At 42.2% G+C, this 277,851-nt stretch overlaps 108 non-coding genes and 7 pseudogenes across 108 annotated transcripts; 51 read left to right on the top strand and 64 right to left on the bottom strand.

Moving 5' to 3' along the window:
- The first annotated feature begins 26,943 nt into the window (after positions 1–26,943).
- On the top strand, positions 26,944–27,107 carry LOC135009293 (U1 spliceosomal RNA). The gene has a single exon (XR_010208851.1). It is a non-coding gene; the product is annotated as a U1 spliceosomal RNA (small nuclear RNA).
- A 152-nt stretch (positions 27,108–27,259) lies between these two features.
- LOC135009175 (U1 spliceosomal RNA) lies at positions 27,260–27,422 on the top strand. Its single transcript, XR_010208757.1, has one exon. It is a non-coding gene; the product is annotated as a U1 spliceosomal RNA (small nuclear RNA).
- Positions 27,423–28,096: 674 nt separating this feature from the next.
- Positions 28,097–28,260, top strand: LOC135009038 (U1 spliceosomal RNA). Its single transcript, XR_010208628.1, has one exon. It is a non-coding gene; the product is annotated as a U1 spliceosomal RNA (small nuclear RNA).
- Positions 28,261–28,410: 150 nt separating this feature from the next.
- LOC135009102 (U1 spliceosomal RNA) lies at positions 28,411–28,574 on the top strand. The gene has a single exon (XR_010208689.1). It is a non-coding gene; the product is annotated as a U1 spliceosomal RNA (small nuclear RNA).
- A 10,994-nt stretch (positions 28,575–39,568) lies between these two features.
- LOC135009313 (U1 spliceosomal RNA) lies at positions 39,569–39,732 on the top strand. Its single transcript, XR_010208870.1, has one exon. It is a non-coding gene; the product is annotated as a U1 spliceosomal RNA (small nuclear RNA).
- A 152-nt stretch (positions 39,733–39,884) lies between these two features.
- LOC135009174 (U1 spliceosomal RNA) lies at positions 39,885–40,047 on the top strand. The gene has a single exon (XR_010208756.1). It is a non-coding gene; the product is annotated as a U1 spliceosomal RNA (small nuclear RNA).
- A 674-nt stretch (positions 40,048–40,721) lies between these two features.
- Positions 40,722–40,885, top strand: LOC135009032 (U1 spliceosomal RNA). Its single transcript, XR_010208622.1, has one exon. It is a non-coding gene; the product is annotated as a U1 spliceosomal RNA (small nuclear RNA).
- Positions 40,886–41,036: 151 nt separating this feature from the next.
- LOC135009101 (U1 spliceosomal RNA) lies at positions 41,037–41,200 on the top strand. The gene has a single exon (XR_010208688.1). It is a non-coding gene; the product is annotated as a U1 spliceosomal RNA (small nuclear RNA).
- Positions 41,201–71,749: 30,549 nt separating this feature from the next.
- LOC135009199 (U1 spliceosomal RNA) lies at positions 71,750–71,912 on the bottom strand. Its single transcript, XR_010208773.1, has one exon. It is a non-coding gene; the product is annotated as a U1 spliceosomal RNA (small nuclear RNA).
- A 152-nt stretch (positions 71,913–72,064) lies between these two features.
- LOC135009081 (U1 spliceosomal RNA) lies at positions 72,065–72,228 on the bottom strand. Its single transcript, XR_010208670.1, has one exon. It is a non-coding gene; the product is annotated as a U1 spliceosomal RNA (small nuclear RNA).
- Positions 72,229–72,902: 674 nt separating this feature from the next.
- Positions 72,903–73,065, bottom strand: LOC135009105 (U1 spliceosomal RNA). The gene has a single exon (XR_010208692.1). It is a non-coding gene; the product is annotated as a U1 spliceosomal RNA (small nuclear RNA).
- Positions 73,066–73,217: 152 nt separating this feature from the next.
- LOC135009053 (U1 spliceosomal RNA) lies at positions 73,218–73,381 on the bottom strand. The gene has a single exon (XR_010208643.1). It is a non-coding gene; the product is annotated as a U1 spliceosomal RNA (small nuclear RNA).
- Positions 73,382–74,055: 674 nt separating this feature from the next.
- On the bottom strand, positions 74,056–74,218 carry LOC135009132 (U1 spliceosomal RNA). Its single transcript, XR_010208718.1, has one exon. It is a non-coding gene; the product is annotated as a U1 spliceosomal RNA (small nuclear RNA).
- Positions 74,219–74,370: 152 nt separating this feature from the next.
- LOC135009052 (U1 spliceosomal RNA) lies at positions 74,371–74,534 on the bottom strand. The gene has a single exon (XR_010208642.1). It is a non-coding gene; the product is annotated as a U1 spliceosomal RNA (small nuclear RNA).
- A 674-nt stretch (positions 74,535–75,208) lies between these two features.
- On the bottom strand, positions 75,209–75,371 carry LOC135009127 (U1 spliceosomal RNA). Its single transcript, XR_010208714.1, has one exon. It is a non-coding gene; the product is annotated as a U1 spliceosomal RNA (small nuclear RNA).
- A 149-nt stretch (positions 75,372–75,520) lies between these two features.
- On the bottom strand, positions 75,521–75,685 carry LOC135009134 (U1 spliceosomal RNA). Its single transcript, XR_010208721.1, has one exon. It is a non-coding gene; the product is annotated as a U1 spliceosomal RNA (small nuclear RNA).
- Positions 75,686–76,355: 670 nt separating this feature from the next.
- Positions 76,356–76,518, bottom strand: LOC135009094 (U1 spliceosomal RNA). The gene has a single exon (XR_010208682.1). It is a non-coding gene; the product is annotated as a U1 spliceosomal RNA (small nuclear RNA).
- Positions 76,519–76,670: 152 nt separating this feature from the next.
- LOC135009049 (U1 spliceosomal RNA) lies at positions 76,671–76,834 on the bottom strand. Its single transcript, XR_010208639.1, has one exon. It is a non-coding gene; the product is annotated as a U1 spliceosomal RNA (small nuclear RNA).
- A 972-nt stretch (positions 76,835–77,806) lies between these two features.
- Positions 77,807–77,969, bottom strand: LOC135009034 (U1 spliceosomal RNA). Its single transcript, XR_010208624.1, has one exon. It is a non-coding gene; the product is annotated as a U1 spliceosomal RNA (small nuclear RNA).
- A 674-nt stretch (positions 77,970–78,643) lies between these two features.
- Positions 78,644–78,806, bottom strand: LOC135009209 (U1 spliceosomal RNA). The gene has a single exon (XR_010208783.1). It is a non-coding gene; the product is annotated as a U1 spliceosomal RNA (small nuclear RNA).
- Positions 78,807–78,958: 152 nt separating this feature from the next.
- Positions 78,959–79,122, bottom strand: LOC135009301 (U1 spliceosomal RNA). Its single transcript, XR_010208859.1, has one exon. It is a non-coding gene; the product is annotated as a U1 spliceosomal RNA (small nuclear RNA).
- A 671-nt stretch (positions 79,123–79,793) lies between these two features.
- LOC135009095 (U1 spliceosomal RNA) lies at positions 79,794–79,956 on the bottom strand. The gene has a single exon (XR_010208683.1). It is a non-coding gene; the product is annotated as a U1 spliceosomal RNA (small nuclear RNA).
- A 152-nt stretch (positions 79,957–80,108) lies between these two features.
- On the bottom strand, positions 80,109–80,272 carry LOC135009150 (U1 spliceosomal RNA). The gene has a single exon (XR_010208733.1). It is a non-coding gene; the product is annotated as a U1 spliceosomal RNA (small nuclear RNA).
- A 674-nt stretch (positions 80,273–80,946) lies between these two features.
- Positions 80,947–81,109, bottom strand: LOC135009203 (U1 spliceosomal RNA). The gene has a single exon (XR_010208777.1). It is a non-coding gene; the product is annotated as a U1 spliceosomal RNA (small nuclear RNA).
- Positions 81,110–81,261: 152 nt separating this feature from the next.
- Positions 81,262–81,425, bottom strand: LOC135009017 (U1 spliceosomal RNA). The gene has a single exon (XR_010208607.1). It is a non-coding gene; the product is annotated as a U1 spliceosomal RNA (small nuclear RNA).
- Positions 81,426–81,569: 144 nt separating this feature from the next.
- Positions 81,570–81,685, top strand: LOC135009260 (U5 spliceosomal RNA). The gene has a single exon (XR_010208819.1). It is a non-coding gene; the product is annotated as a U5 spliceosomal RNA (small nuclear RNA).
- A 270-nt stretch (positions 81,686–81,955) lies between these two features.
- On the top strand, positions 81,956–82,072 carry LOC135009286 (U5 spliceosomal RNA). Its single transcript, XR_010208844.1, has one exon. It is a non-coding gene; the product is annotated as a U5 spliceosomal RNA (small nuclear RNA).
- Positions 82,073–82,358: 286 nt separating this feature from the next.
- Positions 82,359–82,471, top strand: LOC135009283 (U5 spliceosomal RNA). The gene has a single exon (XR_010208841.1). It is a non-coding gene; the product is annotated as a U5 spliceosomal RNA (small nuclear RNA).
- Positions 82,472–87,291: 4,820 nt separating this feature from the next.
- Positions 87,292–87,455, bottom strand: LOC135009138 (U1 spliceosomal RNA). The gene has a single exon (XR_010208724.1). It is a non-coding gene; the product is annotated as a U1 spliceosomal RNA (small nuclear RNA).
- A 144-nt stretch (positions 87,456–87,599) lies between these two features.
- On the top strand, positions 87,600–87,715 carry LOC135009266 (U5 spliceosomal RNA). The gene has a single exon (XR_010208824.1). It is a non-coding gene; the product is annotated as a U5 spliceosomal RNA (small nuclear RNA).
- Positions 87,716–87,985: 270 nt separating this feature from the next.
- Positions 87,986–88,101, top strand: LOC135009268 (U5 spliceosomal RNA). The gene has a single exon (XR_010208826.1). It is a non-coding gene; the product is annotated as a U5 spliceosomal RNA (small nuclear RNA).
- A 286-nt stretch (positions 88,102–88,387) lies between these two features.
- On the top strand, positions 88,388–88,503 carry LOC135009249 (U5 spliceosomal RNA). Its single transcript, XR_010208808.1, has one exon. It is a non-coding gene; the product is annotated as a U5 spliceosomal RNA (small nuclear RNA).
- A 275-nt stretch (positions 88,504–88,778) lies between these two features.
- LOC135009279 (U5 spliceosomal RNA) lies at positions 88,779–88,894 on the top strand. Its single transcript, XR_010208837.1, has one exon. It is a non-coding gene; the product is annotated as a U5 spliceosomal RNA (small nuclear RNA).
- Positions 88,895–95,522: 6,628 nt separating this feature from the next.
- LOC135009238 (U1 spliceosomal RNA) lies at positions 95,523–95,686 on the bottom strand. The gene has a single exon (XR_010208799.1). It is a non-coding gene; the product is annotated as a U1 spliceosomal RNA (small nuclear RNA).
- A 671-nt stretch (positions 95,687–96,357) lies between these two features.
- Positions 96,358–96,520, bottom strand: LOC135009223 (U1 spliceosomal RNA). Its single transcript, XR_010208791.1, has one exon. It is a non-coding gene; the product is annotated as a U1 spliceosomal RNA (small nuclear RNA).
- A 152-nt stretch (positions 96,521–96,672) lies between these two features.
- LOC135009012 (U1 spliceosomal RNA) lies at positions 96,673–96,836 on the bottom strand. Its single transcript, XR_010208602.1, has one exon. It is a non-coding gene; the product is annotated as a U1 spliceosomal RNA (small nuclear RNA).
- A 671-nt stretch (positions 96,837–97,507) lies between these two features.
- LOC135009193 (U1 spliceosomal RNA) lies at positions 97,508–97,670 on the bottom strand. Its single transcript, XR_010208768.1, has one exon. It is a non-coding gene; the product is annotated as a U1 spliceosomal RNA (small nuclear RNA).
- Positions 97,671–97,822: 152 nt separating this feature from the next.
- Positions 97,823–97,986, bottom strand: LOC135009309 (U1 spliceosomal RNA). Its single transcript, XR_010208866.1, has one exon. It is a non-coding gene; the product is annotated as a U1 spliceosomal RNA (small nuclear RNA).
- Positions 97,987–98,660: 674 nt separating this feature from the next.
- LOC135009176 (U1 spliceosomal RNA) lies at positions 98,661–98,823 on the bottom strand. Its single transcript, XR_010208758.1, has one exon. It is a non-coding gene; the product is annotated as a U1 spliceosomal RNA (small nuclear RNA).
- Positions 98,824–98,975: 152 nt separating this feature from the next.
- LOC135009063 (U1 spliceosomal RNA) lies at positions 98,976–99,139 on the bottom strand. The gene has a single exon (XR_010208652.1). It is a non-coding gene; the product is annotated as a U1 spliceosomal RNA (small nuclear RNA).
- A 674-nt stretch (positions 99,140–99,813) lies between these two features.
- Positions 99,814–99,976, bottom strand: LOC135009125 (U1 spliceosomal RNA). The gene has a single exon (XR_010208712.1). It is a non-coding gene; the product is annotated as a U1 spliceosomal RNA (small nuclear RNA).
- A 149-nt stretch (positions 99,977–100,125) lies between these two features.
- On the bottom strand, positions 100,126–100,290 carry LOC135009186 (U1 spliceosomal RNA). Its single transcript, XR_010208762.1, has one exon. It is a non-coding gene; the product is annotated as a U1 spliceosomal RNA (small nuclear RNA).
- Positions 100,291–101,261: 971 nt separating this feature from the next.
- LOC135009126 (U1 spliceosomal RNA) lies at positions 101,262–101,425 on the bottom strand. The gene has a single exon (XR_010208713.1). It is a non-coding gene; the product is annotated as a U1 spliceosomal RNA (small nuclear RNA).
- A 674-nt stretch (positions 101,426–102,099) lies between these two features.
- LOC135009226 (U1 spliceosomal RNA) lies at positions 102,100–102,262 on the bottom strand. Its single transcript, XR_010208792.1, has one exon. It is a non-coding gene; the product is annotated as a U1 spliceosomal RNA (small nuclear RNA).
- A 152-nt stretch (positions 102,263–102,414) lies between these two features.
- LOC135009021 (U1 spliceosomal RNA) lies at positions 102,415–102,578 on the bottom strand. The gene has a single exon (XR_010208611.1). It is a non-coding gene; the product is annotated as a U1 spliceosomal RNA (small nuclear RNA).
- Positions 102,579–103,249: 671 nt separating this feature from the next.
- LOC135009093 (U1 spliceosomal RNA) lies at positions 103,250–103,412 on the bottom strand. Its single transcript, XR_010208681.1, has one exon. It is a non-coding gene; the product is annotated as a U1 spliceosomal RNA (small nuclear RNA).
- A 152-nt stretch (positions 103,413–103,564) lies between these two features.
- LOC135009114 (U1 spliceosomal RNA) lies at positions 103,565–103,728 on the bottom strand. The gene has a single exon (XR_010208701.1). It is a non-coding gene; the product is annotated as a U1 spliceosomal RNA (small nuclear RNA).
- A 674-nt stretch (positions 103,729–104,402) lies between these two features.
- LOC135009202 (U1 spliceosomal RNA) lies at positions 104,403–104,565 on the bottom strand. Its single transcript, XR_010208776.1, has one exon. It is a non-coding gene; the product is annotated as a U1 spliceosomal RNA (small nuclear RNA).
- A 152-nt stretch (positions 104,566–104,717) lies between these two features.
- LOC135009016 (U1 spliceosomal RNA) lies at positions 104,718–104,881 on the bottom strand. The gene has a single exon (XR_010208606.1). It is a non-coding gene; the product is annotated as a U1 spliceosomal RNA (small nuclear RNA).
- A 144-nt stretch (positions 104,882–105,025) lies between these two features.
- Positions 105,026–105,141, top strand: LOC135009259 (U5 spliceosomal RNA). The gene has a single exon (XR_010208818.1). It is a non-coding gene; the product is annotated as a U5 spliceosomal RNA (small nuclear RNA).
- Positions 105,142–105,411: 270 nt separating this feature from the next.
- Positions 105,412–105,528, top strand: LOC135009288 (U5 spliceosomal RNA). The gene has a single exon (XR_010208846.1). It is a non-coding gene; the product is annotated as a U5 spliceosomal RNA (small nuclear RNA).
- A 286-nt stretch (positions 105,529–105,814) lies between these two features.
- LOC135009282 (U5 spliceosomal RNA) lies at positions 105,815–105,927 on the top strand. Its single transcript, XR_010208840.1, has one exon. It is a non-coding gene; the product is annotated as a U5 spliceosomal RNA (small nuclear RNA).
- Positions 105,928–110,740: 4,813 nt separating this feature from the next.
- Positions 110,741–110,903, bottom strand: LOC135009290 (U1 spliceosomal RNA). The gene has a single exon (XR_010208848.1). It is a non-coding gene; the product is annotated as a U1 spliceosomal RNA (small nuclear RNA).
- Positions 110,904–111,047: 144 nt separating this feature from the next.
- On the top strand, positions 111,048–111,163 carry LOC135009256 (U5 spliceosomal RNA). Its single transcript, XR_010208815.1, has one exon. It is a non-coding gene; the product is annotated as a U5 spliceosomal RNA (small nuclear RNA).
- Positions 111,164–111,433: 270 nt separating this feature from the next.
- LOC135009273 (U5 spliceosomal RNA) lies at positions 111,434–111,549 on the top strand. The gene has a single exon (XR_010208831.1). It is a non-coding gene; the product is annotated as a U5 spliceosomal RNA (small nuclear RNA).
- Positions 111,550–111,835: 286 nt separating this feature from the next.
- Positions 111,836–111,951, top strand: LOC135009251 (U5 spliceosomal RNA). The gene has a single exon (XR_010208810.1). It is a non-coding gene; the product is annotated as a U5 spliceosomal RNA (small nuclear RNA).
- A 275-nt stretch (positions 111,952–112,226) lies between these two features.
- LOC135009278 (U5 spliceosomal RNA) lies at positions 112,227–112,342 on the top strand. The gene has a single exon (XR_010208836.1). It is a non-coding gene; the product is annotated as a U5 spliceosomal RNA (small nuclear RNA).
- A 6,626-nt stretch (positions 112,343–118,968) lies between these two features.
- Positions 118,969–119,131, bottom strand: LOC135009280 (U1 spliceosomal RNA). The gene has a single exon (XR_010208838.1). It is a non-coding gene; the product is annotated as a U1 spliceosomal RNA (small nuclear RNA).
- A 144-nt stretch (positions 119,132–119,275) lies between these two features.
- LOC135009255 (U5 spliceosomal RNA) lies at positions 119,276–119,391 on the top strand. The gene has a single exon (XR_010208814.1). It is a non-coding gene; the product is annotated as a U5 spliceosomal RNA (small nuclear RNA).
- Positions 119,392–119,661: 270 nt separating this feature from the next.
- On the top strand, positions 119,662–119,777 carry LOC135009272 (U5 spliceosomal RNA). Its single transcript, XR_010208830.1, has one exon. It is a non-coding gene; the product is annotated as a U5 spliceosomal RNA (small nuclear RNA).
- Positions 119,778–120,063: 286 nt separating this feature from the next.
- On the top strand, positions 120,064–120,179 carry LOC135009250 (U5 spliceosomal RNA). The gene has a single exon (XR_010208809.1). It is a non-coding gene; the product is annotated as a U5 spliceosomal RNA (small nuclear RNA).
- A 275-nt stretch (positions 120,180–120,454) lies between these two features.
- On the top strand, positions 120,455–120,570 carry LOC135009277 (U5 spliceosomal RNA). Its single transcript, XR_010208835.1, has one exon. It is a non-coding gene; the product is annotated as a U5 spliceosomal RNA (small nuclear RNA).
- Positions 120,571–127,195: 6,625 nt separating this feature from the next.
- LOC135009120 (U1 spliceosomal RNA) lies at positions 127,196–127,359 on the bottom strand. The gene has a single exon (XR_010208707.1). It is a non-coding gene; the product is annotated as a U1 spliceosomal RNA (small nuclear RNA).
- A 671-nt stretch (positions 127,360–128,030) lies between these two features.
- LOC135009222 (U1 spliceosomal RNA) lies at positions 128,031–128,193 on the bottom strand. The gene has a single exon (XR_010208790.1). It is a non-coding gene; the product is annotated as a U1 spliceosomal RNA (small nuclear RNA).
- A 152-nt stretch (positions 128,194–128,345) lies between these two features.
- Positions 128,346–128,509, bottom strand: LOC135009059 (U1 spliceosomal RNA). Its single transcript, XR_010208648.1, has one exon. It is a non-coding gene; the product is annotated as a U1 spliceosomal RNA (small nuclear RNA).
- Positions 128,510–129,177: 668 nt separating this feature from the next.
- LOC135009189 (U1 spliceosomal RNA) lies at positions 129,178–129,341 on the bottom strand. Its single transcript, XR_010208765.1, has one exon. It is a non-coding gene; the product is annotated as a U1 spliceosomal RNA (small nuclear RNA).
- Positions 129,342–129,493: 152 nt separating this feature from the next.
- On the bottom strand, positions 129,494–129,657 carry LOC135009024 (U1 spliceosomal RNA). The gene has a single exon (XR_010208614.1). It is a non-coding gene; the product is annotated as a U1 spliceosomal RNA (small nuclear RNA).
- Positions 129,658–130,327: 670 nt separating this feature from the next.
- Positions 130,328–130,490, bottom strand: LOC135009200 (U1 spliceosomal RNA). The gene has a single exon (XR_010208774.1). It is a non-coding gene; the product is annotated as a U1 spliceosomal RNA (small nuclear RNA).
- Positions 130,491–130,642: 152 nt separating this feature from the next.
- LOC135009306 (U1 spliceosomal RNA) lies at positions 130,643–130,806 on the bottom strand. The gene has a single exon (XR_010208864.1). It is a non-coding gene; the product is annotated as a U1 spliceosomal RNA (small nuclear RNA).
- A 702-nt stretch (positions 130,807–131,508) lies between these two features.
- LOC135009211 (U1 spliceosomal RNA) lies at positions 131,509–131,643 on the bottom strand (annotated as a pseudogene).
- Positions 131,644–131,795: 152 nt separating this feature from the next.
- LOC135009040 (U1 spliceosomal RNA) lies at positions 131,796–131,959 on the bottom strand. Its single transcript, XR_010208630.1, has one exon. It is a non-coding gene; the product is annotated as a U1 spliceosomal RNA (small nuclear RNA).
- Positions 131,960–134,320: 2,361 nt separating this feature from the next.
- On the top strand, positions 134,321–134,476 carry LOC135009237 (U1 spliceosomal RNA). The gene has a single exon (XR_010208798.1). It is a non-coding gene; the product is annotated as a U1 spliceosomal RNA (small nuclear RNA).
- A 674-nt stretch (positions 134,477–135,150) lies between these two features.
- Positions 135,151–135,314, top strand: LOC135009089 (U1 spliceosomal RNA). The gene has a single exon (XR_010208678.1). It is a non-coding gene; the product is annotated as a U1 spliceosomal RNA (small nuclear RNA).
- Positions 135,315–135,466: 152 nt separating this feature from the next.
- LOC135009205 (U1 spliceosomal RNA) lies at positions 135,467–135,629 on the top strand. The gene has a single exon (XR_010208779.1). It is a non-coding gene; the product is annotated as a U1 spliceosomal RNA (small nuclear RNA).
- A 2,817-nt stretch (positions 135,630–138,446) lies between these two features.
- On the bottom strand, positions 138,447–138,610 carry LOC135009011 (U1 spliceosomal RNA). Its single transcript, XR_010208601.1, has one exon. It is a non-coding gene; the product is annotated as a U1 spliceosomal RNA (small nuclear RNA).
- A 692-nt stretch (positions 138,611–139,302) lies between these two features.
- LOC135009135 (U1 spliceosomal RNA) lies at positions 139,303–139,444 on the bottom strand (annotated as a pseudogene).
- Positions 139,445–139,596: 152 nt separating this feature from the next.
- Positions 139,597–139,760, bottom strand: LOC135009196 (U1 spliceosomal RNA). The gene has a single exon (XR_010208771.1). It is a non-coding gene; the product is annotated as a U1 spliceosomal RNA (small nuclear RNA).
- Positions 139,761–140,452: 692 nt separating this feature from the next.
- On the bottom strand, positions 140,453–140,594 carry LOC135009144 (U1 spliceosomal RNA; annotated as a pseudogene).
- Positions 140,595–140,746: 152 nt separating this feature from the next.
- Positions 140,747–140,910, bottom strand: LOC135009245 (U1 spliceosomal RNA). Its single transcript, XR_010208805.1, has one exon. It is a non-coding gene; the product is annotated as a U1 spliceosomal RNA (small nuclear RNA).
- Positions 140,911–147,653: 6,743 nt separating this feature from the next.
- On the bottom strand, positions 147,654–147,769 carry LOC135009276 (U5 spliceosomal RNA). The gene has a single exon (XR_010208834.1). It is a non-coding gene; the product is annotated as a U5 spliceosomal RNA (small nuclear RNA).
- A 275-nt stretch (positions 147,770–148,044) lies between these two features.
- Positions 148,045–148,160, bottom strand: LOC135009248 (U5 spliceosomal RNA). Its single transcript, XR_010208807.1, has one exon. It is a non-coding gene; the product is annotated as a U5 spliceosomal RNA (small nuclear RNA).
- Positions 148,161–148,434: 274 nt separating this feature from the next.
- LOC135009264 (U5 spliceosomal RNA) lies at positions 148,435–148,550 on the bottom strand. The gene has a single exon (XR_010208822.1). It is a non-coding gene; the product is annotated as a U5 spliceosomal RNA (small nuclear RNA).
- Positions 148,551–148,825: 275 nt separating this feature from the next.
- On the bottom strand, positions 148,826–148,941 carry LOC135009254 (U5 spliceosomal RNA). The gene has a single exon (XR_010208813.1). It is a non-coding gene; the product is annotated as a U5 spliceosomal RNA (small nuclear RNA).
- Positions 148,942–149,215: 274 nt separating this feature from the next.
- LOC135009253 (U5 spliceosomal RNA) lies at positions 149,216–149,331 on the bottom strand. Its single transcript, XR_010208812.1, has one exon. It is a non-coding gene; the product is annotated as a U5 spliceosomal RNA (small nuclear RNA).
- Positions 149,332–149,595: 264 nt separating this feature from the next.
- LOC135009271 (U5 spliceosomal RNA) lies at positions 149,596–149,711 on the bottom strand. Its single transcript, XR_010208829.1, has one exon. It is a non-coding gene; the product is annotated as a U5 spliceosomal RNA (small nuclear RNA).
- Positions 149,712–149,981: 270 nt separating this feature from the next.
- On the bottom strand, positions 149,982–150,097 carry LOC135009263 (U5 spliceosomal RNA). Its single transcript, XR_010208821.1, has one exon. It is a non-coding gene; the product is annotated as a U5 spliceosomal RNA (small nuclear RNA).
- A 144-nt stretch (positions 150,098–150,241) lies between these two features.
- Positions 150,242–150,369, top strand: LOC135009234 (U1 spliceosomal RNA; annotated as a pseudogene).
- A 593-nt stretch (positions 150,370–150,962) lies between these two features.
- Positions 150,963–151,126, top strand: LOC135009046 (U1 spliceosomal RNA). The gene has a single exon (XR_010208636.1). It is a non-coding gene; the product is annotated as a U1 spliceosomal RNA (small nuclear RNA).
- Positions 151,127–151,278: 152 nt separating this feature from the next.
- LOC135009137 (U1 spliceosomal RNA) lies at positions 151,279–151,441 on the top strand. The gene has a single exon (XR_010208723.1). It is a non-coding gene; the product is annotated as a U1 spliceosomal RNA (small nuclear RNA).
- A 675-nt stretch (positions 151,442–152,116) lies between these two features.
- On the top strand, positions 152,117–152,280 carry LOC135009074 (U1 spliceosomal RNA). Its single transcript, XR_010208663.1, has one exon. It is a non-coding gene; the product is annotated as a U1 spliceosomal RNA (small nuclear RNA).
- A 152-nt stretch (positions 152,281–152,432) lies between these two features.
- On the top strand, positions 152,433–152,595 carry LOC135009190 (U1 spliceosomal RNA). Its single transcript, XR_010208766.1, has one exon. It is a non-coding gene; the product is annotated as a U1 spliceosomal RNA (small nuclear RNA).
- Positions 152,596–162,927: 10,332 nt separating this feature from the next.
- LOC135009136 (U1 spliceosomal RNA) lies at positions 162,928–163,090 on the bottom strand. The gene has a single exon (XR_010208722.1). It is a non-coding gene; the product is annotated as a U1 spliceosomal RNA (small nuclear RNA).
- A 152-nt stretch (positions 163,091–163,242) lies between these two features.
- LOC135009035 (U1 spliceosomal RNA) lies at positions 163,243–163,406 on the bottom strand. The gene has a single exon (XR_010208625.1). It is a non-coding gene; the product is annotated as a U1 spliceosomal RNA (small nuclear RNA).
- Positions 163,407–163,999: 593 nt separating this feature from the next.
- LOC135009235 (U1 spliceosomal RNA) lies at positions 164,000–164,127 on the bottom strand (annotated as a pseudogene).
- Positions 164,128–164,271: 144 nt separating this feature from the next.
- LOC135009261 (U5 spliceosomal RNA) lies at positions 164,272–164,387 on the top strand. Its single transcript, XR_010208820.1, has one exon. It is a non-coding gene; the product is annotated as a U5 spliceosomal RNA (small nuclear RNA).
- Positions 164,388–164,657: 270 nt separating this feature from the next.
- On the top strand, positions 164,658–164,773 carry LOC135009270 (U5 spliceosomal RNA). The gene has a single exon (XR_010208828.1). It is a non-coding gene; the product is annotated as a U5 spliceosomal RNA (small nuclear RNA).
- A 264-nt stretch (positions 164,774–165,037) lies between these two features.
- On the top strand, positions 165,038–165,153 carry LOC135009252 (U5 spliceosomal RNA). The gene has a single exon (XR_010208811.1). It is a non-coding gene; the product is annotated as a U5 spliceosomal RNA (small nuclear RNA).
- A 274-nt stretch (positions 165,154–165,427) lies between these two features.
- On the top strand, positions 165,428–165,543 carry LOC135009247 (U5 spliceosomal RNA). Its single transcript, XR_010208806.1, has one exon. It is a non-coding gene; the product is annotated as a U5 spliceosomal RNA (small nuclear RNA).
- Positions 165,544–165,818: 275 nt separating this feature from the next.
- On the top strand, positions 165,819–165,934 carry LOC135009275 (U5 spliceosomal RNA). The gene has a single exon (XR_010208833.1). It is a non-coding gene; the product is annotated as a U5 spliceosomal RNA (small nuclear RNA).
- A 5,369-nt stretch (positions 165,935–171,303) lies between these two features.
- On the bottom strand, positions 171,304–171,377 carry TRNAN-AUU (transfer RNA asparagine (anticodon AUU)). Its single transcript has one exon. It is a non-coding gene; the product is annotated as a tRNA-Asn (tRNA).
- Positions 171,378–172,681: 1,304 nt separating this feature from the next.
- Positions 172,682–172,845, top strand: LOC135009232 (U1 spliceosomal RNA). Its single transcript, XR_010208795.1, has one exon. It is a non-coding gene; the product is annotated as a U1 spliceosomal RNA (small nuclear RNA).
- A 152-nt stretch (positions 172,846–172,997) lies between these two features.
- LOC135009143 (U1 spliceosomal RNA) lies at positions 172,998–173,139 on the top strand (annotated as a pseudogene).
- Positions 173,140–173,831: 692 nt separating this feature from the next.
- On the top strand, positions 173,832–173,995 carry LOC135009007 (U1 spliceosomal RNA). Its single transcript, XR_010208597.1, has one exon. It is a non-coding gene; the product is annotated as a U1 spliceosomal RNA (small nuclear RNA).
- A 152-nt stretch (positions 173,996–174,147) lies between these two features.
- Positions 174,148–174,289, top strand: LOC135009192 (U1 spliceosomal RNA; annotated as a pseudogene).
- A 692-nt stretch (positions 174,290–174,981) lies between these two features.
- Positions 174,982–175,145, top strand: LOC135009010 (U1 spliceosomal RNA). The gene has a single exon (XR_010208600.1). It is a non-coding gene; the product is annotated as a U1 spliceosomal RNA (small nuclear RNA).
- Positions 175,146–178,448: 3,303 nt separating this feature from the next.
- Positions 178,449–178,611, bottom strand: LOC135009204 (U1 spliceosomal RNA). The gene has a single exon (XR_010208778.1). It is a non-coding gene; the product is annotated as a U1 spliceosomal RNA (small nuclear RNA).
- A 152-nt stretch (positions 178,612–178,763) lies between these two features.
- LOC135009088 (U1 spliceosomal RNA) lies at positions 178,764–178,927 on the bottom strand. The gene has a single exon (XR_010208677.1). It is a non-coding gene; the product is annotated as a U1 spliceosomal RNA (small nuclear RNA).
- A 674-nt stretch (positions 178,928–179,601) lies between these two features.
- Positions 179,602–179,757, bottom strand: LOC135009236 (U1 spliceosomal RNA). Its single transcript, XR_010208797.1, has one exon. It is a non-coding gene; the product is annotated as a U1 spliceosomal RNA (small nuclear RNA).
- A 2,361-nt stretch (positions 179,758–182,118) lies between these two features.
- On the top strand, positions 182,119–182,282 carry LOC135009014 (U1 spliceosomal RNA). Its single transcript, XR_010208604.1, has one exon. It is a non-coding gene; the product is annotated as a U1 spliceosomal RNA (small nuclear RNA).
- A 152-nt stretch (positions 182,283–182,434) lies between these two features.
- LOC135009215 (U1 spliceosomal RNA) lies at positions 182,435–182,597 on the top strand. Its single transcript, XR_010208786.1, has one exon. It is a non-coding gene; the product is annotated as a U1 spliceosomal RNA (small nuclear RNA).
- Positions 182,598–183,267: 670 nt separating this feature from the next.
- Positions 183,268–183,431, top strand: LOC135009310 (U1 spliceosomal RNA). The gene has a single exon (XR_010208867.1). It is a non-coding gene; the product is annotated as a U1 spliceosomal RNA (small nuclear RNA).
- Positions 183,432–183,583: 152 nt separating this feature from the next.
- LOC135009188 (U1 spliceosomal RNA) lies at positions 183,584–183,747 on the top strand. Its single transcript, XR_010208764.1, has one exon. It is a non-coding gene; the product is annotated as a U1 spliceosomal RNA (small nuclear RNA).
- A 668-nt stretch (positions 183,748–184,415) lies between these two features.
- On the top strand, positions 184,416–184,579 carry LOC135009070 (U1 spliceosomal RNA). Its single transcript, XR_010208659.1, has one exon. It is a non-coding gene; the product is annotated as a U1 spliceosomal RNA (small nuclear RNA).
- A 152-nt stretch (positions 184,580–184,731) lies between these two features.
- On the top strand, positions 184,732–184,894 carry LOC135009221 (U1 spliceosomal RNA). The gene has a single exon (XR_010208789.1). It is a non-coding gene; the product is annotated as a U1 spliceosomal RNA (small nuclear RNA).
- Positions 184,895–185,565: 671 nt separating this feature from the next.
- Positions 185,566–185,729, top strand: LOC135009006 (U1 spliceosomal RNA). Its single transcript, XR_010208596.1, has one exon. It is a non-coding gene; the product is annotated as a U1 spliceosomal RNA (small nuclear RNA).
- Positions 185,730–277,851: the final 92,122 nt, after the last annotated feature.

Genomic DNA, 277,851 nt, shown 5'->3' with positions numbered 1-277,851 from the left:
TCTTGCTGCCTTTCCAATGAAGCAAGTTTAATTTAGTAATAGGTGAAAAACCATCCCTACAAAGATGTTAATCAGATACTTGGCTTTGTGGACACTTTTCAGAGAACAAATTTGTTATCATAAAAATAAAGCCAGAAAATGAAGAGCTGTTTAATCACTCAATTGGATTTTTCTGCCAGCATTTTTCTTTTTCTCTGCAACCCACTGCTAAATTGTGCTTCCTAGCTGATTTTTTATAAAATCACTTAATCAAATCTAACTCTGATTACATCAGAGAAGGCCAGGTACCCTACACCATAAGAGGGGGTTTGCAATTTTGACTTGTCTACTTAAATATCACCAAAATCTGATCACAAGGTCAATTACGTCCCTGGGTGGGATTGAACCACCAACCTTTTGACTAATAGCTGAACACACTAACCGATTGCGCCACAGAGACACTTTGCAAAAAGTCCATACTGACAAAGACTAATAAGCATTCATCTAGAACGTTTCCTAGAAAAACTTTAAAAAGTCATTAATCTGGAGAGTTTTTGTAAGATGTTTCTTCCAGCAACCAATGAAGAAACACATTGGTACTTTCCCATGATGAGTGAGTGCTTCAGGATCTCTTGCACTTACATGTGCAGCAGAGTACTGTAATGGAAGCATGCTGGGTCCATAACCCAGAGGTAGGCAGATTGAAACTATCCTCTGCTATATGCATTTTTTTTTTGTTAATTAAAGTAATCCAAAACTGGGATTGATATTTTTGCTCTTTTATTTTTACTTAAAGTACAATAACTTTTACCATTTTAATTTGTTTTAATAGTATATTGACAGTATTGTTTTCTTTCAAAAATCCAATTAATTTTCTTTACCCGATTATTAAAATGGTAATTGACAAAAGCAAACTACATTGTCACCAGAAGAGCAATACAAAATGTACAAGTGATATATTAAAATCATCTTTCCAGCTTGAATTTCAATGATGCATTGGGGCAACGATTTTGTGAGAAACATCTTCACCCTTAAATAAAGATTTTCTTAATTCCTTACCTGTGTGCTAATTAGATATCACCTTGTTTTCACATTAAACAGACTTCCACATGAGAAAGCAGCAAGGATGCAGTGGCGTTAATGTTTCCTGGTGTCAACCTGTATTATTTCAGTAGATATTGAAATGAGGATGCATCTTGCTGCCTTTCCAATGAAGCAAGTTTAATTTAGTAATAGGTGAAAAACCATCCCTTCAAAGATGTTAATCAGATACTTGGCTTTGTGGACACTTTTCAGAGAACAAATTTGTTAGCATAAAAATAAAGCCAGAAAATGAAGAGCTGTTTAATCAGTCAATTGGATTTTTTTGCCAGCATATTTCTTTTTCTCTGCAACCCACTGCTAAATTGTGCTTCCTAGCTGTTTTTATAAAATCACTGAATCAAATCTAACTCTGATTACATCAGAGAAGGCCAGGTACCCTACACCATAACAGGGGTTTTCGAAATTTTGACTTGTCTACTTAAATATCACCAAAATCTGATCACAAGGTCAATTACGTCCCTGGGTGGGATTGAACCACCAACCTTTTGATTAATAGCTGAACACACTAACCGATTGCGCCACAGAGACACTTTGCAAAAAGTACATACTGACAAAGACTAATAAGCATTCATCTAGAACGTTTCCTAGAAAAACTTTAAAAAGTCAATAATCTGGAGAGTTTTTGTAAGATGTTTCTTCCAGCAACCAATGAAGAAACACATTGGTACTTTCGCATGATGAGTGAGTGCTTCAGGATCTCTTGCACTTACATGTGCAGCAGAGTACTGCACTGGAAGCATGCTGGGCCCATAACCCAGAGGTAGGCAGATTGAAACTATCCTTTGCTATATGCATTTTTTTTTGTTCATTAAAGTAATCCAAAACTGGGATTGATATTTTAGCTTTTATTTTTACTTAAAGTACAATAACTTTTACCATTTTAATTTTTTTTAATAGTATATTGACAGTATTGTTTTCTTTCAAAAATCCAATTAATTTTCTTTACCCGATTATTAAAATGGTAATTGACAAAAACAAACTACATTGTCACCAGAAGAGCAATACAAAATGTACAAGTGATATATTAAAATCATCTTTCCAGCTTGAATTTCAATGATGCATTGGGGCAACGATTTTGTGAGAAACATCTTCACCCTTAAATAAAGATTTTCTTAATTCCTTACCTGTGTGCTAATTAGATATCACCTTGTTTTCACATTAAACAGACTTCCACATGAGAAAGCAGCAAGGATGCAGTGGCGTTAATGTTTCCTGGTGTCAACCTGTATTATTTCAGTAGATATTGAAATGAGGATGCATCTTGCTGCCTTTCCAATGAAGCAAGTTTAATTTAGTAATAGGTGAAAAACCATCACTACAAATATGTTAATCAGATACTTGGCTTTGTGGACACTTTTCAGAGAACAAATTAGTTAGCATAAAAATAAAGCCAGAAAATGAAGAGCTGTTTAATCACTCAATTGGATTTTTCTGCCAGCATATTTCTTTTTCTCTGCAACCCACTGCTAAATTGTGCTTCCTAGCTGTTTTTATAAAATCACTGAATCAAATCTAACTCTGATTACATCAGAGAAGGCCAGGTACCCTACACCATAAGAGGGGGTTTGCAATTTTGACTTGTCTACTTAAATATCACCAAAATCTGATCACAAGGTCAATTACGTCCCTGGGTGGGATTGAACCACCAACCTTTTGATTAATAGCTGAACACACTAACCGATTGCGCCACAGAGACACTTTGCAAAAAGTATATACTGACAAAGACTAATAAGCATTCATCTAGAACGTTTCCTAGAAAAACTTTAAAAAGTCAATAATCTGGAGAGTGTTTGTAAGATGTTTCTTCCAGCAACCAATGAAGAAACACATTGGTACTTTCGCATGATGAGTGAGTGCTTCAGGATCTCTTGCACTTACATGTGCAGCAGAGTACTGCAATGGAAGCATGCTGGGTCCATAACCCAGAGGTAGGCAGATTGAAACTATCCTTTGCTATATGCATTTTTTTTTGTTCATTAAAGTAATCCAAAACTGGGATTGATATTTTAGCTTTTATTTTTACTTAAAGTACAATAACTTTTACCATTTTAATTTGTTTTAATAGTATATTGACAGTATTGTTTTCTTTCAAAAATCCAATTAATTTTCTTTACCCGATTATTAAAATGGTAATTGACAAAAACAAACTACATTGTCACCAGAAGAGCAATACAAAATGTACAAGTGATATATTAAAATCATCTTTCCAGCTTGAATTTCAATGATGCATTGGGGCAACGATTTTGTGAGAAACATCTTCACCCTTAAATAAAGATTTTCTTAATTCCTTACCTGTGTGCTAATTAGATATCACCTTGTTTTCACATTAAACAGACTTCCACATGAGAAAGCAGCAAGGATGCAGTGGCGTTAATGTTTCCTGGTGTCAACCTGTATTATTTCCGTAGATATTGAAATGAGGATGCATCTTGCTGCCTTTCCAATGAAGCAAGTTTAATTTAGTAATAGGTGAAAAACCATCACTACAAATATGTTAATCAGATACTTGGCTTTGTGGACACTTTTCAGAGAACAAATTAGTTAGCATAAAAATAAAGCCAGAAAATGAAGAGCTGTTTAATCACTCAATTGGATTTTTCTGCCAGCATATTTCTTTTTCTCTGCAACCCACTGCTAAATTGTGCTTCCTAGCTGTTTTTATAAAATCACTGAATCAAATCTAACTCTGATTACATCAGAGAAGGCCAGGTACCCTACACCATAACAGGGGGTTTGAAATTTTGACTTGTCTACTTAAAGATCACCAAAATCTGATAACAAGGTCAATTAAGTCCCTGGGTGGGATTGAACCACCAACCTTTTGGTTAATAGCCTTACACACTAACTGATTGCGCCACAGCGACACTTTGCAAAACTATATACTGACAAAGGCTAATAAGCATTCATCTAGAACGATTCCTAGAAACATTTTAAAAAGTCAATAATGTGGAGAGTTTTTGTAAGATGTTTCTTCCATCAACCAATGAAGAAACACATTGGTACTTTCCCATGATGAGTGAGTGCTTCAGGATCTCTTGCACTTACATGTGCAGCAGAGTACTGTAATGGAAGCATGCTGGGTCCATAACCCAGAGGTAGGCAGATTGAAACTATCCTCTGCTATATGCATTTTTTTTGTTAATTAAAGTAATCCAAAACTGGGATTGATATTTTTGCTCTTTTATTTTTACTTAAAGTACAATAACTTTTACCATTTTAATTTGTTTTAATAGTATATTGACAGTATTGTTTTCTTTCAAAAATCCAATTAATTTTCTTTACCCGATTATTAAAATGGTAATTGACAAAAACAAACTACATTGTCACCAGAAGAGCAATACAAAATGTACAAGTGATATATTAAAATCATCTTTCCAGCTTGAATTTCAATGATGCATTGGGGCAACGATTTTGTGAGAAACATCTTCACCCTTAAATAAAGATTTTCTTAATTCCTTACCTGTGTGCTAATTAGATATCACCTTGTTTTCACATTAAACAGACTTCCACATGAGAAAACAGCAAAGATGCAGTGGCGTTAATGTTTCCTGGTGTCAACCTGTATTATTTCCGTAGATATTGAAATGAGGATGCATCTTGCTGCCTTTCCAATGAAGCAAGTTTAATTTAGTAATAGGTGAAAAACCATCCCTACAAAGATGTTAATCAGATACTTGGCTTTGTGGACACTTTTCAGAGAACAAATTTGTTATCATAAAAATAAAGCCAGAAAATGAAGAGCTGTTTAATCACTCAATTGGATTTTTCTGCCAGCATTTTTCTTTTTCTCTGCAACCCACTGCTAAATTGTGCTTCCTAGCTGATTTTTTATAAAATCACTTAATCAAATCTAACTCTGATTACATCAGAGAAGGCCAGGTACCCTACACCATAAGAGGGGGTTTGCAATTTTGACTTGTCTACTTAAATATCACCAAAATCTGATCACAAGGTCAATTACATCCCTGGGTGGGATTGAACCACCAACCTTTTGACTAATAGCTGAACACACTAACCGATTGCGCCACAGAGACACTTTGCAAAAAGTCCATACTGACAAAGACTAATAAGCATTCATCTAGAACGTTTCCTAGAAAAACTTTAAAAAGTCATTAATCTGGAGAGTTTTTGTAAGATGTTTCTTCCAGCAACCAATGAAGAAACACATTGGTACTTTCCCATGATGAGTGAGTGCTTCAGGATCTCTTGCACTTACATGTGCAGCAGAGTACTGTAATGGAAGCATGCTGGGTCCATAACCCAGAGGTAGGCAGATTGAAACTATCCTCTGCTATATGCATTTTTTTTTTGTTAATTAAAGTAATCCAAAACTGGGATTGATATTTTTGCTCTTTTATTTTTACTTAAAGTACAATAACTTTTACCATTTTAATTTGTTTTAATAGTATATTGACAGTATTGTTTTCTTTCAAAAATCCAATTAATTTTCTTTACCCGATTATTAAAATGGTAATTGACAAAAGCAAACTACATTGTCACCAGAAGAGCAATACAAAATGTACAAGTGATATATTAAAATCATCTTTCCAGCTTGAATTTCAATGATGCATTGGGGCAACGATTTTGTGAGAAACATCTTCACCCTTAAATAAAGATTTTCTTAATTCCTTACCTGTGTGCTAATTAGATATCACCTTGTTTTCACATTAAACAGACTTCCACATGAGAAAGCAGCAAGGATGCAGTGGCGTTAATGTTTCCTGGTGTCAACCTGTATTATTTCAGTAGATATTGAAATGAGGATGCATCTTGCTGCCTTTCCAATGAAGCAAGTTTAATTTAGTAATAGGTGAAAAACCATCCCTTCAAAGATGTTAATCAGATACTTGGCTTTGTGGACACTTTTCAGAGAACAAATTTGTTAGCATAAAAATAAAGCCAGAAAATGAAGAGCTGTTTAATCAGTCAATTGGATTTTTTTGCCAGCATATTTCTTTTTCTCTGCAACCCACTGCTAAATTGTGCTTCCTAGCTGTTTTTATAAAATCACTGAATCAAATCTAACTCTGATTACATCAGAGAAGGCCAGGTACCCTACACCATAACAGGGGTTTTCGAAATTTTGACTTGTCTACTTAAATATCACCAAAATCTGATCACAAGGTCAATTACGTCCCTGGGTGGGATTGAACCACCAACCTTTTGATTAATAGCTGAACACACTAACCGATTGCGCCACAGAGACACTTTGCAAAAAGTACATACTGACAAAGACTAATAAGCATTCATCTAGAACGTTTCCTAGAAAAACTTTAAAAAGTCAATAATCTGGAGAGTTTTTGTAAGATGTTTCTTCCAGCAACCAATGAAGAAACACATTGGTACTTTCGCATGATGAGTGAGTGCTTCAGGATCTCTTGCACTTACATGTGCAGCAGAGTACTGCACTGGAAGCATGCTGGGCCCATAACCCAGAGGTAGGCAGATTGAAACTATCCTTTGCTATATGCATTTTTTTTTGTTCATTAAAGTAATCCAAAACTGGGATTGATATTTTAGCTTTTATTTTTACTTAAAGTACAATAACTTTTACCATTTTAATTTTTTTTAATAGTATATTGACAGTATTGTTTTCTTTCAAAAATCCAATTAATTTTCTTTACCCGATTATTAAAATGGTAATTGACAAAAACAAACTACATTGTCACCAGAAGAGCAATACAAAATGTACAAGTGATATATTAAAATCATCTTTCCAGCTTGAATTTCAATGATGCATTGGGGCAACGATTTTGTGAGAAACATCTTCACCCTTAAATAAAGATTTTCTTAATTCCTTACCTGTGTGCTAATTAGATATCACCTTGTTTTCACATTAAACAGACTTCCACATGAGAAAGCAGCAAGGATGCAGTGGCGTTAATGTTTCCTGGTGTCAACCTGTATTATTTCAGTAGATATTGAAATGAGGATGCATCTTGCTGCCTTTCCAATGAAGCAAGTTTAATTTAGTAATAGGTGAAAAACCATCACTACAAATATGTTAATCAGATACTTGGCTTTGTGGACACTTTTCAGAGAACAAATTAGTTAGCATAAAAATAAAGCCAGAAAATGAAGAGCTGTTTAATCACTCAATTGGATTTTTCTGCCAGCATATTTCTTTTTCTCTGCAACCCACTGCTAAATTGTGCTTCCTAGCTGTTTTTATAAAATCACTGAATCAAATCTAACTCTGATTACATCAGAGAAGGCCAGGTACCCTACACCATAAGAGGGGGTTTGCAATTTTGACTTGTCTACTTAAATATCACCAAAATCTGATCACAAGGTCAATTACGTCCCTGGGTGGGATTGAACCACCAACCTTTTGATTAATAGCTGAACACACTAACCGATTGCGCCACAGAGACACTTTGCAAAAAGTATATACTGACAAAGACTAATAAGCATTCATCTAGAACGTTTCCTAGAAAAACTTTAAAAAGTCAATAATCTGGAGAGTGTTTGTAAGATGTTTCTTCCAGCAACCAATGAAGAAACACATTGGTACTTTCGCATGATGAGTGAGTGCTTCAGGATCTCTTGCACTTACATGTGCAGCAGAGTACTGCAATGGAAGCATGCTGGGTCCATAACCCAGAGGTAGGCAGATTGAAACTATCCTTTGCTATATGCATTTTTTTTTGTTCATTAAAGTAATCCAAAACTGGGATTGATATTTTAGCTTTTATTTTTACTTAAAGTACAATAACTTTTACCATTTTAATTTGTTTTAATAGTATATTGACAGTATTGTTTTCTTTCAAAAATCCACTTAATTTTCTTTACCCTATTATTAAAATGGTAATTGACAAAAACAAACTACATTGTCACCAGAAGAGCAATACAAAATGTACAAGTGATATATTAAAATCATCTTTCCAGCTTGAATTTCAATGATGCATTGGGGCAACGATTTTGTGAGAAACATCTTCACCCTTAAATAAAGATTTTCTTAATTCCTTACCTGTGTGCTAATTAGATATCACCTTGTTTTCACATTAAACAGACTTCCACATGAGAAAGCAGCAAGGATGCAGTGGCGTTAATGTTTCCTGGTGTCAACCTGTATTATTTCAGTAGATATTGAAATGAGGATGCATCTTGCTGCCTTTCCAATGAAGCAAGTTTAATTTAGTAATAGGTGAAAAACCATCCCTACAAATATGTTAATCAGATACTTGGCTTTGTGGACACTTTTCAGAGAACAAATTAGTTAGCATAAAAATAAAGCCAGAAAATGAAGAGCTGTTTAATCACTCAATTGGATTTTTCTGCCAGCATTTTTCTTTTTCTCTGCAACCCACTGCTAAATTGTGCTTCCTAGCTGTTTTTATAAAATCACTGAATCAAATCTAACTCTGATTACATCAGAGAAGGCCAGGTACCCTACACCATAACAGGGGGTTTGAAATTTTGACTTGTCTACTTAAAGATCACCAAAATCTGATAACAAGGTCAATTAAGTCCCTGGGTGGGATTGAACCACCAACCTTTTGGTTAATAGCCTTACACACTAACTGATTGCGCCACCGCGACACTTTGCAAAAGTACATACTGACAAAGGCTAATAAGCATTCATCTAGAACGATTCCTAGAAACATTTTAAAAAGTCAATAATGTGGAGAGTTTTTGTATGATGTTTCTTCCATCAACCAATGAAGAAACACATTGGTACTTTCCCACGATGAGTGAGTGCTTCAGGATCTCTTGCACTTACATGTGCAGCAGAGTACTGTAATGGAAGCATGCTGGGTCCATAACCCAGAGGTAGGCAGATTGAAACTATCCTCTGCTATATGCATTTTTTTTTTGTTAATTAAAGTAATCCAAAACTGGGATTGATATTTTTGCTCTTTTATTTTTACTTAAAGTACAATAACTTTTACCATTTTAATTTGTTTTAATAGTATATTGACAGTATTGTTTTCTTTCAAAAATCCAATTAATTTTCTTTACCCGATTATTAAAATGGTAATTGACAAAAACAAACTACATTGTCACCAGAAGAGCAATACAAAATGTACAAGTGATATATTAAAATCATCTTTCCAGCTTGAATTTCAATGATGCATTGGGGCAACGATTTTGTGAGAAACATCTTCACCCTTAAATAAAGATTTTCTTAATTCCTTACCTGTGTGCTAATTAGATATCACCTTGTTTTCACATTAAACAGACTTCCACATGAGAAAGCAGCAAGGATGCAGTGGCGTTAATGTTTCCTGGTGTCAACCTGTATTATTTCAGTAGATATTGAAATGAGGATGCATCTTGCTGCCTTTCCAATGAAGCAAGTTTAATTTAGTAATAGGTGAAAAACCATCCCTACAAAGATGTTAATCAGATACTTGGCTTTGTGGACACTTTTCAGAGAACAAATTTGTTAGCATAAAAATAAAGCCAGAAAATGAAGAGCTGTTTAATCAGTCAATTGGATTTTTTTGCCAGCATATTTCTTTTTCTCTGCAACCCACTGCTAAATTGTGCTTCCTAGCTGTTTTTATAAAATCACTGAATCAAATCTAACTCTGATTACATCAGAGAAGGCCAGGTACCCTACACCATAACAGGGGTTTTCGAAATTTTGACTTGTCTACTTAAATATCACCAAAATCTGATCACAAGGTCAATTACGTCCCTGGGTGGGATTGAACCACCAACCTTTTGATTAATAGCTGAACACACTAACCGATTGCGCCACAGAGACACTTTGCAAAAAGTACATACTGACAAAGACTAATAAGCATTCATCTAGAACGTTTCCTAGAAAAACTTTAAAAAGTCAATAATCTGGAGAGTTTTTGTAAGATGTTTCTTCCAGCAACCAATGAAGAAACACATTGGTACTTTCGCATGATGAGTGAGTGCTTCAGGATCTCTTGCACTTACATGTGCAGCAGAGTACTGCACTGGAAGCATGCTGGGCCCATAACCCAGAGGTAGGCAGATTGAAACTATCCTTTGCTATATGCATTTTTTTTTTGTTCATTAAAGTAATCCAAAACTGGGATTGATATTTTAGCTTTTATTTTTACTTAAAGTACAATAACTTTTACCATTTTAATTTGTTTTAATAGTATATTGACAGTATTGTTTTCTTTCAAAAATCCAATTAATTTTCTTTACCCGATTATTAAAATGGTAATTGACAAAAACAAACTACATTGTCACCAGAAGAGCAATACAAAATGTACAAGTGATATATTAAAATCATCTTTCCAGCTTGAATTTCAATGATGCATTGGGGCAACGATTTTGTGAGAAACATCTTCACCCTTAAATAAAGATTTTCTTAATTCCTTACCTGTGTGCTAATTAGATATCACCTTGTTTTCACATTAAACAGACTTCCACATGAGAAAACAGCAAAGATGCAGTGGCGTTAATGTTTCCTGGTGTCAACCTGTATTATTTCCGTAGATATTGAAATGAGGATGCATCTTGCTGCCTTTCCAATGAAGCAAGTTTAATTTAGTAATAGGTGAAAAACCATCCCTACAAAGATGTTAATCAGATACTTGGCTTTGTGGACACTTTTCAGAGAACAAATTTGTTATCATAAAAATAAAGCCAGAAAATGAAGAGCTGTTTAATCACTCAATTGGATTTTTCTGCCAGCATTTTTCTTTTTCTCTGCAACCCACTGCTAAATTGTGCTTCCTAGCTGATTTTTTATAAAATCACTTAAACAAATCTAACTCTGATTACATCAGAGAAGGCCAGGTACCCTACACCATAAGAGGGGGTTTGCAATTTTGACTTGTCTACTTAAATATCACCAAAATCTGATCACAAGGTCAATTACGTCCCTGGGTGGGATTGAACCACCAACCTTTTGACTAATAGCTGAACACACTAACCGATTGCGCCACAGAGACACTTTGCAAAAAGTCCATACTGACAAAGACTAATAAGCATTCATCTAGAACGTTTCCTAGAAAAACTTTAAAAAGTCAATAATCTGGAGAGTTTTTGTAAGATGTTTCTTCCAGCAACCAATGAAGAAACACATTGGTACTTTCCCATGATGAGTGAGTGCTTCAGGATCTCTTGCACTTACATGTGCAGCAGAGTACTGTAATGGAAGCATGCTGGGTCCATAACCCAGAGGTAGGCAGATTGAAACTATCCTCTGCTATATGCATTTTTTTTTTGTTAATTAAAGTAATCCAAAACTGGGATTGATATTTTTGCTCTTTTATTTTTACTTAAAGTACAATAACTTTTACCATTTTAATTTGTTTTAATAGTATATTGACAGTATTGTTTTCTTTCAAAAATCCAATTAATTTTCTTTACCCGATTATTAAAATGGTAATTGACAAAAGCAAACTACATTGTCACCAGAAGAGCAATACAAAATGTACAAGTGATATATTAAAATCATCTTTCCAGCTTGAATTTCAATGATGCATTGGGGCAACGATTTTGTGAGAAACATCTTCACCCTTAAATAAAGATTTTCTTAATTCCTTACCTGTGTGCTAATTAGATATCACCTTGTTTTCACATTAAACAGACTTCCACATGAGAAAGCAGCAAGGATGCAGTGGCGTTAATGTTTCCTGGTGTCAACCTGTATTATTTCAGTAGATATTGAAATGAGGATGCATCTTGCTGCCTTTCCAATGAAGCAAGTTTAATTTAGTAATAGGTGAAAAACCATCCCTACAAAGATGTTAATCAGATACTTGGCTTTGTGGACACTTTTCAGAGAACAAATTTGTTAGCATAAAAATAAAGCCAGAAAATGAAGAGCTGTTTAATCAGTCAATTGGATTTTTTTGCCAGCATATTTCTTTTTCTCTGCAACCCACTGCTAAATTGTGCTTCCTAGCTGTTTTTATAAAATCACTGAATCAAATCTAACTCTGATTACATCAGAGAAGGCCAGGTACCCTACACCATAACAGGGGTTTTCGAAATTTTGACTTGTCTACTTAAATATCACCAAAATCTGATCACAAGGTCAATTACGTCCCTGGGTGGGATTGAACCACCAACCTTTTGATTAATAGCTGAACACACTAACCGATTGCGCCACAGAGACACTTTGCAAAAAGTCCATACTGACAAAGACTAATAAGCATTCATCTAGAACGTTTCCTAGAAAAACTTTAAAAAGTCATTAATCTGGAGAGTTTTTGTAAGATGTTTCTTCCAGCAACCAATGAAGAAACACATTGGTACTTTCGCATGATGAGTGAGTGCTTCAGGATCTCTTGCACTTACATGTGCAGCAGAGTACTGCAATGGAAGCATGCTGGGTCCATAACCCAGAGGTAGGCAGATTGAAACTATCCTTTGCTATATGCATTTTTTTTTGTTCATTAAAGTAATCCAAAACTGGGATTGATATTTTAGCTTTTATTTTTACTTAAAGTACAATAACTTTTACCATTTTAATTTGTTTTAATAGTATATTGACAGTATTGTTTTCTTTCAAAAATCCACTTAATTTTCTTTACCCTATTATTAAAATGGTAATTGACAAAAACAAACTACATTGTCACCAGAAGAGCAATACAAAATGTACAAGTGATATTTTAAAATCATCTTTCCAGCTTGAATTTCAATGATGCATTGGGGCAACGATTTTGTGAGAAACATCTTCACCCTTAAATAAAGATTTTCTTAATTCCTTACCTGTGTGCTAATTAGATATCACCTTGTTTTCACATTAAACAGACTTCCACATGAGAAAGCAGCAAGGATGCAGTGGCGTTAATGTTTCCTGGTGTCAACCTGTATTATTTCAGTAGATATTGAAATGAGGATGCATCTTGCTGCCTTTCCAATGAAGCAAGTTTAATTTAGTAATAGGTGAAAAACCATCCCTACAAATATGTTAATCAGATACTTGGCTTTGTGGACACTTTTCAGAGAACAAATTAGTTAGCATAAAAATAAAGCCAGAAAATGAAGAGCTGTTTAATCACTCAATTGGATTTTTCTGCCAGCATTTTTCTTTTTCTCTGCAACCCACTGCTAAATTGTGCTTCCTAGCTGTTTTTATAAAATCACTGAATCAAATCTAACTCTGATTACATCAGAGAAGGCCAGGTACCCTACACCATAACAGGGGGTTTGAAATTTTGACTTGTCTACTTAAAGATCACCAAAATCTGATAACAAGGTCAATTAAGTCCCTGGGTGGGATTGAACCACCAACCTTTTGGTTAATAGCCTTACACACTAACTGATTGCGCCACCGCGACACTTTGCAAAAGTACATACTGACAAAGGCTAATAAGCATTCATCTAGAACGATTCCTAGAAACATTTTAAAAAGTCAATAATGTGGAGAGTTTTTGTATGATGTTTCTTCCATCAACCAATGAAGAAACACATTGGTACTTTCCCATGATGAGTGAGTGCTTCAGGATCTCTTGCACTTACATGTGCAGCAGAGTACTGTAATGGAAGCATGCTGGGTCCATAACCCAGAGGTAGGCAGATTGAAACTATCCTCTGCTATATGCATTTTTTTTTTGTTAATTAAAGTAATCCAAAACTGGGATTGATATTTTTGCTCTTTTATTTTTGCTTAAAGTACAATAACTTTTACCATTTTAATTTGTTTTAATAGTATATTGACAGTATTGTTTTCTTTCAAAAATCCAATTAATTTTCTTTACCCGATTATTAAAATGGTAATTGACAAAAGCAAACTACATTGTCACCAGAAGAGCAATACAAAATGTACAAGTGATATATTAAAATCATCTTTCCAGCTTGAATTTCAATGATGCATTGGGGCAACGATTTTGTGAGAAACATCTTCACCCTTAAATAAAGATTTTCTTAATTCCTTACCTGTGTGCTAATTAGATATCACCTTGTTTTCACATTAAACAGACTTCCACATGAGAAAGCAGCAAGGATGCAGTGGCGTTAATGTTTCCTGGTGTCAACCTGTATTATTTCAGTAGATATTGAAATGAGGATGCATCTTGCTGCCTTTCCAATGAAGCAAGTTTAATTTAGTAATAGGTGAAAAACCATCCCTACAAAGATGTTAATCAGATACTTGGCTTTGTGGACACTTTTCAGAGAACAAATTTGTTAGCATAAAAATAAAGCCAGAAAATGAAGAGCTGTTTAATCAGTCAATTGGATTTTTTTGCCAGCATATTTCTTTTTCTCTGCAACCCACTGCTAAATTGTGCTTCCTAGCTGTTTTTATAAAATCACTGAATCAAATCTAACTCTGATTACATCAGAGAAGGCCAGGTACCCTACACCATAACAGGGGGTTTGAAATTTTGACTTGTCTACTTAAAGATCACCAAAATCTGATCACAAGGTCAATTAAGTCCCTGGGTGGGATTGAACCACCAACCTTTTGGTTAATAGCCTTACACACTAACTGATTGCGCCACCGCGACACTTTGCAAAAGTACATACTGACAAAGGCTAATAAGCATTCATCTAGAACGATTCCTAGAAACATTTTAAAAAGTCAATAATGTGGAGAGTTTTTGTATGATGTTTCTTCCATCAACCAATGAAGAAACACATTGGTACTTTCCCATGATGAGTGAGTGCTTCAGGATCTCTTGCACTTACATGTGCAGCAGAGTACTGTAATGGAAGCATGCTGGGTCCATAACCCAGAGGTAGGCAGATTGAAACTATCCTCTGCTATATGCATTTTTTTTTTGTTAATTAAAGTAATCCAAAACTGGGATTGATATTTTTGCTCTTTTATTTTTACTTAAAGTACAATAACTTTTACCATTTTAATTTGTTTTAATAGTATATTGACAGTATTGTTTTCTTTCAAAAATCCAATTAATTTTCTTTACCCGATTATTAAAATGGTAATTGACAAAAGCAAACTACATTGTCACCAGAAGAGCAATACAAAATGTACAAGTGATATATTAAAATCATCTTTCCAGCTTGAATTTCAATGATGCATTGGGGCAACGATTTTGTGAGAAACATCTTCACCCTTAAATAAAGATTTTCTTAATTCCTTACCTGTGTGCTAATTAGATATCACCTTGTTTTCACATTAAACAGACTTCCACATGAGAAAGCAGCAAGGATGCAGTGGCGTTAATGTTTCCTGGTGTCAACCTGTATTATTTCAGTAGATATTGAAATGAGGATGCATCTTGCTGCCTTTCCAATGAAGCAAGTTTAATTTAGTAATAGGTGAAAAACCATCCCTACAAAGATGTTAATCAGATACTTGGCTTTGTGGACACTTTTCAGAGAACAAATTTGTTAGCATAAAAATAAAGCCAGAAAATGAAGAGCTGTTTAATCAGTCAATTGGATTTTTTTGCCAGCATATTTCTTTTTCTCTGCAACCCACTGCTAAATTGTGCTTCCTAGCTGTTTTTATAAAATCACTGAATCAAATCTAACTCTGATTACATCAGAGAAGGCCAGGTACCCTACACCATAACAGGGGGTTTGAAATTTTGACTTGTCTACTTAAAGATCACCAAAATCTGATCACAAGGTCAATTAAGTCCCTGGGTGGGATTGAACCACCAACCTTTCGGTTAATAGCCTTACACACTAACTGATTGCGCCACAGCGACACTTTGCAAAACTATATACTGACAAAGGCTAATAAGCATTCATCTAGAACGATTCCTAGAAACATTTTAAAAAGTCAATAATGTGGAGAGTTTTTGTAAGATGTTTCTTCCATCAACCAATGAAGAAACACATTGGTACTTTCCCATGATGAGTGAGTGCTTCAGGATCTCTTGCACTTACATGTGCAGCAGAGTACTGTAATGGAAGCATGCTGGGTCCATAACCCAGAGGTAGGCAGATTGAAACTATCCTCTGCTATATGCATTTTTTTTGTTAATTAAAGTAATCCAAAACTGGGATTGATATTTTTGCTCTTTTATTTTTACTTAAAGTACAATAACTTTTACCATTTTAATTTGTTTTAATAGTATATTGACAGTATTGTTTTCTTTCAAAAATCCAATTAATTTTCTTTACCCGATTATTAAAATGGTAATTGACAAAAACAAACTACATTGTCACCAGAAGAGCAATACAAAATGTACAAGTGATATATTAAAATCATCTTTCCAGCTTGAATTTCAATGATGCATTGGGGCAACGATTTTGTGAGAAACATCTTCACCCTTAAATAAAGATTTTCTTAATTCCTTACCTGTGTGCTAATTAGATATCACCTTGTTTTCACATTAAACAGACTTCCACATGAGAAAACAGCAAGGATGCAGTGGCGTTAATGTTTCCTGGTGTCAACCTGTATTATTTACGTAGATATTGAAATGAGGATGCATCTTGCTGCCTTTCCAATGAAGCAAGTTTAATTTAGTAATAGGTGAAAAACCATCCCTACAAAGATGTTAATCAGATACTTGGCTTTGTGGACACTTTTCAGAGAACAAATTTGTTATCATAAAAATAAAGCCAGAAAATGAAGAGCTGTTTAATCACTCAATTGGATTTTTCTGCCAGCATTTTTCTTTTTCTCTGCAACCCACTGCTAAATTGTGCTTCCTAGCTGATTTTTTATAAAATCACTTAATCAAATCTAACTCTGATTACATCAGAGAAGGCCAGGTACCCTACACCATAAGAGGGGGTTTGCAATTTTGACTTGTCTACTTAAATATCACCAAAATCTGATCACAAGGTCAATTACGTCCCTGGGTGGGATTGAACCACCAACCTTTTGACTAATAGCTGAACACACTAACCGATTGCGCCACAGAGACACTTTGCAAAAAGTCCATACTGACAAAGACTAATAAGCATTCATCTAGAACGTTTCCTAGAAAAACTTTAAAAAGTCAATAATCTGGAGAGTTTTTGTAAGATGTTTCTTCCAGCAACCAATGAAGAAACACATTGGTACTTTCGCATGATGAGTGAGTGCTTCAGGATCTCTTGCACTTACATGTGCAGCAGAGTACTGCAATGGAAGCATGCTGGGCCCATAACCCAGAGGTAGGCAGATTGAAACTATCCTTTGCTATATGCATTTTTTTTTTGTTCATTAAAGTAATCCAAAACTGGGATTGATATTTTAGCTTTTATTTTTACTTAAAGTACAATAACTTTTACCATTTTAATTTGTTTTAATAGTATATTGACAGTATTGTTTTCTTTCAAAAATCCACTTAATTTTCTTTACACTATTATTAAAATGGTAATTGACAAAAACAAACTACATTGTCACCAGAAGAGCAATACAAAATGTACAAGTGATATATTAAAATCATCTTTCCAGCTTGAATTTCAATGATGCATTGGGGCAACGATTTTGTGAGAAACATCTTCACCCTTAAATAAAGATTTTCTTAATTCCTTACCTGTGTGCTAATTAGATATCACCTTGTTTTCACATTAAACAGACTTCCACATGAGAAAGCAGCAAGGATGCAGTGGCGTTAATGTTTCCTGGTGTCAACCTGTATTATTTCAGTAGATATTGAAATGAGGATGCATCTTGCTGCCTTTCCAATGAAGCAAGTTTAATTTAGTAATAGGTGAAAAACCATCCCTACAAATATGTTAATCAGATACTTGGCTTTGTGGACACTTTTCAGAGAACAAATTAGTTAGCATAAAAATAAAGCCAGAAAATGAAGAGCTGTTTAATCACTCAATTGGATTTTTCTGCCAGCATATTTCTTTTTCTCTGCAACCCACTGCTAAATTGTGCTTCCTAGCTGTTTTTATAAAATCACTGAATCAAATCTAACTCTGATTACATCAGAGAAGGCCAGGTACCCTACACCATAACAGGGGGTTTGAAATTTTGACTTGTCTACTTAAAGATCACCAAAATCTGATAACAAGGTCAATTAAGTCCCTGGGTGGGATTGAACCACCAACCTTTTGGTTAATAGCCTTACACACTAACTGATTGCGCCACAGCGACACTTTGCAAAAGTACATACTGACAAAGGCTAATTAGCATTCATCTAGAACGATTCCTAGAAACATTTTAAAAAGTCAATAATGTGGAGAGTTTTTGTAAGATGTTTCTTCCATCAACCAATGAAGAAACACATTGGTACTTTCCCATGACGAGTGAGTGCTTCAGGATCTCTTGCACTTACATGTGCAGCAGAGTACTGTAATGGAAGCATGCTGGGTCCATAACCCAGAGGTAGGCAGATTGAAACTATCCTCTGCTATATGCATTTTGTTTTGTTAATTAAATTAATCCAAAACTGGGATTGATATTTTTGCTCTTTTATTTTTACTTAAAGTACAATAACTTTTACCATTTTAATTTGTTTTAATAGTATATTGACAGTATTGTTTTCTTTCAAAAATCCAATTAATTTTCTTTACCCGATTATTAAAATGGTAATTGACAAAAACAAACTACATTGTCACCAGAAGAGCAATACAAAATGTACAAGTGATATATTAAAATCATCTTTCCAGCTTGAATTTCAATGATGCATTGGGGCAACGATTTTGTGAGAAACATCTTCACCCTTAAATAAAGATTTTCTTAATTCCTTACCTGTGTGCTAATTAGATATCACCTTGTTTTCACATTAAACAGACTTCCACATGAGAAAACAGCAAAGATGCAGTGGCGTTAATGTTTCCTGGTGTCAACCTGTATTATTTCCGTAGATATTGAAATGAGGATGCATCTTGCTGCCTTTCCAATGAAGCAAGTTTAATTTAGTAATAGGTGAAAAAACATCCCTACAAAGATGTTAATCAGATACTTGGCTTTGTGGACACTTTTCAGAGAACAAATTTGTTATCATAAAAATAAACCCAGAAAATGAAGAGCTGTTTAATCACTCAATTGGATTTTTCTGCCAGCATTTTTCTTTTTCTCTGCAACCCACTGCTAAATTGTGCTTCCTAGCTGTTTTTTTTATAAAATCACTAAATCAAATTTAACTCTGATTACATCAGAGAAGGCCAGGTACCCTACACCATAAGAGGGGGTTTGCAATTTTGACTTGTCTACTTAAATATCACCAAAATCTGATTACAAGGTCAATTACGTCCCTGGGTGGGATTGAACCACCAACCTTTTGATTAATAGCTGAACACACTAACCGATTGCGCCACAGAGACACTTTGCAAAAAGTACATACTGACAAAGATTAATAAGCATTCATCTAGAACGTTTCCTAGAAAAACTTTAAAAAGTCAATAATCTGGAGAGTTTTTGTAAGATGTTTCTTCCAGCAACCAATGAAGAAACACATTGGTACTTTCGCATGATGAGTGAGTGCTTCAGGATCTCTTGCACTTACATGTGCAGCAGAGTACTGCAATGGAAGCATGCTGGGCCCATAACCCAGAGGTAGGCAGATTGAAACTATCCTTTGCTATATGCATTTTTTTTTGTTCATTAAAGTAATCCAAAACTGGGATTGATATTTTAGCTTTTATTTTTACTTAAAGTACAATAACTTTTACCATTTTAATTTGTTTTAGTGCAAAAGGCATATCAGCAGTCAGCACTAACTGGTGACATGCCATTTGTACAAGTAAGCCATGTGTGACTAATATATAAACATACTTTATTAAATAACACCTCAAACTATCATACCCTGGATTCAAACCTATAACCTGTTGAATTCTAATCAAACACCCTACCCATGGAGCTACTTGATCCTGCATCTTTTCTAACCTCCAAAAACAGATTCAGTTGCATTTTCCAGCGTGTTTTGTTTGCGCCTTTGCAAATGTCTTACATCGACAAACTTATTTAGTACTATTTTGCAAATAGGGTTACATTGTCGCAACATTGTGTTCCCTAATTGCTTGATTTTTTAAATGCAACAATTGATAAAGACACCTGATAATTGCTCTGTGGAGTCTTATTTTGTGTTTTGTGTTTAGTCTTTAGATCTGAATTTGAATGTACTTGTGAACTAACTTAATTTCCTACTTCTAAATTCATTCCTAAATTCACTACTTACATGAATCCTGTAGTTGGGCATTTTGGGACTTCGATTGTGGGCATTGTTTTGTGTCCAGACCAGCAGCAGGTGGTGTGCATTTGCTGGAAAGGCATCGAAGACCTCCGATATGCTGCATCTCCTGATGTGTGTCTCCCTCAAGTGGCTGTCAGCAAATGCCTGCTAGACACCCCATTCCAAGCTGATTGAGACATCATGGAACATGCATCATAGAACAGGCATGCTAAAACATGGGTCTTCAACCTGCGACCCTCCAGCTGCTGTGGAACTACACATCCCAGCATGCCCTGCCTCAGTTTTAGCATACCTTAATAGCAAAACTGTGGCAGGGCATGCTGGGATGTGTAGTTTCACAGCAGCTGGAGGGCCACAGGATGAAGACCCATGTGCTAGAGCCAAGCCGCAGGTACATTGAATGCTAGCAAGCTGAATATTTAAATCCTTTTTGTTCCGCAGCATTCCAATGCGGAAGATTCCATGGAACCAGAGATCCTTCCATTGAGAAGGACATGCTGCCTGGATGACTACACTGTGCAAATTAAATCACGGAGCCAGTTGGCTTGTGGGTGGCTCTGGTGACTGGGTGGTTGGGTGGGTGGTGTGTCGGAAGTGGAGCGCATGCAAATGATTGTGTATCATCCAGCTAGTGAGAGAGAAAACTCATGCAGGAGTGTGCCTGCTTGTCAGTGGGTTATGCACCTTGCCAGACGTTAAATCTACATAGAGCAGCTGGAGGGGACAAGAGCAGGTTTGCAAAATATAGATAGAAGAGCATATATGCTGGCGCATTCTCCATGATTGTGTCAGCTTATGTTTTGGTGCACTGCACTTTCCTCCACTAAGTTTTAGCCATTTTTGTTAAGCTCAAGTGTAGTTGCTTCTCGGCCTTTTGGCTGTGATCTTGTATCGTGGTTGAAGGGTCTGCTGGAGGGAGGGATTGTTTTCTTCATTGGCGAAAGACCAAAGATATTCCAGGATGGAAGGCTTGGGAACACTATCTGTTTTTCAGTTGTGGAAGAGCACAGAGGTCGGATTGGACTACATTCTATAGTAAAGGATATCTTTCTATTTATTGACCCTCCCCTTATATGTGTCTGTGTTACAATAAAGCTTCGGTTTTGTGAATCCCTCACCCTCTTACACTCCACACCCATAGCCTTATTAACTGTTGTATTATTGTATAGTTTAAATGTATAGTGCAGTTCATGATTTATAGTGTAGGCTGGCCTGTGCTGTAGTTCTGGAACTGTACTATACCGTCAGCATTTGTATTGTGTTTTGGCTGTGCTGCAACACTGTACTTATGTGTGTAATGTTTATGTATGTTTTTTTAATGTCAATAAAAACTGCTTTTTCAAGCCAATATCTGAAAACAATCAATGTTTATCTTTGATGGCAATAAAAGTGGTATGATATTTGATGCTTTTGAAAGGCAATATCTGATATGTCCCCTATCTGGGAACCATATATTAAATGGCTTTTCAGAAAAGGGAGATGGGAGAAGAGCTTTCAGTACTTGTAGGACCGATGCACATAAAGAAGCAAAAAAACATACATAAACATTACACACATAAGTACCGCGTTGCGGCAATGCCAAAACACAATAGAAATGCTGACGGTATAGTACAGTTCAAGAACTACAGCACAGGCCAGCCTACACTATAAATCATGAACTGCACTATACATTTAAACTGTACAATAATACAACAGTTAATAAGGCTATGGGTGTGGAGTGTAAGAGGGTGAGGGAATCACAAGCCCGAAGCTTTATTGAAAGACTGACACATATAAGGGGAGGATTAATAAATAGAAAGACATCCTTTACTATAGAATGTAGTCCAATCCGGTCTTTCAACTCTTCCACAATTGAAAAACGGATAGTGTTCCCAAGCCTTCCATCCTGGAATATCTTTGGTCTTTCGCCAATGAAGAAAGCAATCCCTCCCTCCAGCAGACCCTTCAACCACAATACAAGATCACAGCCAAAAGGCCGAGAAGCAACTACACTTGAGCTTAACAAAAATGGCTAAAACTTAGTGGAGGAAAGTGCAGTGCACCAAAACATAAGCTGACACAATCATGGAGAATGCGCCAGCATATATGCTCTTCTATCTATATTTTGCAAACCTGCTCTTGTCCCCTCCAGCTGCTCTATGTAGATTTAACGTCTGGCAAGGTGCATAACCCACTGACAAGCAGGCACACTCCTGCATGAGTTTTCACTCTCACTAGCTGGATGATACACAATCATTTGCATGTGCTCCACCTCCGACACACCACCCACCCAACCACCCAGTCACCAGAGCCACCCACAAACCAACTGGCTCCGTGATTTAATTTGCACAGTGTAGTCATCCAGGCAGCATGTCCTTCTCAATGGAAGGATCTCTGGTTCCATGGAATCTTCCGCATTGGAATGCTGCGGAACAAAAAGGATTTAAATATTCAGCTTGCTAGCATTCAATGTACCTGCGGCTTGGCTCTAGCACATGGGTCTTCATCCTGTGGCCCTCCAGCTGCTGTGAAACTACACATCCCAGCATGCCCTGCCACAGTTTTGCTATAAGGTATGCTAAAACTGAGGCAGGGCATGCTGGGATGTGTAGTTCCACAGCAGCTGGAGGGTCGCAGGTTGAAGACCCATGTTTTAGCATGCCTGTTCTATGATGCATGTTCCGTGATGTCACAATCAGCTTGGAATGGGGTGTCTAGCAGGCATTTGCTGACAGCCACTTGAGGGAGACACACATCAGGAGATGCAGCATATCGGAGGTCTTCGATGCCTTTCCAGCAAATGCACACCACCTGCTGCTGGTCTGGACACAAAACAATGCCCACAATCGAAGTCCCAAAATGCCCAACTACAGGATTCATGTAAGTAGTGAATTTAGGAATGAATTTAGAAGTAGGAAATTAAGTTAGTTCACAAGTACATTCAAATTCAGATCTAAAGTCTAGGTAGGCCTCACGTCCTGGCAGCCGCCAGCATTTAAAAATGCCTTGATTAGAGGTACGGAATTAAATGTAGATAAGAAGTAGACACAAAATAAGACTCCGCAGAGCAGTTATCAGGTGTTTTTATCAATTGTTGCATTTAAAAAATCAAGCAATTAGGGAACACAATGTTGCAACAATGTAACCCTATTTGCAAAATAGTACTAAATAAGTTTGTCGATGTAAGACATTTGCAAAGGCGCATCCAAAACACGCTGGAAAATGCAACTGAATCTGTTTTTGGAGGCTAGAATAGGAAATGTGCATCGGTCCTACAAGTACTGAAAGCTCTTCTCCCATCTCCCTTTTCTGAAAAGCCATTTAATATATGGTTACCAGATAGGGGACATATCAGATATTGCCTTTCAAAAGCAGCAAATATCATACCACTTCTATTGCCATCAAAGATAAACATTGATTGTTTTCAGATATTGGATTGAAAAAGCAGTCTTTATTGACATAAAGAAGCAAAAAAACATACATAAACATTACACACATAAGTACTGTGTTGCAGCACAGCCAAAACACAATACAAATGCTGTCGGTATAGTACAGTTCAAGAACTACAGCACAGGTCAGCCTACACTATAAATCATGAACTGCACTATACATTTAAACAATACAATAGTTAATAAGGCTATGGGTGTGGAGTGTAAGAGGGTGACGGAATCACAAGCCCAAAGCTTTATTGAAAGACAGACACATATAAAGGGAGGATTAATAAATACAAAGATACCCTTTACTATAGAATGTAGTCCAATCCGGTCTTTCAACTCTTCCACAACTGAAAAACGGATAGTGTTCCCAAGCCTTCCATCCTGGAATATCTTCAGTCTCTCGCCAATGAAGAAAACAATCCCTCCAGCAGACTCTTCAACCACAATACAATATCACAGCCAAAAGAGCGAGAAGCAACTACACTTGCGTTTAAACAAAATGGCTAAAACTTAGTGGAGGAAAGTGCAGTGCACCAAAACATAAGCTGACACAATCATGGAGAATGCGCCAGCATATATGCTCTTCTGTCTATATTTTCCAAACCTGCTCTTGTCCCCTCCAGTTGCTCCATGTAGATTTGACGTCTGGCAAGGTGCATAACTCACTGACAAGCAGGCACACTCCTACATGAGTTTTCTCTCTCACTAGCTGGATGATACACATTCATTTGCATGTGCTCCACCTCCGACACACCGCCCACCCAACCACCCAGTCACCAGAGCCACCCACAAGCCAACTGGCTCCGTGATTTAATTTGCACAGTGCAGTCATCCAGGCAGCATGTCCTTCTCAATGGAATAATCTCTGGTTCCATGGAATCTTCCGCATTGGAATGCTGCGGAACAAAAAGGATTTAAACATTCAGCTTGCTAGCATTCAATGTACCTGCGGTTTGGTTCTAGCACATGGGTCTTCATCCTGTGGCCCTCCAGCTGCTGTGAAACTACACATCCCAGCATGCCCTTTCACAGTTTTGCTTTTAAGGTATGCTAAAACTGAGGCAGGGCATGCTGGGATATGTAGTTCCACAGCAGCTGGAGGGTCGCAGGTTGAAGACCCATGTTCTAGCATGCCTGTTCTATGATGCATGTTCCGTGATGTCACAATCAGCTTGGAATGGGGTGTCTAGCATGCATTTGCTGACAGCCACTTGAGGCAGACACACATCAGGAGATGCAGCATATCGGAGGTCTTCGATGCCTTTCCAGCAAATGCACACCACCAGCTGCTGGTCTGGACACAAAACAATGCCCACAATTGAAGGCTCAAAATGCCCAACTACAGGATTAATGTAAGTAGTGAATTTAGGAATGAATTTAGAAGTAGGAAATTAAGTTAGTTCACAAGTACATTCAAATTCAGATCTAAAGACTAGGTAGGCCTCACGTCCTGGCAGCACCCAGCATTTAAAAATGCCTTGATTATAGGTAGGGAATTAAATGTAGATAAGAAGTAGACACAAAAGAAGACTCCACAGAGCAATTATCAGGTGTCTTTATCAATTTTTGCATTTAAAAAATCAAGCAATTAGGGAACACAATGTTGCGACAATGTAACCCTATTTGCAAAATAGTACTAAATAAGTTTGTCGATGTAAGACATTTGCAAAGGCGCAAACAAAACACGCTGGAAAATGCAACTGAATCTGTTTTTGGAGGTTAGAATAGATGCAGGATCAAGTAGCTCAATGGGTAGGGTGTTTGATTAGAATTTAACAGGTTTTAGGTTTGAATCCTGGGTATGATAGTTTGAGGTGTTATTTAATAAAGTATGTTTATATATTAGTCACACATGGCTTACTTGTACAAATGGCATGTCACCAGTTAGTGCTGACTGCTGATATGCCATTTACACAAACATGCCATGTGTGACTGTATATGCATTTAAGGAGGGCACCCCTGCAATACCACAAACCATTGAGTGTCAAGTATACTAGATATATCTTCATATCTCATGTGCTTTCTCTGAGACCAATCTTGTTATGCCCCTTCCCCACAAGGCATGCGCCTTTTGTCCATATTGCAAAAATGGGGGGGAGGGCATATAATTCTCTGTCACAGGGCACCAAAAAGTCTAGTTATGGCTCTGGTATGCATTATGTAATCTGGCAGACCATCTCTCCAACACTGGCTGGTTGGAATAGAAATCCGGTTATCTATGTGAGCAAATGACCATCAACGATTTACTCTCAAACACTAAAAAATGGACAAAAATGGTCCCCTAAACAAATTGGTTAAATTTTGGGTTTAACCAATTTGTGTAATGACCATTTTTGACCACTTTTCTAGTGTTTGGGAGCAAATGGTTAATTGACATTTGCTCCTATACATTACCAGATTTTCATTCCAACCATCCAGACTGGATAGATAGCCTGACAGATAATTGTGTAGTGTACGCCCAGGATAACTGTTAGTCATGCTTTATTTTATGGCGGCACATAAATGGGTGGACAGATCCAGGGCAAGCACTGCCCACTCATGCATAGTTGTCAACTGATGTGAAGTTCCAGGGGGCAATCTCAGTTATAAAGGGAAGTATCTGGAAATTGTCCCTAGTTAAAAAAAAAAAAAAAATTTGATCAACTCCATTTATTTAGTATGATATCCCAGGTGATAGGATGCCGGCAGTCAGAACAACATACTTTATTAAATAACACATCTCAAACTACCATACCCAGGATTCAAACCTATAACCTGTTGAATTCTAATCAAACACCCTACCTATTGAGCTATTTGATCCTGCATAAAAATTGTGAACATTATATGAAGCTATTGGTACTTTGCAAAAAAAAAGAATCAGCATTACAACGCAGCAGATCCATGCAGTTTGCAGCCACACACTACATGTATCTGCTCAGCCACAATGCTGATTATTTCTTCACAAAGTACAAGGTGAGCTCCAAACAGAATTCTCTAGCTTAGAATTATACCTTTCTTTGCCAAACCTAGAAGTCGGGCCCCCCACCCTGGGATCCCCCAGAGGGAGGCCTGCACCGTCATGCGGCAGGCTTGTCCGTTTTGGAAGCAGGCTGATGGGCAGCCCAGGATTGCTTCAGTCTGGGCTTGGCAGGTCTGGAAACATGAGCTTGCTTTGGGTATGCCTGACCTTGGGTACGCTTTACCTGGAGGATGAAAGGGCCAAGAAAAGTACTTTTAGCCTTCTGCGTGGTAGGAGTCATACTAGGTAGGCAAGCTGTTTTAGCAGTAGCCAGATCAGCTACAATCTTATTGAGGTCTTCTCCAAAAGGAGATTCAACTGAGGCAGCACAAGGGAACTCTCATCTGGGGACAACAACTGCAGGGAGAACACATATTTTCAGATGAACATGGTAGGGCAGAAGGCTGCCTAATACTGAAGCACCCCCAAACAACAAATCAAATGCAACTTACTTGACAGAGATGTGCCTGAGCAACGGCCCTCCCCAGCCCTATCCCAAATCATACTTATTTTGCATAGGAGATACCATGGTCATGAAGATTGTTCTCCCAGGGTTAGGTTCATTCATTGCATTCTGGGTATGCTGACCCCTGTGATTTCCCCAAATGTGGGAAACTCGACTGCATTATTTGTGGTAGTGGGGGACTGTATTTGTGCTTTCCTCTGGTCAGCTCTGGTAAAATTCAGATTTCTTTGTCTCAGATCTTCCTCTAGCCTTGTTCTTCTTTCGAGAGTTCCCTTGTGCTGCCTCAGTTGGATCTCCTTCACTTGACAGGGGGGTGCCCGAGCAGCGACCCTCCCCAGCTCTAGCCCAACTCCTACTTACCTGCCAGGTGAGATACTATGATCATGAAGTTGCTTCTCCCAGGGCAAGGCTCACCCATTGCACTCTGGGTGTGCTGCCCCTGCGATTTCCCCAAATGTGGGAAACTTGACTGCATAATTTGAGTTTTCCCTGGTCGGCTCTCATGTAATTCAGATCTCTTTGTCTCAGGTCTCTCTCCAGCCTAGTTTGCTGTCTGGTTCCACTTCTTTTTTCTTGAGCCCCTCCCTTCTATACCCTTGTGCACTATCCTGACTTCTCCTCCCGTCTGCTTACTTTGTGCCTCCCAATGCACAATGCAAACTACGGGTAGTGCTGCAGGGCCCACACCCTTTTACTTGCTTTACAGAGCAGCTCTGGAGCTGTTACAGTGCCCAGCTGCTGCAAGAAATCAGCTTGAATGCTTCAGGGGCTGGGGAATGGCCAACATGAGCCCCACACCGAAGGAGGGTGGGGGTGCTTAATGCGAACTAGGGGTCATCCAAGCACCACAAAAGGCCTCCATGCCCTGCACGCTCCTTTTCTCTTTTCATATGCAGACAAGGGTTGAAGCCAACTTTGACCCACTGCTTGGATGACATCACCATATTCAAATCCATCTGCTGCAGGCCATCCCCCAGGAATGCTTGCACTAGTTGTTGCATTTGGTTTGTTGTTTGGGGGTGCTTCAGTATTAGGCAGCCTTCTGCCACCCCATGTTCATCTGAAAATATGTGTTCTCCCTGCAGTTGTTGTCCCCAGATGAGAGTTCCCTTGTGCTGCCTCAGTTGAATCTCCTTTACTTGACAGAGATGTGCCTCAGCAGCGGCCCTCCCCAGCCCTATCCCAAATCATACTTATTTTGCATAGGAGATACTATTGTCATGAAGATTGTTTTCCCAGGGTGAGGTTCATTCATTGCATTCTGGGTATGCTGACCCCTGTGATTTCCCCAAATGTGGGAAACTCGACTGCATTATTTGTGGTAGTGGTGGACTGTGTTTGTGCTTTCCTCTGGTCAGCTCTGGTAAAGTCAGATTTCTTTGTCTCAGATCTTCCTCTAGCCTTGTTCTTCTTTTGAGAGTTCCCTTGTGCTGCCTCAGTTGGATCTCCTTCACTTGAAAGGTAGTGCCCGAGCAGCGACCCTCCCCAGCTCTAGCCCAACTCCTACTAACCTGCCAGGTGAGATACTATGATCATGAAGGTGCTTCTCCCAGGGCAAGGCTCACCCATTGCACTCTGGGTGTGCTGCCCCTTGCGATTTCCCCAAATGTGGGAAACTTGACTGCATAATTTGTGTTTCCCCTGGACGGCTCTCGTATAATTCAGATCTCTTTGTCTCAGGTCTCTCTCCAGCCTAGTATGCTGTCTGTTTCCACTTCTCTTTTCTTGAGCCCCTCCCTTCTATAACCTTGTGCACTATCCTGACTTCTCCTCCCGTCTGCTTACTTTGTGCCTTCCAATGCACAATGCAAACTACAGGTAGTGCTGCAGGGCCCACACCCTTTTACTTGCCTTACAGAGCAGCTCTGGAGCTGTTACAGTACCCAGCTGCTGCAAGAAATCAGCTTGAATGCTTCAGGGGCTGGGGCATGGCCAACATGAGCCCCACACCGAAGGAGGGTGGGGGTGTTTAATGCGAACTAGGGGTCATCCAAGCGTCGCAAAAGGCCGCCATGCCCTGCATATCCCTTTTCTCTTTTCATAAGCAGACGAGGGTTGAAGCCAACTTTGACCCACTGCTTGGATGACATCACTTGCTGCCTTTCCAATGAAGCAAGTTTAATTTAGTAATAGGTGAAAAACCATCCCTACAAAGGTGTTAATCAGATACTTGGCTTTGTGGACACTTTTCAGAGAACAAATTAGTTAGCATAAAAATAAAGCCAGAAAATGAAGAGCTGTTTAATCACTCAATTGGATTTTTCTGCAAGCGTATTTCTTTTTCTCTGCAACCCACTGCTAAGTTGTGCTTCCTAGCTGTTCTTTTATAAAATCACTTAATCAAATCTAACTCTGATTACATCAGAGAAGGCCAGGTACCCTACACCATAAGAGGGGGTTTGAAATTTTAACTTGTCTACTTAAAGATCACCAAAATCTGATGACAAGGTCAATAACATCCCTGGGTGGGATTGAACCACCAACCCTTTGGTTAATAACCAAACACACTAACCGATTGCACCACCGAGACACTTTGCAAAAGTACATACTGACAAAGGTTAATAAGCATTCATCTAGAACGTTTCCTAGAAAACTTTAAAAAGTCAATAATCTGGAGAGTTTTTGTAAGATGTTTCTTCCATCAACCAATGAAGAAACGCATTGGTACTTTCCCATGATGAGTGAGTGCTTCAGGATCTCTTGCACTTACATGTGCAGCAGAGTACTGCAATGGAAGCATGCTGGGCCCCTTAACCCAGAGGTAGGCAGATTGAAACTATCCTCTGCTATATGCATTTTTTTTTTTGTTAATTAAAGTAATCCAAAACTGGGATTGATATTTTTGCTCTTTTATTTTTACTTAAAGTACAATAACTTTTACCATTTTAATTTGTTTTAATAGTATATTGACAGTATTGTTTTCTTTCAAAAATCCACTTAATTTTCTTTACCCTATTATTAAAATGGTAATTGACAAAAACAAACTACATTGTCACCAGAAGAGCAATACAAAATGTACAAGTGATATATTAAAATCATCTTTCCAGCTTGAATTTCAATGATGCATTGGGGCAACGATTTTGTGAGAAACATCTTCACCCTTAAATAAAGATTTTCTTAATTCCTTACCTGTGTGCTAATTAGATATCACCTTGTTTTCACATTAAACAGACTTCCACATGAGAAAGCAGCAAGGTTGCAGTGGCGTTAATGTTTCCTGGTGTCAACCTGTATTATTTCAGTAGATATTGAAATGAGGATGCATCTTGCTGCCTTTCCAATGAAGCAAGTTTAATTTAGTAATAGGTGAAAAACCATCCCTACAAAGATGTTAATCAGATACTTGGCTTTGTGGACACTTTTCAGAGAACAAATTTGTTAGCATAAAAATAAAGCCAGAAAATGAAGAGCTGTTTAATCACTCAATTTGATTTTTTTGCCAGCATATTTCTTTTTCTCTGCAAACCACTGCTAAATTGTGCTTCCTAGCTGTTTTTATAAAATCACTGAATCAAATCTAACTCTGATTACATCAGAGAAGGCCAGGTACCCTACACCATAACAGGGGTTTTTGAAATTTTGACTTGTCTACTTAAAGATCACCAAAATCTGATAACAAGGTCAATTACATCCCTGGGTGGGATTGAACCACCAACCTTTTGGTTAATAGCTGTACACACTAACTGATTGCGCCACAGCGACACTTTGCAAAAGTACATACTGACAAAGGCTAATAAGCATTCATCTAGAACGTTTCCTAGAAAAACTTTAAATAGTCAATAATCTGGAGAGTTTTTGTAAGATGTTTCTTCCATCAACCAATGAAGAAACACATTGGTACTTTCCCATGATGAGTGAGTGCTTCAGGATCTCTTGCAATTACATGTGCAGCAGAGTACTGTAATGGAAGCATGCTGGGTCCATAGCCCAGAGGTAGGCAGATTGAAACTATCCTCTGCTATATGCGTTTTTTTTTTGTTAATTAAAGTAATCCAAAACTGGGATTGATATTTTTGCTCTTTTATTTTTACTTAAAGTACAATAACTTTTACCATTTTCATTTGTTTTAATAGTATATTGACAGTATTGTTTTCTTTCAAAAATCCACTTAATTTTCTTTACCCGATTATTAAAATGGTAATTGACAAAAACAAACTACATTGTCACCAGAAGAGCAATACAAAATGTACAAGTGATATATTAAAATCATCTTTCCAGCTTGAATTTCAATGATGCATTGGGGCAACGATTTTGTGAGAAACATCTTCACCCTTAAATAAATATTTTCTTAATTCCTTACCTGTGTGCTAATTAGATATCACCTTGTTTTCACATTAAACAGACTTCCACATGAGAAAGCACAAAGGATGCAGTGGCGTTAATGTTTCCTGGTGTCAACCTGTATTATTTCAGTAGATATTGAAATGAGGATGCATCTTGCTGCCTTTCCAATGAAGCAAGTTTAATTTAGTAATAGGTTAAAAACCATCCCTACAAATGTGTTAATCAGAAACTTGGCTTTGTGGACACTTTTCAGAGAACAAATTTGTTAGCATAAAAATAAAGCCAGAAAATGAAAAGCTGTTTAATCACTCAATTGGATTTTTTTGCCAGCATATTTCTTTTTCTCTGCAACCCACTGCTAAATTGTGCTTCCTAGCTGTTTTTATAAAATCACTGAATCAAATCTAACTCTGATTACATCAGAGAAGGCCAGGTACCCTACACCATAAGAGGGGGTTTGAAATTTTCACTTGTCTACATAAAGATCACCAAAATCTGATAACAAGGTCAATTACGTCCCTGGGTGGGATTGAACCACCAACCTTTTGGTTAATAGCCTTACACAGTAACTGATTGCGCCACAGCAACACTTTGTAAAAGTCTATACTGACAAAGGCTAATAAGCATTCATCTAGAACGATTCCTAGAAACATTTTAAAAAGTCAATAATGTGGAGAGTTTTTGTAAGATGTTTCTTCCATCAACCAATGAAGAAACACATTGGTACTTTCCCATGATGAGTGAGTGCTTCAGGATCTCTTGCACTTACATGTGCAGCAGAGTACTGTAATGGAAGCATGCTGGGTCCATAACCCAGAGGTAGGCAGATTGAAACTATCCTTTGCTATATGCATTTTTTTTTTGTTCATTAAAGTAATCCAAAACTGGGATTGATATTTTAGCTTTTATTTTTACTTAAAGTACAATAACTTTTACCATTTTAATTTGTTTTAGTGCAAATGGCATATCAGCAGTCAGCACTAACTGGTGACATGCCATTTGTACAAGTAAGCCATGTGTGACTAATATATAAACATGCTTTATTAAATAACACCTCAAACTATCATACCCAGGATTCAAACCTATAACCTGTTGAATTCTAATCAAACACCCTACCCATGGAGCTACTTGATCCTGCATCTTTTCTAACCTCCAAAAACAGATTCAGTTGCATTTTCCAGCGTGTTTTGTTTGCGCCTTTGCAAATGTCTTACATCGACAAACTTATTTAGTACTATTTTGCAAATAGGGTTACATTGTCGCAACATTGTGCTCCCTAATTGCTTGATTTTTTAAATGCAACAATTGATAAAGACACCTGATAATTGCTCTGTGGAGTCTTATTTTGTGTTTTGTGTTTAGTCTTTAGATCTGAATTTGAATGTACTTGTGAACTAACTTAATTTCCTACTTCTAAATTCATTCCTAAATTCACTACTTACATGAATCCTGTAGTTGGGCATTTTGGGACTTCGATTGTGGGCATTGTTTTGTGTCCAGACCAGCAGCAGGTGGTGTGCATTTGCTGGAAAGGCATCGAAGACCTCCGATATGCTGCATCTCCTGATGTGTGTCTCCCTCAAGTGGCTGTCAGCAAATGCCTGCTAGACACCCCATTCCAAGCTGATTGTGACATCATGGAACATGCATCATAGAACAGGCATGCTAAAACATGGGTCTTCAACCTGCGACCCTCCAGCTGCTGTGGAACTACACATCCCAGCAAGCCCTGCCTCAGTTTTAGCATACCTTAATAGCAAAACTGTGGCAGGGCATGCTGGGATGTGTAGTTTCACAGCAGCTGGAGGGCCACAGGATGAAGACCCATGTGCTAGAGCCAAGCCGCAGGTACATTGAATGCTAGCAAGCTGAATATTTAAATCCTTTTTGTTCCGCAGCATTCCAATGCGGAAGATTCCATGGAACCAGAGATCCTTCCATTGAGAAGGACATGCTGCCTGGATGACTACACTGTGCAAATTAAATCACGGAGCCAGTTGGCTTGTGGGTGGCTCTGGTGACTGGGTGGTTGGGTGGGTGGTGTGTCGGAAGTGGAGCGCATGCAAATGATTGTGTATCATCCAGCTAGTGAGAGAGAAAACTCATGCAGGAGTGTTCCTGCTTGTCAGTGGGTTATGCACCTTGCCAGACGTTAAATCTACATAGAGCAGCTGGAGGGGACAAGAGCAGGTTTGCAAAATATAGATAGAAGAGCATATATGCTGGCGCATTCTCCATGATTGTGTCAGCTTATGTTTTGGTGCACTGCACTTTCCTCCACTAAGTTTTAGCCATTTTTGTTAAGCTCAAGTGTAGTTGCTTCTCGGCCTTTTGGCTGTGATCTTGTATCGTGGTTGAAGGGTCTGCTGGAGGGAGGGATTGTTTTCTTCATTGGCGAAAGACCAAAGATATTCCAGGATGGAAGGCTTGGGAACACTATCTGTTTTTCAGTTGTGGAAGAGCACAGAGGTCGGATTGGACTACATTCTATAGTAAAGGATATCTTTCTATTTATTGACCCTCCCCTTATATGTGTCTGTGTTACAATAAAGCTTCGGTTTTGTGAATCCCTCACCCTCTTACACTCCACACCCATAGCCTTATTAACTGTTGTATTATTGTATACTTTAAATGTATAGTGCAGTTCATGATTTATAGTGTAGACTGGCCTGTGCTGTAGTTCTTGAACTGTACTATACCGTCAGCATTTGTATTGTGTTTTGGCTGTGCTGCAACACTGTATTTATGTGTGCAATGTTTATGTATGTTTTTTTTTTATGTCAATAAAGACTGCTTTTTCAAGCCAATATCTGAAAACAATCAATGTTTATCTTTGATGGCAATAAAAGTGGTATGATATTTGATGCTTTTGAAATCCAATATCTGATATGTCCCCTATCTGGGAACCATATATTAAATGGCTTTTCAGAAAAGGGAGATGGGAGAAGAGCTTTCATTACTTGTAGGACCGATGCACATAAAGAAGCAAAAAAACATACATAAACATTACACACATAAGTACCGCGTTGCGGCACAGCCAAAACACAATAGAAATGCTGATGGTATCGTACAGTTCAAGAACTACAGCACAGGCCAGCCTACACTATAAATCATGAACTGCACTATACATTTAAACTGTACAATAATACAACAGTTAATAAGGCTATGGGTGTGGAGTGTAAGAGGGTGAGGGAATCACAAGCCCGAAGCTTTATTGAAAGACTGACACATATAAGGGGAGGTTTAACAAATAGAAAGACATCCTTTACTATAGAATGTAGTCCAATCCGACCTCTGTGCTCTTCCACAACTGAAAAACAGATAGTGTTCCCAAGCCTTCCATCCTGGAATATCTTTGGTCTTTCGCCAATGAAGAAAGCAATCCCTCCCTCCAGCAGACCCTTCAACCACAATACAAGATCACAGCCAAAAGGCCGAGAAGCAACTACACTTGAGCTTAACAAAAATGGCTAAAACTTAGTGGAGGAAAGTGCAGTGCACCAAAACATAAGCTGACACAATCATGGAGAATGCGCCAGCATATATGCTCTTCTATCTATATTTTGCAAACATGCTCTTGTCCCCTCCAGCTGCTCTATGTAGATTTAACGTCTGGCAAGGTGCATAACCCACTGACAAGCAGGCACACTCCTGCATGAGTTTTCACTCTCACTAGCTGGATGATACACAATCATTTGCATGTGCTCCACCTCCGACACACCACCCACCCAACCACCCAGTCACCAGAGCCACCCACAAACCAACTGGCTCCGTGATTTAATTTGCACAGTGTAGTCATCCAGGCAGCATGTCCTTCTCAATGGAAGGATCTCTGGTTCCATGGAATCTTCCGCATTGGAATGCTGCGGAACAAAAAGGATTTAAATATTCAGCTTGCTAGCATTCAATGTACCTGCGGCTTGGCTCTAGCACATGGGTCTACATCCTGTGGCCCTCCAGCTGCTGTGAAACTACACATCCCAGCACGCCCTGCCACAGTTTTGCTATAAGGTATGCTAAAACTGAGGCAGGGCATGCTGGGATGTGTAGTTCCACAGCAGCTGGAGGGTCGCAGGTTGAAGACCCATGTTTTAGCATGCCTGTTCTATGATGCATGTTCCGTGATGTCACAATCAGCTTGGAATGGGGTGTCTAGCAGGCATTTGCTGACAGCCACTTGAGGGAGACACACATCAGGAGATGCAGCATATCGGAGGTCTTTGATGCCTTTCCAGCAAATGCACACCACCTGCTGCTGGTCTGGACACAAAACAATGCCCACAATCGAAGTCCCAAAATGCCCAACTACAGGATTCATGTAAGTAGTGAATTTAGGAATGAATTTAGAAGTAGGAAATTAAGTTAGTTCACAAGTACATTCAAATTCAGATCTAAAGTCTAGGTAGGCCTCACGTCCTGGCAGCCGCCAGCATTTAAAAATGCCTTGATTAGAGGTACGGAATTAAATGTAGATAAGAAGTAGACACAAAATAAGACTCCGCAGAGCAGTTATCAGGTGTTTTTATCAATTGTTGCATTTAAAAAATCAAGCAATTAGGGAACACAATGTTGCAACAATGTAACCCTATTTGCAAAATAGTACTAAATAAGTTTGTCGATGTAAGACATTTGCAAAGGCGCATCCAAAACACGCTGGAAAATGCAACTGAATCTGTTTTTGGAGGCTAGAATAGGAAATGTGCATCGGTCCTACAAGTACTGAAAGCTCTTCTCCCATCTCCCTTTTCTGAAAAGCCATTTAATATATGGTTCCCAGATAGGGGACATATCAGATATTGCCTTTCAAAAGCAGCAAATATCATACCACTTCTATTGCCATCAAAGATAAACATTGATTGTTTTCAGATATTGGATTGAAAAAGCAGTCTTTATTGACATAAAGAAGCAAAAAAACATACATAAACATTACACACATAAGTACTGTGTTGCAGCACAGCCAAAACACAATACAAATGCTGTCGGTATAGTACAGTTCAAGAACTACAGTACAGGTCAGCCTACACTATAAATCATGAACTGCACTATACATTTAAACAATACAATAGTTAATAAGGCTATGGGTGTGGAGTGTAAGAGGGTGACGGAATCACAAGCCCAAAGCTTTATTGAAAGACAGACACATATAAAGGGAGGATTAATAAATACAAAGATACCCTTTACTATAGAATGTAGTCCAATCCGGTCTTTCAACTCTTCCACAACTGAAAAACGGATAGTGTTCCCAAGCCTTCCATCCTGGAATATCTTCAGTCTCTCGCCAATGAAGAAAACAATCCCTCCAGCAGACTCTTCAACCACAATACAATATCACAGCCAAAAGAGCGAGAAGCAACTACACTTGCGTTTAAACAAAATGGCTAAAACTTAGTGGAGGAAAGTGCAGTGCACCAAAACATAAGCTGACACAATCATGGAGAATGCGCCAGCATATATGCTCTTCTGTGTATATTTTCCAAACCTGCTCTTGTCCCCTCCAGTTGCTCCATGTAGATTTGACGTCTGGCAAGGTGCATAACTCACTGACAAGCAGGCACACTCCTGCATGAGTTTTCTCTCTCACTAGCTGGATGATACACATTCATTTGCATGTGCTCCACCTCCGACACACCGCCCACCCAACCACCCAGTCACCAGAGCCACCCACAAGCCAACTGGCTCCGTGATTTAATTTGCACAGTGCAGTCATCCAGGCAGCATGTCCTTCTCAATGGAATAATCTCTGGTTCCATGGAATCTTCCGCATTGGAATGCTGCGGAACAAAAAGGATTTAAACATTCAGCTTGCTAGCATTCAATGTACCTGCGGTTTGGTTCTAGCACATGGGTCTTCATCCTGTGGCCCTCCAGCTGCTGTGAAACTACACATCCCAGCATGCCCTGCCACAGTTTTGCTATTAAGGTATGCTAAAACTGAGGCAGGGCATGCTGGGATATGTAGTTCCACAGCAGCTGGAGGGTCGCAGGTTGAAGACCCATGTTCTAGCATGCCTGTTCTATGATGCATGTTCCGTGATGTCACAATCAGCTTGGAATGGGGTGTCTAGCATGCATTTGCTGACAGCCACTTGAGGCAGACACACATCAGGAGATGCAGCATATCGGAGGTCTTCGATGCCTTTCCAGCAAATGCACACCACCAGCTGCTGGTCTGGACACAAAACAATGCCCACAATTGAAGGCTCAAAATGCCCAACTACAGGATTAATGTAAGTAGTGAATTTAGGAATGAGTTTAGAAGTAGGAAATTAAGTTAGTTCACAAGTACATTCAAATTCAGATCTAAAGACTAGGTAGGCCTCACGTCCTGGCAGCACCCAGCATTTAAAAATGCCTTGATTATAGGTAGGGAATTAAATGTAGATAAGAAGTAGACACAAAAGAAGACTCCACAGAGCAATTATCAGGTGTCTTTATCAATTTTTGCATTTAAAAAATCAAGCAATTAGGGAACACAATGTTGCGACAATGTAACCCTATTTGCAAAATAGTACTAAATAAGTTTGTCGATGTAAGACATTTGCAAAGGCGCAAACAAAACACGCTGGAAAATGCAACTGAATCTGTTTTTGGAGGTTAGAATAGATGCAGGATCAAGTAGCTCAATGGGTAGGGTGTTTGATTAGAATTTAACAGGTTATAGGTTTGAATCCTGGGTATGATAGTTTGAGGTGTTATTTAATAAAGTATGTTTATATATTAGTCACACATGGCTTACTTGTACAAATGGCATGTCACCAGTTAGTGCTGACTGCTGATATGCCATTTACACAAACATGCCATGTGTGACTGTATATGCATTTAAGGAGGGCACCCCTGCAATACCACAAACCATTGAGTGTCAAGTATACTAGATATATCTTCATATCTCATGTGCTTTCTCTGAGACCAATCTTGTTATGCCCCTTCCCCACAAGGCATGCGCCTTTTGTCCATATTGCAAAAATGGGGGGGAGGGCATATAATTCTCTGTCACAGGGCACCAAAAAGTCTAGTTATGGCTCTGGTATGCATTATGTAATCTGGCAGACCATCTCTCCAACACTGGCTGGTTGGAATAGAAATCCGGTTATCTATGTGAGCAAATGACCATCAACGATTTACTCTCAAACACTAAAAAATGGACAAAAATGGTCCCCTAAACAAATTGGTTAAATTTTGGGTTTAACCAATTTGTGTAATGACCATTTTTGACCACTTTTCTAGTGTTTGGGAGCAAATGGTTAATTGACATTTGCTCCTATACATTACCAGATTTTCATTCCATCCATCCAGACTGGATAGATAGCCTGACAGATAATTGTGTAGTGTACGCCCAGGATAACTGTTAGTCATGCTTTATTTTATGGCGGCACATAAATGGGTGGACAGATCCAGGGCAAGCACTGCCCACTCATGCATAGTTGTCAACTGATGTGAAGTTCCAGGGGGCAATCTCAGTTATAAAGAGAAGTATCTGGAAATTGTCCCTAGTTAAAAAAAAAAAAAAAAAATTTGATCAACTCCATTTATTTAGTATGATATCCCAGGTGATAGGATGCCGGCAGTCAGAACAACATACTTTATTAAATAACACATCTCAAACTACCATACCCAGGATTCAAACCTATAACCTGTTGAATTCTAATCAAACACCCTACCTATTGAGCTATTTGATCCTGCATAAAAATTGTGAACATTATATGAAGCTATTGGTACTTTGCAAAAAAAAAGAATCAGCATTACAACGCAGCAGATCCATGCAGTTTGCAGCCACACACTACATGTATCTGCTCAGCCACAATGCTGATTATTTCTTCACAAAGTACAAGGTGAGCTCCAAACAGAATTCTCTAGCTTAGAATTATACCTTTCTTTGCCAAACCTAGAAGTCGGGCCCCCCACCCTGGGATCCCCCAGAGGGAGGCCTGCACCGTCATGCGGCAGGCTTGTCCGTTTTGGAAGCAGGCTGATGGGCAGCCCAGGATTGCTTCAGTCTGGGCTTGGCAGGTCTGGAAACATGAGCTTGCTTTGGGTATGCCTGACCTTGGGTACGCTTTACCTGGAGGATGAAAGGGCCAAGAAAAGTACTTTTAGCCTTCTGCGTGGTAGGAGTCATACTAGGTAGGCAAGCTGTTTTAGCAGTAGCCAGATCAGCTACAATCTTATTGAGGTCTTCTCCAAAAGGAGATTCAACTGAGGCAGCACAAGGGAACTCTCATCTGGGGACAACAACTGCAGGGAGAACACATATTTTCAGATGAACATGGTAGGGCAGAAGGCTGCCTAATACTGAAGCACCCCCAAACAACAAATCAAATGCAACTTACTTGACAGAGATGTGCCTGAGCAACGGCCCTCCCCAGCCCTATCCCAAATCATACTTATTTTGCATAGGAGATACCATGGTCATGAAGATTGTTCTCCCAGGGTTAGGTTCATTCATTGCATTCTGGGTATGCTGACCCCTGTGATTTCCCCAAATGTGGGAAACTCGACTGCATTATTTGTGGTAGTGGGGGACTGTGTTTGTGCTTTCCTCTGGTCAGCTCTGGTAAAAGTCAGATTTCTTTGTCTCAGATCTTCCTCTAGCCTTTGTCTTCTTTCGAGAGTTCCCTTGTGCTGCCTCAGTTGGATCTCCTTCACTTGACAGGGGGGTGCCCGAGCAGCGACCCTCCCCAGCTCTAGCCCAACTCCTACTTACCTGCCAGGTGAGATACTATGATCATGAAGTTGCTTCTCCCAGGGCAAGGCTCACCCATTGCACTCTGGGTGTGCTGCCCCTGCGATTTCCCCAAATGTGGGAAACTTGACTGCATAATTTGAGTTTTCCCTGGTCGGCTCTCATGTAATTCAGATCTCTTTGTCTCAGGTCTCTCTCCAGCCTAGTTTGCTGTCTGGTTCCACTTCTTTTTTCTTGAGCCCCTCCCTTCTATACCCTTGTGCACTATCCTGACTTCTCCTCCCGTCTGCTTACTTTGTGCCTCCCAATGCACAATGCAAACTACGGGTAGTGCTGCAGGGCCCACACCCTTTTACTTGCTTTACAGAGCAGCTCTGGAGCTGTTACAGTGCCCAGCTGCTGCAAGAAATCAGCTTGAATGCTTCAGGGGCTGGGGAATGGCCAACATGAGCCCCACACCGAAGGAGGGTGGGGGTGCTTAATGCGAACTAGGGGTCATCCAAGCACCACAAAAGGCCTCCATGCCCTGCACGCTCCTTTTCTCTTTTCATATGCAGACGAGGGTTGAAGCCAACTTTGACCCACTGCTTGGATGACATCACCATATTCAAATCCATCTGCTGCAGGCCATCCCCCAGGAATGCTTGCACTAGTTGTTGCATTTGGTTTGTTGTTTGGGGGTGCTTCAGTATTAAGCAGCCTTCTGCCACCCCATGTTCATCTGAAAATATGTGTTCTCCCTGCAGTTGTTGTCCCCAGATGAGAGTTCCCTTGTGCTGCCTCAGTTGAATCTCCTTTACTTGACAGAGATGTGCCTGAGCAACGGCCCTCCCCAGCCCTATCCCAAATCATACTTATTTTGCATAGGAGATACTATTGTCATGAAGATTGTTCTCCCAGGGTGAGGTTCATTCATTGCATTCTGGGTATGCTGACCCCTGTGATTTCCCCAAATGTGGGAAACTCGACTGCATTATTTGTGGTAGTGGTGGACTGTGTTTGTGCTTTCCTCTGGTCAGCTCTGGTAAAAGTCAGATTTCTTTGTCTCAGATCTTCCTCTAGCCTTGTTCTTCTTTTGAGAGTTCCCTTGTGCTGCCTCAGTTGGATCTCCTTCACTTGAAAGGTAGTGCCCGAGCAGCGACCCTCCCCAGCTCTAGCCCAACTCCTACTAACCTGCCAGGTGAGATACTATGATCATGAAGGTGCTTCTCCCAGGGCAAGGCTCACCCATTGCACTCTGGGTGTGCTGCCCCTTGCGATTTCCCCAAATGTGGGAAACTTGACTGCATAATTTGTGTTTCCCCTGGACGGCTCTCGTATAATTCAGATCTCTTTGTCTCAGGTCTCTCTCCAGCCTAGTATGCTGTCTGTTTCCACTTCTCTTTTCTTGAGCCCATCCCTTCTATAACCTTGTGCACTATCCTGACTTCTCCTCCCGTCTGCTTACTTTGTGCCTTCCAATGCACAATGCAAACTACAGGTAGTGCTGCAGGGCCCACACCCTTTTACTTGCCTTACAGAGCAGCTCTGGAGCTGTTACAGTACCCAGCTGCTGCAAGAAATCAGCTTGAATGCTTTAGGGGCTGGGGCATGGCCAACATGAGCCCCACACCGAAGGAGGGTGGGGGTGTTTAATGCGAACTAGGGGTCATCCAAGCGTCGCAAAAGGCCGCCATGCCCTGCATATCCCTTTTCTCTTTTCATAAGCAGACGAGGGATGAAGCCAACTTTGACCCACTGCTTGGATGACATCACTTGCTGCCTTTCCAATGAAGCAAGTTTAATTTAGTAATAGGTGAAAAACCATCCCTACAAAGGTGTTAATCAGATACTTGGCTTTGTGGACACTTTTCAGAGAACAAATTTGTTAGCATAAAAATAAAACCAGAAAATGAAGAGCTGTTTAATCACTCAATTGGATTTTTCTGCAAGCGTATTTCTTTTTCTCTGCAACCCACTGCTAAGTTGTGCTTCCTAGCTGTTCTTTTATAAAATCACTTAATCAAATCTAACTCTGATTACATCAGAGAAGGCCAGGTACCCTACACCATAAGAGGGGGTTTGAAATTTTGACTTGTCTACTTAAAGATCACCAAAATCTGATAACAAGGTAAATTACGTCCCTGGGTAGGATTGAACCACCAACCTTTTGGTTAATAACCGAACACGCTAACTGATTGCGCCACAGAGACACATTGCAAAAGTATATACTGACAAAGGCTAATAAGCATTCATCTAGAACGTTTCCTAGAAAAACTTTAAAAAGTCAATAATCTGGAGAGTTTTTGTAAGATGTTTCTTCCATCAACCAATGAAGAAACACATTGGTACTTTCCCATGATGAGTGAGTGCTTCAGGATCTCTTGCACTTACATGTGCAGCAGAGTACTGCAATGGAAGCATGCTGGGCCCATAACCCAGAGGTAGGCAGATTGAAACTATCCTCTGCTATATGCATTTTTTTTTTGTTAATTAAAGTAATCCAAAACTGGGATTGATATTTTTGCTCTTTTATTTTTACTTAAAGTACAATAACTTTTATTATTTTAATTTGTTTTAATAGTATATTGACAGTATTGTTTTCTTTCAAAAATCCACTTAATTTTCTTTACCCTATTATTCAAATGGTAATTGACAAAAACAAACTACATTGTCACCAGAAGAGCAATACAAAATGTACAAGTGATATATTAAAATCATCTTTCCAGCTTGAATTTCAATGATGCATTGGGGCAACGATTTTGTGAGAAACCTCTTCACCCTTAAATAAAGATTTTCTTAATTCCTTACCTGTGTGCTAATTAGATATCACCTTGTTTTCACATTAAACAGACTTCCACATGAGAAAGCAGCAAGGATGCAGTGGCGTTAATGTTTCCTGGTGTCAACCTGTATTATTTCAGTAGATATTGAAATGAAGATGCATATTGCTGCCTTTCCAATGAAGCATGTTTAATTTAGTAATAGGTGAAAAACCATCCCTACAAAGGTGTTAATCAGATACTTGGCTTTGTGGACTCTTTTCAGAGAACAAATTTGTTAGCATAAAAATAAAGCCAGAAAATGAAGAGCTGTTTAATCACTCAATTGGATTTTTCTGCCAGCATATTTCTTTTTCTCTGCAACCCACTGCTAAATTGTGCTTCCTAGCTGTTTTTTTTCATAAAATCACTTAATCAAATCTAACTGATTACATCAGAGTAGGCCAGGTACCCTACACCATAAGAGAGGGTTTGAAATTTTGACTTGTCTACTTAAATATCACCAAAATCTGATCACAAGGTCAATTACGTCCCTGGGTGGGATTGAACCACCAACTTTTTGGTTAATAGCCGTACACACTAACTGATTGCGCTACAGCGACACTTTGTGAAAGTACATACTGACAAAGGCTAATAAGCATTCATCTAGAACGTTTCCTAGAAAAACTTTAAATAGTCAATAATCTGGAGAGTTTTTGTAAGATGTTTCTTCCATCAACCAATGAAGAAACACATTGGTACTTTCCCATGATGAGTGAGTGCTTCAGGATCTCTTGCACTTACATGTGCAGCAGAGTACTGTAATGGAAGCATGCTGGGTCCATAACCCAGAGGTAGGCAGATTGAAATTATCCTCTGCTATATGCATTTTTTTTTGTTAATTAAAGTAATCCAAAACTGGGATTGATATTTTTGCTCTTTTTATTTTACTTAAAGTACAATAACTTTTACCTTTTTAATTTGTTTTAATAGTATATAGACAGTATTGTTTTCTTTCAAAAATCCACTTAATTTTCTTTACCCGATTATTAAAATGGTAATTGACAAAAACAAACTACATTGTCACCAGAAGAGCAATACAAAATGTACAAGTGATATATTAAAATCATCTTTCCAGCTTGAATTTCAATGATGCATTGGGGCAACGATTTTGTGAGAAACATCTTACCCTTAAATAAAGATTTTCTTAATTCCTTACCTGTGTGCTAATTAGATATCACCTTGTTTTCACATTAAACAGACTTCCACATGAGAAAGCAGCAAGGATGCAGTGGCGTTAATGTTTCCTGGTGTCAACCTGTATTATTTCAGTAGATATTGAAATGAGGATGCATCTTGCTGCCTTTCCAATGAAGCAAGTTTAATTTAGTAATAGGTGAAAAACCATCCCTACAAAGATGTTAATCCGATACTTGGCTTTGTGGACACTTTTCAGAGAACAAATTAGTTAGCATAAAAATAAAGCCAGAAAATGAAGAGCTGTTTAATCACTCAATTGGATTTTTCTGCCAGCATATTTCATTTTCTCTGCAAACCACTGCTAAATTGTGCTTCCTAGCTGTTTTTTGATAAAATCACTTAATCAAATCTAACTCTGATTACATCAGAGTAGGCCAGGTACCCTACACCATAAGAGGGGGTTTGAAATTTTGACTTGTCTACTTAAAGATCACCAAAATCTGATGACAAGGTCAATAACATCCCTGGGTGGGATTGAACCACCAACCCTTTGGTTAATAACCAAACACACTAACCGATTACACCACAGAGACACTTTGCAAAAGTACATACTGACAAAGGCTAATAAGCATTCATCTAGAACGTTTCCTAGAAAACTTTAAAAAGTCAATAATCTGGAGAGTTTTTGTAAGATGTTTCTTCCATCAACCAATGAAGAAACGCATTGGTACTTTCCCATGATGAGTGAGTGCTTCAGGATCTCTTGCACTTACATGTGCAGCAGAGTACTGCAATGGAAGCATGCTGGGCCCCTTAACCCAGAGGTAGGCAGATTGAAACTGTCCTCTGCTATATGCATTTTTTTTTTGTTAATTAAAGTAATCCAAAACTGGGATTGATATTTTTGCTCTTTTATTTTTACTTAAAGTACAATAACTTTTACCATTTTAATTTGTTTTAATAGTATATTGACAGTATTGTTTTCTTTCAAAAATCCACTTAATTTTCTTTACCCTATTATTAAAATGGTAATTGACAAAAACAAACTACATTGTCACCAGAAGAGCAATACAAAATGTACAAGTGATATATTAAAATCATCTTTCCAGCTTGAATTTCAATGATGCATTGGGGCAACGATTTTGTGAGAAACATCTTTACCCTTAAATAAAGATTTTCTTAATTCCTTACCTGTGTGCTAATTAGATATCACCTTGTTTTCACATTAAACAGACTTCCACATGAGAAAGCAGCAAGGATGCAGTGGCGTTAATGTTTCCTGGTGTCAACCTGTATTATTTCAGTAGATATTGAAATGAGGATGCATCTTGCTGCCTTTCCAATGAAGCAAGTTTAATTTAGTAATAGGTGAAAAACCATCCCTACAAAGATGTTAATCAGATACTTGGCTTTGTGGACACTTTTCAGAGAACAAATTTGTTAGCATAAAAATAAAGCCAGAAAATGAAGAGCTGTTTAATCACTCAATTGGATTTTTTTGCCAGCATATTTCTTTTTCTCTGCAAACCACTGCTAAATTGTGCTTCCTAGCTGTTTTTATAAAATCACTGAATCAAATCTAACTCTGATTACATCAGAGAAGGCCAGGTACCCTACACCATAACAGGGGTTTTTGAAATTTTGACTTGTCTACTTAAAGATCACCAAAATCTGATAACAAGGTCAATTACATCCCTGGGTGGGATTGAACCACCAACCTTTTGGTTAATAGCCGTACACACTAACTGATTGCGCCACAGCGACACTTTGCAAAAGTACATACTGACAAAGGCTAATAAGCATTCATCTAGAACGTTTCCTAGAAAAACTTTAAATAGTCAATAATCTGGAGAGTTTTTGTAAGATGTTTCTTCCATCAACCAATGAAGAAACACATTGGTACTTTCCCATGATGAGTGAGTACTTCAGGATCTCTTGCAATTACATGTGCAGCAGAGTACTGTAATGGAAGCATGCTGGGTCCATAGCCCAGAGGTAGGCAGATTGAAACTATCCTCTGCTATATGCGTTTTTTTTTGTTAATTAAAGTAATCCAAAACTGGGATTGATATTTTTGCTCTTTTATTTTTACTTAAAGTACAATAACTTTTACCATTTTCATTTGTTTTAATAGTATATTGACAGTATTGTTTTCTTTCAAAAATCCACTTAATTTTCTTTACCCGATTATTAAAATGGTAATTGACAAAAACAAACTACATTGTCACCAGAAGAGCAATACAAAATGTACAAGTGATATATTAAAATCATCTTTCCAGCTTGAATTTCAATGATGCATTGGGGCAACGATTTTGTGAGAAACATCTTCACCCTTAAATAAAGATTTTCTTAATTCCTTACCTGTGTGCTAATTAGATATCACCTTGTTTTCACATTAAACAGACTTCCACATGAGAAAGCAGCAAGGATGCAGTGGCGTTAATGTTTCCTGGTGTCAACCTGTATTATTTCAGTAGATATTGAAATGAGGATGCATCTTGCTGCCTTTCCAATGAAGCAAGTTTAATTTAGTAATAGGTGAAAAACCATCCCTACAAAGGTGTTAATCAGAAACTTGGCTTTGTGGACACTTTTCAGAGAACAAATTTGTTAGCATAAAAATAAAGCCAGAAAATGAAGAGCTGTTTAATCACTCAATTGGATTTTTTTGCCAGCATATTTCTTTTTCTCTGCAACCCACTGCTAAATTGTGCTTCCTAGCTGTTTTTATAAAATCACTGAATCAAATCTAACTCTGATTACATCAGAGAAGGCCAGGTACCCTACACCATAAGAGGGGGTTTGAAATTTTGACTTGTCTACATAAAGATCACCAAAATCTGATAACAAGGTCAATTACGTCCCTGGGTGGGATTGAACCACCAACCTTTTGGTTAATAGCCTTACACAGTAACTGATTGCGCCACAGCAACACTTTGCAAAAGTCCTTACTGACAAAGGCTAATAAGCATTCATCTAGAACGATTCCTAGAAACATTTTAAAAAGTCAATAATGTGGAGAGATTTTGTAAGATGTTTCTTCCATCAACCAATGAAGAAACACATTGGTACTTTCCCATGATGAGTGAGTGCTTCAGGATCTCTTGCACTTACATGTGCAGCAGAGTACTGTAATGGAAGCATGCTGGGTCCATAACCCAGAGGTAGGCAGATTGAAACTATCCTCTGCTATATGCATTTTTTTTGTTAATTAAAGTAATCCAAAACTGGGATTGATATTTTTGCTCTTTTATTTTTACTTAAAGTACAATAACTTTTACCATTTTAATTTGTTTTAATAGTATATTGACAGTATTGTTTTCTTTCAAAAATCCAATTAATTTTCTTTACCCGATTATTAAAATGGTAATTGACAAAAACAAACTACATTGTCACCAGAAGAGCAATACAAAATGTACAAATGATATATTAAAATCATCTTTCCAGCTTGAATTTCAATGATGCATTGGGGCAACGATTTTGTGAGAAACATCTTCACCCTTAAATAAAGATTTTCTTAATTCCTTACCTGTGTGCTAATTAGATATCACCTTGTTTTCACATTAAACAGACTTCCACATGAGAAAGCAGCAAGGATGCAGTGGCGTTAATGTTTCCTGGTGTCAACCTGTATTATTTCAGTAGATATTGAAATGAGGATGCATCTTGCTGCCTTTCCAATGAAGCAAGTTTAATTTAGTAATAGGTGAAAAACCATCCCTACAAAGATGTTAATCAGATACTTGGCTTTGTGGACACTTTTCAGAGAACAAATTTGTTAGCATAAAAATAAAGCCAGAAAATGAAGAGCTGTTTAATCACTCAATTGGATTTTTTTGCCAGCATATTTCTTTTTCTCTGCAAACCACTGCTAAATTGTGCTTCCTAGCTGTTTTTATAAAATCACTGAATCAAATCTAACTCTGATTACATCAGAGAAGGCCAGGTACCCTACACCATAACAGGGGTTTTTGAAATTTTGACTTGTCTACTTAAAGATCACCAAAATCTGATAACAAGGTCAATTACATCCCTGGGTGGGATTGAACCACCAACCTTTTGGTTAATAGCCGTACACACTAACTGATTGCGCCACAGCGACACTTTGCAAAAGTACATACTGACAAAGGCTAATAAGCATTCATCTAGAACGTTTCCTAGAAAAACTTTAAATAGTCAATAATCTGGAGAGTTTTTGTAAGATGTTTCTTCCATCAACCAATGAAGAAACACATTGGTACTTTCCCATGATGAGTGAGTACTTCAGGATCTCTTGCAATTACATGTGCAGCAGAGTACTGTAATGGAAGCATGCTGGGTCCATAGCCCAGAGGTAGGCAGATTGAAACTATCCTCTGCTATATGCGTTTTTTTTTTGTTAATTAAAGTAATCCAAAACTGGGATTGATATTTTTGCTCTTTTATTTTTACTTAAAGTACAATAACTTTTACCATTTTCATTTGTTTTAATAGTATATTGACAGTATTGTTTTCTTTCAAAAATCCACTTAATTTTCTTTACCCGATTATTAAAATGGTAATTGACAAAAACAAACTACATTGTCACCAGAAGAGCAATACAAAATGTACAAGTGATATATTAAAATCATCTTTCCAGCTTGAATTTCAATGATGCATTGGGGCAACGATTTTGTGAGAAACATCTTCACCCTTAAATAAAGATTTTCTTAATTCCTTACCTGTGTGCTAATTAGATATCACCTTGTTTTCACATTAAACAGACTTCCACATGAGAAAGCAGCAAGGATGCAGTGGCGTTAATGTTTCCTGGTGTCAACCTGTATTATTTCAGTAGATATTGAAATGAGGATGCATCTTGCTGCCTTTCCAATGAAGCAAGTTTAATTTAGTAATAGGTGAAAAACCATCCCTACAAAGGTGTTAATCAGAAACTTGGCTTTGTGGACACTTTTCAGAGAACAAATTTGTTAGCATAAAAATAAAGCCAGAAAATGAAGAGCTGTTTAATCACTCAATTGGATTTTTTTGCCAGCATATTTCTTTTTCTCTGCAACCCACTGCTAAATTGTGCTTCCTAGCTGTTTTTATAAAATCACTGAATCAAATCTAACTCTGATTACATCAGAGAAGGCCAGGTACCCTACACCATAAGAGGGGGTTTGAAATTTTGACTTGTCTACATAAAGATCACCAAAATCTGATAACAAGGTCAATTACGTCCCTGGGTGGGATTGAACCACCAACCTTTTGGTTAATAGCCTTACACAGTAACTGATTGCGCCACAGCAACACTTTGCAAAAGTCCTTACTGACAAAGGCTAATAAGCATTCATCTAGAACGATTCCTAGAAACATTTTAAAAAGTCAATAATGTGGAGAGATTTTGTAAGATGTTTCTTCCATCAACCAATGAAGAAACACATTGGTACTTTCCCATGATGAGTGAGTGCTTCAGGATCTCTTGCACTTACATGTGCAGCAGAGTACTGTAATGGAAGCATGCTGGGTCCATAACCCAGAGGTAGGCAGATTGAAACTATCCTCTGCTATATGCATTTTTTTTTGTTAATTAAAGTAATCCAAAACTGGGATTGATATTTTTGCTCTTTTATTTTTACTTAAAGTACAATAACTTTTACCATTTTAATTTGTTTTAATAGTATATTGACAGTATTGTTTTCTTTCAAAAATCCAATTAATTTTCTTTACCCGATTATTAAAATGGTAATTGACAAAAACAAACTACATTGTCAGCAGAAGAGCAATACAAAATGTACAAATGATATATTAAAATCATCTTTCCAGCTTGAATTTCAATGATGCATTGGGGCAACGATTTTGTGAGAAACATCTTCACCCTTAAATAAAGATTTTCTTAATTCCTTACCTGTGTGCTAATTAGATATCACCTTGTTTTCACATTAAACAGACTTCCACATGAGAAAGCAGCAAGGATGCAGTGGCGTTAATGTTTCCTGGTGTCAACCTGTATTATTTCAGTAGATATTGAAATGAGGATGCATCTTGCTGCCTTTCCAATGAAGCAAGTTTAATTTAGTAATAGGTGAAAAACCATCCCTACAAAGATGTTAATCAGATACTTGGCTTTGTGGACACTTTTCAGAGAACAAATTTGTTAGCATAAAAATAAAGCCAGAAAATGAAGAGCTATTTAATCACTCAATTGGATTTTTTTGCCAGCATATTTCTTTTTCTCTGCAACCCACTGCTAAATTGTGCTTCCTAGCTGTTTTTATAAAATCACTGAATCAAATCTAACTCTGATTACATCAGAGAAGGCCAGGTACCCTACACCATAACAGGGGTTTTCGAAATTTTGACTTGTCTACATAAAGATCACCAAAATCGGATAACAAGGTCAATTACATCCCTGGGTGGGATTGAACCACCAACCTTTTGGTTAATAGCCTTACACAGTAACTGATTGCGCCACAGCAACACTTTGCAAAAGTCCATACTGACAAAGGCTAATAAGCATTCATCTAGAACGATTCCTAGAAACATTTTAAAAAGTCAATAATGTGGAGAGTTTTTGTAAGATGTTTCTTCCATCAACCAATGAAGAAACACATTGGTACTTTCCCATGATGAGTGAGTGCTTCAGGATCTCTTGCACTTACATGTGCAGCAGAGGACTGTAATGGAAGCATGCTGGGTCCATAACCCAGAGGTAGGCAGATTGAAACTATCCTCTGCTATATGCATTTTTTTTTTGTTAATTAAAGTAATCCAAAACTGGTATTGATATTTTTGCTCTTTTATTTTTACTTAAAGTACAATAACTTTTACCATTTTAATTTGTTTTAATAGTATATTGACAGTATTGTTTTCTTTCAAAAATCCACTTAATTTTCTTTACCCGATTATTAAAATGGTAATTGACAAAAACAAACTACATTGTCACCAGAAGAGCAATACAAAATGTACAAGTGATATATTAAAATCATCTTTCCAGCTTGAATTTCAATGATGCATTGGGGCAACGATTTTGTGAGAAACATCTTACCCTTAAATAAAGATTTTCTTAATTCCTTACCTGTGTGCTAATTAGATATCACCTTGTTTTCACATTAAACAGACTTCCACATGAGAAAGCAGCAAGGATGCAGTGGCGTTAATGTTTCCTGGTGTCAACCTGTATTATTTCAGTAGATATTGAAATGAGGATGCATCTTGCTGCCTTTCCAATGAAGCAAGTTTAATTTAGTAATAGGTGAAAAACCATCCCTACAAAGATGTTAATCAGATACTTGGCTTTGTGGACACTTTTCAGAGAACAAATTTGTTAGCATAAAAATAAAGCCAGAAAATGAAGAGCTGTTTTATCACTCAATTGGATTTTTTTGCCAGCATATTTCTTTTTCTCTGCAAACCACTGCTAAATTGTGCTTCCTAGCTGTTTTTATAAAATCACTGAATCAAATCTAACTCTGATTACATCAGAGAAGGCCAGGTACCCTACACCATAACAGGGGTTTTTGAAATTTTGACTTGTCTACTTAAAGATCACCAAAATCTGATAACAAGGTCAATTACATCCCTGGGTGGGATTGAACCACCAACCTTTTGGTTAATAGCCGTACACACTAACTGATTGCGCCACAGCGACACTTTGCAAAAGTACATACTGACAAAGGCTAATAAGCATTCATCTAGAACGTTTCCTAGAAAAACTTTAAATAGTCAATAATCTGGAGAGTTTTTGTAAGATGTTTCTTCCATCAACCAATGAAGAAACACATTGGTACTTTCCCATGATGAGTAAGTACTTCAGGATCTCTTGCAATTACATGTGCAGCAGAGTACTGTAATGGAAGCATGCTGGGTCCATAGCCCAGAGGTAGGCAGATTGAAACTATCCTCTGCTATATGCGTTTTTTTTTGTTAATTAAAGTAATCCAAAACTGGGATTGATATTTTTGCTCTTTTATTTTTACTTAAAGTACAATAACTTTTACCATTTTCATTTGTTTTAATAGTATATTGACAGTATTGTTTTCTTTCAAAAATCCACTTAATTTTCTTTACCCGATTATTAAAATGGTAATTGACAAAAACAAACTACATTGTCACCAGAAGAGCAATACAAAATGTACAAGTGTTATATTAAAATCATCTTTCCAGCTTGAATTTCAATGATGCATTGGGGCAACGATTTTGTGAGAAACATCTTCACCCTTAAATAAAGATTTTCTTAATTCCTTACCTGTGTGCTAATTAGATATCACCTTGTTTTCACATTAAACAGACTTCCACATGAGAAAGCAGCAAGGATGCAGTGGCGTTAATGTTTCCTGGTGTCAACCTGTATTATTTCAGTAGATATTCAAATGAGGATGCATCTTGCTGCCTTTCCAATGAAGCAAGTTTAATTTAGTAATAGGTGAAAAACCATCCCTACAAAGGTGTTAATCAGAAACTTGGCTTTGTGGACACTTTTCAGAGAACAAATTTGTTAGCATAAAAATAAAGCCAGAAAATGAAGAGCTGTTTAATCACTCAATTGGATTTTTTTGCCAGCATATTTCTTTTTCTCTGCAACCCACTGCTAAATTGTGCTTCCTAGCTGTTTTTATAAAATCACTGAATCAAATCTAACTCTGATTACATCAGAGAAGGCCAGGTACCCTACACCATAAGAGGGGGTTTGAAATTTTGACTTGTCTACATAAAGATCACCAAAATCGGATAACAAGGTCAATTACGTCCCTGGGTGGGATTGAACCACCAACCTTTTGGTTAATAGTCTTACACAGTAACTGATTGCGCCACAGCAACACTTTGCGAAAGTCCATACTGACAAAGGCTAATAAGCATTCATCTAGAACGATTCCTAGAAACATTTTAAAAAGTCAATAATGTGGAGAGTTTTTGTAAGATGTTTCTTCCATCAACCAATGAAGAAACACATTGGTACTTTCCCATGATGAGTGAGTGCTTCAGGATCTCTTGCACTTACATGTGCAGCAGAGTACTGTAATGGAAGCATGCTGGGTCCATAACCCAGAGGTAGGCAGATTGAAACTACCCTCTGCTATATGCATTTTTTTTGTTAATTAAAGTAATCCAAAACTGGGATTGATATTTTTGCTCTTTTATTTTTACTTAAAGTACAATAACTTTTACCATTTTAATTTGTTTTAATAGTATATTGACAGTATTGTTTTCTTTCAAAAATCCAATTAATTTTCTTTACCCGATTATTAAAATGGTAATTGACAAAAACAAACTACATTGTCACCAGAAGAGCAATACAAAATGTACAAATGATATATTAAAATCATCTTTCCAGCTTGAATTTCAATGATGCATTGGGGCAACGATTTTGTGAGAAACATCTTCACCCTTAAATAAAGATTTTCTTAATTCCTTACCTGTGTGCTAATTAGATATCACCTTGTTTTCACATTAAACAGACTTCCACATGAGAAAGCAGCAAGGATGCAGTGGCGTTAATGTTTCCTGGTGTCAACCTGTATTATTTCAGTAGATATTGAAATGAGGATGCATCTTGCTGCCTTTCCAATGAAGCAAGTTTAATTTAGTAATAGGTGAAAAACCATCCCTACAAAGATGTTAATCAGATACTTGGCTTTGTGGACACTTTTCAGAGAACAAATTTGTTAGCATAAAAATAAAGCCAGAAAATGAAGAGCTATTTAATCACTCAATTGGATTTTTTTGCCAGCATATTTCTTTTTCTCTGCAACCCACTGCTAAATTGTGCTTCCTAGCTGTTTTTCGATAAAATCACTTAATCAAATCTAACTCTGATTACATCAGAGTAGGCCAGGTACCCTACACCATAAGAGGGGGTTTGAAATTTTGACTTGTCTACTTAAAGATCACCAAAATCTGATGACAAGGTCAATAACATCCCTGGGTGGGATTGAACCACCAACCCTTTGGTTAATAACCAAACACACTAACCGATTGCACCACAGAGACACTTTGCAAAAGTACATACTGACAAAGGCTAATAAGCATTCATCTAGAACGTTTCCTAGAAAACTTTAAAAAGTCAATAATCTGGAGAGTTTTTGTAAGATGTTTCTTCCATCAACCAATGAAGAAACGCATTGGTACTTTCCCATGATGAGTGAGTGCTTCAGGATCTCTTGCACTTACATGTGCAGCAGAGTACTGCAATGGAAGCATGCTGGGCCCCTTAACCCAGAGGTAGGCAGATTGAAACTATCCTCTGCTATATGCATTTTTTTTTGTTAATTAAAGTAATCCAAAACTGGGATTGATATTTTTGCTCTTTTATTTTTACTTAAAGTACAATAACTTTTACCATTTTAATTTGTTTTAATAGTATATTGACAGTATTGTTTTCTTTCAAAAATCCACTTAATTTTCTTTACCCTATTATTAAAATGGTAATTGACAAAAACAAACTACATTGTCACCAGAAGAGCAATACAAAATGTACAAGTGATATATTAAAATCATCTTTCCAGCTTGAATTTCAATGATGCATTGGGGCAACGATTTTGTGAGAAACATCTTCACCCTTAAATAAAGATTTTCTTAATTCCTTACCTGTGTGCTAATTAGATATCACCTTGTTTTCACATTAAACAGACTTCCACATGAGAAAGCAGCAAGGATGCAGTGGCGTTAATGTTTCCTGGTGTCAACCTGTATTATTTCAGTAGATATTGAAATGAGGATGCATCTTGCTGCCTTTCCAATGAAGCAAGTTTAATTTAGTAATAGGTGAAAAACCATCCCTACAAAGATGTTAATCAGATACTTGGCTTTGTGGACACTTTTCAGAGAACAAATTTGTTAGCATAAAAATAAAGCCAGAAAATGAAGAGCTGTTTAATCACTCAATTGGATTTTTTTGCCAGCATATTTCTTTTTCTCTGCAAACCACTGCTAAATTGTGCTTCCTAGCTGTTTTTATAAAATCACTGAATCAAATCTAACTCTGATTACATCAGAGAAGGCCAGGTACCCTACACCATAACAGGGGTTTTTGAAATTTTGACTTGTCTACTTAAAGATCACCAAAATCTGATAACAAGGTCAATTACATCCCTGGGTGGGATTGAACCACCAACCTTTTGGTTAATAGCCGTACACACTAACTGATTGCGCCACAGCGACACTTTGCAAAAGTACATACTGACAAAGGCTAATAAGCATTCATCTAGAACGTTTCCTAGAAAAACTTTAAGTAGTCAATAATCTGGAGAGTTTTTGTAAGATGTTTCTTCCATCAACCAATGAAGAAACACATTGGTACTTTCCCATGATGAGTGAGTACTTCAGGATCTCTTGCAATTACATGTGCAGCAGAGTACTGTAATGGAAGCATGCTGGGTCCATAGCCCAGAGGTAGGCAGATTGAAACTATCCTCTGCTATATGCGTTTTTTTTTGTTAATTAAAGTAATCCAAAACTGGGATTGATATTTTTGCTCTTTTATTTTTACTTAAAGTACAATAACTTTTACCATTTTCATTTGTTTTAATAGTATATTGACAGTATTGTTTTCTTTCAAAAATCCACTTAATTTTCTTTACCCGATTATTAAAATGGTAATTGACAAAAACAAACTACATTGTCACCAGAAGAGCAATACAAAATGTACAAGTGATATATTAAAATCATCTTTCCAGCTTGAATTTCAATGATGCATTGGGGCAACGATTTTGTGAGAAACATCTTCACCCTTAAATAAAGATTTTCTTAATTCCTTACCTGTGTGCTAATTAGATATCACCTTGTTTTCACATTAAACAGACTTCCACATGAGAAAGCAGCAAGGATGCAGTGGCGTTAATGTTTCCTGGTGTCAACCTGTATTATTTCAGTAGATATTCAAATGAGGATGCATCTTGCTGCCTTTCCAATGAAGCAAGTTTAATTTAGTAATAGGTGAAAAACCATCCCTACAAAGGTGTTAATCAGAAACTTGGCTTTGTGGACACTTTTCAGAGAACAAATTTGTTAGCATAAAAATAAAGCCAGAAAATGAAGAGCTGTTTAATCACTCAATTGGATTTTTTTGCCAGCATATTTCTTTTTCTCTGCAACCCACTGCTAAATTGTGCTTCCTAGCTGTTTTTATAAAATCACTGAATCAAATCTAACTCTGATTACATCAGAGAAGGCCAGGTACCATACACCATAAGAGGGGGTTTGAAATTTTGACTTGTCTACATAAAGATCACCAAAATCTGATAACAAGGTCAATTACGTCCCTGGGTGGGATTGAACCACCAACCTTTTGGTTAATAGCCTTACACAGTAACTGATTGCGCCACAGCAACACTTTGCAAAAGTCCATACTGACAAAGGCTAATAAGCATTCATCTAGAACGATTCCTAGAAACATTTTAAAAAGTCAATAATGTGGAGAGTTTTTGTAAGATGTTTCTTCCATCAACCAATGAAGAAACACATTGATACTTTCCCATGATGAGTGAGTGCTTCAGGATCTCTTGCACTTACATGTGCAGCAGAGTACTGTAATGGAAGCATGCTGGGTCCATAACCCAGAGGTAGGCAGATTGAAACTATCCTCTGCTATATGCATTTTTTTTTGTTAATTAAAGTAATCCAAAACTGGGATTGATATTTTTGCTCTTTTATTTTTACTTAAAGTACAATAACTTTTACCATTTTAATTTGTTTTAATAGTATATTGACAGTATTGTTTTCTTTCAAAAATCCAATTAATTTTCTTTACCCGATTATTAAAATGGTAATTGACAAAAACAAACTACATTGTCACCAGAAGAGCAATACAAAATGTACAAATGATATATTAAAATCATCTTTCCAGCTTGAATTTCAATGATGCATTGGGGCAACGATTTTGTGAGAAACATCTTACCCTTAAATAAAGATTTTCTTAATTCCTTACCTGTGTGCTAATTAGATATCACCTTGTTTTCACATTAAACAGACTTCCACATGAGAAAGCAGCAAGGATGCAGTGGCGTTAATGTTTCCTGGTGTCAACCTGTATTATTTCAGTAGATATTGAAATGAGGATGCATCTTGCTGCCTTTCCAATGAAGCAAGTTTAATTTAGTAATAGGTGAAAAACCATCCCTACAAAGATGTTAATCCGATACTTGGCTTTGTGGACACTTTTCAGAGAACAAATTAGTTAGCATAAAAATAAAGCCAGAAAATGAAGAGCTGTTTAATCACTCAATTGGATTTTTCTGCCAGCATATTTCATTTTCTCTGCAAACCACTGCTAAATTGTGCTTCCTAGCTGTTTTTTGATAAAATCACTTAATCAAATCTAACTCTGATTACATCAGAGTAGGCCAGGTACCCTACACCATAAGAGGGGGTTTGAAATTTTGACTTGTCTACTTAAAGATCACCAAAATCTGATGACAAGGTCAATAACATCCCTGGGTGGGATTGAACCACCAACCCTTTGGTTAATAACCAAACACACTAACCGATTGCACCACAGAGACACTTTGCAAAAGTACATACTGACAAAGGCTAATAAGCATTCATCTAGAACGTTTCCTAGAAAACTTTAAAAAGTCAATAATCTGGAGAGTTTTTGTAAGATGTTTCTTCCATCAACCAATGAAGAAACGCATTGGTACTTTCCCATGATGAGTGAGTGCTTCAGGTTCTCTTGCACTTACATGTGCAGCAGAGTACTGCAATGGAAGCATGCTGGGCCCCTTAACCCAGAGGTAGGCAGATTGAAACTATCCTCTGCTATATGCATTTTTTTTTGTTAATTAAAGTAATCCAAAACTGGGATTGATATTTTTGCTCTTTTATTTTTACTTAAAGTACAATAACTTTTACCATTTTAATTTGTTTTAATAGTATATTGACAGTATTGTTTTCTTTCAAAAATCCACTTAATTTTCTTTACCCTATTATTAAAATGGTAATTGACAAAAACAAACTACATTGTCACCAGAAGAGCAATACAAAATGTACAAGTGATATATTAAAATCATCTTTCCAGCTTGAATTTCAATGATGCATTGGGGCAACGATTTTGTGAGAAACATCTTCACCCTTAAATAAAGATTTTCTTAATTCCTTACCTGTGTGCTAATTAGATATCACCTTGTTTTCACATTAAACAGACTTCCACATGAGAAAGCAGCAAGGATGCAGTGGCGTTAATGTTTCCTGGTGTCAACCTGTATTATTTCAGTAGATATTGAAATGAGGATGCATCTTGCTGCCTTTCCAATGAAGCAAGTTTAATTTAGTAATAGGTGAAAAACCATCCCTACAAAGATGTTAATCAGATACTTGGCTTTGTGGACACTTTTCAGAGAACAAATTTGTTAGCATAAAAATAAAGCCAGAAAATGAAGAGCTGTTTAATCACTCAATTGGATTTTTTTGCCAGCATATTTCTTTTTCTCTGCAAACCACTGCTAAATTGTGCTTCCTAGCTGTTTTTATAAAATCACTGAATCAAATCTAACTCTGATTACATCAGAGAAGGCCAGGTACCCTACACCATAACAGGGGTTTTTGAAATTTTGACTTGTCTACTTAAAGATCACCAAAATCTGATAACAAGGTTAATTACATCCCTGGGTGGGATTGAACCACCAACCTTTTGGTTAATAGCCGTACACACTAACTGATTGCGCCACAGCGACACTTTGCAAAAGTACATACTGACAAAGGCTAATAAGCATTCATCTAGAACGTTTCCTAGAAAAACTTTAAGTAGTCAATAATCTGGAGAGTTTTTGTAAGATGTTTCTTCCATCAACCAATGAAGAAACACATTGGTACTTTCCCATGATGAGTGAGTACTTCAGGATCTCTTGCAATTACATGTGCAGCAGAGTACTGTAATGGAAGCATGCTGGGTCCATAGCCCAGAGGTAGGCAGATTGAAACTATCCTCTGCTATATGCGTTTTTTTTTGTTAATTAAAGTAATCCAAAACTGGGATTGATATTTTTGCTCTTTTATTTTTACTTAAAGTACAATAACTTTTACCATTTTCATTTGTTTTAATAGTATATTGACAGTATTGTTTTCTTTCAAAAATCCACTTAATTTTCTTTACCCGATTATTAAAATGGTAATTGACAAAAACAAACTACATTGTCACCAGAAGAGCAATACAAAATGTACAAGTGATATATTAAAATCATCTTTCCAGCTTGAATTTCAATGATGCATTGGGGCAACGATTTTGTGAGAAACATCTTCACCCTTAAATAAAGATTTTCTTAATTACTTACCTGTGTGCTAATTAGATATCACCTTGTTTTCACATTAAACAGACTTCCACATGAGAAAGCAGCAAGGATGCAGTGGCGTTAATGTTTCCTGGTGTCAACCTGTATTATTTCAGTAGATATTCAAATGAGGATGCATCTTGCTGCCTTTCCAATGAAGCAAGTTTAATTTAGTAATAGGTGAAAAACCATCCCTACAAAGGTGTTAATCAGAAACTTGGCTTTGTGGACACTTTTCAGAGAACAAATTTGTTAGCATAAAAATAAAGCCAGAAAATGAAGAGCTGTTTAATCACTCAATTGGATTTTTTTGCCAGCATATTTCTTTTTCTCTGCAACCCACTGCTAAATTGTGCTTCCTAGCTGTTTTTATAAAATCACTGAATCAAATCTAACTCTGATTACATCAGAGAAGGCCAGGTACCCTACACCATAAGAGGGGGTTTGAAATTTTGACTTGTCTACATAAAGATCACCAAAATCTGATAACAAGGTCAATTACGTCCCTGGGTGGGATTGAACCACCAACCTTTTGGTTAATAGCCTTACACAGTAACTGATTGCGCCACAGCAACACTTTGCAAAAGTCCATACTGACAAAGGCTAATAAGCATTCATCTAGAACGATTCCTAGAAACATTTTAAAAAGTCAATAATGTGGAGAGTTTTTGTAAGATGTTTCTTCCATCAACCAATGAAGAAACACATTGGTACTTTCCCATGATGAGTGAGTGCTTCAGGATCTCTTGCACTTACATGTGCAGCAGAGTACTGTAATGGAAGCATGCTGGGTCCATAACCCAGAGGTAGGCAGATTGAAACTATCCTCTGCTATATGCATTTTTTTTTGTTAATTAAAGTAATCCAAAACTGGGATTGATATTTTTGCTCTTTTATTTTTACTTAAAGTACAATAACTTTTACCATTTTAATTTGTTTTAATAGTATATTGACAGTATTGTTTTCTTTCAAAAATCCAATTAATTTTCTTTACCCGATTATTAAAATGGTAATTGACAAAAACAAACTACATTGTCACCAGAAGAGCAATACAAAATGTACAAATGATATATTAAAATCATCTTTCCATCTTGAATTTCAATGATGCATTGGGGCAACGATTTTGTGAGAAACATCTTACCCTTAAATAAAGATTTTCTTAATTCCTTACCTGTGTGCTAATTAGATATCACCTTGTTTTCACATTAAACAGACTTCCACATGAGAAAGCAGCAAGGATGCAGTGGCGTTAATGTTTCCTGGTGTCAACCTGTATTATTTCAGTAGATATTGAAATGAGGATGCATCTTGCTGCCTTTCCAATGAAGCAAGTTTAATTTAGTAATAGGTGAAAAACCATCCCTACAAAGATGTTAATCCGATACTTGGCTTTGTGGACACTTTTCAGAGAACAAATTAGTTAGCATAAAAATAAAGCCAGAAAATGAAGAGCTGTTTAATCACTCAATTGGATTTTTCTGCCAGCATATTTCATTTTCTCTGCAAACCACTGCTAAATTGTGCTTCCTAGCTGTTTTTTGATAAAATCACTTAATCAAATCTAACTCTGATTACATCAGAGTAGGCCAGGTACCCTACACCATAAGAGGGGGTTAGAAATTTTGACTTGTCTACTTAAAGATCACCAAAATCTGATGACAAGGTCAATAACATCCCTGGGTGGGATTGAACCACCAACCCTTTGGTTAATAACCAAACACACTAACCGATTGCACCACAGAGACACTTTGCAAAAGTACATACTGACAAAGGCTAATAAGCATTCATCTAGAACGTTTCCTCGAAAACTTTAAAAAGTCAATAATCTGGAGAGTTTTTGTAAGATGTTTCTTCCATCAACCAATGAAGAAACGCATTGGTACTTTCCCATGATGAGTGAGTGCTTCAGGTTCTCTTGCACTTACATGTGCAGCAGAGTACTGCAATGGAAGCATGCTGGGCCCCTTAACCCAGAGGTAGGCAGATTGAAACTATCCTCTGCTATATGCATTTTTTTTTGTTAATTAAAGTAATCCAAAACTGGGATTGATATTTTTGCTCTTTTATTTTTACTTAAAGTACAATAACTTTTACCATTTTAATTTGTTTTAATAGTATATTGACAGTATTGTTTTCTTTCAAAAATCCACTTAATTTTCTTTACCCTATTATTAAAATGGTAATTGACAAAAACAAACTACATTGTCACCAGAAGAGCAATACAAAATGTACAAGTGATATATTAAAATCATCTTTCCAGCTTGAATTTCAATGATGCATTGGGGCAACGATTTTGTGAGAAACATCTTCACCCTTAAATAAAGATTTTCTTAATTCCTTACCTGTGTGCTAATTAGATATCACCTTGTTTTCACATTAAACAGACTTCCACATGAGAAAGCAGCAAGGATGCAGTGGCGTTAATGTTTCCTGGTGTCAACCTGTATTATTTCAGTAGATATTGAAATGAGGATGCATCTTGCTGCCTTTCCAATGAAGCAAGTTTAATTTAGTAATAGGTGAAAAACCATCCCTACAAAGATGTTAATCAGATACTTGGCTTTGTGGACACTTTTCAGAGAACAAATTTGTTAGCATAAAAATAAAGCCAGAAAATGAAGAGCTGTTTAATCACTCAATTGGATTTTTTTGCCAGCATATTTCTTTTTCTCTGCAAACCACTGCTAAATTGTGCTTCCTAGCTGTTTTTATAAAATCACTGAATCAAATCTAACTCTGATTACATCAGAGAAGGCCAGGTACCCAACACCATAACAGGGGTTTTTGAAATTTTGACTTGTCTACTTAAAGATCACCAAAATCTGATAACAAGGTCAATTACATCCCTGGGTGGGATTGAACCACCAACCTTTTGGTTAATAGCCGTACACACTAACTGATTGCGCCACAGCGACACTTTGCAAAAGTACATACTGACAAAGGCTAATAAGCATTCATCTAGAACGTTTCCTAGAAAAACTTTAAGTAGTCAATAATCTGGAGAGTTTTTGTAAGATGTTTCTTCCATCAACCAATGAAGAAACACATTGGTACTTTCCCATGATGAGTGAGTACTTCAGGATCTCTTGCAATTACATGTGCAGCAGAGTACTGTAATGGAAGCATGCTGGGTCCATAGCCCAGAGGTAGGCAGATTGAAACTATCCTCTGCTATATGCGTTTTTTTTTTGTTAATTAAAGTAATCCAAAACTGGGATTGATATTTTTGCTCTTTTATTTTTACTTAAAGTACAATAACTTTTACCATTTTCATTTGTTTTAATAGTATATTGACAGTATTGTTTTCTTTCAAAAATCCACTTAATTTTCTTTACCCGATTATTAAAATGGTAATTGACAAAAACAAACTACATTGTCACCAGAAGAGCAATACAAAATGTACAAGTGATATATTAAAATAATCTTTCCAGCTTGAATTTCAATGATGCATTGGGGCAACGATTTTGTGAGAAACATCTTACCCTTAAATAAAGATTTTCTTAATTCCTTACCTGTGTGCTAATTAGATATCACCTTGTTTTCACATTAAACAGACTTCCACATGAGAAAGCAGCAAGGATGCAGTGGCGTTAATGTTTCCTGGTGTCAACCTGTATTATTTCAGTAGATATTCAAATGAGGATGCATCTTGCAGCCTTTCCAATGAAGCAAGTTTAATTTAGTAATAGGTGAAAAACCATCCCTGCAAAGGTGTTAATCAGAAACTTGGCTTTGTGGACACTTTTCAGAGAACAAATTTGTTAGCATAAAAATAAAGCCAGAAAATGAAGAGCTGTTTAATCACTCAATTGGATTTTTTTGCCAGCATATTTCTTTTTCTCTGCAACCCACTGCTAAATTGTGCTTCCTAGCTGTTTTTATAAAATCACTGAATCAAATCTAACTCTGATTACATCAGAGAAGGCCAGGTACCCTACACCATAAGAGGGGGTTTGAAATTTTGACTTGTCTACATAAAGATCACCAAAATCTGATAACAAGGTCAATTACGTCCCTGGGTGGGATTGAACCACCAACCTTTTGATTAATAGCTGAACACACTAACCGATTGCGCCACAGAGACACTTTGCAAAAAGTATATACTGACAAAGGCTAATAAGCATTCATCTAGAACGATTCCTAGAAACATTTTAAAAAGTCAATAATGTGGAGAGTTTTTGTAAGATGTTTCTTCCATCAACCAATGAAGAAACACATTGGTACTTTCCCATGATGAGTGAGTGCTTCAGGATCTCTTGCACTTACATGTGCAGCAGAGTACTGTAATGGAAGCATGCTGGGTCCATAACCCAGAGGTAGGCAGATTGAAACTATCCTCTGCTATATGCATTTTTTTTTGTTAATAAAAGTAATCCAAAACTGGGATTGATATTTTTGCTCTTTTATTTTTACTTAAAGTACAATAACTTTTACCATTTTAATTTGTTTTAATAGTATATTGACAGTATTGTTTTCTTTCAAAAATCCAATTAATTTTCTTTACCCGATTATTAAAATGGTAATTGACAAAAACAAACTACATTGTCACCAGAAGAGCAATACAAAATGTACAAATGATATATTAAAATCATCTTTCCAGCTTGAATTTCAATGATGCATTGGGGCAACGATTTTGTGAGAAACATCTTCACCCTTAAATAAAGATTTTCTTAATTCCTTACCTGTGTGCTAATTAGATATCACCTTGTTTTCACATTAAACAGACTTCCACATGAGAAAGCAGCAAGGATGCAGTGGCGTTAATGTTTCCTGGTGTCAACCTGTATTATTTCAGTAGATATTGAAATGAGGATGCACCTTGCTGCCTTTCCAATGAAGCAAGTTTAATTTAGTAATAGGTGAAAAACCATCCCTACAAAGATGTTAATCAGATACTTGGCTTTGTGGACACTTTTCAGAGAACAAATTTGTTAGCATAAAAATAAAGCCAGAAAATGAAGAGCTATTTAATCACTCAATTGGATTTTTTTGCCAGCATATTTCTTTTTCTCTGCAAACCACTGCTAAATTGTGCTTCCTAGCTGTTTTTATAAAATCACTGAATCAAATCTAACTCTGATTACATCAGAGAAGGCCAGGTACCCTACACCATAACAGGGGTTTTCGAAATTTTGACTTGTCTACATAAAGATCACCAAAATCTGATAACAAGGTCAATTACGTCCCTGGGTGGGATTGAACCACCAACCTTTTGGTTAATAGCCTTACGCAGTAACTGATTGCACCACAGCAACACTTTGCAAAAGTCCATACTGACAAAGGCTAATAAGCATTCATCTAGAACGATTCCTAGAAACATTTTAAAAAGTCAATAATGTGGAGAGTTTTTGTAAGATGTTTCTTCCATCAACCAATGAAGAAATACATTGGTACTTTCCCATGATGAGTGAGTGCTTCAGGATCTCTTGCACTTACATGTGCAGCAGAGTACTGTAATGGAAGCATGCTGGGTCCATAACCCAGAGGTAGGCAGATTGAAACTATCCTCTGCTATATGCATTTTTTTTTTGTTAATTAAAGTAATCCAAAACTGGGATTGATATTTTTGCTCTTTTATTTTTACTTAAAGTACAATAACTTTTACCATTTTAATTTGTTTTAATAGTATATTGACAGTATTGTTTTCTTTCAAAAATCCACTTAATTTTCTTTACCCGATTATTAAAATGGTAATTGACAAAAACAAACTACATTATCACCAGAAGAGCAATATAAAATGTTCAAGTAATATATTAAAATCATCTTTCCAGCTTGAATTTCAATGATGCATTGGGGCAACGATTTTGTGAGAAACATCTTCACCCTTAAATAAAGATTTTCTTAATTCCTTACCTGTGTGCTAATTAGAGATCACCTTGTTTTCACATTAAACAGACTTCCACATGAGAAAACAGCAAAGATGCAGTGGCGTTAATGTTTCATGGTGTCAACCTGTATTATTTCCGTAGATATTGAAATGAGGATACATCTTGCTGCCTTTCCAATGAAGCAAGTTTAATTTAGTAATAGGTGAAAAACCATCCCTACAAAGATGTTAATCAGAAACTTGGCTTTGTGGACACTTTTCAGAGAACAAATTTGTTATCATAAAAATAAAGCCAGAAAATGAAGAGCTGTTTAATCACTCAATTGGATTTTTCTGCCAGCATTTTTCTTTTTCTCTGCAACCCACTGCTAAATTGTGCTTCCTAGCTGTTTTTTTTATAAAATCACTTAATTAAATCTAACTCTGATTACATCAGAGAAGGCCAGGTACCCTACACCATAAGAGGGGGTTTGCAATTTTGACTTGTCTACTTAAATATCACCAAAATCTGATCACAAGGTCAATCACGTCCCTGGGTGGGATTGAACCACCAACCTTTTGATTAATAGCTGAACACACTAACCGATTGCGCCACAGAGACACTTTGCAAAAAGTAAATACTGACAAAGACTAATAAGCATTCATCTAGAACGTTTCCTAGAAAAACTTTAAAAAGTCAATAATCTGGAGAGTTTTTGTAAGATGTTTCTTCCAGCAACCAATGAAGAAACACATTGGTACTTTCGCATGATGAGTGAGTGCTTCAGGATCTCTTGCACTTACATGTGCAGCAGAGTACTGTAATGGAAGCATGCTGGGTCCATAACCCAGAGGTAGGCAGATTGAAACTATCCTTTGCTATATGCATTTTTTTTTGTTCATTAAAGTAATCCAAAACTGGGATTGATATTTTAGCTTTTATTTTTACTTAAAGTACAATAACTTTTACCATTTTAATTTGTTTTAATAGTATATTGACAGTATTGTTTTCTTTCAAAAATCCACTTAATTTTCTTTACCCGATTATTAAAATGGTAATTGACAAAAACAAACTACATTGTCACCAGAAGAGCAATACAAAATGTACAAGTGATGTATTAAAATCATCTTTCCAGCTTGAATTTCAATGATGCATTGGGGCAACGATTTTGTGAGAAACATCTTCACCCTTAAATAAAGATTTTCTTAATTCCTTACCTGTGTGCTAATTAGATATCACCTTGTTTTCACATTAAACAGACTTCCACATGAGAAAGCAGCAAGGATGCAGTGGCGTTAATGTTTCCTGGTGTCAACCTGTATTATTTCAGTAGATATTGAAATGAGGATGCATCTTGCTGCCTTTCCAATGAAGCAAGTTTAATTTAGTAATAGGTGAAAAACCATTCCTACAAAGATGTTAATCAGATATTTGGCTTTGTGGACACTTTTCAGAGTACAAATTTGTTAGCATAAAAGTAAAGCCAGAAAATGAAGAGCTGTTTAATCACTCAATTGGATTTTTTTGCCAGCATATTTCTTTTTCTCTGCAAACCACTGCTAAATTGTGCTTCCTAGCTGTTTTTATAAAATCACTGAATCAAATCTAACTCTGATTACATCAGAGAAGGCCAGGTACCCTACACCATAACAGGGGTTTTTGAAATTTTGACTTGTCTACTTAAAGATCACCAAAATCTGATAACAAGGTCAATTATGTCCCTGGGTGGGATTGAACCACCAACCTTTTGGTTAATAGCCGTACACACTAACTGATTGCGCCACAGCGACACTTTGCAAAAGTACATACTGACAAAGGCTGATAAGCATTCATCTAGAACGTTTTCAAGAAAAACTTTAAATAGTCAATAATCTGGAGAGTTTTTGTAAGATGTTTCTTCCATCAACCAATGAAGAAACACATTGGTACTTTCCCATGATGAGTGAGTGCTTCAGGATCTCTTGCAATTACATGTGCAGCAGAGTACTGTAATGGAAGCATGCTGGGTCCATAGCCCAGAGGTAGGCAGATTGAAACTATCCTCTGCTATATGCATTTTTTTTTGTTAATTAAAGTAATCCAAAACTGGGATTGATATTTTTGCTCTTTTATTTTTACTTAAAGTACAATAACTTTTACCATTTTAATTTGTTTTAATAGTATATTGACAGTATTGTTTTCTTTCAAAAATCCACTTAATTTTCTTTACCCGATTATTAAAATGGTAATTGACAAAAATAAACTGATGAGAATAAACTGCAGTCTTTGTTTCGTCTGTACCCGCTGAAAGAGCAGCAAAAGGTGGAGATCTTGATGGGACAGTTGAAAGGGCTTGCACTTAGAGAGGTTACTTCCTGGCCTACTGAAGAGAAGAAGACTGTGGACCAGATCCTCAACAGGCTTGCTACCACATTTGACACAAGGACAGTGTCAGAACTTAAAATGCACTTCTTTGCTCGAAAGCAACAACCAGGAGAGTCACTACGGGGCTATGCCCTCAGCTTGCAGGAAGCACTCAGAGATGTTCAGCAAGCAGACCCTGAGCAAGTGCATGACAAAGAGAAAATGTTATTGGACCAGTTCACTGAAGGTGCAAGGGGCGAATTTGTAAAACTCAGCTGCGACTATTGAGATTGCAGAAGCCTGGAAGCACATTCCTGGATTTTAAAGAGGCTGCGATTAAAGTTCTAGGCTCCAGTCTTACTTCAGGGGCTGTTCCACAAGAGTCTATTCCAGAGATGCCACGGTATCAAGAGAATTCTGATGCCCAGGAGTCAAGTTTTAAAGGAGCTACTTACCCACCTACAGTAAAAGGAGTGACAGTGCCATGTTCAAAGACATGCATATTTGACTCTTCTAGTGAGTTACGAAGTCTGCTGGCTGAACTGACACGTGGTGTGACAGAGATGCGCAGAGACCTGCAGATTCTGAAGAGACAGCAGGCACTGCTCCATGAAGAAATGGAATGGTGCCAGGAGAGGAGACCACTGAACAGTTCCCAATGGGACCTACATAGAAACAGGGAGACACTTTTTTCCAACCACTTTGCCTCCCAAAGGCGACCCATTTTTCAAAGCTGTGAAGGAAGCGGACAAATTAAGAGAGAATTTGAGCAGCCAGATCATTTAAACTCCAAATTCATGTGGTTAACCCGTTATGTTAGCCAAAGCCCGGTGGTTCAAGTTTGCATCAATGGAGTCTCAATGCCCGCTCTCTTAGACACTGGATCACAAGTGACCACAATACAAGCAACACAGTTTGAGCAGCATTGGACTGAGGAACAGATGTTTCCGTCAACTTCCACATTGATAAACCCGATTGCAAGCAATGGGCACTGCATCCCTTGCAAAGGATACTCGGAAGCTGAAATTCAAATCGGACGAACAGTGCTACCACAGCAAGGCTTCATCATCACCACTGCCCAAGATGATGGATTGCCTCCAGTGATAGTGGGCATGAATGTGTTGCGGAACTGCTGTGAGGAGCTCGTAGCAGCACTCCAAGGAGAGTTTCAAACTGACAAGCTCCAGGAGAAACAAGGCCTTCAACCTGGGATAGCCAAACAAAAGGGAAGAATGATAACAGAATTATCTGTAAGAGAGGAACATGAAAAAAATAAGGCTAGCCAAATAATGATAGAAATGCCCATCTCCAGTGTCCAGATTATCCGAAAGAATGCTTCAATGTTAGGCATGAATAATATAGCATCCAGTTCTAGAAACTGTGAGCAACCTATTCAAGGAACCAGTTTTGACCACCTGCAAGATAAAAGTCAGATGATAAGACACCTCAAAGCCTTACTGAAGATTGGGAAATACCTGACCAAGCGACAAAGGCAAGAATCCTCGCCAGAACTCCTGAAGTTGTTGAGACAGCGAGAAAGGCTGTTTGAAGAGAAAGGACAGTTGGTTCGATGTAGTGTGGATCCTAATACTCATTATAGGATCAGTCAACTTGTAATTCCAAGACAAAGTGCTTGTTATGTGCTTGAAGAATATCACGACAAGTCAGGTCACCCTGGGTGCAAAAGGATGGAAACAAGCATCTGGAAAAAGTTCTTTTGGGTTGAAATGAGGGAAGACATCAAGAGATGGTGCCGAAACTGTCCAACCTGTTCTGTAAGAAGAACCTTGCTGCCTCTTTCTCTCCAGAATCCATTGTCCCAAACCAGCTGTGATACTGAATCCCAAGATGGAATGGAAGAGGCTCATAAAATGTATTTACAGCAGACTAAGGTGGTTTGTCACCGACAAGGAGGCAAGAAGACTAGGGCTTGCAAAACAGAAAACCACCATAGTCAGCTGCAGTTTTGTACAGCATGTCCCAAAGACAGTTTAGAAAGAGTTCAATACTCATCCATGGCAGGGGGGTTGAGGTTTCCTAGACAAACTTTTCAAGACCATATACTGTCCAGATTTCAACCGATTGCTCCAGGAGCATGTGTTAATGTACTATAGCACAAAAGGAATTATACCTATCAGATACTGATGTTAAAAATGTTGATAAATGTTAATGTTTCAGACATAATCTGTGTTCACTAATGAATGTGACTGGATATAGTGAGAAGTTTATATAGGGATAAAACCAAAATGCGTGAGGACACGCATGTTTTGGGGGGGGGGCACGTGTGATATCCCATAACAACAAGGACATTTTTGACAACAGTGTAGTTGCCTGTGCCATTTTAAATAAAGTTTATTTAAAAGAAAATTGAACAGCAGTTTGAGAAGTCAGTTGGAGCCATGGTGAGGAAAGAGCTGGCGACGCCATTACGCAGAGATGAGCAGCTGAGAGAGGGGAGACAAATAAGCTGAAAATTGCATGAGAGAGTAAGCAGTAGTGCAAAATACAGCAGTGGAAGTGCAGCAATTAACAAGTAAGAACGCCATGACACTCTCAGCCAAGAGAGTGCACAGCAAGTGTCAGAGACAGGAGAGTATAAAGCCTTTATACCAATGCTGACTGGCCTACATCTGAGGGGAAACTGCCTCAGAAACATCTATTGACTGGGTGAGATAAATCCATATTTATACTGAAACCTACTCCACTGCAAAGGACATTATCCTATATTTACTATACCTATGCAGCGATTTACATGGGAAGCAGCTCCAGTTTGTTTTAAACAATCATCTTTACTACACAGAGCTACAATATTTTGTTCACAGCTAAAGGAGACAATAGCTGCATATAACTATGTAACAACATAACCGGGCCCCAACGTGCACATAGAGACTCCCTGCAGTGACACCAATGTTATCTGGGACTTAAATATTGTCTGCATAAGTTGATTTCTATTACTAAGCAACATAGTATTAATCTCAGATTTAGTTATATTACCATTTGTGTAATGACTTAAAGTGTATATGGTGTCTGTGTTTAAGTTGCTTGAATCAAATCTTTCCCTTCCCTACTGTAATCAGTTCCTTTTCTGAGTTATGTGGTAAACCATTTATTCTTTCATACAAAGCCCTGCCTGCCTTTCTTTGTGTCTGGGGAAACCTTGCCTCTCTGCCAGGAATAGAGAAGAGCTGCTGCTGAAGGAGGAATAGTCCATCAAGGTATCCCTGACCTGTTCCACATAGTTTACACACTTGTTATACCGGGGTGTTACATTGTGTGTGACTGACCTTAGGAAGAAACCGGAGCCTCCGCTGCAGTGACCCAGCAACCAGGGCACGGGAGTATACAGTGCCGCTGGGAGTGATGAAGCTGCAGTAAAGATGTCTATTAGACCTAGCCTGCTGCAGCCCTTGTAGATTCTCGTAAAAAAAGTTCTTCTTTTCTTGTCAAAATTAATAGCTAAGAATAGGCTGCTTGAGGCAGGCCCCTGTTAAGTGGCCTGCTACTGAAGGCAACAACTACAAACTGAGCTCCCTGTTCATGGAAGCGGGGTTATAGAGGAGAATGCGCTGAGCATCTTGGGAACAGTCAAAAGCTTTGAGCCGGTTGGTGCCTCAGATCAAGATCCTACTCTACACCCCAATGTGAATCCTTGTGGAGTCCAGTGTACCCCACAGAAGAAATTAATGTGTCACACCCATTGGCAGCAACCTTAGAATAGCTGCTGACGGGCACAATTGAGAAAGGAAGGGGGGGGGGACATTTGAATCCAGCACATAGATGCAATTCAAATATGTAATTTGAACCTTCCTATTTTAAAATATAATGGATGAACCTCACCCTGTGAGAACAATCTTCATGATATAGAGATCTCATATGCAAAATAAGTATGAGTTGGGATAGGGCTGGGGAGGGTGGCTGCTCGGGCAGCCCCTCCCCCGTCAAGTTAAGGAGATTCAACTGAGGAAGCACAAGGGAACTCTCGTCTGGGGACAACAACTGCAGGGAGACCACATCTTTTCAGATGAACATGGGAGGGCGGAAGGCTGCCTAATACTGAAGCACCATCAAATATCAAACCATATGCAATAACTAGTACAAGCATTCCTGGGGGAAGGTCTGCAGGAGACGAATTTGCATACGGTGATGTCATCCAAGCAGTGGGCCAAAGTTGGCTGGAACCCTCATCTGCATATGAAAAGAGAAAAGGGTTATGCAGGGCATGGCGGCCTTTTGCGGCGCTTGGATGACCCCTAGTTCGCATTAAACACCTCCACCCTCCTTCGGTGTGGGGCTCATGTTGACTATGCCCCAGCCCCTGAAGCATTCAAGCTGATTTCTTGCAGCAGCTGGGCACTGTAACAGCTCCAGAGCTGCTCTGTAAGGCAAATAAAAGGGTGTGGGCCCTGCAGCACTACCTGTAGTTCGCATTGTGCGTTGGAAGGCACAAAGTAATCAGACGGGAGAAGTCAGGATAGTGCGCAAGGGCATAGAAGGGAGCGGCTCAAGAAAAGAGAAGTGGAAACAGACAGCAAACTAGGCTGGAGAGAGACCTGAGACAAAGAGATCTGAATTATACGAGAGCCGACCAGGGGAAACACAAATTATGCAGTCAAGTTTCCCACATTTGGGGAAATCGCAGGGGCAGCACAGCCAGAGTGCAATGGGTGAGCCTTGCCCTGGGAGAAGCACCTTCAAGATCATAGTATCTCACCTGGCAGGTAAGTAGGAGTTGGGCTAGAGCTGGGGAGGGTCGCTGCTCGGGCACCCCCCTGTCAAGTGAAGGAGATCCAACTGAGGCAGCACAATGGAACTCTCGAAAGAAGAACAAGGCTAGAGGAAGATCTGAGACAAAGAAATCTGACTTTTACCAGAGCTGACCAGCGGAAAACACAAACACAGTCCCCCACTACCACAAATAATGCAGGCGAGTTTCCCACATTTGGGGAAATCACAGGGGTCAGCATACCCAGAATGCAATGAATGAACCTCACCCTGGGTGAACAATCTTCATGACCATGGTGTCTCCTATGCAAAATAAGTATGATTTGGGATAGGGCTGGGGAGGGCCGCTGCTCAGGCACATCTCTGTCAAGTAAAGTTAATTCAACTGAGGCAGCACAAGGGAACTCTCATCTGGGGACAACAACTGCAGGGAGAACACATATTTTCAGATGAACATGGGAGGGCAGAAGGCTGCCTAATACTGAAGCACCCCCAAACAACAAACCAAATGCAACAACTAGTGCAAGCATTCCTGGGGGAAGGCCTGCAGCAGATGGATTTGCATATGGTGATGTTATCCAAGCAGTGGGTCAAAGTTGGCTTCAACCCTCATCTGCATATGAAAAGAGAAAAGGGGCGTGCAGGGCATGGCGGCCTTTTGCGCTGCTTGGATGACCCCTAGATCGCATTAAACACCCCCACCCTCCTTTGGTGTGGGGCTCATGTTGGCCATGCCCCATCCCATGAAGCATTCAAGCTGATTTCTTGCAGCAGCTGGGCACTGTAACAGCTCCAGAGCTGCTCTGTAAGGCAAGTAAAAGGGTGTGGGCCCTGCAGCACTACCTGTAGTTTGCATTGTGCATTGGAAGGCACAAAGTAAGCAGACGGGAGGAGAAGTCAGGATAGTGCACAAGGGTATAGAAGGGAGGGGCTCAAGAAAAGAGAAGTGGAAACAGACAGCAAACTAGGCTGGAGAGAGACCTGAGACAAAGAGATCTGAATTATACGAGAGCCGACCAGGGGAAACACAAATTATGCAGTCAAGTTTCCCACATTTGGGGAAATTGCAGGGGCAGCACACCCAGAGTGCAATGGGTGAGCCTTGCCCTGGGAGAAGCACCTTCATGATCATAGTATCTCACCTGGCAGGTAAGTAGGAGTTGGGCTAGAGCTGGGGAGGGTCGCTGCTCGGACACCCCCCTGTCAAGTGAAGGAGATCCAACTGAGGCAGCACAAAGGAACTCTCGAAAGAAGAACAAGGCTAGAGGAAGATCTGAGACAAAGAAATTTGACTTTTACCAGAGCTGACCAGAGGAAAGCACAAACACAGTCCACCACTACCACAAATAATGCAGTCGAGTTTCCCACATTTGGGGAAATCACAGGGGTCAGCATACCCAGAGTGCAATGAATGAACCGCACCCTGGGAGAACAATCTTCATAACAATGGTATCTCCTATGCAAAATAAGTATGATTTGGGATATGGCTGGGGAGGGCCGCTGCTCAGGCACATCTCTGTCAAGTAAAGGAGATTCAACTGAGGCAGCACAAGGGAACTCTCATCTGGGGACAACAACTGCAGGGAGAACACATATTTTCAGATGAACATGGGAGGGCAGAAGGCTGCCTAATACTGAAGCACCCCCAAACAACAAACCAAATGCAACAACTAGTGCAAGCATTCCTGGGGGAAGGCCTGCAGCAGATAGATTTGCATATGGTGATGTCATCCAAGCAGTGGGTCAAAGTTGGCTTCAACCCTCGTCTGCATATGAAAAGAGAAAAGGGGCGTGCAGGGCATGGTGGCCTTTTGCGGCACTTGGCTGACCCCTAGTTTGCATTAAACACCTCCACCCTCCTTCGGTGTGGGGCTCATGTTGGCTATGCCCCAGCCCCTGAAGCATTCAAGCTGATTTCTTGCAGCAGCTGGGCACTGTAACAGCTCCAGAGCTGCTCTGTAAGGCAAGTAAAAGGTTGTGGGCCCTGCAGCACTACCTGTAGTTCGCATTGTGCGTTGGAAGGCACAAAGTAAGCAGAAAGGAGGAGAAGTCAGGATAGTGCGCAAGGGCATAGAAGGGAGCTGCTGAAGAAAAGAGAAGTGGAAACAGACAGCAAACTAGGCTGGAGAGAGACCTGAGACAAAGAGATCTGAATTATACGAGACCTGACCAGGGGAAACACAAATTATGCAGTCAAGTTTCCCACATTTGGGGAAATCGCAGGAGCAGCACACCCAGAGTGCAATGGGTGAGCCTTGCCCTGGGAGAAGCACCTTCATGATCATAGTATCTCACCTGGCAGGTAAGTAGGAGTTGGGCTAGAGCTGGGGAGGGTCGCTGCTCGGGCACCCCCCTGTCAAGTGAAGGAGATCCAACTGAGGCAGCACAAAGGAACTCTCGAAAGAAGAACAAGGCTAGAGGAAGATCTGAGACAAAGAAATCTGACTTTTACCAGAGCTGACCAGAGGAAAGCACAAACACAGTCCACCACTACCACAAATAATGCAGTCGAGTTTCCCACATTTGGGGAAATCACAGGGGTCAGCATACCCAGAGTGCAATGAATGAACCGCACCCTGGGAGAACAATCTTCATAACAATGGTATCTCCTATGCAAAATAAGTATGATTTGGGATATGGCTGGGGAGGGCCGCTGCTCAGGCACATCTCTGTCAAGTAAAGGAGATTCAACTGAGGCAGCACAAGGGAACTCTCATCTGGGGACAACAACTGCAGGGAGAACACATATTTTCAGATGAACATGGGAGGGCAGAAGGCTGCCTAATACTGAAGCACCCCCAAACAACAAACCAAATGCAACAACTAGTGCAAGCATTCCTGGGGGAAGGCCTGCAGCAGATAGATTTGCATATGGTGATGTCATCCAAGCAGTGGGTCAAAGTTGGCTTCAACCCTCGTCTGCATATGAAAAGAGAAAAGGGGCGTGCAGGGCATGGTGGCCTTTTGCGGCACTTGGCTGACCCCTAGTTTGCATTAAACACCTCCACCCTCCTTCGGTGTAGGGCTCATGTTGGCTATGCCCCAGCCCCTGAAGCATTCAAGCTGATTTCTTGCAGCAGCTGGGCACTGTAACAGCTCCAGAGCTGCTCTGTAAGGCAAGTAAAAGGGTGTGGGCCCTGCAGCACTACCTGTAGTTCGCATTGTGCGTTGGAAGGCACAAAGTAAGCAGAAAGGAGGAGAAGTCAGGATAGTGCGCAAGGGCATAGAAGGGAGCGGCTCAAGAAAAGAGAAGTGGAAACAGACAGCAAACTAGGCTGGAGAGAGACCTGAGACAAAGAGATCTGAATTATACGAGACCTGACCAGGGGAAACACAAATTATGCAGTCAAGTTTCCCACATTTGGGGAAATCGCAGGGGCAGCACACCCAGAGTGCAATGGGTGAGCCTTGCCCTGGGAGAAGCACCTTCATGATCATAGTATCTCACCTGGCAGGTAAGTAGGAGTTGGGCTAGAGCTGGGGAGGGTCGCTGCTCGGGCACCCCCCTGTCAAGTGAAGGAGATCCAACTGAGGCAGCACAAGGAAACTCTCGAAAGAAGAACAAGGCTAGAGGAAGATCTGAAACAAAGAAATCTGACTTTTACCAGAGATCAGAGGAAAACACAAACACAGTCCCCCACTACCAACAAATAAAGCAGTCGCGTTTCCCACATTTGGGGAAATCACAGGGGTCAGCATACCCAGAATGCAATGAATGAACCTCACCCTGGGAGAGTAATCTTCATGACCATGGTATCTCCTATGCAAAATAAGTATGATTTGGGATAGGGCTGGGGAGGGCCGCTGCTCATGCACATCTCTGTCAAGTAAAGGAGATTCAACTGAGGCAGCACAAGGGAACTCTCATCTGGGGACAACAACTGCAGGGAGAACACATATTTTCAGATGAACATGGGAGGGCAGAAGGCTGCCTAATACTGAAGCACCCCCAAACAACAAACCAAATGCAACAACTAGTGCAAGCATTCCTGGGGGAAGTTCTGCAGAAGACGGATTTGCATACGGTGATGTCATCCAAGCAGTGGGTCAAAGTTGGCTTCAACCCTCATCTGCATATGAAAAGAGAAAAGGGGCGTGCAGGGCATGGCGGCCTTTTGCGGTGCTTGGATGACCCCTAGTTCGCATTAAACACCCCACCCTCCTTTGGTGTGGGGCTCATGTTGGCCATGCCCCATCCCCTGAAGCATTCAAGCTGATTTATTGCAGCAGCTGGGCACTGTAACAGCTCCAGAGCTGCTCTGAACGGCAAGTAAAAGGGTGTGGGCCCTGCAGCACTACCTGTAGTTTGCATTGTGCATTGGAAGGCACAAAGTAAGCAGACGGGAGAAGTCAGGATAGTGCGCAAGGGCATAGAAGGGAGCGGCTCAAGAAAAGAGAAGTTGAAACAGACAGCAAACTAGGCTGGAGAGAGACCTGAGACAAAGAGATCTGAATTATACGAGAGCCGACCAGGGGAAACACAAATTATGCAGTCAAGTTTCCCACATTTGGGGAAATCGCAGGAGCAGCACACCCAGAGTGCAATGGGTGAGCCTTGCCCTGGGAGAAGCACCTACATGATCATAGTATCTCACCTGCCAGGTAAGTAGAAGTTGGGCTAGAGCTGGGGAGGGTCGCTGCTCGGGTACCCCCCTGTCAAGTGAAGGAGATCCAACTGAGGCAGCACAAGGGAACTCTCGAAAGAAGAACAAGGCTAAAGGAAGATCTGAGACAAAGAAATCTGACTTTTACCAGAGCTGACCAGAGGAAAGCACAAACACAGTCCCCCACTACCACAAATAAAGCAGTCGAGTTTCCCACATTTGGGGAAATCACAGGGGTCAGCATACCCAGAATGCAATGAATGAACCTCACCGTGGGAGAACAATCTTCATGACCATGGTATCTCCTATGCAAAATAAGTATGATTTGGGATAGGGCTGGGGAGGGCCGCTGCTCAGGCACATCTCTGTCAAGTAAAGGAGATTCAACTGAGGCAGCACAAGGGAACTCTCATCTGGGGACAACAACTGCAGGGAGAACACATATTTTCAGATGAACATGGGAGGGCAGAAGGCTGCCTAATACTGAAGCACCCCCAAACAACAAACCAAATGCAACAACTAGTGCAAGCATTCCTGGGGGAAGGCCTGCCGCAGATGGATTTGCATATGGTGATGTCATCCAAGCAGTGGGTCAAAGTTGGCTTCAACCCTCGTCTGCATATGAAAAGAGAAAAGGGGCGTGCAGGGCATGGCGGCCTTTTGCGGCGCTTGGATGACCCCTAGTTCGCATTAAACACCTCCACCCTCCTACGGTGTGGGGCTCATGTTGGCTATGCCCCAGCCCCTGAAGCATTCAAGCTGATTTCTTGCAGCAGCTGGGCACTGTAACAGCTCCAGAGCTGCTCTGTACGGCAAGTAAAAGGGTGTGGGCCCTGCAGCACTACCTGTAGTTTGCATTGTGCATTGGAAGGCACAAAGTAAGCAGACAGGAGGAGAAGTCAGGATAGTGCACAAGGGTATAAAAGGGAGGGGCTCATGAAAAAAGAAGTGGAAACAGACAGCAAACTAGGCTGGAGAGAGACCTGAGACAAAGAGATCTGAATTATACGAGAGCCGACCAGGGGAAACACAAATTATGCAGTCAAGCTTCCCACATTTGGGGAAATCAGAGTGCAATGGGTGAGCCTTGCCCTGGGAGAAGCACCTTCATGATCATAGTATCTCACCTGGCAGGTAAGTAGGAGTTGGGCTAGAGCTGGGGAGGGTCGCTGCTCGGGCACCCCTCTGTCAAGTGAAAGAGATCCAACTGAGGCAGCACAAGGAAACTCTCGAAAGAAGAACAAGGCTAGAGGAAGATCTGAGACAAATAAATCTGACTTTTACCAGAGCTGACCAGAGGAAAGCACAAACACAGTCCCCCACTACCACAAATAATGCAGTCGAGTTTCCCACATTTTGGAAATCACAGGGGTCAGCATACCCAGAATGCAATGAATGAACCTCACCCTGGGAGAACAATCTTCATGACCATGGTATCTCCTATGCAAAATAAGTATGATTTGGGATAGGGCTGGGGAGGGCCGCTGCTCAGGCACATCTCTGTCAAGTAAAGGAGATTCAACTGAGGCAGCACAAGGGAACTCTCTTCTGGGGACAACAACTGCAGGGAGAACACATATTTTCAGATGAACATGGGAGGGCAGAAGGCTGCCTAATACTGAAGCACCCCCAAACAACAAACCAAATGCAACAACTAGTGCAAGCATTCCTGGGGGAAGGCCTGCAGCAGATGGATTTGCATACGGTGATGTCATCCAAGCAGTGGGTCAAAGTTGGCTTCAACCCTCGTCTGCATATGAAAAGAGAAAAGGGGCGTGCAGGGCATGGCGGCCTTTTGCGGCGCTTGGATGACCCCTAGTTCACATTAAACACCTCCACCCTCCTTCGGTGTGGGGCTCATGTTGGCTGTGCCCCAGCCCCTGAAGCATTCAAGCTGATTTCTTGCAGTAGCTGGGCACTGTAACAGCTCCAGAGCTGCTCTGTACGGCAAGTAAAAGGGTGTGGGCCCTACAGCACTACCTGTAGTTTGCATTGTGCATTGGAAGGCACAAAGTAAGCAGACAGGAGGAGAAGTCAGGATAGTGCACAAGGGTATAAAAGGGAGGGGCTCATGAAAAAAGAAGTGGAAACAGACAGCAAACTAGGCTGGAGAGAGACCTGAGACAAAGAGATCTGAATTATACGAGAGCCGACCAGGGGAAACACAAATTATGCAGTCAAGCTTCCCACATTTGGGGAAATCGCAGGGGCACCACACCCAGAGTGCAATGGGTGAGCCTTGCCCTGGGAGAAGCACCTTCATGATCATAGTATCTCACCTGGCAAGTAAGTAGGAGTTGGGCTAGAGCTGGGGAGGGTCGCTGCTCGGGCACCCCCCTGTCAAGTGAAAGAGATCCAACTGAGGCAGCACAAGGGAACTCTCGAAAGAAGAACAAGGCTAGAGGAAGATCTGAGACAAATAAATCTGACTTTTACCAGAGCTGTCCAGAGGAAAGCACAAACACAGTCCCCCACTACCACAAATAATGCAGTTGAGTTTCCCACATTTGGGGAAATCACAGGGGTCAGCATACCCAGAATGCAATGAATGAACCTCACCCTGGGAGAACAATCTTCATGACCATGGTATCGCCTATGCAAAATAAGTATGATTTGGGATAGGGCTGGGGAGGGCCGCTGCTCAGGCACATCTCTGTCAAGTAAAGGAGATTCAACTGAGGCAGCACAAGGGAACTCTCATCTGGGGACAACAACTGCAGGGAGAACACATATTTTCAGATGAACATGGGAGGGCAGAAGGCAGCCTAATACTGAAGCACCCCCAAACAACAAACCAAATGCAACAACTAGTACAAGCATTCCTGGGGGAAGGCCTGCAGCAGATGGATTTGCATATGGTGATGTCATCCAAGCAGTGGGTCAAAGTTGGCTTCAACCCTCGTCTGCATATGAAAAGAGAAAAGGGGCGTGCAGGGCATGGCGGCCTTTTGCGGCGCTTGGATGACCCCTAGTTCGCATTAAACACCTCCACCCTCCTTCGGTGTGGGGCTCATGTTGGCTATGCCCCAGCCCCTGAAGCATTCAAGCTGATTTCTTGCAGCAGCTGGGCACTGTAACAGCTCCAGAGCTGCTCTGAACGGCAAGTAAAAGGGTGTGGGCCCTGCAGCACTACCTGTAGTTTGCATTGTGCATTGGAAGGCACAAAGTAAGCAGACGGGAGAAGTCAGGATAGTGCGCAAGGGCATAGAAGGGAGCGGCTCAAGAAAAGAGAAGTTGAAACAGACAGCAAACTAGGCTGGAGAGAGACCTGAGACAAAGAGATCTGAATTATACGAGAGCCGACCAGGGGAAACACAAATTATGCAGTCAAGTTTCCCACATTTGGGGAAATCGCAGGAGTAGCACACCCAGAGTGCAATGGGTGAGCCTTGCCCTGGGAGAAGCACCTACATGATCATAGTATCTCACCTGCCAGGTAAGTAGAAGTTGGGCTAGAGCTGGGGAGGGTCGCTGCTCGGGTACCCCCCTGTCAAGTGAAGGAGATTCAACTGAGGCAGCACAAGGGAACTCTCGAAAGAAGAACAAGGCTAGAGGAAGATCTGAGACAAATAAATCTGACTTTTACCAGAGCTGACCAGAGGAAAGCACAAACACAGTCCCCCACTACCACAAATAATGCAGTCGAGTTTCCCACATTTGGGGAAATCACAGGGGTCAGCATACCCAGAATGCAATGAATGAACCTCACCCTGGGAGAACAATCTTCATGACCATGGTATCTCCTATGCAAAATAAGTATGATTTGGGATAGGGCTGGGGAGGGCCGCTGCTCAGGCACATCTCTGTCAAGTAAAGGAGATTCAACTGAGGCAGCACAAGGGAACTCTCATCTGGGGACAACAACTGCAGGGAGAACACATATTTTCAGATGAACATGGGAGGGCAGAAGGCTGCCTAATAATGAAGCACCCCCAAACAACAAACCAAATGCAACAACTAGTGCAAGCATTCCTGGGGGAAGGCCTGCAGCAGATGGATTTGCATACGGTGATGTCATCCAAGCAGTGGGTCAAAGTTGGCTTCAACCCTCGTCTGCATATGAAAAGAGAAAAGGGGCGTGCAGGGCATAGCGGCCTTTTGCGGCGCTTGGATGACCCCTAGTTCGCATTAAACACCTCCACCCTCCTTCGGTGTGGGGCTCATGTTGGCTATGCCCCAGCCCCTGAAGCATTCAAGCTGATTTCTTGCAGCAGCTGGGCACTGTAACAGCTCCAGAGCTGCTCTGTACGGCAAGTAAAAGGGTGTGGGCCCTGCAGCACTACCAGTAGTTTGCATTGTGCATTGGAAGGCACAAAGTAAGCAGACAAGAGGAGAAGTCAGGATAGTGCACAAGGGTATAAAAGGGAGGGGCTCATGAAAAAAGAAGTGGAAACAGACAGCAAACTAGGCTGGAGAGAGACCTGAGACAAAGAGATCTGAATTATACGAGAGCCGACCAGGGGAAACACAAATTATGCAGTCAAGCTTCCCACATTTGGGGAAATCGCAGGGGCACCACACCCAGAGTGCAATGGGTGAGCCTTGCCCTGGGAGAAGCACCTTCATGATCATAGTATCTCACCTGGCAGGTAAGTAGGAGTTGGACTAGAGCTGGGGAGGGTCGCTACTCGGGCACCCCCCTGTCAAGTGAAAGAGATCCAACTGAGGCAGCACAAGGGAACTCTCGAAAGAAGAACAAGGCTAGAGGAAGATCTGAGACAAATAAATCTGACTTTTACCAGAGCTGACTAGAGGAAAGCACAAACACAGTCCCCCACTACCACAAATAATGCAGTCGAGTTTCCCACATTTGGGGAAATCACAGGGGTCAGCATACCCAGAATGCAATGAATGAACCTCACCCTGGGAGAACAATCTTCATGACCATGGTATCGCCTATGCAAAATAAGTATGATTTGGGATAGGGCTGGGGAGGGCCGCTGCTCAGGCACATCTCTGTCAAGTAAAGGAGATTCAGCTGAAGCAGCACAAGGGAACTCTCATCTGGGGACAACAACTGCAGGGAGAACACATATTTTCATATAAAAATCTTGGTCATGCTCTGGTTTCTCTTCAGAACGAACAAATCTTTCGCCTCTTACTAAAGATTTCCGTGGAGAGGAGCAAAACCGAGTTTTATCTCAATTTTTGCATGCCCCATCTTTTTGGGGTTTCTTTTACCGGTTTAAAGATAGAATGAGTGTGCTTTAATGTAAGCTCATTTGCATAGAAATGACAGTAAATGTTTATTTATGTTCAAACAGAACTTTCTTGACCATGCTACTTGCTTTAAAGATCTGGGAGCACATGGAATACAGTACAAACCATGCTTATAGCAAGGAGAAGCCAGGTGAGAAATCTGCTTTCTTTCAAATTGGGCACTCACTTTGATCTGAATGAGGACTGCTGGCACAGCACTCAGGCGACAGGTGGAATCTTGGTCATGCTCTGGTTTCTCTTCAGAACGAACAAATCTTTCGCCTTTTATTAAAGATTATCCGTGGAGAGGAGCAAAACTGAATTTTATCTCAATTTTTGCATGCCCCATATTATTGGGGTTTCTTTTATCAGTTTAAAGACAGAACGAGTGTGCTTTCTTGTTAGCTTTAATGTAAGTTTATTTGCATAACAATGACAATAAATGTCTGTTTCTTTTCAAGCAGAACTTTCTTGACCATACTAATTGCTTGAAAGATCTGGGAGCACATGGAAAAGAGTACAAACCATGTTTATAGCAAGGGGAAGCCTGGTGAGAAATCTGCTTTCTTTCTTTCAAATTGGGTGCTCACTTTGAGCTGAATGAGGACTGCTGGCATGGCACTCAGGCGACAGGTGGAATCTTGGTCATGCTCTGGTTTCTCTTCAGAACGAACAAATCTTTCGCCTTTTACTAAAGATTTCCGTGGAGAGGAGCAAAACTGAGTTTTATCTCAATTTTTGCATGCCCCATATCATACCTCCCAACTGTCCCGATTTTCGCAGGACAGTCCCGTTTTTTGGGGACTGTCCCGCTGTCCCACCTGCGGGCCGCAGTGTCCCGCGGTGGGGAGGACAATTGGGAGGCTCTGTCTGTCGCTGCCCTGCTTAGCAGAGCAGCGGTGAATAGACGCTGTGCGCATGCGCACAGCGTCTATTCACTGAAGTCAGAGGGAGAGGTGGCATGCCAGCGGCTCACAGAGCGCTGGGCATGCCCGCTCAGTGCCGAAAACGGGGGCGTGACTCGCGATCGCGGGTCCTCCCGCGAAGCCACGCCCCCTTTTACTTAGGCCACACCCTTTTTGGGAGCGCGCGCGACTTCGCCGCGCGTGTGTCCCTCTTTGCGAGCCGACAAAGTTGGGAGGTATGCCCATATTATTGGGGTTTCTTTTATCAGTTTAAAGACAGAACGAGTTTGCTTTCTTGTTAGCTTTAATGTAAGTTTATTTGCATAACAATGACAGTAAATGTTTGTTTCTTTTCAAACAGAACTTTCTTGACCATGCTACTTGCTTGAAAGATCTGGGAGCACATGGAAAACAGTACAAACCATGCAGTATCACAAGAGCCTTTATTTGATCTTTCATGAAGATAGAGCAGAATTGAGGACACGTCAACAATTTCTGCCGAAGGTGGTTCATCTTTCCACATGGTGCCTTTGGCCACTGACACCTTCGTTGAGTCAAAGTCTCTGGCTGTGGTCAGAACTTTGAAAATTTATGTCACCAGAACGGTTCAGATTAGGAAAACAGAGGCTCTGTTTGTCCTGTATGCTCCCAACAGGATTGGGTGTCCTGCTTCCATGTAGACCATTATGCGCTGGATCTGTGGTAAGATTCAGCATGCTCATTCCATGGCAGGATTGCCGTTACTGAATTAGGTGAAGACCCATTCTACTAGAAAGGTGGGTTCATCCTGGGCAGCTGGTCGGGGAGTCTCGGCATTGCAACTTTGCCGAGCAGCTATTTAGTAAACACTTTTGCTAAGTTTTACAAGTTTGATACCTTGGCCGATGATAACTTCAAGTTGGGTCATTCGGTGCTGCAGAGTCGTACGCACTCTTCCACCCGTTCAAGAGCTTTGGTATAACCCCATGGTTCTTAATGTGACCCCAGCATCCTCTAGGTCGTATGAGAAAATAGGATTTTAATACCTACCGGTAAATCCTTTTCTCTTAGTCTGTAGAGGATGCTGGGCACCCGTCCCAGTCCATACTGTGTCTGCAGTTATTACTTGTGGTTATACACATGTTGTGTTATGGTTCTGGTCAGCTTTTTGCTGCAATTGTTCATGCCGTTGGCTTGTGTTCTGTTGAATGCCACGTTCTGCGGCATGCTTAAGGTGTGAGCTGGTAAGATGCTCACCTTAGTTTAACAATAAATCCTTTCCTCGAAATGTCCGTCTCCATGGGCACAGTTCCTATAACTGGAGTCTGGAGGAGGGGCATAGAGGGAGGAGCCAGTTCACACCCTTTGATAGTCTTAAAGTGCCCATGTCTCTTGCGGATCCCGTCTATACCCCATGGTTCTTAATGTGACCCCAGCATCCTCTACGGACTAAGAGAAAAGGATGCCCTTGCGCACTATCCTGACTTCTCCTCCCGTCTGCTTACTTTGTGCCTTCCAACGCACAATGCAAACTACAGGTGGTGCTGCAGGGCCCACACCCTTTTACTTGCCTTACAGAACAGCTCTGGAGCTGTTACAGTGCCCAGCTGCTGCAAGAAATCAGCTTGAATGCTTCAGGGGATGGGGCATGGCCAACATGAGCCCCACACCAAAGGAGGGTGGGGGTGTTTAATGAGAACTAGGGGTCATCCAAGCACTGCAAAAGGCCGCCATGCCCTGCACGCCCCTTTTCTCTTTTCATATGCAGATGAGGGTTCCAGCCAACTTTGGCCCACTGCTTGAATAACATCACTGTATGCAAATCCGTCTGCTGCAGACCTTCCCCCAGGAAGGCTTGTACTAGATGTTGCATATGGTTTGATATTTGATGGTGCTTCAGTATTAGGCAGCCTTCCGCCCTCCCATGTTCATCTGAAAAGATGTGGTCTCCCTGCAGTTGTTGTCCCCAGACGAGAGTTCCCTTGTGCTTCCTCAGTTGAATCTCCTTAACTTGACGGGGGAGGGGCTGCCCGAGCAGCCACCCTCCCCAGCCCTATCCCAACTCATACTTATTTTGCATATGAGATCTCTTGATCATGAAGATTGTTATCACAGGGTGAGGTTCATCCATTATATTTTAAAATAGGAAGGTACAAATTACATATTTGAATTGCATTTATGTGCTGGATTCAAATGTCCCCCCCCCCCTTCCTTTCTCAATTGTGCCCGTCAGCAGCTATTCTAAGGTTGCTGCCAATGGGTGTGACACATTAATTTCTTCTGTGGGGTACACTGGACTCCACAAGGATTCACATTGGGGTGTAGAGTAGGATCTTGATCTGAGGCACCAACCGGCTCAAAGCTTTTGACTGTTCCCAAGATGCTCAGTGCATTCTCCTCTATAACCCCGCTTCCATGAACAGGGAGCTCAGTTTGTAGTTGGTGCCTTCAGTAGCAGGCCACTTAACAGGGGCCTGCCTCAGGCAGCCTATTCTTAGCTATAAATTTTGACAAGAAAAGAAGAACTTGTTTTATGAGAATCTACAAGGGCTGCAGCAGGCTAGGTCTAATAGACATCTTTACTGCAGCTTCATCACTCCCAGCGGCGCTGTATACTCCCGTGCCCTGGTTGCTGGGTCACTGCAGCGGAGGGTCCGGTTTCATCCTAAGGTCAGTCACACACACACCACCCTTCCGGATCACGAGGCCGCTGATGAAGGGGAGCGTGGCCGTAGGGGGTGGACCGTGTGCGCACTGGCGTGGACACTGATTACTGGGCAGCCGCTCCACTAGCCACCAGGTACAGTTAAGGAGCACAGGTCTGGGGGTTTTTCTCCTATATTAACCCAATTTTGTACTGCCCGCAGCGCATTGTGATAGGTAATAGGGCCTGATTCAGGTTGGATTGCAATCACAATAAGCGATCCAACTGCAAAAATTGCTAAGAGCATACGCATGTGCCTGCATTTTCTGCGGCACCCCGCAGAGAATGCGATCGCCTCTGCCTGTCAATCGGGGCGGGGGGGGGGATAGGTGGGTCAGCAACACTCCATTTCCAAGTCAGGGATGGAGCGGTGCGGGGGCAAGGCTTCAAAATGGGGTCTGCAACGGAGGAGACACAGGGGGCGTGGTCACAGCGGCTGTATGACATCACATTCAGCCGCTGTGATCACAAAAATGGTGGCGGCTTCCTGCGCGCACATACAGTCTGCACCAGCAGGAGGCTACACCATTTTTTATGATCACGCTGAACTGCAGTGCGACTGCAATTACAGCATGGTCAAGAAGGGAGGCGTCATGCTGGGTGGCCATGCCCTTTCACTGTGCAGGAGCCAGCACTGCTCACACACTAGTCCCCGGGTGCAGCCCCCAACCCCCGGGACACCCGGAGCAACAAAATGTAGATTCAGGCCACCAGGCCACGCCCCTACCTATGAAACCATGCCTCCTTTTTACCATTGCGCTGCTTATCTGCGCGCACTGCATTACAATCTCCCTCGCCACCTCTCTGCGTGTCACCAGTGATAGTGACACCTCTGCCATGCTTGTAGCAGCTGGTCCTAAGATCTACGCCTCAAGCCCTGAGTGTTTGCCCTTGTGACTTGTTGATCATCATAGCGAAGCAGATGCTTACAGAAAACTGCAGGGGCTTAGATTGAAAATAAAAAAATTGATGGGTATAAGGTAGAGAGGAGCGGGTTCGGTTCTCCGAGAACCGAATTCCCCACGAACTCCACGTTGTTTACACTGGTCCGAGGCAGGCTCGGTTGTTCCCGCCTGACTCGGAAAACCTGAACAAGGGAAAATGTCATCATCCCGCTGTCGGATTCTCGCGAGATTCGGATTCCATATAAAGAGCTGCTTGTTGCCGCCATTTTTACTCGTGCTTTGAAGAGAGAGCGGAATGGACGTGGCTATGTTCTCTCAGTGGAAATCTCAATATCAGTGCTCAGTATCAGTGGTTACTTATTGCTGCTCAGTAATACTAGTAGTGTGTCTCTCCTGCTCAGTGTCAGTTCTCAGTAGTATCCTCATCAGTGCTCAGTATCACTGCTCATTGTCTTGTGCTGCATTGTGGTGCTCAGCATACTACAGTACATTACTAATAGTCCAGTGCTGCATCTTGCTGCTCAGTGTCAGTTCTAGTATCCTCATCAGTGCTCACTATCACTGTTCATTGCATTTTGGTTTTCTGTATACTACAGTAACATAGTAATATAGTAACATATAGTAACATAGTTTTTGAGGTTGAATAGAGGCAAATTGCCCATCGTGTTCAACCTGTTTTAAGTTGTGATGATTCTACATACTTGCTGAATAATGTTTTATGACTAGTTAGCTACTATAACTCATGTTACCCCCGGATTAACCATGTTGATATTTTAAGTATTATAACCTTAGATAGCTTTTTCATTCAGAAATGTATCCATTCCTTTTTTAAATCCAATTACAGAGTCCGCCATTACCACCTTCCCTGGCAGGGAATTCCACATCCTGATTGCCCTAACAGTGAAGATCATAGTATCTCACCTGGCAGGTAAGTAGGAGTTGGGCTAGAGCTGTGGAGGATTGCTGCTCGGGCACCCCCTGTCAAGTGAAGGAGATCCAACTGAGGCAGCACAAGGGAACTCTCGAAAGAAGAACAAGGCTAGAGGAAGATCTGAGACAAAGAAATCTGACTTTTACCAGAGCTGACCAGAGGAAAGCACAAACACAGTCCCCCACTACCACAAATAATGCAGTCGAGTTTCCCACATTTGGGGAAATCACAGGGGTCAGCATACCCAGAATGCAATGAATGAACCTCACCCTGGGAGAACAATCTTCATGACCATGGTATCTCCTATGCAAAATAAGTATGATTTGGGATAGGGCTGGGGAGGGCCGCTGCTCAGGCACATCTCTGTCAAGTAAAGGAGATTCAACTGAGGCAGCACAAGGGAACTCTCATCTGGGGACAACAACTGCAGGGAGAACACATATTTTCAGATGAAAATCTTGGTCATGCTCTGGTTTCTCTTCAGAACGAACAAATCTTTCGCCTTTTACTAAAGATTTCCGTGGAGAGGAGCAAAACTGAGTTTTACCTCAATTTTTGCATGCCCCATCTTTTTGGATTTTCTTTTATCGGTTTAAAGATAGAATGAGTGTGCTTTAATGAAAGCTCATTTGCATAGAAATTACAGTAAATGTTTGTTTCTTTTCAAACAGAACTTTCTTGACCATGCTACTTGCTTGAAAGATCTGGGAGCACATGGAATACAGTACAAACCATGCTTATAGCAAGGAGAAGCCAGGTGAGAAATCTGCTTTCTTTCAAATTGGGCGCTCACTTTGATCTGAATGAGGACTGCTGGCATGGCACTCAGGCGACAGGTGGAATCTTGGTCATGCTCTGGTTTCTCTTCAGAATGAACAAATCTTTCGCCTTTTATTAAAGATTTCCGTGGAGAGGAGCAAAACTGAGTTTTATCTCAATTTTTGCATGCCCCATATTATTGGGGTTTCTTTTATCAGTTTAAAGACAGAACGAGTGTGCTTTCTTGTTGGCTTTAATGTAAGTTTATTTGTATAACAATGATAGTAAATGTCTGTTTCTTTTCAAACAGAACTTTCTTGACCATGCTACTTGCTTGAAAGATCTGGGAGCACATGGAAAAGAGTACAAACCATGCTTATAGCAAGGGGAAGCCTGGTGAGAAATCTGCTTTCTTTCTTTCAAATTGGGTGCTCACTTTGAGCTGAATGAGGACTGCTGGCATGGCACTCAGGCGACAGGTGGAATCTTGGTCATGCTCTGGTTTCTCTTCAGAACGAACAAATCTTTCGCCTTTTACTAAAGATTTCCGTGGAGAGGAGCAAAACTGAGTTTTATCTCAAATTTTGCATGCCCCATCTTATTGGGGTTTTATTTTATCTGTTTAAAGATAGAACGAGTGTGCTTTAATGTAAGCTCATTTGCATAGAAATGACAGTAAATGTTTGTTTCTTTTCAAACAGAACTTTCTTGACTATACTAATTGCTTGAAAGATCTGGGAACACATGGAAAAGAGTACAAACCATGTTTATAGCTAAGGGAAGCCTGGTGAGAAATCTGCTTTCTTTCTTTCAAATTGGGTGCTCACTTTGAGCTCAATGAGAACTGCTGGCATGGCACTCAGGCGACAGGTGGAATCTTGGTCATGCTCTGGTTTCTCTTCAGAACTAACAAATATTTCGCCTTTTATTAAAGATTTCCGTGGAGAGGAGCAAAACTGAGTTTTATCTCAATTTTTGCATGCCCCATATTATTGGGGTTTCTTTTATCAGTTTAAAGACAGAACGAGTGTGCTTTCTTGTTAGCTTTAATGTAAGTTGCCATAGATGCAGTGAAACACATGTGTAGGGCACGGCGTGTCCGCGTGTATTTGACTCATGTGAAATGTTATAAAACAAAAATATATGATTATGATGTTAGCTGTTAGTCTCCACTAATAGGGAATAGAAGCTGAGCTATAAGAATGGAATACACTAGATATGATGTCACTTAGCAATTACAATGTCTAAAGTGCATACAGATAGCTACTAATAACTCTTGATAAGAAAGTATATCAGTGTGGGTATATTTATATGATGGGATATTGGGACTAGTGAATATATATCACTCCTGCTGTCCAGATTGGCAATAACCAGACAATTATGATAAGAGTAGAGATGTCACATGGGCTGCTATAGATATTAATTTAATGCTGTATGTGTCATTTGTTACAAATGGATACATTTTCTATGAGTCAGCCTAGCAGCTGCATGTTCTAACAGAACACTATCCTCACACAGAATCTGCTAACCTTGAGATAACTAAATGACAGTGTGTAACAGTCTCTTTACTATAAGACTGTTACAAAGTAATATATATATTTGAAGTCAGTCTAGCAGCTGTGTGTTCCAGCAGTTTATAAGACAAAGAAAATCTCCTATTGTGGAATCTAGACACATGGGACTGCTGGCCTGTGTCATACTATTTCTATGTAATACCAGTAACATGTATATAACTGTTACATAATTGTTACAAATGGATAAATCTTTGAGTCAGCCTAGCAGCTGCATGTCCTAACAGTACACCATAAATCCTTTACAGTGTAACAAATTGATTGGTAACACTTAAAGGCTGGAGAGCAGTTATATGCCTTACTAGCATACTCAATATACCACATTATTACACCAGTTACCACGATTATTGACAGCGCATTTGATATATTATATTACCCTCACACTGAGTCTGTTTACCTTTAGATAACTAAGTGACCGAATATGTAACAGTTTCTCTATCATAAGACTGTTACAAAGTGAGATAGATATATTTGGAAGTCAGTCAAACAGCTGTGTGTTTCAGCGGTTTATAAGAAAATTCCTCATTGTGGAATCTGGACCACTAAGGGTTATTATATATATAGCACATGGAATTGCCACATCTCCCTATATGATAATTTCATTACACTGTAACATAATAAGAATTAACTCTTTAACAGTGTAAATAGAGAGTAATGAATCTCTGACACATGGAATATATTATTTCTTAGATGAATTGGATAAACCATTATGACAGACACTTTGCTTCTTAATAAGAATTGAGGTGGCTATACCTCTAAGGAAAGCATTATTGCCTACGCCTAGATCAGATTAAATAAGATCTGGCTGAATATATGAAGGAAGGTTGCTATTTATATGAGAATTGGAATTGCTATATTCCTTAAGGCAACCCCACCGATTGATATATGTTGTCAATTAAGTATATCTGAACGGCTATATCTGGACCAGATTTAATAAGATCTGGCTGATTATATGAAGGAGGGCTGCTATTTATATTGGAATTGCCATATTCCTTAAGGCAACCGCACCTGTTGGTATATCTCGCCAATTAACTATATCTAAACAGCTAAATTAAAGCTATTCATCATTTTTTTAGTTTGGATATTAATAAATATGATCTTTCCATGATCCATAGAGATTTCCCTATCAAGTGATTCCTTATCCGATATAGAAAGCTATCCCCCTGTGGTATTGAATTTAGGAATATAGTCTTAGGGGACACAGAGAAATAAGTGATCCCCATCTACCTAAGCACCCCACAAATTGGAGGTTAGCTTACCGGTTATACTCAATCACCCCCACAAATTCGCCAATGGGGATGGCTTCCCGGGAGGTAACCCCTATTGAGTGAAGGGAGTATATAGGATACGACCCAGTGGTACCTGACGACATAGATACTAACAGCTATTTAATAACATTACGCTAGAAAGTGATTATTAGCAACATATATATCTATATAAACAACCCCGCCAGGGTTGTGCCTTCAAAAATAATCACACACGGACACGCTTTTTAAACCTTTTTTTCACATCTCTTTATTCTTCTTATGCACATGTATGTTAGTTCTGTGATTTTAACATTTATGTTTCACTGCAGTTTGGGATAATAATATTAATATTTATCCAATTTTAATACATACTTAATAAAGGTTATATTTTATGATTCATTCATTCTGTCCAGTGCGTCAACAGTGCAGATTTCTTCTTGTTTTTTCTCCCAAATTCTATAACAATGACAGTAAATGTTGTTTCTTTTCAAACAGAACTTTCTTGACCATGCTACTTGCTTGAAAGATCTGGGAGCACATGGAAAACAGTACAAACCATGCAGTATCACAAGAGCCTTTATTTGATCTTTCATGAAGATAGAGCAGAATTGAGGACACGTCAACAATTTCTGCCGAAGGTGGTTCATCTTTCCACATGGTGCCTTTGGCCACTGACACCTTCGTTGAGTCAAAGTCTCTGGCTGTGGTCAGAACTTTGAAAATTTATGTCACCAGAACGGTTCAGATTAGGAAAACAGAGGCTCTGTTTGTCCTGTATGCTCCCAACAGGATTGGGTGTCCTGCTTCCATGTAGACCATTATGCGCTGGATCTGTGGTAAGATTCAGCATGCTCATTCCATGGCAGGATTGCCATTACTGAATTAGGTGAAGACCCATTCTACTAGAAAGGTGGGTTCATCCTGGGCAGCTGGTCGGGGAGTCTCGGCATTGCAACTTTGCCGAGCAGCTATTTAGTAAACACTTTTGCTAAGTTTTACAAGTTTGATACCTTGGCTGATGATAACCTCAAGTTGGGTCATTCGGTGCTGCAGAGTCGTACGCACTCTCCCACCCGTTCAAGAGCTTTGGTATAACCCCATGGTTCTTAATGTGACCCCAGCATCCTCTAGGTCGTATGAGAAAATAGGATTTTAATACCTACTGGTAAATCCTTTTCTCTTAGTCCGTAGAGGATGCTGGGCACCCGTCCCAGTCCATACTGTGTCTGCAGTTATTACTTGTGGTTATACACATGTTATGTTATGGTTCTGGTCAGCTTTTTGCTGCAATTGTTCATGCCGTTGGCTTGTGTTCTGTTGAATGCCACGTTCTGCGGCATGCTTAAGGTGTGAGCTGGTAAGATGCTCACCTTAGTTTAACAATAAATCCTTTCCTCGAAATGTCCGTCTCCCTGGGCACAGTTCCTATAACTGGAGTCTGGAGGAGGGGCATAGAGGGAGGAGCCAGTTCACACCCTTTGAAAGTCTTAAAGTGCCCATGTCTCTTGCGGATCCCGTCTATACCCCATGGTTCTTAATGTGACCCCAGCATCCTCTACGGACTAAGAGAAAAGGATGCCCTTGCGCACTATCCTGACTTCTCCTCCCGTCTGCTTACTTTGTGCCTTCCAACGCACAATGCGAACTACAGGTGGTGCTGCAGGGCCCACACCCTTTTACTTGCCTTACAGAACAGCTCTGGAGCTGTTACAGTGCCCAGCTGCTGCAAGAAATCAGCTTGAATGCTTCAGGGGATGGGGCATGGCCAACATGAGCCCCACACCAAAGGAGGGTGGGGGTGTTTAATGCGAACTAGGGGTCATCCAAGCACCGCAAAAGGCCGCCATGCCCTGCATGCCCCTTTTCTCTTTTCATATGCAGATGAGGGTTCCAGCCAACTTTGGCCCACATCTTGGATGACATCACCGTATGCAAATCCGTCTTCTGCAGACCTTCCCCCAGGAATGCTTGTACTAGTTGTTGCATATGGTTTGATATTTGATGGTGCTTCAATATTAGGCAGCCTTCCACCCTCCCATGTTCATCTGAACAGATGTGGTCTCCCTGCAGTTGGTGTCCCCAGACGAGAGTTCCCTTGTGCGTCCTCAGTTGAATCTCCTTAACTTGACGGGGGAGGGGCTGCCCGAGCAGCCACCCTCCCCAGCCCTATCCCAACTCATACTTATTTTGCATATGAGATCTCTTGATCATGAAGATTGTTCTCACAGGGTGAGGTTCATCCATTATATTTTAAAATAGGAAGGTACAAATTACATATTTGAATTGCATCTATGTGCTGGATTCAAATGTCCCCCCCCCCCCTTCCTTTCTCAATTGTGCCCGTCAGCAGCTATTCTAAGGTTGCTGCCAATGGGTGTGACACATTAATTTCTTCTGTGGGGTACACTGGACTCCACAAGGATTCACATTGGGGTGTAGAGTAGGATCTTGATCTGAGGCACCAACCGGCTCAAAGCTTTTGACTGTTCCCAAGATGCTCAGCGCATCCTCCTCTATAACCCCGCTTCCATGAACAGGGAGCTCAGTTTGTAGTTGGTGCCTTCAGTAGCAGGCCACTTAACAGGGGCCTGCCTCAGGCAGCCTATTCTTAGCTATTAATTTTGACAAGAAAAGAAGAACTTGTTTTATGAGAATCTACAAGGGCTGCAGCAGGCTAGGTCTAATAGACATCTTTACTGCAGCTTCATCACTCCCAGCGGCGCTGTATACTCCCGTGCCCTGGTTGCTGGGTCACTGCAGCGGAGGCTCCAGTTTCTTCCTAAGGTCAGTCACACACACACCGCCCTTCCGGATCACGAGGCCGCTGATGAAGGGGAGCGTGGCCGTAGGGGGTGGACCGTGTGCGCACTGGCGTGGACACTGATTACTGGGCAGCCGCTCCACTAGCCACCAGGTACAGTTAAGGAGCACAGGTCTGGGAGTTTTACTCCTATATTAACCCAATTTTGTACTGCCCGCAGCGCATTGTGATAGGTAATAGGGCCTGATTCAGGTTGGAATGCAATCACAATAAGCGATCCAACTGCAAAAATTGCTAACAGCATACGCATGTGCCTGCATTTTCTGCGGCACCCCGCAGAGAATGCGATCGCCTCTGCCTGTCAATCGGGGCGGGGGGGGGGAGAGGGGGGTCAGCAACACTCCATTTCCAAGTCAGGGATGGAGCGGTGCGGGGGCAAGGCTTCAAAATGGGGTCTGCAACGGAGGAGACACAGGGGGCGTGGTCACAGCGGCTGTATGACATCACATTCAGCCGCTGTGATCACAAAAATGGTGGCGGCTTCCTGCGCGCACATACAGTCTGCACCAGCAGGAGGCTACACCATTTTTTATGATCACGCTGAACTGCAGTGCGACTGCAATTACAGCATGGTCAAGAATGGAGGCGTCATGCTGGGTGGCCATGCCCTGTCACTGTGCAGGAGCCAGCACCGCACACACACTAGTCCCCGGGTGCAGCCCCCAACCCCCGGGACACCCGGAGCAACAAAATGTAGATTCAGGCCACCAGGCCACGCCCCTACCTATGAAACCATGCCTCCTTTTTACCATTGCACTGCTTATCTGCGCGCACTGCATTACAATCTCCCTCGCCACCTCTCTGGGTGTCACCAGTGATAGTGACACCTCTGCCATGCTTGTAGCAGCTGGTCCTAAGATCTACGCCTCAAGCCCTGAGTGTTTGCCCTTGTGACTTGTTGATCATCATAGCGAAGCAGATGCTTACAGAAAACTGCAGGGGCTTAGATTGAAAATAAAAAAATTGATGGGTATAAGGTAGAGAGGAGCGGGTTCGGTTCTCCGAGAACCGAATTCCCGACGAACTCCACGTGGTTTACACTGGTCCGAGGCAGGCTCGGTTGTTCCCGCCTGACTCGGAAAACCTGAACAAGGGAAAATGTCATCATCCCGCTGTCGGATTCTCGCGAGATTCGGATTCCATATAAAGAGCTGCGCGTTGCCGCCATTTTTACTCGTGCATTGAAGAGAGAGCGGAGAGGACGTGGCTATGTTCTCTCAGTGGAAATCTCAATATCAGTGCTCAGTATCAGTGGTTACTTATTGCTGCTCAGTAATACTAGTAGTGTGTCTCTCCTGCTCAGTGTCAGTTCTCAGTAGTATCCTCATCAGTGCTCAGTATCACTGCTCATTGTCTTGTGCTGCATTGTGGTGCTCAGCATACTACAGTACATTACTAATAGTCCAGTGCTGCATCTTGCTGCTCAGTGTCAGTTCTAGTATCCTCATCAGTGCTCACTATCACTGCTCATTACATTGTGGTGTTCTGTATACTACAGTAACATAGTAATATAGTAACATATAGTAACATAGTTTTTGAGGTTGAATAGAGGCAAATTGCCCATCGTGTTCAACCTGTTTTAAGTTGTGATGATTCTACATACTTGCTGAATAATGTTTTATGACTAGTTAGCTACTATAACTCATGTTACCCCCGGATTAACCATGTTGATATTTTAAGTATTATAACCTTGGATAGCTTTTTCATTCAGAAATGTATCCATTCCTTTTTTAAATCCAATTACAGAGTCCGCCATTACCACCTTCCCTGGCAGGGAATTCCACATCCTGATTGCCCTAACAGTGAAGATCATAGTATCTCACCTGGCAGGTAAGTAGGAGTTGGGCTAGAGCTGTGGAGGATTGCTGCTCGGGCACCCCCTGTCAAGTGAAGGAGATCCAACTGAGGCAGCACAAGGGAACTCTCGAAAGAAGAACAAGGCTAGAGGAAGATCTGAGACAAAGAAATCTGACTTTTACCAGAGCTGACCAGAGGAAAGCACAAACGCAGTCCCCCACTACCACAAATAATGCAGTCGAGTTTCCCACATTTGGGGAAATCACAGGGGTCAGCATACCCAGAGTGCAATGAATGAACCTCACCCTGGGAGAACAATCTTCATGACCATGGTATCTCCTATGCAAAATAAGTATGATTTGGGATAGGGCTGGGGAGGGCCGCTGCTCAGGCACATCTCTGTCAAGTAAAGGAGATTCAACTGAGGCAACACAAGGGAACTCTCATCTGGGGACAACAACTGCAGGGAGAACACATATTTTCAGATGAACATGGGAGGGCAGAAGGCTGCCTAATACTGAAGCACCCCCAAACAACAAATCAAATGCAACTACTAGTGCAAGCATTCCTGGGGGAAGGCCTGCAGCAGATGGATTTGCATATGGTGATGTCATCCAAGCAGTGGGTCAAAGTTGGCTTCAACCCTCGTCTGCATATGAAAATAAAAAAGGGGTGTGCAGGGCATGGCGGCCTTTTGCGGCGCTTGGATGACCCCTAGTTCGCATTAAACACCTCCACCTTCCTTCGGTGTGGGGCTCATGTTGGCTATGCCCCAGCCCCTGAAGCATTCAAGCTGATTTCTTGCAGCAGCTGGGCACTGTAACAGCTCCAGAGCTGCTCTGTAAAGCAAGTAAAAGGGTGTGGGCCCTGCAGCACTACCTGTAGTTTGCATTGTGCGTTGGAAGGCACAAAGTAAGCAGACGGGAGAAGTCAGGATAGTGCACAAGGGCATAGAAGGGAGCGGCTCAAGAAAAGAGAAGTGGAAACAGACAGCAAACTAGGCTGGAGAGAGACCTGAGACAAAGAGATCTGAATTATACGAGAGCCGACCAGAGGAAACACAAATTATGTAATCAAGTGTCCCACATTTGGGGAAATCGTAGGAGCAGCACACCCAGAGTGCATTGGGTGAGCCTTGCCCTGGGAGAAGCACCTTCCTGATCATAGTATCTCACCTGGCAGGTAAGTAGGAGTTGGGCTAGAGCTGGGGAGGGTCGCTGTTCGGGCACCCCCCTGTCAAGTGAAGGAGATCCAACTGAGGCAGCACAAGGAAACTCTCGAAAAAAGAACAAGGCTAGAGGAAGATCTGAGACAAAGAAATCTGACTTTTACCAGAGCTGACCAGAGGAAAGCACAAACACAGTCCCCCACTACCACAAATAATGCAGTCGAGTTTCCCACATTTGGGGAAATCACAGGGGTCAGCATACCCAGAATGCAATGAATGAACTTCACCCTGGGAGAACAATCTTCATGACAATTGTATCTCCTATGCAAAATAAGTATGATTTGGGATAGGGCTGGGGAGGGCCGCTGCTCAGGCACATCTCTGTCAAGTAAAGGAGATTCAACTGAGGCAGCACAAGGGAACTCTCATCTGGGGACAACAACTGCAGGGAGAACACATATTTTCAGATGAACATGGGAGAGCAGAAGGCTGCCTAATACTGAAGCACCCCCAAACAACAAACCAAATGCAACAACTAGTACAAGCATTCCTGGGAAAAGGTCTGCAGAAGACGGATTTGCATACGGTGATGTCATCCAAGCAGTGGGCCAAAGTTGGCTGGAACCCTCATCTGCATATGAAAAGAGAAAAGGGGTATGCAGGGCATGGCGGCCTTTTGCGGCGCTTGGATGACCCTTAGTTAGCATTAAACACCTCCACCCTCCGTCGGTGTGGGGCTCATGTTGGCTATGCCCCAGCCCCTGAAGCATTCAAGCTGATTTCTTGCAGCAGCTGGGCACTGTAACAGCTCCAGAGCTGCTCTGTAAGGCAAGTAAAAGGGTGTTGGCCCTGCAGCACTACCTGTAGTTTGCATTGTGCGTTGGAAGGCACAAAGTAAGCAGACAGGTGAAGTCAGGAGAGTGCACAAGGGCATAGAAGGCAGCGGCTCAAGAAAAGAGAAGTGGAAACAGACAGCAAACTAGGCTGGAGAGAGACCTGAGACAAAGAGATCTGAATTATACGAGAGCCGACCAGGGGAAACACAAATTATGCAGTCAAGTTTCCCACATTTGGGGAAATCACAGGAGCAGCACACCCAGAGTGCAATGGGTGAGCCTTGCCCTGGGAGAAGCACCTTCATGATCATAGTATCTCACCTGGCAGGTATGTAGGAGTTGGGCTAGAGCTGGGGAGGGTCGCTGCTCGGGTACCCCCCTGTCAAGTGAAGGAGATCAAACTGAGGCAGCACAATGGAACTCTCGAAAGAAGAACAAGGCTAGAGGAAGATCTGAGACAAAGAAATCTGACTTTTACCAGAGCTGACCAGAGGAAAACACAAACACAGTCCCCCACTACCACAAATAATGCAGTTGAGTTTCCCACATTTGGGGAAATCACAGGGGTCAGCATACCCAGAATGCAATGAATGAACCTCACCCTGGGAGAACAATCTTTATGACCATGGTATCTCCTATGCAAAATAAGTATGATTTGGGATAGGGCTGGGGAGGGCCGCTGCTCAGGCACATCTCTGTCAAGTAAAGGAGATTCAACTGAGGCAGCACAAGGGAACTCTCATCTGGGGACAACAACTGCAGGGAGAACACATATTTTCAGATGAACATGGGAGAGCAGAAGGCTGCCTAATACTGAAGCACCCCCAAACAACAAACCAAATGCAACAACTAGTGCAAGCATTCCTGGGGGAAGGCCTGCAGCAGATAGATTTGCATATGGTGATGTCATCCAAGCAGTGGGTCAAAGTTGGCTTCAACCCTCGTCTGCATATGAAAAGAGAAAAGGGGCGTGCAGGGCATGGTGGCCTTTTGCGGCACTTGGCTGACCCCTAGTTTGCATTAAACACCTCCACCCTCCTTCGGTGTGGGGCTCATGTTGGCTATGCCCCAGCCCCTGAAGCATTCAAGCTGATTTCTTGCAGCAGCTGGGCACTGTAACAGCTCCAGAGCTGCTCTGTAAGGCAAGTAAAAGGGTGTGGGCCCTGCAGCACTACCTGTAGTTCGCATTGTGCGTTGGAAGGCACAAAGTAAGCAGAAAGGAGGAGAAGTCAGGATAGTGCGCAAGGGCATAGAAGGGAGCGGCTCAAGAAAAGAGAAGTGGAAACAGACAGCAAACTAGGCTGGAGAGAGACCTGAGACAAAGATATCTGAATTATACGAGACCTGACCAGGGGAAACACAAATTATGCAGTCAAGTTTCCCACATTTGGGGAAATCGCAGGAGCAGCACACCCAGAGTGCAATGGGTGAGCCTTGCCCTTGGAGAAGCACCTTCATGATCATAGTATCTCACCTGGCAGGTAAGTAGGAGTTGGGCTAGAGCTGGGGAGGGTCGCTGCTCGGGCACCCCCCTGTCAAGTGAAGGAGATCCAACTGAGGCAGCACAAAGGAACTCTCGAAAGAAGAACAAGGCTAGAGGAAGATCTGAGACAAAGAAATCTGACTTTAACCAGAGCTGACCAGAGGAAAGCACAAACACAGTCCACCACTACCACAAATAATGCAGTCGAGTTTCCCACATTTGGGGAAATCACAGGGTTCAGCATACCCAGAGTGCAATGAATGAACCGCACCCTGGGAGAACAATCTTCATAACAATGGTATCTCCTATGCAAAATAAGTATGATTTGGGATATGGCTGCGGAGGGCCGCTGCTCAGGCACATCTCTGTCAAGTAAAGGAGATTCAACTGAGGCAGCACAAGGGAACTCTCATCTGGGGACAACAACTGCAGGGAGAACACATATTTTCAGATGAACATGGGAGGGCAGAAGGCTGCCTAATACTGAAGCACCCCCAAACAACAAACCAAATGCAACAACTAGTGCAAGCATTCCTGGGGGAAGGCCTGCAGCAGATAGATTTGCATATGGTGATGTCATCCAAGCAGTGGGTCAAAGTTGGCTTCAACCCTCGTCTGCATATGAAAAGAGAAAAGGGGCGTGCAGGGCATGGTGGCCTTTTGCAGCACTTGGCTGACCCCTAGTTTGCATTAAACACCTCCACCCTCCTTCGGTGTGGGGCTCATGTTGGCTATGCCCCAGCCCCTGAAGCATTCAAGCTGATTTCTTGCAGCAGCTGGGCACTGTAACAGCTCCAGAGCTGCTCTGTAAGGCAAGTAAAAGGGTGTGGGCCCTGCAGCACTACCTGTAGTTCGCATTGTGCGTTGGAAGGCACAAAGTAAGCAGAAAGGAGGAGAAGTCAGGATAGTGCGCAAGGGCATAGAAGGGAGCGGCTCAAGAAAAGAGAAGTGGAAACAGACAGCAAACTAGGCAGGAGAGAGACCTGAGACAAAGAGATCTGAATTATACGAGACCTGACCAGGGGAAACACAAATTATGCAGTCAAGTTTCCCACATTTGGGGAAATCGCAGGGGCAGCACACCCAGAGTGCAATGGGTGAGCCTTGCCCTGGGAGAAGCACCTTCATGATCATAGTATCTCACCTGGCAGGTAAGTAGGAGTTGGGCTAGAGCTGGGGAGGGTCGCTGCTCGGGCACCCCCCTGTCAAGTGAAGGAGATCCAACTGAGGCAGCACAAGAAAACTCTCGAAAGAAGAACAAGGCTAGAGGAAGATCTGAAACAAAGAAATCTGACTTTTACCAGAGATCAGAGGAAAACACAAACACAGTCCCCCACTGCCAACAAATAAAGCAGTCACGTTTCCCACATTTGGGGAAATCACAGGGGTCAGCATACCCAGAATGCAATGAATGAACCTCACCCTGGGAGAGTAATCTTCATGACCATGGTATCTCCTATGCAAAATAAGTATGATTTGGGATAGGGCTGGGGAGGGCCGCTGCTCATGCACATCTCTGTCAAGTAAAGGAGATTCAACTGAGGCAGCACAAGGGAACTCTCATCTGGGGACAACAACTGCAGGGAGAACACATATTTTCAGATGAACATGGGAGGGCAGAAGGCTGCCTAATACTGAAGCACCCCCAAACAACAAACCAAATGCAACAACAAGTGCAAGCATTCCTGGGGGAAGTTCTGCAGAAGACGGATTTGCATACGGTGATGTCATCCAAGCAGTGGGTCAAAGTTGGCTTCAACCCTCATCTGCATATGAAAAGAGAAAAGGGGCGTGCAGGGCTTGGCGGCCTTTTGCGGTGCTTGGATGACCCCTAGTTCGCATTAAACACCCCACCCTCCTTTGGTGTGGGGCTCATGTTGGCCATGCCCCATCCCCTGAAGCATTCAAGCTGATTTCTTGCAGTAGCTGGGCACTGTAACAGCTCCAGAGCTGCTCTGTACGGCAAGTAAAAGGGTGTGGGCCCTACAGCACTACCTGTAGTTTGCATTGTGCATTGGAAGGCACAAAGTAAGCAGACAGGAGGAGAAGTCAGGATAGTGCACAAGGGTATAAAAGGGAGGGGCTCATGAAAAAAGAAGTGGAAACAGACAGCAAACTAGGCTGGAGAGAGACCTGAGACAAAGAGATCTGAATTATACGAGAGCCGACCAGGGGAAACACAAATTATGCAGTCAAGCTTCCCACATTTGGGGAAATCAGAGTGCAATGGGTGAGCCTTGCCCTGGGAGAAGCACCTTCATGATCATAGTATCTCACCTGGCAGGTAAGTAGGAGTTGGGCTAGAGCTGGGGAGGGTCGCTGCTCGGGCACCCCCCTGTCAAGTGAAAGAGATCCAACTGAGGCAGCACAAGGAAACTCTCGAAAGAAGAACAAGGCTAGAGGAAGATCTGAGACAAATAAATCTGACTTTTACCAGAGCTGACCAGAGGAAAGCACAAACACAGTCCCCCACTACCACAAATAATGCAGTCGAGTTTCCCACATTTGGGGAAATCACAGGGGTCAGCATACCCAGAATGCAATGAATGAACCTCACCCTGGGAGAACAATCTTCATGACCATGGTATCTCCTATGCAAAATAAGTATGATTTGGGATAGGGCTGGGGAGGGCCGCTGCTCAGGCACATCTCTGTCAAGTAAAGGAGATTCAACTGAGGCAGCACAAGGGAACTCTCATCTGGGGACAACAACTGCAGGGAGAACACATATTTTCAGATGAACATGGGAGGGCAGAAGGCTGCCTAATACTGAAGCACCCCCAAACAACAAACCAAATGCAACAACTAGTGCAAGCATTCCTGGGGGAAGGCCTGCAGCAGATGGATTTGCATACGGTGATGTCATCCAAGCAGTGGGTCAAAGTTGGCTTCAACCCTCGTCTGCATATGAAAAGAGAAAAGGGGCGTGCAGGGCATGGCGGCCTTTTGCGGTGCTTGGATGACCCCTAGTTCACATTAAACACCTCCACCCTCCTTCGGTGTGGGGCTCATGTTGGCTGTGCCCCAGCCCCTGAAGCATTCAAGCTGATTTCTTGCAGTAGCTGGGCACTGTAACAGCTCCAGAGCTGCTCTGTACGGCAAGTAAAAGGGTGTGGGCCCTACAGCACTACCTGTAGTTTGCATTGTGCATTGGAAGGCACAAAGTAAGCAGACAGGAGGAGAAGTCAGGATAGTGCACAAGGGTATAAAAGGGAGGGGCTCATGAAAAAAGAAGTGGAAACAGACAGCAAACTAGGCTGGAGAGAGACCTGAGACAAAGAGATCTGAATTATACGAGAGCCGACCAGGGGAAACACAAATTATGCAGTCAAGCTTCCCACATTTGGGGAAATCGCAGGGGCACCACACCCAGAGTGCAATGGGTGAGCCTTGCCCTGGGAGAAGATCCTTCATGATCATAGTATCTCACCTGGCAAGTAAGTAGGAGTTGGGCTAGAGCTGGGGAGGGTCGCTGCTCGGGCACCCCCCTGTCAAGTTAAAGAGATCCAACTGAGGCAGCACAAGGGAACTCTCGAAAGAAGAACAAGGCTAGAGGAAGATCTGAGACAAAGAAATCTGACTTTTACCAGAGCTGTCCAGAGGAAAGCACAAACACAGTCCCCCACTACCACAAATAATGCAGTCGAGTTTCCCACATTTGGGGAAATCACAGGGGTCAGCATACCCAGAATGCAATGAATGAACCTCACCCTGGGAGAACAATCTTCATGACCATGGTATCGCCTATGCAAAATAAGTATGATTTGGGATAGGGTTGGGGAGGACCGCTGCTCAGGCACATCTCTGTCAAGTAAAGGAGATTCAACTGAGGCAGCACAAGGGAACTCTCATCTGGGGACAACAACTGCAGGGAGAACACATATTTTCAGATAAACATGGGAGGGCAGAAGGCTGCCTAATACTGAAGCACCCCCAAACAACAAACCAAATGCAACAACTAGTACAAGCATTCCTGGGGGAAGGCCTGCAGCAGATGGATTTGCATATAGTGATGTCATCCAAGCAGTGGGTCAAAGTTGGCTTCAACCCTCGTCTGCATATGAAAAGAGAAAAGGGGCGTGCAGGGCATGGCGGCCTTTTGCGGCGCTTGGATGACCCCTAGTTCGCATTAAACACCTCCACCCTCCTTCGGTGTGGGGCTCATGTTGGCTATGCCCCAGCCCCTGAAGCATTCAAGCTGATTTCTTGCAGCAGCTGGGCACTGTAACAGCTCCAGAGCTGCTCTGAACGGCAAGTAAAAGGGTGTGGGCCCTGCAGCACTACCTGTAGTTTGCATTGTGCATTGGAAGGCACAAAGTAAGCAGACGGGAGAAGTCAGGATAGTGCGCAAGGGCATAGAAGGGAGCGGCTCAAGAAAAGAGAAGTTGAAACAGACAGCAAACTAGGCTGGAGAGAGACCTGAGACAAAGAGATCTGAATTATACGAGAGCCGACCAGGGGAAACACAAATTATGCAGTCAAGTTTCCCACATTTGGGGAAATCGCAGGAGCAGCACACCCAGAGTGCAATGGGTGAGCCTTGCCCTGGGAGAAGCACCTACATGATCATAGTATCTCACCTGCCAGGTAAGTAGAAGTTGGGCTAGAGCTGGGGAGGGTCGCTGCTCGGGTACCCCCCTGTCAAGTGAAGGAGATTCAACTGAGGCAGCACAAGGGAACTCTCGAAAGAAGAACAAGGCTAGAGGAAGATCTGAGACAAATAAATCTGACTTTTACCAGAGCTGACCAGAGGAAAGCACAAACACAGTCCCCCACTACCACAAATAATGCAGTCGAGTTTCCCACATTTGGGGAAATCACAGGGGTCAGCATACCCAGAATGCAATGAATGAACCTCACCCTGGGAGAACAATCTTCATGACCATGGTATCTCCTATGCAAAATAAGTATGATTTGGGATAGGGCTGGGGAGGGCCGCTGCTCAGGCACATCTCTGTCAAGTAAAGGAGATTCAACTGAGGCAGCACAAGGGAACTCTCATCTGGGGACAACAACTGCAGGGAGAACACATATTTTCAGATGAACATGGGAGGGCAGAAGGCTGCCTAATAATGAAGCACCCCCAAACAACAAACCAAATGCAACAACTAGTGCAAGCATTCCTGGGGGAAGGCCTGCAGCAGATGGATTTGCATACGGTGATGTCATCCAAGCAGTGGGTCAAAGTTGGCTTCAACCCTCGTCTGCATATGAAAAGAGAAAAGGGGCGTGCAGGGCATAGCGGCCTTTTGCGGCGCTTGGATGACCCCTAGTTCGCATTAAACACCTCCACCCTCCTTCGGTGTGGGGCTCATGTTGGCTATGCCCCAGCCCCTGAAGCATTCAAGCTGATTTCTTGCAGCAGCTGGGCACTGTAACAGCTCCAGAGCTGCTCTGTACGGCAAGTAAAAGGGTGTGGGCCCTGCAGCACTACCTGTAGTTTGCATTGTGCATTGGAAGGCACAAAATAAGCAGACAAGAGGAGAAGTCAGGATAGTGCACAAGGGTATAAAAGGGAGGGGCTCATGAAAAAAGAAGTGGAAACAGACAGCAAACTAGGCTGGAGAGAGACCTGAGACAAAGAGATCTGAATTATACGAGAGCCGACCAGGGGAAACACAAATTATGCAGTCAAGCTTCCCACATTTGGGGAAATCGCAGGGGCACCACACCCAGAGTGCAATGGGTGAGCCTTGCCCTGGGAGAAGCACCTTCATGATCATAGTATCTCACCTGGCAGGTAAGTAGGAGTTGGGCTAGAGCTGGGGAGGGTCGCTACTCGGGCACCCCCCTGTCAAGTGAAAGAGATCCAACTTAGGCAGCACAAGGGAACTCTCGAAAGAAGAACAAGGCTAGAGGAAGATCTGAGACAAATAAATCTGACTTTTACCAGAGCTGACTAGAGGAAAGCACAAACACAGTCCCCCACTACCACAAATAATGCAGTCGAGTTTCCCACATTTGGGGAAATCACAGGGGTCAGCATACCCAGAATGCAATGAATGAACCTCACCCTGGGAGAACAATCTTCATGACCATGGTATCGCCTATGCAAAATAAGTATGATTTGGGATAGGGCTGGGGAGGGCCGCTGCTCAGGCACATCTCTGTCAAGTAAAGGAGATTCAGCTGAGGCAGCACAAGGGAACTCTCATCTGGGGACAACAACTGCAGGGAGAACACATATTTTCAGATAAAAATCTTGGTCATGCTCTGGTTTCTCTTCAGAACGAACAAATCTTTCGCCTCTTACTAAAGATTTCCGTGGAGAGGAGCAAAACCGAGTTTTATCTCAATTTTTGCATGCCCCATCTTTTTGGGGTTTCTTTTACCGGTTTAAAGATAGAATGAGTGTGCTTTAATGTAAGCTCATTTGCATAGAAATGACAGTAAATGTTTATTTATGTTCAAACAGAACTTTCTTGACCATGCTACTTGCTTTAAAGATCTGGGAGCACATGGAATACAGTACAAACCATGCTTATAGCAAGGAGAAGCCAGGTGAGAAATCTGCTTTCTTTCAAATTGGGCGCTCACTTTGATCTGAATGAGGACTGCTGGCACAGCACTCAGGCGACAGGTGGAATCTTGGTCATGCTCTGGTTTCTCTTCAGAATGACCAAATCTTTCGCCTTTTATTAAAGATTATCTGTGGAGAGGAGCAAAACTGAGTTTTATCTCAATTTTTGCATGCCCCATATTATTGGGGTTTCTTTTATCAGTTTAAAGACAGAACGAGTGTGCTTTCTTGTTAGCTTTAATGTAAGTTTATTTGCATAACAATGACAATAAATGTCTGTTTCTTTTCAAGCAGAACTTTCTTGACCATACTAATTGCTTGAAAGATCTGGGAGCATATGGAAAAGAGTACAAACCATGTTTATAGCAAGGGGAAGCCTGGTGAGAAATCTGCTTTCTTTCTTTCAAATTGGGTGCTCACTTTGAGCTGAATGAGGACTGCTGGCATGGCACTCAGGCGACAGGTGGAATCTTGGTCATGCTCTGGTTTCTCTTCAGAACGAACAAATCTTTCGCCTTTTACTAAAGATTTCCGTGGAGAGGAGCAAAACTGAGTTTTATCTCAATTTTTGCATGCCCCATATCATACCTCCCAACTGTCCCGATTTTCGCGGGACAGTCCCGTTTTTTGGGGACTGTCCCGCTGTCCCACCTGCGGGCCGCAGTGTCCCGCGGTGGGGAGGACAGTTGGGAGGCTCTGTCTGTCGCTGCCCTGCTTAGCAGAGCAGCGGTGAATAGTCGCTGTGCGCACAGCGTCTATTCACTGAAGTCAGAGGGAGAGGTGGCATGCCAGCGGCTCACAGAGCGCTGGGCATGCCCCCTCAGTGCCGAAAACGGGGGCGTGACTCGCGATCGCGGGTCCTCCCGCGAAGCCATGCCCCTTTTTACTTAGGCCACGCCCTTTTTGGGAGCGCGTGCGACTTCGCCGCGCGTGTGTCCCTCTTTGCGAGCCGACAAAGTTGGGAGGTATGCCCATATTATTGGGGTTTCTTTTATCAGTTTAAAGACAGAACGAGTGTGCTTTCTGGTTAGCTTTAATGTAAGTTTATTTGCATAACAATGACAGTAAATGTTTGTTTCTTTTCAAACAGAACTTTCTTGACCATGCTACTTGCTTGAAAGATCTGGGAGCACATGGAAAACAGTACAAACCATGCAGTATCACAAGAGCCTTTATTTGATCTTTCATGAAGATAGAGCAGAATTGAGGACACGTCAACAATTTCTGCCGAAGGTGGTTCATCTTTCCACATGGTGCCTTTGGCCACTGACACCTTCGTTGAGTCAAAGTCTCTGGCTGTGGTCAGAACTTTGAAAATTTATGTCACCAGAACGGTTCAGATTAGGAAAACAGAGGCTCTGTTTGTCCTGTATGCTCCCAACAGGATTGGGTGTCCTGCTTCCATGTAGACCATTATGCGCTGGATCTGTGGTAAGATTCAGCATGCTCATTCCATGGCAGGATTGCCGTTACTGAATTAGGTGAAGACCCATTCTACTAGAAAGGTGGGTTCATCCTGGGCAGCTGGTCGGGGAGTCTCGGCATTGCAACTTTGCCGAGCAGCTATTTAGTAAACACTTTTGCTAAGTTTTACAAGTTTGATACCTTGGCCGATGATAACTTCAAGTTGGGTCATTCGGTGCTGCAGAGTCGTACGCACTCTTCCACCCGTTCAAGAGCTTTGGTATAACCCCATGGTTCTTAATGTGACCCCAGCATCCTCTAGGTCGTATGAGAAAATAGGATTTTAATACCTACCGGTAAATCCTTTTCTCTTAGTCTGTAGAGGATGCTGGGCACCCGTCCCAGTCCATACTGTGTCTGCAGTTATTACTTGTGGTTATACACATGTTGTGTTATGGTTCTGGTCAGCTTTTTGCTGCAATTATTCATGCCGTTGGCTTGTGTTCTGTTGAATGCCACGTTCTGCGGCATGCTTAAGGTGTGAGCTGGTAAGATGCTCACCTTAGTTTAACAATAAATCCTTTCCTCGAAATGTCCGTCTCCATGGGCACAGTTCCTATAACTGGAGTCTGGAGGAGGGGCATAGAGGGAGGAGCCAGTTCACACCCTTTGATAGTCTTAAAGTGCCCATGTCTCTTGCGGATCCCGTCTATACCCCATGGTTCTTAATGTGACCCCAGCATCCTCTACGGACTAAGAGAAAAGGATGCCCTTGCGCACGATCCTGACTTCTCCTCCCGTCTGCTTACTTTGTGCCTTCCAACGCACAATGCAAACTACAGGTGGTGCTGCAGGGCCCACACCCTTTTACTTGCCTTACAGAACAGCTCTGGAGCTGTTACAGTGCCCAGCTGCTGCAAGAAATCAGCTTGAATGCTTCAGGGGATGGGGCATGGCCAACATGAGCCCCACACCAAAGGAGGGTGGGGGTGTTTAATGAGAACTAGGGGTCATCCAAGCACTGCAAAAGGCCGCCATGCCCTGCACGCCCCTTTTCTCTTTTCATATGCAGATGAGGGTTCCAGCCAACTTTGGCCCACTGCTTGAATAACATCACTGTATGCAAATCCGTCTGCTGCAGACCTTCCCCCAGGAAGGCTTGTACTAGATGTTGCATATGGTTTGATATTTGATGGTGCTTCAGTATTAGGCAGCCTTCCGCCCTCCCATGTTCATCTGAAAAGATGTGGTCTCCCTGCAGTTGTTGTCCCCAGACGAGAGTTCCCTTGTGCTTCCTCAGTTGAATCTCCTTAACTTGACGGGGGAGGGGCTGCCCGAGCAGCCACCCTCCCCAGCCCTATCCCAACTCATACTTATTTTGCATATGAGATCTCTTGATCATGAAGATTGTTCTCACAGGGTGAGGTTCATCCATTATATTTTAAAATAGGAAGGTACAAATTACATATTTGAATTGCATTTATGTGCTGGATTCAAATGTCCCCCCCCCCCCTTCCTTTCTCAATTGTGCCCGTCAGCAGCTATTCTAAGGTTGCTGCCAATGGGTGTGACACATTAATTTCTTCTGTGGGGTACACTGGACTCCACAAGGATTCACATTGGGGTGTAGAGTAGGATCTTGATCTGAGGCACCAACCGGCTCAAAGCTTTTGACTGTTCCCAAGATGCTCAGTGCATTCTCCTCTATAACCCCGCTTCCATGAACAGGGAGCTCAGTTTGTAGTTGGTGCCTTCAGTAGCAGGCCACTTAACAGGGGCCTGCCTCAGGCAGCCTATTCTTAGCTATAAATTTTGACAAGAAAAGAAGAACTTGTTTTATGAGAATCTACAAGGGCTGCAGCAGGCTAGGTCTAATAGACATCTTTACTGCAGCTTCATCACTCCCAGCGGCGCTGTATACTCCCGTGCCCTGGTTGCTGGGTCACTGCAGCGGAGGGTCCGGTTTCATCCTAAGGTCAGTCACACACACACCACCCTTCCGGATCACGAGGACGCTGATGAAGGGGAGCGTGGCCGTAGGGGGTGGACCGTGTGCGCACTGGCGTGGACACTGATTACTGGGCAGCCGCTCCACTAGCCACCAGGTACAGTTAAGGAGCACAGGTCTGGGGGTTTTTCTCCTATATTAACCCAATTTTGTACTGCCCGCAGCGCATTGTGATAGGTAATAGGGCCTGATTCAGGTTGGATTGCAATCACAATAAGCGATCCAACTGCAAAAATTGCTAAGAGCATACGCATGTGCCTGCATTTTCTGCGGCACCCCGCAGAGAATGCGATCGCCTCTGCCTGTCAATCGGGGCGGGGGGGGATAGGTGGGTCAGCAACACTCCATTTCCAAGTCAGGGATGGAGCGGTGCGGGGGCAAGGCTTCAAAATGGGGTCTGCAACGGAGTAGACACAGGGGGCGTGGTCACAGCGGCTGAATGACATCACATTCAGCCGCTGTGATCACAAAAATGGTGGCGGCTTCCTGCGCGCACATACAGTCTGCACCAGCAGGAGGCTACACCATTTTTTATGATCACGCTGAACTGCAGTGCGACTGCAATTACAGCATGGTCAAGAAGGGAGGCGTCATGCTGGGTGGCCATGCCCTTTCACTGTGCAGGAGCCAGCACCGCTCACACACTAGTCCCCGGGTGCAGCCCCCAACCCCCGGGACACCCGGAGCAACAAAATGTAGATTCAGGCCACCAGGCCACGCCCCTACCTATGAAACCATGCCTCCTTTTTACCATTGCGCTGCTTATCTGCGCGCACTGCATTACAATCTCCCTCGCCACCTCTCTGGGTGTCACCAGTGATAGTGACACCTCTGCCATGCTTGTAGCAGCTGGTCCTAAGATCTACGCCTCAAGCCCTGAGTGTTTGCCCTTGTGACTTGTTGATCATCATAGCGAAGCAGATGCTTACAGAAAACTGCAGGGGCTTAGATTGAAAATAAAAAAATTGATTGGTATAAGGTAGAGAGGAGCGGGTTCGGTTCTCCGAGAACCGAATTCCCCACGAACTCCACGTTGTTTACACTGGTCCGAGGCAGGCTCGGTTGTTCCCGCCTGACTCGCAAAACCTGAACAAGGGAAAATGTCATCATCCCGCTGTCGGATTCTCGCGAGATTCGGATTCCATATAAAGAGCTGCGCGTTGCCGCCATTTTTACTCGTGCATTGAAGAGAGAGCGGAATGGACGTGGCTATGTTCTCTCAGTGGAAATCTCAATATCAGTGCTCAGTATCAGTGGTTACTTATTGCTGCTCAGTAATACTAGTAGTGTGTCTCTCCTGCTCAGTGTCAGTTCTCAGTAGTATCCTCATCAGTGCTCAGTATCACTGCTCATTGTCTTGTGCTGCATTGTGGTGCTCAGCATACTACAGTACATTACTAATAGTCCAGTGCTGCATCTTGCTGCTCAGTGTCAGTTCTAGTATCCTCATCAGTGCTCACTATCACTGTTCATTGCATTTTGGTTTTCTGTATACTACAGTAACATAGTAATATAGTAACATATAGTAACATAGTTTTTGAGGTTGAATAGAGGCAAATTGCCCATCGTGTTCAACCTGTTTTAAGTTGTGATGATTCTACATACTTGCTGAATAATGTTTTATGACTAGTTAGCTACTATAACTCATGTTACCCCCGGATTAACCATGTTGATATTTTAAGTATTATAACCTTAGATAGCTTTTTCATTCAGAAATGTATCCATTCCTTTTTTAAATCCAATTACAGAGTCCGCCATTACCACCTTCCCTGGCAGGGAATTCCACATCCTGATTGCCCTAACAGTGAAGATCATAGTATCTCACCTGGCAGGTAAGTAGGAGTTGGGCTAGAGCTGTGGAGGATTGCTGCTCGGGCACCCCCTGTCAAGTGAAGGAGATCCAACTGAGGCAGCACAAGGGAACTCTCGAAAGAAGAACAAGGCTAGAGGAAGATCTGAGACAAAGAAATCTGACTTTTACCAGAGCTGACCAGAGGAAAGCACAAACACAGTCCCCCACTACCACAAATAATGCAGTCGAGTTTCCCACATTGGGGAAATCACAGGGGTCAGCATACCCAGAATGCAATGAATGAACCTCACCCTGGGAGAACAATCTTCATGACCATGGTATCTCCTATGCAAAATAAGTATGATTTGGGATAGGGCTGGGGAGGGCCGCTGCTCAGGCACATCTCTGTCAAGTAAAGGAGATTCAACTGAGGCAGCACAAGGGAACTCTCATCTGGGGACAACAACTGCAGGGAGAACACATATTTTCAGATGAAAATCTTGGTCATGCTCTGGCTTCTCTTCAGAACGAACAAATCTTTCGCCTTTTACTAAAGATTTCCGTGGAGAGGAGCAAAACTGAGTTTTACCTCAATTTTTGCATGCCCCATCTTTTTGGATTTTCTTTTATCGGTTTAAAGATAGAATGAGTGTGCTTTAATGAAAGCTCATTTGCATAGAAATTACAGTAAATGTTTGTTTCTTTTCAAACAGAACTTTCTTGACCATGCTACTTGCTTGAAAGATCTGGGAGCACATGGAATACAGTACAAACCATGCTTATAGCAAGGAGAAGCCAGGTGAGAAATCTGCTTTCTTTCAAATTGGGCGCTCACTTTGATCTGAATGAGGACTGCTGGCATGGCACTCAGGCGACAGGTGGAATCTTGGTCATGCTCTGGTTTCTCTTCAGAATGAACAAATCTTTCGCCATTTATTAAAGATTTCCGTGGAGAGGAGCAAAACTGAGTTTTATCTCAATTTTTGCATGCCCCATATTATTGGGGTTTCTTTTATCAGTTTAAGGACAGAATGAGTGTGCTTTCTTGTTGGCTTTAATGTAAGTTTATTTGTATAACAATGACAGTAAATGTCTGTTTCTTTTCAAACAGAACTTTCTTGACCATGCTACTTGCTTGAAAGATCTGGGAGCACATGGAAAAGAGTACAAACCATGCTTATAGCAAGGGGAAGCCTGGTGAGAAATCTGCTTTCTTTCTTTCAAATTGGGTGCTCACTTTGAGCTGAATGAGGACTGCTGGCATGGCACTCAGGCGACAGGTGGAATCTTGGTCATGCTCTGGTTTCTCTTCAGAACGAACAAATCTTTCGCCTTTTACTAAAGATTTCCGTGGAGAGGAGCAAAACTGAGTTTTATCTCAAATTTTGCATTCCCCATCTTATTGGGGTTTTATTTTATCTGTTTAAAGATAGAACGAGTGTGCTTTAATGTAAGCTCATTTGCATAGAAATGACAGTAAATGTTTGTTTCTTTTCAAACAGAACTTTCTTGACTATACTAATTGCTTGAAAGATCTGGGAACACATGGAAAAGAGTACAAACCATGTTTATAGCTAGGGGAAGCCTGGTGAGAAATCTGCTATCTTTCTTTCAAATTGGGTGCTCACTTTGAGCTCAATGAGAACTGCTGGCATGGCACTCAGGCGACAGGTGGAATCTTGGTCATGCTCTGGTTTCTCTTCAGAACTAACAAATATTTCGCCTTTTATTAAAGATTTCCGTGGAGAGGAGCAAAACTGAGTTTTATCTCAATTTTTGCATGCCCCATATTATTGGGGTTTCTTTTATCAGTTTAAAGACAGAACGAGTGTGCTTTCTTGTTAGCTTTAATGTAAGTTGCCATAGATGCAGTGAAACACACGTGTAGGGCACGGCGTGTCCGCGTGTATTTGACTCATGTGAAATGTTATAAAACAAAAATATATGATTATGATGTTAGCTGTTAGTCTCCACTAATAGGGAATAGAAGCTGAGCTATAAGAAAGGAATACACTAGATATGATGTCACTTAGCAGATACAATGTCTAAAGTGCATACAGATAGCTACTAATAACTCTTGATAAGAAAGTATATCAGTGTGGGTATATTTATATGATGGGATATTGGGACTAGTGAATATATATCACTCCTGCTGTCCAGATTGGCAATAACCAGACAATTATGATAAGAGTAGAGATGTCACATGGGCTGCTATAGATATTAATTTAATGCTGTATGTGTCATTTGTTACAAATGGATACATTTTCTATGAGTCAGCCTAGCAGCTGCATGTTCTAACAGAACACTATCCTCACACAGAATCTGCTAACCTTGAGATAACTAAATGACAGTGTGTAACAGTCTCTTTACTATAAGACTGTTACAAAGTAATATATATATTTGAAGTCAGTCTAGCAGCTGTGTGTTCCAGCAGTTTATAAGACAAAGAAAATATCCTATTGTGGAATCTAGACACATGGGACTGCTGGCCTGTGTCATACTATTTCTATGTAATACCAGTAACATGTATATAACTGTTACATAATTGTTACAAATGGATAAATCTTTGAGTCAGCCTAGCAGCTGCATGTCCTAACAGGACACCATAAATCCTTTACAGTGTAACAAATTGATTGGTAACACTTAAAGGCTGGAGAGCAGTTATATGCCTTACTAGCATACTCAATATACCACATTATTACACCAGTTACCACGATTATTGACAGCGCATTTGATATATTATATTACCCTCACACTGAGTCTGTTTACCTTTAGATAACTAAGTGACCGAATATGTAACAGTTTCTCTATCATAAGACTGTTACAAAGTGAGATAGATATATTTGGAAGTCAGTCAAACAGCTGTGTGTTTCAGCGGTTTATAAGAAAATTCCTCATTGTGGAATCTGGACCACTAAGGGTTATTATATATATAGCACATGGAATTGCCACATCTCCCTATATGATAATTTCATTACACTGTAACATAATAAGAATTAACTCTTTAACAGTGTAAATAGAGAGTAATGAATCTCTGACACATGGAATATATTATTTCTTAGATGAATTGGATAAACCATTATGACAGACACTTTGCTTCCTAATAAGAATTGAGGTGGCTATACCTCTAAGGAAAGCATTATTGCCTACGCCTAGATCAGATTAAATAAGATCTGGCTGAATATATGAAGGAAGGTTGCTATTTATATGAGAATTGGAATTGCTATATTCCTTAAGGCAACCCCACCGATTGATATATGTTGTCAATTAAGAATATCTGAACGGCTATATCTGGACCAGATTTAATAAGATCTGGCTGATTATATGAAGGAGGGCTGCTATTTATATTGGAATTGCCATATTCCTTAAGGCAACCGCACCTGTTGGTATATCTCGCCAATTAACTATATCTAAACAGCTAAATTAAAGCTATTCATCATTTTTTTAGTTTGGATATTAATAAATATGATCTTTCCATGATGCATAGATATTTCCCTATCAAGTGATTCCTTATCCGATATAGAAAGCTATCCCCCTGTGGTATTGAATTTAGGAATATAGTCTTAGGGGACACAGAGAAATAAGTGATCCCCATCTACCTAAGCACCCCACAAATTGGAGGTTAGCTTACCGGTTATACTCAATCACCCCCACAAATTCGCCAATGGGGATGGCTTCCCGGGAGGTAACCCCTATTGAGTGAAGGGAGTATATAGGATACGACCCAGTGGTACCTGACGACATAGATACTAACAGCTATTTAATAACATTACGCTAGAAAGTGATTATTAGCAACATATATATCTATATAAACAACCCCGCCAGGGTTGTGCCTTCAAAAATAATCACACACGGACACGCTTTTTAAACCTTTTTTTCACATCTCTTTATTCTTCTTATGCACATGTATGTTAGTTCTGTGATTTTAACCTTTATGTTTCACTGCAGTTTGGGATAATAATATTAATATTTATCCAATTTTAATACATACTTAATAAAGGTTATATTTTATGATTCATTCATTCTGTCCAGTGCGTCAACAGTGCAGATTTCTTCTTGTTTTTTCTCCCAAATTCTATAACAATGACAGTAAATGTTGTTTCTTTTCAAACAGAACTTTCTTGACCATGCTACTTGCTTGAAAGATCTGGGAGCACATGGAAAACAGTACAAACCATGCAGTATCACAAGAGCCTTTATTTGATCTTTCATGAAGATAGAGCAGAATTGAGGACACGTCAACAATTTCTGCCGAAGGTGGTTCATCTTTCCACATGGTGCCTTTGGCCACTGACACCTTCGTTGAGTCAAAGTCTCTGGCTGTGGTCAGAACTTTGAAAATTTATGTCACCAGAACGGTTCAGATTAGGAAAACAGAGGCTCTGTTTGTCCTGTATGCTCCCAACAGGATTGGGTGTCCTGCTTCCATGTAGACCATTATGCGCTGGATCTGTGGTAAGATTCAGCATGCTCATTCCATGGCAGGATTGCCGTTACTGAATTAGGTGAAGACCCATTCTACTAGAAAGGTGGGTTCATCCTGGGCAGCTGGTCGGGGAGTCTCGGCATTGCAACTTTGACGAGCAGCTATTTAGTAAACACTTTTGCTAAGTTTTACAAGTTTGATACCTTGGCTGATGATAACCTCAAGTTGGGTCATTCGGTGCTGCAGAGTCGTACGCACTCTCCCACCCGTTCAAGAGCTTTGGTATAACCCCATGGTTCTTAATGTGACCCCAGCATCCTCTAGGTCGTATGAGAAAATAGGATTTTAATACCTACCGGTAAATCCTTTTCTCTTAGTCTGTAGAGGATGCTGGGCACCCGTCCCAGTCCATACTGTGTCTGCAGTTATTACTTGTGGTTATACACATGTTGTGTTATGGTTCTGGTCAGCTTTTTGCTGCAATTGTTCATGCCGTTGGCTTGTGTTCTGTTGAATGCCACGTTCTGCGGCATGCTTAAGGTGTGAGCTGGTAAGATGCTCACCTTAGTTTAACAATAAATCCTTTCCTCGAAATGTCCGTCTCCATGGGCACAGTTCCTATAACTGGAGTCTGGAGGAGGGGCATAGAGGGAGGAGCCAGTTCACACCCTTTGAAAGTCTTAAAGTGCCCATGTCTCTTGCGGATCCCGTCTATACCCCATGGTTCTTAATGTGACCCCAGCATCCTCTACGGACTAAGAGAAAAGGATGCCCTTGCGCACTATCCTGACTTCTCCTCCCGTCTGCTTACTTTGTGCCTTCCAACGCACAATGCGAACTACAGGTGGTGCTGCAGGGCCCACACCCTTTTACTTGCCTTACAGAACAGCTCTGGAGCTGTTACAGTGCCCAGCTGCTGCAAGAAATCAGCTTGAATGCTTCAGGGGATGGGGCATGGCCAACATGAGCCCCACACCAAAGGAGGGTGGGGGTGTTTAATGCGAACTAGGGGTCATCCAAGCACCGCAAAAGGCCGCCATGCCCTGCATGCCCCTTTTCTCTTTTCATATGCAGATGAGGGTTCCAGCCAACTTTGGCCCACATCTTGGATGACATCACCGTATGCAAATCCGTCTTCTGCAGACCTTCCCCCAGGAATGCTTGTACTAGTTGTTGCATATGGTTTGATATTTGATGGTGCTTCAATATTAGGCAGCCTTCCACCCTCCCATGTTCATCTGAACAGATGTGGTCTCCCTGCAGTTGTTGTCCCCAGACGAGAGTTCCCTTGTGCGTCCTCAGTTGAATCTCCTTAACTTGACGGGGGAGGGGCTGCCCGAGCAGCCACCCTCCCCAGCCCTATCCCAACTCATACTTATTTTGCATATGAGATCTCTTGATCACGAAGATTGTTCTCACAGGGTGAGGTTCATCCATTATATTTTAAAATAGGAAGGTACAAATTACATATTTGAATTGCATCTATGTGCTGGATTCAAATGTCCCCCCCCCCCCTTCCTTTCTCAATTGTGCCCGTCAGCAGCTATTCTAAGGTTGCTGCCAATGGGTGTGACACATTAATTTCTTCTGTGGGGTACACTGGACTCCACAAGGATTCACATTGGGGTGTAGAGTAGGATCTTGATCTGAGGCACCAACCGGCTCAAAGCTTTTGACTGTTCCCAAGATGCTCAGCGCATCCTCCTCTATAACCCCGCTTCCATGAACAGGGAGCTCAGTTTGTAGTTGGTGCCTTCAGTAGCAGGCCACTTAACAGGGGCCTGCCTCAGGCAGCCTATTCTTAGCTATTAATTTTGACAAGAAAAGAAGAACTTGTTTTATGAGAATCTACAAGGGCTGCAGCAGGCTAGGTCTAATAGACATCTTTACTGCAGCTTCATCACTCCCAGCGGCGCTGTATACTCCCGTGCCCTGGTTGCTGGGTCACTGCAGCGGAGGCTCCAGTTTCTTCCTAAGGTCAGTCACACACACACCGCCCTTCCGGATCACGAGGCCGCTGATGAAGGGGAGCGTGGCCGTAGGGGGTGGACCGTGTGCGCACTGGCGTGGACACTGATTACTGGGCAGCCGCTCCACTAGCCACCAGGTACAGTTAAGGAGCACAGGTCTGGGAGTTTTACTCCTATATTAACCCAATTTTGTACTGCCCGCAGCGCATTGTGATAGGTAATAGGGCCTGATTCAGGTTGGAATGCAATCACAATAAGCGATCCAACTGCAAAAATTGCTAACAGCATACGCATGTGCCTGCATTTTCTGCGGCACCCCGCAGAGAATGCGATCGCCTCTGCCTGTCAATCGGGGCGGGGGGGGAGAGGGGGGTCAGCAACACTCCATTTCCAAGTCAGGGATGGAGCGGTGCGGGGGCAAGGCTTCAAAATGGGGTCTGCAACGGAGGAGACACAGGGGGCGTGGTCACAGCGGCTGTATGACATCACATTCAGCCGCTGTGATCACAAAAATGGTGGCGGCTTCCTGCGCGCACATACAGTCTGCACCAGCAGGAGGCTACACCATTTTTTATGATCACGCTGAACTGCAGTGCGACTGCAATTACAGCATGGTCAAGAATGGAGGCGTCATGCTGGGTGGCCATGCCCTGTCACTGTGCAGGAGCCAGCACCGCACACACACTAGTCCCCGGGTGCAGCCCCCAACCCCCGGGACACCCGGAGCAACAAAATGTAGATTCAGGCCACCAGGCCACGCCCCTACCTATGAAACCATGCCTCCTTTTTACCATTGCGCTGCTTATCTGCGCGCACTGCATTACAATCTCCTTCGCCACCTCTCTGGGTGTCACCAGTGATAGTGACACCTCTGCCATGCTTGTAGCAGCTGGTCCTAAGATCTACGCCTCAAGCCCTGAGTGTTTGCCCTTGTGACTTGTTGATCATCATAGCGAAGCAGATGCTTACAGAAAACTGCAGGGGCTTAGATTGAAAATAAAAAAATTGATGGGTATAAGGTAGAGAGGAGCGGGTTCGGTTCTCCGAGAACCGAATTCCCGACGAACTCCACGTGGTTTACACTGGTCCGAGGCAGGCTCGGTTGTTCCCGCCTGACTCGGAAAACCTGAACAAGGGAAAATGTCATCATCCCGCTGTCGGATTCTCTCGAGATTCGGATTCCATATAAAGAGCTGCGCGTTGCCGCCATTTTTACTCGTGCATTGAAGAGAGAGCGGAGAGGACGTGGCTATGTTCTCTCAGTGGAAATCTCAATATCAGTGCTCAGTATCAGTGGTTACTTATTGCTGCTCAGTAATACTAGTAGTGTGTCTCTCCTGCTCAGTGTCAGTTCTCAGTAGTATCCTCATCAGTGCTCAGTATCACTGCTCATTGTCTTGTGCTGCATTGTGGTGCTCAGCATACTACAGTACATTACTAATAGTCCAGTGCTGCATCTTGCTGCTCAGTGTCAGTTCTAGTATCCTCATCAGTGCTCACTATCACTGCTCATTACATTGTGGTGTTCTGTATACTACAGTAACATAGTAATATAGTAACATATAGTAACATAGTTTTTGAGGTTGAATAGAGGCAAATTGCCCATCGTGTTCAACCTGTTTTAAGTTGTGATGATTCTACATACTTGCTGAATAATGTTTTATGACTAGTTAGCTACTATAACTCATGTTACCCCCGGATTAACCATGTTGATATTTTAAGTATTATAACCTTAGATAGCTTTTTCATTCAGAAATGTATCCATTCCTTTTTTAAATCCAATTACAGAGTCCGCCATTACCACCTTCCCTGGCAGGGAATTCCACATCCTGATTGCCCTAACAGTGAAGATCATAGTATCTCACCTGGCAGGTAAGTAGGAGTTGGGCTAGAGCTGTGGAGGATTGCTGCTCGGGCACCCCCTGTCAAGTGAAGGAGATCCAACTGAGGCAGCACAAGGGAACTCTCGAAAGAAGAACATGGCTAGAGGAAGATCTGAGACAAAGAAATCTGACTTTTACCAGAGCTGACCAGAGGAAAGCACAAACACAGTCCCCCACTACCACAAATAATGCAGTCGAGTTTCCCACATTGGGGAAATCACAGGGGTCAGCATACCCAGAATGCAATGAATGAACCTCACCCTGGGAGAACAATCTTCATGACCATGGTATCTCCTATGCAAAATAAGTATGATTTGGGATAGGGCTGGGGAGGGCCGCTGCTCAGGCACATCTCTGTCAAGTAAAGGAGATTCAACTGAGGCAGCACAAGGGAACTCTCATCTGCGGACAACAACTGCAGGGAGAACACATATTTTCAGATGAAAATCTTGGTCATGCTCTGGCTTCTCTTCAGAACGAACAAATCTTTCGCCTTTTACTAAAGATTTCCGTGGAGAGGAGCAAAACTGAGTTTTACCTCAATTTTTGCATGCCCCATCTTTTTGGATTTTCTTTTATCGGTTTAAAGATAGAATGAGTGTGCTTTAATGAAAGCTCATTTGCATAGAAATTACAGTAAATGTTTGTTTCTTTTCAAACAGAACTTTCTTGACCATGCTACTTGCTTGAAAGATCTGGGAGCACATGGAATACAGTACAAACCATGCTTATAGCAAGGAGAAGCCAGGTGAGAAATCTGCTTTCTTTCAAATTGGGCGCTCACTTTGATCTGAATGAGGACTGCTGGCATGGCACTCAGGCGACAGGTGGAATCTTGGTCATGCTCTGGTTTCTCTTCAGAATGAACAAATCTTTCGCCATTTATTAAAGATTTCCGTGGAGAGGAGCAAAACTGAGTTTTATCTCAATTTTTGCATGCCCCATATTATTGGGGTTTCTTTTATCAGTTTAAGGACAGAATGAGTGTGCTTTCTTGTTGGCTTTAATGTAAGTTTATTTGTATAACAATGACAGTAAATGTCTGTTTCTTTTCAAACAGAACTTTCTTGACCATGCTACTTGCTTGAAAGATCTGGGAGCACATGGAAAAGAGTACAAACCATGCTTATAGCAAGGGGAAGCCTGGTGAGAAATCTGCTTTCTTTCTTTCAAATTGGGTGCTCACTTTGAGCTGAATGAGGACTGCTGGCATGGCACTCAGGCGACAGGTGGAATCTTGGTCATGCTCTGGTTTCTCTTCAGAACGAACAAATCTTTCGCCTTTTACTAAAGATTTCCGTGGAGAGGAGCAAAACTGAGTTTTATCTCAAATTTTGCATTCCCCATCTTATTGGGGTTTTATTTTATCTGTTTAAAGATAGAACGAGTGTGCTTTAATGTAAGCTCATTTGCATAGAAATGACAGTAAATGTTTGTTTCTTTTCAAACAGAACTTTCTTGACTATACTAATTGCTTGAAAGATCTGGGAACACATGGAAAAGAGTACAAACCATGTTTATAGCTAGGGGAAGCCTGGTGAGAAATCTGCTTTCTTTCTTTCAAATTGGGTGCTCACTTTGAGCTCAATGAGAACTGCTGGCATGGCACTCAGGCGACAGGTGGAATCTTGGTCATGCTCTGGTTTCTCTTCAGAACTAACAAATATTTCGCCTTTTATTAAAGATTTCCGTGGAGAGGAGCAAAACTGAGTTTTATCTCAATTTTTGCATGCCCCATATTATTGGGGTTTCTTTTATCAGTTTAAAGACAGAACGAGTGTGCTTTCTTGTTAGCTTTAATGTAAGTTGCCATAGATGCAGTGAAACACACGTGTAGGGCACGGCGTGTCCGCGTGTATTTGACTCATGTGAAATGTTATAAAACAAAAATATATGATTATGATGTTAGCTGTTAGTCTCCACTAATAGGGAATAGAAGCTGAGCTATAAGAAAGGAATACACTAGATATGATGTCACTTAGCAGATACAATGTCTAAAGTGCATACAGATAGCTACTAATAACTCTTGATAAGAAAGTATATCAGTGTGGGTATATTTATATGATGGGATATTGGGACTAGTGAATATATATCACTCCTGCTGTCCAGATTGGCAATAACCAGACAATTATGATAAGAGTAGAGATGTCACATGGGCTGCTATAGATATTAATTTAATGCTGTATGTGTCATTTGTTACAAATGGATACATTTTCTATGAGTCAGCCTAGCAGCTGCATGTTCTAACAGAACACTATCCTCACACAGAATCTGCTAACCTTGAGATAACTAAATGACAGTGTGTAACAGTCTCTTTACTATAAGACTGTTACAAAGTAATATATATATTTGAAGTCAGTCTAGCAGCTGTGTGTTCCAGCAGTTTATAAGACAAAGAAAATATCCTATTGTGGAATCTAGACACATGGGACTGCTGGCCTGTGTCATACTATTTCTATGTAATACCAGTAACATGTATATAACTGTTACATAATTGTTACAAATGGATAAATCTTTGAGTCAGCCTAGCAGCTGCATGTCCTAACAGGACACCATAAATCCTTTACAGTGTAACAAATTGATTGGTAACACTTAAAGGCTGGAGAGCAGTTATATGCCTTACTAGCATACTCAATATACCACATTATTACACCAGTTACCACGATTATTGACAGCGCATTTGATATATTATATTACCCTCACACTGAGTCTGTTTACCTTTAGATAACTAAGTGACCGAATATGTAACAGTTTCTCTATCATAAGACTGTTACAAAGTGAGATAGATATATTTGGAAGTCAGTCAAACAGCTGTGTGTTTCAGCGGTTTATAAGAAAATTCCTCATTGTGGAATCTGGACCACTAAGGGTTATTATATATATAGCACATGGAATTGCCACATCTCCCTATATGATAATTTCATTACACTGTAACATAATAAGAATTAACTCTTTAACAGTGTAAATAGAGAGTAATGAATCTCTGACACATGGAATATATTATTTCTTAGATGAATTGGATAAACCATTATGACAGACACTTTGCTTCCTAATAAGAATTGAGGTGGCTATACCTCTAAGGAAAGCATTATTGCCTACGCCTAGATCAGATTAAATAAGATCTGGCTGAATATATGAAGGAAGGTTGCTATTTATATGAGAATTGGAATTGCTATATTCCTTAAGGCAACCCCACCGATTGATATATGTTGTCAATTAAGTATATCTGAACGGCTATATCTGGACCAGATTTAATAAGATCTGGCTGATTATATGAAGGAGGGCTGCTATTTATATTGGAATTGCCATATTCCTTAAGGCAACCGCACCTGTTGGTATATCTCGCCAATTAACTATATCTAAACAGCTAAATTAAAGCTATTCATCATTTTTTTAGTTTGGATATTAATAAATATGATCTTTCCATGATGCATAGAGATTTCCCTATCAAGTGATTCCTTATCCGATATAGAAAGCTATCCCCCTGTGGTATTGAATTTAGGAATATAGTCTTAGGGGACACAGAGAAATAAGTGATCCCCATCTACCTAAGCACCCCACAAATTGGAGGTTAGCTTACCGGTTATACTCAATCACCCCCACAAATTCGCCAATGGGGATGGCTTCCCGGGAGGTAACCCCTATTGAGTGAAGGGAGTATATAGGATACGACCCAGTGGTACCTGACGACATAGATACTAACAGCTATTTAATAACATTACGCTAGAAAGTGATTATTAGCAACATATATATCTATATAAACAACCCCGCCAGGGTTGTGCCTTCAAAAATAATCACACACGGACACGCTTTTTAAACCTTTTTTTCACATCTCTTTATTCTTCTTATGCACATGTATGTTAGTTCTGTGATTTTAACCTTTATGTTTCACTGCAGTTTGGGATAATAATATTAATATTTATCCAATTTTAATACATACTTAATAAAGGTTATATTTTATGATTCATTCATTCTGTCCAGTGCGTCAACAGTGCAGATTTCTTCTTGTTTTTTCTCCCAAATTCTATAACAATGACAGTAAATGTTGTTTCTTTTCAAACAGAACTTTCTTGACCATGCTACTTGCTTGAAAGATCTGGGAGCACATGGAAAACAGTACAAACCATGCAGTATCACAAGAGCCTTTATTTGATCTTTCATGAAGATAGAGCAGAATTGAGGACACGTCAACAATTTCTGCCGAAGGTGGTTCATCTTTCCACATGGTGCCTTTGGCCACTGACACCTTCGTTGAGTCAAAGTCTCTGGCTGTGGTCAGAACTTTGAAAATTTATGTCACCAGAACGGTTCAGATTAGGAAAACAGAGGCTCTGTTTGTCCTGTATGCTCCCAACAGGATTGGGTGTCCTGCTTCCATGTAGACCATTATGCGCTGGATCTGTGGTAAGATTCAGCATGCTCATTCCATGGCAGGATTGCCGTTACTGAATTAGGTGAAGACCCATTCTACTAGAAAGGTGGGTTCATCCTGGGCAGCTGGTCGGGGAGTCTCGGCATTGCAACTTTGCCGAGCAGCTATTTAGTAAACACTTTTGCTAAGTTTTACAAGTTTGATACCTTGGCTGATGATAACCTCAAGTTGGGTCATTCGGTGCTGCAGAGTCGTACGCACTCTCCCACCCGTTCAAGAGCTTTGGTATAACCCCATGGTTCTTAATGTGACCCCAGCATCCTCTAGGTCGTATGAGAAAATAGGATTTTAATACCTACCGGTAAATCCTTTTCTCTTAGTCCGTAGAGGATGCTGGGCACCCGTCCCAGTCCATACTGTGTCTGCAGTTATTACTTGTGGTTATACACATGTTATGTTATGGTTCTGGTCAGCTTTTTGCTGCAATTGTTCATGCCGTTGGCTTGTGTTCTGTTGAATGCCACGTTCTGCGGCATGCTTAAGGTGTGAGCTGGTAAGATGCTCACCTTAGTTTAACAATAAATCCTTTCCTCGAAATGTCCGTCTCCCTGGGCACAGTTCCTATAACTGGAGTCTGGAGGAGGGGCATAGAGGGAGGAGCCAGTTCACACCCTTTGAAAGTCTTAAAGTGCCCATGTCTCTTGCGGATCCCGTCTATACCCCATGGTTCTTAATGTGACCCCAGCATCCTCTACGGACTAAGAGAAAAGGATGCCCTTGCGCACTATCCTGACTTCTCCTCCCGTCTGCTTACTTTGTGCCTTCCAACGCACAATGCGAACTACAGGTGGTGCTGCAGGGCCCACACCCTTTTACTTGCCTTACAGAACAGCTCTGGAGCTGTTACAGTGCCCAGCTGCTGCAAGAAATCAGCTTGAATGCTTCAGGGGATGGGGCATGGCCAACATGAGCCCCACACCAAAGGAGGGTGGGGGTGTTTAATGCGAACTAGGGGTCATCCAAGCACCGCAAAAGGCCGCCATGCCCTGCATGCCCCTTTTCTCTTTTCATATGCAGATGAGGGTTCCAGCCAACTTTGGCCCACATCTTGGATGACATCACCGTATGCAAATCCGTCTTCTGCAGACCTTCCCCCAGGAATGCTTGTACTAGTTGTTGCATATGGTTTGATATTTGATGGTGCTTCAATATTAGGCAGCCTTCCACCCTCCCATGTTCATCTGAACAGATGTGGTCTCCCTGCAGTTGTTGTCCCCAGACGAGAGTTCCCTTGTGCGTCCTCAGTTGAATCTCCTTAACTTGACGGGGGAGGGGCTGCCCGAGCAGCCACCCTCCCCAGCCCTATCCCAACTCATACTTATTTTGCATATGAGATCTCTTGATCATGAAGATTGTTCTCACAGGGTGAGGTTCATCCATTATATTTTAAAATAGGAAGGTACAAATTACATATTTGAATTGCATCTATGTGCTGGATTCAAATGTCCCCCCCCCCTTCCTTTCTCAATTGTGCCCATCAGCAGCTATTCTAAGGTTGCTGCCAATGGGTGTGACACATTAATTTCTTCTGTGGGGTACACTGGACTCCACAAGGATTCACATTGGGGTGTAGAGTTGGATCTTGATCTGAGGCACCAACCGGCTCAAAGCTTTTGACTGTTCCCAAGATGCTCAGCGCATCCTCCTCTATAACCCCGCTTCCATGAACAGGGAGCTCAGTTTGTAGTTGGTGCCTTCAGTAGCAGGCCACTTAACAGGGGCCTGCCTCAGGCAGCCTATTCTTAGCTATTAATTTTGACAAGAAAAGAAGAACTTGTTTTATGAGAATCTACAAGGGCTGCAGCAGGCTAGGTCTAATAGACATCTTTACTGCAGCTTCATCACTCCCAGCGGCGCTGTATACTCCCGTGCCCTGGTTGCTGGGTCACTGCAGCGGAGGCTCCAGTTTCTTCCTAAGGTCAGTCACACACACACCGCCCTTCCGGATCACGAGGCCGCTGATGAAGGGGAGCGTGGCCGTAGGGGGTGGACCGTGTGCGCACTGGCGTGGACACTGATTACTGGGCAGCCGCTCCACTAGCCACCAGGTACAGTTAAGGAGCACAGGTCTGGGAGTTTTACTCCTATATTAACCCAATTTTGTACTGCCCGCAGCGCATTGTGATAGGTAATAGGGCCTGATTCAGGTTGGAATGCAATCACAATAAGCGATCCAACTGCAAAAATTGCTAACAGCATACGCATGTGCCTGCATTTTCTGCGGCACCCCGCAGAGAATGCGATCGCCTCTGCCTGTCAATCGGGGCGGGGGGGGGAGAGGGGGGTCAGCAACACTCCATTTCCAAGTCAGGGATGGAGCGGTGCGGGGGCAAGGCTTCAAAATGGGGTCTGCAACGGAGGAGACACAGGGGGCGTGGTCACAGCGGCTGTATGACATCACATTCAGCCGCTGTGATCACAAAAATGGTGGCGGCTTCCTGCGCGCACATACAGTCTGCACCAGCAGGAGGCTACACCATTTTTTATGATCACGCTGAACTGCAGTGCGACTGCAATTACAGCATGGTCAAGAATGGAGGCGTCATGCTGGGTGGCCATGCCCTGTCACTGTGCAGGAGCCAGCACCGCACACACACTAGTCCCCGGGTGCAGCCCCCAACCCCCGGGACACCCGGAGCAACAAAATGTAGATTCAGGCCACCAGGCCACGCCCCTACCTATGAAACCATGCCTCCTTTTTACCATTGCGCTGCTTATCTGCGCGCACTGCATTACAATCTCCTTCGCCACCTCTCTGGGTGTCACCAGTGATAGTGACACCTCTGCCATGCTTGTAGCAGCTGGTCCTAAGATCTACGCCTCAAGCCCTGAGTGTTTGCCCTTGTGACTTGTTGATCATCATAGCGAAGCAGATGCTTACAGAAAACTGCAGGGGCTTAGATTGAAAATAAAAAAATTGATGGGTATAAGGTAGAGAGGAGCGGGTTCGGTTCTCCGAGAACCGAATTCCCGACGAACTCCACGTGGTTTACACTGGTCCGAGGCAGGCTCGGTTGTTCCCGCCTGACTCGGAAAACCTGAACAAGGGAAAATGTCATCATCCCGCTGTCGGATTCTCTCGAGATTCGGATTCCATATAAAGAGCTGCGCGTTGCCGCCATTTTTACTCGTGCATTGAAGAGAGAGCGGAGAGGACGTGGCTATGTTCTCTCAGTGGAAATCTCAATATCAGTGCTCAGTATCAGTGGTTACTTATTGCTGCTCAGTAATACTAGTAGTGTGTCTCTCCTGCTCAGTGTCAGTTCTCAGTAGTATCCTCATCAGTGCTCAGTATCACTGCTCATTGTCTTGTGCTGCATTGTGGTGCTCAGCATACTACAGTACATTACTAATAGTCCAGTGCTGCATCTTGCTGCTCAGTGTCAGTTCTAGTATCCTCATCAGTGCTCACTATCACTGCTCATTACATTGTGGTGTTCTGTATACTACAGTAACATAGTAATATAGTAACATATAGTAACATAGTTTTTGAGGTTGAATAGAGGCAAATTGCCCATCGTGTTCAACCTGTTTTAAGTTGTGATGATTCTACATACTTGCTGAATAATGTTTTATGACTAGTTAGCTACTATAACTCATGTTACCCCCGGATTAACCATGTTGATATTTTAAGTATTATAACCTTGGATAGCTTTTTCATTCAGAAATGTATCCATTCCTTTTTTAAATCCAATTACAGAGTCCGCCATTACCACCTTCCCTGGCAGGGAATTCCACATCCTGATTGCCCTAACAGTGAACATCATAGTATCTCACCTGGCAGGTAAGTAGGAGTTGGGCTAGAGCTGTGGAGGATTGCTGCTCGGGCACCCCCTGTCAAGTGAAGGAGATCCAACTGAGGCAGCACAAGGGAACTCTCGAAAGAAGAACAAGGCTGGAGGAAGATCTGAGACAAAGAAATCTGACTTTTACCAGAGCTGACCAGAGGAAAGCACAAACGCAGTCCCCCACTACCACAAATAATGCAGTCGAGTTTCCCACATTTGGGGAAATCACAGGGGTCAGCATACCCAGAGTGCAATGAATGAACCTCACCCTGGGAGAACAATCTTCATGACCATGGTATCTCCTATGCAAAATAAGTATGATTTGGGATAGGGCTGGGGAGGGCCGCTGCTCAGGCACATCTCTGTCAAGTAAAGGAGATTCAACTGAGGCAACACAAGGGAACTCTCATCTGGGGACAACAACTGCAGGGAGAACACATATTTTCAGATGAACATGGGAGGGCAGAAGGCTGCCTAACACTGAAGCACCCCCAAACAACAAACCAAATGCAACTACTAGTGCAAGCATTCCTGGGGGAAGGCCTGCAGCAGATGGATTTGCATATGGTGATGTCATCCAAGCAGTGGGTCAAAGTTGGCTTCAACCCTCGTCTGCATATGAAAATAAAAAAGGGGTGTGCAGGGCATGGCGGCCTTTTGCGGCGCTTGGATGACCCCTAGTTTGCATTAAACACCTCCACCTTCCTTCGGTGTGGGGCTCATGTTGGCTATGCCCCAGCCCCTGAAGCATTCAAGCTGATTTCTTGCAGCAGCTGGGCACTGTAACAGCTCCAGAGCTGCTCTGTAAAGCAAGTAAAAGGGTGTGGGCCCTGCAGCACTACCTGTAGTTTGCATTGTGCGTTGGAAGGCACAAAGTAAGCAGACGGGAGAAGTCAGGATAGTGCACAAGGGCATAGAAGGGAGCGGCTCAAGAAAAGAGAAGTGGAAACAGACAGCAAACTAGGCTGGAGAGAGACCTGAGACAAAGAGATCTGAATTATACGAGAGCCGACCAGAGGAAACACAAATTATGTAATCAAGTGTCCCACATTTGGGGAAATCGTAGGAGCAGCACACCCAGAGTGCATTGGGTGAGCCTTGCCCTGGGAGAAGCACCTTCCTGATCATAGTATCTCACCTGGCAGGTAAGTAGGAGTTGGGCTAGAGCTGGGGAGGGTCGCTGTTCGGGCACCCCCCTGTCAAGTGAAGGAGATCCAACTGAGGCAGCACAAGGAAACTCTCGAAAAAAGAACAAGGCTAGAGGAAGATCTGAGACAAAGAAATCTGACTTTTACCAGAGCTGACCAGAGGAAAGCACAAACACAGTCCCCCACTACCACAAATAATGCAGTCGAGTTTCCCACATTTGGGGAAATGACAGGGGTCAGCATACCCAGAATGCAATGAATGAACCTCACCCTGGGAGAACAATCTTCATGACAATGGTATCTCCTATGCAAAATAAGTATGATTTGGGATAGGGCTGGGGAGGGCCGCTGCTCAGGCACATCTCTGTCAAGTAAAGGAGATTCAACTGAGGCAGCACAAGGGAACTCTCATCTGGGGACAACAACTGCAGGGAGAACACATATTTTCAGATGAACATGGGAGAGCAGAAGGCTGCCTAATACTGAAGCACCCCCAAACAACAAACCAAATGCAACAACTAGTACAAGCATTCCTGGGAAAAGGTCTGCAGAAGACGGATTTGCATACGGTGATGTCATCCAAGCAGTGGGCCAAAGTTGGCTGGAACCCTCATCTGCATATGAAAAGAGAAAAGGGGTATGCAGGGCATGGCGGCCTTTTGCGGCGCTTGGATGACCCTTAGTTCGCATTAAACACCTCCACCCTCCGTCGGTGTGGGGCTCATGTTGGCTATGCCCCAGCCCCTGAAGCATTCAAGCTGATTTCTTGCAGCAGCTGGGCACTGTAACAGCTCCAGAGCTGCTCTGTAAGGCAAGTAAAAGGGTGTTGGCCCTGCAGCACTACCTGTAGTTTGCATTGTGCGTTGGAAGGCACAAAGTAAGCAGACAGGAGAAGTCAGGAGAGTGCACAAGGGCAAGGGCAGGGGCTCAAGAAAAGAGAAGTGGAAACAGACAGCAAACTAGGCTGGAGAGAGACCTGAGACAAAGAGATCTGAATTATACGAGTAGCCGACCAGAGGAAACACAAATTATGTAGTCAAGTGTCCCACATTTGGGGAAATCGTAGGAGCAGCACACCCAGAGTGCAATGGGTGAGCCTTGCCCTGGGAGAAGCACCTTCCTGATCATAGTATCTCACCTGGCAGGTAAGTAGGAGTTGGGCTAGAGCTGGGGAGGGTCGCTGCTCGGGCACCCCCCTGTCAAGTGAAGGAAATCCAACTGAGGCAGCACAAGGAAACTCTCAAAAATAGAACAAGGCTAGAGGAAGATCTGAGACAAAGAAATCTGACTTTTACCAGAGCTGACCAGAGGAAAGCACAAACACAGTCCCCCACTACCACAAATAATGCAGTCGAGTTTCCCACATTTGGGGAAATCACAGGGGTCAGCATACCCAGAATACAATGAATGAACCTCACCCTGGAAGAACAATCTTCATGACCATGGTATCTCCTATGCAAAATAAGTATGATTTGGGATAGGGCTGGGGAGGGCCGCTGCTCAGGCACATCTCTGTCAAGTAAAGGAGATTCAACTGAGGCAGCACAAGAGAACTCTCATCTGGGGACAACAACTGCAGGGAGAACACATATTTTCAGATGAACATGGGAGAGCAGAAGGCTGCCTAATACTGAAGCACCCCAAACAACAAACCAAATGCAACAACTAGTACAAGCATTCCTGGGGGAAGGTCTGCAGAAGACGTATTTGCATACGGTGATGTCATCCAAGCAGTGGGCCAAAGTTGGCTGGAACCCTCATCTGCATATGAAAAGAGAAAAGGGGTATGCAGGGCATGGCGGCCTTTTGCGGCGCTTGGATGACCCTTAGTTCGCATTAAACACCTCCACCCTCCGTCGGTGTGGGGCTCATGTTGGCTATGCCCCAGCCCCTGAAGCATTCAAGCTGATTTCTTGCAGCAGCTGGGCACTGTAACAGCTCCAGAGCTGCTCTGAAAGGCAAGTAAAAGGGTGTGGGCCCTGCAGCACTACCTGTAGTTTGCATTGTGCGTTGGAAGGCACAAAGTAAGCAGACAGGAGAAGTCAGGAGAGTGCACAAGGGCATAGAAGGCAGCGGCTCAAGAAAAGAGAAGTGGAAACAGACAGCAAACTAGGCTGGAGAGAGACCTGAGACAAAGAGATCTGAATTATACGAGAGCCGACCAGGGGAAACACAAATTATGCAGTCAAGTTTCCCACATTTGGGGAAATCGCAGGAGCAGCACACCCAGAGTGCAATGGGTGAGCCTTGCCCTGGGAGAAGCACCTTCATGATCATAGTATCTCACCTGGCAGTTATGTAGGAGTTGGGCTAGAGCTGGGGAGGGTCGCTGCTCGGGTACCCCCCTGTCAAGTGAAGGAGATCAAACTGAGGCAGCACAATGGAACTCTCGAAAGAAGAACAAGGCTAGAGGAAGATCTGAGACAAAGAAATCTGACTTTTACCAGAGCTGACCAGAGGAAAACACAAACACAGTCCCCCACTACCACAAATAATGCAGTTGAGTTTCCCACATTTGGGGAAATCACAGGGGTCAGCATACCCAGAATGCAATGAATGAACCTCACCCTGGGAGAACAATCTTTATGACCATGGTATCTCCTATGCAAAATAAGTATGATTTGGGATAGGGCTGGGGAGGGCCGCTGCTCAGGCACATCTCTGTCAAGTAAAGGAGATTCAACTGAGGCAGCACAAGGGAACTCTCATCTGGGGACAACAACTGCCGGGAGAACACATATTTTCAGATGAACATGGGAGGGCAGAAGGCTGCCTAATACTGAAGCACCCCCAAACAACAAACCAAATGCAACAACTAGTACAAGCATTCCTGGGGGAAGGTCTGCAGAAGACGGATTTGCATACAGTGATGTCATCCAAGCAGTGGGCCAAAGTTGGCTGGAACCCTCATCTGCATATGAAAAGAGAAAAGGGGTATGCAGGGCATGGCGGCCTTTTGCGGCGCTTGGATGACCCTTAGTTCGCATTAAACACCCCCACCCTACTTCGGTGTGGGGCTCATGTTGGCCATGCCCCAGCCCCTGAAGCATTCAAGCTGATTTCTTGCAGCAGCTTGGCACTGTAACAGCTCCAGAGCTGCTCTGTAAGGCAAGTAAAAGGGTGTGGGCCCTGCAGCACTACCTGTAGTTTGCATTGTGCATCGGAAGGCACAAAGTAAGCAGACAGGAGGAGAAGTCAGGATAGTGCACAAGGGTATAGAAGGGAGGGGCTCAAGAAAAAAGAAGTGGAAACAGACAGCAAACTAGGCTGGAGAGAGACCTGAGACAAAGAGATCTGAATTATATGAGAGCCGACTAGGGGAAACACAAATTATGCAATCAAGTTTCCCATATTTGGGGAAATCGCAGGGGCAGCACACCCAGAGTGCAATGGGTGAGCCTTGCCCTGGGAGAAGCAACTTCATGATCATAGTATCTCACCTGGCAGGTAAGTAGGAGTTGGGCTAGAGCTGGGGAGGGTCGCTGCTCGGGCACCCCCCTGTCAAGTGAAGGAGATCCAACTGAGGCAGCACAAGGGAACTCTTGAAAGAAGAACAAGGCTAGAGGAAGATCTGAGACAAAGAAATCTGACTTTTACCAGAGCTGACCAGAGGAAAGCACAAACACAGTCCCCCACTACCACAAATAATGCAGTTGAGTTTCCCACATTTGGGGAAATCACAGAGGTCAGCATACCCAGAACGCAATGAATGAACCTAACCCTGGGAGAACAATCTTCATGACCATGGTATCTCCTATGCAAAATAAGTATGATTTGGGATAGGGCTGGGGAGGGCCGCTGCTCAGGCACATCTCTGTCAAGTAAAGGAGATTCAACTGAGGCAGCACAAGGGAACTCTCATCTGGGGACAACAACTGCAGGGAGAACACATATTTTCAGATGAACATGGGAGGGCAGAAGGCTGCCTAATACTGAAGCACCCCCAAACAACAAACCAAATGCAACAACTAGTGCAAGCATTTCTGGGGGAAGGCCTGCCGCAGATGGATTTGCATATGGTGATGTCATCCAAGCAGTGGGTCAAAGTTGGCTTCAACCCTCGTCTGCATATGAAAAGAGAAAAGGGGCATGCAGGGCATGGCGGCCTTTTGCGGCGCTTGGCTGACCCCTAGTTTGCATTAAACACCTCCACCCTCCGTCGGTGTGGGGCTCATGTTGGCTATGCCCCAGCCCCTGAAGCATTCAAGCTGATTTCTTGCTGCAGCTGGGCACTGTAACAGCTCCAGAGCTGCTCTGTAAGGCAAGTAAAAGGGTGTGGGCCCTGCAGCACTACCTGTAGTTTGCATTGTGCGTTGGAAGGCACAAAGTAAGCAGACAGGAGAAGTCTGGAGAGTGCACAAGGGCATAGAAGGCAGCGGCTCAAGAAAAGAGAAGTGGAAACAGACAGCAAACTAGGCTGGAGAGAGACCTGAGACAAAGAGATCTGAATTATACGAGAGCCGACCAGGGGAAACACAAATTATGCAGTCAAGTTTCCCACAGGAGTATATAGGATACGACCCAGTGGTACCTGACGACATAGATACTAACAGCTATTTAATAACATTACGCTAGAAAGTGATTATTAGCAACATATATATCTATATAAACAACCCCGCCAGGGTTGTGCCTTCAAAAATAATCACACACGGACACGCTTTTTAAACCTTTTTTTCACATCTCTTTATTCTTCTTATGCACATGTATGTTAGTTCTGTGATTTTAACCTTTATGTTTCACTGCAGTTTGGGATAATAATATTAATATTTATCCAATTTTAATACATACTTAATAAAGGTTATATTTTATGATTCATTCATTCTGTCCAGTGCGTCAACAGTGCAGATTTCTTCTTGTTTTTTCTCCCAAATTCTATAACAATGACAGTAAATGTTGTTTCTTTTCAAACAGAACTTTCTTGACCATGCTTCTTGCTTGAAAGATCTGGGAGCACATGGAAAACAGTACAAACCATGCAGTATCACAAGAGCCTTTATTTGATATTTCATGAAGATAGAGCAGAATTGAGGACACGTCAACTATTTCTGCCGAAGGTGGTTCATCTTTCCACATGGTGCCTTTGGCCACTGACACCTTCGTTGAGTCAAAGTCTCTGGCTGTGGTCAGAACTTTGAAAATTTATGTCACCAGAACGGTTCAGATTAGGAAAACAGAGGCTCTGTTTGTCCTGTATGCTCCCAACAGGATTGGGTGTCCTGCTTCCATGTAGACAATTATGCGCTGGATCTGTGGTAAGATTCAGCATGCTCATTCCACGGCAGGATTGCCGTTACTGAATTAGGTGAAGACCCATTCTACTAGAAAGGTGGGTTCATCCTGGGCAGCTGGTCGGGGAGTCTCGGCATTGCAACTTTGCCGAGCAGCTATTTAGTAAACACTTTTGCTAAGTTTTACAAGTTTTAGAGTAAAGGAGATTCAACTGAGGCAGCACAAGGGAACTCTCATCTGGGGACAACAACTGCAGTGAGAACACATATTTTCAGATGAACATGGGAGGGCAGAAGGCTGCCTAATACTGAAGCACCCCCAAACAACAAACCAAATGCAACAACTAGTACAAGCATTCCTGGGGGAAGGTCTGCAGAAGACGGATATGCATATAGTGATGTCATCCAAGCAGTGGGCCAAAGTTGGCTGGAACCCTCATCTGCATATGAAAATAGAAAAGGGGTATGCAGGGCATGGCGGCCTTTTGCGGCGCTTGGATGACCCTTAGTTCGCATTAAACACCCCCACCCTCCTTCGGTGTGGGGCTCATGTTGGCCATGCCCCAGCCCCTGAAGCATTCAAGCTGATTTCTTGCAGCAGCTTGGCACTGTAACAGCTCCAGAGCTGCTCTGTAAGGCAAGTAAAAGGGTGTGGGCCCTGCAGCACTACCTGTAGTTTGCATTGTGCATTGGAAGGCACAAAGTAAGCAGACAGGAGGAGAAGTCAGGATAGTCCACAAGGGTATAGAAGGGAGGGGCTCAAGAAAAAAGAAGTGGAAACAGACAGCAAACTAGGCTGGAGAGAGACCTGAGACAAAGAGATCTGAATTATATGAGAGCCGACCAGGGGAAACACAAATTATGCAGTCAAGTTTCCCACATTTGGGGAAATCGCAGGGGCAGCACACCCAGGTGAGATACTATAATCAGGAAGGTGCTTCTCCCAGGGCAAGGCTCACCCATTGCACACTGGGTGTGCTGCTCCTACGATTTCCCCAAATGTGGGACACTTGACTGCATAATTTGTGTTTCCTCTGGTCGGCTCTCGTATAATTCAGATCTCTTTGTCTCAGGTCTCTCTCCAGCCTAGTTTGCTCTCTGTTTCCACTTCTTTTTTCTTGAGCCCCTCCCTTCTATACCCTTGTGGACTATCCTGACTTCTCCTCCCGTCTGCTTACTTTGTGCCTTACAATGCACAATGCAAACTACAGGTAGTGCTGCAGGGCCCACACCCTTTTACTTGCCTTACAGAGCAGCTCTGGAGCTGTTACAGTGCCCAGCTGCTGCAAGAAATCAGCTTGAATGCTTCATGGGATGGGGCATAGCCAACATGAGCCCCACACCAAAGGAGGGTGGGGGTGTTTAATGCGATCTAGGGGTCATCCAAGCACCGCAAAAGGCCGCCATGCCCTGCACGCCCCTTTTCTCTTTTCATATGCAGATGAGGGTTGAAGCCAACTTTGACCCACTGCTTGGATAACATCACCATATGCAAATCCATCTGCTGCAGGCCTTCCCCCAGGAATGCTTGCACTAGTTGTTGCATTTGGTTTGTTGTTTGGGGGTGCTTCAGTATTAGGCAGCCTTCTGCCCTCCCATGTTCATCTGAAAATATGTGTTCTCCCTGCAGTTGTTGTCCCCAGATGAGAGTTCCCTTGTGCTGCCTCAGTTGAATCTCCTTTACTTGACAGAGATGTGCCTGAGCAGCGGCCCTCCCCAGCCCTATCCCAAATCATACTTATTTTGCATAGGAGACACCATGGTCATGAAAATTGTTCACCCAGGGTGAGGTTCATTCATTGCATTCTGGGTATGCTGACCCCTGTGATTTACCCAAATGTGGGAAACTCGCCTGCATTATTTGTGGTAGTTGGGGACTGTGTTTGTGTTTTCCGCTGGTCAGCTCTGGTAAAAGTCAGATTTCTTTGTCTCAGATCTTCCTCTAGCCTTGTTCTTCTTTCGAGAGTTCCATTGTGCTGCCTCAGTTGGATCTCCTTCACTTGACAGGGGGGTGCCCGAGCAGCGACCCTCCCCAGCTCTAGCCCAACTCCTACTTACCTGCCAGGTGAGATACTATGATCTTGAAGGTGCTTCTCCCAGGGCAAGGCTCAACCATTGCACTCTGGGTGTGCTGCCCCTGCGATTTCCCCAAATATGGGAAACTTGACTGCATAATTTGTGTTTCCCCTGGTCGGCTCTCGTATAATTCAGATCTCTTTGTCTCAGGTCTCTCTCCAGCCTAGTTTGCTGTCTGTTTCCACTTCTCTTTTCTTGAGCCGCTCCCTTCTATGCCCTTGCGCACTATCCTGACTTCTCCCGTCTGCTTACTTTGTGCCTTCCAACGCACAATGCGAACTACAGGTAGTGCTGCAGGGCCCACACCCTTTTATTTGCCTTACAGAGCAGCTCTGGAGCTGTTACAGTGCCCAGCTGCTGCAAGAAATCAGCTTGAATGCTTCAGGGGCTGGGGCATAGCCAACATGAGCCCCACACCGAAGGAGGGTGGAGGTGTTTAATGCGAACTAGGGGTCATCCAAGCGCCGCAAAAGGCCGCCATGCCCTGCATAACCCTTTTCTCTTTTCATATGCAGATGAGGGTTCCAGCCAACTTTGGCCCACTGCTTGGATGACATCACCGTATGCAAATTCGTCTCCTGCAGACCTTCCCCCAGGAATGCTTGTACTAGTTATTGCATATGGTTTGATATTTGATGGTGCTTCAGTATTAGGCAGCCTTCCGCCCTCCCATGTTCATCTGAAAAAATGTGGTCTCCCTGCAGTTGTTGTCCCCAGACGAGAGTTCCCTTGTGCTTCCTCAGTTGAATCTCCTTAACTTGACGGGGGAGGGGCTTGCCCGAGCAGCCACCCTCCCCAGCCCTACAAGGGCTGCAGCAGGCTAGGTCTAATAGACATCTTTACTGCAGCTTCATCACTCCCAGCGGCGCTGTATACTCCCGTGCCCTGGTTGCTGGGTCACTGCAGCGGAGGCTCCGGTTTCTTCCTAAGGTCAGTCACACACGCACCGCCCTTCCGGATCACGAGGCCGCTGATGAAGGGGAGCGTGGCCGTAGGGGGTGGACCGTGTGCGCACTGGCGTGGACACTGATTACTGGGCAGCCGCTCCACGAGCCACCAGGTACAGTTAAGGAGCACAGGTCTGGGGTTTTTTCTCCCATATTAAACCAATTTTGTACTGCCCGCAGCGCATTGTGATAGGTAATAGGGCCTGATTCAGGTTGGATTGCAATCACAGTAAGCGATCCAACTGCAAAAATTGCTAAGAGCATACGCATGTGCCTGCATTTTCTGCGGCACCCCGCAGAGAATGCGATCGCCTCTGCCTGTCAATCGGGGCAGGGGGGGAGAGGGGGGTCAGCAACACTCCATTTCCAAGTCAGGGATGGAGCGGTGCGGGGGCAAGGCTTCAAAATGGGGTCTGCAACGGAGGAGACACAGGGGGCGTGGTCACAGCGGCTGTATGACATCACATTCAGCCGCTGTGATCACAAAAATGGTGGCGGCTTCCTGCGCGCACATACAGTCTGCACCAGCAGGAGGCTACACCATTTTTTATGATCACGCTGAACTGCAGTGCGACTGCAATTACAGATTGGTCAAGAAGGGAGGCGTCATGCTGGGTGGCCATGTCCTGTCACTGTGCAGGAGCCAGCACCGCTCACACACTAGTCCCCGGGTGCAGCCCCCAACCCCCGGGACACCCGGAGCAACAAAATGTAGATTCAGGCCACCAGGCCACGCCCCTACCTATGAAACCATGCCTCCTTTTTACCATTGCGCTGCTTATCTGCGCGCACTGCATTACAATCTCCTTCGCCACCTCTCTGGGTGTCACCAGTGATAGTGACACCTCTGCCATGCTTGTAGCAGCTGGTCCTAAGATCTACGCCTCAAGCCCTGAGTGTTTGCCCTTGTGACTTGTTGATCATCATAGCGAAGCAGATGCTTACAGAAAACTGCAGGGGCTTAGATTGAAAATAAAAAAATATATGGGTATAAGGTAGAGAGGAGCGGGTTCGGTTCTCCGAGAACCGAATTCCCCACGAACTCCACGTGGTTTACACTGGTCCGAGGCAGGCTCGGTTGTTCCCGCCTGACTCGGAAAACCTGAACAAGGGAAAATGTCATCATCCCGCTGTCGGATTCTCGCGAGATTCGGATTTCATATAAAGAGCTGCGCGTTGCCGCCATTTTTACTCGTGCATTGAAGAGGGAGCGGAGAGGACGTGGCTATGTTCTCTCAGTGGAAATCTCAATATCAGTGCTCAGTATCAGTGGTTACTTATTGCTGCTCAGTAATACTAGTAGTGTGTCTCTCCTGCTCAGTGTCAGTTCTCAGTAGTATCCTCATCAGTGCTCAGTATCACTGCTCATTGTCTTGTGCTGCATTGTGGTGCTCAGCATACTACAGTACATTACTAATAGTCCAGTGCTGCATCTTGCTGCTCAGTGTCAGTTCTAGTATCCTCATCAGTGCTCACTATCACTGCTCATTACATTGTGGTGTTCTGTATACTACAGTAACATAGTAATATAGTAACATATAGTAATATAGTTTTTGAGGTTGAAAAGAGGCAAATTGCCCATCGTGTTCAACCTGTTTTAAGTTGTGATGATTCTACATACTTGCTGAATAATGTTTTATGACTAGTTAACTACTACAACTCATGTTACCCCCGGATTAACCATGTTGATATTTTAAGTATTATAACCTTGGATAGCTTTTTCATTCAGAAATGTATCCATTCCTTTTTTAAATCCAATTACAGAGTCCGCCATTACCACCTTCCCTGGCAGGGAATTCCACATCCTGATTGCCCTAACAGTGAAGATCATAGTATCTCACCTGGCAGGTAAGTAGGAGTTGGGCTAGAGCTGTGGAGGATTGCTGCTTGGGCACCCCCTGTCAAGTGAAGGAGATCCAACTGAGGCAGCACAAGGGAACTCTCGAAAGAAGAACAAGGCTAGAGGAAGATCTGAGACAAAGAAATCTGACTTTTACCAGAGCTGACCAGAGGAAAGCACAAACACAGTCCCCCACTACCACAAATAATGCAGTCGAGTTTCCCACATTTGGGGAAATCACAGGGGTCAGCATACCCAGAATGCAATGAATGAACCTCACCCTGGGAGAACAATCTTCATGACCAAGGTATCTCCTATGCAAAATAAGTATGATTTGGGATAGGGCTGGGGAGGGCCGCTGCTCAGGCACATCTCTGTCAAGTAAAGGAGATTCAACTGAGGCAGCACAAGGGAACTCTCATCTGGGGACAACAACTGCAGGGAGAACACATATTTTCAGATGAACATGGGAGGGCAGAAGGCTGCCTAAAACTGAAGCACCCCCAAACAACGAACCAAATGCAACTACTAGTGCAAGCATTCCTGGGGGAAGGCCTGCAGCAGATGGATTTGCATATGGTGATGTCATCCAAGCAGTGGGTCAAAGTTGGCTTCAACCCTCGTCTGCATATGAAAAGAAAAAAGGGGTGTGCAGGGCATGGCGGCCTTTTGCGGCGCTTGGATGACCCCTAGTTCGCATTAAACACCTCCACCCTCCTTCGGTGTGGGGCTCATGTTGGCTATGCCCCAGCCCCTGAAGCATTCAAGCTGATTTCTTGCAGCAGCTGGGCACTGTAACAGCTCCAGAGCTGCTCTGTAAAGCAAGTAAAAGGGTGTGGGCCCTGCAGCACTACCTGTAGTTTGCATTGTGCGTTGGAAGGCACAAAGTAAGCAGATGGGAGAAGTCAGGATAGTGCACAAGGGTATAAAAGGGAGGGGCTCAAGAAAAAAGAAGTGGAAACAGACAGCAAACTAGGCTGGAGAGAGACCTGAGACAAAGAGATCTGAATTATATGAGAGCCGACCAGGGGAAACACAAATTATGCAGTCAAGTTTCCCACATTTGGGGAAATCGCAGGGGCAGCACACCCAAAGTGCAATGGGTGAGCCTTGCCCTGGGAGAAGCATCTTCATGATCATAGTATCTCACCTGGCAGGTAAGTAGGAGTTGGGCTAGAGCTGGGGAGGGTCGCTGCTCGGGCACCCCCCTGTCAAGTGAAGGAGATCCAACTGAGGCAGCACAAGGGAACTCTCGAAAGAAGAACAAGGCTAGAGGAAGATCTGAGACAAAGAAATCTGACTTTTACCAGAGCTGACCAGAGGAAAGCACAAACACAGTCCCCCACTACCACAAATAATGCAGTTGAGTTTCCCACATTTGGGGAAATCACAGGGGTCAGCATACCCAGAATGCAATGAATGAACCTAACCCTGGGAGAACAATCTTCATGACCATGGTATCTCCTATGCAAAATAAGTATGATTTGGGATAGGGCTGGGGAGGGCCGCTGCTCAGGCACATCTCTGTCAAGTAAAGGAGATTCAACTGAGGCAGCACAAGGGAACTCTCATCTGGGGACAACAACTGCAGGGAGAACACATATTTTCAGATGAACATGGGAGGGCAGAAGGCTGCCTAATACTGAAGCACCCCCAAACAACAAACCAAATGCAACAACTAGTGCAAGCATTCCTGGGGGAAGGCCTGCAGCAGATGGATTTGAATATGGTGATGTCATCCAAGCAGTGGGTCAAAGTTGGCTTCAACCCTCGTCTGCATATGAAAAGAATAAAGGGGTGTGCAGGGCATGGCGGCCTTTTGCGGCGCTTGGATGACCCCTAGTTCGCATTAAACACCTCCACCCTCCTTCGGTGTGGGGCTCATGTTGGCTATGCCCCAGCCCCTGAAGCATTCAAGCTGATTTCTTGCAGCAGCTGGGCACTGTAACAGCTCCAGAGCTGCTCTGTAAAGCAAGTAAAAGGGTGTGGGCCCTGCAGCACTACCTGTAGTTTGTATTGTGCGTTGGAAGGCACAAAGTAAGCAGACGGGAGAAGTCAGGATAGTGCACAAGGGTATAGAAGGGAGGGGCTCAAGAAAAAAGAAGTGGAAACAGACAGCAAACTAGGCTGGAGAGAGACCTGAGACAAAGAGATCTGAATTATATGAGAGCCGACCAGGGGAAACACAAATTATGCAGTCAAGTTTCCCACATTTGGGGAAATCGCAGGGGCAGCACACCCAGAGTGCAATGGGTGAGCCTTGCCCTGGGAGAAGCATCTTCATGATCATAGTATCTCACCTGGCAGGTAAGTAGGAGTTGGGCTAGAGCTGGGGAGGGTCGCTGCTCGGGCACCCCCCTGTCAAGTGAAGGAGATCCAACTGAGGCAGCACAAGGGAACTCTCGAAAGAAGAACAAGGCTAGAGGAAGATCTGAGACAAAGAAATCTGACTTTTACCAGAGCTGACCAGAGGAAAGCACAAACACAGTCCCCCACTACCACAAATAATGCAGTTGAGTTTCCCACATTTGGGGAAATCACAGGGGTCAGCATACCCAGAATGCAATGAATTAACCTAACCCTGGGAGAACAATCTTCATGACCATGGTATCTCCTATGCAAAATAAGTATGATTTGGGATAGGGCTGGGGAGGGCCGCTGCTCAGGCACATCTCTGTCAAGTAAAGGAGATTCAACTGAGGCAGCACAAGGGAACTCTCATCTGGGGACAACAACTGCAGGGAGAACACATATTTTCAGATGAACATGGGAGGGCAGAAGGCTGCCTAATACTGAAGCACCCCCAAACAACAAACCAAATGCAACAACTAGTGCAAGCATTCCTGGGGGAAGGCCTGCCGCAGATGGATTTGCATATGGTGATGTCATCCAAGCAGTGGGTCAAAGTTGGTTCAAACACCTTTGCAAAGTTCTATAAGTTTGATACCCTGGCTGAGGAGGACCTCCTGTTTGCTCAATCGGTGCTGCAAAGTCATCCGCACTCTCCTGCCCGTTTGGGAGCTTTGGTATAATCCCCATGGTCCTTACGGAGTCCCCAGCATCCTCTAGGACGTAAGAGAAAATAAGATTTTAAACCTACCGGTAAATCTTTTTCTCGTAGTCCGTAGAGGATGCTGGGTGCCCGTCCCAAGTGCGGTCTACTTCTGCAAGACTTGTATATAGTTATTGCTTACATAAGGGTTATATGTTAGTTTTCATCGGTCTTGGACTGATGCTATGTTGTTTTCATACTGTTAACTGGGTAGTATATCACAAGTTATACGGTGTGATTGGTGTGGCTGGTATGAATCTTGACCTTGGATTAACAAAAATCCTTTCCTCGTACTGTCCGTCTCCTCTGGGCACAGTTTCTCTAACTGAGGTATGGAGGAGGGGCATAGAGGGAGGAGCCAGTGCACACCCAGATCTAAAGTCTTTCTTAAAGTGCCCATGTCTGCTGCGGAGCCCGTCTATCCCCCATGGTCCTTACGGAGTCCCCATCATCCTCTACGGACTACGAGAAAAAAAAATTACCGGTAGGTTTAAAATGTTATTTTTTTCTCTGCAACCCAGTGCTAAATTGTGCTTCCTAGCTGTTTTTTATAAAATCACTTAATTAAATCTAACTCTGATTACGTCAGAGAAGGCCAGGTACCCTACACCATAAGAGGGGGTTTGAAATTTTGACTTGTCTACTTAAAGATCACCAAAATCTGATGACAAGGTCAATTACATCCCTGGGTGGGATTGAACCACCAACCTTTTGGTTAATAGCCCATGTAAGTGCAAGAAATCCTGAAGCACTCACTCATCATGGGAAAGTACCAATGTGTTTCTTACAAAAATTCTCCAGATTATTGACTTTTTAAAGTTTTTCTAGGAAACGTTCTAGATGAATGCTTATTAGCCTTTGTCAGTATTGACTTTCGCAAAGGTGTCTCTGTGGCGCAATAGGTTAGCATGTTTGGCTATTAACCAAAAGGTTGGTGGTTCAATCCCACCCAGGGATGTAATTGACCTTGTAATCAGATTTTGGTGATCTTTAAGTAGACAAGTCAAAATTTCAAAAACCCCCTTATGGTGTAGGGTACCTGGCCTTCTCTGATGTAATCAGAGTTAGATTTGATTAAGTGATTTTATAAAAAAACAGCTAGGAAGCACAATTTAGCAGTGAGTTGCAGAGAAAAAAAATTATGCTGGCAGAAAAGTCCAATTGAGTGATTAAACAGCTCTTCATTTTCTGATTTTATGTTTATGCTAACAAATTTGCTCTCTGAAAAGTGTCCACAAAGCCAAGTCTCTGATTAACACCTTTGTAGGAATGGTTTTTCACCTATTACTGAATTAAACTTGCTTCATTGGAAAGGCATCAAAGATGCATCCTCATTTCAATGTCTACTGAAATAATACAGGTTGACACCAGGAAACGTCACTGCATCCTTGCTGCTTCCTCATGGGGAAGTCTGTTTAATGTGAAAACAAGGTGATATCTAATCAGCACACAGGTAAGGAATTAAGAAAATCTTTCTTTATGGGTGAAGATGTTTCTCACAAATTGTTGTCCCAATGCATCATTGAAATTCAAGATGGAAGATGATTTTCATATATCACTTGTACATTTTGCATTGCTCTTCTGGTGACAATGTAGTTTGTTTTTGTCAATTACCATTTCAGTAATAGGGTAAAGAAAATTAAGTGGATTTTTTAAAGAAAACAATGCTGTCAATATACTATTAAAACAAATTAAAATGATAAAAGTTATTGTACTTTAAGTAAAAATAAAAGTGCCAAAATATCAATCCCAGTTTTTGATTACTTTAATTATAAAAAAAAAAATGCACATAGCAGAGGATAGTTTCGATCAATCGACCTCTGGGTTATGGGCCCAGCATGCTTCCATTGCACTACTCTGCTGCTCATGGAAGTGTCAGAGATCCTGAAGACTAAATTGATTAAAGGCCTTAAAGTACTGGACTATAAGGAAAGACTTACTAGGCTGAATATTTATACACTAGAAAAGAGGTGCCTAAGAGGAGATATTATTAATATCTTCAAATATGTAAAGATACATAACAAAGAGTTATCAGAGGAATTATTTATTAAAAGAACACGTGGTCACTCGCTGCGACTGGAGGAAAGTTCAGAACGCAATGGAGGAAAGGTTTCTTCACTGTTAGGGCAATCAGGATGTGGAATTCCCTGCCAGGGAAGGTGGTAATGGCGGACTCTGTAATTGGATTTAAAAAAGGAATGGATACATTTCTGAATGAAAAAGCTATCCAAGGTTATAATACTTAAAATATCAACATGGTTAATCCGGGGGTAACATGAGTTATAGTAGCTAACTAGTCATAAAACATTATTCAGCAAGTATGTAGAATCATCACAACTTAAAACAGGTTGAACACGATGGGCAATTTGCCTCTATTCAACCTCAAAAACTATGTTACTATATTACTATGTTATTGTAGTATACAGAACACCACAATGCAATGAGCAGTGATAGTGAGCACTGATGAGGATACTAGAACTGACACTGAGCAGCAAGATGCAGCACTGGACTATTAGTAATGTACTGTATTATGCTGAGCAACACAATGCAGCACAAGACAATGAACAGTGATACTGAGCACTGATGAGGATACTACTGAGAACTGACACTGAGCAGGAGAGACACACTACTAGTATTACTGAGCAGCAATAAGTAACCACTGATACTGAGCACTGATATTGAGATTTCCACTGAGAGAACATAGCCACGTCCTCTCCGCTCTCTCTTCAATGCACGAGTAAAAATGGCAGCAACGCGCAGCTCTTTATATGGAATCCGAATCTCGCGAGAATCCGACAGCGGGATGATGACATTTTCCCTTGTTCAGGTTTTCCGAGTCAGGCGGGAACAACCGAGCCTGCCTCGGACCAGTGTAAACCACGTGGAGTTCGTGGGGAATTCGGTTCTCGGAGAACCGAACCCGCTCCTCTCTACCTTATACCCTATCAATTTTTTTATTTTCAATCTAAGCCCCTGCAGTTTTCTGTAAGCATCTGCTTCGCTATGATGATCAACAAGTCACAAGGGCAAACACTCAGGGTTTGAGGCGTAGATCTTAGGACCAGCTGCTACAAGCATGGCAGAGGTGTCACTATCACTGGTGACACCCAGAGAGGTGGCGAGGGAGATTGTAATGCAGTGCGCGCAGATAAGCAGTGCAATGGTAAAAAGGAGGCATGGTTTCATAGGTAGGGGCGTGGCCTGGTGGCCTGAATCTACATTTTGTTGCTCCGGGTGTCCCGGGGGTTGGGGGCTGCACCCGGGGACTAGTGTGTGAGCGGTGCTGGCTCCTGCAAAGTGACAGGGCATGGCCACCCAGCATGACGCCTCCCTTCTTGACCATGCTGTAATTGCAGTCGCACTGCAGTTCAGCGTGATCATAAAAAATGGTGTAGGCTCCTGCTGGTGCAGACTGTATGTGCGCGCAGGAAGCCGCCACCATTTTTGTGATCACAGCGGCTGAATGTGATGTCATACAGTCGCTGTGACCACGCCCCCTGTGTCTCCTCCGTTGCAGACCCCATTTTGAAGCCTTGCCCCCGCACCGCTCCATCCCTGACTTGGAAATGGAGTGTTGCTGACCCACCTCTCCCCCCCTTCCCCGCCCCGATTGACAGGCAGAGGCGATCACATTCTCTGCGGGGTGCCGCAGAAAATGCAGGCACATGCGTATGCTCTTAGCAATTTTTGCAGTTGGATCGCTTATTGTGATTGCAATCCAACCTGAATCAGGCCCTATTACCTATCACAATGCGCTGCGGGCAGTACAAAATTGGGTTAATATAGGAGAAAAACCCCCAGACCTGTGCTCCTTAACTGTACCTGGTGGCTAGTGGAGCGGCTGCCCAGTAATCAGTGTCCACCGCAGTGCGCACACGGCCCACCCCCTACGGCCTCGCTCCCCTTCAGCAGCGGCCTCGTGATCCGGAAGGGTGGTGTGTGTGTGACTGACCTTAGGATGAAACCGGAGCCTCCGCTGCAGTGACCCAGCAACCAGGGCACGGGAGTATACAGCGCCGCTGGGAGTGATGAAGCTGCAGTAAAGATGTCTATTAGACCTAGCCTGCTGCAGCCCTTGTAGATTCTCATAAAACAAGTTCTTCTTTTCTTGTCAAAATTAATAGCTAAGAATAGGCTGCCTGAGGCAGGCCCCTGTTAATTGGCCTGCTACTGAAGGCACCAACTACAAACTGAGCTCCCTGTTCATGGAAGCGGGGTTATAGAGGAGAATGCACTGAGCTTCTTGGGAACAGTCAAAAGCTTTGAGCCGGTTGGTGCCTCAGATCAAGATCCTACTCTACACCCCAATGTGAATCCTTGTGGAGTCCAGTGTACCCCACAGAAGAAATTAATGTGTCACACCCATTGGCAGCAACCTTAGAATAGCTGCTGACGGGCACAATTGAGAAAGGAAGGGGGGGGGGACATTTGAATCCAGCACATAGATGCAATTCAAATATGTAATTCGTACCTTCCTATTTTAAAATATAATGGATGAACCTCACCCTGTGAGAACAATCTTCATGATCAAGAGATCTCATATGCAAAATAAATATGAGTTGGGATAGGGCTGGGGAGGGCTGCTCGGGCAGCACCTCCCCCGTCAAGTTAAGGAGATTCAACTGAGGAAGCACAAGGGAACTCTCGTCTGGGGACAACAACTGCAGGGAGACCACATCTTTTCAGATGAACATGGGAGGGCGGAAGGCTGCCTAATACTGAAGCACCATATGCAACAACTAGTACAAGCATTCCTGGGGGAAGGTCTGCAGCAGACGGATTTGCATACGGTGATGTTATCCAAGCAGTGGGCCAAAGTTGACTGGAACCCTCATCTGCATATGAAAAGAGAAAAGGGGCATGCAGGGCATGGCGGCCTTTTGCAGTGCTTGGATGACCCCTAGTTCACATTAAACACCCCCACCCTCCTTTGGTGTGGGGCTCATGTTGGCCATGCCCCATCCCCTGAAGCATTCAAGCTGATTTCTTGCAGCAGCTGGGCACTGTAACAGCTCCAGAGCTGTTCTGTAAGGCAAGTAAAAGGGTGTGGGCCCTGCAGCACCACCTGTAGTTCGCATTGTGCGTTGGAAGGCACAAAGTAAGCAGACGGGAGGAGAAGTCAGGATAGTGCGCAAGGGCATTCTTTTCTCTTAGTCCGTAGAGGATGCTGGGGTCACATTAAGAACCATGGGGTATAGACGGGATCCGCAAGAGACATGGGCACTTTAAGACTTTCAAAGGGTGTGAACTGGCTCCTCCCTCTATGCCCCTCCTCCAGACTCCAGTTATAGGAACTGTGCCCAGGGAGACGGACATTTCGAGGAAAGGATTTATTGTTAAACTAAGGTGAGCATCTTACCAGCTCACACCTTAAACATGCCGCAGAACGTGGCATTCAACAGAACACAAGCCAACGGCATGAACAATTGCAGCAAAAAGCTGACCAGAACCATAACACAACATGTGTATAACCACAAGTAATAACTGCAGACACAGTATGGACTGGGACGGGTGCCCAGCATCCTCTACAGACTAAGAGAAAAGGATTTACCGGTAGGTATTAAAATCCTATTTTCTCATACGACCTAGAGGATGCTGGGGTCACATTAAGAACCATGGGGTTATACCAAAGCTCTTGAACGGGTGGGAGAGTGCGTACGACTCTGCAGCACCGAATGACCCAACTTAAGGTTATCATCAGCCAAGGTATCAAACTTGTAAAACTTAGCAAAAGTGTTTACTAAATAGCTGCTCGGCAAAGTTGCAATGCCGAGACTCCCCGACCAGCTGCCCAGGATGAACCCACCTTTCTAGTAGAATGGGTCTTCACCTACTTCAGTAACGGCAATCCTGCCGTGGAACGAGCATGCTGAATCTTACCTCAGATCCAGCGCATAATGGTCTGCATGGAAGCAGGACACCAAATCCTGTTGGGAGCATACAGGACAAACAGAGCCTCTGTTTTCCTAATCTGAACCGTTCTGGTGACATACATTTTCAAAGTTCTGACCACAGCCAGAGACTTTGACTCAACGAAGGTGTCAGTGGCCAAAGGCACCATGTGGAAAGATGAACCACCTTCGGCAGAAATTGTTGACGTGTCCTCAATTCTGCTCTATCTTCATGAAAGATCAAATAAAGGCTCTTGTGATACTGCATGGTTTGTACTGTTTTCCATGTGCTCCCAGACCTTTAAGCAAGTAGCATGGTCAAGAAAGTTCTGTTTGAAAAGAAACAACATTTACTGTCATTGTTATGCAAATAAACTTACATTAAAGCTAACAAGAAAGCACACTCGTTCTGTCTTTAAACTGATAAAAGAAACCCCAATAATATGGGGCATGCAAAAATTGAGATAAAACTCAGTTTTGCTCCTCTCCACGGAAATCTTTAATAAAAGGCGAAATATTTGTTAGTTCTGAAGAGAAACCAGAGCATGACCAAGATTCCACCTGTCGCCTGAGTGCCATGCCAGCAGTTCTCATTCAGCTGAAAGTGAGCACCCAATTTGAATGAAAGAAAGCAGATTTCTCACCAGGCTTCCCCTTGCTATAAACATGGTTTGTACTCTTTTCCATGTGCTCCCAGATCTTTCAAGCAATTAGTGTGGTCAAGAAAGTTCTGTTTGAAAAGAAACAAACATTTACTGTCATTTCTATGCAAATGAGCTTACATTAAAGCACACTCGTTCTATCTTTAAACCGATAAAATAAAACCCCAATAAGATGGGGCATGCAAAAATTGAGATAAAACTCAGTTTTGCTCCTCTCCACGGAAATCTTTAGTAAAAGGCGAAAGATTTGTTCGTTCTGAAGAGAAACCAGAACATGACCAAGATTCCACCTGTCGCCTGAGTGCCATGCCAGCAGTCCTCATTCAGCTCAAAGTGAGCACCCAATTTGAAAGAAAGAAAGCAGATTTCTCACCAGGCTTCCCCTTGCTATAAACATGGTTTGTACTCTTTTCCATGTGCTCCCAGATCTTTCAAGCAATTAGTATAGTCAAGAAAGTTCTGTTTGAAAAGAAACAAACATTTACTGTCATTTCTATGCAAATGAGCTTACATTAAAGCACACTCGTTCTATCTTTAAACCGATAAAAGAAACCCCAATAAGACGGAGCATGCAAAAATTGAGATAAAACTCAGTTTTGCTCCTCTCCACGGAAATCTTTAGTAAAAGGCGAAAGATCTGTTCGTTTTGAAGAGAAACCAGAGCATGACCAAGATTCCACCTGTCGCCTGAGTGCCATGCCAGCAATCCTCATTCAGCTCAAAGTGAGCACCCAATTTGAAAGAAAGAAAGCAGATTTCTCACCAGGCTTCCCCTTGCTATAAACATGGTTTGTACTCTTTTCCATGTGCTCCCAGATCTTTCAAGCAATTAGTGTGGTCAAGAAAGTTCTGTTTGAAAAGAAACAAACATTTACTGTCATTTCTATGCAAATGAGCTTACATTAAAGCACACTCGTTCTATCTTTAAACCGATAAAATAAAATCCCAATAAGATGGGGCATGCAAAAATTGAGATAAAACTCAGTTTTGCTCCTCTCCACGGAAATCTTTAGTAAAAGGCGAAAGATTTGTTCGTTCTGAAGAGAAACCAGAACATGACCAAGATTCCACCTGTCGCCTGAGTGCCATGCCAGCAGTCCTCATTCAGCTCAAAGTGAGCACCCAATTTGAAAGAAAGAAAGCAGATTTCTCACCAGGCTTCCCCTTGCTATAAACATGGTTTGTACTCTTTTCCATGTGCTCCCAGATCTTTCAAGCATTTAGTATAGTCAAGAAAGTTCTGTTTGAAAAGAAACAAACATTTACTGTCATTTCTATGCAAATGAGCTTACATTAAAGCACACTCGTTCTATCTTTAAACCGATAAAAGAAACCCCAATAAGACGGAGCATGCAAAAATTGAGATAAAACTCAGTTTTGCTCCTCTCCACGGAAATCTTTAGTAAAAGGCGAAAGATCTGTTCGTTTTGAAGAGAAACCAGAGTATGACTAAGATTCCACCTGTCGCCTGAGTGCCATGCCAGCAGTCCTCATTCAGCGCAAAGTGAGCACCCAATTTGAAAGAAAGAAAGCAGATTTCTCACCAGGCTTCCCCTTGCTATAAGCATGGTTTGTACTCTTTTCCATGTGCTCCCAGATCTTTCAAGCAATTAGAATGGTCAAGAAAGTTCTGCTTGAAAAGAAACAGACATTTATAGTCATTGTTATGCAAATAAACTTACATTAAAGCTAACAAGAAACTGATAAAAGAAACCCCAATAATATGGGGCATGCAAAAATTGAGATAAAACTCAGTTTTGCTCCTCTCCACAGAAATCTTTAATAAAAGGCGAAAGATTTGTTCGTTCTGAAGAGAAACCAGAGCATGACCAAGATTCCACCTGTCGCCTAAATGCTGTGCCAGCAGTCCTCATTCAGATCAAAGTGAGCGCCCAACTTGAAAGTAAGCAGATTTCTCACCTGGCTTCTCCTTGCTATAAGCATGGTTTGTACTGTATTCCATGTGCTCCCAGATCTTTCAAGCAAGTAGCATGGTCAAGAAAGTTCTGTTTGAAAAGAAACAAACATTTACTGTCATTTCTATGCAAATGAGCTTACATTAAAGCACACTCATTCTATCTTTAAACCGATAAAAGAAACCCCAAAAAGATGGGGCATGCAAAAATTGAGATAAAACTCGGTTTTGCTCCTCTCCACGGAAATCTTTAATAAAAGGCGAAAGATTTGTTCGTTCTGAAGAGAAACCAGAGCATGACCAAGATTTTTATCTGAAAATATGTGTTCTCCCTGCAGTTGTTGTCCCCAGATGAGAGTTCCCTTGTGCTGCCTCAGTTGAATCTCCTTTACTTGACAGAGATGTGCCTGAGCAGCGGCCCTCCCCAGCCCTATCCCAAATCATACTTATTTTGCATAGGAGATACCATGGTCATGAAGATTGTTCTCCCAGGGTGAGGTTCATTCATTGCATTCTGGGTATGCTGACCCCTGTGATTTTCCCAAATGTGGGAAACTCGCTTTTATACCCTTGTGCACTATCCTGACTTCTCCTCCTGTCTGCTTACTTTGTGCCTTCCAATGCACAATGCAAACTACAGGTAGTGCTGCAGGGCCCACACCCTTTTACTTGCCTTACAGAGCAGCTCTGGAGCTGATACAGTGCCAAGCTGCTGCAAGAAATCAGCTTGAATGCTTCAGGGGATGGGGCATGGCCAACATGAGCCCCACACCGAAGGAGGGTGGGGGTGTTTAATGCGAACTAAGGGTCATCCAAGCGCCGCAAAAGGCCGCCATGCCCTGCATACCCCTTTTCTCTTTTCATATGCAGATGAGGGTTCCAGCCAACTTTGGCCCACTGCTTGGATGACATCACCGTATGCAAATCCGTCTTCTGCAGAACTTCCCCCAGGAATGCTTGCACTAGTTGTTGCATTTGGTTTGTTGTTTGGGGGTGCTTCAGTATTAGGCAGCCTTCTGCCCTCCCATGTTCATCTGAAAATATGTGTTCTCCCTGCAGTTGTTGTCCCCAGATGAGAGTTCCCTTGTGCTGCCTCAGTTGAATCTCCTTTACTTGACAGAGATGTGCATGAGCAGCGGCCCTCCCCAGCCCTATCCCAAATCATACTTATTTTGCATAGGAGATACCATGGTCATGAAGATTGTTCTCCCAGGGTGAGGTTCATTCATTGCATTTTGGGTATGCTGACCCCTGTGATTTACCCAAATGTGGGAAACTCGACTGCATTATTTGTGGTAGTGGGGGACTGTGTTTGTGCTTTCCTCTGGTCAGCTCTGTTAAAACTCAGATTTCTTTGTCTCAGATTTTCCTCTAGCCTTGTTCTTCTTTCGAGAGTTCCCTTGTGCTGCCTCAGTTGGATCTCCTTCACTTGACAGGGGGGTGCCCGAGCAGCGACTCTCCCCAGCTCTAGCCCAACTCCTACTTACCTGCCAGGTGAGATACTATGATCAGGAAGGTGCTTCTCCCAGGGCAAGGCTCACCCATTGCACTCTGGGTGTGCTGCTCCTACGATTTCCCCAAATGTGGGACACTTGACTGCATAATTTGTGTTTCCTCTGGTCGGCTCTCGTATAATTCAGATCTCTTTGTCTCAGGTCTTTCTCCAGCCTAGTTTGCTGTCTGTTTCCACTTCTTTTATCTTGAGCCCCTCCCTTCTATACCCTTGTGCACTATCCTGACTTCTCCTCCCGTCTGCTTACTTTGTGCCTTCCAATGCACAATGCAAACTACAGGTAGTGCTGCAGGGCCCACACAATCTTTTACTTGCCTTAAAGAGCAGCTCTGGAGCTGTTACAGTGCCCAGCTGCTGCAAGAAATCAGCTTGAATGCTTCAGGGGATGGGGCATGGCCAACATGAGCCCCACACCAAAGGTGGGTGGGGGTGTTTAATGCGAACTAGGGGTAATCCAAGCACCGCAAAAGGCCGCCATGCCCTGCACGCCCCTTTTCTCTTTTCATATGCAGATGAGGGTTGAAGCCAACTTTGACCCACTGCTTGGATGACATCACCATATGCAAATCCATCTCCTGCAGGCCTTGCCCCAGGAATGCTTGCACTAGTTGTTGCATTTGGTTTGTTGTTTGGGGGTGCTTCAGTATTAGGCAGCCTTCTGCCCTCCCATGTTCATCTGAAAATATGTGTTCTCCCTGCAGTTGTTGTCCCCAGATGAGAGTTCCCTTGTGCTGCCTCAGTTGAATCTCCTTTACTTGACAGAGATGTGCCTGAGCAGCGGCCCTCCCAGCCCTATCCCAAATCATACTTATTTTGCATAGGAGACACCATGGTCATGAAGATTGTTCACCCAGGGTGAGGTTCATTCATTGCATTCTGGGTATGCTGACCCCTGTGATTTCCCCAAATGTGGGAAACTCGCCTGCATTTTTTGTGGTAGTGGGGGACTGTGTTTGTGTTTTCCTCTGGTCAGCTCTGGTAAAAGTCAGATTTCTTTGTCTCATATATTCCTCTAGCCTTGTTCTTCTTTCGAGAGTTCCCTTGTGCTGCCTCAGTTGGATCTCCTTCACTTGACAGGGGGGTGCCCGAGCAGTGACCCTCCCCAGCTCTAGCCCAACTCCTACTTACCTGCCAGGTGAGATACTATGATCATGAAGGTGCTTCTCCCAGGGCAAGGCTCACCCATTGCACTCTGGGTGTGCTGCTCCTGTGATTTCCCCAAATGTGGGAAACTTGATTGCATAATTTGTGTTTCCCCTGGTCGGCTCTCGTATAATTCAGATCTCTTTGTCTCAGGTCTCTCTCCAGCCTAGTTTGCTGTCTGTTTCCACTTCTCTTTTCTGGAGCCACTCCCTTCTATGCCCTTGCGCACTATCCTGACTTCTCCCGTCTGCTTACTTTGTGCCTTCCAACGCACAATGCGAACTACAGGTAGTGCTGCAGGGCCCACACCCTTTTAGTTGCCTTACAGAGCAGCTCTGGAGCTGTTACAGTGCCCAGCTGCTGCAAGAAATCAGCTTGAATGCTTCAGGGGCTGGGGCATAGCCAACATGAGCCCCACACCAAAGGAGGGTGGGGGTGTTTAATGCGAACTAGGGGTCATCCAAGCACCGCAAAAGGCCGCCATGCCCTGCATGCCCCTTTTCTCTTTTCATATGCAGATGAGGGTTCCAGCCAACTTTGGCCCACTGCTTGGATGACATCACCGTATGCAAATCCGTCTGCTGCAGACCTTCCCCCAGGAATGCTTGTACTAGTTGTTGCATATGGTTTGATATTTGATGGTGCTTCAGTATTAGGCAGCCTTCCGCCCTCCCATGTTCATCTGAAAAGATGTGGTCTCCCTGCAGTTGTTGTCCCCAGACGAGAGTTCCCTTGTGCTTCCTCAGTTGAATCTCCTTAACTTGATGGGGGAGGGGCTGCCCGAGCAGCCACCCTCCCCAGCCCTATCCCAACTCATACTTATTTTGCATATGAGATCTCTTGATCATGAAGATTGTTCTCACAGGGTGAAGTTCATCCATTATATTTTAAAATAGGAAGGTACAAATTACATATTTGAATTGCATCTATGTGCTGGATTCAAATGTCCCCCCCCCCCTTCCTTTCTCAATTGTGCCCATCAGCAGCTATTCTAAGGTTGCTGCCAATGGGTGTGACACATTAATTTCTTCTGTGGGGTACACAGGACTCCACAAGGATTCACATTGGGGTGTAGAGTAGGAACTTGATCTGAGGCACCAACCGACTCAAAGCTTTTGACTGTTCCCAAGATGCTCAGCGCATCCTCCTCTATAACCCCGCTTCCATGAACAGGGAGCTCAGTTTGTAGTTGGTGCCTTCAGTAGCAGGCCACTTAACAGGGGCCTGCCTCAGGAAGCCAATTCTTAGCTATTCATTCTGACAAGAAAAGAAGAACTTGTTTTATGAGAATCTACAAGGGCTGCAGCAGGCTAGGTCTAATAGACATCTTTACTGCAGCTTCATCACTCCCAGCGGCGCTGTATACTCCCGTGCCCTGGTTGCTGGGTCACTGCAGCGGAGGCTCCGGTTTCTTCCTAAGGTCAGTCACACACACACCGCCCTTCCGGATCACGAGGCCGCTGATGAAGGGGAGCGTGGCCGTAGGGGGTGGACCGTGTGCGCACTGGCGTGGACACTGATTACTGGGCAGCCGCTCCACGAGCCACCAGGTACAGTTAAGGAGCACAGGTCTGGGGGTTTTTCTCCTATATTAAACCAATTTTGTACTGCCCGCAGCGCATTGTGATAGGTAATAGGGCCTGATTCAGGTTGGATTGCAATCACAATAAGTGATCCAACTGCAAAAATTGCTAAGAGCATACGCATGTGCCTGCATTTTCTGCGGCACCCCGCAGAGAATGCGATCGCCTCTGCCTGTCAATCGGGGCAGGGGGGGAGAGGGGGGTCAGCAACACTCCATTTCCAAGTCAGGGATGGAGCGGTGCGGGGGCAAGGCTTCAAAATGGGGTCTGCAATGGAGGAGACACAGGGGGCGTGGTCACAGCAGCTGTATGACATCACATTCAGCCGCTGTGATCACAAAAATGGTGGCGGCTTCCTGCGCGCACATACAGTCTGCACCAGCAGGAGGCTACACCATTTTTTATGATCACGCTGAACTGCAGTGCGACTGCAATTACAGCATGGTCAAGAAGGGAGGCGTCATGCTGGGTGGCCATAAGAGATGAGCGGGTTCGGTTCCTCGGAATCCGAACCCGCCCGAACTTCACCCTTTTTTGCTCGGGTCCGAGCAGACTCGGATCCTCTCGCCTTGCTCGGTTAACCCGAGCGCGCCCGAACGTCATCATCCCGCTGTCGGATTCTCACGAGACTTGGATTCTATATAAGGAGCCGCGCGTCGCCGCCATTTTCACACGTGCATTGAGATTGATAGGGAGAGGACGTGGCTGGCGTCCTCTCCGTTTAGATTAGAAGATAGAGACGAGTGACATTTGATTTACTACTAATTTGGGGAGCAGTTGAACTTGTCAGGAGTACTCAGTAGTGCAGAGTTTTGCTGATAGTGACCACCAGTTTTATTATTTATAATCCGTTCTCTGCCTGAAAAAAAAACGATACACATACCATATCTGTGCTCAGCCTCAGTGTGCTGCATGATATATCATCTATGTATATCTGACTGTGCTGAGTGCTCACTGCTCACACAGCTTAATTGTGGGGGAGACTGGGGAGCAGTTATAGCAGGAGTACAGTGCACACTTTTGCTGCCAGTGTGACCACCAGTATATTGTCTGCCTGAAAAAGTTAAACACTCCTGTGGTGTTTTTTTTTTATTCTATAAATGCATTCTGCTGACAGTGTCCAGCAGGTCCGTCATACATATATTATATAAATATTTACCTGCAGTAGTGTTATATTTTTTTTTTCATCTTTATCATCTCTATATTAGCAGACGCAGTACGGTAGTCCACGGCTGTGGCTATCTCTGTGTCGTCAGTGCTCGTCCATAATTGTATACCTACCTACCTGTGGTGGTTTTTTTTTTTCTATCTTCTTCATACTAGTAGTTTAGGAGTCTACTGACAGTGTCCACCAGGTCCATCATTATATTATATACCTACAGTAGTAATATATTTATTATATTATCTATACTAGCAGACGCAGTACGGTAGTCCACGGCTGTGGCTATCTCTGTGTCGTCAGTGCTCGTCCATAATTGTATACCTACCTACCTGTGGTGGGTTTTTTTTTTATCTTCTTCATACTAGTAGTTTAGCAGTCTGCTGACAGTGTCCACCAGGTCCGTCATTATATTATATACCTACAGTAGTAATATATTTATTATATTATCTATACTAGCAGATGCAGTACGGTAGTCCACGGCTGTACCTACCTCTGTGTCGTCAGTGCTCGTCCATAATTGTATACCTACCTGTGGTGGGGTTTTTTTTTCTATCTTCTTCATACTAGTAGTTTAGGAGTCTGCTGACAGTGTCCACCAGGTCCGTCATTATATTATATACCTACAGTAGTAATATATTTAGTATATTATCTATACTAGCAGACGCAGTACGGTAGTCCACGGCTGTACCTACCTCTGTGTCGTCACTCGTCCATAATTGTATACCTAACTGTGGTGTTTTTTTTTTTCTATCTTCTTCATACTAGTAGTTTAGCAGTCTGCTGACAGTGTCCACCAGGTCCGTCATTATATTATATATACCTACAGTAGTTATATATATTTTTTTTTATATCATTAATTATCATCTCTATACTAGCAGACGCAGTACGGTAGGCCACGGCTGTGGCTATCTCTGTGTCGTCAGTGCTCGTCCATAATTGTATACCTACCTACCTGTGGTGGAAGTTTTTTTCTATCTTCTTCATACTAGTAGTTTAGCAGTCTGCTGACAGTGTCCACCAGGTCCGTCATTATATTATATATACCTACAGTAGTTATATATATATTTTTTTTTATATCATTAATTATCATCTCTATACTAGCAGACGCAGTACGGTAGTCCACGGCTGTAGCTACCTCTGTGTCGTCAGTCACTCGTCATCCATAAGTATACTAGTATCCATCCATCTCCATTGTTTACCTGAGGTGCCTTTTAGTTGTGCCTATTAAAATATGGAGAACAAAAATGTTGAGGTTCCAAAAATAGGGAAAGATCAAGATCCACTTCCACCTCGTGCTGAAGCTGCTACCACTAGTCATGGCCGAGACGATGAAATTCCATCAACGTCGTCTGCCAAGGCCGATGCCCAATGTCATAGTACAGAGCATGTAAAATCCAAAACACAAAAGATCAGTAAAAAAATGACTCAAAAATCTAAATAAAAATCGTCGGAGGAGAAGCGTAAACTTGCCAATATGCCATTTACCACACGGAGTGGCAAGGAACGGCTGAGGCCCTGGCCTATCTTCATGGCTAGTGGTTCAGCTTCACATGAGGATGGAAGCACTCAGCTTCTCGCTAGAAAAATGAAAAGACTTAAGCTGGCAAAAGCACAGCAAAGAACTGTGCGTTCTTCAAAATCACAAATCCACAAGGAGAGTCCAATTGTGTCGGTTGCGATGCCTGACCTTCCCAACACTGGACGTGAAGAGCATGCACCTTCCACCATTTGCACGCCCCCTGCAAGTGCTGGAAGGAGCACCCGCAGTCCAGTTCCTGATAGTCAGATTGAAGATGTCAGTGTTGAAGTACACCAGGATGAGGAGAATATGGGTGTTGCTGGCGCTGGGGAGGAAATTGACAAGGAGGATTCTGATGGTGAGGTGGTTTGTTTAAGTCAGGCACCCGGCGAGACACCTGTTGTCCGTGGGAAGAATATGGCCATTGACATGCCTGGTGAAAATACCCAAAAAATCAGCTCTTCGGTGTGGAAGTATTTCAACAGAAATGCGGACAACAGGTGTCAAGCCGTGTGTTGCCTTTGTCAAGCTGTAATAAGTAGGGGTAAGGACGTTAACCACCTCGGAACATCCTCCCTTATACGTCACCTGCAGCGCATTCATCATAAGTCAGTGACAAGTTCAAAAACTTTGGGCGACAGCGGAAGCAGTCCACTGACCAGTAAATCCCTTCCTCTTGTAACCAAGCTCACGCAAACCACCCCACCAACTCCCTCAGTGTCAATTTCCTCCTTCCCCAGGAATGCCAATAGTCCTGCAGGCCATGTCACTGGCAATTCTGACGAGTTCTCTCCTGCCTGGGATTCCTCCGATGCATCCTTGAGTGTAACGCCTACTGCTGCTGGCGCTGCTGTTGTTGCTGCTGGGAGTCGATGGTCATCCCAGAGGGGAAGTCGTAAGACCACTTTTACTACTTCCACCAAGCAATTGACTGTCCAACAGTCCTTTGCGAGGAAGATGAAATATCACAGCAGTCATCCTGCTGCAAAGCGGATAACTGAGGCCTTGGCATCCTGGGCAGTGAGAAACGTGGTTCCGGTATCCATCATTACTTCAGAGCCAACTATAGACTTGATTGAGGTACTGTGTCCCCGGTACCAAATACTATCTAGGTTCCATTTCTCTAGGCAGGCGATACCGAAAATGTACACAGACCTCAGAAAAAGACTCACCAGTGTCCTAAAAAATGCAGTTGTACCCAATGTCCACTTAACCACGGACATGTGGACAAGTGGAGCAGGGCAGACTCAGGACTATATGACTGTGACAGCCCACTGGGTAGATGTATTGACTCCCGCCGCAAGAACAGCAGCGGCGGCACCAGTAGCAGCATCTCGCAAACGCCAACTCTTTCCTAGGCAGGCTACGCTTTGTATCACCGCTTTCCAGAATACGCACACAGATGAAAACCTCTTACGGCAACTGAGGAAGATCATCACAGAATGGCTTACCCCAATTGGACTCTCCTGTGGATTTGTGGCATCGGACAACGCCAGCAATATTGTGCGTGCATTATATCTGGGCAAATTCCAGCACGTCCCATGTTTTGCACATACCTTGAATTTGGTGGTGCAGAATTATTTAAAAAACGACAGGGGCGTGCAAGAGATGCTGTCGGTGGCCACAAGAATTGCGGGACACTTTCGGCGTACAGGCACCACGTACAGAAGACTGGAGCAACACCAAAAACGCCTGAACCTGCCCTGCCATCATCTGAAGCAAGAAGTGGAAACGAGGTGGAATTCAACCCTCTATATGCTTCAGAGGATGGAGGAGCAGCAAAAGGCCATTCAAGCCTATACATCTGACCACGATATAGGAGGTGGAATGCACCTGTCTCAAGCGCAGTGGAGAATGATTTCAACGTTGTGCAAGGTTCTGCAACCTTTTGAACTTGCCACACGTGAAGTCAGTTCAGACACTGCCAGCCTGAGTCAGGTCATTCCCGTCATCAGGCTTTTGCAGAAGAAGCTGGAGACATTGAAGGAGGAGCTAAGACAGAGCGATTCCGCTAGGCATGTGGGACTTGTGGATGGAGCCCTTCATTCGCTTAACCAGGATTCACGGGTGGTCAATCTGTTGAAATCAGAGCACTACATTTTGGCCACCGTGCTCGATCCTAGATTTAAAACCTACGTTGTATCTCTCTTTCCGGCAAACACAAGTCTGCAGGGGTTCAAAGACCTGCTGGTGGGAAAATTATCAAGTGAAGCGGAACTTGATCGGTCAACAGCTCCTCCTTCACAGTCTCCCGCAATTGGGGGTGCGAGGAAAAGGCTCAGAATTCCGAGCCCACCCGCTGGCGGTGATGCAGGGCAGTCTGGAGCGACTGCTGATGCTGACATCTGGTCCGGACTGAAGGACCTGCCAACGATTACGGACATGTCGTCTACTGTCACTGCATATGATTCTCTCACCATTGAAAGAATGGTGGAGGATTATATGAGTGACCGCATCCAAGTAGGCACGTCAGACAGTCCGTACGTATACTGGCAGGAAAAAGAGGCAATTTGGAGGCCCTTGCACAAACTGGCTTTATTCTACCTAAGTTGCCCTCCCACAAGTGTGTACTCCGAAAGAGTGTTTAGTGCCGCCGCTCACCTTGTCAGCAATCGGCGTACGAGGTTACTTCCAGAAAATGTGGAGAAGATGATGTTCATTAAAATGAATTATAATCAATTGCTCCGTGGAGACATTGACCAGCAGCAATTGCCTCCACAAAGTATACAGGGAGCTGAGATGGTGGATTCCAGTGGGGACGAATTGATAATCTGTGAGGAGGGGGATGTACACGGTGATGAATCGGAGGATGATGATGAGGTGGACATCTTGCCTCTATAGAGCCAGTTTGTGCAAGGAGAGATTTATTGCTTCTTTTTTGGTGGGGGTCCAAACCAACCCGTCATTTCAGTCACAGTCGTGTGGCAGACCCTGTCACTGAAATGATGGGTTGGTTAAAGTGTGCATGTCCTGTTTATACAACATAAGGGTGGGTGGGAGGGCCCAAGGCAATTCCACCTTGCACCTCTTTTTTCTTTTATTTTTCTTTGCGTCATGTGCTGTTTGGGGAGTGATTTTTGGAAGGGCCATCCTGCGTGACACTGCAGTGCCACTCCTAGATGGGCCAGGTGTTTGTGTCGGCCACTTGGGTCGCTGAGCTTAGTCACACAGCTACCTCATTGCGCCTCTTTTTTTCTTTGCGTCATGTGCTGTTTGGGGAGTGTTTTTTGGAAGGGCCATCCTGCGTGACACTGCAGTGACACTCCTAGATGGGCCAGGTGTTTGTGTCGTCCACTTGGGTCGCTGAGCTTAGTCACACAGCTACCTCATTGCGCCACTTTTTTTCTTTGCGTCATGTGCTGTTTGGGGAGTGTTTTTTGGAAGGGCCATCCTGCGTGACACTGCAGTGCCACTCCTAGATGGGCCAGGTGTTTGTGTCGGCCACTTGGGTCGCTGAGCTTAGTCACACAGCTACCTCATTGCGCCTCTTTTTTTCTTTGCGTCATGTGCTGTTTGGGGAGTGTTTCTGGAAGGGCCATCCTGCGTGACACTGCAGTGCCACTCCTAGATGGGCCAGGTGTTTGTGTCGGCCACTTGGGTCGCTGAGCTTAGTCACACAGCTACCTCATTGCGCCTCTTTTTTTCTTTGCGTCATGTGCTGTTTGGGGAGTGTTTTTTGGAAGGGCCATCCTGCGTGACACTGCAGTGCCACTCCTAGATGGGCCAGGTGTTTGTGTCGGCCACTTGGGTCGCTGAGCTTAGTCACACAGCTACCTCATTGCGCCTCTTTTTTTCTTTGCGTCATGTGCTGTTTGGGGAGTGTTTTTTGGAAGGGCCATCATGCGTGACACTGCAGTGCCACTCCTAGATGGGCCAGGTGTTTGTGTCGGCCACTTGGGTCACTGAGCTTAGTCATCCAGCGACCTCGTTGCAAATTTTAGGACTAAAAATAATATTGTGAGGTGTGAGGTGTTAAGAATAGACTGAAAATTAGTGGAAATTATGGTTATTGAGGTTAATAATACTTTGGGATCAAAATGACTCCCAAATTCTATGATTTAAGCTGTTTTTTAGGGTTTTTTGAAAAAAACACCCGAATCCAAAACACACCCGAATCCGACAAAAAAAATTCGGTGAGGTTTAGCCAAAACGCGTTCGAACCCAAAACACGGCCGCGGAACCGAACCCAAAACCAAAACACAAAACCCGAAAAATTTCCGGTGCACATCTCTAGTGGCCATGCCATGTCACTGTGCAGGAGCCAGCACCGCTCACACACTAGTCCCCGGTGCAGCCCCCAACCCCCGGGACACCCGGAGCAACAAAATGTAGATTCAGGCCACCAGGCCACGCCCCTACCTATGAAACCATGCCTCCTTTTTACCATTGCGCTGCTTATCTGCGCGCACTGCATTACAATCTCCCTCGCCACCTCTCTGGGTGTCACCAGTGATAGTGACACCTCTGCCATGCTTGTAGCAGCTGGTCCTAAGATCTACACCTCAAGCCCTGAGTGTTTGCCCTTGTGACTTGTTGATCATCATAGCAAAGCAGATGCTTACAGAAAACTGCAGGGGCTTAGATTGAAAATAAAAAAAATTGATGGGTATAAGGTAGAGAGGAGCGGGTTCGGTTCTCCGAGAACCGAATTCCCCACGAACCCCACGAACTCCTCCTCCGAGGCAGGCTCGGTTGTTCCCGCCTGACTCGGAAAACCTGAACAAGGGAAAATGTCATCATCCCGCTGTCGGATTCTCGCGAGATTCGGATTCCATATAAAGAGCTGCGCGTTGCCGCCATTTTTACTCGTGCATTGAAGAGAGAGCGGAGAGGACGTGGTTATGTTCTCTCAGTGGAAATCTCAATATCAGTGCTCAGTATCAGTGGATACTTATTGCTGCTCAGTAATACTAGTAGTGTGTCTCTCCTGCTCAGTGTCAGTTCTCAGTAGTATCCTCATCAGTGCTCAGTATCACTGCTCATTGTCTTGTGCTGCATTGTTGTGCTCAGCATACTACAGTACATTACTAATAGTCCAGTGCTGCATCTTGCTGCTCAGTGTCAGTTCTAGTATCCTCATCAGTGCTCACTATCACTGCTCAATGCATTGTGGTGTTCTGTATACTACAGTAACATAGTAATATAGTAACATATAGTAACATAGTTTTTGAGGTTGAATAGAGGCAAATTGCCCATCGTGTTCAACCTGTTTTAAGTTGTGATGATTCTACATACTTGCTGAATAATGTTTTATGACTAGTTAGCTACTACAACTCATGTTACCCCCGGATTAACCATGTTGATATTTTAAGTATTATAACCTTGGATAGCTTTTTCATTCAGAAATGTATCCATTCCTTTTTTAAATCCAATTACAGAGTCCGCCATTACCACCTTCCCTGGCAGGGAATTCCACATCCTGATTGCCCTAACAGTGAAGATCATAGTATCTCACCTGGCAGGTAAGTAGGAGTTGGGCCAGAGCTGTGGAGGATTGCTGCTCGGGCACCCCCTGTCAAATGGGTTTGGGATAGGGCTGGGATAGGGCTGGGAGGGCCGCTGCTCAGGCACATCTCTGTCAAGTAAAGGAGATTCAACTGAGGCAGCACAAGGGAACTCTCATCTGGGGACAACAACTGCAGGGAGAACACATATTTTCAGATGAACATGGGAGGGCAGAAGGCTGCCTAATACTGAAGCACCCCCAAACAACAAACCAAATGCAACAACTAGTGCAAGCATTCCTGGGGCAAGGCCTGCAGCAGATGGATTTGCATATGGTGATGTCATCCAAGCAGTGGGTCAAAGTTGGCTTCAACCCTCATCTGCATATGAAAAGAGAAAAGGGGCGTGCAGGGCATGGCGGCCTTTTCCGGTGCTTGGATTACCCCTAGTTCGCATTAAACACCCCCACCCACCTTTGGTGTGGGGCTCATGTTGGCCATGCCCCATCCCCTGAAGCATTCAAGCTGATTTCTTGCAGCAGCTGGGCACTGTAACAGCTCCAGAGCTGCTCTTTAAGGCAAGTAAAAGATTGTGTGGGCCCTGCAGCACTACCTGTAGTTTGCATTGTGCATTGGAAGGCACAAAGTAAGCAGACGGGAGGAGAAGTCAGGATAGTGCACAAGGGTATAGAAGGGAGGGGCTCAAGATAAAAGAAGTGGAAACAGACAGCAAACTAGGCTGGAGAAAGACCTGAGACAAAGAGATCTGAATTATACGAGAGCCGACCAGAGGAAACACAAATTATGCAGTCAAGTGTCCCACATTTGGGGAAATCGTAGGAGCAGCACACCCAGAGTGCAATGGGTGAGCCTTGCCCTGGGAGAAGCACCTTCCTGATCATAGTATCTCACCTGGCAGGTAAGTAGGAGTTGGGCTAGAGCTGGGGAGGGTCGCTGCTCGGGCACCCCCCTGTCAAGTGAAGGAGATCCACCTGAGGCAGCACAAGGGAACTCTCGAAAGAAGAACAAGGCTAGAGGAAAATCTGAGACAAAGAAATCTGAGTTTTAACAGAGCTGACCAGAGGAAAGCACAAACACAGTCCCCCACTACCACAAATAATGCAGTCGAGTTTCCCACATTTGGGTAAATCACAGGGGTCAGCATACCCAAAATGCAATGAATGAACCTCACCCTGGGAGAACAATCTTCATGACCATGGTATCTCCTATGCAAAATAAGTATGATTTGGGATAGGGCTGGGGAGGGCCGCTGCTCATGCACATCTCTGTCAAGTAAAGGAGATTCAACTGAGGCAGCACAAGGGAACTCTCATCTGGGGACAACAACTGCAGGGAGAACACATATTTTCAGATGAACATGGGAGGGCAGAAGGCTGCCTAATACTGAAGCACCCCCAAACAACAAACCAAATGCAACAACTAGTGCAAGCATTCCTGGGGGAAGTTCTGCAGAAGACGGATTTGCATACGGTGATGTCATCCAAGCAGTGGGCCAAAGTTGGCTGGAACCCTCATCTGCATATGAAAAGAGAAAAGGGGTATGCAGGGCATGGCGGCCTTTTGCGGCGCTTGGATGACCCTTAGTTCGCATTAAACACCCCCACCCTCCTTCGGTGTGGGGCTCATGTTGGCCATGCCCCATCCCCTGAAGCATTCAAGCTGATTTCTTGCAGCAGCTTGGCACTGTATCAGCTCCAGAGCTGCTCTGTAAGGCAAGTAAAAGGGTGTGGGCCCTGCAGCACTACCTGTAGTTTGCATTGTGCATTGGAAGGCACAAAGTAAGCAGACAGGAGGAGAAGTCAGGATAGTGCACAAGGGTATAAAAGCGAGTTTCCCACATTTGGGAAAATCACAGGGGTCAGCATACCCAGAATGCAATGAATGAACTTCACCCTGGGAGAACAATCTTCATGACCATGGTATCTCCTATGCAAAATAAGTATGATTTGGGATAGGGCTGGGGAGGGCCGCTGCTCAGGCACATCTCTGTCAAGTAAAGGAGATTCAACTGAGGCAGCACAAGGGAACTCTCATCTGGGGACAACAACTGCAGGGAGAACACATATTTTCAGATAAAAATCTTGGTCATGCTCTGGTTTCTCTTCAGAACGAACAAATCTTTCGCCTTTTATTAAAGATTTCCGTGGAGAGGAGCAAAACCGAGTTTTATCTCAATTTTTGCATGCCCCATCTTTTTGGGGTTTCTTTTATCGGTTTAAAGATAGAATGAGTGTGCTTTAATGTAAGCTCATTTGCATAGAAATGACAGTAAATGTTTGTTTCTTTTCAAACAGAACTTTCTTGACCATGCTACTTGCTTGAAAGATCTGGGAGCACATGGAATACAGTACAAACCATGCTTATAGCAAGGAGAAGCCAGGTGAGAAATCTGCTTACTTTCAAGTTGGGCGCTCACTTTGATCTGAATGAGGACTGCTGGCACAGCATTTAGGCGACAGGTGGAATCTTGGTCATGCTCTGGTTTCTCTTCAGAACGAACAAATCTTTCGCCTTTTATTAAAGATTTCTGTGGAGAGGAGCAAAACTGAGTTTTATCTCAATTTTTGCATGCCCCATATTATTGGGGTTTCTTTTATCAGTTTCTTGTTAGCTTTAATGTAAGTTTATTTGCATAACAATGACTATAAATGTCTGTTTCTTTTCAAGCAGAACTTTCTTGACCATTCTAATTGCTTGAAAGATCTGGGAGCACATGGAAAAGAGTACAAACCATGCTTATAGCAAGGGGAAGCCTGGTGAGAAATCTGCTTTCTTTCTTTCAAATTGGGTGCTCACTTTGCGCTGAATGAGGACTGCTGGCATGGCACTCAGGCGACAGGTGGAATCTTAGTCATACTCTGGTTTCTCTTCAAAACGAACAGATCTTTCGCCTTTTACTAAAGATTTCCGTGGAGAGGAGCAAAACTGAGTTTTATCTCAATTTTTGCATGCTCCGTCTTATTGGGGTTTCTTTTATCGGTTTAAAGATAGAACGAGTGTGCTTTAATGTAAGCTCATTTGCATAGAAATGACAGTAAATGTTTGTTTCTTTTCAAACAGAACTTTCTTGACTATACTAATTGCTTGAAAGATCTGGGAGCACATGGAAAAGAGTACAAACCATGTTTATAGCAAGGGGAAGCCTGGTGAGAAATCTGCTTTCTTTCTTTCAAATTGGGTGCTCACTTTGAGCTGAATGAGGACTGCTGGCATGGCACTCAGGCGACAGGTGGAATCTTGGTCATGTTCTGGTTTCTCTTCAGAACGAACAAATCTTTCGCCTTTTACTAAAGATTTCCGTGGAGAGGAGCAAAACTGAGTTTTATCTCAATTTTTGCATGCCCCATCTTATTGGGGTTTTATTTTATCGGTTTAAAGATAGAACGAGTGTGCTTTAATGTAAGCTCATTTGCATAGAAATGACAGTAAATGTTTGTTTCTTTTCAAACAGAACTTTCTTGACCACACTAATTGCTTGAAAGATCTGGGAGCACATGGAAAAGAGTACAAACCATGTTTATAGCAAGGGGAAGCCTGGTGAGAAATCTGCTTTCTTTCATTCAAATTGGGTGCTCACTTTCAGCTGAATGAGAACTGCTGGCATGGCACTCAGGCGACAGGTGGAATCTTGGTCATGCTCTGGTTTCTCTTCAGAACTAACAAATATTTCGCCTTTTATTAAAGATTTCCGTGGAGAGGAGCAAAACTGAGTTTTATCTCAATTTTTGCATGCCCCATATTATTGGGGTTTCTTTTATCAGTTTAAAGACAGAACGAGTGTGCTTTCTTGTTAGCTTTAATGTAAGTTTATTTGCATAACAATGACAGTAAATGTTGTTTCTTTTCAAACAGAACTTTCTTGACCATGCTACTTGCTTAAAGGTCTGGGAGCACATGGAAAACAGTACAAACCATGCAGTATCACAAGAGCCTTTATTTGATCTTTCATGAAGATAGAGCAGAATTGAGGACACGTCAACAATTTCTGCCGAAGGTGGTTCATCTTTCCACATGGTGCCTTTGGCCACTGACACCTTCGTTGAGTCAAAGTCTCTGGCTGTGGTCAGAACTTTGAAAATGTATGTCACCAGAACGGTTCAGATTAGGAAAACAGAGGCTCTGTTTGTCCTGTATGCTCCCAACAGGATTTGGTGTCCTGCTTCCATGCAGACCATTATGCGCTGGATCTGTGGTAAGATTCAGCATGCTCGTTCCACGGCAGGATTGCCGTTACTGAAGTAGGTGAAGACCCATTCTACTAGAAAGGTGGGTTCATCCTTGGCAGCTGGTCGGGGAGTCTCGGCATTGCAACTTTGCCGAGCAGCTATTTAGTAAACACTTTTGCTAAGTTTTACAAGTTTGATACCTTGGCTGATGATAACCTTAAGTTGGGTCATTCGGTGCTGCAGAGTCGTACGCACTCTCCCACCCGTTCAAGAGCTTTGGTATAACCCCATGGTTCTTAATGTGACCCCAGCATCCTCTAGGTCGTATGAGAAAATAGGATTTTAATACCTACCGGTAAATCCTTTTCTCTTAGTCTGTAGAGGATGCTGGGCACCCGTCCCAGTCCATACTGTGTCTGCAGTTATTACTTGTGGTTATACACATGTTGTGTTATGGTTCTGGTCAGCTTTTTGCTGCAATTGTTCATGCCGTTGGCTTGTGTTCTGTTGAATGCCACGTTCTGCGGCATGTTTAAGGTGTGAGCTGGTAAGATGCTCACCTTAGTTTAACAATAAATCCTTTCCTCGAAATGTCCGTCTCCCTGGGCACAGTTCCTATAACTGGAGTCTGGAGGAGGGGCATAGAGGGAGGAGCCAGTTCACACCCTTTGAAAGTCTTAAAGTGCCCATGTCTCTTGCGGATCCCGTCTATACCCCATGGTTCTTAATGTGACCCCAGCATCCTCTACGGACTAAGAGAAAAGAATGCCCTTGCGCACTATCCTGACTTCTCCTCCCGTCTGCTTACTTTGTGCCTTCCAACGCACAATGCGAACTACAGGTGGTGCTGCAGGGCCCACACCCTTTTACTTGCCTTACAGAACAGCTCTGGAGCTGTTACAGTGCCCAGCTGCTGCAAGAAATCAGCTTGAATGCTTCAGGGGATGGGGCATGGCCAACATGAGCCCCACACCAAAGGAGGGTGGGGGTGTTTAATGTGAACTAGGGGTCATCCAAGCACTGCAAAAGGCCGCCATGCCCTGCATGCCCCTTTTCTCTTTTCATATGCAGATGAGGGTTCCAGTCAACTTTGGCCCACTGCTTGGATAACATCACCGTATGCAAATCCGTCTGCTGCAGACCTTCCCCCAGGAATGCTTGTACTAGTTGTTGCATATGGTGCTTCAGTATTAGGCAGCCTTCCGCCCTCCCATGTTCATCTGAAAAGATGTGGTCTCCCTGCAGTTGTTGTCCCCAGACGAGAGTTCCCTTGTGCTTCCTCAGTTGAATCTCCTTAACTTGACGGGGGAGGTGCTGCCCGAGCAGCCCTCCCCAGCCCTATCCCAACTCATATTTATTTTGCATATGAGATCTCTTGATCATGAAGATTGTTCTCACAGGGTGAGGTTCATCCATTATATTTTAAAATAGGAAGGTACGAATTACATATTTGAATTGCATCTATGTGCTGGATTCAAATGTCCCCCCCCCCCCCCTTCCTTTCTCAATTGTGCCCGTCAGCAGCTATTCTAAGGTTGCTGCCAATGGGTGTGACACATTAATTTCTTCTGTGGGGTACACTGGACTCCACAAGGATTCACATTGGGGTGTAGAGTAGGATCTTGATCTGAGGCACCAACCGGCTCAAAGCTTTTGACTGTTCCCAAGAAGCTCAGTGCATTCTCCTCTATAACCCCGCTTCCATGAACAGGGAGCTCAGTTTGTAGTTGGTGCCTTCAGTAGCAGGCCAATTAACAGGGGCCTGCCTCAGGCAGCCTATTCTTAGCTATTAATTTTGACAAGAAAAGAAGAACTTGTTTTATGAGAATCTACAAGGGCTGCAGCAGGCTAGGTCTAATAGACATCTTTACTGCAGCTTCATCACTCCCAGCGGCGCTGTATACTCCCGTGCCCTGGTTGCTGGGTCACTGCAGCGGAGGCTCCGGTTTCATCCTAAGGTCAGTCACACACACACCACCCTTCCGGATCACGAGGCCGCTGCTGAAGGGGAGCGAGGCCGTAGGGGGTGGGCCGTGTGCGCACTGCGGTGGACACTGATTACTGGGCAGCCGCTCCACTAGCCACCAGGTACAGTTAAGGAGCACAGGTCTGGGGGTTTTTCTCCTATATTAACCCAATTTTGTACTGCCCGCAGCGCATTGTGATAGGTAATAGGGCCTGATTCAGGTTGGATTGCAATCACAATAAGCGATCCAACTGCAAAAATTGCTAAGAGCATACGCATGTGCCTGCATTTTCTGCGGCACCCCGCAGAGAATGTGATCGCCTCTGCCTGTCAATCGGGGCGGGGAAGGGGGGGAGAGGTGGGTCAGCAACACTCCATTTCCAAGTCAGGGATGGAGCGGTGCGGGGGCAAGGCTTCAAAATGGGGTCTGCAACGGAGGAGACACAGGGGGCGTGGTCACAGCGACTGTATGACATCACATTCAGCCGCTGTGATCACAAAAATGGTGGCGGCTTCCTGCGCGCACATACAGTCTGCACCAGCAGGAGCCTACACCATTTTTTATGATCACGCTGAACTGCAGTGCGACTGCAATTACAGCATGGTCAAGAAGGGAGGCGTCATGCTGGGTGGCCATGCCCTGTCACTTTGCAGGAGCCAGCACCGCTCACACACTAGTCCCCGGGTGCAGCCCCCAACCCCCGGGACACCCGGAGCAACAAAATGTAGATTCAGGCCACCAGGCCACGCCCCTACCTATGAAACCATGCCTCCTTTTTACCATTGCACTGCTTATCTGCGCGCACTGCATTACAATCTCCCTCGCCACCTCTCTGGGTGTCACCAGTGATAGTGACACCTCTGCCATGCTTGTAGCAGCTGGTCCTAAGATCTACGCCTCAAACCCTGAGTGTTTGCCCTTGTGACTTGTTGATCATCATAGCGAAGCAGATGCTTACAGAAAACTGCAGGGGCTTAGATTGAAAATAAAAAAATTGATAGGGTATAAGGTAGAGAGGAGCGGGTTCGGTTCTCCGAGAACCGAATTCCCCACGAACTCCACGTGGTTTACACTGGTCCGAGGCAGGCTCGGTTGTTCCCGCCTGACTCGGAAAACCTGAACAAGGGAAAATGTCATCATCCCGCTGTCGGATTCTCGCGAGATTCGGATTCCATATAAAGAGCTGCGCGTTGCTGCCATTTTTACTCGTGCATTGAAGAGAGAGCGGAGAGGACGTGGCTATGTTCTCTCAGTGGAAATCTCAATATCAGTGCTCAGTATCAGTGGTTACTTATTGCTGCTCAGTAATACTAGTAGTGTGTCTCTCCTGCTCAGTGTCAGTTCTCAGTAGTATCCTCATCAGTGCTCAGTATCACTGTTCATTGTCTTGTGCTGCATTGTGTTGCTCAGCATAATACAGTACATTACTAATAGTCCAGTGCTGCATCTTGCTGCTCAGTGTCAGTTCTAGTATCCTCATCAGTGCTCACTATCACTGCTCATTGCATTGTGGTGTTCTGTATACTACAATAACATAGTAATATAGTAACATAGTTTTTGAGGTTGAATAGAGGCAAATTGCCCATCGTGTTCAACCTGTTTTAAGTTGTGATGATTCTACATACTTGCTGAATAATGTTTTATGACTAGTTAGCTACTATAACTCATGTTACCCCCGGATTAACCATGTTGATATTTTAAGTATTATAACCTTGGATAGCTTTTTCATTCAGAAATGTATCCATTCCTTTTTTAAATCCAATTACAGAGTCCGCCATTACCACCTTCCCTGGCAGGGAATTCCACATCCTGATTGCCCTAACAGTGAAGAAACCTTTCCTCCATTGCGTTCTGAACTTTCCTCCAGTCGCAGCGAGTGACCACGTGTTCTTTTAATAAATAATTCCTCTGATAACTCTTTGTTATGTATCTTTACATATTTGAAGATATTAATAATATCTCCTCTTAGGCACCTCTTTTCTAGTGTATAAATATTCAGCCTAGTAAGTCTTTCCTTATAGTCCAGTACTTTAAGGCCTTTAATCAATTTAGTCTTCAGGATCTCTGACACTTCCATGAGCAGCAGAGTAGTGCAATGGAAGCATGCTGGGCCCATAACCCAGAGGTCGATTGATCGAAACTATCCTCTGCTATGTGCATTTTTTTTTTTATAATTAAAGTAATCAAAAACTGGGATTGATATTTTGGCACTTTTATTTTTACTTAAAGTACAATAACTTTTATCATTTTAATTTGTTTTAATAGTATATTGACAGCATTGTTTTCTTTAAAAAATCCACTTAATTTTCTTTACCCTATTACTGAAATGGTAATTGACAAAAACAAACTACATTGTCACCAGAAGAGCAATGCAAAATGTACAAGTGATATATGAAAATCATCTTCCATCTTGAATTTCAATGATGCATTGGGACAACAATTTGTGAGAAACATCTTCACCCATAAAGAAAGATTTTCTTAATTCCTTACCTGTGTGCTGATTAGATATCACCTTGTTTTCACATTAAACAGACTTCCCCATGAGGAAGCAGCAAGGATGCAGTGACGTTTCCTGGTGTCAACCTGTATTATTTCAGTAGACATTGAAATGAGGATGCATCTTTGATGCCTTTCCAATGAAGCAAGTTTAATTCAGTAATAGGTGAAAAACCATTCCTACAAAGGTGTTAATCAGAGACTTGGCTTTGTGGACACTTTTCAGAGAGCAAATTTGTTAGCATAAACATAAAATCAGAAAATGAAGAGCTGTTTAATCACTCAATTGGACTTTTCTGCCAGCATAATTTTTTTTCTCTGCAACTCACTGCTAAATTGTGCTTCCTAGCTGTTTTTTTATAAAATCACTTAATCAAATCTAACTCTGATTACATCAGAGAAGGCCAGGTACCCTACACCATAAGGGGGTTTTTTGAAATTTTGACTTGTCTACTTAAAGATCACCAAAATCTGATTACAAGGTCAATTACATCCCTGGGTGGGATTGAACCACCAACCTTTTGGTTAATAGCCAAACATGCTAACCGATTGCGCCACAGAGACACCTTGCGAAAGTCAATACTGACAAAGGCTAATAAGCATTCATCTAGAACGTTTCCTAGAAAAACTTTAAAAAGTCAATAATCTGGAGAATTTTTGTAAGAAACACATTGGTACTTTCCCATGATGAGTGAGTGCTTCAGGATTTCTTGCACTTACATGGGCTATTAACCAAAAGGTTGGTGGTTCAATCCCACCCAGGGATGTAATTGACCTTGTCATCAGATTTTGGTGATCTTTAAGTAGACAAGTCAAAATTTCAAACCCCCTCTTATGGTGTAGGGTACCTGGCCTTCTCTGACGTAATCAGAGTTAGATTTAATTAAGTGATTTTATAAAAAACAGCTAGGAAGCACAATTTAGCAGTGGGTTGCAGAGAAAAAAATAACATTTTAAACCTACCGGTAATTTTTTTTTCTCGTAGTCCGTAGAGGATGATGGGGACTCCGTAAGGACCATGGGGGATAGACGGGCTCCGCAGCAGACATGGGCACTTTAAGAAAGACTTTAGATCTGGGTGTGCACTGGCTCCTCCCTCTATGCCCCTCCTCCATACCTCAGTTAGAGAAACTGTGCCCAGAGGAGACGGACAGTACGAGGAAAGGATTTTTGTTAATCCAAGGTCAAGATTCATACCAGCCACACCAATCACACCGTATAACTTGTGATATACTACCCAGTTAACAGTATGAAAACAACATAGCATCAGTCCAAGACCGATGAAAACTAACATATAACCCTTATGTAAGCAATAACTATATACAAGTCTTGCAGAAGTAGACCGCACTTGGGACGGGCACCCAGCATCCTCTACGGACTACGAGAAAAAGATTTACCGGTAGGTTTAAAATCTTATTTTCTCTTACGTCCTAGAGGATGCTGGGGACTCCGTAAGGACCATGGGGATTATACCAAAGCTCCCAAACGGGCAGGAGAGTGCGGATGACTTTGCAGCACCGATTGAGCAAACAGGAGGTCCTCCTCAGCCAGGGTATCAAACTTATAGAACTTTGCAAAGGTGTTTGAACCAACTTTGACCCACTGCTTGGATGACATCACCATATGCAAATCCATCTGCGGCAGGCCTTCCCCCAGGAATGCTTGCACTAGTTGTTGCATTTGGTTTGTTGTTTGGGGGTGCTTCAGTATTAGGCAGCCTTCTGCCCTCCCATGTTCATCTGAAAATATGTGTTCTCCCTGCAGTTGTTGTCCCCAGATGAGAGTTCCCTTGTGCTGCCTCAGTTGAATCTCCTTTACTTGACAGAGATGTGCCTGAGCAGCGGCCCTCCCCAGCCCTATCCCAAATCATACTTATTTTGCATAGGAGATACCATGGTCATGAAGATTGTTCTCCCAGGGTTAGGTTAATTCATTGCATTCTGGGTATGCTGACCCCTGTGATTTCCCCAAATGTGGGAAACTCAACTGCATTATTTGTGGTAGTGGGGGACTGTGTTTGTGCTTTCCTCTGGTCAGCTCTGGTAAAAGTCAGATTTCTTTGTCTCAGATCTTCCTCTAGCCTTGTTCTTCTTTCGAGAGTTCCCTTGTGCTGCCTCAGTTGGATCTCCTTCACTTGACAGGGGGGTGCCCGAGCAGCGACCCTCCCCAGCTCTAGCCCAACTCCTACTTACCTGCCAGGTGAGATACTATGATCATGAAGATGCTTCTCCCAGGGCAAGGCTCACCCATTGCACTCTGGGTGTGCTGCCCCTGCGATTTCCCCAAATGTGGGAAACTTGACTGCATAATTTGTGTTTCCCCTGGTCGGCTCTCATATAATTCAGATCTCTTTGTCTCAGGTCTCTCTCCAGCCTAGTTTGCTGTCTGTTTCCACTTCTTTTTTCTTGAGCCCCTCCCTTCTATACCCTTGTGCACTATCCTGACTTCTCCCGTCTGCTTACTTTGTGCCTTCCAACGCACAATACAAACTACAGGTAGTGCTGCAGGGCCCACACCCTTTTACTTGCTTTACAGAGCAGCTCTGGAGCTGTTACAGTGCCCAGCTGCTGCAAGAAATCAGCTTGAATGCTTCAGGGGCTGGGGCATAGCCAACATGAGCCCCACACCGAAGGAGGGTGGAGGTGTTTAATGCGAACTAGGGGTCATCCAAGCGCCGCAAAAGGCCGCCATGCCCTGCACACCCCTTTATTCTTTTCATATGCAGACGAGGGTTGAAGCCAACTTTGACCCACTGCTTGGATGACATCACCATATTCAAATCCATCTGCTGCAGGCCTTCCCCCAGGAATGCTTGCACTAGTTGTTGCATTTGGTTTGTTGTTTGGGGGTGCTTCAGTATTAGGCAGCCTTCTGCCCTCCCATGTTCATCTGAAAATATGTGTTCTCCCTGCAGTTGTTGTCCCCAGATGAGAGTTCCCTTGTGCTGCCTCAGTTGAATCTCCTTTACTTGACAGAGATGTGCCTGAGCAGCGGCCCTCCCCAGCCCTATCCCAAATCATACTTATTTTGCATAGGAGATACCATGGTCATGAAGATTGTTCTCCAAGGGTTAGGTTCATTCATTGCATTCTGGGTATGCTGACCCCTGTGATTTCCCCAAATGTGGGAAACTCAACTGCATTATTTGTGGTAGTGGGGGACTGTGTTTGTGCTTTCCTCTGGTCAGCTCTGGTAAAAGTCAGATTTCTTTGTCTCAAATCTTCCTCTAGCCTTGTTCTTCTTTCGAGAGTTCCCTTGTGCTGCCTCAGTTGGATCTCCTTCACTTGACAGGGGGGTGCCCGAGCAGCGACCCTCCCCAGCTCTAGCCCAACTCCTACTTACCTGCCAGGTGAGATACTATGATCATGAAGATGCTTCTCCCAGGGCAAGGCTCACCCATTGCACTCTGGCTGTGCTGCCCCTGCGATTTCCCCAAATGTGGGAAACTTGACTGCATAATTTGTGTTTCCCCTGGTCGGCTCTCATATAATTCAGATCTCTTTGTCTCAGGTCTCTCTCCAGCCTAGTTTGCTGTCTGTTTCCACTTCTTTTTTCTTGAGCCCCTCCCTTCTATACCCTTGTGCACTATCCTGACTTCTCCCATCTGCTTACTTTGTGCCTTCCAACGCACAATGCAAACTACAGGTAGTGCTGCAGGGCCCACACCCTTTTACTTGCTTTACAGAGCAGCTCTGGAGCTGTTACAGTGCCCAGCTGCTGCAAGAAATCAGCTTGAATGCTTCAGGGGCTGGGGCATAGCCAACATGAGCCCCACACCGAAGGAGGGTGGAGGTGTTTAATGCGAACTAGGGGTCATCCAAGCGCCGCAAAAGGCCGCCATGCCCTGCACACCCCTTTTTTCTTTTCATATGCAGACGAGGGTTGAAGCCAACTTTGACCCACTGCTTGGATGACATCACCATATGCAAATCCATCTGCTGCAGGCCTTCCCCCAGGAATGCTTGCACTAGTAGTTGCATTTGGTTCGTTGTTTGGGGGTGCTTCAGTTTTAGGCAGCCTTCTGCCCTCCCATGTTCATCTGAAAATATGTGTTCTCCCTGCAGTTGTTGTCCCCAGATGAGAGTTCCCTTGTGCTGCCTCAGTTGAATCTCCTTTACTTGACAGAGATGTGCCTGAGCAGCGGCCCTCCCCAGCCCTATCCCAAATCATACTTATTTTGCATAGGAGATACCTTGGTCATGAAGATTGTTCTCCCAGGGTGAGGTTCATTCATTGCATTCTGGGTATGCTGACCCCTGTGATTTCCCCAAATGTGGGAAACTCGACTGCATTATTTGTGGTAGTGGGGGACTGTGTTTGTGCTTTCCTCTGGTCAGCTCTGGTAAAAGTCAGATTTCTTTGTCTCAGATCTTCCTCTAGCCTTGTTCTTCTTTCGAGAGTTCCCTTGTGCTGCCTCAGTTGGATCTCCTTCACTTGACAGGGGGTGCCCAAGCAGCAATCCTCCACAGCTCTAGCCCAACTCCTACTTACCTGCCAGGTGAGATACTATGATCTTCACTGTTAGGGCAATCAGGATGTGGAATTCCCTGCCAGGGAAGGTGGTAATGGCGGACTCTGTAATTGGATTTAAAAAAGGAATGGATACATTTCTGAATGAAAAAGCTATCCAAGGTTATAATACTTAAAATATCAACATGGTTAATCCGGGGGTAACATGAGTTGTAGTAGTTAACTAGTCATAAAACATTATTCAGCAAGTATGTAGAATCATCACAACTTAAAACAGGTTGAACACGATGGGCAATTTGCCTCTTTTCAACCTCAAAAACTATATTACTATATGTTACTATATTACTATGTTACTGTAGTATACAGAACACCACAATGTAATGAGCAGTGATAGTGAGCACTGATGAGGATACTAGAACTGACACTGAGCAGCAAGATGCAGCACTGGACTATTAGTAATGTACTGTAGTATGCTGAGCACCACAATGCAGCACAAGACAATGAGCAGTGATACTGAGCACTGATGAGGATACTACTGAGAACTGACACTGAGCAGGAGAGACACACTACTAGTATTACTGAGCAGCAATAAGTAACCACTGATACTGAGCACTGATATTGAGATTTCCACTGAGAGAACATAGCCACGTCCTCTCCGCTCCCTCTTCAATGCACGAGTAAAAATGGCGGCAACGCGCAGCTCTTTATATGAAATCCGAATCTCGCGAGAATCCGACAGCGGGATGATGACATTTTCCCTTGTTCAGGTTTTCCGAGTCAGGCGGGAACAACCGAGCCTGCCTCGGACCAGTGTAAACCACGTGGAGTTCGTGGGGAATTCGGTTCTCGGAGAACCGAACCCGCTCCTCTCTACCTTATACCCATATATTTTTTTATTTTCAATCTAAGCCCCTGCAGTTTTCTGTAAGCATCTGCTTCGCTATGATGATCAACAAGTCACAAGGGCAAACACTCAGGGCTTGAGGCGTAGATCTTAGGACCAGCTGCTACAAGCATGGCAGAGGTGTCACTATCACTGGTGACACCCAGAGAGGTGGCGAAGGAGATTGTAATGCAGTGCGCGCAGATAAGCAGCGCAATGGTAAAAAGGAGGCATGGTTTCATAGGTAGGGGCGTGGCCTGGTGGCCTGAATCTACATTTTGTTGCTCCGGGTGTCCCGGGGGTTGGGGGCTGCACCCGGGGACTAGTGTGTGAGCGGTGCTGGCTCCTGCACACTGACAGGACATGGCCACCCAGCATGACGCCTCCCTTCTTGACCAATCTGTAATTGCAGTCGCACTGCAGTTCAGCGTGATCATAAAAAATGGTGTAGCCTCCTGCTGGTGCAGACTGTATGTGCGCGCAGGAAGCCGCCACCATTTTTGTGATCACAGCGGCTGAATGTGATGTCATACAGCCGCTGTGACCACGCCCCCTGTGTCTCCTCCGTTGCAGACCCCATTTTGAAGCCTTGCCCCCGCACCGCTCCATCCCTGACTTGGAAATGGAGTGTTGCTGACCCCCCTCTCCCCCCCTGCCCCGATTGACAGGCAGAGGCGATCGCATTCTCTGCGGGGTGCCGCAGAAAATGCAGGCACATGCGTATGCTCTTAGCAATTTTTGCAGTTGGATCGCTTACTGTGATTGCAATCCAACCTGAATCAGGCCCTATTACCTATCACAATGCGCTGCGGGCAGTACAAAATTGGTTTAATATGGGAGAAAAAACCCCAGACCTGTGCTCCTTAACTGTACCTGGTGGCTCGTGGAGCGGCTGCCCAGTAATCAGTGTCCACGCCAGTGCGCACACGGTCCACCCCCTACGGCCACGCTCCCCTTCATCAGCGGCCTCGTGATCCGGAAGGGCGGTGCGTGTGTGACTGACCTTAGGAAGAAACCGGAGCCTCCGCTGCAGTGACCCAGCAACCAGGGCACGGGAGTATACAGCGCCGCTGGGAGTGATGAAGCTGCAGTAAAGATGTCTATTAGACCTAGCCTGCTGCAGCCCTTGTAGATTCTCATAAAAAAAGTTCTTATTTTCTTGTCAAAATTAATAGCTAAGAATAGGCTGCCTGAGGCAGGCCCCTGTTAAGTGGCCTGCTACTGAAGGCACCAACTACAAACTGAGCTCCCTGTTCATGGAAGCGGGGTTATAGAGGAGAATGCGCTGAGCATCTTGGGAACAGTCAAAAGCTTTGAGCCGGTTGGTGCCTCAGATCAAGATCCTACTCTACACCCCAATGTGAATCCTTGTGGAGTCCAGTGTACCCCACAGAAGAAATTAATGTGTCACACCCATTGGCAGCAACCTTAGAATAGCTGCTGATGGGCACAATTGAGAAAGGAAGGGGGGGGGACATTTGAATCCAGCACATAGATGCAATTCAAATATGTAATTTGAACCTTCCTATTTTAAAATATAATGGATGAACTTCACCCTGTGATAACAATCTTCATGATATAGAGATCTCATATGCAAAATAAGTATGAGTTGGGATAGGGCTGGGGAGGGTGGCTGCTCGGGCAAGCCCCTCCCCCGTCAAGTTAAGGAGATTCAACTGAGGAAGCACAAGGGAACTCTCGTCTGGGGACAACAACTGCAGGGAGACCACATTTTTTCAGATGAACATGGGAGGGCGGAAGGCTGCCTAATACTGAAGCACCATCAAATATCAAACCATATGCAATAACTAGTACAAGCATTCCTGGGGGAAGGTCTGCAGGAGACGAATTTGCATACGGTGATGTCATCCAAGCAGTGGGCCAAAGTTGGCTGGAACCCTCATCTGCATATGAAAAGAGAAAAGGGTTATGCAGGGCATGGCAGCCTTTTGCGGCGCTTGGATGACCCCTAGTTCGCATTAAACACCTCCACCCTCCTTCGGTGTGGGGCTCATGTTGGCTATGCCCCAGCCCCTGAAGCATTCAAGCTGATTTCTTGCAGCAGCTGGGCACTGTAACAGCTCCAGAGCTGCTCTGTAAGGCAAATAAAAGGGTGTGGGCCCTGCAGCACTACCTGTAGTTCGCATTGTGCGTTGGAAGGCACAAAGTAAGCAGACGGGAGAAGTCAGGATAGTGCGCAAGGGCATAGAAGGGAGCGGCTCAAGAAAAGAGAAGTGGAAACAGACAGCAAACTAGGCTGGAGAGAGACCTGAGACAAAGAGATCTGAATTATACGAGAGCCGACCAGGGGAAACACAAATTATGCAGTCAAGTTTCCCATATTTGGGGAAATCGCAGGGGCAGCACACCCAGAGTGCAATGGTTGAGCCTTGCCCTGGGAGAAGCACCTTCAAGATCATAGTATCTCACCTGGCAGGTAAGTAGGAGTTGGGCTAGAGCTGGGGAGGGTCGCTGCTCGGGCACCCCCCTGTCAAGTGAAGGAGATCCAACTGAGGCAGCACAATGGAACTCTCGAAAGAAGAACAAGGCTAGAGGAAGATCTGAGACAAAGAAATCTGACTTTTACCAGAGCTGACCAGCGGAAAACACAAACACAGTCCCCAACTACCACAAATAATGCAGGCGAGTTTCCCACATTTGGGTAAATCACAGGGGTCAGCATACCCAGAATGCAATGAATGAACCTCACCCTGGGTGAACAATTTTCATGACCATGGTGTCTCCTATGCAAAATAAGTATGATTTGGGATAGGGCTGGGGAGGGCCGCTGCTCAGGCACATCTCTGTCAAGTAAAGGAGATTCAACTGAGGCAGCACAAGGGAACTCTCATATGGGGACAACAACTGCAGGGAGAACACATATTTTCAGATGAACATGGGAGGGCAGAAGGCTGCCTAATACTGAAGCACCCCCAAACAACAAACCAAATGCAACAACTAGTGCAAGCATTCCTGGGGGAAGGCCTGCAGCAGATGGATTTGCATATGGTGATGTTATCCAAGCAGTGGGTCAAAGTTGGCTTCAACCCTCATCTGCATATGAAAAGAGAAAAGGGGCGTGCAGGGCATGGCGGCCTTTTGCGGTGCTTGGATGACCCCTAGATCGCATTAAACACCCCCACCCTCCTTTGGTGTGGGGCTCATGTTGGCCATGCCCCATCCCATGAAGCATTCAAGCTGATTTCTTGCAGCAGCTGGGCACTGTAACAGCTCCAGAGCTGCTCTGTAAGGCAAGTAAAAGGGTGTGGGCCCTGCAGCACTACCTGTAGTTTGCATTGTGCATTGGAAGGCACAAAGTAAGCAGACGGGAGGAGAAGTCAGGATAGTGCACAAGGGTATAGAAGGGAGGGGCTCAAGAAAAAAGAAGTGGAAACAGAGAGCAAACTAGGCTGGAGAGAGACCTGAGACAAAGAGATCTGAATTATACGAGAGCCGACCAGAGGAAACACAAATTATGCAGTCAAGTGTCCCACATTTGGGGAAATCGTAGGAGCAGCACACCCAGTGTGCAATGGGTGAGCCTTGCCCTGGGAGAAGCACCTTCCTGATTATAGTATCTCACCTGGGTGTGCTGCCCCTGCGATTTCCCCAAATGTGGGAAACTTGACTGCATAATTTATGTTTCCCCTGGTCGGCTCTCATATAATTCAGATCTCTTTGTCTCAGGTCTCTCTCCAGCCTAGTTTGCTGTCTGTTTCCACTTCTTTTTTCTTGAGCCCCTCCCTTCTATACCCTTGTGGACTATCCTGACTTCTCCTCCTGTCTGCTTACTTTGTGCCTTCCAATGCACAATGCAAACTACAGGTAGTGCTGCAGGGCCCACACCCTTTTACTTGCCTTACAGAGCAGCTCTGGAGCTGTTACAGTGCCAAGCTGCTGCAAGAAATCAGCTTGAATGCTTCAGGGGCTGGGGCATGGCCAACATGAGCCCCACACCGAAGGAGGGTGGGGGTGTTTAATGCGAACTAAGGGTCATCCAAGCGCCGCAAAAGGCCGCCATGCCCTGCATACCCCTTTTCTCTTTTCATATGCAGATGAGGGTTCCAGCCAACTTTGGCCCACTGCTTGGATGACATCACTATATGCATATCCGTCTTCTGCAGACCTTCCCCCAGGAATGCTTGTACTAGTTGTTGCATTTGGTTTGTTGTTTGGGGGTGCTTCAGTATTAGGCAGCCTTCTGCCCTCCCATGTTCATCTGAAAATATGTGTTCTCACTGCAGTTGTTGTCCCCAGATGAGAGTTCCCTTGTGCTGCCTCAGTTGAATCTCCTTTACTCTAAAACTTGTAAAACTTAGCAAAAGTGTTTACTAAATAGCTGCTCGGCAAAGTTGCAATGCCGAGACTCCCCGACCAGCTGCCCAGGATGAACCCACCTTTCTAGTAGAATGGGTCTTCACCTAATTAAGTAACGGCAATCCTGCCGTGGAATGAGCATGCTGAATCTTACCACAGATCCAGCGCATAATTGTCTACATGGAAGCAGGACACCCAATCCTGTTGGGAGCATACAGGACAAACAGAGCCTCTGTTTTCCTAATCTGAACCGTTCTGGTGACATAAATTTTCAAAGTTCTGACCACAGCCAGAGACTTTGACTCAACGAAGGTGTCAGTGGCCAAAGGCACCATGTGGAAAGATGAACCACCTTCGGCAGAAATAGTTGACGTGTCCTCAATTCTGCTCTATCTTCATGAAATATCAAATAAAGGCTCTTGTGATACTGCATGGTTTGTACTGTTTTCCATGTGCTCCCAGATCTTTCAAGCAAGAAGCATGGTCAAGAAAGTTCTGTTTGAAAAGAAACAACATTTACTGTCATTGTTATAGAATTTGGGAGAAAAAACAAGAAGAAATCTGCACTGTTGACGCACTGGACAGAATGAATGAATCATAAAATATAACCTTTATTAAGTATGTATTAAAATTGGATAAATATTAATATTATTATCCCAAACTGCAGTGAAACATAAAGGTTAAAATCACAGAACTAACATACATGTGCATAAGAAGAATAAAGAGATGTGAAAAAAAGGTTTAAAAAGCGTGTCCGTGTGTGATTATTTTTGAAGGCACAACCCTGGCGGGGTTGTTTATATAGATATATATGTTGCTAATAATCACTTTCTAGCGTAATGTTATTAAATAGCTGTTAGTATCTATGTCGTCAGGTACCACTGGGTCGTATCCTATATACTCCTGTGGGAAACTTGACTGCATAATTTGTGTTTCCCCTGGTCGGCTCTCGTATAATTCAGATCTCTTTGTCTCAGGTCTCTCTCCAGCCTAGTTTGCTGTCTGTTTCCACTTCTCTTTTCTTGAGCCGCTGCCTTCTATGCCCTTGTGCACTCTCCAGACTTCTCCTGTCTGCTTACTTTGTGCCTTCCAACGCACAATGCAAACTACAGGTAGTGCTGCAGGGCCCACACCCTTTTACTTGCCTTACAGAGCAGCTCTGGAGCTGTTACAGTGCCCAGCTGCAGCAAGAAATCAGCTTGAATGCTTCAGGGGCTGGGGCATAGCCAACATGAGCCCCACACCGACGGAGGGTGGAGGTGTTTAATGCGAACTAAGGGTCATCCAAGCGCCGCAAAAGGCCGCCATGCCCTGCATACCCCTTTTCTCTTTTCATATGCAGATGAGGGTTCCAGCCAACTTTGGCCCACTGCTTGGATGACATCACTGTATGCAAATCCGTCTTCTGCAGACCTTCCCCCAGGAATGCTTGTACTAGTTGTTGCATTTGGTTTGTTGTTTGGGGGTGCTTCAGTATTAGGCAGCCTTCTGCCCTCCCATGTTCATCTGAAAATATGTGTTCTCCCGGCAGTTGTTGTCCCCAGATGAGAGTTCCCTTGTGCTGCCTCAGTTGAATCTCCTTTACTTGACAGAGATGTGCCTGAGCAGCGGCCCTCCCCAGCCCTATCCCAAATCATACTTATTTTGCATAGGAGATACCATGGTCATAAAGATTGTTCTCCCAGGGTGAGGTTCATTCATTGCATTCTGTGTATGCTGACCCCTGTGATTTCCCCAAATGTGGGAAACTCAACTGCATTATTTGTGGTAGTGGGGGACTGTGTTTGTGTTTTCCTCTGGTCAGCTCTGGTAAAAGTCAGATTTCTTTGTCTCAGATCTTCCTCTAGCCTTGTTCTTCTTTCAAGAGTTCCATTGTGCTGCCTCAGTTTGATCTCCTTCACTTGACAGGGGGGTACCCGAGCAGCGACCCTCCCCAGCTCTAGCCCAACTCCTACATAACTGCCAGGTGAGATACTATGATCATGAAGGTGCTTCTCCCAGGGCAAGGCTCACCCATTGCACTCTGGGTGTGCTGCTCCTGCGATTTCCCCAAATGTGGGAAACTTGACTGCATAATTTGCGTTTCCCCTGGTCGGCTCTCGTATAATTCAGATCTCTTTGTCTCAGGTCTCTCTCCAGCCTAGTTTGCTGTCTGTTTCCACTTCTCTTTTCTTGAGCCGCTGCCTTCTATGCCCTTGTGCACTCTCCTGACTTCTCCTGTCTGCTTACTTTGTGCCTTCCAACGCACAATGCAAACTACAGGTAGTGCTGCAGGGCCCACACCCTTTTACTTGCCTTTCAGAGCAGCTCTGGAGCTGTTACAGTGCCCAGCTGCTGCAAGAAATCAGCTTGAATGCTTCAGGGGCTGGGGCATAGCCAACATGAGCCCCACACCGACGGAGGGTGGAGGTGTTTAATGCGAACTAAGGGTCATCCAAGCGCCGCAAAAGGCCGCCATGCCCTGCATACCCCTTTTCTCTTTTCATATGCAGATGAGGGTTCCAGCCAACTTTGGCCCACTGCTTGGATGACATCACCGTATGCAAATACGTCTTCTGCAGACCTTCCCCCAGGAATGCTTGTACTAGTTGTTGCATTTGGTTTGTTGTTTGGGGTGCTTCAGTATTAGGCAGCCTTCTGCTCTCCCATGTTCATCTGAAAATATGTGTTCTCCCTGCAGTTGTTGTCCCCAGATGAGAGTTCTCTTGTGCTGCCTCAGTTGAATCTCCTTTACTTGACAGAGATGTGCCTGAGCAGCGGCCCTCCCCAGCCCTATCCCAAATCATACTTATTTTGCATAGGAGATACCATGGTCATGAAGATTGTTCTTCCAGGGTGAGGTTCATTCATTGCATTCTGGGTATGCTGACCCCTGTGATTTCCCCAAATGTGGGAAACTCGACTGCATTATTTGTGGTAGTGGGGGACTGTGTTTGTGCTTTCCTCTGGTCAGCTCTGGTAAAAGTCAGATTTCTTTGTCTCAGATCTTCCTCTAGCCTTGTTCTTTTTTTGAGAGTTTCCTTGTGCTGCCTCAGTTGGATTTCCTTCACTTGACAGGGGGGTGCCCGAGCAGCGACCCTCCCCAGCTCTAGCCCAACTCCTACTTACCTGCCAGGTGAGATACTATGATCAGGAAGGTGCTTCTCCCAGGGCAAGGCTCACCCATTGCACTCTGGGTGTGCTGCTCCTACGATTTCCCCAAATGTGGGACACTTGACTACATAATTTGTGTTTCCTCTGGTCGGCTACTCGTATAATTCAGATCTCTTTGTCTCAGGTCTCTCTCCAGCCTAGTTTGCTGTCTGTTTCCACTTCTCTTTTCTTGAGCCCCTGCCCTTGCCCTTGTGCACTCTCCTGACTTCTCCTGTCTGCTTACTTTGTGCCTTCCAACGCACAATGCAAATTACAGGTAGTGCTGCAGGGCCAACACCCTTTTACTTGCCTTACAGAGCAGCTCTGGAGCTGTTACAGTGCCCAGCTGCTGCAAGAAATCAGCTTGAATGCTTCAGGGGCTGGGGCATAGCCAACATGAGCCCCACACCGACGGAGGGTGGAGGTGTTTAATGCGAACTAAGGGTCATCCAAGCGCCGCAAAAGGCCGCCATGCCCTGCATACCCCTTTTCTCTTTTCATATGCAGATGAGGGTTCCAGCCAACTTTGGCCCACTGCTTGGATGACATCACCGTATGCAAATCCGTCTTCTGCAGACCTTTTCCCAGGAATGCTTGTACTAGTTGTTGCATTTGGTTTGTTGTTTGGGGGTGCTTCAGTATTAGGCAGCCTTCTGCTCTCCCATGTTCATCTGAAAATATGTGTTCTCCCTGCAGTTGTTGTCCCCAGATGAGAGTTCCCTTGTGCTGCCTCAGTTGAATCTCCTTTACTTGACAGAGATGTGCCTGAGCAGCGGCCCTCCCCAGCCCTATCCCAAATCAAACTTATTTTGCATAGGAGATACCATTGTCATGAAGATTGTTCTCCCAGGGTGAGGTTCATTCATTGCATTCTGGGTATGCTGACCCCTGTCATTTCCCCAAATGTGGGAAACTCGACTGCATTATTTGTGGTAGTGGGGGACTGTGTTTGTGCTTTCCTCTGGTCAGCTCTGGTAAAAGTCAGATTTCTTTGTCTCAGATCTTCCTCTAGCCTTGTTCTTTTTTCGAGAGTTTCCTTGTGCTGCCTCAGTTGGATCTCCTTCACTTGACAGGGGGGTGCCCGAACAGCGACCCTCCCCAGCTCTAGCCCAACTCCTACTTACCTGCCAGGTGAGATACTATGATCAGGAAGGTGCTTCTCCCAGGGCAAGGCTCACCCAATGCACTCTGGGTGTGCTGCTCCTACGATTTCCCCAAATGTGGGACACTTGATTACATAATTTGTGTTTCCTCTGGTCGGCTCTCGTATAATTCAGATCTCTTTGTCTCAGGTCTCTCTCCAGCCTAGTTTGCTGTCTGTTTCCACTTCTCTTTTCTTGAGCCGCTCCCTTCTATGCCCTTGTGCACTATCCTGACTTCTCCCGTCTGCTTACTTTGTGCCTTCCAACGCACAATGCAAACTACAGGTAGTGCTGCAGGGCCCACACCCTTTTACTTGCTTTACAGAGCAGCTCTGGAGCTGTTACAGTGCCCAGCTGCTGCAAGAAATCAGCTTGAATGCTTCAGGGGCTGGGGCATAGCCAACATGAGCCCCACACCGAAGGAAGGTGGAGGTGTTTAATGCAAACTAGGGGTCATCCAAGCGCCGCAAAAGGCCGCCATGCCCTGCACACCCCTTTTTTATTTTCATATGCAGACGAGGGTTGAAGCCAACTTTGACCCACTGCTTGGATGACATCACCATATGCAAATCCATCTGCTGCAGGCCTTCCCCCAGGAATGCTTGCACTAGTAGTTGCATTTGGTTTGTTGTTTGGGGGTGCTTCAGTGTTAGGCAGCCTTCTGCCCTCCCATGTTCATCTGAAAATATGTGTTCTCCCTGCAGTTGTTGTCCCCAGATGAGAGTTCCCTTGTGTTGCCTCAGTTGAATCTCCTTTACTTGACAGAGATGTGCCTGAGCAGCGGCCCTCCCCAGCCCTATCCCAAATCATACTTATTTTGCATAGGAGATACCATGGTCATGAAGATTGTTCTCCCAGGGTGAGGTTCATTCATTGCACTCTGGGTATGCTGACCCCTGTGATTTCCCCAAATGTGGGAAACTCGACTGCATTATTTGTGGTAGTGGGGGACTGCGTTTGTGCTTTCCTCTGGTCAGCTCTGGTAAAAGTCAGATTTCTTTGTCTCAGATCTTCCTCTAGCCTTGTTCTTCTTTCGAGAGTTCCCTTGTGCTGCCTCAGTTGGATCTCCTTCACTTGACAGGGGGTGCCCGAGCAGCAATCCTCCACAGCTCTAGCCCAACTCCTACTTACCTGCCAGGTGAGATACTATGATGTTCACTGTTAGGGCAATCAGGATGTGGAATTCCCTGCCAGGGAAGGTGGTAATGGCGGACTCTGTAATTGGATTTAAAAAAGGAATGGATACATTTCTGAATGAAAAAGCTATCCAAGGTTATAATACTTAAAATATCAACATGGTTAATCCGGGGGTAACATGAGTTATAGTAGCTAACTAGTCATAAAACATTATTCAGCAAGTATGTAGAATCATCACAACTTAAAACAGGTTGAACACGATGGGCAATTTGCCTCTATTCAACCTCAAAAACTATGTTACTATATGTTACTATATTACTATGTTACTGTAGTATACAGAACACCACAATGTAATGAGCAGTGATAGTGAGCACTGATGAGGATACTAGAACTGACACTGAGCAGCAAGATGCAGCACTGGACTATTAGTAATGTACTGTAGTATGCTGAGCACCACAATGCAGCACAAGACAATGAGCAGTGATACTGAGCACTGATGAGGATACTACTGAGAACTGACACTGAGCAGGAGAGACACACTACTAGTATTACTGAGCAGCAATAAGTAACCACTGATACTGAGCACTGATATTGAGATTTCCACTAAGAGAACATAGCCACGTCCTCTCCGCTCTTTCTTCAATGCACGAGTAAAAATGGCGGCAACGCGCAGCTCTTTATATGGAATCCGAATCTCGAGAGAATCCGACAGCGGGATGATGACATTTTCCCTTGTTCAGGTTTTCCGAGTCAGGCGGGAACAACCGAGCCTGCCTCGGACCAGTGTAAACCACATGGAGTTCGTCGGGAATTCGGTTCTCGGAGAACCGAACCCGCTCCTCTCTACCTTATACCCATCAATTTTTTTATTTTCAATCTAAGCCCCTGCAGTTTTCTGTAAGCATCTGCTTCGCTATGATGATCAACAAGTCACAAGGGCAAACACTCAGGGCTTGAGGCGTAGATCTTAGGACCAGCTGCTACAAGCATGGCAGAGGTGTCACTATCACTGGTGACACCCAGAGAGGTGGCGAAGGAGATTGTAATGCAGTGCGCGCAGATAAGCAGCGCAATGGTAAAAAGGAGGCATGGTTTCATAGGTAGGGGCGTGGCCTGGTGGCCTGAATCTACATTTTGTTGCTCCGGGTGTCCCGGGGGTTGGGGGCTGCACCCGGGGACTAGTGTGTGTGCGGTGCTGGCTCCTGCACAGTGACAGGGCATGGCCACCCAGCATGACGCCTCCATTCTTGACCATGCTGTAATTGCAGTCGCACTGCAGTTCAGCGTGATCATAAAAAATGGTGTAGCCTCCTGCTGGTGCAAACTGTATGTGCGCGCAGGAAGCCGCCACCATTTTTGTGATCACAGCGGCTGAATGTGATGTCATACAGCCGCTGTGACCACGCCCCCTGTGTCTCCTCCGTTGCAGACCCCATTTTGAAGCCTTGCCCCCGCACCGCTCCATCCCTGACTTGGAAATGGAGTGTTGCTGACCCCCCTCTCCCCCCCCCGCCCCGATTGACAGGCAGAGGCGATCGCATTCTCTGCGGGGTGCCGCAGAAAATGCAGGCACATGCGTATGCTGTTAGCAATTTTTGCAGTTGGATCGCTTATTGTGATTGCATTCCAACCTGAATCAGGCCCTATTACCTATCACAATGCGCTGCGGGCAGTACAAAATTGGGTTAATATAGGAGTAAAACTCCCAGACCTGTGCTCCTTAACTGTACCTGGTGGCTAGTGGAGCGGCTGCCCAGTAATCAGTGTCCACGCCAGTGCGCACACGGTCCACCCCCTACGGCCACGCTCCCCTTCATCAGCGGCCTCGTGATCCGGAAGGGCGGTGTGTGTGTGACTGACCTTAGGAAGAAACTGGAGCCTCCGCTGCAGTGACCCAGCAACCAGGGCACGGGAGTATACAGCGCCGCTGGGAGTGATCAAGCTGCAGTAAAGATGTCTATTAGACCTAGCCTGCTGCAGCCCTTGTAGATTCTCATAAAACAAGTTCTTCTTTTCTTGTCAAAATTAATAGCTAAGAATAGGCTGCCTGAGGCAGGCCCCTGTTAAGTGGCCTGCTACTGAAGGCACCAACTACAAACTGAGCTCCCTGTTCATGGAAGCGGGGTTATAGAGGAGGATGCGCTGAGCATCTTGGGAACAGTCAAAAGCTTTGAGCCGGTTGGTGCCTCAGATCAAGATCCTACTCTACACCCCAATGTGAATCCTTGTGGAGTCCAGTGTACCCCACAGAAGAAATTAATGTGTCACACCCATTGGCAGCAACCTTAGAATAGCTGCTGACGGGCACAATTGAGAAAGGAAGGGGGGGGGGACATTTGAATCCAGCACATAGATGCAATTCAAATATGTAATTTGTACCTTCCTATTTTAAAATATAATGGATGAACCTCACCCTGTGAGAACAATCTTCATGATCAAGAGATCTCATATGCAAAATAAGTATGAGTTGGGATAGGGCTGGGGAGGGTGGCTGCTCGGGCAGCCCCTCCCCCGTCAAGTTAAGGAGATTCAACTGAGGACGCACAAGGGAACTCTCGTCTGGGGACAACAACTGCAGGGAGACCACATCTGTTCAGATGAACATGGGAGGGTGGAAGGCTGCCTAATATTGAAGCACCATCAAATATCAAACCATATGCAACAACTAGTACAAGCATTCCTGGGGGAAGGTCTGCAGAAGACGGATTTGCATACGGTGATGTCATCCAAGATGTGGGCCAAAGTTGGCTGGAACCCTCATCTGCATATGAAAAGAGAAAAGGGGCATGCAGGGCATGGCGGCCTTTTGCGGTGCTTGGATGACCCCTAGTTCGCATTAAACACCCCCACCCTCCTTTGGTGTGGGGCTCATGTTGGCCATGCCCCATCCCCTGAAGCATTCAAGCTGATTTCTTGCAGCAGCTGGGCACTGTAACAGCTCCAGAGCTGTTCTGTAAGGCAAGTAAAAGGGTGTGGGCCCTGCAGCACCACCTGTAGTTCGCATTGTGCGTTGGAAGGCACAAAGTAAGCAGACGGGAGGAGAAGTCAGGATAGTGCGCAAGGGCATCCTTTTCTCTTAGTCCGTAGAGGATGCTGGGGTCACATTAAGAACCATGGGGTATAGACGGGATCCGCAAGAGACATGGGCACTTTAAGACTTTCAAAGGGTGTGAACTGGCTCCTCCCTCTATGCCCCTCCTCCAGACTCCAGTTATAGGAACTGTGCCCAGGGAGACGGACATTTCGAGGAAAGGATTTATTGTTAAACTAAGGTGAGCATCTTACCAGCTCACACCTTAAGCATGCCGCAGAACGTGGCATTCAACAGAACACAAGCCAACGGCATGAACAATTGCAGCAAAAAGCTGACCAGAACCATAACATAACATGTGTATAACCACAAGTAATAACTGCAGACACAGTATGGACTGGGACGGGTGCCCAGCATCCTCTACGGACTAAGAGAAAAGGATTTACCGGTAGGTATTAAAATCCTATTTTCTCATACGACCTAGAGGATGCTGGGGTCACATTAAGAACCATGGGGTTATACCAAAGCTCTTGAACGGGTGGGAGAGTGCGTACGACTCTGCAGTCGAATGACCCAACTTGAGGTTATCATCAGCCAAGGTATCAAACTTGTAAAACTTAGCAAAAGTGTTTACTAAATAGCTGCTCGGCAAAGTTGCAATGCCGAGACTCCCCGACCAGCTGCCCAGGATGAACCCACCTTTCTAGTAGAATGGGTCTTCACCTAATTCAGTAACGGCAATCCTGCCATGGAATGAGCATGCTGAATCTTACCACAGATCCAGCGCATAATGGTCTACATGGAAGCAGGACACCCAATCCTGTTGGGAGCATACAGGACAAACAGAGCCTCTGTTTTCCTAATCTGAACCGTTCTGGTGACATAAATTTTCAAAGTTCTGACCACAGCCAGAGACTTTGACTCAACGAAGGTGTCAGTGGCCAAAGGCACCATGTGGAAAGATGAACCACCTTCGGCAGAAATTGTTGACGTGTCCTCAATTCTGCTCTATCTTCATGAAAGATCAAATAAAGGCTCTTGTGATACTGCATGGTTTGTACTGTTTTCCATGTGCTCCCAGATCTTTCAAGCAAGTAGCATGGTCAAGAAAGTTCTGTTTGAAAAGAAACAACATTTACTGTCATTGTTATAGAATTTGGGAGAAAAAACAAGAAGAAATCTGCACTGTTGACGCACTGGACAGAATGAATGAATCATAAAATATAACCTTTATTAAGTATGTATTAAAATTGGATAAATATTAATATTATTATCCCAAACTGCAGTGAAACATAAAGGTTAAAATCACAGAACTAACATACATGTGCATAAGAAGAATAAAGAGATGTGAAAAAAAGGTTTAAAAAGCGTGTCCGTGTGTGATTATTTTTGAAGGCACAACCCTGGCGGGGTTGTTTATATAGATATATATGTTGCTAATAATCACTTTCTAGCGTAATGTTATTAAATAGCTGTTAGTATCTATGTCGTCAGGTACCACTGGGTCGTATCCTATATACTCCCTTCACTCAATAGGGGTTACCTCCCGGGAAGCCATCCCCATTGGGAATGAAAATTTTAAAGCCTACTGTTAGTGCTTCATCTACACGTTATAGCCCTGAATTTTCCAATGCCTAGCTCTTTGCAAAAGAGAGATATCGGCAAGGAAAAGCTGTATTGTACCTTTGCATTTTTCTCCCAAACGAAAGACACTAGAATGAAAATTTTAAAGCCTCCTGTTAGTGCTTCATCTACACGTTATAGCCCTGAATTTTCCAATGCCTATTTCTTTGCAAAAGAGAGATATCGGCAAGGAAAAGCTTTATTGTACCTTTGCATTTTTCTCCCAAACGAAGGACACTAGAATGAAAATTTTAAAGCCTCCTATTAGTGCTTCATCTACACGTTATAGCCCTGAATTTTCCAATGCCTATTTCTTTGCAAAAGAGAGATATCGGCAAGGAAAAGCTGTATTGTACCTTTGCATTTTTCTCCCAAACGAAGGACACTAGAATGAAAATTTTAAAGCCTCCTGTTAGTGCTTCATCTACACGTTATAGCCCAGAATTTTCCAATGCCTATCTCTTTGCAAAAGAGAGATATCGGCAAGGAAAAGCTGTATTGTACCTTTGCATTTTTCTCCCAAACGAAAGACACTAGAATGAAAATTTTAAAGCCTCCTGTTAGTGCTTCATCTACACGTTATAGCCCTGAATTTTCCAATGCCTATCTCTTTGCAAAAGAGAGATATCGGCAAGGAAAAGCTGTATTGTACCTTTGCATTTTTCTACCAAACGAAGGACACTAGAATGAAAATTTAAAAGCCTCCTGTTAGTGCTTCATCTACACGGTATAGCCCTGAATTTTCCAATGCCTAGCTCTTTGCAAAAGAGAGATATTGGCAAGGAAAAGCTGTATTGTACTTTTGCATTTTTCTCCCAAACGAAGGACACTAGAATGAAAATTTTAAAGCCTCCTGTTAGGCCTTCATCTACACGTTATAGCCCTGCATTTTCCAATGCCTATCTCTTTGCAAAAGAGAGATATCGGCAAGGAAAAGCAGCATTGTACCTTTGCATTTTTCTCCCAAACGAAAGACACTAGAATGAAAATTGTAAAGCCTCCTGTTAGTGCTTCATCTACACGTTATAGCCCTGCATTTTCCAATGCCTAGCTCTTTGCAAAAGAGAGATATTGGCAAGGAAAAGCTGTATTGTACCTTTGCATTTTTCTCCCAAACGAAAGACACTAGAATGAAAATTTTAAAGCCTCCTGTTAGTGCTTCATCTACACGTTATAGCCCTGAATTTTCCAATGCTTATCTCTTTGCAAAAGAGAGATATCGGCAAGGAAAAGCAGCATTGTACTTTTGCATTTTTCTCCCAAACGAAAGACACTAGAATGAAAATTTTAAAGCCTCCTGTTAGTGCTTCATCTACACGTTATAGCCCTGAATTTTCCAATGCCTAGCTCTTTGCAAAAGAGAGATATTGGCAAGGAAAAGCTGTATTGTACCTTTGCATTTTTCTCCCAAACGAAGGACACTAGATTGAAAATTTTTAAGCCTCCTATTAGTGCTTCATCTACACGTTATAGCCCTGAATTTTCCAATGCCTAGCTCTTTGCAAAAGAGAGATATCGGCAAGGAAAAGCGGTATTGTACCTTTGCATTTTTCTCCCAAACGAAATACACTAGAATGAAAATTTTAAAGCCTCCTGTTAGTGCTTCATCTACACGTTATAGCCCTGAATTTTCCAATGCCTATCTCTTTGCAAAAGAGAGATATCGGCAAGGAAAAGCTGTATTGCAGGGCCGGCTCCAGGCCTACTAGCACCCTGAGCGAGAAAATGTAAAAGCGCCCCCCCCCCCATGCGCGCGCCGAAGGCGCGCGCGCGTTCCCGGAAAAGTGGGTGTGGCCTCTGGAAAAGTGGGCGTGGCATCGTAACTTCATATCATCAAACTATAAACATATTTTCACACAATTAGCAGCCTTACACATAGCCACAGTAGTGTTCCTTACACACAATGTCTCCAGTATAGTGCCAGATACACATAATGTGCAGTGCCAGCTACACATGACATGCAGCGCAGCAGTGCCAGCTACACATGACATGCCCCGCAGCAGTGCCAGCTACACATGACATGCCCCGCAGCAGTGCCAGCTACACATGACATGCCCCGCAGCAGTGCCAGCTACACATGACATGCCCCGCACCAGTGCCAGCTACACATGACATGCCCCGCAGCAGTGCCAGCTACACATGACATGCCCCGCAGCAGTGCCAGCTACACATGATAGTGTTCACTTTTTAGGGCATGGTGCTGATCACAGGGAGGGCACATTTTTAAGTTAGGAGGGCAAAATGATGTACATACTGCTTGTTGTTCTCATACCTATATGTCAAAGCATGGACAGTGCGCGCCGAAGGCGCGCAGCAAAAATTAAGGGGAGTTACTTCGTGGGGAAGGTACGTGGCCACATAATAGTGGCAATTTGCATTACACCACACAGTAGTGCAGCTAATACACACTGCACCAGGTAGAACCTCCTATACACTTTGCGCCAGGCACAGCACTGAGACACATTGCCTAGCCACAGACGCCTAGCGGGAACACTACATGACATGCTCCCCAGCAGTGCCAGCTACACGTGACATGCCCCCCAGCAGTGCCAGCTACACGTGACATGCTCCCCAGCAGTGCCAGCTACACGCGACATGCTCCCCAGCAGTGCCAGCTACACGCGACATGCTCCCCAGCAGTGCCAGCTACACGCGACATGCTCCCCAGCAGTGCCAGCTACACGCGACATGCTCCCCAGCAGTGCCAGCTACACGCGACATGCTCCCCAGCAGTGCCAGCTACACGTGACATGCCCCCCCCAGCAGTGCCAGCTACACGTGACATGCCCCCCAGCAGTGCCAGCTACATAAATGGCCACACAGTGCCAGATATGCACCCACAGTGCCATATATAAAAATGCCCCCACAGTGCCAGATATGCCCCCAAAGGGCCAGATACATAAATGCCCCCAGTGCCAGATACATAAATGCCCACACATTGCCAGATGCATAAATGCCCCCAGTGCCAGATGCATAAGTGCCCACACAGTGCCAGATGCATTATTGCCCCTCACAGTGTCAGATACATTAATGCCCCCAGTGCCAGATATGCCCCCACAGTACCAGATAAATAAATGCCCCCCACAGTGCCAGATAAATAAATGCCCCCACAGTGCCAGATAAATAAATGCCCCCAGTGCCAGATAAATAAGTGCCCCCACAGTGCAGATATACCCCCACAGTGCCAGATACATAAATACCCCCACAGTGCCGATATGCCCTCCCAGTGCCAGATACAGAAATGCCCCCACAGTGCCAGATACATACATGCCCCCACAGTGCAGATACATAAATGCCCCCACAGCGCAGATACATAAATGCCCCCACAGCGCAGATATGCCCCCACAGTGCCAGAAATGCCCCCACAGTGCCAGATAAATGCCCCCACAGTGCCAGATAAATAAATGCCCCCAGTGCCAGATAAATAAGTGCCCCCACAGTGCCAGATAAATAAATGCCCCCAGTGCCAGATAAATGAATGCCCCCCAGTGCCAGATAAATAAGTGCCCCCACAGTGCAGATATACCCCCACAGTGCCAGATACATAAATACCCCCACAGTGCCGATATGCCCCCCCAGTGCCAGATAAATAAATGCCCCCACAGTGCCAGATAAATAAATGCCCCCAGTGCCAGATAAATAAATGCCCCCAGTGCCAGATAAATAAGTGCCCCCACAGTGCAGATATACCCCCCCAGTGCCAGATACAGAAATGCCCCCACAGTGCCAGATACATACATGCCCCCACAGTGCCAGATACAGTAATGCCCCCTCACAGTGCACAGATAAATGTCCCCCCCCCACAGTGCCAGATAAATGAATGCCCCCCAGTGCCCCCACAGTGCCAGATAAATGCCCCCCACAGTGCCACATGTGCCCCCAGTACCTGCTGTGCCGAGGCCGAGGGAGGGTGAGTGCTGCTGTGCTGCCGAGGGAGGGTGAGTGCTGCTGTGCGCGCCCGCTGTCTGTGCGGCGCCGGTGTCTGACATCAGACGCCGGCGCCGCATAGCGCACAGTGCCAGCCGGGACTCGGAGGACAGCAGGGGAGATCAGGGCCGGCTCCAGGCTCCGACATGGCGGCGCCAGCGCACGGCGCCCATTAAGGGTGGCGCCCTGCGCGGCAGCTCGAGTCGAACATGCCTCGAGCTGGCCCTGCTGTATTGTACCTTTGCATTTTTCTCCCAAACGAAGGACACTAGAATGAAAATTTTAAAGCCTCCTATTAGTGCTTCATCTACACGTTATAGCCCTGAATTTTTCAATGCCTATCTCTTTGCAAAAGAGAGCTATCGGCAAGGAAAAGCTGTATTGTACCTTTGCAGTTTTCTCCCAAACGAAGGACACTAGAATGAAAATTTTAAAGCCCCCTGTTAGTGCTTCATCTACACGTTATAGCCCTGAATTTTCCAATGCCTATCTCTTTGCAAAAGAGAGATATCGGCAAGGAAAAGCTGTATTGTACCTTTGCATTTTTCTCCCAAACGAAAGACACTAGAATGAAAATTTTAAAGCCTCCTGTTAGTGCTTCATCTACACGTTATAGCCCTGAATTTTCCAATGCCTATCTCTTTGCAAAAGAGAGATATCGGCAAGGAAAAGCTGTATTGTACCTTTGCATTTTTCTCCCAAACGAAAGACACTAGAATGAAAATTTTAAAGCCTCCTGTTAGTGCTTCATCTACACGTTATAGCCCTGCATTTTCCAATGCCTATCTCTTTGCAAAAGAGAGATATCGGCAAGGAAAAGCAGCATTGTACCTTTGCATTTTTCTCCCAAACGAAAGACACTAGAATGAAAATTGTAAAGCCTCCTGTTAGTGCTTCATCTACACGTTATAGCCCTGCATTTTCCAATGCCTAGCTCTTTGCAAAAGAGAGATATTGGCAAGGAAAAGCTGTATTGTACCTTTGCATTTTTCTCCCAAACGAAAGACACTAGAATGAAAATGTTAAAGCCTCCTGTTAGTGCTTCATCTACACGTTATAGCCCTGAATTTTCCAATGCTTATCTCTTTGCAAAAGAGAGATATTGGCAAGGAAAAGCAGCATTGTACTTTTGCATTTTTCTCCCAAACGAAGGACACTAGATTGAACATTTTAAAGCCTCCTATTAGTGCTTCATCTACACGTTATAGCCCTGAATTTTCCAATGCCTAGCTCTTTGCAAAAGAGAGATATCGGCAAGGAAAAGCGGTATTGTACCTTTGCATTTTTCTCCCAAACGAAATACACTAGAATGAAAATTTTAAAGCCTCCTGTTAGTGCTTCATCTACACGTTATAGCCCTGAATTTTCCAATGCCTATCTCTTTGCAAAAGAGAGATATCGGCAAGGAAAAGCTGTATTGTACCTTTGCATTTTTCTCCCAAACGAAGGACACTAGAATGAAAATTTTAAAGCCTCCTATTAGTGCTTCATCTACACGTTATAGCCCTGAATTTACCAATGCCTATCTCTTTGCAAAAGAGAGATATCGGCAAGGAAAAGCTGTATTGTACCTCTGCAGTTTTCTCCCAAACGAAGGACACTAGAATGAAAATTTTAAAGCCTCCTGTTAGTGCTTCATCTACACGTTATAGCCCTGAATTTTCCAATGCCTATCTCTTTGCAAAAGAGAGATATCGGCAAGGAAAAGCTGTATTGTACCTTTGCATTTTTCTCCCAAACGAAAGACACTAGAATGAAAATTTTAAAGCCTCCTATTAGTGCTTCATCTACACGTTATAGCCCTGAATTTACCAATGCCTATCTCTTTGCAAAAGAGAGATATCGGCAAGGAAAAGCTGTATTGTACCTTTGCATTTTTCTCCCAAACGAAAGACACTAGAATGAAAATTTTAAAGCCTCCTGTTAGTGCTTCATCTACACGTTATAGCCCTGAATTTTCCAATGCCTATCTCTTTGCAAAAGAGAGATATCGGCAAGGAAATGCTGTATTGTACCTTTGCATTTTTCTCCCAAACGAAAGACACTAGAATGAAAATTTTAAAGCCTCCTGTTAGTGCTTCATCTACACGTTATAGCCCTGAATTTTCCAATGCTTATCTCTTTGCAAAAGAGAGATATCGGCAAGGAAATGCTGTATTGTACCTTTGCATTTTTCTCCCAAACGAAAGACACTAGAATGAAAATTTTAAAGCCTCCTGTTAGTGCTTCATCTACACGTTATAGCCCTGAATTTTCCAATGCTTATCTCTTTGCAAAAGAGAGATATTGGCAAGGAAAAGCTGTATTGTACCTTTGCATTTTTCTCCCAAACGAAAGACACTAGAATGAAAACTTTAAAGCCTCCTGTTAGTGCTTCATCTACACGTTATAGCCCTGAATTTTCCAATGCCTATCTCTTTGCAAAAGAGAGATATCGGCAAGGAAATGCTGTATTGTACCTTTGCATTTTTCTCCCAAACGAAAGACACTAGAATGAAAATTTTAAAGCCTCTTGTTAGTGCTTCATCTACACGTTATAGCCCTGCATTTTCCAATGCCTATCTCTTTGCAAAAGAGAGATATCGGCAAGGAAAAGCTGCATTGTACCTGTGCATTTTTCTCCCAAACGAAAGACACTAGAATGAAAATTTTAAAGCCTACTGTTAGTGCTTCATCTACACGTTAATGCCCTGAATTTTCCAATGCCTAGCTCTTTGCAAAAGAGAGATATCGGCAAGGAAAAGCTGTATTGTACCTTTGCATTTTTCTCCCAAACGAAGGACACTAGAATGAAAATTTTAAAGCCTCCTATTAGTGCTTCATCTACACGTTATAGCCCTGAATTTTCCAATGCCTATCTCTTTGCAAAAGAGAGATATCGGCAAGGAAAAGCTGTATTGTACCTTTGCATTTTTCTCCCAAACGAAGGACACTAGAATGAAAATTTTAAAGCCTCCTGTTAGTGCTTCATCTACACGTTATAGCCCAGAATTTTCCAATGCCTATCTCTTTGCAAAAGAGAGATATCGGCAAGGAAAAGCTGTCTTGTGCCTTTGCATTTTTCTCCCAAACGAAGGACACTAGAAAGAAAATTTTAAAGCCTCCTGTTAGGCCATCATCTACACGACATAGCCCTGAATTTTCCAATGCGTAGCTCTTTGCAAAAGAGAGATATTGGCAAGGAAAAGCTGTCTTGTACCTTTGCATTTTTCTCCCAAACGAAGGACACTAGAAAGAAAATTTTAAAGCCTCCTGTTAGGCCATCATCTACACGACATAGCCCTGAATTTTCCAATGCGCAGCTCTTTGCAAAAGAGAGATATTGGCAAGGAAAAGCTGTCTTGTACCATTGCATTTTTCTCCCAAACGAAGGACACTAGAAAGAAAATTTTAAAGCCTCCTGTTAGGCCATCATCTACACGACATAGCCCTGAATTTTCCAATGCGTAGCTCTTTGCAAAAGAGAGATATTGGCATGGAAAAGCTGTCTTGTACCTTTGCATTTTTCTCCCAAACGAAGGACACTAGAAAGAAAATTTTAAAGCCTCCTGTTAGGCCATCATCTACACGACATAGCCCTGAATTTTCCAATCCGTAGCTCTTTGCAAAAGAGAGATATTGGCAAGGAAAAGCTGTATTGTACCTTTGCATTTTTCTCCCAAACGAAAGACACTAGAATGAAAATTTTAAAGCCTCCTGTTAGTGCTTCATCTACACGTTATAGCCCTGAATTTTCCAATGCCTATCTCTTTGCAAAAGAGAGATATCGGCAAGGAAAAGCTGTATTGTACCTTTGCATTTTTCTCCCAAACGAAAGACACTAGAATGAAAATTTTAAAGCCTCCTGTTAGTGCTTCATCTACACGTTATAGCCCTGCATTTTCCAATGCCTATCTCTTTGCAAAAGAGAGATATCGGCAAGGAAAAGCAGCATTGTACTTTTGCATTTTTCTCCCAAACGAAAGACACTAGAATGAAAATTTTAAAGCCTCCTGTTAGGCCATCATCTACACGACATAGCCCTGAATTTTCCAATGCGCAGCTCTTTGCAAAAGAGAGATATTGGCAAGGAAAAGCTGTCTTGTACCTTTACATTTTTCTCCCAAACGAAGGTCACTAGAAAGAAAATTTTAAAGCCTCCTGTTAGGCCATAATCTACACGACATAGCCCTGAATTTTCCAATGCGCAGCTCTTTGCAAAAGAGAGATATTGGCAAGGAAAAGCTGTCTTGTACCATTGCATTTTTCTCCCAAATGAAGGACACTAGAAAGAAAATTTTAAAGCCTCCTGTTAGGCCATCATCTACACGACATAGCCCTGAATTTTCCAATGCGCAGCTCTTTGCAAAAGAGAGATATTGGCAAGGAAAAGCTGTCTTGTACCTTTGCATTTTTCTCCCAAACGAAGGTCACTAGAAAGAAAATTTTAAAGCCTCCTGTTAGGCCGTCATCTACACGACATAGCCCTGAATTTTCCAATGAGTAGCTCTTTGCAAAAGAGAGATATTGGCAAGGAAAAGCTGTCTTGTACCTTTGCATTTTTCTCCCAAACGAAGGACACTAGAAAGAAAATTTTAAAGCCTCCTGTTAGGCCATCATCTACACGACATAGCCCTGAATTTTCCAATGCGCAGCTCTTTGCAAAAGAGAGATATTGGCAAGAAAAGCTGTCTTGTACCATTGCATTTTTCTCCCAAACGAAGGACACTAGAAAGAAAATTTTAAAGCCTCCTGTTAGGCCATCATCTACACGACATAGCCCTGAATTTTCCAATGCGCAGCTCTTTGCAAAAGAGAGATATTGGCAAGGAAAAGCTGTCTTGTACCTTTGCATTTTTCTCCCAAACGAAGGTCACTAGAAAGAAAATTTTAAAGCCTCCTGTTAGGCCATCATCTACACGACATAGCCCTGAATTTTCCAATGAGTAGCTCTTTGCAAAAGAGAGATATTGGCAAGGAAAAGCTGTCTTGTACCTTTGCATTTTTCTCCCAAACGAAGGACACTAGAAAGAAAATTTTAAAGCCTCCTGTTAGGCCATCATCTACACGACATAGCCCTGCATTTTCCAATGCGCAGCTCTTTGCAAAAGAGAGATATTGGCAAGGAAAAGCTGTCATGTACCATTGCAGTTTTCTCCCAAACGAAGGACACTAGAAAGAACATTTTAAAGCCTCCTGTTAGGCCATCATCTACACGACATAGCCCTGAATTTTCCAATGCGCAGCTCTTTGCAAAAGAGAGATATTGGCAAGGAAAAGCTGTCTTGTACCTTTGCATTTTTCTCCCAAACGAAGGACACTAGAAAGAAAATTTTAAAGCCTCCTGTTAGGCCATCATCTACACGACATAGCCCTGAATTTTCCAATGCGCAGCTCTTTGCAAAAGAGAGATATTGGCAAGGAAAAGCTGTCTTGTACCATTGCATTTTTCTCCCAAACGAAGGACACTAGAAAGAAAATTTTAAAGCCTCCTGTTAGGCCATCATCTACACGACATAGCCCTGAATTTTCCAATGCGTAGCTCTTTGCAAAAGAGAGATATTGGCAAGGAAAAGTACCTTTGCATTTTTCTCCCAAACGAAGGACACTAGAAAGAAAATTTTAAAGCCTCCTGTTAGGCCATCATCTACACGACATAGCCCTGAATTTTCCAATGCGCAGCTCTTTGCAAAAGAGAGATATTGGCAAGGAAAAGCTGTCTTGTACCATTGCATTTTTCTCCCAAACGAAGGACACTAGAAAGAACATTTTAAAGCCTCCTGTTAGGCCATCATCTACACGACATAGCCCTGAATTTTCCAATGCGCAGCTCTTTGCAAAAGAGAGATATTGGCAAGGAAAAGCTGTCTTGTACCTTTGCATTTTTCTCCCAAACGAAGGTCACTAGAAAGAAAATTTTAAAGCCTCCTGTTAGGCCATCATCTACACGACATAGCCCTGAATTTTCCAATGCGTAGCTCTTTGCAAAATAGAGATATTGGCAAGGAAAAGCTGTCTTGTACCTTTGCATTTTTCTCCCAAACGAAGGACACTAGAAAGAAAATTTTAAAGCCTCCTGTTAGGCCATCATCTACACGACATAGCCCTGAATTTTCCAATGCGTAGCTCTTTGCAAAAGAGAGATATTGGCAAGGAAAAGCTGTCTTGTACCTTTGCATTTTTCTCCCAAACGAAGGTCACTAGAAAGAAAATTTTAAAGCCTCCTGTTAGGCCATCATCTACACGACATAGCCCTGAATTTTCCAATGCGCAGCTCTTTGCAAAAGAGAGATATTGGCAAGGAAAAGCTGTCTTGTACCTTTGCATTTTTCTCCCAAACGAAGGTCACTAGAAAGAAAATTTTAAAGCCTCCTGTTAGGCCATCATCTACACGACATAGCCCTGAATTTTCCAATGAGTAGCTCTTTGCAAAAGAGATATTGGCAAGGAAAAGCTGTCTTGTACCATTGCATTTTTCTCCCAAACGAAGGACACTAGAAAGAAAATTTTAAAGCCTCCTGTTAGGCCATCATCTACACCGACATAGCCCTGAATTTTCCAATGCACAGCTCTTTGCAAAAGAGAGATATTGGCAAGGAAAAGCTGTCTTGTACCATTGCATTTTTCTCCCAAACGAAGGACACTAGAAAGAACATTTTAAAGCCTCCTGTTAGGCCATCATCTACACGACATAGCCCTGAATTTTCCAATGCGCAGCTCTTTGCAAAAGAGAGATATTGGCAAGGAAAAGCTGTCTTGTACCTTTGCATTTTTCTCCCAAACGAAAGACACTAGAATGAAAATTTTAAAGCCTCCTGTTAGTGCTTCATCTACACGTTATAGCCCTGAATTTTCCAATGCCTATCTCTTTGCAAAAGAGATATATTGGCAAGGAAAAGCTGTATTGTACCTTTGCATTTTTCTCCCAAACGAAGGACACTAGAATGAAAATTTTAAAGCCTCCTGTTAGTGCTTCATCTACACGTTATAGCCCTGAATTTTCCAATGCCTATCTCTTTGCAAAAGAGAGATATCGGCAAGGAAAAGCTGTATTGTACCTTTGCATTTTTCTCCCAAACGAAAGACACTAGAATGAAAATTTTAAAGCCTCCTGTTAGTGCTTCATCTACACGTTATAGCCCTGCATTTTCCAATGCCTATCTCTTTGCAAAAGAGAGATATCGGCAAGGAAAAGCAGCATTGTACTTTTGCATTTTTCTCCCAAACGAAAGACACTAGAATGAAAATTTTAAAGCCTCCTGTTAGGCCATCATCTACACGACATAGCCCTGAATTTTCCAATTCGCAGCTCTTTGCAAAAGAGAGATATTGGCAAGGAAAAGCTGTCTTGTACCTTTGCATTTTTCTCCCAAACGAAGGTCACTAGAAAGAAAATTTTAAAGCCTCCTGTTAGGCCATAATCTACACGACATAGCCCTGAATTTTCCAATGCGCAGCTCTTTGCAAAAGAGAGATATTGGCAAGGAAAAGCTGTCTTGTACCATTGCATTTTTCTCCCAAACGAAGGACACTAGAAAGAAAATGTTAAAGCCTCCTGTTAGGCCATCATCTACACGACATAGCCCTGAATTTTCCAATGCGCAGCTCTTTGCAAAAGAGAGATATTGGCAAGGAAAAGCTGTCTTGTACCTTTGCATTTTTCTCCCAAACGAAGGTCACTAGAAAGAAAATTTTAAAGCCTCCTGTTAGGCCATCATCTACACGACATAGCCCTGAATTTTCCAATGAGTAGCTCTTTGCAAAAGAGAGATATTGGCAAGGAAAAGCTGTCTTGTACCTTTGCATTTTTCTCCCAAACGAAGGACACTAGAAAGAAAATTTTAAAGCCTCCTGTTAGGCCATCATCTACACGACATAGCCCTGAATTTTCCAATGCGCAGCTCTTTGCAAAAGAGAGATATTGGCAAGGAAAAGCTGTCTTGTACCATTGCATTTTTCTCCCAAACGAAGGACACTAGAAAGAACATTTTAAAGCCTCCTGTTAGGCCATCATCTACACGACATAGCCCTGAATTTTCCAATGCGCAGCTCTTTGCAAAAGAGAGATATTGGCAAGGAAAAGCTGTCTTGTACCTTTGCATTTTTCTCCCAAACGAAGGACACTAGAAAGAAAATTTTAAAGCCTCCTGTTAGGCCATCATCTACACGACATAGCCCTGAATTTTCCAATGCGTAGCTCTTTGCAAAAGAGAGATATTGGCAAGGAAAAGCTGTCTTGTACCTTTGCATTTTTCTCCCAAACGAAGGACACTAGAAAGAAAATTTTAAAGCCTCCTGTTAGGCCATCATCTACACGACATAGCCCTGAATTTTCCAATCCGTAGCTCTTTGCAAAAGAGAGATATTGGCAAGTAAAAGCTGTCTTGTACCTTTGCATTTTTCTCCCAAACGAAGGACACTAGAAAGAAAATTTTAAAGCCTCCTGTTAGGCCATCATCTACACGACATAGCCCTGAATTTTCCAATGCGCAGCTCTTTGCAAAAGAGATATATTGGCAAGGAAAAGCTGTCTTGTACCATTGCATTTTTCTCCCAAACGAAGGACACTAGAAAGAAAATTTTAAAGCCACCTGTTAGGCCATCATCTACACGACATAGCCCTGAATTTTCCAATGCGTAGCTCTTTGCAAAAGAGAGATATTGGCAAGGAAAAGCTGTCTTGTACCTTTGCATTTTTCTCCCAAACGAAGGACACTAGAAAGAAAATTTTAAAGCCTCCTGTTAGGCCATCATCTACACGACATAGCCCTGAATTTTCCAATGCGCAGCTCTTTGCAAAAGAGAGATATTGGCAAGGAAATCTGTCTTGTACCATTGCATTTTTCTCCCAAACGAAGGACACTAGAAAGAACATTTTAAAGCCTCCTGTTAGGCCATCATCTACACGACATAGCCCTGAATTTTCCAATGCGCAGCTCTTTGCAAAAGAGAGATATTGGCAAGGAAAAGCTGTCTTGTACCTTTGCATTTTTCTCCCAAACGAAGGACACTAGAAAGAAAATTTTAAAGCCTCCTGTTAGGCCATCATCTACACGACATAGCCCTGAATTTTCCAATGCGTAGCTCTTTGCAAAAGAGAGATATTGGCAAGGAAAAGCTGTCTTGTACCTTTGCATTTTTCTCCCAAACGAAGGACACTAGAAAGAAAATTTTAAAGCCATCATCTACACGACATAGCCCTGAATTTTCCAATGCGTAGCTCTTTGCAAAAGAGAGATATTGGTTTCTCCCAAACGAAGGACACTAGAAAGAAAATTTTAAAGCCTCCTGTTAGGCCATCATCTACACGACATAGCCCTGAATTTTCCAATCCGTAGCTCTTTGCAAAAGAGAGATATTGGCAAGGAAAAGCTGTCTTGTACCTTTGCATTTTTCTCCCAAACGAAGGACACTAGAAAGAAAATTTTAAAGCCTCCTGTTAGGCCATCATCTACACGACATAGCCCTGAATTTTCCAATGCGCAGCTCTTTGCAAAAGAGAGATATTGGCAAGGAAAAGCTGTCTTGTACCATTGCATTTTTCTCCCAAACGAAGGACACTAGAATGAAAATTTTAAAGCCTCCTGTTAGTGCTTCATCTAAACGTAATAGCCCTGAATTTTCCTATGCCTATCTCTTTGCAAAAGAGAGATATCGGCAAGGAAATGCTGTATTGTACCTTTGCATTTTTCTCCCAAACGAAAGACACTAGAATGAAAATTTTAAAGCCTACTGTTAGTGCTTCATCTACACGTTATAGCCCTGCATTTTCCAATGCCTATCTCTTTGCAAAAGAGAGATATCGGCAAGGAAAAGCTTCATTGTACTTTTGCATTTTTCTCCCAAACGAAAGACACTAGAATGAAAATTTTAAAGCCTCCTGTTAGTGCTTCATCTACAAGTTATAGCCCTGAATTTTCCAATGCCTAGCTCTTTGCAAAAGAGAGATATTGGCAAGGAAAAGCTGTATTGTACCTTTGCATTTTTCTCCCAAACGAAAGACACTAGAATGAAAATTTTAAAGCCTCCTGTTAGTGCTTCATCTACACGTTATAGCCCTGAATTTTCCAATGCCTATCTCTTTGCAAAAGAGAGATATCGGCAAGGAAAAACTGTATTGTACCTTTGCATTTTTCTCCCAAACGAAAGACACTAGAATGAAAATTTTAAAGCCTCCTGTTAGTGCTTCAACTACACGTTATAGCCCTGAATTTTCCAATGCCTATCTCTTTGCAAAAGAGAGATATCGGCAAGGAAAAGCTGTGTTGTACCTTTGCATTTTTCTCCCAAACGAAGGACACTAGAATGAAAATTTAAAAGCCTCCTGTTTAGTGCTTCATCTACACGGTATAGCCCTGAATTTTCCAATGCCTAGCTCTTTGCAAAAGAGAGATATTGGCAAGGAAAAGCTGTATTGTACCTTTGCATTTTTCTCCCAAACGAAGGACACTAGAATGAAAATTTTAAAGCCTCCTGTTAGTGCTTCATCTACACGTTATAGCCCTGAATTTTCCAATGCCTATCTCTTTGCAAAAGAGAGATATCGGCAAGGAAAAACTGTATTGTACCTTTGCATTTTTCTCCCAAACGAAAGACACTAGAATGAAAATTTTAAAGCCTCCTGTTAGTGCTTCATCTACACGTTATAGCCCTGAATTTTCCAATGCCTATCTCTTTGCAAAAGAGAGATATCGGCAACGAAATGCTGTATTGTACCTTTGCATTTTTCTCCCAAACGAAAGACACTAGAATGAAAATTTTAAAGCCTCCTGTTAGTGCTTCATCTACACGTTATAGCCCTGCATTTTCCAATGCCTATCTCTTTGCAAAAGAGAGATATCGGCAAGGAAAAGCTGCATTGTACTTTTGCATTTTTCTCCCAAACGAAAGACACTAGAATGAAAATTTTAAAGCCTCCTTTTAGTGTTTCATCTACACGTAATAGCCCTGAATTTTCCAATGCCTATCTCTTTGCAAAAGAGAGATATCGGCAAGGAAAAGCTGTATTGTACCTTTGCATTTTTCTCCCAAACGAAGGACACTAGAATGAAAATTTAAAAGCCTCCTGTTTAGTGCTTCATCTACACGGTATAGCCCTGAATTTTCCAATGCCTAGCTCTTTGCAAAAGAGAGATATTGGCAAGGAAAAGCTGTATTGTACCTTTGCATTTTTCTCCCAAACGAAGGTCACTAGAAAGAAAATTTTAAAGCCTCCTGTTAGGCCATCATCTACACGACATAGCCCTGAATTTTCCAATGAGTAGCTCTTTGCAAAATAGAGATATTGGCAAGGAAAAGCTGTCTTGTACCTTTGCATTTTTCTCCCAAACGAAGGACACTAGAAAGAAAATTTTAAAGCCTCCTGTTAGGCCATCATCTACACGACATAGCCCTGAATTTTCCAATGCGCAGCTCTTTGCAAAAGAGAGATATTGGCAAGGAAAAGCTGTCTTGTACCTTTGCATTTTTCTCCCAAACGAAGGACACTAGAAAGAAAATTTTAAAGCCTCCTGTTAGGCCATCGTCTACACGACATAGCCCTGAATTTTCCAATGCGCAGCTCTTTGCAAAAGAGAGATATTGGCAAGGAAAAGCTGTCTTGTACCATTGCATTTTTCTCCCAAACGAAGGACACTAGAATGAAAATTTTAAAGCCTCCTGTTAGTGCTTCATCTAAACGTAATAGCCCTGAATTTTCCTATGCCTATCTCTTTGCAAAAGAGAGATATCGGCAAGGAAATCCTGTATTGTACCTTTGCATTTTTCTCCCAAACGAAAGACACTAGAATGAAAATTTTAAAGCCTACTGTTAGTGCTTCATCTACACGTTATAGCCCTGCATTTTCCAATGCCTATCTCTTTGCAAAAGAGAGATATCGGCAAGGAAAAGCTTCATTGTACTTTTGCATTTTTCTCCCAAACGAAAGACACTAGAATGAAAATTTTAAAGCCTCCTGTTAGTGCTTCATCTACACGTTATAGCCCTGAATTTTCCAATGCCTAGCTCTTTGCAAAAGAGAGATATTGGCAAGGAAAAGCTGTATTGTACCTTTGCATTTTTCTCCCAAACGAAAGACACTAGAATGAAAATTTTAAAGCCTCCTGTTAGTGCTTCATCTACACGTTATAGCCCTGAATTTTCCAATGCCTATCTCTTTGCAAAAGAGAGATATCGGCAAGGAAAAACTGTATTGTACCTTTGCATTTTTCTCCCAAACGAAAGACACTAGAATGAAAATTTTAAAGCCTCCTGTTAGTGCTTCAACTACACGTTATAGCCCTGAATTTTCCAATGCCTATCTCTTTGCAAAAGAGAGATATCGGCAAGGAAAAGCTGTGTTGTACCTTTGCATTTTTCTCCCAAACGAAGGACACTAGAATGAAAATTTAAAAGCCTCCTGTTTAGTGCTTCATCTACACGGTATAGCCCTGAATTTTCCAATGCCTAGCTCTTTGCAAAAGAGAGATATTGGCAAGGAAAAGCTGTATTGTACCTTTGCATTTTTCTCCCAAACGAAGGACACTAGAATGAAAATTTTAAAGCCTCCTGTTAGTGCTTCATCTACACGTTATAGCCCTGAATTTTCCAATGCCTATCTCTTTGCAAAAGAGAGATATCGGCAAGGAAAAACTGTATTGTACCTTTGCATTTTTCTCCCAAACGAAAGACACTAGAATGAAAATTTTAAAGCCTCCTGTTAGTGCTTCATCTACACGTTATAGCCCTGAATTTTCCAATGCCTATCTCTTTGCAAAAGAGAGATATCGGCAAGGAAAAGCTGCATTGTACTTTTGCATTTTTCTCCCAAACGAAAGACACTAGAATGAAAATTTTAAAGCCTCCTTTTAGTGTTTCATCTACACGTAATAGCCCTGAATTTTCCAATGCCTATCTCTTTGCAAAAGAGAGATATCGGCAAGGAAAAGCTGCATTGTACTTTTGCATTTTTCTCCCAAATGAAAGACACTAGAATGAAAATTTTAAAGCCTCCTTTTAGTGCTTCATCTACACGTAATAGCCCTGAATTTTCCTATGCCTATCTCTTTGCAAAAGAGAGATATCGGCAAGGAAATGCTGTATTGTACCTTTGCATTTTTCTCCCAAACGAAAGACACTAGAATGAAAATTTTAAAGCCTACTGTTAGTGCTTCATCTACACGTTATAGCCCTACATTTTCCAATGCCTATCTCTTTGCAAAAGAGAGATATCGGCAAGGAAAAGCTTCATTGTACTTTTGCATTTTTCTCCCAAACGAAAGACACTAGAATGAAAATTTTAAAGCCTCCTGTTAGTGCTTCATCTACACGTTATAGCCCTGAATTTTCCAATGCCTAGCTCTTTGCAAAACAGAGATATTGGCAAGGAAAAGCTGTATTGTACCTTTGCATTTTTCTCCCAAACGAAAGACACTAGAATGAAAATTTTAAAGCCTCCTGTTAGTGCTTCATCTACACGTTATAGCCCTGAATTTTCCAATGCCTATCTCTTTGCAAAAGAGAGATATCGGCAAGGAAAAACTGTATTGTACCTTTGCATTTTTCTCCCAAACGAAAGACACTAGAATGAAAATTTTAAAGCCTCCTGTTAGTGCTTCAACTACACGTTATAGCCCTGAATTTTCCAATGCCTATCTCTTTGCAAAAGAGAGATATCGGCAAGGAAAAGCTGTATTGTACCTTTGCATTTTTCTCCCAAACGAAGGACACTAGAATGAAAATTTAAAAGCCTCCTGTTTAGTGCTTCATCTACACGGTATAGCCCTGAATTTTCCAATGCCTAGCTCTTTGCAAAAGAGAGATATTGGCAAGGAAAAGCTGTATTGTACCTTTGCATTTTTCTCCCAAACTAAAGACACTAGAATGAAAATTTTAAAGCCTACTGTTAGTGCTTCATCTACACGTTATAGCCCTGAATTTTCCAATGCCTATCTCTTTGCAAAAGAGAGATATCGGCAACGAAATGCTGTATTGTACCTTTGCATTTTTCTCCCAAACGAAAGACACTAGAATGAAAATTTTAAAGCCTCCTGTTAGTGCTTCATCTACCCGTTATAGCCCTGCATTTTCCAATGCCTATCTCTTTGCAAAAGAGAGATATCGGCAAGGAAAAGCTGTATTGTACCTTTGCATTTTTCTCCCAAACGAAGGACACTAGAATGAAAATTTAAAAGCCTCCTGTTTAGTGCTTCATCTACACGGTATAGCCCTGAATTTTCCAATGCCTAGCTCTTTGCAAAAGAGAGATATTGGCAAGGAAAAGCTGTATTGTACCTTTGCATTTTTCTCCCAAATGAAGGACACTAGAATGAAAATTTTAAAGCCTCCTGTTAGTGCTTCATCTACACGTTATAGCCCTGAATTTTCCAATGCCTATCTCTTTGCAAAAGAGAGATATCGGCAAGGAAAAACTGTATTGTACCTTTGCATTTTTCTCCCAAACGAAAGACACTAGAATGAAAATTTTAAAGCCTCCTGTTAGTGCTTCATCTACACGTTATAGCCCTGAATTTTCCAATGCCTAGCTCTTTGCAAAAGAGAGATATCGGCAAGGAAAAGCTGTATTGTACCTTTGCATTTTTCTCCCAAACTAAAGACACTAGAATGAAAATTTTAAAGCCTACTGTTAGTGCTTCATCTACACGTTATAGCCCTGAATTTTCCAATGCCTAGCTCTTTGCAAAAGAGAGATATCGGCAAGGAAAAGCTGTATTGTACCTTTGCATTTTTCTCCCAAACGAAAGACACTAGAATGAAAATTTTAAAGCCTCCTGTTAGTGCTTCATCTACACGTTATAGCCCTGAATTTTCCAATGCCTATCTCTTTGCAAAAGAGAGATATCGGCAAGGAAAAGCTTTATTGTACCTTTGCATTTTTCTCCCAAACGAAGGACACTAGAATGAAAATTTTAAAGCCTCCTATTAGTGCTTCATCTACACGTTATAGCCCTGAATTTTCCAATGCCTATCTCTTTGCAAAAGAGAGATATCGGCAAGGAAAAGCTGTATTTTACCTTTGCATTTTTCTCCCAAACGAAGGACACTAGAATGAAAATTTTAAAGCCTCCTGTTAGTGCTTCATCTACACGTTATAGCCCAGAATTTTCCAATGCCTATCTCTTTGCAAAAGAGAGATATCGGCAAGGAAAAGCTGTCTTGTACCTTTGCATTTTTCTCCCAAACGAAGGACACTAGAAAGAAAATTTTAAAGCCTCCTGTTAGGCCATCATCTACACGACATAGCCCTGAATTTTCCAATGCGCAGCTCTTTGCAAAAGAGAGATATTGGCAAGGAAAAGCTGTCTTGTACCATTGCATTTTTCTCCCAAACGAAGGACACTAGAAAGAAAATTTTAAAGCCTCCTGTTAGGCCATCATCTACACGACATAGCCCTGAATTTTCCAAAGCGTAGCTCTTTGCAAAAGAGAGATATTGGCAAGGAAAAGCTGTCTTGTACCTTTGCATTTTTCTCCCAAACGAAGGACACTAGAAAGAAAATTTTAAAGCCTCCTGTTAGGCCATCATCTACACGACATAGCCCTGAATTTTCCAATCCGTAGCTCTTTGCAAAAGAGAGATATTGGCAAGGAAAAGCTGTATTGTACCTTTGCATTTTTCTCCCAAACGAAAGACACTAGAATGAAAATTTTAAAGCCTCCTGTTAGTGCTTCATCTACACGTTATAGCCCTGAATTTTCCAATGCCTATCTCTTTGCAAAAGAGAGATATTGGCAAGGAAAAGCTGTATTGTACCTTTGCATTTTTCTCCCAAACGAAGGACACTAGAATGAAAATTTTTAAGCCTCCTGTTAGTGCTTCATCTACACGTTATAGCCCTGAATTTTCCAATGCCTATCTCTTTGCAAAAGAGAGATATCGGCAAGGAAAAGCTGTATTGTACCTTTGCATTTTTCTCCCAAACGAAAGACACTAGAATGAAAATTTTAAATCCTCCTGTTAGTGCTTCATCTACACGTTATAGCCCTGCATTTTCCAATGCCTATCTCTTTGCAAAAGAGAGATATCGGCAAGGAAAAGCTGCATTGTACTTTTGCATTTTTCTCCCAAATGAAAGACACTAGAATGAAAATTTTAAAGCCTCCTTTTAGTGCTTCATCTACACGTAATAGCCCTGAATTTTCCTATGCCTATCTCTTTGCAAAAGAGAGATATCGGCAAGGAAATGCTGTATTGTACCTTTGCATTTTTCTCCCAAACGAAAGACACTAGAATGAAAATTTTAAAGCCTACTGTTAGTGCTTCATCTACACGTTATAGCCCTACATTTTCCAATGCCTATCTCTTTGCAAAAGAGAGATATCGGCAAGGAAAAGCTTCATTGTACTTTTGCATTTTTCTCCCAAACGAAAGACACTAGAATGAAAATTTTAAAGCCTCCTGTTAGTGCTTCATCTACACGTTATAGCCCTGAATTTTCCAATGCCTAGCTCTTTGCAAAAGAGAGATATTGGCAAGGAAAAGCTGTATTGTACCTTTGCATTTTTCTCCCAAACGAAAGACACTAGAATGAAAATTTTAAAGCCTCCTGTTAGTGCTTCATCTACACGTTATAGCCCTGAATTTTCCAATGCCTATCTCTTTGCAAAAGAGAGATATCGGCAAGGAAAAACTGTATTGTACCTTTGCATTTTTCTCCCAAACGAAAGACACTAGAATGAAAATTTTAAAGCCTCCTGTTAGTGCTTCAACTACACGTTATAGCCCTGAATTTTCCAATGCCTATCTCTTTGCAAAAGAGAGATATCGGCAAGGAAAAGCTGTATTGTACCTTTGCATTTTTCTCCCAAACGAAGGACACTAGAATGAAAATTTAAAAGCCTCCTGTTTAGTGCTTCATCTACACGGTATAGCCCTGAATTTTCCAATGCCTAGCTCTTTGCAAAAGAGAGATATTGGCAAGGAAAAGCTGTATTGTACCTTTGCATTTTTCTCCCAAACGAAGGACACTAGAATGAAAATTTTAAAGCCTCCTGTTAGTGCTTCATCTACACGTTATAGCCCTGAATTTTCCAATGTCTATCTCTTTGCAAAAGAGAGATATCGGCAAGGAAAAACTGTATTGTACCTTTGCATTTTTCTCCCAAACGAAAGACACTAGAATGAAAATTTTAAAGCCTCCTGTTAGTGCTTCATCTACACGTTATAGCCCTGAATTTTCCAATGCCTAGCTCTTTGCAAAAGAGAGATATTGGCAAGGAAAAGCTGTATTGTACCTTTGCATTTTTCTCCCAAACTAAAGACACTAGAATGAAAATTTTAAAGCCTACTGTTAGTGCTTCATCTACACGTTATAGCCCTGAATTTTCCAATGCCTATCTCTTTGCAAAAGAGAGATATCGGCAAGGAAAAGCTGTATTGTACCTTTGCATTTTTCTCCCAAACGAAGGACACTAGAATGAAAATTTAAAAGCCTCCTGTTTAGTGCTTCATCTACACGGTATAGCCCTGAATTTTCCAATGCCTAGCTCTTTGCAAAAGAGAGATATTGGCAAGGAAAAGCTGTATTGTACCTTTGCATTTTTCTCCCAAACGAAGGTCACTAGAAAGAAAATTTTAAAGCCTCCTGTTAGGCCATCATCTACACGACATAGCCCTGCATTTTCCAATGAGTAGCTCTTTGCAAAATAGAGATATTGGCAAGGAAAAGCTGTCTTGTACCTTTGCATTTTTCTCCCAAACGAAGGACACTAGAAAGAAAATTTTAAAGCCTCCTGTTAGGCCATCATCTACACGACATAGCCCTGAATTTTCCAATGCGCAGCTCTTTGCAAAAGAGAGATATTGGCAAGGAAAAGCTGTCTTGTACCTTTGCATTTTTCTCCCAAACGAAGGACACTAGAAAGAAAATTTTAAAGCCTCCTGTTAGGCCATCGTCTACACGACATAGCCCTGAATTTTCCAATGCGCAGCTCTTTGCAAAAGAGAGATATTGGCAAGGAAAAGCTGTCTTGTACCATTGCATTTTTCTCCCAAACGAAGGACACTAGAAAGAAAATTTTAAAGCCTCCTGTTAGGCCATCATCTACACGACATATCCCTGAATTTTCCAATGCGTAGCTCTTTGCAAAAGAGAGATATTGGCAAGGAAAAGCTGTCTTGTACCTTTGCATTTTTCTCCCAAACGAAGGACACTAGAAAGAAAATTTTAAAGCCTCCTGTTAGGCCATCATCTACACGACATAGCCCTGAATTTTCAAATGCGCAGCACTTTGCAAAAGAGAGATATTGGCAAGGAAAAGCTGTCTTGTACCATTGCATTTTTCTCCCAAACGAAGGACACTAGAATGAAAATTTTAAAGCCTCCTGTTAGTGCTTCATCTACACGTTATAGCCCTGAATTTTCCAATGCCTATCTCTTTGCAAAAGAGAGATATCGGCAAGGAAATGCTGTATTGTACCTTTGCATTTTTCTCCCAAACGAAAGACACTAGAATGAAAATTTTAAAGCCTACTGTTAGTGCTTCATCTACACGTTATAGCCCTGCATTTTCCAATGCCTATCTCTTTGCAAAAGAGAGATATCGGCAAGGAAAAGCTGCATTGTACTTTTGCATTTTTCTCCCAAATGAAAGACACTAGAATGAAAATTTTAAAGCCTCCTTTTAGTGCTTCATCTACACGTAATAGCCCTGAATTTTCCTATGCCTATCTCTTTGCAAAAGAGAGATATCGGCAAGGAAATGCTGTATTGTACCTTTGCATTTTTCTCCCAAACGAAAGACACTAGAATGAAAATTTTAAAGCCTACTGTTAGTGCTTCATCTACACGTTATAGCCCTACATTTTCCAATGCCTATCTCTTTGCAAAAGAGAGATATCGGCAAGGAAAAGCTTCATTGTACTTTTGCATTTTTCTCCCAAACGAAAGACACTAGAATGAAAATTTTAAAGCCTCCTGTTAGTGCTTCATCTACACGTTATAGCCCTGAATTTTCCAATGCCTAGCTCTTTGCAAAAGAGAGATATTGGCAAGGAAAAGCTGTATTGTACCTTTGCATTTTTCTCCCAAACGAAAGACACTAGAATGAAAATTTTAAAGCCTCCTGTTAGTGCTTCATCTACACGTTATAGCCCTGAATTTTCCAATGCCTATCTCTTTGCAAAAGAGAGATATCGGCAAGGAAAAACTGTATTGTACCTTTGCATTTTTCTCCCAAACGAAAGACACTAGAATGAAAATTTTAAAGCCTCCTGTTAGTGCTTCAACTACACGTTATAGCCCTGAATTTTCCAATGCCTATCTCTTTGCAAAAGAGAGATATCGGCAAGGAAAAGCTGTATTGTACCTTTGCATTTTTCTCCCAAACGAAGGACACTAGAATGAAAATTTAAAAGCCTCCTGTTTAGTGCTTCATCTACACGTAATAGCCCTGAATTTTCCAATGCCTATCTCTTTGCAAAAGAGAGATATCGGCAAGGAAAAGCTGTATTGTACCTTTGCATTTTTCTCCCAAACGAAGGACACTAGAATGAAAATTTAAAAGCCTCCTGTTTAGTGCTTCATCTACACGGTATAGCCCTGAATTTTCCAATGCCTAGCTCTTTGCAAAAGAGAGATATTGGCAAGGAAAAGCTGTATTGTACCTTTGCATTTTTCTCCCAAACGAAGGTCACTAGAAAGAAAATTTTAAAGCCTCCTGTTAGGCCATCATCTACACGACATAGCCCTGAATTTTCCAATGAGTAGCTCTTTGCAAAATAGAGATATTGGCAAGGAAAAGCTGTCTTGTACCTTTGCATTTTTCTCCCAAACGAAGGACACTAGAATGAAAATTTTAAAGCCTCCTGTTAGTGCTTCATCTACACGTTATAGCCCTGAATTTTACAATGCCTATCTCTTTGCAAAAGAGAGATATCGGCAAGGAAAAACTGTATTGTACCTTTGCATTTTTCTCCCAAACGAAAGACACTAGAATGAAAATTTTAAAGCCTCCTGTTAGTGCTTCAACTACACGTTATAGCCCTGAATTTTCCAATGCCTATCTCTTTGCAAAAGAGAGATATCGGCAAGGAAAAGCTGTATTGTACCTTTGCATTTTTCTCCCAAACGAAGGACACTAGAATGAAAATTTAAAAGCCTCCTGTTTAGTGCTTCATCTACACGGTATAGCCCTGAATTTTCCAATGCCTAGCTCTTTGCAAAAGAGAGATATTGGCAAGGAAAAGCTGTATTGTACCTTTGCATTTTTCTCCCAAACGAAGGACACTAGAATGAAAATTTTAAAGCCTCCTGTTAGTGCTTCATCTACACGTTATAGCCCTGAATTTTCCAATGTCTATCTCTTTGTAAAAGAGAGATATCGGCAAGGAAAAACTGTATTGTACCTTTGCATTTTTCTCCCAAACGAAAGACACTAGAATGAAAATTTTAAAGCCTCCTGTTAGTGCTTCATCTACACGTTATAGCCCTGAATTTTCCAATGCCTAGCTCTTTGCAAAAGAGAGATATTGGCAAGGAAAAGCTGTATTGTACCTTTGCATTTTTCTCCCAAACTAAAGACACTAGAATGAAAATTTTAAAGCCTACTGTTAGTGCTTCATCTACACGTTATAGCCCTGAATTTTCCAATGCCTATCTCTTTGCAAAAGAGAGATATCGGCAACGAAATGCTGTATTGTACCTTTGCATTTTTCTCCCAAACGAAAGACACTAGAATGAAAATTTTAAAGCCTCCTGTTAGTGCTTCATCTACCCGTTATAGCCCTGCATTTTCCAATGCCTATCTCTTTGCAAAAGAGAGATATCGGCAAGGAAAAGCTGCATTGTACTTTTGCATTTTTCTCCCAAACGAAAGACACTAGAATGAAAATTTTAAAGCCTCCTTTTAGTGCTTCATCTACACGTAATAGCCCTGAATTTTCCAATGCCTATCTCTTTGCAAAAGAGAGATATCGGCAAGGAAAAGCTGTATTGTACCTTTGCATTTTTCTCCCAAACGAAGGACACTAGAATGAAAATTTAAAAGCCTCCTGTTTAGTGCTTCATCTACACGGTATAGCCCTGAATTTTCCAATGCCTAGCTCTTTGCAAAAGAGAGATATTGGCAAGGAAAAGCTGTATTGTACCTTTGCATTTTTCTCCCAAACGAAGGACACTAGAATGAAAATTTTAAAGCCTCCTTTTAGTGTTTCATCTACACGTAATAGCCCTGAATTTTCCAATGCCTATCTCTTTGCAAAAGAGAGATATCGGCAAGGAAAAGCTGTATTGTACCTTTGCATTTTTCTCCCAAACGAAGGACACTAGAATGAAAATTTAAAAGCCTCCTGTTTAGTGCTTCATCTACACGGTATAGCCCTGAATTTTCCAATGCCTAGCTCTTTGCAAAAGAGAGATATTGGCAAGGAAAAGCTGTATTGTACCTTTGCATTTTTCTCCCAAACGAAGGTCACTAGAAAGAAAATTTTAAAGCCTCCTGTTAGGCCATCATCTACACGACATAGCCCTGAATTTTCCAATGAGTAGCTCTTTGCAAAATAGAGATATTGGCAAGGAAAAGCTGTCTTGTACCTTTGCATTTTTCTCCCAAACGAAGGACACTAGAAAGAAAATTTTAAAGCCTCCTGTTAGGCCATCATCTACACGACATAGCCCTGAATTTTCCAATGCCTAGCTCTTTGCAAAAGAGAGATATTGGCAAGGAAAAGCTGTATTGTACCTTTGCATTTTTCTCCCAAACGAAGGACACTAGAATGAAAATTTTAAAGCCTCCTGTTAGTGCTTCATCTACACGTTATAGCCCTGAATTTTCCAATGCCTATCTCTTTGCAAAAGAGAGATATCGGCAAGGAAAAACTGTATTGTACCTTTGCATTTTTCTCCCAAACGAAAGACACTAGAATGAAAATTTTAAAGCCTCCTGTTAGTGCTTCATCTACACGTTATAGCCCTGAATTTTCCAATGCCTATCTCTTTGCAAAAGAGAGATATCGGCAACGAAATGCTGTATTGTACCTTTGCATTTTTCTCCCAAACGAAAGACACTAGAATGAAAATTTTAAAGCCTCCTGTTAGTGCTTCATCTACACGTTATAGCCCTGCATTTTCCAATGCCTATCTCTTTGCAAAAGAGAGATATCGGCAAGGAAAAGCTGCATTGTACTTTTGCATTTTTCTCCCAAACGAAAGACACTAGAATGAAAATTTTAAAGCCTCCTTTTAGTGTTTCATCTACACGTAATAGCCCTGAATTTTCCAATGCCTATCTCTTTGCAAAAGAGAGATATCGGCAAGGAAAAGCTGTATTGTACCTTTGCATTTTTCTCCCAAACGAAGGACACTAGAATGAAAATTTAAAAGCCTCCTGTTTAGTGCTTCATCTACACGGTATAGCCCTGAATTTTCCAATGCCTAGCTCTTTGCAAAAGAGAGATATTGGCAAGGAAAAGCTGTATTGTACCTTTGCATTTTTCTCCCAAACGAAGGTCACTAGAAAGAAAATTTTAAAGCCTCCTGTTAGGCCATCATCTACACGACATAGCCCTGAATTTTCCAATGAGTAGCTCTTTGCAAAATAGAGATATTGGCAAGGAAAAGCTGTCTTGTACCTTTGCATTTTTCTCCCAAACGAAGGACACTAGAAAGAAAATTTTAAAGCCTCCTGTTAGGCCATCATCTACACGACATAGCCCTGAATTTTCCAATGCGCAGCTCTTTGCAAAAGAGAGATATTGGCAAGGAAAAGCTGTCTTGTACCTTTGCATTTTTCTCCCAAACGAAGGACACTAGAAAGAAAATTTTAAAGCCTCCTGTTAGGCCATCGTCTACACGACATAGCCCTGAATTTTCCAATGCGCAGCTCTTTGCAAAAGAGAGATATTGGCAAGGAAAAGCTGTCTTGTACCATTGCATTTTTCTCCCAAACGAAGGACACTAGAAAGAAAATTTTAAAGCCTCCTGTTAGGCCATCATCTACACGACATATCCCTGAATTTTCCAATGCGTAGCTCTTTGCAAAAGAGAGATATTGGCAAGGAAAAGCTGTCTTGTACCTTTGCATTTTTCTCCCAAACGAAGGACACTAGAAAGAAAATTTTAAAGCCTCCTGTTAGGCCATCATCTACACGACATAGCCCTGAATTTTCAAATGCGCAGCACTTTGCAAAAGAGAGATATTGGCAAGGAAAAGCTGTCTTGTACCATTGCATTTTTCTCCCAAACGAAGGACACTAGAATGAAAATTTTAAAGCCTCCTGTTAGTGCTTCATCTACACGTTATAGCCCTGAATTTTCCAATGCCTATCTCTTTGCAAAAGAGAGATATCGGCAAGGAAATGCTGTATTGTACCTTTGCATTTTTCTCCCAAACGAAAGACACTAGAATGAAAATTTTAAATCCTCCTGTTAGTGCTTCATCTACACGTTATAGCCCTGCATTTTCCAATGCCTATCTCTTTGCAAAAGAGAGATATCGGCAAGGAAAAGCTGCATTGTACTTTTGCATTTTTCTCCCAAATGAAAGACACTAGAATGAAAATTTTAAAGCCTCCTTTTAGTGCTTCATCTACACGTAATAGCCCTGAATTTTCCTATGCCTATCTCTTTGCAAAAGAGAGATATCGGCAAGGAAATGCTGTATTGTACCTTTGCATTTTTCTCCCAAACGAAAGACACTAGAATGAAAATTTTAAAGCCTACTGTTAGTGCTTCATCTACACGTTATAGCCCTGAATTTTCCAATGCCTAGCTCTTTGCAAAAGAGAGATATTGGCAAGGAAAAGCTGTATTGTACCTTTGCATTTTTCTCCCAAACGAAAGACACTAGAATGAAAATTTTAAAGCCTCCTGTTAGTGCTTCATCTACACGTTATAGCCCTGAATTTTCCAATGCCTATCTCTTTGCAAAAGAGAGATATCGGCAAGGAAAAACTGTATTGTACCTTTGCATTTTTCTCCCAAACGAAAGACACTAGAATGAAAATTTTAAAGCCTCCTGTTAGTGCTTCAACTACACGTTATAGCCCTGAATTTTCCAATGCCTATCTCTTTGCAAAAGAGAGATATCGGCAAGGAAAAGCTGTATTGTACCTTTGCATTTTTCTCCCAAACGAAGGACACTAGAATGAAAATTTAAAAGCCTCCTGTTTAGTGCTTCATCTACACGGTATAGCCCTGAATTTTCCAATGCCTAGCTCTTTGCAAAAGAGAGATATTGGCAAGGAAAAGCTGTATTGTACCTTTGCATTTTTCTCCCAAACTAAAGACACTAGAATGAAAATTTTAAAGCCTACTGTTAGTGCTTCATCTACACGTTATAGCCCTGAATTTTCCAATGCCTATCTCTTTGCAAAAGAGAGATATCGGCAACGAAATGCTGTATTGTACCTTTGCATTTTTCTCCCAAACGAAAGACACTAGAATGAAAATTTTAAAGCCTCCTGTTAGTGCTTCATCTACCCGTTATAGCCCTGCATTTTCCAATGCCTATCTCTTTGCAAAAGAGAGATATCGGCAAGGAAAAGCTGTATTGTACCTTTGCATTTTTCTCCCAAACGAAGGACACTAGAATGAAAATTTAAAAGCCTCCTGTTTAGTGCTTCATCTACACGGTATAGCCCTGAATTTTCCAATGCCTAGCTCTTTGCAAAAGAGAGATATTGGCAAGGAAAAGCTGTATTGTACCTTTGCATTTTTCTCCCAAACGAAGGACACTAGAATGAAAATTTTAAAGCCTCCTGTTAGTGCTTCATCTACACGTTATAGCCCTGAATTTTCCAATGCCTATCTCTTTGCAAAAGAGAGATATCGGCAAGGAAAAACTGTATTGTACCTTTGCATTTTTCTCCCAAACGAAAGACACTAGAATGAAAATTTTAAAGCCTCCTGTTAGTGCTTCATCTACACGTTATAGCCCTGAATTTTCCAATGCCTAGCTCTTTGCAAAAGAGAGATATCGGCAAGGAAAAGCTGTATTGTACCTTTGCATTTTTCTCCCAAACTAAAGACACTAGAATGAAAATTTTAAAGCCTACTGTTAGTGCTTCATCTACACGTTATAGCCCTGAATTTTCCAATGCCTAGCTCTTTGCAAAAGAGAGATATCGGCAAGGAAAAGCTGTATTGTACCTTTGCATTTTTCTCCCAAACGAAAGACACTAGAATGAAAATTTTAAAGCCTCCTGTTAGTGCTTCATCTACACGTTATAGCCCTGAATTTTCCAATGCCTATCTCTTTGCAAAAGAGAGATATCGGCAAGGAAAAGCTTTATTGTACCTTTGCATTTTTCTCCCAAACGAAGGACACTAGAATGAAAATTTTAAAGCCTCCTATTAGTGCTTCATCTACACGTTATAGCCCTGAATTTTCCAATGCCTATCTCTTTGCAAAAGAGAGATATCGGCAAGGAAAAGCTGTATTTTACCTTTGCATTTTTCTCCCAAACGAAGGACACTAGAATGAAAATTTTAAAGCCTCCTGTTAGTGCTTCATCTACACGTTATAGCCCAGAATTTTCCAATGCCTATCTCTTTGCAAAAGAGAGATATCGGCAAGGAAAAGCTGTCTTGTACCTTTGCATTTTTCTCCCAAACGAAGGACACTAGAAAGAAAATTTTAAAGCCTCCTGTTAGGCCATCATCTACACGACATAGCCCTGAATTTTCCAATGCGCAGCTCTTTGCAAAAGAGAGATATTGGCAAGGAAAAGCTGTCTTGTACCATTGCATTTTTCTCCCAAACGAAGGACACTAGAAAGAAAATTTTAAAGCCTCCTGTTAGGCCATCATCTACACGACATAGCCCTGAATTTTCCAAAGCGTAGCTCTTTGCAAAAGAGAGATATTGGCAAGGAAAAGCTGTCTTGTACCTTTGCATTTTTCTCCCAAACGAAGGACACTAGAAAGAAAATTTTAAAGCCTCCTGTTAGGCCATCATCTACACGACATAGCCCTGAATTTTCCAATCCGTAGCTCTTTGCAAAAGAGAGATATTGGCAAGGAAAAGCTGTATTGTACCTTTGCATTTTTCTCCCAAACGAAAGACACTAGAATGAAAATTTTAAAGCCTCCTGTTAGTGCTTCATCTACACGTTATAGCCCTGAATTTTCCAATGCCTATCTCTTTGCAAAAGAGAGATATTGGCAAGGAAAAGCTGTTTTGTACCTTTGCATTTTTCTCCCAAACGACGGACACTAGAATGAAAATTTTTAAGCCTCCTGTTAGTGCTTCATCTACACGTTATAGCCCTGAATTTTCCAATGCCTATCTCTTTGCAAAAGAGAGATATCGGCAAGGAAAAGCTGTATTGTACCTTTGCATTTTTCTCCCAAACGAAAGACACTAGAATGAAAATTTTAAAGCCTGCTGTTAGTGCTTCATCTACACGTTATAACCCTGAATTTTCCAATGCCTATCTCTTTGCAAAAGAGAGATATCGGCAAGGAAAAGCTGTATTGTACCTTTGCATTTTTCTCCCAAACTAAAGACACTAGAATGAAAATTTTAAAGCCTACTGTTAGTGCTTCATCTACACGTTATAGCCCTGCATTTTCCAATGCCTATCTCTTTGCAAAAGAGAGATATCGGCAAGGAAAAGCTGCATTGTACTTTTGCATTTTTCTCCCAAACGAAAGACACTAGAATGAAAATTTTAAAGCCTCCTGTTAGTGCTTCATCTACACGTTATAGCCCTGAATTTTCCAATGCCTAGCTCTTTGCAAAAGAGAGATATTGGCAAGGAAAAGCTGTATTGTACCTTTGCATTTTTCTCCCAAATGAAAGACACTAGAATGAAAATTTTAAAGCCTCCTGTTAGTGCTTCATCTACACGTTATAGCCCTGAATTTTCCAATGCCTATCTCTTTGCAAAAGAGAGATATCGGCAAGGAAAAGCTGTATTGTACCTTTGCATTTTTCTCCCAAACTAAAGACACTAGAATGAAAATTTTAAAGCCTACTGTTAGTGCTTCATCTACACGTTATAGCCCTGAATTTTCCAATGCCTAGCTCTTTGCAAAAGAGAGATATCGGCAAGGAAAAGCTGTATTGTACCTTTGCATTTTTCTCCCAAACGAAAGACACTAGAATGAAAATTTTAAAGCCTCCTGTTAGTGCTTCATCTACACGTTATAGCCCTGAATTTTCCAATGCCTATCTCTTTGCAAAAGAGAGATATCGGCAAGGAAAAGCTGTATTTTACCTTTGCATTTTTCTCCCAAACGAAGGACACTAGAATGAAAATTTTAAAGCCTCCTGTTAGTGCTTCATCTACACGTTATAGCCCAGAATTTTCCAATGCCTATCTCTTTGCAAAAGAGAGATATCGGCAAGGAAAAGCTGTATTGTACCTTTGCATTTTTCTCCCAAACGAAGGTCACTAGAAAGAAAATTTTAAAGCCTCCTGTTAGGCCATCATCTACACGACATAGCCCTGAATTTTCCAATGCGCAGCTCTTTGCAAAATAGAGATATTGGCAAGGAAAAGCTGTCTTGTACCTTTGCATTTTTCTCCCAAACGAAGGACACTAGAAAGAAAATTTTAAAGCCTCCTGTTAGGCCATCATCTACACGACATAGCCCTGAATTTTCCAATGCGCAGCTCTTTGCAAAAGAGAGATATTGGCAAGGAAAAGCTGTCTTGTACCTTTGCATTTTTCTCCCAAACGAAGGACACTAGAAAGAAAATTTTAAAGCCTCCTGTTAGGCCATCATCTACACGACATAGCCCTGAATTTTCCAATGCGCAGCTCTTTGCAAAAGAGAGATATTGGCAAGGAAAAGCTGTCTTGTACCTTTGCATTTTTCTCCCAAACGAAGGACACTAGAAAGAAAATTTTAAAGCCTCCTGTTAGGCCATCGTCTACACGACATAGCCCTGAATTTTCCAATGCGCAGCTCTTTGCAAAAGAGAGATATTGGCAAGGAAAAGCTGTCTTGTACCATTGCATTTTTCTCCCAAACGAAGGACACTAGAAAGAAAATTTTAAAGCCTCCTGTTAGGTCATCATCTACACGACATATCCCTGAATTTTCCAATGCGTAGCTCTTTGCAAAAGAGAGATATTGGCAAGGAAAAGCTGTCTTGTACCTTTGCATTTTTCTCCCAAACGAAGGACACTAGAAAGAAAATTTTAAAGCCTCCTGTTAGGCCATCATCTACACGACATAGCCCTGAATTTTCAAATGCGCAGCACTTTGCAAAAGAGAGATATTGGTAAGGAAAAGCTGTCTTGTACCATTGCATTTTTCTCCCAAACGAAGGACACTAGAATGAAAATTTTAAAGCCTCCTGTTTAGTGCTTCATCTACACGGTATAGCCCTGAATTTTCCAATGCCTAGCTCTTTGCAAAAGAGAGATATTGGCAAGGAAAAGCTGTATTGTACCTTTGCATTTTTCTCCCAAACTAAAGACACTAGAATGAAAATTTTAAAGCCTACTGTTAGTGCTTCATCTACACGTTATAGCCCTGAATTTTCCAATGCCTAGCTCTTTGCAAAAGAGAGATATCGGCAAGGAAAAGCTGTATTGTACCTTTGCATTTTTCTCCCAAACGAAAGACACTAGAATGAAAATTTTAAAGCCTCCTGTTAGTGCTTCATCTACACGTTATAGCCCTGAATTTTCCAATGCCTATCTCTTTGCAAAAGAGAGATATCGGCAAGGAAAAGCTTTATTGTACCTTTGCATTTTTCTCCCAAACGAAGGACACTAGAATGAAAATTTTAAAGCCTCCTATTAGTGCTTCATCTACACGTAATAGCCCTGAATTTTCCTATGCCTATCTCTTTGCAAAAGAGAGATATCGGCAAGGAAATGCTGTATTGTACCTTTGCATTTTTCTCCCAAACGAAAGACACTAGAATGAAAATTTTAAAGCCTACTGTTAGTGCTTCATCTACACGTTATAGCCCTACATTTTCCAATGCCTATCTCTTTGCAAAAGAGAGATATCGGCAAGGAAAAGCTTCATTGTACTTTTGCATTTTTCTCCCAAACGAAAGACACTAGAATGAAAATTTTAAAGCCTCCTGTTAGTGCTTCATCTACACGTTATAGCCCTGAATTTTCCAATGCCTAGCTCTTTGCAAAAGAGAGATATTGGCAAGGAAAAGCTGTATTGTACCTTTGCATTTTTCTCCCAAACGAAAGACACTAGAATGAAAATTTTAAAGCCTCCTGTTAGTGCTTCATCTACACGTTATAGCCCTGAATTTTCCAATGCCTATCTCTTTGCAAAAGAGAGATATCGGCAAGGAAAAACTGTATTGTACCTTTGCATTTTTCTCCCAAACGAAAGACACTAGAATGAAAATTTTAAAGCCTCCTGTTAGTGCTTCAACTACACGTTATAGCCCTGAATTTTCCAATGCCTATCTCTTTGCAAAAGAGAGATATCGGCAAGGAAAAGCTGTATTGTACCTTTGCATTTTTCTCCCAAACGAAGGACACTAGAATGAAAATTTAAAAGCCTCCTGTTTAGTGCTTCATCTACACGGTATAGCCCTGAATTTTCCAATGCCTAGCTCTTTGCAAAAGAGAGATATTGGCAAGGAAAAGCTGTATTGTACCTTTGCATTTTTCTCCCAAACGAAGGACACTAGAATGAAAATTTTAAAGCCTCCTGTTAGTGCTTCATCTACACGTTATAGCCCTGAATTTTCCAATGTCTATCTCTTTGCAAAAGAGAGATATCGGCAAGGAAAAACTGTATTGTACCTTTGCATTTTTCTCCCAAACGAAAGACACTAGAATGAAAATTTTAAAGCCTCCTGTTAGTGCTTCATCTACACGTTATAGCCCTGAATTTTCCAATGCCTAGCTCTTTGCAAAAGAGAGATATTGGCAAGGAAAAGCTGTATTGTACCTTTGCATTTTTCTCCCAAACTAAAGACACTAGAATGAAAATTTTAAAGCCTACTGTTAGTGCTTCATCTACACGTTATAGCCCTGAATTTTCCAATGCCTATCTCTTTGCAAAAGAGAGATATCGGCAAGGAAAAGCTGTATTGTACCTTTGCATTTTTCTCCCAAACGAAGGACACTAGAATGAAAATTTAAAAGCCTCCTGTTTAGTGCTTCATCTACACGGTATAGCCCTGAATTTTCCAATGCCTAGCTCTTTGCAAAAGAGAGATATTGGCAAGGAAAAGCTGTATTGTACCTTTGCATTTTTCTCCCAAACGAAGGTCACTAGAAAGAAAATTTTAAAGCCTCCTGTTAGGCCATCATCTACACGACATAGCCCTGCATTTTCCAATGAGTAGCTCTTTGCAAAATAGAGATATTGGCAAGGAAAAGCTGTCTTGTACCTTTGCATTTTTCTCCCAAACGAAGGACACTAGAAAGAAAATTTTAAAGCCTCCTGTTAGGCCATCATCTACACGACATAGCCCTGAATTTTCCAATGCGCAGCTCTTTGCAAAAGAGAGATATTGGCAAGGAAAAGCTGTCTTGTACCTTTGCATTTTTCTCCCAAACGAAGGACACTAGAAAGAAAATTTTAAAGCCTCCTGTTAGGCCATCGTCTACACGACATAGCCCTGAATTTTCCAATGCGCAGCTCTTTGCAAAAGAGAGATATTGGCAAGGAAAAGCTGTCTTGTACCATTGCATTTTTCTCCCAAACGAAGGACACTAGAAAGAAAATTTTAAAGCCTCCTGTTAGGCCATCATCTACACGACATATCCCTGAATTTTCCAATGCGTAGCTCTTTGCAAAAGAGAGATATTGGCAAGGAAAAGCTGTCTTGTACCTTTGCATTTTTCTCCCAAACGAAGGACACTAGAAAGAAAATTTTAAAGCCTCCTGTTAGGCCATCATCTACACGACATAGCCCTGAATTTTCAAATGCGCAGCACTTTGCAAAAGAGAGATATTGGCAAGGAAAAGCTGTCTTGTACCATTGCATTTTTCTCCCAAACGAAGGACACTAGAATGAAAATTTTAAAGCCTCCTGTTAGTGCTTCATCTACACGTTATAGCCCTGAATTTTCCAATGCCTATCTCTTTGCAAAAGAGAGATATCGGCAAGGAAATGCTGTATTGTACCTTTGCATTTTTCTCCCAAACGAAAGACACTAGAATGAAAATTTTAAAGCCTACTGTTAGTGCTTCATCTACACGTTATAGCCCTGCATTTTCCAATGCCTATCTCTTTGCAAAAGAGAGATATCGGCAAGGAAAAGCTGCATTGTACTTTTGCATTTTTCTCCCAAATGAAAGACACTAGAATGAAAATTTTAAAGCCTCCTTTTAGTGCTTCATCTACACGTAATAGCCCTGAATTTTCCTATGCCTATCTCTTTGCAAAAGAGAGATATCGGCAAGGAAATGCTGTATTGTACCTTTGCATTTTTCTCCCAAACGAAAGACACTAGAATGAAAATTTTAAAGCCTACTGTTAGTGCTTCATCTACACGTTATAGCCCTACATTTTCCAATGCCTATCTCTTTGCAAAAGAGAGATATCGGCAAGGAAAAGCTTCATTGTACTTTTGCATTTTTCTCCCAAACGAAAGACACTAGAATGAAAATTTTAAAGCCTCCTGTTAGTGCTTCATCTACACGTTATAGCCCTGAATTTTCCAATGCCTAGCTCTTTGCAAAAGAGAGATATTGGCAAGGAAAAGCTGTATTGTACCTTTGCATTTTTCTCCCAAACGAAAGACACTAGAATGAAAATTTTAAAGCCTCCTGTTAGTGCTTCATCTACACGTTATAGCCCTGAATTTTCCAATGCCTATCTCTTTGCAAAAGAGAGATATCGGCAAGGAAAAACTGTATTGTACCTTTGCATTTTTCTCCCAAACGAAAGACACTAGAATGAAAATTTTAAAGCCTCCTGTTAGTGCTTCAACTACACGTTATAGCCCTGAATTTTCCAATGCCTATCTCTTTGCAAAAGAGAGATATCGGCAAGGAAAAGCTGTATTGTACCTTTGCATTTTTCTCCCAAACGAAGGACACTAGAATGAAAATTTAAAAGCCTCCTGTTTAGTGCTTCATCTACACGGTATAGCCCTGAATTTTCCAATGCCTAGCTCTTTGCAAAAGAGAGATATTGGCAAGGAAAAGCTGTATTGTACCTTTGCATTTTTCTCCCAAACGAAGGACACTAGAATGAAAATTTTAAAGCCTCCTGTTAGTGCTTCATCTACACGTTATAGCCCTGAATTTTCCAATGTCTATCTCTTTGTAAAAGAGAGATATCGGCAAGGAAAAACTGTATTGTACCTTTGCATTTTTCTCCCAAACGAAAGACACTAGAATGAAAATTTTAAAGCCTCCTGTTAGTGCTTCATCTACACGTTATAGCCCTGAATTTTCCAATGCCTAGCTCTTTGCAAAAGAGAGATATTGGCAAGGAAAAGCTGTATTGTACCTTTGCATTTTTCTCCCAAACTAAAGACACTAGAATGAAAATTTTAAAGCCTACTGTTAGTGCTTCATCTACACGTTATAGCTCTGAATTTTCCAATGCCTATCTCTTTGCAAAAGAGAGATATCGGCAACGAAATGCTGTATTGTACCTTTGCATTTTTCTCCCAAACGAAAGACACTAGAATGAAAATTTTAAAGCCTCCTGTTAGTGCTTCATCTACCCGTTATAGCCCTGCATTTTCCAATGCCTATCTCTTTGCAAAAGAGAGATATCGGCAAGGAAAAGCTGCATTGTACTTTTGCATTTTTCTCCCAAACGAAAGACACTAGAATGAAAATTTTAAAGCCTCCTGTTAGTGCTTCATCTACACGTTATAGCCCTGAATTTTCCAATGCCTATCTCTTTGCAAAAGAGAGATATCGGCAAGGAAAAACTGTATTGTACCTTTGCATTTTTCTCCCAAACGAAAGACACTAGAATGAAAATTTTAAAGCCTCCTGTTAGTGCTTCATCTACACGTTATAGCCCTGAATTTTCCAATGCCTATCTCTTTGCAAAAGAGAGATATCGGCAACGAAATGCTGTATTGTACCTTTGCATTTTTCTCCCAAACGAAAGACACTAGAATGAAAATTTTAAAGCCTCCTGTTAGTGCTTCATCTACACGTTATAGCCCTGCATTTTCCAATGCCTATCTCTTTGCAAAAGAGAGATATCGGCAAGGAAAAGCTGCATTGTACTTTTGCATTTTTCTCCCAAACGAAAGACACTAGAATGAAAATTTTAAAGCCTCCTTTTAGTGTTTCATCTACACGTAATAGCCCTGAATTTTCCAATGCCTATCTCTTTGCAAAAGAGAGATATCGGCAAGGAAAAGCTGTATTGTACCTTTGCATTTTTCTCCCAAACGAAGGACACTAGAATGAAAATTTAAAAGCCTCCTGTTTAGTGCTTCATCTACACGGTATAGCCCTGAATTTTCCAATGCCTAGCTCTTTGCAAAAGAGAGATATTGGCAAGGAAAAGCTGTATTGTACCTTTGCATTTTTCTCCCAAACGAAGGTCACTAGAAAGAAAATTTTAAAGCCTCCTGTTAGGCCATCATCTACACGACATAGCCCTGAATTTTCCAATGAGTAGCTCTTTGCAAAATAGAGATATTGGCAAGGAAAAGCTGTCTTGTACCTTTGCATTTTTCTCCCAAACGAAGGACACTAGAATGAAAATTTTAAAGCCTCCTGTTAGTGCTTCATCTACACGTTATAGCCCTGAATTTTACAATGCCTATCTCTTTGCAAAAGAGAGATATCGGCAAGGAAAAACTGTATTGTACCTTTGCATTTTTCTCCCAAACGAAAGACACTAGAATGAAAATTTTAAAGCCTCCTGTTAGTGCTTCAACTACACGTTATAGCCCTGAATTTTCCAATGCCTATCTCTTTGCAAAAGAGAGATATCGGCAAGGAAAAGCTGTATTGTACCTTTGCATTTTTCTCCCAAACGAAGGACACTAGAATGAAAATTTAAAAGCCTCCTGTTTAGTGCTTCATCTACACGGTATAGCCCTGAATTTTCCAATGCCTAGCTCTTTGCAAAAGAGAGATATTGGCAAGGAAAAGCTGTATTGTACCTTTGCATTTTTCTCCCAAACGAAGGACACTAGAATGAAAATTTTAAAGCCTCCTGTTAGTGCTTCATCTACACGTTATAGCCCTGAATTTTCCAATGTCTATCTCTTTGTAAAAGAGAGATATCGGCAAGGAAAAACTGTATTGTACCTTTGCATTTTTCTCCCAAACGAAAGACACTAGAATGAAAATTTTAAAGCCTCCTGTTAGTGCTTCATCTACACGTTATAGCCCTGAATTTTCCAATGCCTAGCTCTTTGCAAAAGAGAGATATTGGCAAGGAAAAGCTGTATTGTACCTTTGCATTTTTCTCCCAAACTAAAGACACTAGAATGAAAATTTTAAAGCCTACTGTTAGTGCTTCATCTACACGTTATAGCCCTGAATTTTCCAATGCCTATCTCTTTGCAAAAGAGAGATATCGGCAACGAAATGCTGTATTGTACCTTTGCATTTTTCTCCCAAACGAAAGACACTAGAATGAAAATTTTAAAGCCTCCTGTTAGTGCTTCATCTACCCGTTATAGCCCTGCATTTTCCAATGCCTATCTCTTTGCAAAAGAGAGATATCGGCAAGGAAAAGCTGCATTGTACTTTTGCATTTTTCTCCCAAACGAAAGACACTAGAATGAAAATTTTAAAGCCTCCTTTTAGTGCTTCATCTACACGTAATAGCCCTGAATTTTCCAATGCCTATCTCTTTGCAAAAGAGAGATATCGGCAAGGAAAAGCTGTATTGTACCTTTGCATTTTTCTCCCAAACGAAGGACACTAGAATGAAAATTTAAAAGCCTCCTGTTTAGTGCTTCATCTACACGGTATAGCCCTGAATTTTCCAATGCCTAGCTCTTTGCAAAAGAGAGATATTGGCAAGGAAAAGCTGTATTGTACCTTTGCATTTTTCTCCCAAACGAAGGACACTAGAATGAAAATTTTAAAGCCTCCTTTTAGTGTTTCATCTACACGTAATAGCCCTGAATTTTCCAATGCCTATCTCTTTGCAAAAGAGAGATATCGGCAAGGAAAAGCTGTATTGTACCTTTGCATTTTTCTCCCAAACGAAGGACACTAGAATGAAAATTTAAAAGCCTCCTGTTTAGTGCTTCATCTACACGGTATAGCCCTGAATTTTCCAATGCCTAGCTCTTTGCAAAAGAGAGATATTGGCAAGGAAAAGCTGTATTGTACCTTTGCATTTTTCTCCCAAACGAAGGTCACTAGAAAGAAAATTTTAAAGCCTCCTGTTAGGCCATCATCTACACGACATAGCCCTGAATTTTCCAATGAGTAGCTCTTTGCAAAATAGAGATATTGGCAAGGAAAAGCTGTCTTGTACCTTTGCATTTTTCTCCCAAACGAAGGACACTAGAAAGAAAATTTTAAAGCCTCCTGTTAGGCCATCATCTACACGACATAGCCCTGAATTTTCCAATGCCTAGCTCTTTGCAAAAGAGAGATATTGGCAAGGAAAAGCTGTATTGTACCTTTGCATTTTTCTCCCAAACGAAGGACACTAGAATGAAAATTTTAAAGCCTCCTGTTAGTGCTTCATCTACACGTTATAGCCCTGAATTTTCCAATGCCTATCTCTTTGCAAAAGAGAGATATCGGCAAGGAAAAACTGTATTGTACCTTTGCATTTTTCTCCCAAACGAAAGACACTAGAATGAAAATTTTAAAGCCTCCTGTTAGTGCTTCATCTACACGTTATAGCCCTGAATTTTCCAATGCCTATCTCTTTGCAAAAGAGAGATATCGGCAACGAAATGCTGTATTGTACCTTTGCATTTTTCTCCCAAACGAAAGACACTAGAATGAAAATTTTAAAGCCTCCTGTTAGTGCTTCATCTACACGTTATAGCCCTGCATTTTCCAATGCCTATCTCTTTGCAAAAGAGAGATATCGGCAAGGAAAAGCTGTATTGTACCTTTGCATTTTTCTCCCAAACGAAGGACACTAGAATGAAAATTTAAAAGCCTCCTGTTTAGTGCTTCATCTACACGGTATAGCCCTGAATTTTCCAATGCCTAGCTCTTTGCAAAAGAGAGATATTGGCAAGGAAAAGCTGTATTGTACCTTTGCATTTTTCTCCCAAACGAAGGTCACTAGAAAGAAAATTTTAAAGCCTCCTGTTAGGCCATCATCTACACGACATAGCCCTGAATTTTCCAATGAGTAGCTCTTTGCAAAATAGAGATATTGGCAAGGAAAAGCTGTCTTGTACCTTTGCATTTTTCTCCCAAACGAAGGACACTAGAAAGAAAATTTTAAAGCCTCCTGTTAGGCCATCATCTACACGACATAGCCCTGAATTTTCCAATGCGCAGCTCTTTGCAAAAGAGAGATATTGGCAAGGAAAAGCTGTCTTGTACCTTTGCATTTTTCTCCCAAACGAAGGACACTAGAAAGAAAATTTTAAAGCCTCCTGTTAGGCCATCGTCTACACGACATAGCCCTGAATTTTCCAATGCGCAGCTCTTTGCAAAAGAGAGATATTGGCAAGGAAAAGCTGTCTTGTACCATTGCATTTTTCTCCCAAACGAAGGACACTAGAAAGAAAATTTTAAAGCCTCCTGTTAGGCCATCATCTACACGACATATCCCTGAATTTTCCAATGCGTAGCTCTTTGCAAAAGAGAGATATTGGCAAGGAAAAGCTGTCTTGTACCTTTGCATTTTTCTCCCAAACGAAGGACACTAGAAAGAAAATTTTAAAGCCTCCTGTTAGGCCATCATCTACACGACATAGCCCTGAATTTTCAAATGCGCAGCACTTTGCAAAAGAGAGATATTGGCAAGGAAAAGCTGTCTTGTACCATTGCATTTTTCTCCCAAACGAAGGACACTAGAATGAAAATTTTAAAGCCTCCTGTTAGTGCTTCATCTACACGTTATAGCCCTGAATTTTCCAATGCCTATCTCTTTGCAAAAGAGAGATATCGGCAAGGAAATGCTGTATTGTACCTTTGCATTTTTCTCCCAAACGAAAGACACTAGAATGAAAATTTTAAATCCTCCTGTTAGTGCTTCATCTACACGTTATAGCCCTGCATTTTCCAATGCCTATCTCTTTGCAAAAGAGAGATATCGGCAAGGAAAAGCTGCATTGTACTTTTGCATTTTTCTCCCAAATGAAAGACACTAGAATGAAAATTTTAAAGCCTCCTTTTAGTGCTTCATCTACACGTAATAGCCCTGAATTTTCCTATGCCTATCTCTTTGCAAAAGAGAGATATCGGCAAGGAAATGCTGTATTGTACCTTTGCATTTTTCTCCCAAACGAAAGACACTAGAATGAAAATTTTAAAGCCTACTGTTAGTGCTTCATCTACACGTTATAGCCCTGAATTTTCCAATGCCTAGCTCTTTGCAAAAGAGAGATATTGGCAAGGAAAAGCTGTATTGTACCTTTGCATTTTTCTCCCAAACGAAAGACACTAGAATGAAAATTTTAAAGCCTCCTGTTAGTGCTTCATCTACACGTTATAGCCCTGAATTTTCCAATGCCTATCTCTTTGCAAAAGAGAGATATCGGCAAGGAAAAACTGTATTGTACCTTTGCATTTTTCTCCCAAACGAAAGACACTAGAATGAAAATTTTAAAGCCTCCTGTTAGTGCTTCAACTACACGTTATAGCCCTGAATTTTCCAATGCCTATCTCTTTGCAAAAGAGAGATATCGGCAAGGAAAAGCTGTATTGTACCTTTGCATTTTTCTCCCAAACGAAGGACACTAGAATGAAAATTTAAAAGCCTCCTGTTTAGTGCTTCATCTACACGGTATAGCCCTGAATTTTCCAATGCCTAGCTCTTTGCAAAAGAGAGATATTGGCAAGGAAAAGCTGTATTGTACCTTTGCATTTTTCTCCCAAACTAAAGACACTAGAATGAAAATTTTAAAGCCTACTGTTAGTGCTTCATCTACACGTTATAGCCCTGAATTTTCCAATGCCTATCTCTTTGCAAAAGAGAGATATCGGCAACGAAATGCTGTATTGTACCTTTGCATTTTTCTCCCAAACGAAAGACACTAGAATGAAAATTTTAAAGCCTCCTGTTAGTGCTTCATCTACCCGTTATAGCCCTGCATTTTCCAATGCCTATCTCTTTGCAAAAGAGAGATATCGGCAAGGAAAAGCTGTATTGTACCTTTGCATTTTTCTCCCAAACGAAGGACACTAGAATGAAAATTTAAAAGCCTCCTGTTTAGTGCTTCATCTACACGGTATAGCCCTGAATTTTCCAATGCCTAGCTCTTTGCAAAAGAGAGATATTGGCAAGGAAAAGCTGTATTGTACCTTTGCATTTTTCTCCCAAACGAAGGACACTAGAATGAAAATTTTAAAGCCTCCTGTTAGTGCTTCATCTACACGTTATAGCCCTGAATTTTCCAATGCCTATCTCTTTGCAAAAGAGAGATATCGGCAAGGAAAAACTGTATTGTACCTTTGCATTTTTCTCCCAAACGAAAGACACTAGAATGAAAATTTTAAAGCCTCCTGTTAGTGCTTCATCTACACGTTATAGCCCTGAATTTTCCAATGCCTAGCTCTTTGCAAAAGAGAGATATCGGCAAGGAAAAGCTGTATTGTACCTTTGCATTTTTCTCCCAAACTAAAGACACTAGAATGAAAATTTTAAAGCCTACTGTTAGTGCTTCATCTACACGTTATAGCCCTGAATTTTCCAATGCCTAGCTCTTTGCAAAAGAGAGATATCGGCAAGGAAAAGCTGTATTGTACCTTTGCATTTTTCTCCCAAACGAAAGACACTAGAATGAAAATTTTAAAGCCTCCTGTTAGTGCTTCATCTACACGTTATAGCCCTGAATTTTCCAATGCCTATCTCTTTGCAAAAGAGAGATATCGGCAAGGAAAAGCTTTATTGTACCTTTGCATTTTTCTCCCAAACGAAGGACACTAGAATGAAAATTTTAAAGCCTCCTATTAGTGCTTCATCTACACGTTATAGCCCTGAATTTTCCAATGCCTATCTCTTTGCAAAAGAGAGATATCGGCAAGGAAAAGCTGTATTTTACCTTTGCATTTTTCTCCCAAACGAAGGACACTAGAATGAAAATTTTAAAGCCTCCTGTTAGTGCTTCATCTACACGTTATAGCCCAGAATTTTCCAATGCCTATCTCTTTGCAAAAGAGAGATATCGGCAAGGAAAAGCTGTCTTGTACCTTTGCATTTTTCTCCCAAACGAAGGACACTAGAAAGAAAATTTTAAAGCCTCCTGTTAGGCCATCATCTACACGACATAGCCCTGAATTTTCCAATGCGCAGCTCTTTGCAAAAGAGAGATATTGGCAAGGAAAAGCTGTCTTGTACCATTGCATTTTTCTCCCAAACGAAGGACACTAGAAAGAAAATTTTAAAGCCTCCTGTTAGGCCATCATCTACACGACATAGCCCTGAATTTTCCAAAGCGTAGCTCTTTGCAAAAGAGAGATATTGGCAAGGAAAAGCTGTCTTGTACCTTTGCATTTTTCTCCCAAACGAAGGACACTAGAAAGAAAATTTTAAAGCCTCCTGTTAGGCCATCATCTACACGACATAGCCCTGAATTTTCCAATCCGTAGCTCTTTGCAAAAGAGAGATATTGGCAAGGAAAAGCTGTATTGTACCTTTGCATTTTTCTCCCAAACGAAAGACACTAGAATGAAAATTTTAAAGCCTCCTGTTAGTGCTTCATCTACACGTTATAGCCCTGAATTTTCCAATGCCTATCTCTTTGCAAAAGAGAGATATTGGCAAGGAAAAGCTGTATTGTACCTTTGCATTTTTCTCCCAAACGACGGACACTAGAATGAAAATTTTTAAGCCTCCTGTTAGTGCTTCATCTACACGTTATAGCCCTGAATTTTCCAATGCCTATCTCTTTGCAAAAGAGAGATATCGGCAAGGAAAAGCTGTATTGTACCTTTGCATTTTTCTCCCAAACGAAAGACACTAGAATGAAAATTTTAAAGCCTGCTGTTAGTGCTTCATCTACACGTTATAACCCTGAATTTTCCAATGCCTATCTCTTTGCAAAAGAGAGATATCGGCAAGGAAAAGCTGTATTGTACCTTTGCATTTTTCTCCCAAACTAAAGACACTAGAATGAAAATTTTAAAGCCTACTGTTAGTGCTTCATCTACACGTTATAGCCCTGCATTTTCCAATGCCTATCTCTTTGCAAAAGAGAGATATCGGCAAGGAAAAGCTGCATTGTACTTTTGCATTTTTCTCCCAAACGAAAGACACTAGAATGAAAATTTTAAAGCCTCCTGTTAGTGCTTCATCTACACGTTATAGCCCTGAATTTTCCAATGCCTAGCTCTTTGCAAAAGAGAGATATTGGCAAGGAAAAGCTGTATTGTACCTTTGCATTTTTCTCCCAAATGAAAGACACTAGAATGAAAATTTTAAAGCCTCCTGTTAGTGCTTCATCTACACGTTATAGCCCTGAATTTTCCAATGCCTATCTCTTTGCAAAAGAGAGATATCGGCAAGGAAAAGCTGTATTGTACCTTTGCATTTTTCTCCCAAACTAAAGACACTAGAATGAAAATTTTAAAGCCTACTGTTAGTGCTTCATCTACACGTTATAGCCCTGAATTTTCCAATGCCTAGCTCTTTGCAAAAGAGAGATATCGGCAAGGAAAAGCTGTATTGTACCTTTGCATTTTTCTCCCAAACGAAAGACACTAGAATGAAAATTTTAAAGCCTCCTGTTAGTGCTTCATCTACACGTTATAGCCCTGAATTTTCCAATGCCTATCTCTTTGCAAAAGAGAGATATCGGCAAGGAAAAGCTGTATTTTACCTTTGCATTTTTCTCCCAAACGAAGGACACTAGAATGAAAATTTTAAAGCCTCCTGTTAGTGCTTCATCTACACGTTATAGCCCAGAATTTTCCAATGCCTATCTCTTTGCAAAAGAGAGATATCGGCAAGGAAAAGCTGTATTGTACCTTTGCATTTTTCTCCCAAACGAAGGTCACTAGAAAGAAAATTTTAAAGCCTCCTGTTAGGCCATCATCTACACGACATAGCCCTGAATTTTCCAATGCGCAGCTCTTTGCAAAATAGAGATATTGGCAAGGAAAAGCTGTCTTGTACCTTTGCATTTTTCTCCCAAACGAAGGACACTAGAAAGAAAATTTTAAAGCCTCCTGTTAGGCCATCATCTACACGACATAGCCCTGAATTTTCCAATGCGCAGCTCTTTGCAAAAGAGAGATATTGGCAAGGAAAAGCTGTCTTGTACCTTTGCATTTTTCTCCCAAACGAAGGACACTAGAAAGAAAATTTTAAAGCCTCCTGTTAGGCCATCATCTACACGACATAGCCCTGAATTTTCCAATGCGCAGCTCTTTGCAAAAGAGAGATATTGGCAAGGAAAAGCTGTCTTGTACCTTTGCATTTTTCTCCCAAACGAAGGACACTAGAAAGAAAATTTTAAAGCCTCCTGTTAGGCCATCGTCTACACGACATAGCCCTGAATTTTCCAATGCGCAGCTCTTTGCAAAAGAGAGATATTGGCAAGGAAAAGCTGTCTTGTACCATTGCATTTTTCTCCCAAACGAAGGACACTAGAAAGAAAATTTTAAAGCCTCCTGTTAGGTCATCATCTACACGACATATCCCTGAATTTTCCAATGCGTAGCTCTTTGCAAAAGAGAGATATTGGCAAGGAAAAGCTGTCTTGTACCTTTGCATTTTTCTCCCAAACGAAGGACACTAGAAAGAAAATTTTAAAGCCTCCTGTTAGGCCATCATCTACACGACATAGCCCTGAATTTTCAAATGCGCAGCACTTTGCAAAAGAGAGATATTGGTAAGGAAAAGCTGTCTTGTACCATTGCATTTTTCTCCCAAACGAAGGACACTAGAATGAAAATTTTAAAGCCTCCTGTTTAGTGCTTCATCTACACGGTATAGCCCTGAATTTTCCAATGCCTAGCTCTTTGCAAAAGAGAGATATTGGCAAGGAAAAGCTGTATTGTACCTTTGCATTTTTCTCCCAAACTAAAGACACTAGAATGAAAATTTTAAAGCCTACTGTTAGTGCTTCATCTACACGTTATAGCCCTGAATTTTCCAATGCCTAGCTCTTTGCAAAAGAGAGATATCGGCAAGGAAAAGCTGTATTGTACCTTTGCATTTTTCTCCCAAACGAAAGACACTAGAATGAAAATTTTAAAGCCTCCTGTTAGTGCTTCATCTACACGTTATAGCCCTGAATTTTCCAATGCCTATCTCTTTGCAAAAGAGAGATATCGGCAAGGAAAAGCTTTATTGTACCTTTGCATTTTTCTCCCAAACGAAGGACACTAGAATGAAAATTTTAAAGCCTCCTATTAGTGCTTCATCTACACGTTATAGCCCTGAATTTTCCAATGCCTATCTCTTTGCAAAAGAGAGATATCGGCAAGGAAAAGCTGTATTTTACCTTTGCATTTTTCTCCCAAACGAAGGACACTAGAATGAAAATTTTAAAGCCTCCTGTTAGTGCTTCATCTACACGTTATAGCCCAGAATTTTCCAATGCCTATCTCTTTGCAAAAGAGAGATATCGGCAAGGAAAAGCTGTCTTGTACCTTTGCATTTTTCTCCCAAACGAAGGACACTAGAAAGAAAATTTTAAAGCCTCCTGTTAGGCCATCATCTACACGACATAGCCCTGAATTTTCCAATGCGTAGCTCTTTGCAAAAGAGAGATATTGGCAAGGAAAAGCTGTCTTGTACCTTTGCATTTTTCTCCCAAACGAAGGACACTAGAAAGAAAATTTTAAAGCCTCCTGTTAGGCCATCATCTACACGACATAGCCCTGAATTTTCCAATCCGTAGCTCTTTGCAAAAGAGAGATATTGGCAAGGAAAAGCTGTATTGTACCTTTGCATTTTTCTCCCAAACGAAAGACACTAGAATGAAAATTTTAAAGCCTGCTGTTAGTGCTTCATCTACACGTTATAGCCCTGAATTTTCCAATGCCTATCTCTTTGCAAAAGAGAGATATTGGCAAGGAAAAGCTGTATTGTACCTTTGCATTTTTCTCCCAAACGAAGGACACTAGAATGAAAATTTTTAAGCCTCCTGTTAGTGCTTCATCTACACGTTATAGCCCTGAATTTTCCAATGCCTATCTCTTTGCACAAGAGAGATATCGGCAAGGAAAAGCTGTATTGTACCTTTGCATTTTTCTCCCAAACGAAAGACACTAGAATGAAAATTTTAAAGCCTCCTGTTAGTGCTTCATCTACACGTTATAGCCCTGAATTTTCCAATGCCTATCTGTTTGCAAAAGAGAGATATCGGCAAGGAAAAGCTGTATTGTACCTTTGCATTTTTCTCCCAAACTAAAGACACTAGAATGAAAATTTTAAAGCCTACTGTTAGTGCTTCATCTACACGTTATAGCCCTGCATTTTCCAATGCCTATCTCTTTGCAAAAGAGAGATATCGGCAAGGAAAAGCTGCATTGTACTTTTGCATTTTTCTCCCAAACGAAAGACACTAGAATGAAAATTTTAAAGCCTCCTGTTAGTGCTTCATCTACACGTTATAGCCCTGAATTTTTCAATGCCTAGCTCTTTGCAAAAGAGAGATATTGGCAAGGAAAAGCTGTATTGTACTTTTGCATTTTTCTCCCAAACGAAAGACACTAGAATGAAAATTTTAAAGCCTCCTGTTAGTGCTTCATCTACACGTTATAGCCCTGAATTTTCCAATGCCTATCTCTTTGCAAAAGAGAGATATCGGCAAGGAAAAGCTGTATTGTACCTTTGCATTTTTCTCCCAAACTAAAGACACTAGAATGAAAATTTTAAAGCCTACTGTTAGTGCTTCATCTACACGTTATAGCCCTGAATTTTCCAATGCCTAGCTCTTTGCAAAAGAGAGATATCGGCAAGGAAAAGCTGTATTGTACCTTTGCATTTTTCTCCCAAACGAAAGACACTAGAATGAAAATTTTAAAGCCTCCTGTTAGTGCTTCATCTACACGTTATAGCCCTGAATTTTCCAATGCCTATCTCTTTGCAAAAGAGAGATATCGGCAAGGAAAAGCTTTATTGTACCTTTGCATTTTTCTCCCAAACGAAGGACACTAGAATGAAAATTTTAAAGCCTCCTATTAGTGCTTCATCTACACGTTATAGCCCTGAATTTTCCAATGCCTATCTCTTTGCAAAAGAGAGATATCGGCAAGGAAAAGCTGTATTTTACCTTTGCATTTTTCTCCCAAACGAAGGACACTAGAATGAAAATTTTAAAGCCTCCTGTTAGTGCTTCATCTACACGTTATAGCCCAGAATTTTCCAATGCCTATCTCTTTGCAAAAGAGAGATATCGGCAAGGAAAAGCTGTCTTGTACCTTTGCATTTTTCTCCCAAACGAAGGACACTAGAAAGAAAATTTTAAAGCCTCCTGTTAGGCCATCATCTACACGACATAGCCCTGAATTTTCCAATGCGCAGCTCTTTGCAAAAGAGAGATATTGGCAAGGAAAAGCTGTCTTGTACCATTGCATTTTTCTCCCAAACGAAGGACACTAGAAAGAAAATTTTAAAGCCTCCTGTTAGGCCATCATCTACACGACATAGCCCTGAATTTTCCAATGCGCAGCTCTTTGCAAAAGAGAGATATTGGCAAGGAAAAGCTGTCTTGTACCATTGCAGTTTTCTCCCAAACGAAGGACACTAGAAAGAACATTTTAAAGCCTCCTGTTAGGCCATCATCTACACGACATAGCCCTGAATTTTCCAATGCGCAGCTCTTTGCAAAAGAGAGATATTGGCAAGGAAAAGCTGTCTTGTACCTTTGCATTTTTCTCCCAAACGAAGGACACTAGAAAGAAAATTTTAAAGCCTCCTGTTAGTGCTTCATCTACACGTTATAGCCCAGAATTTTCCAATGCCTATCTCTTTGCAAAAGAGAGATATCGGCAAGGAAAAGCTGTCTTGTACCTTTGCATTTTTCTCCCAAACGAAGGACACTAGAAAGAAAATTTTAAAGCCTCCTGTTAGGCCATCGTCTACACGACATAGCCCTGAATTTTCCAATGCGCAGCTCTTTGCAAAAGAGAGATATTGGCAAGGAAAAGCTGTCTTGTACCATTGCATTTTTCTCCCAAACGAAGGACACTAGAAAGAAAATTTCAAAGCCTCCTGTTAGGCCATCATCTACACGACATAGCCCTGAATTTTCCAATGCGTAGCTCTTTGCAAAAGAGAGATATTGGCAAGGAAAAGCTGTCTTGTACCTTTGCATTTTTCTCCCAAACGAAGGACACTAGAAAGAAAATTTTAAAGCCTCCTGTTAGGCCATCATCTACACGACATAGCCCTGAATTTTCCAATCCGTAGCTCTTTGCAAAAGAGAGATATTGGCAAGTAAATGCTGTCTTGTACCTTTGCATTTTTCTCCCAAACGAAGGACACTAGAAAGAAAATTTTAAAGCCTCCTGTTAGGCCATCATCTACACGACATAGCCGTGAATTTTCCAATGCGCAGCTCTTTGCAAAAGAGATATATTGGCAAGGAAAAGCTGTCTTGTACCATTGCATTTTTCTCCCAAACGAAGGACACTAGAAAGAAAATTTTAAAGCCTCCTGTTAGGCCATCATCTACACGACATAGCCCTGAATTTTCCAATCCGTAGCTCTTTGCAAAAGAGAGATATTGGCAAGGAAAAGCTGTATTGTACCTTTGCATTTTTCTCCCAAACGAAAGACACTAGAATGAAAATTTTAAAGCCTCCTGTTAGTGCTTCATCTACACGTTATAGCCATGAATTTTCCAATGCCTATCTCTTTGCAAAAGAGAGATATTGGCAAGGAAAAGCTGTATTGTACCTTTGCATTTTTCTCCCAAACGAAGGACACTAGAATGAAAATTTTTAAGCCTCCTGTTAGTGCTTCATCTACACGTCATAGCCCTGAATTTTCCAATGCCTATCTCTTTGCAAAAGAGAGATATCGGCAAGGAAAAGCTGTATTGTACCTTTGCATTTTTCTCCCAAACGAAAGACACTAGAATGAAAATTTTAAAGCCTCCTGTTAGTGCTTCATCTACACGTTATAGCCCTGCATTTTCCAATGCCTATCTCTTTGCAAAAGAGAGATATCGGCAAGGAAAAGCAGCATTGTACTTTTGCATTTTTCTCCCAAACGAAAGACACTAGAATGAAAATTTTAAAGCCTCTTGTTAGGCCATCATCTACACGACATAGCCCTGAATTTTCCAATGCGCAGCTCTTTGCAAAAGAGAGATATTGGCAAGGAAAAGCTGTCTTGTACCTTTGCATTTTTCTCCCAAACGAAGGTCACTAGAAAGAAAATTTTAAAGCCTCCTGTTAGGCCATAATCTACACGACATAGCCCTGAATTTTCCAATGCGCAGCTCTTTGCAAAAGAGAGATATTGGCAAGGAAAAGCTGTCTTGTACCATTGCATTTTTCTCCCAAACGAAGGACACTAGAAAGAAAATTTTAAAGCCTCCTGTTAGGCCATCATCTACACGACATAGCCCTGAATTTTCCAATGCGCAGCTCTTTGCAAAAGAGAGATATTTGCAAGGAAAAGCTGTCTTGTACCTTTGCATTTTTCTCCCAAACGAAGGTCACTAGATAGAAAATTTTAAAGCCTCCTGTTAGGCCATCATCTACACGACATAGCCCTGAATTTTCCAATGAGTAGCTCTTTGCAAAAGAGAGATATTGGCAAGGAAAAGCTGTCTTGTACCTTTGCATTTTTCTCCCAAACGAAGGACACTAGAAAGAAAATTTTAAAGCCTCCTGTTAGGCCATCATCTACACGACATAGCCCTGAATATTCCAATGCGCAGCTCTTTGCAAAAGAGAGATATTGGCAAGGAAAAGCTGTCTTGTACCATTGCAGTTTTCTCCCAAACGAAGGACACTAGAAAGAACATTTTAAAGCCTCCTTTTAGGCCATCATCTACACGACATAGCCCTGAATTTTCCAATGCGCAGCTCTTTGCAAAAGAGAGATATTGGCAAGGAAAAGCTGTCTTGTACCTTTGCATTTTTCTCCCAAACGAAGGACACTAGAAAGAAAATTTTAAAGCCTCCTGTTAGGCCATCGTCTACACGACATAGCCCTGAATTTTCCAATGCGCAGCTCTTTGCAAAAGAGAGATATTGGCAAGGAAAAGCTGTCTTGTACCATTGCATTTTTCTCCCAAACGAAGGACACTAGAAAGAAAATTTTAAAGCCTCCTGTTAGGCCATCATCTACACCACATAGCCCTGAATTTTCCAATGCGTAGCTCTTTGCAAAAGAGAGATATTGGCAAGGAAAAGCTGTCTTGTACCTTTGCATTTTTCTCCCAAACGAAGGACACTAGAAAGAAAATTTTAAAGCCTCCTGTTAGGCCATCATCTACACGACATAGCCCTGAATTTTCCAATCCGTAACTCTTTGCAAAAGAGAGATATTGGCAAGTAAATGCTGTCTTGTACCTTTGCATTTTTCTCCCAAACGAAGGACACTAGAAAGAAAATTTTAAAGCCTCCTGTTAGGCCATCATCTACACGACATAGCCCTGAATTTTCCAATGCGCAGCTCTTTGCAAAAGAGATATATTGGCAAGGAAAAGCTGTCTTGTACCATTGCATTTTTCTCCCAAACGAAGGACACTAGAAAGAAAATTTTAAAGCCTCCTGTTAGGCCATCATCTACACGACATAGCCCTGAATTTTCCAATGCGTAGCTCTTTGCAAAAGAGAGATATTGGCAAGGAAAAGCTGTCTTGTACCTTTGCATTTTTCTCCCAAACGAAGGACACTAGAAAGAAAATTTTAAAGCCTCCTGTTAGGCCATCATCTACACGACATAGCCCTGAATTTTCCAATGCGCAGCTCTTTGCAAAAGAGAGATATTGGCAAGGAAAAGCTGTCTTGTACCATTGCATTTTTCTCCCAAACGAAGGACACTAGAAAGAACATTTTAAAGCCTCCTGTTAGGCCATCATCTACACGACATAGCCCTGAATTTTCCAATGCGCAGCTCTTTGCAAAAGAGAGATATTGGCAAGAAAAAGCTGTCTTGTACCTTTGCATTTTTCTCCCAAACGAAGGTCACTAGAAAGAAAATTTTAAAGCCTCCTGTTAGGCCATCATCTACACGACATAGCCCTGAATTTTCCAATGCGTAGCTCTTTGCAAAATAGAGATATTGGCAAGGAAAAGCTGTCTTGTACCTTTGCATTTTTCTCCCAAACGAAGGACACTAGAAAGAAAATTTTAAAGCCTCCTGTTAGGCCATCATCTACACGACATAGCCCTGAATTTTCCAATGCGCAGCTCTTTGCAAAAGAGAGATATTGGCAAGGAAAAGCTGTCTTGTACCATTGCATTTTTCTCCCAAACGAAGGACACTAGAAAGAAAATTTTAAAGCCTCCTGTTAGGCCATCATCTACACGACATAGCCCTGAATTTTCCAATGCGTAGCTCTTTGCAAAAGAGAGATATTGGCAAGGAAAAGCTGTCTTGTACCTTTGCATTTTTCTCCCAAACGAAGGACACTAGAAAGAAAATTTTAAAGCCTCCTGTTAGGCCATCATCTACACGACATAGCCCTGAATTTTCCAATCCGTAGCTCTTTGCAAAAGAGAGATATTGGCAAGTAAATGCTGTCTTGTACCTTTGCATTTTTCTCCCAAACGAAGGACACTAGAAAGAAAATTTTAAAGCCTCCTGTTAGGCCATCATCTACACGACATAGCCCTGAATTTTCCAATGCGCAGCTCTTTGCAAAAGAGATATATTGGCAAGGAAAAGCTGTCTTGTACCATTGCATTTTTCTCCCAAACGAAGGACACTAGAAAGAAAATTTTAAAGCCTCCTGTTAGGCCATCATCTACACGACATAGCCCTGAATTTTCCAATGCGTAGCTCTTTGCAAAAGAGAGATATTGGCAAGGAAAAGCTGTCTTGTACCTTTGCATTTTTCTCCCAAACGAAGGACACTAGAAAGAAAATTTTAAAGCCTCCTGTTAGGCCATCATCTACACGACATAGCCCTGAATTTTCCAATGCGCAGCTCTTTGCAAAAGAGAGATATTGGCAAGGAAAAGCTGTCTTGTACCATTGCATTTTTCTCCCAAACGAAGGACACTAGAAAGAACATTTTAAAGCCTCCTGTTAGGCCATCATCTACACGACATAGCCCTGAATTTTCCAATGCGCAGCTCTTTGCAAAAGAGAGATATTGGCAAGAAAAAGCTGTCTTGTACCTTTGCATTTTTCTCCCAAACGAAGGTCACTAGAAAGAAAATTTTAAAGCCTCCTGTTAGGCCATCATCTACACGACATAGCCCTGAATTTTCCAATGCGTAGCTCTTTGCAAAATAGAGATATTGGCAAGGAAAAGCTGTCTTGTACCTTTGCATTTTTCTCCCAAACGAAGGACACTAGAAAGAAAATTTTAAAGCCTCCTGTTAGGCCATCATCTACACGACATAGCCCTGAATTTTCCAATCCGTAGCTCTTTGCAAAAGAGAGATATTGGCAAGTAAATGCTGTCTTGTACCTTTGCATTTTTCTCCCAAACGAAGGACACTAGAAAGAAAATTGTAAAGCCTCCTGTTAGGCCATCATCTACACGACATAGCCCTGAATTTTCCAATGCGCAGCTCTTTGCAAAAGAGATATATTGGCAAGGAAAAGCTGTCTTGTACCATTGCATTTTTCTCCCAAACGAAGGACACTAGAAAGAAAATTTTAAAGCCTCCTGTTAGGCCATCATCTACACGACATAGCCCTGAATTTTCCAATGCGTAGCTCTTTGCAAAAGAGAGATATTGGCAAGGAAAAGCTGTCTTGTACCTTTGCATTTTTCTCCCAAACGAAGGACACTAGAAAGAAAATTTTAAAGCCTCCTGTTAGGCCATCATCTACACGACATAGCCCTGAATTTTCCAATGCGCAGCTCTTTGCAAAAGAGAGATATTGGCAAGGAAAAGCTGTCTTGTACCATTGCATTTTTCTCCCAAACGAAGGACACTAGAAAGAACATTTTAAAGCCTCCTGTTAGGCCATCATCTACACGACATAGCCCTGAATTTTCCAATGCGCAGCTCTTTGCAAAAGAGAGATATTGGCAAGAAAAAGCTGTCTTGTACCTTTGCATTTTTCTCCCAAACGAAGGTCACTAGAAAGAAAATTTTAAAGCCTCCTGTTAGGCCATCATCTACACGACATAGCCCTGAATTTTCCAATGCGTAGCTCTTTGCAAAAGAGAGATATTGGCAAGGAAAAGCTGTCTTGTACCTTTGCATTTTTCTCCCAAACGAAGGACACTAGAAAGAAAATTTTAAAGCCTCCTGTTAGGCCATCATCTACACGACATAGCCCTGAATTTTCCAATGCGCAGCTCTTTGCAAAAGAGAGATATTGGCAAGGAAAAGCTGTCTTGTACCATTGCATTTTTCTCCCAAACGAAGGACACTAGAAAGAAAATTTTGAAGCCTCCTGTTAGGCCATCATCTACACGACATAGCCCTGAATTTTCCAATGCGTAGCTCTTTGCAAAAGAGAGATATTGGCAAGGAAAAGCTGTCTTGTACCTTTGCATTTTTCTCCCAAACGAAGGACACTAGAAAGAAAATTTTAAAGCCTCCTGTTAGGCCATCATCTACACGACATAGCCCTGAATTTTCCAATCCGTAGCTCTTTGCAAAAGAGAGATATTGGCAAGGAAAAGCTGTCTTGTACCTTTGCATTTTTCTCCCAAACGAAGGACACTAGAAAGAAAATTTTAAAGCCTCCTGATAGGCCATCATCTACACGACATAGCCCTGAATTTTCAAATGCGCAGCTCTTTGCAAAAGAGAGATATTGGCAAGGAAAAGCTGTCTTGTACCATTGCATTTTTCTCCCAAACGAAGGACACTAGAATGAAAATTTTAAAGCCTCCTGTTAGTGCTTCATCTACACGTTATAGCCCTGAATTTTCAAATGCCTATCTCTTTGCAAAAGAGAGATATCGGCAAGGAAAAACTGTATTGTACCTTTGCATTTTTCTCCCAAACGAAAGACACTAGAATGAAAATTTTAAAGCCTCCTGTTAGTGTTTCATCTACACGTTATAGCCCTACATTTTCCAATGCCTATCTCTTTGCAAAAGAGAGATATCGGCAAGGAAAAGCTGCATTGTACTTTTGCATTTTTCTCCCAAACGAAAGACACTAGAATGAAAATTTTAAAGCCTCCTTTTAGTGCTTCATCTACACGTAATAGCCCTGAATTTTCCAATGCCTATCTCTTTGCAAAAGAGAGATATCGGCAAGGAAATGCTGTATTGTACCTTTGCATTTTTCTCCCAAACGAAAGACACTAGAATGAAAATTTTAAAGCCTACTGTTAGTTCTTCATCTACACGTTATAGCCCTGCATTTTCCAATGCCTATCTCTTTGCAAAAGAGAGATATCGGCAAGGAAAAGCTGCATTGTACTTTTGCATTTTTCTCCCAAACGAAAGACACTAGAATGAAAATTTTAAAGCCTCCTGTTAGTGCTTCATCTACACGTTATAGCCTTGAATTTTCCAATGCCTAGCTCTTTGCAAAAGAGAGATATTGGCAAGGAAAAGCTGTATTGTACCTTTGCATTTTTCTCCCAAACGAAAGACACTAGAATGAAAATTTTAAAGCCTCCTGTTAGTGCTTCATCTACACGTTATAGCCCTGAATTTTCCAATGCCTATCTCTTTGCAAAAGAGAGATATCGGCAAGGAAAAGCTGTATTGTACCTTTGCATTTTTCTCCCAAACTAAAGACACTAGAATGAAAATTTTAAAGCCTACTGTTAGTGCTTCATCTACACGTTATAGCCCTGAATTTTCCAATGCCTAGCTCTTTGCAAAAGAGAGATATTGGCAAGGAAAAGCTGTATTGTACCTTTGCATTTTTCTCCCAAACGAAAGACACTAGAATGAAAATTTTAAAGCCTCCTGTTAGTGCTTCATCTACACGTTATAGCCCTGAATTTTCCAATGCCTATCTCTTTGCAAAAGAGAGATATCGGCAAGGAAAAGCTTTATTGTACCTTTGCATTTTTCTCCCAAACGAAGGACACTAGAATGAAAATTTTAAAGCCTCCTATTAGTGCTTCATCTACACGTTATAGCCCTGAATTTTCCAATGCCTATCTCTTTGCAAAAGAGAGATATCGGCAAGGAAAAGCTGTATTTTACCTTTGCATTTTTCTCCCAAACGTAGGACACTAGAATGAAAATTTTAAAGCCTCCTGTTAGTGCTTCATCTACACGTTATAGCCCAGAATTTTCCAATGCCTATCTCTTTGCAAAAGAGAGATATCGGCAAGGAAAAGCAGTATTGTACCTTTGCATTTTTCTACCAAACGAAGGACACTAGAATGAAAATTTAAAAGCCTCCTGTTAGTGCTTCATCTACACGGTATAGCCCTGAATTTTCCAATGCCTAGCTCTTTGCAAAAGAGAGATATTGGCAAGGAAAAGCTGTATTGTACCTTTGCATTTTTCTCCCAAACGAAGGACACTAGAATGAAAATTTTAAAGCCTCCTGTTAGTGCTTCATCTACACGTTATAGCCCTGAATTTTCCAATGCCTATCTCTTTGCAAAAGAGAGATATCGGCAAGGAAAAACTGTATTGTACCTTTGCATTTTTCTCCCAAACGAAAGACACTAGAATGAAAATTTTAAAGCCTCCTGTTAGTGCTTCATCTACACGTTATAGCCCTGAATTTTCCAATGCCTAGCTCTTTGCAAAAGAGAGATATTGGCAAGGAAAAGCTGTATTGTACCTTTGCATTTTTCTCCCAAACGAAAGACACTAGAATGAAAATTTTAAAGCCTCCTGTTAGTGCTTCATCTACACGTTATAGCCCTGAATTTTCCAATGCCTATCTCTTTGCAAAAGAGAGATATCGGCAAGGAAAAGCTTTATTGTACCTTTGCATTTTTCTCCCAAACGAAGGACACTAGAATGAAAATTTTAAAGCCTCCTATTAGTGCTTCATCTACACGTTATAGCCCTGAATTTTCCAATGCCTATCTCTTTGCAAAAGAGAGATATCGGCAAGGAAAAGCTGTATTTTACCTTTGCATTTTTCTCCCAAACGTAGGACACTAGAATGAAAATTTTAAAGCCTCCTGTTAGTGCTTCATCTACACGTTATAGCCCAGAATTTTCCAATGCCTATCTCTTTGCAAAAGAGAGATATCGGCAAGGAAAAGCAGTATTGTACCTTTGCATTTTTCTACCAAACGAAGGACACTAGAATGAAAATTTAAAAGCCTCCTGTTAGTGCTTCATCTACACGGTATAGCCCTGAATTTTCCAATGCCTAGCTCTTTGCAAAAGAGAGATATTGGCAAGGAAAAGCTGTATTGTACCTTTGCATTTTTCTCCCAAACGAAGGACACTAGAATGAAAATTTTAAAGCCTCCTGTTAGTGCTTCATCTACACGTTATAGCCCTGAATTTTCCAATGCCTATCTCTTTGCAAAAGAGAGATATCGGCAAGGAAAAACTGTATTGTACCTTTGCATTTTTCTCCCAAACGAAAGACACTAGAATGAAAATTTTAAAGCCTCCTGTTAGTGCTTCATCTACACGTTATAGCCCTGCATTTTCCAATGCGCAGCTCTTTGCAAAAGAGAGATATTGGCAAGGAAAAGCTGTCTTGTACCTTTGCATTTTTCTCCCAAACGAAGGACACTAGAAAGAAAATTTTAAAGCCTCCTGTTAGGCCATCATCTACACGACATAGCCCTGAATTTTCCAATGCGCAGCTCTTTGCAAAAGAGAGATATTGGCAAGGAAAAGCTGTCTTGTACCTTTGCATTTTTCTCCCAAACGAAGGACACTAGAAAGAAAATTTTAAAGCCTCCTGTTAGGCCATCATCTACACGACATAGCCCTGAATTTTCCAATGCGTAGCTCTTTGCAAAAGAGAGATATTGGCAAGGAAAAGCTGTCTTGTACCTTTGCATTTTTCTCCCAAACGAAGGACACTAGAAAGAAAATTTTAAAGCCTCCTGTTAGGCCATCATCTACACGACATAGCCCTGAATTTTCCAATGCGCAGCTCTTTGCAAAAGAGAGATATTGGCAAGGAAAAGCTGTCTTGTACCATTGCATTTTTCTCCCAAACGAAGGACACTAGAAAGAAAATTTTAAAGCCTCCTGTTAGGCCATCATCTACACGACATAGCCCTGAATTTTCCAATGCGTAGCTCTTTGCAAAAGAGAGATATCGGCAAGGAAAAGCTGCATTGTACTTTTGCATTTTTCTCCCAAATGAAAGACACTAGAATGAAAATTTTAAAGCCTCCTTTTAGTGCTTCATCTACACGTAATAGCCCTGAATTTTCCTATGCCTATCTCTTTGCAAAAGAGAGATATCGGCAAGGAAATGCTGTATTGTACCTTTGCATTTTTCTCCCAAACGAAAGACACTAGAATGAAAATTTTAAAGCCTACTGTTAGTGCTTCATCTACACGTTATAGTCCTGCATTTTCCAATGCCTATCTCTTTGCAAAAGAGAGATATCGGCAAGGAAAAACTGTATTGTACCTTTGCATTTTTCTCCCAAACGAAAGACACTAGAATGAAAATTTTAAAGCCTCCTGTTAGTGCTTCAACTACACGTTATAGCCCTGAATTTTCCAATGCCTATCTCTTTGCAAAAGAGAGATATCGGCAAGGAAAAGCTGTATTGTACCTTTGCATTTTTCTCCCAAACGAAGGACACTAGAATGAAAATTTAATAGCCTCCTGTTTAGTGCTTCATCTACACGGTATAGCCCTGAATTTTCCAATGCCTAGCTCTTTGCAAAAGAGAGATATTGGCAAGGAAAAACTGTATTGTACCTTTGCATTTTTCTCCCAAACGAAGGACACTAGAATGAAAATTTTAAAGCCTCCTGTTAGTGCTTCATCTACACGTTATAGCCCTGAATTTTCCAATGCCTATCTCTTTGCAAAAGAGAGATATCGGCAAGGAAAAACTGTATTGTACCTTTGCATTTTTCTCCCAAACGAAAGACACTAGAATGAAAATTTTAAAGCCTCCTGTTAGTGCTTCATCTACACGTTATAGCCCTGAATTTTCCAATGCCTAGCTCTTTGCAAAAGAGAGATATTGGCAAGGAAAAGCTGTATTGTACCTTTGCATTTTTCTCCCAAACTAAAGACACTAGAATGAAAATTTTAAAGCCTACTGTTAGTGCTTCATCTACACGTTATAGCCCTGAATTTTCCAATGCCTATCTCTTTGCAAAAGAGAGATATCGGCAACGAAATGCTGTATTGTACCTTTGCATTTTTCTCCCAAACGAAAGACACTAGAATGAAAATTTTAAAGCCTCCTGTTAGTGCTTCATCTACACGTTATAGCCCTGAATTTTCCAATGCCTATCTCTTTGCAAAAGAGAGATATCGGCAAGGAAAAACTGTATTGTACCTTTGCATTTTTCTCCCAAACGAAAGACACTAGAATGAAAATTTTAAAGCCTCCTGTTAGTGCTTCATCTACACGTTATAGCCCTGAATTTTCCAATGCCTAGCTCTTTGCAAAAGAGAGATATTGGCAAGGAAAAGCTGTATTGTACCTTTGCATTTTTCTCCCAAACTAAAGACACTAGAATTAAAATTTTAAAGCCTACTGTTAGTGCTTCTTCTACACGTTATAGCCCTGAATTTTCCAATGCCTATCTCTTTGCAAAAGAGAGATATCGGCAAGGAAAAGCTGCATTGTACTTTTGCATTTTTCTCCCAAACGAAAGACACTAGAATGAAAATTTTAAAGCCTCCTTTTAGTGCTTCATCTACACGTAATAGCCCTGAATTTTCCAATGCCTATCTCTTTGCAAAAGAGAGATATCGGCAAGGAAATGCTGTATTGTACCTTTGCATTTTTCTCCCAAACGAAAGACACTAGAATGAAAATTTTAAAGCCTCCTGTTAGTGCTTCATCTACACGTTATAGCCCTGAATTTTCCAATGCCTATCTCTTTGCAAAAGAGAGATATCGGCAAGGAAATGCTGTATTGTACCTTTGCATTTTTCTCCCAAACGAAAGACACTAGAATGAAAATTTTAAAGCCTACTGTTAGTGCTTCATCTACACGTTATAGCCCTGCATTTTCCAATGCCTATCTCTTTGCAAAAGAGAGATATCGGCAAGGAAAAGCTGTATTGTACCTTTGCATTTTTCTCCCAAACTAAAGACACTAGAATGAAAATTTTAAAGCCTACTGTTAGTGCTTCATCTACACGTTATAGCCCTGAATTTTCCAATGCCTAGCTCTTTGCAAAAGAGAGATATTGGCAAGGAAAAGCTGTATTGTACCTTTGCATTTTTCTCCCAAACTAAAGACACTAGAATGAAAATTTTAAAGCCTACTGTTAGTGCTTCATCTACACGTTATAGCCCTGAATTTTCCAATGCCTATCTCTTTGCAAAAGAGAGATATCGGCAACGAAATGCTGTATTGTACCTTTGCATTTTTCTCCCACACGAAAGACACTAGAATGAAAATTTTAAAGCCTCCTGTTAGTGCTTCATCTACACGTTATAGCCCTGAATTTTCCAATGCCTATCTCTTTGCAAAAGAGAGATATCGGCAAGGAAAAACTGTATTGTACCTTTGCATTTTTCTCCCAAACGAAAGACACTAGAATGAAAATTTTAAAGCCTCCTGTTAGTGCTTCATCTACACGTTATAGCCCTGAATTTTCCAATGCCTATCTCTTTGCAAAAGAGAGATATCGGCAAGGAAAAGCTGCATTGTACTTTTGCATTTTTCTCCCAAACGAAAGACACTAGAATGAAAATTTTAAAGCCTCCTGTTAGTGCTTCATCTACACGTTATAGCCCTGAATTTTCCAATGCCTATCTCTTTGCAAAAGAGAGATATCGGCAAGGAAAAGCTTTATTGTACCTTTGCATTTTTCTCCCAAACGAAGGACACTAGAATAAAAATTTTAAAGCCTCCTATTAGTGCTTCATCTACACGTTATAGCCCTGAATTTTCCAATGCCTATCTCTTTGCAAAAGAGAGATATCGGCAAGGAAAAGCTGTATTTTACCTTTGCATTTTTCTCCCAAACGAAGGACACTAGAATGATAATTTTAAAGCCTCCTGTTAGTGCTTCATCTACACGTTATAGCCCAGAATTTTCCAATGCCTATCTCTTTGCAAAAGAGAGATATCGGCAAGGAAAAGCAGTATTGTACCTTTGCATTTTTCTACCAAACGAAGGACACTAGAATGAAAATTTAAAAGCCTCCTGTTAGTGCTTCATCTACACGGTATAGCCCTGAATTTTCCAATGCCTAGCTCTTTGCAAAAGAGAGATATTGGCAAGGAAAAGCTGTATTGTACCTTTGCATTTTTCTCCCAAACGAAGGACACTAGAATGAAATTTTTAAAGCCTCCTGTTAGTGCTTCATCTACACGTTATAGCCCTGAATTTTCCAATGCCTATCTCTTTGCAAAAGAGAGATATCGGCAAGGAAAAACTGTATTGTACCTTTGCATTTTTCTCCCAAACGAAAGACACTAGAATGAAAATTTTAAAGCCTCCTGTTAGTGCTTCATCTACACGTTATAGCCCTGCATTTTCCAATGCGCAGCTCTTTGCAAAAGAGAGATATTGGCAAGGAAAAGCTGTCTTGTACCTTTGCATTTTTCTCCCAAACGAAGGACACTAGAAAGAAAATTTTAAAGCCTCCTGTTAGGCCATCATCTACACGACATAGCCCTGAATTTTCCAATGCGTAGCTCTTTGCAAAAGAGAGATATTGGCAAGGAAAAGCTGTCTTGTACCTTTGCATTTTTCTCCCAAACGAAGGACACTAGAAAGAAAATTTTAAAGCCTCCTGTTAGGCCATCATCTACACGACATAGCCCTGAATTTTCCAATGCGCAGCTCTTTGCAAAAGAGAGATATTGGCAAGGAAAAGCTGTCTTGTACCATTGCATTTTTCTCCCAAACAAAGGACACTAGAAAGAAAATTTTAAAGCCTCCTGTTAGGCCATCATCTACACGACATAGCCCTGAATTTTCCAATGCGTAGCTCTTTGCAAAAGAGAGATATCGGCAAGGAAAAGCTGCATTGTACTTTTGCATTTTTCTCCCAAATGAAAGACACTAGAATTAAAATTTTAAAGCCTCCTTTTAGTGCTTCATCTACACGTAATAGCCCTGAATTTTCCTATGCCTATCTCTTTGCAAAAGAGAGATATCGGCAAGGAAATGCTGTATTGTACCTTTGCATTTTTCTCCCAAACGAAAGACACTAGAATGAAAATTTTAAAGCCTACTGTTAGTGCTTCATCTACACGTTATAGTCCTGCATTTTCCAATGCCTATCTCTTTGCAAAAGAGAGATATCGGCAAGGAAAAACTGTATTGTACCTTTGCATTTTTCTCCCAAACGAAAGACACTAGAATGAAAATTTTAAAGCCTCCTGTTAGTGCTTCAACTACACGTTATAGCCCTGAATTTTCCAATGCCTATCTCTTTGCAAAAGAGAGATATCGGCAAGGAAAAGCTGTATTGTACCTTTGCATTTTTCTCCCAAACGAAGGACACTAGAATGAAAATTTAAAAGCCTCCTGTTTAGTGCTTCATCTACACGGTATAGCCCTGAATTTTCCAATGCCTAGCTCTTTGCAAAAGAGAGATATTGGCAAGGAAAAACTGTATTGTACCTTTGCATTTTTCTCCCAAACGAAGGACACTAGAATGAAAATTTTAAAGCCTCCTGTTAGTGCTTCATCTACACGTTATAGCCCTGAATTTTCCAATGCCTATCTCTTTGCAAAAGAGAGATATCGGCAAGGAAAAACTGTATTGTACCTTTGCATTTTTCTCCCAAACGAAAGACACTAGAATGAAAATTTTAAAGCCTCCTGTTAGTGCTTCATCTACACGTTATAGCCCTGAATTTTCCAATGCCTAGCTCTTTGCAAAAGAGAGATATTGGCAAGGAAAAGCTGTATTGTACCTTTGCATTTTTCTCCCAAACTAAAGACACTAGAATGAAAATTTTAAAGCCTACTGTTAGTGCTTCATCTACACGTTATAGCCCTGAATTTTCCAATGCCTATCTCTTTGCAAAAGAGAGATATCGGCAACGAAATGCTGTATTGTACCTTTGCATTTTTCTCCCAAACGAAAGACACTAGAATGAAAATTTTAAAGCCTCCTGTTAGTGCTTCATCTACACGTTATAGCCCTGAATTTTCCAATGCCTATCTCTTTGCAAAAGAGAGATATCGGCAAGGAAAAACTGTATTGTACCTTTGCATTTTTCTCCCAAACGAAAGACACTAGAATGAAAATTTTAAAGCCTCCTGTTAGTGCTTCATCTACACGTTATAGCCCTGAATTTTCCAATGCCTAGCTCTTTGCAAAAGAGAGATATTGGCAAGGAAAAGCTGTATTGTACCTTTGCATTTTTCTCCCAAACTAAAGACACTAGAATGAAAATTTTAAAGCCTACTGTTAGTGCTTCATCTACACGTTATAGCCCTGAATTTTCCAATGCCTATCTCTTTGCAAAAGAGAGATATCGGCAAGGAAAAGCTGCATTGTACTTTTGCATTTTTCTCCCAAACGAAAGACACTAGAATGAAAATTTTAAAGCCTCCTTTTAGTGCTTCATCTACACGTAATAGCCCTGAATTTTCCAATGCCTATCTCTTTGCAAAAGAGAGATATCGGCAAGGAAATGCTGTATTGTACCTTTGCATTTTTCTCCCAAACGAAAGACACTAGAATGAAAATTTTAAAGCCTACTGTTAGTGCTTCATCTACACGTTATAGCCCTGCATTTTCCAATGCCTATCTCTTTGCAAAAGAGAGATATCGGCAAGGAAAAGCTGCATTGTACTTTTGCATTTTTCTCCCAAACGAAAGACACTAGAATGAATATTTTAAAGCCTCCTGTTAGTGCTTCATCTACACGTTATAGCCCTGAATTTTCCAATGCCTATCTCTTTGCAAAAGAGAGATATCGGCAAGGAAAAGCTGCATTGTACTTTTGCATTTTTCTCCCAAACGAAAGACACTAGAATGAATATTTTAAAGCCTCCTGTTAGTGCTTCATCTACACGTTATAGCCCTGAATTTTCCAATGCCTAGCTCTTTGCAAAAGAGAGATATTGGCAAGGAAAAGCTGTATTGTACCTTTGCATTTTTCTCCCAAACGAAAGACACTAGAATGAAAATTTTAAAGCCTCCTGTTAGTGCTTCATCTACACGTTATAGCCCTGAATTTTCCAATGCCTATCTCTTTGCAAAAGAGAGATATCGGCAAGGAAAAGCTGTATTGTACCTTTGCATTTTTCTACCAAACGAAGGACACTAGAATGAAAATTTAAAAGCCTCCTGTTAGTGCTTCATCTACACGGTATAGCCCTGAATTTTCCAATGCCTAGCTCTTTGCAAAAGAGAGATATTGGCAAGGAAAAGCTGTATTGTACCTTTGCATTTTTCTCCCAAACGAAGGACACTAGAATGAAAATTTTAAAGCCTCCTGTTAGTGCTTCATCTACACGTTATAGCCCTGAATTTTCCAATGCCTATCTCTTTGCAAAAGAGAGATATCGGCAAGGAAAAACTGTATTGTACCTTTGCATTTTTCTCCCAAACGAAAGACACTAGAATGAAAATTTTAAAGCCTCCTGTTAGTGCTTCATCTACACGTTATAGCCCTGCATTTTCCAATGCGCAGCTCTTTGCAAAAGAGAGATATTGGCAAGGAAAAGCTGTCTTGTACCTTTGCATTTTTCTCCCAAACGAAGGTCACTAGAAAGAAAATTTTAAAGCCTCCTGTTAGGCCATCATCTACACGACATAGCCCTGAATTTTCCAATGCGCAGCTCTTTGCAAAATAGAGATATTGGCAAGGAAAAGCTGTCTTGTACCTTTGCATTTTTCTCCCAAACGAAGGACACTAGAAAGAAAATTTTAAAGCCTCCTGTTAGGCCATCATCTACACGACATAGCCCTGAATTTTCCAATGCGCAGCTCTTTGCAAAAGAGAGATATTGGCAAGGAAAAGCTGTCTTGTACCTTTGCATTTTTCTCCCAAACGAAGGACACTAGAAAGAAAATTTTAAAGCCTCCTGTTAGGCCATCATTTACACGACATAGCCCTGAATTTTCCAATGCGTAGCTCTTTGCAAAAGAGAGATATTTGCAAGGAAAAGCTGTCTTGTACCTTTGCATTTTTCTCCCAAACGAAGGACACTAGAAAGAAAATTTTAAAGCCTCCTGTTAGGCCATCATCTACACGACATAGCCCTGAATTTTCCAATGCGCAGCTCTTTGCAAAAGAGAGATATTGGCAAGGAAAAGCTGTCTTGTACCATTGCATTTTTCTCCCAAACGAAGGACACTAGAAAGAAAATTTTAAAGCCTCCTGTTAGGCCATCATCTACACGACATAGCCCTGAATTTTCCAATGCGTAGCTCTTTGCAAAAGAGAGATATCGGCAAGGAAAAGCTGCATTGTACTTTTGCATTTTTCTCCCAAATGAAAGACACTAGAATGAAAATTTTAAAGCCTCCTTTTAGTGCTTCATCTACACGTAATAGCCCTGAATTTTCCTATGCCTATCTCTTTGCAAAAGAGAGATATCGGCAAGGAAATGCTGTATTGTACCTTTGCATTTTTCTCCCAAACGAAAGACACTAGAATGAAAATTTTAAAGCCTACTGTTAGTGCTTCATCTACACGTTATAGCCCTGCATTTTCCAATGCCTATCTCTTTGCAAAAGAGAGATATCGGCAAGGAAAAGCTGCATTGTACTTTTGCATTTTTCTCCCAAACGAAAGACACTAGAATGAAAATTTTAAAGCCTCCTGTTAGTGCTTCATCTACATGTTATAGCCCTGAATTTTCCAATGCCTATCTCTTTGCAAAAGAGAGATATCGGCAAGGAAAAACTGTATTGTACCTTTGCATTTTTCTCCCAAACGAAAGACACTAGAATGAAAATTTTAAAGCCTCCTGTTAGTGCTTCAACTACACGTTATAGCCCTGAATTTTCCAATGCCTATCTCTTTGCAAAAGAGAGATATCGGCAAGGAAAAGCTGTATTGTACCTTTGCATTTTTCTCCCAAACGAAGGACACTAGAATGAAAATTTAAAAGCCTCCTGTTTAGTGCTTCATCTACACGGTATAGCCCTGAATTTTCCAATGCCTAGCTCTTTGCAAAAGAGAGATATTGGCAAGGAAAAACTGTATTGTACCTTTGCATTTTTCTCCCAAACGAAGGACACTAGAATGAAAATTTTAAAGCCTCCTGTTAGTGCTTCATCTACACGTTATAGCCCTGAATATTCCAATGCCTATCTCTTTGCAAAAGAGAGATATCGGCAAGGAAAAACTGTATTGTACCTTTGCATTTTTCTCCCAAACGAAAGACACTAGAATGAAAATTTTAAAGCCTCCTGTTAGTGCTTCATCTACACGTTATAGCCCTGAATTTTCCAATGCCTAGCTCTTTGCAAAAGAGAGATATTGGCAAGGAAAAGCTGTATTGTACCTTTGCATTTTTCTCCCAAACTAAAGACACTAGAATGAAAATTTTAAAGCCTACTGTTAGTGCTTCATCTACACGTTATAGCCCTGAATTTTCCAATGCCTATCTCTTTGCAAAAGAGAGATATCGGCAACGAAATGCTGTATTGTACCTTTGCATTTTTCTCCCAAACGAAAGACACTAGAATGAAAATTTTAAAGCCTCCTGTTAGTGCTTCATCTACACGTTATAGCCCTGAATTTTCCAATGCCTATCTCTTTGCAAAAGAGAGATATCGGCAAGGAAAAACTGTATTGTACCTTTGCATTTTTCTCCCAAACGAAAGACACTAGAATGAAAATTTTAAAGCCTCCTGTTAGTGCTTCATCTACACGTTATAGCCCTGAATTTTCCAATGCCTAGCTCTTTGCAAAAGAGAGATATTGGCAAGGAAAAGCTGTATTGTACCTTTGCATTTTTCTCCCAAACTAAAGACACTAGAATGAAAATTTTAAAGCCTACTGTTAGTGCTTCATCTACACGTTATAGCCCTGAATTTTCCAATGCCTATCTCTTTGCAAAAGAGAGATATCGGCAACGAAATGCTGTATTGTACCTTTGCATTTTTCTCCCAAACGAAAGACACTAGAATGAAAATTTTAAAGCCTCCTGTTAGTGCTTCATCTACACGTTATAGCCCTGAATTTTCCAATGCCTATCTCTTTGCAAAAGAGAGATATCGGCAAGGAAAAACTGTATTGTACCTTTGCATTTTTCTCCCAAACGAAAGACACTAGAATGAAAATTTTAAAGCCTCCTGTTAGTGCTTCATCTACACGTTATAGCCCTGAATTTTCCAATGCCTATCTCTTTGCAAAAGAGAGATATCGGCAAGGAAAAGCTGCATTGTACTTTTGCATTTTTCTCCCAAACGAAAGACACTAGAATGAAAATTTTAAAGCCTCCTTTTAGTGCTTCATCTACACGTAATAGCCCTGAATTTTCCAATGCCTATCTCTTTGCAAAAGAGAGATATCGGGAAGGAAATGCTGTATTGTACCTTTGCATTTTTCTCCCAAACGAAAGACACTAGAATGAAAATTTTAAAGCCTACTGTTAGTGCTTCATCTACACGTTATAGCCCTGCATTTTCCAATGCCTATCTCTTTGCAAAAGAGAGATATCGGCAAGGAAAAGCTGCATTGTACTTTTGCATTTTTCTCCCAAACGAAATACACTAGAATGAAAATTTTAAAGCCTCCTGTTAGTGCTTCATCTACACGTTATAGCCCTGAATTTTCCAATGCCTATCTCTTTGCAAAAGAGAGATATCGGCAAGGAAAAACTGTATTGTACCTTTGCATTTTTCTCCCAAACGAAAGACACTAGAATGAAAATTTTAAAGCCTCCTGTTAGTGCTTCATCTACACGTTATAGCCCTGAATTTTCCAATGCCTATCTCTTTGCAAAAGAGAGATATCGGCAAGGAAAAGCTGCATTGTACTTTTGCATTTTTCTCCCAAACGAAAGACACTAGAATGAAAATTTTAAAGCCTCCTTTTAGTGCTTCATCTACACGTAATAGCCCTGAATTTTCCAATGCCTATCTCTTTGCAAAAGAGAGATATCGGGAAGGAAATGCTGTATTGTACCTTTGCATTTTTCTCCCAAACGAAAGACACTAGAATGAAAATTTTAAAGCCTACTGTTAGTGCTTCATCTACACGTTATAGCCCTGCATTTTCCAATGCCTATCTCTTTGCAAAAGAGAGATATCGGCAAGGAAAAGCTGCATTGTACTTTTGCATTTTTCTCCCAAACGAAATACACTAGAATGAAAATTTTAAAGCCTCCTGTTAGTGCTTCATCTACACGTTATAGCCCTGAATTTTCCAATGCCTAGCTCTTTGCAAAAGAGAGATATTGGCAAGGAAAAGCTGTATTGTACCTTTGCATTTTTCTCCCAAACGAAAGACACTAGAATGAAAATTTTAAAGCCTCCTGTTAGTGCTTCATCTACACGTTATAGCCCTGAATTTTCCAATGCCTATCTCTTTGCAAAAGAGAGATATCGGCAAGGAAAAGCTGTATTGTACCTTTGCATTTTTCTCCCAAACTAAAGACACTAGAATGAAAATTTTAAAGCCTACTGTTAGTGCTTCATCTACACGTTATAGCCCTGAATTTTCCAATGCCTAGCTCTTTGCAAAAGAGAGATATCGGCAAGGAAAAGCTGTATTGTACCTTTGCATTTTTCTCCCAAACGAAAGACACTAGAATGAAAATTTTAAAGCCTCCTGTTAGTGCTTCATCTACACGTTATAGCCCTGAATTTTCCAATGCCTATCTCTTTGCAAAAGAGAGATATCGGCAAGGAAAAGCTTTATTGTACCTTTGCATTTTTCTCCCAAATGAAGGACACTAGAATTAAAATTTTAAAGCCTCCTATTAGTGCTTCATCTACACGTTATAGCCCTGAATTTTCCAATGCCTATCTCTTTGCAAAAGAGAGATATCGGCAAGGAAAAGCTGTATTTTACCTTTGCATTTTTCTCCCAAACGAAGGACACTAGAATGAAAATTTTAAAGCCTCCTGTTAGTGCTTCATCTACACGGTATAGCCCTGAATTTTCCAATGCCTAGCTCTTTGCAAAAGAGAGATATTGGCAAGGAAAAGCTGTATTGTACCTTTGCATTTTTCTCCCAAACGAAGGACACTAGAATGAAAATTTTAAAGCCTCCTGTTAGTGCTTCATCTACACGTTATAGCCCTGCATTTTCCAATGCCTATCTCTTTGCAAAAGAGAGATATCGGCAAGGAAAAGCAGCATTGTACCTTTGCATTTTTCTCCCAAACGAAAGACACTAGAATGAAAATTGTAAAGCCTCCTGTTAGTGCTTCATCTACACGTTATAGCCCTGCATTTTCCAATGCCTATCTCTTTGCAAAAGAGAGATATCGGCAAGGAAAAGCAGCATTGTACCTTTGCATTTTTCTCCCAAACGAAAGACACTAGAATGAAAATTGTAAAGCCTCCTGTTAGTGCTTCATCTACACGTTATAGCCCTGCATTTTCCAATGCCTAGCTCTTTGCAAAAGAGAGATATTGGCAAGGAAAAGCTGTATTGTACCTTTGCATTTTTCTCCCAAACGAAGGACACTAGAATGAAAATTTTAAAGCCTCCTGTTAGTGCTTCATCTACACGTTATAGCCCTGAATTTTCCAATGCCTATCTCTTTGCAAAAGAGAGATATCGGCAAGGAAAAGCTGTATTGTACCTTTGCATTTTTCTCCCAAACTAAAGACACTAGAATGAAAATTTTAAAGCCTTCTGTTAGTGCTTCATCTACACGTTATAGCCCTGCATTTTCCAATGCCTAGCTCTTTGCAAAAGAGAGATATCGGCAAGGAAAAGCTGTATTGTACCTTTGCATTTTTCTCCCAAACGAAAGACACTAGAATGAAAATTTTAAAGCCTCCTGTTAGTGCTTCATCTACACGTTATAGCCCTGAATTTTCCAATGCCTATCTCTTTGCAAAAGAGAGATATCGGCAAGGAAAAGCTTTATTGTACCTTTGCATTTTTCTCCCAAATGAAGGACACTAGAATTAAAATTTTAAAGCCTCCTATTAGTGCTTCATCTACACGTTATAGCCCTGAATTTTCCAATGCCTATCTCTTTGCAAAAGAGAGATATCGGCAAGGAAATGCTGTATTTTACCTTTGCATTTTTCTCCCAAACGAAGTACACTAGAATGAAAATTTTAAAGCCTCCTGTTAGTGCTTCATCTACACGTTATAGCCCAGAATTTTCCAATGCCTATCTCTTTGCAAAAGAGAGATATCGGCAAGGAAAAGCAGTATTGTACCTTTGCATTTTTCTACCAAACGAAGGACACTAGAATGAAAATTTAAAAGCCTCCTTGTTAGTGCTTCATCTACACGGTATAGCCCTGAATTTTCCAATGCCTAGCTCTTTGCAAAAGAGAGATATTGGCAAGGAAAAGCTGTATTGTACCTTTGCATTTTTCTCCCAAACGAAGGACACTAGAATGAAAATTTTAAAGCCTCCTGTTAGTGCTTCATCTACACGTTATAGCCCTGAATTTTCCAATGCCTATCTCTTTGCAAAAGAGAGATATCGGCAAGGAAAAACTGTATTGTACCTTTGCATTTTTCTCCCAAACGAAAGACACTAGAATGAAAATTGTAAAGCCTCCTGTTAGTGCTTCATCTACACGTTATAGCCCTGCATTTTCCAATGCCTAGCTCTTTGCAAAAGAGAGATATTGGCAAGGAAAAGCTGTATTGTACCTTTGCATTTTTCTCCCAAACGAAGGACACTAGAATGAAAATTTTAAAGCCTCCTGTTAGTGCTTCATCTACACGTTATAGCCCTGAATTTTCCAATGCCTAGCTCTTTGCAAAAGAGAGATATCGGCAAGGAAAAGCTGTATTGTACCTTTGCATTTTTCTCCCAAACGAAAGACACTAGAATGAAAATTTTAAAGCCTCCTGTTAGTGCTTCATCTACACGTTATAGCCCTGAATTTTCCAATGCCTATCTCTTTGCAAAAGAGAGATATCGGCAAGGAAAAGCTTTATTGTACCTTTGCATTTTTCTCCCAAATGAAGGACACTAGAATTAAAATTTTAAAGCCTCCTATTAGTGCTTCATCTACACGTTATAGCCCTGAATTTTCCAATGCCTATCTCTTTGCAAAAGAGAGATATCGGCAAGGAAAAGCTGTATTTTACCTTGGCATTTTTCTCCCAAACGAAGGACACTAGAATGAAAATTTTAAAGCCTCCTGTTAGTGCTTCATCTACACGTTATAGCCCAGAATTTTCCAATGCCTATCTCTTTGCAAAAGAGAGATATCGGCAAGGAAAAGCATTATTGTACCTTTGCATTTTTCTACCAAACGAAGGACACTAGAATGAAAATTTAAAAGCCTCCTGTTAGTGCTTCATCTACACGGTATAGCCCTGAATTTTCCAATGCCTAGCTCTTTGCAAAAGAGAGATATTGGCAAGGAAAAGCTGTATTGTACCTTTGCATTTTTCTCCCAAACGAAGGACACTAGAATGAAAATTTTAAAGCCTCCTGTTAGTGCTTCATCTACACGTTATAGCCCTGAATTTTCCAATGCCTATCTCTTTGCAAAAGAGAGATATCGGCAAGGAAAAACTGTATTGTACCTTTGCATTTTTCTCCCAAACGAAAGACACTAGAATGAAAATTTTAAAGCCTCCTGCTAGTGCTTCATCTACACGTTATAGCCCTGCATTTTCCAATGCCTATCTCTTTGCAAAAGAGAGATATCGGCAAGGAAAAGCAGCATTGTACCTTTGCATTTTTCTCCCAAACGAAAGACACTAGAATGAAAATTGTAAAGCCTCCTGTTAGTGCTTCATCTACACGTTATAGCCCTGCATTTTCCAATGCCTAGCTCTTTGCAAAAGAGAGATATTGGCAAGGAAAAGCTGTATTGTACCTTTGCATTTTTCTCCCAAACGAAGGACACTAGAATGAAAATTTTAAAGCCTCCTGTTAGTGCTTCATCTACACGTTATAGCCCTGAATTTTCCAATGCCTATCTCTTTGCAAAAGAGAGATATCGGCAAGGAAAAACTGTATTGTACCTTTGCATTTTTCTCCCAAACGAAAGACACTAGAATGAAAATTTTAAAGCCTCCTGTTAGTGCTTCATCTACACGTTATAGCCCTGAATTTTCCAATGCCTAGCTCTTTGCAAAAGAGAGATATCGGCAAGGAAAAGCTGTATTGTACCTTTGCATTTTTCTCCCAAAAGAAGGACACTAGAATGAAAATTTTAAAGCCTCCTATTAGTGCTTCATCTACACGTTATAGCCCTGAATTTTCCAATGCCTATCTCTTTGCAAAAGAGAGATATCGGCAAGGAAAAGCTGTATTGTACCTTTGCATTTTTCTCCCAAACGAAGGACACTAGAATGAAAATTTTAAAGCCTCCTGTTAGTGCTTCATCTACACGTTATAGCCCAGAATTTTCCAATGCCTATCTCTTTGCAAAAGAGAGATATCGGCAAGGAAAAGCTGTATTGTACCTTTGCATTTTTCTCCCAAACGAAAGACACTAGAATGAAAATTTTAAAGCCTCCTGTTAGTGCTTCATCTACACGTTATAGCCCTGAATTTTTCAATGCCTATCTCTTTGCAAAAGAGAGATATTGGCAAGGAAAAGCTGTATTGTACCTTTGCATTTTTCTTCCAAACGAAGGACACTAGAATGAAAATTTTTATGACTCCTGTTAGTGCTTCATCTACACGTTATAGCCCTGAATTTTCCAATGCCTATCTCTTTGCAAAAGAGAGATATCGGCAAGGAAAAGCTGTATTGTACCTTTGCATTTTTCTCCCGAACGAAAGACACTAGAATGAAAATTGTAAAGCCTCCTGTTAGTGCTTCATCTACACGTTATAGCCCTGAATTTTCCAATGCTTATCTCTTTGCAAAAGAGAGATATCGGCAAGGAAAAGCAGCATTTTACTTTTGCATTTTTCTCCCAAACGAAAGACACTAGAATGAAAATTTTAAAGCCTCCTGTTAGGCCATCATCTACACGACATAGCCCTGAATTTTCCAATGCGCAGCTCTTTGCAAAAGAGAGATATTGGCAAGGAAAAGCTGTCTTGTACCTTTGCATTTTTCTCCCAAACGAAGGACACTAGAAAGAAAATTTTAAAGCCTCCTGTTAGGCCATCATCTACACGACATAGCCCTGAATTTTCCAATGCGCAGCTCTTTGCAAAAGAGAGATATTTGCAAGGAAAAGCTGTCTTGTACCATTGCATTTTTCTCCCAAACGAAGGACACTAGAAAGAACATTTTAAAGCCTCCTGTTAGGCCATCATCTACACGACATAGCCCTGAATTTTCCAATGCGCAGCTCTTTGCAAAAGAGAGATATTGGCAAGGAAAAGCTGTCTTGTACCTTTGCATTTTTCTCCCAAACGAAGGTCACTAGAAAGAAAATTTTAAAGCCTCCTGTTAGGCCATCAACTACACGACATAGCCCTGAATTTTCCAATGCGCAGCTCTTTGCAAAAGAGAGATATTGGCAAGGAAAAGCTGTCTTGTACCATTGCATTTTTCTCCCAAACGAAGGACACTAGAAAGAACATTTTAAAGCCTCCTGTTAGGCCATCATCTACACGACATAGCCCTGAATTTTCCAATGCGCAGCTCTTTGCAAAAGAGAGATATTGGCAAGGAAAAGCTGTCTTGTACCTTTGCATTTTTCTCCCAAACGAAGGTCACTAGAAAGAAAATTTTAAAGCCTCCTGTTAGGCCATCATCTACACGACATAGCCCTGAATTTTCCAATGCGTAGCTCTTTGCAAAAGAGAGATATTGGCAAGGAAAAGCTGTCTTGTACCTTTGCATTTTTCTCCCAAACGAAGGACACTAGAAAGAAAATTTTAAAGCCTCCTGTTAGGCCATCATCTACACGACATAGCCCTGAATTTTCCAATGCGTAGCTCTTTGCAAAAGAGAGATATTGGCAAGGAAAAGCTGTCTTGTACCTTTGCATTTTTCTCCCAAACGAAGGACACTAGAAAGAAAATTTTAAAGCCTCCTGTTAGGCCATCATCTACACGACATAGCCCTGAATTTTCCAATGCGCAGCTCTTTGCAAAAGAGAGATATTGGCAAGGAAAAGCTGTCTTGTACCATTGCATTTTTCTCCCAAACGAAGGACACTAGAAAGAAAATTTTAAAGCCTCCTGTTAGGCCATCATCTACACGACATAGCCCTGAATTTTCCAATGCGTAGCTCTTTGCAAAAGAGAGATATTGGCAAGGAAAAGCTGTCTTGTACCTTTGCATTTTTCTCCCAAACGAAGGACACTAGAAAGAAAATTTTAAAGCCTCCTGTTAGGACATCATCTACACGACATAGCCCTGAATTTTCCAACCCGTAGCTCTTTGCAAAAGAGAGATATTGGCAAGGAAAAGCTGTCTTGTACCTTTGCATTTTTCTCCCAAACGAAGGACACTAGAAAGAAAATTTTAAAGCCTCCTGTTAGGCCATCATCTACACGACATAGCCCTGAATTTTCCAATGCGCAGCTCTTGGCAAGGAAAAGCTGTCTTGTACCATTGCATTTTTCTCCCAAACGAAGGACACTAGAAAGAAAATTTTAAAGCCTCCTGTTAGTGCTTCATCTACACGTAATAGCCCTGAATTTTCCAATGCCTATCTCTTTGCAAAAGAGAGATATCGGCAAGGAAATGCTGTATTGTACCTTTGCATTTTTCTCCCAAACGAAAGACACTAGAATGAAAATTTTAAAGCCTCCTGTTAGTGCTTCATCTACACGTTATAGCCCTGAATTTTCCAATGCCTATCTCTTTGCAAAAGAGAGATATCGGCAAGGAAATGCTGTATTGTACCTTTGCATTTTTCTCCCAAACGAAAGACACTAGAATGAAAATTTTAAAGCCTACTGTTAGTGCTTCATCTACACGTTATAGCCCTGCATTTTCCAATGCCTATCTCTTTGCAAAAGAGAGATATCGGCAAGGAAAAGCTGTATTGTACCTTTGCATTTTTCTCCCAAACTAAAGACACTAGAATGAAAATTTTAAAGCCTACTGTTAGTGCTTCATCTACACGTTATAGCCCTGAATTTTCCAATGCCTAGCTCTTTGCAAAAGAGAGATATTGGCAAGGAAAAGCTGTATTGTACCTTTGCATTTTTCTCCCAAACTAAAGACACTAGAATGAAAATTTTAAAGCCTACTGTTAGTGCTTCATCTACACGTTATAGCCCTGAATTTTCCAATGCCTATCTCTTTGCAAAAGAGAGATATCGGCAACGAAATGCTGTATTGTACCTTTGCATTTTTCTCCCAAACGAAAGACACTAGAATGAAAATGTTAAAGCCTCCTGTTAGTGCTTCATCTACACGTTATAGCCCTAAATTTTCCAATGCCTATCTCTTTGCAAAAGAGAGATATCGGCAAGGAAAAACTGTATTGTACTTTTGCATTTTTCTCCCAAACGAAAGACACTAGAATGAAAATTTTAAAGCCTCCTGTTAGTGCTTCATCTACACGTTATAGCCCTGAATTTTCCAATGCCTAGCTCTTTGCAAAAGAGAGATATTGGCAAGGAAAAGCTGTATTGTACCTTTGCATTTTTCTCCCAAACTAAAGACACTAGAATGAAAATTTTAAAGCCTACTGTTAGTGCTTCATCTACACGTTATAGCCCTGAATTTTCCAATGCCTATCTCTTTGCAAAAGAGAGATATCGGCAAGGAAAAGCTGCATTGTACTTTTGCATTTTTCTCCCAAACGAAAGACACTAGAATGAAAATTTTAAAGCCTCCTTTTAGTGCTTCATCTACACGTAATAGCCCTGAATTTTCCAATGCCTATCTCTTTGCAAAAGAGAAATATCGGCAAGGAAATGCTGTATTGTACCTTTGCATTTTTCTCCCAAACGAAAGACACTAGAATGAAAATTTTAAAGCCTACTGTTAGTGCTTCATCTACACGTTATAGCCCTGCATTTTCCAATGCCTATCTCTTTGCAAAAGAGAGATATCGGCAAGGAAAAGCTGTATTGTACCTTTGCATTTTTCTCCCAAACTAAAGACACTAGAATGAAAATTTTAAAGCCTACTGTTAGTGCTTCATCTACACGTTATAGCCCTGAATTTTCCAATGCCTAGCTCTTTGCAAAAGAGAGATATTGGCAAGGAAAAGCTGTATTGTACCTTTGCATTTTTCTCCCAAACGAAAGACACTAGAATGAAAATTTTAAAGCCTCCTGTTAGTGCTTCATCTACACGTTATAGCCCTGAATTTTCCAATGCCTATCTCTTTGCAAAAGAGAGATATCGGCAAGGAAAAGCTTTATTGTACCTTTGCATTTTTCTCCCAAACGAAGGACACTAGAATGAAAATTTTAAAGCCTCCTATTAGTGCTTCATCTACACGTTATAGCCCTGAATTTTCCAATGCCTATCTCTTTGCAATAGAGAGATATCGGCAAGGAAAAGCTGTATTTTACCTTTGCATTTTTCTCCCAAACGAAGGACACTAGAATGAAAATTTTAAAGCCTCCTGTTAGTGCTTCATCTACACGTTATAGCCCAGAATTTTCCAATGCCTATCTCTTTGCAAAAGAGAGATATCGGCAAGGAAAAGCAGTATTGTACCTTTGCATTTTTCTACCAAACGAAGGACACTAGAATGAAAATTTAAAAGCCTCCTGTTAGTGCTTCATCTACACGGTATAGCCCTGAATTTTCCAATGCCTAGCTCTTTGCAAAAGAGAGATATTGGCAAGGAAAAGCTGTATTGTACCTTTGCATTTTTCTCCCAAACGAAGGACACTAGAATGAAAATTTTAAAGCCTCCTGTTAGTGCTTCATCTACACGTTATAGCCCTGAATTTTCCAATGCCTATCTCTTTGCAAAAGAGAGATATCGGCAAGGAAAAACTGTATTGTACCTTTGCATTTTTCTCCCAAACGAAAGACACTAGAATGAAAATTTTAAAGCCTCCTGTTAGTGCTTCATCTACACGTTATAGCCCTGCATTTTCCAATGCGCAGCTCTTTGCAAAAGAGAGATATTGGCAAGGAAAAGCTGTCTTGTACCTTTGCATTTTTCTCCCAAACGAAGGACACTAGAAAGAAAATTTTAAAGCCTCCTGTTAGGCCATCATCTACACGACATAGCCCTGAATTTTCCAATGCGCAGCTCTTTGCAAAAGAGAGATATTGGCAAGGAAAAGCTGTCTTGTACCATTGCATTTTTCTCCCAAACGAAGGACACTAGAAAGAAAATTTTAAAGCCTCCTGTTAGGCCATCATCTACACGACATAGCCCTGAATTTTCCAATGCGTAGCTCTTTGCAAAAGAGAGATATCGGCAAGGAAAAGCTGCATTGTACTTTTGCATTTTTCTCCCAAATGAAAGACACTAGAATTAAAATTTTAAAGCCTCCTTTTAGTGCTTCATCTACACGTAATAGCCCTGAATTTTCCTATGCCTATCTCTTTGCAAAAGAGAGATATCGGCAAGGAAATGCTGTATTGTACCTTTGCATTTTTCTCCCAAACGAAAGACACTAGAATGAAAATTTTAAAGCCTACTGTTAGTGCTTCATCTACACGTTATAGTCCTGCATTTTCCAATGCCTATCTCTTTGCAAAAGAGAGATATCGGCAAGGAAAAACTGTATTGTACCTTTGCATTTTTCTCCCAAACGAAAGACACTAGAATGAAAATTTTAAAGCCTCCTGTTAGTGCTTCAACTACACGTTATAGCCCTGAATTTTCCAATGCCTATCTCTTTGCAAAAGAGAGATATCGGCAAGGAAAAGCTGTATTGTACCTTTGCATTTTTCTCCCAAACGAAGGACACTAGAATGAAAATTTAAAAGCCTCCTGTTTAGTGCTTCATCTACACGGTATAGCCCTGAATTTTCCAATGCCTAGCTCTTTGCAAAAGAGAGATATTGGCAAGGAAAAACTGTATTGTACCTTTGCATTTTTCTCCCAAACGAAGGACACTAGAATGAAAATTTTAAAGCCTCCTGTTAGTGCTTCATCTACACGTTATAGCCCTGAATTTTCCAATGCCTATCTCTTTGCAAAAGAGAGATATCGGCAAGGAAAAACTGTATTGTACCTTTGCATTTTTCTCCCAAACGAAAGACACTAGAATGAAAATTTTAAAGCCTCCTGTTAGTGCTTCATCTACACGTTATAGCCCTGAATTTTCCAATGCCTAGCTCTTTGCAAAAGAGAGATATTGGCAAGGAAAAGCTGTATTGTACCTTTGCATTTTTCTCCCAAACTAAAGACACTAGAATGAAAATTTTAAAGCCTCCTGTTAGTGCTTCATCTACACGTTATAGCCCTGAATTTTCCAATGCCTAGCTCTTTGCAAAAGAGAGATATTGGCAAGGAAAAGCTGTATTGTACCTTTGCATTTTTCTCCCAAACTAAAGACACTAGAATGAAAATTTTAAAGCCTACTGTTAGTGCTTCATCTACACGTTATAGCCCTGAATTTTCCAATGCCTATCTCTTTGCAAAAGAGAGATATCGGCAAGGAAAAGCTGCATTGTACTTTTGCATTTTTCTCCCAAACGAAAGACACTAGAATGAAAATTTTAAAGCCTCCTTTTAGTGCTTCATCTACACGTAATAGCCCTGAATTTTCCAATGCCTATCTCTTTGCAAAAGAGAGATATCGGCAAGGAAATGCTGTATTGTACCTTTGCATTTTTCTCCCAAACGAAAGACACTAGAATGAAAATTTTAAAGCCTACTGTTAGTGCTTCATCTACACGTTATAGCCCTGCATTTTCCAATGCCTAGCTCTTTGCAAAAGAGAGATATTGGCAAGGAAAAGCTGTATTGTACCTTTGCATTTTTCTCCCAAACGAAGGACACTAGAATGAAAATTTTAAAGCCTCCTGTTAGTGCTTCATCTACACGTTATAGCCCTGAATTTTCCAATGCCTATCTCTTTGCAATAGAGAGATATCGGCAAGGAAAAGCTGTATTTTACCTTTGCATTTTTCTCCCAAACGAAGGACACTAGAATGAAAATTTTAAAGCCTCCTGTTAGTGCTTCATCTACACGTTATAGCCCAGAATTTTCCAATGCCTATCTCTTTGCAAAAGAGAGATATCGGCAAGGAAAAGCAGTATTGTACCTTTGCATTTTTCTACCAAACGAAGGACACTAGAATGAAAATTTAAAAGCCTCCTGTTAGTGCTTCATCTACACGGTATAGCCCTGAATTTTCCAATGCCTAGCTCTTTGCAAAAGAGAGATATTGGCAAGGAAAAGCTGTATTGTACCTTTGCATTTTTCTCCCAAACGAAGGACACTAGAATGAAAATTTTAAAGCCTCCTGTTAGTGCTTCATCTACACGTTATAGCCCTGAATTTTCCAATGCCTATCTCTTTGCAAAAGAGAGATATCGGCAAGGAAAAACTGTATTGTACCTTTGCATTTTTCTCCCAAACGAAAGACACTAGAATGAAAATTTTAAAGCCTCCTGTTAGTGCTTCATCTACACGTTATAGCCCTGCATTTTCCAATGCGCAGCTCTTTGCAAAAGAGAGATATTGGCAAGGAAAAGCTGTCTTGTACCTTTGCATTTTTCTCCCAAACGAAGGACACTAGAAAGAAAATTTTAAAGCCTCCTGTTAGGCCATCATCTACACGACATAGCCCTGAATTTTCCAATGCGCAGCTCTTTGCAAAAGAGAGATATTGGCAAGGAAAAGCTGTCTTGTACCATTGCATTTTTCTCCCAAACGAAGGACACTAGAAAGAAAATTTTAAAGCCTCCTGTTAGGCCATCATCTACACGACATAGCCCTGAATTTTCCAATGCGTAGCTCTTTGCAAAAGAGAGATATCGGCAAGGAAAAGCTGCATTGTACTTTTGCATTTTTCTCCCAAATGAAAGACACTAGAATTAAAATTTTAAAGCCTCCTTTTAGTGCTTCATCTACTCGTAATAGCCCTGAATTTTCCTATGCCTATCTCTTTGCAAAAGAGAGATATCGGCAAGGAAATGCTGTATTGTACCTTTGCATTTTTCTCCCAAACGAAAGACACTAGAATGAAAATTTTAAAGCCTACTGTTAGTGCTTCATCTACACGTTATAGTCCTGCATTTTCCAATGCCTATCTCTTTGCAAAAGAGAGATATCGGCAAGGAAAAACTGTATTGTACCTTTGCATTTTTCTCCCAAACGAAAGACACTAGAATGAAAATTTTAAAGCCTCCTGTTAGTGCTTCAACTACACGTTATAGCCCTGAATTTTCCAATGCCTATCTCTTTGCAAAAGAGAGATATCGGCAAGGAAAAGCTGTATTGTACCTTTGCATTTTTCTCCCAAACGAAGGACACTAGAATGAAAATTTAAAAGCCTCCTGTTTAGTGCTTCATCTACACGGTATAGCCCTGAATTTTCCAATGCCTAGCTCTTTGCAAAAGAGAGATATTGGCAAGGAAAAACTGTATTGTACCTTTGCATTTTTCTCCCAAACGAAGGACACTAGAATGAAAATTTTAAAGCCTCCTGTTAGTGCTTCATCTACACGTTATAGCCCTGAATTTTCCAATGCCTATCTCTTTGCAAAAGAGAGATATCGGCAAGGAAAAACTGTATTGTACCTTTGCATTTTTCTCCCAAACGAAAGACACTAGAATGAAAATTTTAAAGCCTCCTGTTAGTGCTTCATCTACACGTTATAGCCCTGAATTTTCCAATGCCTAGCTCTTTGCAAAAGAGAGATATTGGCAAGGAAAAGCTGTATTGTACCTTTGCATTTTTCTCCCAAACTAAAGACACTAGAATGAAAATTTTAAAGCCTACTGTTAGTGCTTCATCTACACGTTATAGCCCTGAATTTTCCAATGCCTATCTCTTTGCAAAAGAGAGATATCGGCAACGAAATGCTGTATTGTACCTTTGCATTTTTCTCCCAAACGAAAGACACTAGAATGAAAATTTTAAAGCCTCCTGTTAGTGCTTCATCTACACGTTATAGCCCTGAATTTTCCAATGCCTATCTCTTTGCAAAAGAGAGATATCGGCAAGGAAAAACTGTATTGTACCTTTGCATTTTTCTCCCAAACGAAAGACACTAGAATGAAAATTTTAAAGCCTCCTGTTAGTGCTTCATCTACACGTTATAGCCCTGAATTTTCCAATGCCTAGCTCTTTGCAAAAGAGAGATATTGGCAAGGAAAAGCTGTATTGTACCTTTGCATTTTTCTCCCAAACTAAAGACACTAGAATGAAAATTTTAAAGCCTACTGTTAGTGCTTCATCTACACGTTATAGCCCTGAATTTTCCAATGCCTATCTCTTTGCAAAAGAGAGATATCGGCAAGGAAAAGCTGCATTGTACTTTTGCATTTTTCTCCCAAACGAAAGACACTAGAATGAAAATTTTAAAGCCTCCTTTTAGTGCTTCATCTACACGTAATAGCCCTGAATTTTCCAATGCCTATCTCTTTGCAAAAGAGAGATATCGGCAAGGAAATGCTGTATTGTACCTTTGCATTTTTCTCCCAAACGAAAGACACTAGAATGAAAATTTTAAAGCCTACTGTTAGTGCTTCATCTACACGTTATAGCCCTGCATTTTCCAATGCCTATCTCTTTGCAAAAGAGAGATATCGGCAAGGAAAAGCTGCATTGTACTTTTGCATTTTTCTCCCAAACGAAAGACACTAGAATGAATATTTTAAAGCCTCCTGTTAGTGCTTCATCTACACGTTATAGCCCTGAATTTTCCAATGCCTAGCTCTTTGCAAAAGAGAGATATTGGCAAGGAAAAGCTGTATTGTACCTTTGCATTTTTCTCCCAAACGAAAGACACTAGAATGAAAATTTTAAAGCCTCCTGTTAGTGCTTCATCTACACGTTATAGCCCTGAATTTTCCAATGCCTATCTCTTTGCAAAAGAGAGATATCGGCAAGGAAAAGCTGTATTGTACCTTTGCATTTTTCTACCAAACGAAGGACACTAGAATGAAAATTTAAAAGCCTCCTGTTAGTGCTTCATCTACACGGTATAGCCCTGAATTTTCCAATGCCTAGCTCTTTGCAAAAGAGAGATATTGGCAAGGAAAAGCTGTATTGTACCTTTGCATTTTTCTCCCAAACGAAGGACACTAGAATGAAAATTTTAAAGCCTCCTGTTAGTGCTTCATCTACACGTTATAGCCCTGAATTTTCCAATGCCTATCTCTTTGCAAAAGAGAGATATCGGCAAGGAAAAACTGTATTGTACCTTTGCATTTTTCTCCCAAACGAAAGACACTAGAATGAAAATTTTAAAGCCTCCTGTTAGTGCTTCATCTACACGTTATAGCCCTGCATTTTCCAATGCGCAGCTCTTTGCAAAAGAGAGATATTGGCAAGGAAAAGCTGTCTTGTACCTTTGCATTTTTCTCCCAAACGAAGGTCACTAGAAAGAAAATTTTAAAGCCTCCTGTTAGGCCATCATCTACACGACATAGCCCTGAATTTTCCAATGCGCAGCTCTTTGCAAAATAGAGATATTGGCAAGGAAAAGCTGTCTTGTACCTTTGCATTTTTCTCCCAAACGAAGGACACTAGAAAGAAAATTTTAAAGCCTCCTGTTAGGCCATCATCTACACGACATAGCCCTGAATTTTCCAATGCGCAGCTCTTTGCAAAAGAGAGATATTGGCAAGGAAAAGCTGTCTTGTACCTTTGCATTTTTCTCCCAAACGAAGGACACTAGAAAGAAAATTTTAAAGCCTCCTGTTAGGCCATCATCTACACGACATAGCCCTGAATTTTCCAATGCGTAGCTCTTTGCAAAAGAGAGATATTTGCAAGGAAAAGCTGTCTTGTAACTTTGCATTTTTCTCCCAAACGAAGGACACTAGAAAGAAAATTTTAAAGCCTCCTGTTAGGCCATCATCTACACGACATAGCCCTGAATTTTCCAATGCGCAGCTCTTTGCAAAAGAGAGATATTGGCAAGGAAAAGCTGTCTTGTACCATTGCATTTTTCTCCCAAACGAAGGACACTAGAAAGAAAATTTTAAAGCCTCCTGTTAGGCCATCATCTACACGACATAGCCCTGAATTTTCCAATGCGTAGCTCTTTGCAAAAGAGAGATATCGGCAAGGAAAAGCTGCATTGTACTTTTGCATTTTTCTCCCAAATGAAAGACACTAGAATGAAAATTTTAAAGCCTCCTTTTAGTGCTTCATCTACACGTAATAGCCCTGAATTTTCCTATGCCTATCTCTTTGCAAAAGAGAGATATCGGCAAGGAAATGCTGTATTGTACCTTTGCATTTTTCTCCCAAACGAAAGACACTAGAATGAAAATTTTAAAGCCTACTGTTAGTGCTTCATCTACACGTTATAGCCCTGCATTTTCCAATGCCTATCTCTTTGCAAAAGAGAGATATCGGCAACGAAATGCTGTATTGTACCTTTGCATTTTTCTCCCAAACGAAAGACACTAGAATGAAAATTTTAAAGCCTCCTGTTAGTGCTTCATCTACACGTTATAGCCCTGAATTTTCCAATGCCTATCTCTTTGCAAAAGAGAGATATCGGCAAGGAAAAACTGTATTGTACCTTTGCATTTTTCTCCCAAACGAAAGACACTAGAATGAAAATTTTAAAGCCTCCTGTTAGTGCTTCATCTACACGTTATAGCCCTGAATTTTCCAATGCCTAGCTCTTTGCAAAAGAGAGATATTGGCAAGGAAAAGCTGTATTGTACCTTTGCATTTTTCTCCCAAACTAAAGACACTAGAATGAAAATTTTAAAGCCTACTGTTAGTGCTTCATCTACACGTTATAGCCCTGAATTTTCCAATGCCTATCTCTTTGCAAAAGAGAGATATCGGCAAGGAAAAGCTGCATTGTACTTTTGCATTTTTCTCCCAAACGAAAGACACTAGAATGAAAATTTTAAAGCCTCCTTTTAGTGCTTCATCTACACGTAATAGCCCTGAATTTTCCAATGCCTATCTCTTTGCAAAAGAGAGATATCGGCAAGGAAATGCTGTATTGTACCTTTGCATTTTTCTCCCAAACGAAAGACACTAGAATGAAAATTTTAAAGCCTACTGTTAGTGCTTCATCTACACGTTATAGCCCTGCATTTTCCAATGCCTATCTCTTTGCAAAAGAGAGATATCGGCAAGGAAAAGCTGCATTGTACTTTTGCATTTTTCTCCCAAACGAAATACACTAGAATGAAAATTTTAAAGCCTCCTGTTAGTGCTTCATCTACACGTTATAGCCCTGAATTTTCCAATGCCTAGCTCTTTGCAAAAGAGAGATATTGGCAAGGAAAAGCTGTATTGTACCTTTGCATTTTTCTCCCAAACTAAAGACACTAGAATGAAAATTTTAAAGCCTACTGTTAGTGCTTCATCTACACGTTATAGCCCTGAATTTTCCAATGCCTAGCTCTTTGCAAAAGAGAGATATCGGCAAGGAAAAGCTGTATTGTACCTTTGCATTTTTCTCCCAAACGAAGGACACTAGAAAGAAAATTTTAAAGCCTCCTTTTAGGCCATCATCTACACGACATAGCCCTGAATTTTCCAATGCGCAGCTCTTTGCAAAAGAGAGATATTGGCAAGGAAAAGCTGTCTTGTACCATTGCATTTTTCTCCCAAACGAAGGACACTAGAAAGAAAATTTTAAAGCCTCCTGTTAGGCCATCATCTACACGACATAGCCCTGAATTTTCCAATGCGCAGCTCTTTGCAAAAGAGAGATATTGGCAAGGAAAAGCTGTCTTGTACCATTGCATTTTTCTCCCAAACGAAGGACACTAGAAAGAATATTTTAAAGCCTCCTGTTAGGCCATCATCTACACGACATAACCCTGAATTTTCCAATGCGCAGCTCTTTGCAAAAGAGAGATATTGGCAAGGAAAAGCTGTCTTGTACCATTGCATTTTTCTCCCAAACGAAGGACACTAGAAAGAACATTTTAAAGCCTCCTGTTAGGCCATCATCTACACGACATAGCCCTGAATTTTCCAATGCGCAGCTCTTTGCAAAAGAGAGATATTGGCAAGGAAAAGCTGTCTTGTACCTTTGCATTTTTCTCCCAAACGAAGGTCACTAGAAAGAAAATTTTAAAGCCTCCTGTTAGGCCATCATCTACACGACATAGCCCTGAATTTTCCAATGCGTAGCTCTTTGCAAAAGAGAGATATTGGCAAGGAAAAGCTGTCTTGTACCTTTGCATTTTTCTCCCAAACGAAGGACACTAGAAAGAAAATTTTAAAGCCTCCTGTTAGGCCATCATCTACACGATATAGCCCTGAATTTTCCAATGCGCAGCTCTTTGCAAAAGAGAGATATTGGCAAGGAAAAGCTGTCTTGTACCATTGCATTTTTCTCCCAAACGAAGGGCACTAGAAAGAAAATTTTAAAGCCTCCTGTTAGGCCATCATCTACACGACATAGCCCTGAATTTTCCAATGCGCAGCTCTTTGCAAAAGAGAGATATTGGCAAGGAAAAGCTGTCTTGTACCATTGCATTTTTCTCCCAAACGAAGGGCACTAGAAAGAAAATTTTAAAGCCTCCTGTTAGGCCATCATCTACACGACATAGCCCTGAATTTTCCAATGCGCAGCTCTTTGCAAAAGAGAGATATTGGCAAGGAAAAGCTGTCTTGTACCATTGCATTTTTCTCCCAAACGAAGGGCACTAGAACGAAAATTTTAAAGCCTCCTGTTAGGCCATCATCTACACGACATAGCCCTGAATTTTCCAATGCGCAGCTCTTTGCAAAAGAGAGATATTGGCAAGGAAAAGCTGTCTTGTACCTTTGCATTTTTCTCCCAAACGAAGGTCACTAGAAAGAAAATTTTAAAGCCTCCTGTTAGGCCATCATCTACACGACATAGCCCTGAATTTTCCAATGCGCAGCTCTTTGCAAAAGAGAGATATTGGCAAGGAAAAGCTGTCTTGTACCATTGCATTTTTCTCCCAAACGAAGGACACTAGAAAGAAAATTTTAAAGCCTCCTGTTAGGCCATCATCTACACGACATAGCCCTGAATTTTCCAATGCGCAGCTCTTTGCAAAAGAGAGATATTGGCAAGGAAAAGCTGTCTTGTACCTTTGCATTTTTCTCCCAAACGAAGGACACTAGAAAGAAAATTTTAAAGCCTCCTGTTAGGCCATCATCTACACGACATAGCCCTGAATTTTCCAATGCGCAGCTCTTTGCAAAAGAGAGATATTGGCAAGGAAAAGCTGTCTTGTACCATTGCATTTTTCTCCCAAACGAAGGACACTAGAAAGAAAATTTTAAAGCCTCCTTTTAGGCCATCATCTACACGACATAGCCCTGAATTTTCCAATGCGCAGCTCTTTGCAAAAGAGAGATATTGGCAAGGAAAAGCTGTCTTGTACCATTGCATTTTTCTCCCAAACGAAGGACACTAGAAAGAAAATTTTAAAGCCTCCTGTTAGGCCATCATCTACACGACATAGCCCTGAATTTTCCAATGTGCAGCTCTTTGCAAAAGAGAGATATTGGCAAGGAAAAGCTGTCTTGTACCATTGCATTTTTCTCCCAAACGAAGGACACTAGAAAGAACATTTTAAAGCCTCCTGTTAGGCCATCATCTACACGACATAGCCCTGAATTTTCCAATGCGCAGCTCTTTGCAAAAGAGAGATATTGGCAAGGAAAAGCTGTCTTGTACCTTTGCATTTTTCTCCCAAACGAAGGACACTAGAAAGAAAATTTTAAAGCCTACTGTTAGGCCATCATCTACACGACATAGCCCTGAATTTTCCAATGCGCAGCTCTTTGCAAAAGAGAGATATTGGCAAGGAAAAGCTGTCTTGTACCTTTGCATTTTTCTCCCAAACGAAGGTCACTAGAAAGAAAATTTTAAAGCCTCCTGTTAGGCCATCATCTACACGACATAGCCCTGAATTTTCCAATGCGCAGCTCTTTGCAAAAGAGAGATATTGGCAAGGAAAAGCTGTCTTGTACCATTGCATTTTTCTCCCAAACGAAGGACACTAGAAAGAATATTTTAAAGCCTCCTGTTAGGCCATCATCTACACGACATAGCCCTGAATTTTCCAATGCGCAGCTCTTTGCAAAAGAGAGATATTGGCAAGGAAAAGCTGTCTTGTACCTTTGCATTTTTCTACCAAACGAAGGTCACTAGAAAGAAAATTTTAAAGCCTCCTGTTGGGCCATCATCTACACGACATAGCCCTGAATTTTCCAATGCGTAGCTCTTTGCAAAAGAGAGATATTGGCAAGGAAAAGCTGTCTTGT

This window comes from Pseudophryne corroboree, unplaced genomic scaffold, assembly GCF_028390025.1.
Source record: "Pseudophryne corroboree isolate aPseCor3 unplaced genomic scaffold, aPseCor3.hap2 scaffold_225, whole genome shotgun sequence".
Taxonomy (NCBI): domain Eukaryota; kingdom Metazoa; phylum Chordata; class Amphibia; order Anura; family Myobatrachidae; genus Pseudophryne; species Pseudophryne corroboree.
This window is presented reverse-complemented; position numbering and strand designations above follow the sequence as displayed.